The 288,358-nt window shown below is 35.9% G+C and overlaps 1 pseudogene; it reads left to right on the top strand.

Annotated features, from left to right (window-relative positions):
- Positions 1 to 188,521: 188,521 nt before the first annotated feature.
- LOC140511299 (eukaryotic translation initiation factor 3 subunit L pseudogene) lies at positions 188,522 to 189,844 on the top strand (annotated as a pseudogene).
- Positions 189,845 to 288,358: the final 98,514 nt, after the last annotated feature.

Below are 288,358 nucleotides of genomic sequence, written 5' to 3'. Positions count from 1 at the left end.
CATTCACTCTAGCCAGCTGTCTGCTTGCCTGCATCCTTCCTAGCTCTGACTGCTTTCATGACCAAATTTCCTCTCAGCTCTGTTCCAGTTCCACCTTATCCTGTTCCACTCTTCCTGCTCCACGCCTTCCTGTTCCATTTGACTTAGACTCATGTGATTTAGGTCTCAATGTGACCCAGGCATGTCACATGTGTCTATTATTGAATGAGAAATATCTTCTTATTTAAATTACCATTATATAGGGAAAGAAGTTATTGATATTGTAGTAAGGGGAGAGAAAGTAAACAATAACTAAAATATGAATATTTGAGTTGGACTACATATTCTTTATTAAAATCTATCTTTTGATGGAAATATAAAATATATCAGCCAAAATTCTAAAAAATGGAAAAGTAATATGGTACTGTTATATGGATGTTGCAGTGATTGCTACACTTAATTTTCAGGGTGTAAATCACCTCAATTGCAATTCTTTAAAAACATGAGTGTTTAGATTTGATCAATTCCCACATTCACCTATCATTACTTGTAAATAATAAGACAATATAGTAATTACTTCACAACTCCAGAGCATTACTAAGCTATCACATTAAGATTCAAGATGATATGAAAGTCAGTCTAACCAACCATGCTAACAAAAAGATGAAAAACATATGTTCACTAAAATATGTTATACAAGAATTCCATTGATTCACCAAATTTATGGAATAAATACAGGAACTGAATATGTATTTAGTAAATGATTATTTAATTTAATTTATCCTATATTCCTCTTCTTAGCATTCACTTCATAAAATGAAATAAGTGATTGTCAGTCATTGGCCATTCTTTATATTAAAGGTTTTCATATAAGTTGAATGGCTACAGTACTGTATTCAAGAGGAAAATTATTTCTGTTGCTATTACTGAGTGATCTTGTGTAAACAATCAAATAACCCATGAGTAATAACAGCTATGATATCAACAATACATTTGTGTTCCTTCAAAATATTGTACAAGGTTGTGCTAGCACCAAGAATCCTTAAAAAAAGAGAAATAAGAGATCCACATCAATGTCTTGTACCTGAATCTAGTTGTAACTAGGGCCAAGGAGGTAGTGTAGTTGTTAGAGCCCAGGGCCTTAAGTTTGGAAGAGCTGAGGTCAAATCCAGATTAGGCCTCTTGTTGAATGTTTGAGCCCAGAGAATTCATTTCACTTTTCTTTGCCTCACCTGCGTCTCAGAGTTGTCACAGGTATTAAATGACATAATATTTATAAGGTGCTTACCATATTACATTGCGTGTAGTAGGTATTACATAAATACTAGCTATTACTGTTATTATTGTTATTATTATTATTATTTCAGCTACTTACATACCTGAAAACTGAAACTCAATTAACATATTGGTCTTCTATACAGCTCTTGAATACCTATGCCACACATTACTCTTGAGTCAGCATATTCAATGCTCAGGCAGTTCTACCTCAATAATATTTTTCTTAGAGACAAAAATCTGCATCACAACATGAAATACTTTTTGGAACTGTTAAATAGGCATTTCATCTAAGAGTTAAGCCCTTCATTCAACGCCCACATTTTCTAGAAATTTAGATTACGATTTAAGCTTACTTTCTTATTCATTGTCACCTTCTTCTTTGAGTTATTATTTAAGAGGCCATCAAATGCTTGGCAAACAATACTTGGACACAAGAGCTCTAATATCTTGTAATCCTGAGTTTGACATCAAGGTTAGAACTCTCTAGGATTCCTGTGCTAAGAAAATGACATCTGAAAGAAACGAAGCTGTAAGAGTCTTAAGGTCCAAGATTAGGCTTTTACAGATCTTGTGTGATCACTCATATATTATCAGAATAACCTCTTTGTAAGACCACCAGAAGATGCCATTAAGTATGCTTTAGATCATCATGTATATTAGAGTTGCATTGTGTTAGTCTTAAAACGTGAAAAAGTTCTTTTTCTTATGACTGCCCACACCACTTTCGATGACAGGAGTCTCATAAATAGCATATAACCTTATATGTCCAGAAGAATTTTTTATAGACATGTTCTCATATGTATATACAGATAAGCACACATATGTATCCATATATGCACAATGCATATATGTAAATGAGTTCATTTACATGTGTTTTCGTGCTTAGGAGGCACATGTAGGTGCTAAATGGACAGTATGGGACATCCTGAATAATAGATGAGTCCAAAAACAAATCTTAAAACAATGAATAAATGGGTTAAGAAGAATGAGAATAATAAGCAACAAGAACAAAAATTATAGGATACTACTGAAGTGGCCCTCAGAGGAAAATTTATATCTGTTACATTTAAATTAGCAAAATAAAAAAAGAGAAAGCTAATAATGAAAAAGTTTCTAGCAAAGTGAGAGGAGATGAAGTTATCAAGAAGTATCAAACGAGAATATATGACAATAAAAATAATTTAAAGGAAATGGATAAATTTCTAAAAAATTAGCATCCCCACTATGGAAATAAACAAAGGCCATGATAGGGAAATTTACTTTAATTTCGGAGACTGAAGCACAATATGACAAGTTAAAGTGACTAAGTATAATAAGAGATATCTGAATTGAGAGAGCAGAAAAATAAATTTATAATATACATAATACTTATATATAATATTGTACAAATTTAATGATATAATGTTTATAAAAGGTTCAACTACATTTTTGGTATAAAAACCAGAATTTAATGCGATAAATTAAGAGGAAAAAGTAGACACTAAGCTTTAGGTATATGATATGGAAATAAATCTCAGATGTTGTAATGGAAAGAACATCTAATTGATGTATGAAAATTTGGGATTCTGCTCTGCATTTTATCTCTTATGATCTGTATTTATTTGTCTATCAAATGATAAGTTGGACCATGATTATGAGTTCAGTGTAGAATCTTCTCAATTTGTCAAGCTCTGTTTTCTTAGGACATGTAAAAATTTATGCCTTGTAGAATGAGGTCCATTTTAATTTGCTCAAATATCTTTTTACTTGGACTAACTCTAACATATCTCTAACATATTCTTAACTTTCCATGACAATGATTCTATCTAAGTAGGTCAATTTTTCACTCAATAATTTATTTTTAGTATATGTGTACATTTAAATATATTTCTAGTGATTAAATATAGCAAACACTCCCGTTTTGGGTATTCAAAAATAATGTTAAATTGTGCAAGAATGAATTTCATATTTTCATATTTCAAGGATTGTCATCTGGTACCTATCATTTAGTGAATGTGTGTTTGAACTAGATAGTGTTATCCACATGTTATTTATTCATATACTTGCAGCATGAATTTAAGAAATAAGATTTGATAACTTTGAGTAACTATAATGTTACTTGGTAACCATAAATAAACATGTTTCGTGAGGACCAAAGGGCATGTGAAATCACATAAATTTTAAGCACTATTTTATTTGTAGTTTATGGGTATTCATGAGGGGCAATGAGGCAAATGTTAAGGGAATGTATTTGGATTGATGCCAATGAAATAGAGAAAGTTTAGGAATTGGGAAAATTCAGGTTGTTTATTCCTTCACTTCTGACACATTGACTCATGAATTATTTTTCCAAAAGGGCTAGTAAATTTTGACATGCTATAAACCCAGCTGAGAAGATTATCAAATTTTAATGGAGCAATAAACTTTCATGTTGCATAGATCACATCTGTTCATTGTTACACAAGGTACGTAACAGGTTTTGATCAGGCTCTATGGAACAAGTTTCCACCAACTCCACCCTCTCCCCCAAAGAAAGACTTATTATAGGTAGGAATGTTAAAAAAGGTAACAATTTTACAAAGTGGCAAAATGTGACAGCACAATCATTCACATTTTTTCAACAGGTGATGTGCTAAGTGATATTTTGTGAAATAAGCAGAATTATGTTCCTACATCTTTGTTTGTCAGAATTCTGCCTATTGCTTACAGAGGTAACATAAATAAATGTCTGGAGTGGTTTTGTTGTGTCTTAAAAATTTTAAGAGATTACAAAGTGTGGGGACGAGGAAGGAAAGGAAGATTAGGCAAAATCACATCACATAATCAGGGTGTGCAAGTAGATACCTATACAAACAAAAATGAAGAGTAGGGGAGGGTAAGCAGCTTGACTCACTCTAATCCTAATTTTTTAGAGAAATAAAAAACTCACTGACAGGGTCAAGTACAGAAATATATTTTAGTCAACAGGAAAACATGAGAGAAAGTGGGGCGATTAGAGATAAGGTAGATTAAGAAAGGCATAGTCTTAAGCAGAACAAATTCTTAGGATGTAGAAAAATATTTTATCGATTTTTTTGAGATGGTATAGAGAAGTATGATATGATGGGGTGTCCATAAGTTGGGAATAAATGCAAGTTATGGTATATAAATGTAATATAATTCTATTGTAATGTAAGGAATGGTGAAGTAGATTGTTTTAGAGAAACCTAGAAAGGCTCATAAGAACTGATGAAGAATAAATTCAATAGTACCAAGAATATTAGAGAAAGTGGTAAACAAAGATATACAACTTTAAGAGACTAAGACAGTCGTATGAATAGAATAGAATAGAATAGAATAGAATAGAATAGAATAGAATAGAATAGAATAGAATAGAATAGAATAGAATAGAATAGAATAGAATAGAATAGCCAACCAGAATTCTAGAGCACCAATTATGAAACATACTACTCATCTGTGATAGAAAGACAAAGATCTCAAAGTAATTAATGAGAAATTTTGTTTTCTTTTGCTTTTCTGAATAGGGAGCAGTTGGCTGGTAGGATGAGATGATTATTTTGCTGGAGTAGAGTTCATATACAACCATATATTCGTACACATACATACACATCTATATTAGGGTGGCTAGCACACACACATACACATATACATATACACATACATACATATACATACACACATACACATACATACATAAACACATATATCCTGCTGCTTCTTGCAGAGTTATGCTCAAGGTCCTGTTTTTCCTTCTTTGATTCTCATTCCCAATCCCATTCCTCCCTGAACTTCAAAGGAAACTATTAGTTATATTGTCCTCTTCTGAATCTTTGCAGCAATATTTTGAATACTCCCCCCTGATGCATTTTAAAAACATTAACACATATTTTGTGGTTATAAAGTTATTTTGTTTTTTGCACCCTAAATCTATATGCAGTCTAGCAACTGCTCTTCCAGGCACAAAAAACACAGCTTGTGAAAAATCTAAAAAGTTTTTGCTACTCACGTCTTTGAGACTGCCTAATATTTTAACATCAGAGACTTATATGATTTTACCAGTAGCAAATATATTAAAGAAATATTAACACCTGCTTTGTGGCTTTACCTTAAGGACTGTGGGACTTCTCTATCTGACATATCTGAATTTTTCCGAGTTTGTAGTCTCCCCCATGGGAATGCAACTTCCTTGAGAACAGGTACTTTCTTGCTGTTTTATCTTTAGTACTTAACATAATATTTTGCATAAAATAAGTACTTACTAAATTAGTCATTCATGCTTCCTATGAGACTGTATCTTGAAAATTCCCATAACAGAAGCAGAAGACACTCAGGGAGGTATTAAGTTTTTTTCTGACTTCCTCTTTCCAAGATATTTCATAGGTCTCTGCTCATAGTGATTCACCAATGAAATATCAATTTTGATTATAATGAGTTTAGAATCCTTTCTTATAACTATACCTACAGGTTCAACAGAATCTGGAAACCTGTCAGGGGCGGAACCCCGACCACCGCATCAACTCACCCTGCCCAGGGTCTTCAGACGTCTCTGGCTCCCCCCTTGGGGATCAGGGGGAGAAATTATCAGGCAGAACTCCGGAGGTGGATAAGAGCACCTTTATTACATGATAGTCAGCCAGAGGTCCCCCCGTCCCCTTCCGTGTTGTGCCTTAAATCCCCCAGAACTCACCCTCCTATTCCGGGTAAGCCCCTCCCCAGTTCCTCCCTGAGGGAGGAGCCCAGCCCAGTCCAGTAGAGCAGCCCCAGTGCCAGCGTGGCAATGCCACGTCAGCAGTGCCACCGTGGCAAAGCCACGTCAGCAGGTCCAGACTCTTGGGCCTCTCCTATCCACCCAGGGGGCCCAGGTCCAGAGCGCCCCTCACAACTCCCCCTTTTTGTTTTAATGATGGGGGCGGGCGAGTTCTGCCTTTATGGACTCAAGAGATTCACGGACAGCTCTAAACAGACATGAGATGAGGCACGGTAAGCACAAGCATACAAGAAACCCAAGAATCAACATGACGCCCCCTAAGGACACCCACTGGAGCAGCTGGTGCAGGTTCAACCCCTCCCACCAATCTCTTGCATCATTATAGTTTTTCTCCCAGTTCTCATGGAATTGTATTGTTGCATTCTCCATAGCTCTAATCACCAAATTTAGTGCTGCTAACTCAGAGGTAAAGTTAGTGACTGTAGTGGCAGTTTTCAATATGTCCTCGAGCTCTTTGTACAGGGTATTGTTATATGGAACAGGTGTTACACAAACAGGATAATACCTATAATGGCAGGGCATTCTCATATAACGTATCATGAGGGACTGCTGATGTGTCAGCACCTCAACAACTTCTGAGACTGCCTGTACTTGTTCCAACAGTACTCTATCGATATGTTCCTGGTGTTCCCACGCAATCCCAGACTGAACCATGAACTTTTGTAGGGATTCCGCAAGAAAGTTCAGTTCCCTCTGCATCTTCTGAATCTGCACCTCCTCTAGGATATTCAGTGCCAAGTTGACTACTGATAGCATGTCTCCAAACCCAGGACCTTCCCTCTTTTGGCGCAGGATTCTGTCTAGCAAGTCATATGCGGGTGAGATAGCATATGGCGCAGCTCTCACCGGGTGATAGTGTATGGAGGAATTCGCAGGAGCAGGATAAAGTACTCGGCACACGTGCTGTTGAGAGTATTGGTGATAATCGGCTCGTTGCAACTCACATTATACCCTACCTCTGCCGAGCCCGTAATACTCAGGTTCCCAGCTCTGCACAGAAGAAACATGGCGTTGGGACCTGTCTGGACTGTCTCTGTCAGATTGGAGCACATATACACGCGGCCAGATTGCTCGGAGGGGCAGCGGACCTCGTGGTCAAACACCGGCTTCCAAGCATGATATTCGTCGGGGTGGGACCAAAGGTCGGCAATAGAGGAGTCGAACTCGATGGCCACCACGGTACGGTTCAGGGCCAGCCCGATCTTCCACAAGTGCGTCTGCACCCTTCCTGGCTGAGCGACTGGCACTGGTGCCACCAGCGTGGGCACCAGCCCACCGTCCCAGAATACGATCTGTGTTCCATTCTTGGCAGGCCCCTGTCGGTGGAAGCCGGTGGAGCAGGCCTGCATGGGGCTAAAAACCCACGGGGTGGGGTGGCACGGCGGCAAGGGAGACGGGTCGATTACGCTGCGGTTCCTCTTGCCTGTGTGGGGGATGACCGCCATGTGGATCCGTAAGGCCCCAGGGTGCTTTGCTGGGTGCGGTACCTGATCTGCGATTTGTGTCTGCAAGGGAAAGTAAATATCCGCGGGGCCATGGGTGGAGTGCGACGTGGTGTCATTCAGCCGCAGGCATATGGGCATGGTCCATGAATGCCAGGACAGGGTGGTGTTGTATCTTTTCAGGGCAGCTGGCAAGGGGGCCCTTGCTCCCCCTGCAATGAGGGTAGCATTCCCCGTCACTATGAGCGGAATTGCCTCATGATGCCAGGTCACTAGCTGAAACACTGGGAGATGGGGAGTGACGGCCCAATGTGTAGGCGGCTGCGACCGTGCGGGCGCTAGAAGAGTCTCGTTAAAGCGAATTCCAGTCGTCAGGGAAGCTGCCTGAACTAGCGTCAGGAGCTGCAGCATCCTATCCATCTGCATCTTTCGCCGCCTCCGAGGTTTCCTCTTCCCCCTCTTTCCTCTGCGCCTTCTCTTGCTCATCTGAGGCAGGCGGTGCCTCTCTTATCCTTCGGAGGGGGACCCAGACTCCAGGTTCTTTGTCGCCTGTGGAGACACAAAGATACCCTTTCCCCCTCACAATGACCTCGTTGGGACCCTGCCATTCTCCCTGGTCGTCTTTCCACCAGACTTTACTTCCTACCGGACAAGGGGGTGCTTTATTGCATTCGGGACTTTGGGGGCTCATGCTTTTACAGTGCCCGTAGAACCTCATGGCTGGGGTGAGGCCATCATCCCGGAATTGCAGAAAATTTAAGGTATAGACAGCGCGGGCTAGCTGTGCGCATGTCAGCCGTCCCACAACTCCCCCTTTCTGTTTTTTGAGCATGTTTTTTAAGGTCTGGTGTGCTCGCTCAAAAATGGCCTGTCCGGTGGGGTTATAAGGGATCCCAGTAACATGGCGTATGCCAAATTCGACAAGGAAGGTGGCAAAGCCGTTAGAGGTGTAGGCAGGGCCATTATCGGTCTTAAGGACCTTAGGGACGCCAGCGATGGCAAGGCATTCAAGGAGATGGGCAATAACGGCTGAGGTCATCTCTCGGGGTTGTAAGGTGGCCATAAGGAACCCTGAGGCGGTATCTACACACACATGGAGGAGAGACGTATGGTAGTGGGTAACATCCATTTGCCAAAGATCATTGGGATGTTCCCCTTTGGGATTAACGACCTGATCACGAGGGGGTGGACGGAAAGGAACACACGCAGTACAGCGCTTTACAATCTTTCTAGCCTCGTCACGTGGGATGCCATAGAGCATCCTAAGGGAGCGCGCAGAAAGGTGGAATCTGTTATGCGCCTCCATGGGGGTGACATAGAAAATGTATGAGGCTGGGGAGTAGAGGGAAGAGTCAGCAACATGATTACCATGAAAGATAGGGCCTTCACGAGAAACGTGAGAACGAACATGAAGCACATAGATAGGGTGCGAGCGACATTGAAGAAGACTCTTAGCCTTGGAGAGTAAGTTAGCAATAGTAGAGCGAGATGGCACCACAATAGCTTCTTGCAGCTGGAGAATAGCATTAGCACAATAAAGACTATCAGTAATAAGATTAAAAGATTCTGCGGAGAACATCTCAAGAGCACAAATGATGGCAGCCATTTCATTCTTTTGTGCTGATGAGTATGGAGTAGAAAACACATGCAAAATTTTTCTCTGCGGGACGTAGACTGAAGCCCTCTCAGCCTTAGTAGCATCTGTGAATACATTGGGTCCTTTTACTGGCTGTGATGCTACAATTGGCAGTGGCCTGGAAAGGGGTAAGGTGTGCCATCCGCGTAAAGGGAGTGGTAGTGGAGTATTTGAGAAGTCATGGTTGACATAAAGTGCAGCCCACGGCAAGGAGGCCTGCGCAAGGGCACGCAGGGCCTCGGGAGAGGCCAACAGGTTTATGATAGGTTGGACCCCAAAGTTCTGCACGCACTTTTCGCTAGCTCGTAAAAGGAAAAGTGCGCATACCTTCCATTCATTAGGCAGAACCTTCTTCTGCTTAGGGCTGTAAATCCACTCTAGAATTCTATGGGATTGGTAAAGGGCTGCGATGCCTCCAAAGTCCTGTAGTAAGGCCAATTGAACAGGTTTATCGGGATCAATGCGAGCCAAGGAGGATGAGGCTTTTTGATGAATGAGTTCTATAACACGATAGGCCTCTTCCGTCCATTGACGAGGGGACATAAGGTTAGAGTCACCTCGCAGAATATGATATAGGGGCTCCATCTGTTGGTCGGTGAGGGGAATTACTGACCGGAGCCATTGAATGGATCCTATAAGCTTCTGAAAATCATTGAGGGTTTTTACTTCATCAGTTCGTATATGTGGGACGGAGCGAGTGATCTTGTCCCCATCGATGTGATGACCAAGATATTGATAGGGGGGGGTGATCTGAATCTTTTCAGGAGCTATGTATAGTTGGTAGGCCTTAAGGGCGTCGATGACCTCCTGTAAAACCTGTTGGGTTTGTTTTTCGGTGGCGCATGAAACCAGGATGTCATCCATGTAATGTATTATCATGGCCTCTGAATGTTTCTTTCTGACTGGTTGTAGGATGGCGGCTACATACGCCTGGCACATTGTTGGGCTGTTTGCCATCCCTTGAGGGAGGACTCTGAATTGATATCTCTCTGCGGGGGCGGCCAAATTGATAGAGGGTATCGAAAAGGCAAATTTCTCTTTATCTCTAGGGTGCAATGGTATTGAATAAAAGCAATCCTTAATGTCTATTACCGTCATAGACCAATGTCTGGGGATTGCGGTTGGCGTAGGGAGGCCAGGTTGCAGCGCGCCGAAAGGTAGGAGCGCCGCATTGACTCTTCTCAGATCAATTAGCATGCGCCATTTGCCACTTTTCTTTTTAATCACAAATACTGGGGAGTTATAGGGGCTAAAGGATGGCTCAATTTGCCCCTTTTTCAACAAATCACTAACAATCTCTTGGAGGGCCGTTAGTTTTTCCATTGTAAGGGGCCACTGCTCAACCCATATAGGGGTGTTATCTTTCCACTGCATTCGAATGGCCCTCACTGGAGGAGTGACCCCAACTAGTTTAAATGGCTCTCTGTGCAAAGGTGGGCACCCATAGCGCTCAGAACGTCCCGTCCCCATAAGTTAACGGGGAGACCAGGCAGGCAGAGCGGTTTGAATTTCCCCTGGGTATCCTCATATTACCACGCCAGAAAGCGCTCCGACTTTCGGGCTAATTGGGTTCCCCCTACCCCGGCCACAGTTTGCGAAGCTCTCTGGGTAGGCCATTGGGAGTCCCAATCTGAATCTTTGATCACCGAGACGTCTGCCCCGGTATATACCATTCCCTCCAGGGGGCGCCCATCCACCATTAAGGTGATTGTGGGCCTCTCTGACAGAATTTGTTGTGTCCAATAGAGAAAGCTTCGTGGGCCCTGTGGACGGTGATCCTTATCGAGCCAAGGCAGATTGATGGCCTTTGCTATTTCAGTTTCTGGAGTCAGCGTCACTGACCAGGAGTGAGGGTTGATGACCCATATCTCTCTTTCCTGGGGGGAGAGGAGTTGGCTGTGGACCACCAAGGAGGGACAATGTTCTGATCCAATTACCAAGCGGGGAAAATTACGGCTCAGGACTGAGACCGATACGGTGGTCCAGGGAGGGATTTCTAATGGGCATTTATTCTTTTGGTCTACCATTAAAACCTCCATTAGTTTCGGGGGTGTTGCTGAGTCCTCTGAGATGAGTTTCGGGGGCCCCCTCCCCCTGGGGACCCCCTCTTTCCGTTTCCCGACCCCTGTGGGTTGGATCTACAATATTTAGCTATGTGCCCGGGCTTTCCGCAAGAAAAGCGCTGAACTCCTTTAGGGGTTTTTCGGCAGGCAGCCTTAACATGCCCTTCTCTGCCACAATTAAAGCATGTTGGCCTGCCTCCCTTCTTGTCCAATACTGCGGCTAGGAGGCGCTGTTGGCCTTCCAAGGTCTCGGCTATGGCTGTAAAGGGGTCTTTCTGGGGGAGGTCCATTAACTTCTCAACTATTTGCTCTAGGGTAGGTGGATACGGGAGTGAGGAAAAGACGGTGCCAAATTCTGGCTTGAGCCCTTCTTTGATTAATTGCACCACTAGATCGGGGGCTGCTCCCCGGTTACCTCCAAACGTGGCATGGACAGTTTCCTTTACCCTGCTTACAAAGTCCAGGGGGCTCTCGTTCTTTCTCTGTTTTAGGGAGGACAATGTGGTCCCTGCCCCAGGGGTACCTAACCTCTCCAGAGCCCTAAGATAGACCACATTCACGGCATGCCTGACGTTCCCATCAAAGTTTAACTGCCTTTGTAACGTGGACCAAGTTCCCGACCCGGTGATCATCTCTATGGCTTCTTCGGTGTTGGCTATTCCGGCTTCCTCTATATAGGCTTTAGCAGTGCGACGCACATGGGCTTTATAGGCTATGAAGTTGGCTGGGTCAAGGATCGCCTGGATTACCTCTAGGAAGTCATAAGGAAGCCAAGGAAAGGCTGCCACCGAGGAAGCTAATACCTTCTGTACGAATACTGAGCCTGGGCCATACTTGGACACGGCCTCTTTCAATTCCTTCATAAACTTAAAGGGAACTGGCCGATGGTGTCTAGTTTCATTTTCCTGGCCGGGATTCTCAACTAAGACCAGGTAAAAGCCTGTCCCCCACTCTGCCCATTCTACATCTTCCCCGTCTCTCGCAACTTGCTGGAGGCTACGAGTGAGGAGGCTCATTGGCGGGGGGGCTGTCTGCGAGGGCGGGAGATATTCAAACCCTGCATTCTTACCAGCCTGCTCGGACTTATACTGAAAGTTCACTGGGGGCCCGGTGGATAACTGGGCCATAAGAGCGGTAACTTCTCCTTCCCCACCCTCTTCCTTTTGTCCTGCTCCTCTGTGGGTTGTTACCCCTTTAGGCGTTTTCTGAGCAGCCTGAGCTCCCTTTGGAGCTTTCCACTGTTCCTGTTTTTCTAGTTGATCCCAATCGGGAGGCGGAGGAAAGTCCCATTTAGGGGGGTCAGTATTTTCACTTCGCCTCATCTCTTCCCAGGGGTACAGTTTCTCTCCCTCGTCCTCGCTGTCCGACCCCATAATAGAATCTCCCACCTGAGTACTCTGATTTCCAGAAATGGGAGGTGGCACGGGGTTAAATGCCGCGCCAGTTGCCGAGTATACTACAAAATCCTTGGGCGTTAGGAGCGAAGGATCATTCTTATGGTAAGAGGCCATTTGTTGGCCCACCACCGCCCATCTGCCCGGATCTATTCCTGCGTGCTCTATCCAAGGGCTGACCATCCAGATCTTATTCACCCATTCTCGGCAATCTCTGATGTGAATCCTGATACCTTGTTCTTTACAGACTTTATAAATCTGACAGGCGAGAACGCCTTTATCCTCCGGATCAATGCGGGCTTTTATCTGCTTCTGTCCCATCCTTTCTAAAGTCCTCTGACTCTAGGGCTGCCTGATCTTCCCCCACCCGCCTGCGGTTTGGGGGGCTAGCAGTCTCCTACGGCTGACCCTCTGTTCGGGGCGCCAGGTGTCAGGGGTGGAACCCCGACCACCGCATCAACTCACCCTGCCCAGGGTCTTCAGACGTCTCTGGCTCCCCCCTTGGGGATCAGGGGGAGAAATTATCAGGCAGAACTCCGGAGGTGGATAAGAGCACATTTATTACATGATATTCAGCCAGAGGTCCCCCCGTCCCCTTCCGTGTTGTGTCTTAAATCCCCCAGAACTCGCCCTCCTATTCCGGGTAAACCCCTCCCCAGTTCCTCCCTGAGGGCGGAGCCCAGCCCAGTCCAGTAGAGCAGCCCCAGTGCCAGCGTGGCAATGCCACGTCAGCAGTGCCACCGTGGCAAAGTCACGTCAGCAGGTCCAGACTCTTGGGCGTCTCCTATCCACCCAGGGGGCCCAGGTCCAGAGCGCCCCTCACAGAAACCTATAAGAATTAAGTAGAGGATACTCTTCAAATCAGCAATTCTCCTGAAAAAAATCCAATCTATTGACACATACACATCTTCATGCATACAATCATATATAACATGACGTTACATTAGGTTTTACTTTACACAATTAATGTATATATACATACACACATATTTTTTTTAAAAAATGTGATATATAAATAATTTGAAAGATGTGTAAATGCATATTTATGCATCATACTTTCTCCTGAAAAATGTTTGTGTGTGTGTATGTGTATGTATTTTTTTCTCTTTCTCTCTGGGTTTATGCATGTGTTTGTGTACCACAGACATTCCCCACTAGATAGAGAATATGAATAATCAGTTATCAAAACAAAAAAATATAAACTATTACCAGTGATGTAAAAATGCTATAAATCACTAATGACAAGAGAAATGATAACTTTTTAAAAAGTTTCAAGTATCATATCATATCCCATAATGGGAAAAGATGACAAGAGAAGGAAATAATTGATGTGAGAATATTCTGGGGAAGTTAGGTGCCTGAGTGAATTATTGGTGCAACTGTGAAGCAATATCACTATTTAGAAAAGTAATTTGAATATAGTAATACATCCATACTGTTGGCACAGAAGTTCTGTTATTAGATGTATACAGCAATATGGCCATTGACAAGAAAAAATAACATCCCTACATATAAAATAATTAATATTAGCTCTGTGTGTGTGTGTGATACAAAAGAGTTAGTAACAAAGTAGATTTCCATCAGTTGGGAGATGGCTACAGAAACTGTAATACATGAATGGAATGGAAAATTATGATTCTATAAGAAATGTCAAATGTGATGAAAGTAAAAAGGAATGTGCAAATAACTGACGCAATTAAGTAGGCAGAGTCAAGAAAACATTCAAATTGAATTCAACAATGTAAATGGAAAGATCAACTACAAAATGCACGCATGCGTAAATAAGTGAGTGCTTCGAAATTATCAAGAATAAACATGATTTAAACAAAGAAACATCAGAAATATCCATTCTACCTTTTTGTAAAGAGAATAAGCTTACATATTTTGTACATTCTGATATTCTTATGTGTTCATATGTTCACCAGTTATGATGAATTTTTCTATTTTCGTCTAATGCCCTTTAAGAGGAAGGGGGAGGGATATGTGAGAAATTATAGTAATGTTAAAAAAAATAGACACCAATAAAATGTTCTTTTTTAAAGAGATTATTCTTTTCACAAAATTGATTGTTAAGAGTAGAGACATAATTTGAATAACTGTATATGAAAGAGACTTTCCAATACTATTCTTTTATAAGTTATTACAGAATGGGCAATATATTTTGTGACCAGTGATCCTGCAATTAACTATATTTATACATTTGTTTATTTCAGTACTTTCAAATTTCAGCAATTTTGACAATTCTCTGCTGATAACACCCATCTTCACTTTTGTGAGTCTTCATGAATTGCTATGACAACAGGTCACAGAGTAATTAAACATTAGATTTGAGATATAAAAGCTTGTCCTTTACCTCTAAATCCCAAGATTACTTATTGATACCACATTGATTTTCTCTGTATTTCTGGGCCTATACAATACACATTTATCAATTTGAAATATCGGTATTATTATATGGGTATGTGAGAGAGAAGAGAGAAAAAAACCAGGACTTTGAGAAATGCATAATAGCAGTAGAATTGAAGAATTATATCACAGGAATTGAACACTTAAATCATTCATACATTTTATTTAATTTCTCCTCTCTCTAAGAAAAGCAGAGGGAAAATAAATTCTTGTTTTACCATAATTACAAATTCATTCTTGAACAATTGAATGAACTAATTAGAGGACCTTCTATTTGGTGTATGAAACTATTTGCTAGGAATGACAGAATCTTATGGGAAATTAAAGCCCGAAGGTTAGAATTTGAGATAAAGAAATGTAATGCCAGAGCAATCAAGTATGTACTCTAGATTTTGATAGAATATTCCAGTTTTTTTCAGGGAAATGTTAGGATAACTATACCTTATATTTTATAGAAGTTAATAAGAAGGGAAGGAAATTCTCAAGAATTAAATGTTGAAGAGATGAATAGAATTTCAATGAAGAAAAAAATGAGAAGCTATCTGATGAAACTGATATAAATGTACAGAGAATTGTTGAGATGCTGCAAATGATGAGGTTTTTTTTTTCTTTCCTTTTGCTACCATAGGGGAAAAGTCTAACTGAAAGGATAATAAGTAGCTTCTTTTGTAATACCCTGTAAATGATTTAGGTCTGTTTTTTGTTTGTTTTGTTTTGTTTACAAATTAGTACTGAATTCTGTGGATTTGCAACTATATAGTTAATGTAACAAGGTATTTGGCTAAATCGGAGAGTATCTTTTGTTCACTTGCATACAAAGTTTTAGCAAGGGAATTTAAAAATACTTCATCTGACAGTTGGATTCATTCCTTTAAAAAGAGTAAAGAGGATTCTTTAGTATTTCAATTAAAGGGAAAAATATAACAACAAAGTTTTATTCTCTATGCTATTGCAGTGTGTCCTGAAGGAGTACTGCTACTGGAGTCTTTCCTAAAGAAGGCAGTCTGGCCTGAAATCATGTGAGAAAGCATCCCCTTGTTTATAGAGCCAGGCAGGATGGAAGAGGATGTGTAAGATTCCTTTCTCTTTATGCACAAATGGTATGGGTCATCATTTCATTTTTCATTCCTATTGTTATTGCTTCTGCAGAGGCAGGAAATCAAAATAGAATCACAGAGCTATGGTTATAATCATATTAGTTATAACCACAATCCCTATTCCTATTGCTGAAATTAGTATTCTATTGTAAAAACCAGGGGTAATAGTAAGGGCATGTGGAGTCAGATGCTTCATGTAATTGTACCCTAAGTCAAAGAAATGTTAGGTAGGGTTAGAATTGTGATGAAAATGACTATAATTGTAACCTGACCAAATATTTTAAAATGTGGGTGATGGGATGAAAGCCAACATTGGCACAATGATGCTGAATAATAGTATGGCAGACAGTGCAACATCAGGTTTGATGTAACAATATTTTATTTAAGCATGATTGTAAGTATTTTAAAAAACAAAACAAAAAAAAAAAACAAAACCACTGAACAGGTATTATCCCAGTGCTGAATTCCATACATGTGGCGAGTTCTATAAACATGATAATCAGAATTACCTTCCTTTTGTGCTTCTTGAAAGAACCCCAGATCAAAGTGCTACCTGAGGTCAGTTGGATGTTTCAGGTTGTTTTCAGGGCATTCTGTAAAGTCTTTATGTTTCTGCTAAGGAATCTTCTCCAATGATTTTATATGGCTTGTCAGTAAAGTGCAATTTTGGCAAATTCTACCATAGTAGAAATGATTTGTATATGTATGTATATGTTTTCATTAGCGTTAGCACTACTACAGAAAAGTTCAGGTAGTACAGCCCAAATGAGACTCATATACTTCCCACCCCTCCAGCTGCTGTCAAAGTCCTAGGGACTCCTTTAGATAGTCTTCCTACAAACGATCTTGAAGGTTATTAACCTGTTGCCCCTCAATAGACCTTCCCCGCAAACATTGACACTGATTTGCCTTAGCTCTCCATGGTTACAGTGCTCCCATTCCTCCATTTTATTTTTATCCCAATGATTATAGATAACTTGGACACCTTTGCCATTCTCAACTGCGCTCTCCCTCTGCCCCCAAATCTATCCCTTCTTCCAATGTTTACTCCAAATTCCTTGCACTCTCCTTAATGCTGTCAAGAACAGTTACATCATAATTAACAAACTTTCTCTCTTCTTAAGCCTCTTTCTTTATCATTCTTTTCATCTTCTTTCCCTCACTGTGACCTGGTTCCCTCCTAGTAACACTACTTTCACAACCCTCTTCAGTATTGGTTATACTTTCTCTCATACCACTTCTTCCTTCTTTCTCCATACCCATCTCAGTGGTCATGGTAGGAAAGTCAAAATACACCCTGCAAACAATTTTAAAGCTCTCAAAATATTGTCATCATTTAGTAGTCTCTACCCTTTTAGATCTGGGATATCAATATTTATCAGTGAATCTAGATCCTAGTGACTAATTTCTATCAATTGCTAGAATATCCACCTTCTTCCTCAGTGAATTGAATACCCAGCGAAACTTATTTTCGCCCAAATCATTTTGGGATAAGGAGCTTCAACATACATATTGACATTCCCTCAAATATTCTAAGTTCTCATTTCCTCAACTTTCCCAATTCTTATGAAATTTCTTTATACTATTTCAACTCCAGAGAGCACTGGAAATCACACCCTTGATGTTGCCATCATCATCAAGTGCTCTACTTCATGAACTCTGAACTTCCTTTAGAAGATGATAATCTTTTATTGTTTCACCTATCCTTATATCTTACCATACTTAACTCTGTTCTTTAGCCTCACTGTGACTGTAATTCTCTCAATCTTTCCTTTTTTTCACAAACTATTTCCCCAAACTACCTTAATATTCTTACTTTTGCTTTCTTGCCTTTTTAGTGAATGAGTTCAAATATATCCTGTTTACTACTTTTGAGTCCTTTCCCCATTCCTGTCTCAGGTCATCCCTTCCAAAATAGCCAGCATGAATTATTCTTACTACTTACTTCCATCACTCCTAATCATGTACTACTGATTAGAGGTGGAGAAAATAATGAATCTATGCTAATTTGGACTGCAAGAAACACCCAGTTATCTTGTGGATCAAATGAGAAAATGAATACTAAGCTTTTTGCTAATATTAAAGCAGCAGATAAATAGTATTATTGGTATTTACCTGTAATCACCAGGCCTGTATTCTCACGATTTTTTTCACTCCCTGAGCCTTCTGCTGTGTTCAAGTAATGTTTATAGAGCCACTGAGGAATTTGCCCAGGATCTCTGTGCAAAAATATATGCACACATAATTTTAAATTTTCTCTGCATTATCAACAACTATCTTGAATATATGCAATTGACAAAACACTAAAGCAAACCCTGATTTGCAGTGATTCTCATTTTCTAATGTGTAAAAGCAAATAATGAAAATATGACACTGTGGTTAGGTCAGGCTCCAGCACACTCCAGATTAAGAGTTTGTTATCTAATAGCAAATTGTGCAGGAAGGCATTGATTTTTTCTTTCCTAACTGATTTTCTTTTCTTTTCCTTTTTTTCTTGGTCTTTGAAAAAAATAATCGAGTACAACAAGCATTTCCATAACATAGAACAATAAAAAGATGATTGTACATGAAACTGCATGTATTATGCACAACTTACTATTCCTTTCAAATATGTGACACAATTAGCATTATTTTCCTCCCTCCCTACTTAGAGATAGCTACAATTACACACACACACACACACACGCACGCACGCACTTAAAATTATTCTATAAATACTTCCATTAATTAGATCTTTCTCTGGATGAAGATAGCATATTTATTAATATGTTCTTTATAGTTATTTGGGTATTTATAATAGTCAAAATGACTTAGTCTCTCAAAAGTTGTTCTTAAAGCAATATTGATGTTAATATATATAATATTCCCTTGGTTCTGCTCTTCTAACTTTTAATTATTTCATGCTTTTCTTTCCAGGTTTTTATAAAAATAATTGAGCTCATCATTTCTTACAGTCTAGTAGTGTTCCATCACAATCACATACCACAACTTATTCAGCCATTCCTCAGTTGGTGGACTTCTGTACAATTTTAAGTTGTTTGCCACCAGAAATAGAGCTGATATAAACACTCCAGAACACATAGTTTTTTTTTCCTTTTTCCCTAATTATCCTTGGAAATAGACCAAGTAATGGTATTACTGGGCCAAAGGGCATTAATTCAATAACTTTTGGGGCATAGTTTAATATATAGTTTAATAAATCTTTAGGCATGACTCTAGATTGCTCTCCAGAAGACTTTGATTATTTTGCAATTTCACCAACAATGAATTAGTGTCCCAATTTTTCACATCTTCTCCAACATTTATAATTTTTTCCTTCTATCATTTTAGTCAGTCTGGTAGATATAAAATTATATCTCAAGGTTATTTTAATCAGTACTTCTGTAATCAAAAATGATTTAGATCATTTTATATGACTATAAATTATTTGGATTTCTTCAGTTCTTCATTGTTCATGTAGATGGACTAATTAACTTTCTGTCTTACTGGTCAAAGAGGATTTTTTTAACCACTTCCTCTCATCTTCAAACCTCTAATTGCATCCTCTGTTGAGGACCTCATAATATACTTAAGCTTAAAAAAAGAAAAACATGCACAATCAACAACAACACTGAAGTTTTTTCTCATGACCTTTCACTTCTCCCCTAGCCATATCGTATCACTCAGGAGTTGTTTTGCTTTTGTTTTACTCCCCATTATGTCCTGCTTCAGTTCTTTCTTCAATGAAGTTGTGTCCTTTTTTGCCAAAGCCAAGCCCTCTGAATGCTCCCTTGATTTTATCTTTTTCTATTTTCTCTATTATTCACAGACTCAAGTTATCGATTTCTCCTTACCAGTTCTTTTTCAATTCTTTAGAAATATATCTTATCCATACTTAAAACAAAAAAAATAAGTTCTCAATTGATCTAACCATCCTTATGGGCTAGCATTCTATATTTATTTCCCCCTCTTATTGTACTTACACAAGAGAAATATATGTATACTAAATTCCCCCTCCCCATTTTCATGTGACTAAAGTCAGAGTTTTCTATAATCTCAAAATATTAGAAGGCTTAGACTAACACAATTACTATATATTGTTCATGATGGCTGATTATTAATTCTATAATTTTCCAGTGTGTGTTGAAGAACTCAAATCTTTCAGAAAGACAGTCATGGAACCCTGGTCAAATAACTAATTTTTTAACTAGTAAATTATGTTCAGAAATTAACAGTAACCCTCAGAAATCTTAAATGCTGCTAAATGATAAGACAATCTATAGAATACAACTCATAGGCTTTTTCTTTACAGTTTCCCCTCCTCCCCTTACACACACACACACACACACACACACACACACACACACACACACACACACACACACTGTTTAATGATATATGGATTAACATAAGAGGAAAAAGCCCCTTTTTAAGTCTAAATTTATGATTACATGAGGCTATAATTTCTAAAACACAAACTTGGAAGGGTCAGATGATTCTAAGTATTTAGTATTATTTTCTTTCCTATTCATTTTAATAGGTAACACAAAAGCTTATCATACTTCTCAACTATTATTGTGTCCTCATTATAGTCACCTTTGTTTTTATATTTTTCCCAAACTCTTTTACTTTGTGTTTCTAAAGAGACATAAACAATTCAATTCTAATTTGCCACTAATTGTATGATCTTAGGCAACTTATATAAACTGACTGAGATTCCATTTCATCATCTAAAATTTGAGAGACAAAAATAATCTACATCTCCTAACTATTGTTTTTAAAGGATTATCATTTTAGCATAAACAGTTGACTTTCTTATTGCACTAATTAGAGAAAGTCAAATTTGAAGGGATATAGAAATTCCCATCATTTAAGGAAGTCATGTACAAACTCCATAAATTTAATTTAATTTAGTTCAATGGACATTTATTTAGCACCTACTACGTTCAAGGTACTGTGTTAGGTTATGAAGTCAAGAAGACAAAATCAAAATCTTTGCTGCCTCAAAGAAATTACATATTTTACTGAAATTTTTGAAGAGCATTCTTTTCATCACAGTATTAGATTTCTGAAACCACATAATTTATGGACTAACCTTTAGACAGAAGCATCGTCTTTGAAATTAAACATCACTTTCTTGATGTTAAAAAAAAACAACGTAAAACTCTAATAAATACATTAAAAATCCTATTGAATGTTGTAATGCTTTAGCTTTTTTTTTTCTTTCAAACTCTGGTCAGGGATTTCTTTCAACAATTGTTTTAGCTTTGTTGCCCTGATATGACTTCCAGAAAACTAAAAACTGCTTTCTTACTGATTCCCCCATGGATTCCAAGGCACACAATGTGAGTCCCATAATCTGCTAGAAAGCAGTATTGTATAAATGATGTTTACCTGCATTCATTTTTTACAGCCATTTGGAGGCTTCTGTTCTGCAGGGAACCCATTTCCCTTTTACACCAGTATCTTTTTTCATCATGATTAAACAAAGGCTATCACACCAACACAGCTGAGATAAAGGGATTTGTTGGGTCTATATCACATCAGGCAGATGATGACTATTCCCGATCTATTTCAGGGACAAACTTCAAACTAGCCACAGGTGATTTCCTTTCTGAGCTGAATAACACAGCAGACATTAGGTTTCCCAAGACAATAATCTCTGGCTTATTATTTGGTTGCTTGGTGGGGGTAAAAGAAACAACAAAAACTCTGAAAACTGAGAGAGATAGAAAACGTGACCAGTCATGGAGGAAATAAAATTCAAACATTTTCTTGGTGTTTTCACAGGGTATTTTACTAAATATACATGTAGGCATATGTATGTATTTATATGGACATATACCGCACATAGACGTATAATAAGTATGTGCACATATGTATGTATATTCAATGAATGCTCATATTTACGCATTTGTATTCGGTGCATGCATATATGAATATTTATATATGCATATATTTACCAGCTTTAGATTGAGAGCCAGATTTACCATAGTTATTCAATATACTAAGATAAGTGATCTCATAGAAACATTTTTTTCTACACCTTTAGGGAAGTGATCCAGAAAATATTAATCATGCATAAAAGATGTGGATTTTAATGTGTGTAAGGTGGATTTTTGTTATTCTTTCTTAGTGTTTAGTTTCCCAGGATCCATGGCAATAACAATCTCTATTTCTCAGCCTCATGACCTGTAAGAATCTTCATCACATTTGCACAGCATTATATAATGATAGATAAAATAAACATTTATGCTTAACATCTACTGTGACTGTGCAATGCAATACAAAAGTGAGATAATATAAACTTGTGAGGCTGTTTCTGGCAATACACTTTGTCTTTTGCCCTATAAAGCAGATGAGAACTGGTCAGGGAGTGGAAAATTCTTACAGTTGAATGTACAAGCTAGAATGCTGTACATGCCTTGATTGGGCCCCATCAAGGCCTGGAAAGAATCTCTGTGTGCCTTAATCAACCTCCATTGAGGCTTCGGGGAATTTAGCAGACTGTACAAGCTGTGCCTGTCTCAACTGACCCCATTGAGATGTAGGGGGAGTTGCCCACCCTTCTTCCTGGATCTTGTGAGAAGGGTAATTAGGAAATGCTGTGAGAATTGGTGCTCCCATTATCAGCAACCCCTTGAGAAGACTAGACTAGAATAAAGTTAGATTATTAATCCCGCTAAAGCTGTCTTCCTGTCCATCCTGTATGACCAGATGGAGAATAGATATGTGCTAGCAGCGCTCCTGTGTGTTAACCTGTTTAACAAAATGCAGTTTATGTTTAACTGTGTCTCTTACTTTCAGAACCAACACACCTCAGAATAAGGGACATCACTAAAATTTAAAGATGAATCTGTGGAGAATAATCTTTTCCTTAAAAATATCTTAGCATATTACCCAATAGCAGATTAGTTGAATCACATCAATTCAGTATAGTCAGAATACGAATTTATGCTTCAAATAATCCTCATTTTTTGAAAAACAGTTCATTTTCCAAAAGATAATACAAAATGAAACAATCTATACTTATACCTCATAGTATTCCAAAATGTTTCCTATCATTAGGAAGGCAGAAAAACAAGGAATTACCAGGAAACTGTAGTGTGGGTATGTATGGGTGTGTGTGTGTGTGTGTGTGCGTGTGTGTGTGTATCTGTATAGCAACAAGAAGAACTGGTTGATTGTCTCTGTTCTATGCTACAGTTGATAAGATTTATGGAAATATATCACTTCAAATTAATATTACTTTACATAGTGAGCACTTTGTTTTGTCTAGTTGAATGAGAAAGTTTGAATGACACATGGTCAAGACATTAATTCTGGATGGCCTAATGGCTGAAGCAAATTATTCATAATTGATTCAGTAAAAAAGCATTTTGATTAAACTGGAAGTAGCTATATAACTTATTTGGTCTTCTCTTTGTCCTCCTCCTCTTCCTCTGCTACCTTTTCCATCTCCTTCTTCTCTTATACCTTAACCTCTTCCTTCATAGATGAAGGTCTTGGAAATAGAAAATTTTCAGTAACCAAGTTAATTTTAAGAATTAAAGAAATAAGTCCACAAATTGCCTCACATTAGTACTTTAGATTACGAAATCAACAAAAAATATTGTGTTCAACTGAAGATAAAAAAATACAATTTTTGTTACTAAATTCAATTTAATGGAAATTAAATCGATCATCTACTGGTCATTATGTTCTGAGATACAGTTTCATGCCAAACTTTACTCAGAAAGATTTTTTTTCATTTTAAAAATTATGTAGTGATTTTTAAAATTTAGAGGTGATATATTTCTTCTATGTGTGTTTGTGTGAGTCCAAAATTTGAAGATTCCTTGCTTATCTTTATGAATGATCAAGTGACTTATTTGATGCCATTCAGTGAATGAAAAAATAAAAGACAGTGCTGTTCATTCATTACCTCTTGCAATAGCAAAGAAAAAAAAGCAAAGAAAAAATAAAAAAGAAACTAGAGGGAGGAGGCAAAAGCAATAGAATATTTAAACGAAAAGAAAAAAGAGAGGAATCCAAATGACCTCTTGACATAATACCTTGTGACACATTCTCAAATTTTATTTTTAAGTGATAGTTGAATTTTTAACATATAATTTATATTTTTTACACACTCTTCTAAACTCCTTTATTCCACGAGTAGGCAATTTCCAATTCTTGATGTTCCCAGGGATTTAATATGTGTGCATGAGAATAATGATGGGGAAGTACAGATTGACAAGAATTATGGGAATGCAAAATTTCAAATTTAAAAATTAACTCACAATTCAATTATTTTTTAAAATCTCTTTAATTTCTATTTCTTTAACTTCCACTTTCTCATTAATACTAGTTTTTGAAGTTCTTGCCATCAGTATAATCATGATGTTTGTATATTTATATGTGTGTGTCTGTGTTTGCTTGTATTTCTGTACGTACGCAAGGTGGAGGCTTAATGCAATATTACTGTATTTCCTTTTCTTTTCTGATTGTTGTTTTATTCTTCTTGGGTTTCAATAATATTATGTTGTTTTCTCATAAATGGAGGTTACATAGCCTAGATTATTGAAGGAGTATCTTATTCTTAAAAAGAAGATCTGATTATCCTTACATATGCATTTATTCTGGCAGAAAACCCTTATTTGATACTGAAGGTCCTATTAGGTAAGAGGATGGGTTTATAGCCTATATATGTACTCTTGTACTCTCTCTTTTTATCCCTCACTCTCCCTCCCTCCTTCAGTTCTTCCCTCTCTCCCAACAAACAATTAAATATGAGTTTAATTTTGTAGCTGATACATGTAACATTGCTGCTTTGTGGTACATTAGTGTATGCATAATCATCGAACCACATCTAGAGCTTGAAGGTACCTCAGAAGTTGTCCAGCTGATCCCCTTTAATTTTACAAAGTTCAATGCTGATATATACAAAATACAATAAGATTTTCTAAGTCTTATTGGGGGTTTGACTCATGCAAAATAAACACAACTCCTAAGATTGAGAGGATAAAAAGGGGCTTTTTTTAAATGAATACAATTGTATAAATATGAGTGCAAGAGCCTACATTTTTAGAAAAAAAAAATCTCTCTTCACTTCCATTATTCTAGAGGAATGGAGAAGTCATAAAATTCTAAAACATACCTTCAAAAGTATCCTTAAACATATATATATATATATATATATATATATATATATATATATATATATATATATATATATATATATATATATATATATATATATCATAAGAAAAGTTGTAAAAACATCAATTAAAAACTAAGAAAATGTATTGTAGTACTAATGGTTTAATAGACCTTTTAATAAACTGAAATTAAGAGATTTAATAAATTTGTCAGATTATCGATTAATAAAATTCTAGAAAATGCCATTGGTCATTTAACTCTGAGCTCTAAATTTCACAGCATAATTTTGTGGATTACTTAAGTGCTACAGCAATCTTGTAGTTTTCTTAGTGGCAGAATCACAGGCTTGAAGGAATACATTCAGGAACTGGAAGGGACCTCAGAGGTCATTTAGTCCCACCTCCTAATTAGCATGATCATTCTGTGTATGACGTTGAATAATGCCTTTGAATTATGCTCCCTGATTGAACTACATAAGACAATTATAAGATAGAGCAAAATTCTGTAGCTGGTAACCATGCATAATTAGATGTCAAAGAACTCAAATAGTTTAGGATATGAATTCAGTCCAGAATATGGAAGAGTGTTATTTTCAACTGTGTCAAATAAACACAAAAATGCATGACAGACACATCAACTCCTCTTTCAAATACTGAATATTGTTCATACACTGCTTATAGATTCAAGGACATGGAGCACAGATTCTGCAAGAAGGGGCAATTTGAAATTACGCCATTTAGAACCTATCATAAAATAGCTAACAAAATTTAAGACTACTTCGTATCATGGGCATCAGATTACTACGTTTATGTACAGAACAATAAAGATTCATATTTGAATCCTTTTCGGAATTCCAAGTCAATATTCCTTGACTTATAGTAACTAATCCATGTTTCAAGTTTCTCTCTGATATTAAGACAGGGTATTTGGGATTTTTAAGCTCCTGGACCTACAGTGTTCAGGTTTAAGCACTCTGCACTGCCATTGCCTAAATCTTCCCAGGTCCGAAATTGCATCTTTCTTACCACTTAGGAACTTTTGTTGGGGGAGGGGGAATGTTAGGGAGCATCCTCTCCTTTTGCTGCCTTCACATACAGAGTATTGAAAACATTAAATTTCTCTAACTTCTAGCCATGAAGAACCCAGTGGGTAATATGTCTTTGTTTCTTATTGCCTTGTTCTTCTGGCTGATATCTTTTATAATTTGCGAAAAGAAGTAAAACAATAATGATTATATTTTCTCATTGGATTTCTTTATCATTATTTGGTCTGTTGCAACTTTAGGGTTTTGCTGCAGTATGCATTTAGGTACTAAGTCATCTGAATCCTATTTAGGCAGTTGGTCATTTTGGATGGAAGTCCACTTTAGATTTTTCAGAATCTCAATTTCTTCATATCTTAAATGGAAACATTGAACAAGATGAATTCTAAGGTCATTTGAAACTTTGATATTTTCTATTTTTCCACAATTCTTAAACTTTTCTTCCATGCTCTCCTCTCTTTGCCCTAGAAAAGTCTAAAGACGACCTATCGGACACACTGGTAATTCATCCGGAATTCATAAGATCTACTTAATAATGATATAGCATTCAAACCAACCATTTGTTTTCTCTCCTTGATAGCTTACTAGACTTTTTTTGTTTCATTTTTTTAGTTACACATACACATGTTTATAAGTCTACCTTGACTATTATTGCCTGAATACTGTCAGATATGTTACATTTTGTCTTTTCTCAGGATCTTACAATACACTTAAAGAGATGCTTATCTTTCTGCATTTGAGTTCAGACTCCAGAAGTGGTGTTCCCCCAATTTTGGGGGGTGTTGCACTGAACTCAGTTTAGTTTAATCACTTAATGGTCTGATTATCTTTTGCTAAGAACTATTTTCTTCAAAAATGGAGCAAAAATAAACATGATGAACACCTAGATACCCAATGTTGAAATATTAGTACATCCAGGGATTCATCAGACAGATGAACCAGCCTTGGGGTGAAGGATATGAATTGATTCACCCATTTTGGAAAACATTTGGGAACTGTGACCAAAAAGTTACTGAACTCTGTACATCCTTTGTCCAAGAAATACCACTACACATATGCAGAATAATTTAATGATCAGCTATGATTCCTGAAAACCGGTGATGAAAAATGTTACCATCTCTTGAAAAAGAGCTGTTGGATTTGGATTTTAAGTACTGAATTATATGTACATATTTACACATGACGAATGTTTGAATATTTTTGTATATCCATCTATCTATCTATCTATCCATCAATCCAAATTATGGATATATATTAGAGGGTTCAGTTAATCTTTCCTTTTTTCTTTTTCCAGTGAGAAGTGGGGAGGTGAACTTAATTGCAAAATCCCTGGGACTTTCCTAATAGGGGATGCTTCAGGAAATAAGTTACTCTATTATTATTCACATACACAAACACATACATACATACACACACATATACCATTTGTGTATATGTGTGTATAGAAATGCAAACATAAATACATGGAAATTCAATAAACATTTTATAGGTACAAATATACACACATATGATTTCAGTCAACATTTTATAGTACATATATGCACATATACACATATATACACACTATGCCACACTCGTTTATGTGGATGTATACAGTGTATGTACACACACATAAACACATATACAAATATATACACAAATACATACACACATATGTATATATATATATATATATTCTTACACCTACTCTTACACACATAAATGGATAGATAGAAAGATAATCTCTCTATCTATATCTAAGTTATACCAATATCCCTGAACCAACACACATTAGAGAAGGTCTACGGCTTTTCTAATTCAGTTCCCCATTGTTGTACATAACTTGCCTGTTGCTACCCAACTGCAAAAAAATAATCTAATTTAAAATTATAACCCTAAAGCCCCCCAAAATATATCTTTGCTAAGAACAAAGAACTACTCTTCTTTTTGTTAGGGTAGCAGACAATTCAGCAATGCAGGAACAGGGAAGTAGGAAGACAGAATGTGAAGCAGTCTATTCAGAAAGAATGTCCCAGTGTCTCAGTCCACACTAACTACCTGAAGCTAATATAACAAAATAGGAGAGGTCATGTGACCTAAATTGGCACATTGAAAGACAGCCCTCAAAAGTAAAAGGAGAGAAAGAAAAGGAGAAAGAATGTTCATATAATCAGAGATTTGGTGCCATAGAGAACCTTACAGCAAAATAACATATGCAACAACAATAACAGCAGCAGCAAAAAGGTAAAAAACAAACAAAAACCCCAAACCCAGGCAAACTTTTATAGATCACGAAACTGGAGCTAAGACTAATTTAAAAGACTTTCCCATGATCACTCAGCTAGTAAGCATCTGAGTCAGGATTAGAACACAGTTCTACTTACCTTCAAGCTGAATGTGATACCCACTGTGCTCCCTAGCCAGGGCAGATACTGTTGTATTATTGTTTTGTACTTATGCTCTTCTTTTTTGTATATTCTTCCTGTGATAGAGTGTAGTGTGTCTGAGACTGTCAGGAAACTACAGTAGAATCATATGGCTAGCTTTCCAAGACATAGCTCCTCTCATCATCAGGAGAAACTTCATAATGAGGGTACTCATGTCCTTGAAAATAGCATGTATAGGAGTTTGTAGGTGGCACATTTATCTACTTTGTTAGAACATGGGGCATATGAATAATGAGAACGAATGATGACTATTCACTCTTATGGCTAGTTAATTTCTCTTTTATCTAAAATAACTTTTATATTTCAGGTTTTCATGGCAAACAGTGGTAACTTTTCTCAGGTGTCACAGTTTAAGTTGTTCAAGGACCATTTCAATCCATTACAAATATATATGTTGGCTTTAGATATTTCTACAAAATGATAAAACATACAGAAAAAAATAAACTCTTCTCTGGGTTTTCATGACACAGCTCTTTCCTGGTTCTCTTCCCACCTGTCTGATGTCTAAAATATCCATTAATGGATTTTGATCCAGGTCTTTCTTACTCACTACCTCTAAATATCACCCAATACTCTATCCTGGAACCCCTCTGGTTTTGATCTGTAATATCTCGCTTGATGATCGTGTCAGCTCCCTATGGGCTCAACTACCATGTCTATACAGATGATTTTCAGATCTATATATGAACCCCATCCCCTATCTTTCTCGAGCTTTAATCACAAATCCAATTGCCTCTTGGACATATTAAATCAAATTGACTGCTGATAGGTATCTCAAACTCAAACTCATAATCTTTCCCCTCCATTTTTCTCCACCCCTCCAACATCCTGATTACTTTGGTGCCATCCTTGCCTCCTCATTTGCACTTATCCTATGTGTCCAAAATACTTACAAATCTTATCATTTGTACCTTTACAACATTCCTTGTATATCTCCTATTTTCTCCCTTCACAGAGTTAACATGGTAGTCCAAGCCCTTATTACCTCTCTCCTGGCAAGAGCCTTCTAATTTCTCTCAGCTTATCCATTCTCTTCCCTTCCAAGTCATCCTCCTTTCAGCTACCAAATTGATTTTTTGTTCAATACAAGTCTGACGTGTTATCCCTTCACTCGAGTTAGTATTTCTTTCTCTCAAACCAAAAAATAATGTTAGCTCGAATTTATAGATGTTTAAATTTTGTAAATAATGTTATAAATATTATTTTGTTATATCCTCACAATAATGTTAGGATTTAGGTAATATCATCATAATTTTACACATAGGAAATTTAGACAGGCAAATGTTAAATGACTGCCCAGGGTCAAATAGTAAGTCATTACTTACTATTCATTATCCATCTCCATCCAATTGGCTATCCAGCTATATCCCAAAACAAAACACTCCCCCGCAACAAACCAATAAGAAACAATGACAACCGAATAAACAGAGTAAAAACAATCTTTTTTTTTGCTTCTAAAGCTCTTTCAACTTAACTTTTTCCTGTCTTTCTATTTCTTATGATGAAGGACAACCAACCATAATCCCACTCTATTCATTGTATTCACTACTACCCAGGGCTACTTGATTTTTATAAAGAACACTCCGCCCTTCAACTCCATGCCTTTGTACCAGCTGTACCCCAGACCTAGAATGATTTCCATCCTCACTTCTGCCCGTTGATTTTTCTGCCTTTCATCCAGACTCAACTTAGATTTCACTTTCTACAGGAGGACTATCCCTCTTCAATTCCCCTACCGCCTTTCTTCTGAGATTGCTTTATAGTTATACTGTATATATTGTGTGGATACGTAGTGGACTATTGTTTCCCCATTAACCTATGGACTTTTTTTCATTTTTTTTCAGTTTGTTTTGGTCATTATTTTTATCCCCTGTGCTACACACAGTTCCTCATAATAATAGTAATAGCTCCATATTGACGAGCAGACTGATTAAACACTATAGGTCATTATTACTGTCGCACTTTCTCTCACATAAGAAATCAGCACTTACTTTAGGACATAAGGGACATGACAGAAGGAGAAAATCAAGGAAGGAGGGGATCAGGATACATCTGAATCATGGTTCCTCAAAGCCCAACCTGATTTTTGGAAGAGTCAAAGGCGTAAACCACTTTGTTAGGGGTTATGCATTTTTGTCAATTCCACTATCACTTGGAAGCATCGTAGTTAACTTTTATTAGTGTAATCTTCTCCTCCACACCTAAATGCTGCTTGTTTAGGAATATTTCTCCCCTAATTGGCTGAATTACAAATTTCTTAATTTAATACAGCAGACCCTGAAGAACATAATGGATCTACACTCTTTAATGATCAGTCTACCTTTCAAAATGACCTCTGTTGACTCAATGTCTATTATGAAGAGGTCCTGCATCACTTTATAACTTCTGATATGAAAAGGTATTTAATTTCCTGTGAAGAGAAAAATATTGAGGAATTTATGACTGATCATTTTACTTGCCTGAAGGAGAGACTGTTAAAAAAGGAAAGACACAGGGAAAGAGAGACAGAGTCTACTATAAATACTTATGTGTAAATACAAGGATACACATAGATGAGTATGTATGTATGTATGCATGTATATGTATGTGTGCGTATGTATATATAAACAGTCTGCTTCGCTACAAAATCACGTTACAAATACTTGATGGAAAACATTTCATATCCCAGAAGCTGGTTCTAGTTTCTCTTACATAAATGTCTGTGTGTTAAATGATCTAGCCATGCTTGCTACTCAATTACATATAAACACAGACAACATAGATTATGTAACACAAATGGACAATGAGCTAAGATCTAGGTGAGTATTATTTGAGAAATTGTCTTTTGATTATCAAAGACTCTCATCACAAACTCTGAATTATCACAAAATTCAACCTCAGATAAAAATATTCTCTCTGTGTTATTACAATCTGAGTAGAATAAAAATTTCCAGTCAAATAAATTGTAAGATAAAGTTACATGCTGAACTTAAGTAGGAAGCACAGTATTATCAATGGTGACTTATTCATTAAAAGTAATATTTGATTTGCAGAATATATACATGTATTGAACATATGCGTATTCCAAATATGAATGCATAGATTTTGGTATTCTGGGTTTCTGTGCAATTATTTAACAAAGGCATCAGGCAACTGAATCATTTGGAAAGCAATCATTCAGATGGCTACTCTGTTTCAATTATGTAGCATATATTTCATGACTTGTGAAAAAAATATAACTGAGCTAATATGTCTGTTTTACGGATTACTTGATGTCAGTATTCCAAGGATTGTTGAACAAAGATTCCTTGTAGTTGGATCTGTCATGGAGTCAAATCACTTTATCAGATGTTTTAGAGACACCTAGTTTGAAGAAAAAGCTTTAAGCCTGAATTCTGTTCTACTAAGAACAGAACTAAATCAAGAATTAATGGACACAGTGGGATCATACACACTTCAATAACTCTCAGGAAGTGGTGTGACAGGTAAGATGTGGTTTATTATAGAAGCTTGTCGTTTTTCCCACCAAGGATGTACTCCTTGTTTAAATGTTCATATTTCTAGAAGTTTAGTTAGCACCAACTAATAGATTATGGCAGCTATATCAGTGTAAAAATATTAAATGATGACTAACATACATACATACATATATACACACATACATACATACATGTGTACTCTGTTCTACCCATCAACTGCCTTTTAGTTTTGATGCCTACTGCTTTGAAGCAAAGCTTATAGTCAAATACCACTAGGATTTCTTCCTTCACATTTTTTTCATTCATTCCCTTGATATGCTTGACCTTTTGCTCCTCCGGATGAAGTTTGTTATATTTTTCAAGTTCTATAAAACTATACTTCAGTGATTTGCTTGAAATGGCAATATATAAGGAAATCAATTTAGGTAGTATTCTAATTTTCATCGTATTGGCTTGCCCTAACTATGAACAATTAGAATATCTCCAATTGTTTAATTCTTTCTTTGTGTGTGTAAAAACTGTTTTGTGATTGTGTTCATATAATTACTGATGTGTGTCTTGACAGACTCCCAAGTAGTTTATACTGTTTGCAGTTATTCTAAATTTAATTTCCATTTATATCTCTTCCTATTGGATTTTGTTGGTAATATATTGAAACATATGATTTCTGCAAGTTTATTTTTTAATTTTCATTTTGTGTAAATTGTTGTTTCTACTGGTTATAAAAATTAACTATATTTTTCTCATCATACAGACATATGATGTGCAGTCTATGATAGTTTTGTTTCCTTGTTGCCTATACTCATTCCTTAAATTTATTTTTCTTATTGCTATAGTTTGCAATTCTGATATAATATTGGATAATAATAGCGATAATGGACATCCTTGCTTCACATCTAATCTTAAAAGAAAGCTACTAGTTTTTTTTTTTCCCATTTTAGGCAAAGTCTGTCTATAGTTTTAGACACTATTTTGCGTGTATTCATCCTTCGTTGATGAAGAATACCATGCCATCAGATAAGTAATGATATGATTTGTACTTGATTTTTTTTTTTTTTTTTTGCAGTGAAGGAGTGCTGTGCAGGTCACCAGCCTCACTTCTCCTCCAGAGTCATCTGAATTCAGTGACCAGATATTCATCAGGATGACTGGACATGACCCAGGAGGAGGCAACTGGGGTTAAGTGACTTGCCCAAGATCACACAGCTAGTGAGTGTCAAGTGTCTGAGGTGAGATTTGAATCAAGTCCTCCTAACTCCTGAGCCTGTGCTCTATCCTCTGCACCACCTAGCTGCCCCTTAGATAGTATTTGTCACATTAAGCAAAGCTCTAATTAGCTTTGTTTTAAATGATAAATTCTCTATTTCATTGAAAGTTCACTCTTTCACCTGTAGCATTATATTCAGTTTTCTGGTAGATTTTGTAATCAGTGAGAGTTCTGATCCCTATCCTTTTGGTCTGAGCTCTGGTCCTTATCCAGTTAGGGTCTCTGTTCCACCATGACCAGAATATAATAAAAGCTTTTCTCCTCCCTGGAACAGCAACTGTGTTTTCAGGAAGGAGTTGTCAAAGGCCACCAGGTGCTGTGCCCAGTCCTATGCACAGGGGTCCTATGTGACATCTTTCTCACTAAGAGTCTGGTCCCCTTACCATACTTTGTCCAATCACTGTTGCTCATCCTGCTGCTTCCAGTATGAATGCTGACTCCAGGCACCATAGCTTGTGCTGTTTCTTCAGTACAGAGTTTCAGCCAACAATTAGTCCAGAGTCCGTTGCCAGACCTCTCTTTCAGTCCTCATAAGATGCACTGGGTTGGAAAAATTAGATATTGTTACTTTTTTCTTTTTCTAGTTATACTGCTCAGAATTTGATTGACACATCTTTTAGGAGCTGTTTAGAGTAGTGAGTTGGGACAACTCAGCAGAAATGCTTCATTTCCTCCACCATCTTGACTCTGCTCCCAACTTTTAATATTTGTTACCTCCATGTCTGAAATATTTTCTTTAGGTAATGCTTTTGGGGTAGGGACATTTAAAATGAATTCTAACATGATCTGGGTGGGTAAAAAAAAAACAAAACTGACCTCAGACACTTACTAGTTGTGTGATCATAGACAAGTAATTTAAGCCCATGTTCTTCATTTTCTTATCTATAAAATGTGATGGAGAAAGAAACACAAACCACCCCAGCATATTTGCCAAGAAAACCCAAATGGTATCAAAAGAGTCATAAGGACTGAAAAAAGACTGAAATTTAATATGATCTGTTTTTAATTTTACAGTTTATGGGTATAAATTATGCCACCTTTGCTATAGTGTGTCACCATTGGTGTTGGTGGGCATGTCTTATTTGTATTTCCAGTTTTTCTATTGCTCACACAGGAAAAAACAAAACTCTAGGAAACAGATGTATAAATTAGTTGAGGCCTTTCTATGCTAATTAACATTTTCTTTTCTCATCTTCCTTGAACTTTTTGTTCTATTTATTGCCATTGAACAGGCCTCCCTAGCATTTACCATGACTTGGCTCTCTTACTATCTGACTGTTCCATTTTCGTTTCTAATCTCACCATCCATTACGTTCCCCAAAGCACAAGCTATCTAAATATATCGTATTCTTCCAATGATATGATTCCTTTTTTTAGTTCTTATTTTTTAAGCTTGCTTTACTCTTTCTAGGTTATTGAAAAGTATTACTTAGGGGTTTTTATTAAGATTTATTGATTTATTTGTTTATTTCCATTTGTCTAGATGTTATATATTATGCCTACTATGGTATTTTGACTTTTTTCCAAGGGGTAATTTTCAATTTAAGAGTATTCTTAATTAATCTGTTATTTTATTTGCTGTACCTAGAACTCTTTTCAAGGTAGGCAGAAAGTATTAGTTACATGCTGCATATATATATGCATATATATATATACACACACATATATATACATACATATATGTACATATACTTATATACACATACAGATATACATATATATGTATGTATACACATACATATATATTTACATATATATACATATATAGATATATAGACACACACTATATATATACATAAATATATATATATATAACTTCTTTTTTATTAGAATAAATCAGGAATTTGATAAAGTATTCAAATTATCTTCAGGAATCTCTGACTTGGAATAATTCTTTGTACATTTACTAAGAGCAAGAAACTAGGCAAGGGGCATAAACTTTCTGAGCCTCAGTTTCTTTAAGTATTAAATGGGGCTATAACTTTCTAATAAGATATTTGTAAGATACTTTCAGCTATTACTATAATTGATGGCACACTGGGTACATTTATTTTTAATACACTTTCTTTAGTTTGCATCATTTTTCTAGCCTCTTCAAGATGAATTTATTCAACGTTTGAAAAAAATATTTCTTACATTTTGTATAAAAATCTGCAACTCTACTTCAAAGAGTGGTAGAACCCAAGAAATGCAATCTATGGGGGCTCTATTATAACATGTGATCATTTCAAGCAGTATGTACTAGTCTATATGGGAGGTTGTCACATTCCGTATTGGACAGTCAATAAGAAATGGGAGGAGTAATTTTCTTTCAGTGTTTCAATTTATGTATTTCAATTACATTCTCCTCATGTTTCAGTATTGATACTGATACTTACAAATTGTTTTCCCTTTTAATCAATGTATAAGACACTAGTGTTTCCACAATGAATTCATTCAGGCATCTGTGAGATTTCTGTTTCCATTTATTGACATTCAACCTTACCAGGAATAAATTTTGAGAGATATTGGGTAGCATTTTAGTTTTTAAATTGCAGTGGCATGAAATTGTTATTCATATCTCTTGTCATTTTTAATCTCTGAAACAATTGTTCGTCTCATTGAGAATCTGGTGTTTCTCTAGAAGATTATGTACCTAGGCACTCTGTTCTTGCTGTACTTTATGAGAGAATATAATTTCACTTATTAAAATCAAGTTACCTATTATTTTAACTACTAATGAATGATATAGGCTTTTAAAATCTGGAGATGACTGTGATATCTGTAATTAATTTATCTACTGATTTTCTCAAAACAAAGCTATGCAATTATATGTAATCTCTTGCACTGAGTAGTTCCCACATCATGGGCTAGCATTCTTTAAAGAATTTTTTATCTCACAACTAAATTGAAAAAAATAGTATACACTCTTGATATGTCTATGTTGTTATTTAGAAAATATATATGCTCTGTTATACTAATTAACGAACATGTAAACTAATACTTTAAAATAATGATATTAAAAGAAACAAAGAAAGATACACTCATGTTTTGTCCTAAAGAGAGTAAGGAGCCATTGGTATTTACTGAGCAAGGGAGCGACATGGTCATCCTTTCTTTCGAAAAATATCTTTGGCTGCTTTGTGGAAGGTGAATTGAAGGAGGGAAAAGCCAGGAGATAGATGAGGAGCTATTGGAAGAATACAGAGAAGAGGAGACAAGGGCTTAAAGGAGAGTAGTGACAGCGTGAGTTAAGAGAAAAGAACAAAACTGAGAGATGAGAAGGAAAAGTGACAGAATATGGCAAGAGTTTAGCTACATGGAACAGGGAAGTTTTAGCATTCAAAAATGATAAAAAGCCTGAAAAATTGAGTGATTTTAAGGCTGGTAATTTTCTCAAAAATAATAGGACAAGTCTGAAAGATAGGTAGGATAGAGAAGAGAAAGATAATATAATGATATCTTCAAGCCCAATGGCAATTCAAGCCTGCCTGTTTATCCAATGTAAATCATTGTTTATCACCTAAAACTAAAAGGGTTTTGAAGGCCCCTGACTCCAAGCTAACTGCCATTACCACCACCACCACCATCAATCCCCTCCCCACCCTCACACTCAAGAGAACTTCTCAGCCTTTTCAAGGTATTTGTTATAGCCAGGAGGTGACATTGGGGGGAAAGGAAAGGAGGGAAGAAGGATTTGTTTCCAATGATTTCAATTTAGATGCTATGAGTGATGGGTGAGGTCATGACTCTTCTATTGGGCCTATAGAGTATTACAAGAAGGAGATTGTATAACTAGTTTGAAAAGAATGGTAGAACTTTGAGGCATATTGGTAGGTGCAGGACAGTGGGTACAAGCCATATAATTATATATCAGAGAAAATGGAATGTGTGGCATATCTTTTAAACCTCTGGTTGATCACACACTTCTTGGGGTCAGGGGTTATACCTATTGGCAATGACATATAATTCCTAGGAGTCCCAAACCCATTTCAGGTACCATTATTCTTGAAAATGGTAATGCTCCTTCTTTTTTTTGTACATCACTTATAAAAACAGAAATTTTATCTGCTGCACTACATGTTGAGACTTTCATAGACAACTCAATGTTTACAGTTTTCATTTTTAGTGGGAAAGGAAGCATCAGACCACAATTTACTTCAGTCTTTCCCCTGAAATTGATGTAAGCATAAGGTCACAAGGAAATTTATGTATGCATATATGTGTATATGCACTTATATTCACATACATGTGCATATGTAACGGTATGTAAAATGTACATGCACATAAGCATATTCATAATACATGTATGCATATAGTGATTGCAGGTACATATGCATACAAACATAAAATTATATTATATAATATATTATAGAAATAAACACACATATATACATACACAAAATACACAATATTTTTATGTATGTATATAGGTACACACACATATATATGGATCACACTGTGCTTGCATGTACATTCATATGTTACATGTATATTATGTGTATGTCAATTAATATATATGTGTATATGCACAAGTATATATATTATATATATATGTGTGTGTGTGTGTGCGCACATATACCTATATAAATAATATAACAATGCATACGCATATGTGTTTGTATGCACAATTATACACATACATTTGCTTGTATATGCATATAAATACTTATATATTATATGTATATTATGTGTGTGAATTAATGTATTAGGAAATGCTACAGTTATCTTGATCCCTATGAATGGGAAGTCACTCATACAGTGTGAGTTCAAGATTATAAGCAAAGCTCACATTAACCCCTGAAAATACTTATTTTACACAGATGACTGAAATACCAAGATTAAGAGTTCTTTTGGTTGAATCAATCCACAATGTGGGAAAATCACCTAATTAAAGGAATGAACCTTGGGATCCTCAAAACATCTTTATCATTGACCTTAAAATTAACTTTTCTGATAGGATTAATACTCCAATGCAAGTGATTTTGATGAGCTCTTTACTGAGATTCTGTTTTGTTGAAGCTGGTTGCAGGGGGCGGGGGGGAGAGGAAATAAGGAGAAGTACAGGGAGGTTAAGAAAAAACACAAGATGATACTTATTCTGGGAGGTGAGGGGTACCACCTAATTATGGGAAATATGGAGGAAGATGAAAGCTAAGATAAACATAAGGTAAGATATTGTTGAGTAAATATCATAGAATGCTTTACTGGAAACAGTTATGCTATGAGAGTAAAAAGTTCTCACTTTGGGAAGAGATTATCTGAGTCTGCCACTTATCCATTGTATAACCATTGACAATTCAAATACATTCTCTGAACCAGGTTTCCTCAGGAAAAAAAGGTCCATGACCACTAACAAACTTTTGTTAAGAAACTATTTTGTGAGGGGTGGAGCCAACATGGTGGAGTAGAAAGATGCATATACACTGGTACTTCCCCCACAGTCCACAAAGTACCTGTTAAAAATGACTCTCAACAAATTCTAAAGCAGCAGAAGCCACAGAACGATAGAATGAAAGAGATTTCCAGCCAAAGGTAATCTGGAAGGCCGACAGGAAAGGTCCATTCTATGGGATGCTGAGCAGAGCAGAGTCCAGCCATGGAAGTGCAGGATGGGGAAGAACGGGAGAGGAACAAGCCTCTGGGGCAGAATCCCCAGCAGGGAGGGTCCCAGATCCCTCAAACTACAAGCACCAAAGAAAGCTTCAAAGGTCAGTGTGGGAGGTTTTCCCAGCTGGAAGAAAAGAAAACGGGTTTCCCCTGGACTGTCCCCAGTCAGGGGCAGAAGAGGTGGTGCCAGCACCAGCAACAGGTGGCGGGCAGCTACAGTGGCACAGGAGTAGCCTGGGTCCATTGTCCAAGCAGCTCGCCTTAAAGTCTCTGGGATTCTGAACCTCAACCTTCAGTGGCAACACTGTGCCTGTGTAAAACAAGTGGGGGAATTGAGCAGCTGATCTGAACCTCAACCCTGAACACGGTCCTGAGGGGAGGAGGAGGACTAGGACCCTCCTCTTGACAAAGGATTCAGAAGTCAAGTAACTGACTGGGAAAATACCCAAAAAAGGGGTAAAAATATAATACCATAGAAGGTTACTTTCTTAGTGAACAGGTATCTCCTTTCACCCTTTTGGATGAGAAAGAACAATGCACACTGTCAGAGGAAATCAAGTCTTCTGCCTCTAGTACCTCCAAAATGAACATGAAATGGGCTCAGGCCATAGAAGAGCTTGAACAGTGAGTCAGCAGCTTGCTAAAGGAGAACCAAAAAAAATGCTGAGCAAAATGGCATCTTTAAAAATAGGCTAACTCAACTGGAAAAAGAGGTCCAAAAAGCCAATGAGGAGAAGAAGGTTTTAAAAAGCAGAATTAGCCAAATGGAAAGGAGGTTCAAAAGCTCACTGAAAAAAATAGTTATTTAAAAATGAAAATGGAGTTCAGAGAATATAATGACTACACAATAAACCAAGAAGTAACAAAACCAAAAGATTAAATATAGAAGGGTATGTGAAACATCTCATTGGAAAGACATCTGACCTGGAAAATAGATCCAGGAGGGACAATTTAAAAATTATGGGACAACTTGAAAGCCATGATCAAAAAAAGAGCCTATACTTTGTCTTTCATGAACTTATTAAGGAAAACTGCCCTGATATTCGAGAACCAGAGGGTAAAATAAATATTGAAAGAATCCACTGATCACCTCCTGAAAGAGACCCCAAAAGAGAAACTCCTAGGAATATTATGGCCAAATTTCAGAGTTCCAAGGTCAAGGAGAAAATATTGCAAGCAGCTAGAAAGAAACAATTCCAGTACTGTGGAAATACAATCAGGATAACACAAGATCTAGCAGCTTCTACATTAAGGGATAGGAGGGCATAGAATATGATATTCCAGAAGTCAAAGGAATTAGGACTAAAACCAAGAATCACCTACCCAGCAAAACTGAGTATCATACTTCAGGGGAAAAATGGGGTCATTCAATGATGTAGAGGACTTTCAACCATTCGTGATGAAAAGACCAGAACTGAATAGAAAATGTGACTTTCAAACACAAGGATCAAGAGAAGCATGAAAAGGTAAACAGGAAAGAGATACCATAAAGGACTTTCTGTGACAGAACAGGAAAATGATAAATGTTGGAGAGGTTGTGGGAGAGTTGAAACACTAATTCCTTGTTGGTGGAGCTGTGAGCTCATCCAACCATTCAGGAGAGCAGCTTGGAACTATAACCAAAAGGCTACAAAAGTGTGCATACCCTTTGATCCAGCAATACCACTTCTAGGACTGTATCCGCAAGAGATCCAAAAAATGGGAAAAGGTCTCACATATACAAAAATATTTATAGCAGCACATTTTGTAGTGGCCAAAAACTGGAAATCAAGGGGATGCCCATCAATTGGGGAATGGCTGAATAAATTATGGTATATGAATGTAATGGAATACTATTGTGCTATAACAAATGGTGAACAGGAAGACTTCAGAGAGGCCTGGAAGGACTTATATGATCTTATGCTGAGTGAAAGAAGAAGAACCAGGAGAACTTTGTACACAGCAACGACCACAGTGTACGAGAGTTTTTTCTAGTAGACTTGGAAATTCATAACTACCCAAGAACTTAATAAAAAATTCCCAGTGGTTTGCTAAGGCAAAATGCCTTCCACACTCAGAGAAAGAACTATGGAATTGATTTTCAGAAGGTAGCAGATCATGTGTGTGTGTGTGTGTGTGTGTGTGTGTGTGTGTGTATGTGTGTGTGTGTGTGTGTATTATGTTTTGATTTGTTATATGATTTCTTCCATTTATTTTAGTTCACCTACACAGCATGACTATAGTGAAAACGTGTTCAATAGGAAAGCATATGGAGATCCTATATAAAATCTTATGCCATCTTGGGGAGGGAGGGGGGTGGTGGGGGGTAGGTGGGAGGGTAAAAATCTAAGTTTTCTGGAAGTAATTATACAACATTAAAAAATAAATAAATAAAATATTTTTTTTTAGAAAAAGAACTTTCTAAAGCTGAACTGTTTACATTCCTGCTTGGAAATATAATATTTGTAACTCTGGAGACTTTTGTCAGTATTTGGGGAGGTGGAGGGATTATGCACGCACACACACACACACACACACACACACACACACACAGAGTACAAGCTGAGTTGAATCAGAAGAGACCTTATCCATTAAAAAATAAAATAAAATTAAGGGGTGAGAGAGGAAGATATTGGGAAGAGTAAGGGAGAGAAGGAATGGGGCAGACTATCACTCATAAAAGACATAAGAAAAATCTTGTTCAAAGGAGGACAAAAGGGAGGAGGTGAGAGGGGGAAAATGAATCTTACTCTCTTCCCATATGTCTTAAGGAGAGAATATCATGATCACTAACTTTGGTATGAAAATCTATCATACACTACAGGAAAGTAGTGGACAAGGGGATAAGTGGGGTGAGGGGGATGATAGAAGGGAGGGAAAATGGGAGAAATGAGTAATTAGAAGCAAACACTATTGAGTAGGGACAAGGTCATACGACAGAATAGAAATAATGGGGGGACAGGGTAGGGTGGAAGGCAATATAGTTAGTCTTACACAACATAACAATTATGGAAGTTTTTTGCAAAATGACACATAGATAGCATGTAATGAATTGTTTGCCTTCCCAGTGGAGATGTGTGGGGAGGGAGAGAGCAGGAATTCAAAGTATTAGAAATGAAGGTTTAGAATTATTATTGCATAAAACTGGGAAATAAGAAATACAGGTAATGGAGTATAGAACTTTATCTTGCCCTACAAGAAATGGGAGCAGATGGGGATAAGAGAAGGGTGTGGTGTGATAGAGGGGAGGGCAAATTGAGGGAAGGATAATCAGAATGCAAGGTGACACAGAGTGGGGGGAGGGGAGAGATGGGGAGAAAAATTGAAACTCAAAATTTTGTGGAAATGAATGTTAAAATCTAAAAGTAAATAAATAAAATTATATATGAAAAACCTATTATGCGTCAGAAACTGTTTTAAACATTGGGGAATAAAAATACAAATGAAAAAGACAACAAACAAAAGATTGCTGAAAAGGGAGGCAAGAAGAGGTACCTAGTATGGAGCATAGTGCAGAAGACAAATAATTCCAAAGTGAGTACAGCCAAGTGGGAAATAGTAAGAGTTTGGTGATAAAGATACTTATACCGAAATGTGTATGTGTGTGTGTTTGTGTGTTCATCCTTCGTTGCCGAAGAAGACCATGCCATTAGAGAAATGGTGACATGACTTCCACTTAACATTGTTTTTTTGAGTGAGGGAGGGCTGTGCCGTTCACCAGCCTCACTTCTCTTCCAGATAGATCTGAATCCAGTGACCAGATATTCATCAGGATGACAGGAGATCACCCAGGTTGAGGCAATTAGGGTTAAGTGATTTGCCCAAGGTCACACAGTTAATGAATGCCTAGTGTCTGAGGTGAGATTTGAATTCAGGTCCTCCTGACTCCCGGACTGGTACTCTATCCACTGCATCACCTAGCTATTTTTTAATACTGAAGTGAGCATCAAATGAAAGAGGGCATTTAAACTTCATTTCATTCATGTCCTTTCAAACTGAAGAATTCATTTCTATATCCCTCCCTAAGTCTTTCACAGATGATCTACTTAATATGCAAGGAACCCTCTTCTAAGTCCTTAAACAAATTATGTTTACCAATGCTATAAATGATTTATTCTTTCCTCTAGTGCCTCTTGATTTCTCTCAACATTATTCCTCTGAACACATTATCATTGGTAGCATTCACTGCTTATGACTGTCATGTCAATCACTTTATTGGTCAGTCATCACAAATTTTAATTCTTTAGAAATTTTGATGTTTTGCAAACTGTAGTTCTATATCAACACCAGAAACATATTGATGTTTTTGTTACTATTATTTTTAATGTCAGAGCTTGGGATCACTGAAAACACTGAAAAATGACTTTCATTTTATCATTGTCTCTGTCCCCGTTCTGTTCCATTCTGTGGCTACTCCATTATCTATCTGAAATGAAATGCTCAATTTCAGTAGAGGTTACTGAAATTACAGGCAAGTGTTTCTGCATTTAAGTTCAAGGGGCATTCGAAAATCTTTTCACAGTCCTCATGAACCCTAGGTTAAAAAAATTATAGATCACACCTCTCCAATTGCAGATGACTTTCCAATGCAAATCTGAACTCTCTGTGTTACATACAAATTAGAGGAAGAATTGTAATTAATGTTCCCAATTCCCAAATTTTGAATAGTATTACCAAACCTATATGACGTAGTGAAGTCCTTTCATTGGATAACATGGAAAGATAGTAAAAAAAAAAATGGTCCTTGAAAATGTAACTATTTATGGAATTGTCAGTTGTTTCATAAATAAATATTCAATTGTATGAGTAGAAATTATTTTTACAGTATAGTTCTTAGATTTTTTTTAACCTCTTAGTGCTGTCATTTGTATCAACCTGTATGTGTTACCTATCCAGAGAGACATAATAGGGAAAACCTTTGTAAAAAAGAGTAAATCTCAGAACCTTCCTTCAAACAGACAGAAAATATAAGAGCCAATTTTAATATTCATCCTCTTGTCCTAGTCTGCTCACTCCCTTCTCTTAGGGAAATAGTGACAAAATAAGAAGTAATTTTCTATATCGTCAGTTGAATTACCTAGATCCTTTTTTAAAAGGCAAAATATCATTCAAAGTGAGTTTTAATGTAATGTGCTTATTTATTATTTTATTACACTATTTGTAAGAGTCAAAATTAATTTAAGTTAAAGGTAGGTGAACTCCCAGGTAACCAGGAGAAAGGTACATTCTCAGCGTGCCACAGTTTTTTTTTTTAATTGTGTTGATTTTGTACCATTCACATTAGCTTGACCATGATAGTTGAATACAATAGACAGTGACAAATTATCAAGTTAGTTGTCAGAACTTTTAGTTTGTTATACTTCCCCTAATCATGTGTTCATCACACTGATAAAAAGCTCTTGCTAGGGGATGGACCATTAAATTCTTTTTTTACTAAGACCACTATTATACCCTGCTCACTGTTAGTCTGTGATACTGTCAGAGCATCTGAATGCCTGCTGTGAACATTATTCCAGCTGAAGGAGATATATATTATTATTAAAGATTCTGAAGATGGTCCATTTTTAAAAGAAGTAAAAAAAAAATATTTGTTTTGGATGAGGCATGGCAAGAAACACAATGCAGTAAATCTGAATTTATGTAAACTGTTTTAAGGTTTATATGACAAAAATAGGAGCCATATATATATAACTTAATAACGACACAGTAACATGTTGCTTTCTAAATGTACTCAATGATGTTTTTAATATATTTTTAATGACTAAGGGCCATAACAACAACTACCTGTAGGGTAGATTATTGCCAAATATATTTTGTAAGTGGATAATTCCAAGATGAAGACCAACTAAGCAATTTTAATGAAAACAGTAGAACTATTGAATGCAAAATTATTAACCTAAAGCCCCTTAAAAAAATTCCTCCTCGGGGGAGGAGCCAAGATGGCGGAGTAGAAAGATACACATATGCTAGCTCTGAAACCACAACCCATACGTTACCTGTAAAGAAGAACTCCCAACAAATTCTGGAGAAGCAGAAGCCACAGAACAATGGAGTGGAGGAGATTTCTGTTCCAGAGAGACCTGGAAAACCAACGCGAAAGGTCTGTCGCACAGCAGACCCAGAGCTGAGCCCAGCCCTGCCTTGGCTGCACAGCAGTAAGAGCTGCAGATCTGAGCAGGCCAGTCCATCAATAGGCAGCTAAGGTTAGTGAGAGAGTCTCTTTCGCTCCCCGAGAGGGAAGCAGGGTGTCTCCATAACTCAAGCCCTCTCGGGAGGCAGCAGCAGAAGCGGCAGCAGACCAGGGCTCCCAACAGGCAGGAGCTTGGATCCGTTGTTGAAAGTCTCCACATAAACCCCCTGAGGGAACTGAGCTCTGTGAGGGGGCCCTGCCCCCACGTGAGCACCTGAACTTAATCTCACACTGAATAGCAGCCCTGCCCCTGATGAAAGCCCTAAGGCTGGGAAGCAGCATTTGAATCTCAGACCCCAAGCACTGGTTGGGCGGATCTGGAGGTGAAGTGGGTGTGGAGAGGACACTCAGAAGTCAAGCCACTGGCTGGGAAAATGCCCAGAGAAGGGAAAAAAAAAATAAGACTATAGAAGGTTACTTTCTTGGTGAACAGGCATTTCCTTCCTTCCTTTCTGATGAGGAAGAACAATACTTACCATCAAGGAAAGACATAGAAATAAAGGGTTCTGTATCCCAGCCTATCCAATGGGTTCAGGCCATGGAAGAGCTCAAAAAGGATTTTGAAAATCAAGTAAGAGAGGTGGAGGAAAAACTGGGAAGAGAAATGAGAGAGATGCAAGAAAAGCATGAAAAGCAGGTCAACACCTTGATAAAGGAGACCCAAAAAAAGCTGAAGAAAATAGCACCTTGAAAAATAGGCTAAATCAATTGGAAAAAGTGGTTCAAAAAGCCAATGAGGAGAAGAATGCTTTCAAAAGCAGAATTATCCAAATGGAAAAAGATGTTCAAAAGCTCACTGAAGAAAATAGTTCTTTCAAAATTAGAATGGCACAGATGGAGGCTAATGACTTTATGAGAAACCAAGAAATCACAAAACAAAACCAAAAGAATGAAAAAAATGGAAGAGAATGTGAAATATCTCATTGCAAAAACCTGACCTGGAAAACAGATTCAGGAGAGACAACTTAAAAATTATGGGACTACCTGAAAGCCATGATCAAAAAAAGAGCCTAGACATTATCTTTCATGAAATTATCAAGGAAAACTGCCCTGAGATTCTAGAACCAGAGGGCAAAGTAAGTATTCAGGGAATCCACCAATCACTGCCTGAAAGAGATCCAAAAAGAGAAACTCCTAGGAACATTGTGGCTAAATTCCAGAGTTCCCAGGTCAAGGAGAAAATATTGCAAGCAGCCAGAAAGAAACAATTCAAGTATTGTGGAAATACAATCAGGATAACACAAGATCTAGCAGCTTCTACATTAAGGGACCGAAGGGCATGGATTATCATATTCCAGAAGTCAAAGGAACTAGGACTAAAACCAAGAGTCACCTACCCAGCAAAATTGAGTACAATAGTTCAGGGGGAAAATGGTCTTTCAATGAAATTGGGAACTTTCAAGCATTCTTGATGAAAAGACCAGAGCTGAAAAGAAAATTTGACTTTCAAACACAAGAATGAAGAGAAGCATGAAAAGGTAAACAGCAAAGAGAAATCATAAGGGACTTACTAAAGTTGAACTGTTTACATTCCTACATGGAAAGAAAATATTTGTAACTCTTGAAACTTTTCAGTGTCTGGGTAGTGGGTGGGATTACACACGTGCACACACACACACAGGGACAGAGAGCACAGAATGAATTGAATAGGATGGGATCATACCTTAAAAAAATGAAATTAAGCGGTGAGAGAGAAATATATTGGGAGGAGAAAGGGAGAAATGGAATGGGGCAAATTATCTCTCATAAAAGAGGCAAGCAAAAGACTTTAGTGGAGGGAAAAAGAGGGGAGGTGAGAGAAAAAGCATGAAACTTACTCTCATCACATTCGACTAAAGGAAGGAATAAAATGCCCACTCATTTTGGTATGAAAACCTATCTTACAATACAGGAAAGTGAAGGAGAAATGGATAAGCAGGGTGGGGGGGTGATGGAAGGGAAGGCAATAGGAGGAGGGAGCAATTAGAAGTCAACACTCTTGGGGAGGGACAGGGTAAAAAGAGCAGAGGAAATGGGGGGCAGGATAGGATGGAGGGAAATATAGTTAGTCTTACACAACATGACTGTTATGGAAGTCATTTGCAAAAATACGTAGATATGGCCTATATTAAATTACTTGCCTTCCCAAAGGGGATGGATGGGGAGGGAGGGAGGAAGAGAAGTCGGAACTCAAAGTTTTAGGAGCAACTGTTGAGTATTTTTCTTGCTACTAGAAAATAAGAAATACAGGTAAAGGGGTATAGAAAGTTATTTGGCCCTACAGGATAAAATAGAAGACGGGGACAAGGGAAGGGAGGGAATGATAGAAGAGAGGTCAAATTGGTGATAGGGGCAATTAGAATGCTCAGTGTTTTGGGGTGGGGGGAGGGGACAAATCGGGAGAAAATTTGGAACCCAAAATTTTGTGAAAGTGAATGTTAAAAGTTAAATAAATAAATTAAATTAAAAAAATTCCTTCTCTTGCACAACTCATACTCCTTTGACAGTCTCTCACCAGGAACAGTGATACCCCATAGACTGATGAAGACACAGGCTTTCATTTGAAGGATATTCCCTCTAGAGAGTACATAAACTTTTTTTAATGATATTTTATTTTTTCCCAATTACATGTCAAGTAAATTTTTAGCATTCATTTTTGTACAATATTTTTATGTCCAAACTTTTCTCCTTCTCTTCCTCCTCTCCCCTCTTCTTACAATGGTAAACAATTTTTTATAGGTTATGTATGTGTTGTCATGAGTCACAGTTGTAAAAGAAGGAACATCAAAAGGAAGGGAAAAAAATGAAAAAGTATGCTTCAATCTGCATTCCTTCTAATCCTGGTTTCTTTGGTTTTGTTTGTGAATTTTTAAAAATTTAGTATAATCAAAATTATGTATTTTACATTTCAAAATGCTCTCTACCTCTTGTTTTGTTATGAATCTTTAAGCCACTTAACTTCTTCTTTATGAATTTCGATCCTACACCACTTGGTGCATATATGTTTAGTGTTGGTATTATTTCATTGTCTATGATGCCTTTTTAGCATGATCTAAATAAAATTTTGATTCCATTCTTTTCCTTCTATGTGCTCCATTACATTACTGCCTCCATTACCTCTCTACCATCCCTTCTCTCAAATCTTCATTAATCTCTTTTCTCCTGACTTTTTTCCTGGTGTCCACTCACATTCCCAAGTCATCCCCAACCTTAAATCAATAGAAACAACATCAATAGCAGCAGCAACAGCAGCAACAACACTTCTTAACAGATTCCATTATCTTTCAAAACTCACATATTATTTTCTCCATGTTTCAATTAAATTCCTTGAAAAAGCAAATTTATTGAAAGTTACAACTTCTCCTCCTAATTCTTCCAAACCATCTGCGTTCTCTCTTCTAAGCTCCTCATTTAAAATGACTAGATTGGATCGAGTGCTGGACGTGGAATCAGGGTTTAAATATCATATTATACACTTACTATGGTCATTATTCCATCTAGGGGAAAAAAAAACTCTTCCATTTGACATTTAAAACACTTTCAAACCTAGTCTCTTCTTATCTTCCCAGTATTTTTGTACTTTACTCTCTCCATGCATTTAATTTTCTAGCCATGGTGGCCTATTTATTTTGTTTCCTCCATAAACAAAAGGTTCCATACCTTGTCTATTTGCACTGACTGTCTTCTGTGTCTGAAATCCCTTTCCCGCTCATCATCATCTCACATAAGCCCTAGCTTCCTTAAAAAAATCAACTAAATTACCATCTTTTTCAGAAAACTGTTCCCTCCTCCCCAAAAGTCAATGCCTTCCCCTCTCAGGTAAAAATCTATTTCCTTTGTTCAAAGTACTGTTATTAAGATTAGAAAAATGGGTTTCAAGACTCTCAGGCTTTGTCAGAAGCACCCACAGATTATTATGATAAAATCAAATGTAAAATCAAGCAAAAAGAAATATGAAGAACTTGTACAATCTAATGAATGTTATTTTATTTGTATGGTATTTACTGCATTGAATGTGTATCTAAATATATCTGAATTATGCCAGCCAACTGTACATGCTCCTGTGGTATGAAGATGGTGGAATAGACAGTATTGAAATATTGACATGAGAGAAAATCTCCAAAATTGGGCTTGGTGCTGAGTTGGAATGTCAGAATTTCAAATCTGAAGTGGCAAGTTTATACTTCTAGTTTGCCAGAATCAGTGTCTGTGACTTATCCAACCCCATCAACTTCATCAGTGTTCCTTCTTTGAGCGCCTCTTTTCTACTCACCCAATTGCATGCCAATTGGATGAATCAAGTGTACAGTGCACATGTAATAACAATAACACCAGTTATTCTTTAAAAAAATAGTACTTTAATGCCTTCACCTTTAATTCACATATTAACACTAGGAGACAGCTGTATAATTATCTCAATTTTGGAGGTTAAGGGATTGAGGATGAGAAAGGTAAGGTGCCTTGCCTAGGGTCAAAAAAGTTGTCAGTCTGTGAGACATCTGATTCATCTTGGAAGCCTGAGAAAACACATTTAGATTATAATTTTTCTTAGTTGTTTAAAAGGAGGAAGCAATAAAATAAACAGTATAAACTGTTTCGAAAAGAAATTCGGAACTATTCCCAAAGGGCTATAAAAGTATTGCATACCCTTTGATCCTGCAATACTACATCTAGAGCTGTATCCTGAAGAGATCAGACAAATGGAGAAAGAACCCACATGTAAAAAAATACATATAACCGTTCTTTTGTGGTGGTAAACAACTGGAAATATAGGGAATGCCCATCAATTGGGGGAATGACTGAACGAGCTGTGGTATATTAATGCAATGGAATACTATTATGCTATAAGAGGTGATCATCAAGTGAACTTCCGGAAAAACAACAACAACAACAACAACAACCTGGAAATACTTATATGAACTGATGCAAGGTGAGGGGAGCAGAACCAGGAGAACTCTGTATACAATTACAAGCACATTGTATGATGTCTAACTTTGGCAGACTTGGCTCTTCTCAGCAATGCAAGTTTCTAAGACAATTCCAAAAGGCTCATGATGAAAACTGCTATCCACATCCAGAGAAAGAATTACGGAGTCTCAATGCAGATAGAAAAATACGATTTGCTCTTTCTCCTTTTTCTTTTGTTTCATTTTGTTTCTTCTTTCTCGTCGTTCATTCATAGGTTATAATTCTTCGCAACATGACTAATGTGAAAATGTGTTTAATGTGAATGTATATGTACGGTCTGTATCAGATTGTATGCTGTCTTAATGGAGGGGGAAGACAGGGGAAGGGAAGAAAATTTGGAACTCAAAAGCTTGTGAAACTGAATGCTGTAAACTAAAAGTAGATTAATTAAAAAAATAAAAATATGTTCTGCAAGACATATTTTAGGTACATATAAAAGTTTTGCTGAGAGACACCTTGACATAGAAACTGTTAGAGCCTGTGTGAAAATGGATAGTCACTTAAACTTGCAGTGCTCTAGGCCAGTACCTATTGAAGTATTTTGACAATTCATTCTATCAGCAAAACTGTTTCGGTTTATAAATAATATGCATACACTACCATATTGATATTTATATTATGAAACACACACCAAAATCGTTATTAAAATAGATATTAATGTAATGTGGGATAATCAAAAACATATTTTTGCAAATGAAATAGATCTTTTCACCATTCAAGCATCAATTTTTACATATAATAGTACAATTTAATGCATTTTATTTTTTAAACTATGTATATACTCAACTATAAGACAGTAGCTAAGAACAAAAGGAATTGTATTCAAAATAAAATTAAAAAGATGATAGCAAAAAAGGAAAAAAGTTAACTAATAAAGGGACAAATTTAAACTCAGAGAAGAAATTAAAACCTTTAAAGAGACCAGGTAACTTCAGGGTGTGTGTGTATGTGTGTGTGTGTATGTGTGTGTGTGTGTGTGTGATTTTCTTCATATAAAGTGTGGAATAGGCCCTTGGAAATTAGTGGGAAAAACAAGAAGAACAAATGTAACGTAATAGCTGTTAATCCCTTTTATGAAGGAAAATGACCACAGCAACAACTTTGTCATGAGGAAAGCAATTCAAAGAATAGATTCCTGAAATTGGAAAAAAATACTTCTTAGAGATGATATTTACTTTTTTTTTTCTTCACTCTTATATCAAAACTGTTAGACGATCCTATAATATCTGGATATCCTAACCAGACTTCCGAAAAATGCACTGAGGAATTTTATTTTCAGTAGTCCTGAATATTTTTGCTCCCACTGAGAGAGCAATGGCATCTGATAGATATCATACCAGATGGAGGAGTAGAATTGCTCCAAAATTTCAGTCTGTCAGCCACAAAACATTTTTCAAGCACTTAAAATGTAAGGAACACTGTGCTAAGTCTGAAGATACAAGTACAAGCAAAACTGAATTTATTTTTGACTCAAGGGGAGTTTAAATTCTAATGGCAAAGTACAACAATTAAAAGGGTAGCTGAAAAGCAAGATTCAGAAAGAGGGTAGGAGTTACCTGGACAAGCATATGAAGGTTCAAGTTGGAGAATCAGATATTGGTGATCTGGGTCTTTCCCAAAAATGGAGATTATGAATACATCCTGAAAATGGTGGAGAGAAGCCAGAAAGCTGCCTGAGGGTTCCCCAGTTTCCCTCAGAAATGGTAATTCAAAGCCTCAAAACAGATTCCAGAGCAACTGAAAGTACACAGAGATGGAGTGAAACAATTTTCTAGTTTCATATAATTTAGGACTTTAGGAAAGGTCTGTCTCATTTTGGTAAAACAGGAACAAGTCCCAGAGCTGATGGTTTCCAGGCAACCCAGTTGGAAAGTTCTTGGCCACAGCACAGATCACCACCCAAGGCCCCTTGTGCCTTGCTCAGCAAGCCAATGGCACCACAGTTCAACTGTGAGGTTTCCCGAGCTGCACAGTAGGCAAATTGCCAGACCAACAAATCAGGGCACAGCAAGAGTAACTAGGTTGTATCTTTACAGTGCAGTGAGCAACCTGTCAGCACCTAAGGCCCCAGCCCACAATGTCAGTGATCATGCCCCTAACTCCCTGTGTAAGAAGCTTTTGGCTGTAATCCCTGTGGTCCAGGAGACTATCTCTACTTTAAAAGCCATGAAATAAGCAAAAAATGAGCAAGAAACAAAAAAGAACCTTGACCATAGAAAGTTATTTACGGTGACAGGGAAAATCAAAACACAAACTCAGAAGAGGACAATATTGTGGTAACACTGACATGTAAAAACCTCAAAGAGAAATAAGAAGTGGTCACAAACCCCAAAAGTCTTTTTGGAAGAGCTTCAATAGGACTTAAATGTAAAATAAGACAGGTAGAAGAAAAATGAAGAAAAGAAATGAGACACATGCATAAGAGTTTCTATGGTTTGGAAAAGGAAGGACAAAAATTGATCGAGGCAAACAATCCCTTAAAAAAACACAATTGGTCAAATTGGAAAAACAATCTTCAGAAGAAAACTCCCTATAAAGTCGAACTGGCCAAACGGGAAAGGAGATATAAAAGCAAGCTGAAGAAAATAAGTCCTTAAAAATCAGAGTTGAACAACTCGAAGCTAATGACTCAAAGAGACATTGAGAATCAGTATAATAAAATGAAAAGAATGGAAAAAAGGAAGAAAATGCTCATGGGAAAAAATGCTGACCTGTAAAATAGATTCAACAGAGATAATTTAAGAATTTGTAGACTACTTGAAGTCCATGATGAAAAAACAAAAGCCTGGAAATCATCTTTCAAGCAACTATAATGGGAAACTGTGATGCTATTTTAAAATCAGAGGGAAAAACAGTCACTGAAAGGACCCACTCATCATTTTCTAAATGAGATCCCAAAATGACAACGCCAGGGAGTATTGTAGCCAAATCACAAAATTGCCAATTCAAAGAAAAAACACTGCAAATAGCCAGAGTGAGATAATTCAAATATCAGGGAATCTTAGCCAGAATTACACAGGATTTAATCACATCTATATTAAAGGACTGAGAGCTTGGAATATAATATTCTGGAAGGTAAAGAAGTTTAGATTACAACCAAGAATGCAGAAGAAAAAATGAGGACAGGGGGCTGGAGGAGCAAACAGCATACAGGCTGTGCCAGTGTGGTCCCTGCCATGGCAGGGCCAAACAGGAAGCCCTGGGCAGTCTGAGGCAGTGGCAGCATTGTAGAATCTTGGGCATATCAGTGCATGGAGGGTCTCCAGCGAAACTGAGCAATTGACAGCCCAGACCCCCAGGAACCTGCAGAGGCAACCTATGAGACTATCAACCTGCAGATAGAATGTCTGGATAACACCTACTTAAATTTTTGGGAGCCAAGATCATGGAGAGATCAGTAAAAGCTCTCCCCCTCCCCTTGGTGACTTTGAAAGACCCATAAAACATTTCCCCAGGAAAAATACTACAAGAGTTGGATCAGGTGAAGGGGCAAGCAGTCTCTTAACCATGAGGCTAAGAAAATCAAAAAGGGAGGTCCCTCTTGCTGTGGCTTAAGGGGACCAGTACAGGACCAGAGCTGCCCCACACAACCTCACCTCAGCAAACCAGAAGGAGATCCTTAGCCCAAGGGGAGTGGAACCCACAACCACAAAACCAGGACCTCAGGTATACCTCAGCATCCTAAGGGAATAGAGAAGACCAAAATTTAAATGGGTACACCAACTGGTGAGCTTGCTTATACTTATTCCAGCAGAGGAGACCTCTAGTGGCCAGACCACCTCTCCCCCACATTTAACACAGATATATCTATGGCAACTCTAGGGAAATACAGAAAGACTTCACAGGGGACCAGAGAGGTCGGCAGAGCCAAGTTGGAAGAGTGAGAGCAATTACTCACTTAAGCTCTTAGACAAACTCCCTCAGATGCTTATAAAAAGACAATCTGAACCAATTTTGGAGGAGCAGAATCCAATACAAGACAGATTGTGGCAGTTTCACAGCCCAGGACAGACTGGACGATGGGAAGAATTAGTTCCAAGATGGTGGACTAACATACAGTGCACAGTAGAGTGAGTTCTGGATGGCCTTGGCAGGGCCAAGCAGGAAAGCCCCAGGGTGGTTTGAGGAAGAGGCAACACAGAGGGATAGCAGCTCAGATTGAGTCAAGCAGAGCCAAGAGAGTGAGAGCCACAAAAAGAGGCCCAGGTACCTGCAGCAGCTGCACCTGAGACTTTCAGCCTGCAGATTAAATGTCTGTAAGTCACCTACTTGAACTTCGGGAAGTCCAAATTGCAGAGTGTTCCATAAATGCTCTCTCCCACTCACCTTGTTCCACTTGAAGAAACCGTAAAATATTTCTGCAGAAAAATCCTGGATCAGTGGTATCACCAGAAGGGGCAAAAAGTTTCATACCACCAAAAGCCAGGAAAATAGCTACAGGCAGTTCCTCTTACTGAGGCAGAAGACCGAGCTGTTCCAGACAGGTGGAGCTCCAGGGTGGTGGAGCCTCACACTAGGACCCAAGTGTGCCTAACTGCTCCAGGGGAAAAGGGAAGACACTACAGCAGCCAGAGTCAACAAACACTCAGCTTCCCTCTGCTCTAGCTCAGTTGAGGAGACCCCCCCCCATGACCAGACTACCACTCCCCCACACTTAACAAGCTAGCACTAGGGAAACATAAACAGAATTCACCTGCCTTTGCTTTCTCACATCAGCAAAGTCAGCACCAGGTTCTTCAGCATCTAGGTAAACGAAACAGAGGCCACACCACACGCAAAGCCTCACCATCATGAGCAAGAAGCAAAGGAGGAAAGAAAAGACCATAGAATCTTTCTATGATGGCAAGGATTAAAAGACGAATAACAAAGAGGTCAGTATTGAGACTTTAATTCCATCTGAAACTTCAGAAAGGAATATGAACTGGTCGCATGCACAAACAGCACTCACAGAAGAGCTGAAAAAGGAAATAGAAGAAAAAATGGCCAATGATTTTAAAAGTATGAAAAAATAATTCAAAGAAGAGAACAGCTCTTTAAAAAGGAAAACTGAAAAAATAGAAAAGGTAGCAAAAAACCTAACTGGGAAAATTGGACATATGGAAAAGGAAGTACAAAAAATAACTGAAGAAAATAATTCCTGGAAAAATGAATAATTTGGCAGATGGAAAAGAAGATGCAAAAGTTAGCTGAAGAAAACAATTTGATGAAAATTAGAATCGAACAAGTAGAAGCTAATGAATCTATGAGACATCAAGAATCAGTCAAACAAAATCTAAAGAATAAAAGAACAGAATAAAATGTAAAATAACTAATTGGAAGAACAACTAAACCTGGGGAAAAGATTCAAGAGAGAAAACTTAAGAATTATTGGTCTAGCAGAAAACGATGATGAAAAAAGAGTCTGAACAATATCTTCCAAGATATCATCACGGTAAACTGCCCAGAAGTGCTAGATCCAGAGGGTAAAATAGGCATCAAAAGAATCCACCGTTCATGTGCTGGAAGGGATTCCATATTAAGAACACCAAGAAATATTGTTGCCTAATTCCAGAACTATCAAGTGAAGGAGAAAATACTACAAGCAGCCAGAAAGAAACCATTCAAATATAGAGGAGCTACAGCCAGGATCACATAGGACCTTGCAGCTTCTACATTAAAAGATCAAAAGAATTGTAATATGATATTTCACAAGGAAAAGGAGCTGGGACTACAACCAAGGATCCATTACCCAGCAAAGTTCAGCATAATGTTTCAGGCAAGCAGATGGACATTCAATGAAATAAGGGATTTCCAGACCTTACTGATAAAAAGACCAGAACTCAATAGAAAATTCGATCTTCAAACGCAGGTCTCAAGAAAGGCATGAAAAAAATAAACAGGGGAAAAGAAAACTTGTTACTCAATTTGGGCAAAGTGTTTACCTCCATAGAAGGGACGATGATACTCGTTAATCTTGAGAATTGTATGTCTATTATGAAATATAAAGGGATATACAAAAGTAGAGGCGAAGGACATAAAGTAAATGATGTGATGATGAGAATGTGATTAAGGCATGTGAAGGGATTATAACAGGAGACGTGAAAAGAAGGAAGTAGAAAATGGTAAATTACATCACAGAAAGAAGTACAAAATTATATTACAGTAGAAGTAAAGAGGCACAGGAGATGAGTATTGCTTGAGAGGTATTCTCATCTGATGTGGTTTAAGGGGGGAACAAAAAACTTAATTAAGTATATTAATCTAACTAACTCCATAGGCAGTAGGAAGGTGAAGGAGAAAGACAGGGGAGGGGAGCCTAAAAGGGAGGAAAGAAGTAGTAAGGGTAAAGGGCAATAAAAGAGAAGGGGCTGAAAGAAGAAAAGGAAGACTCTGGGAGGTGGTGGTAAAAAATTAAAACTCTATTGTGGAGGGGAAGGGGGAATTAAAAGCACAAATGGTGGGAAAGAGGATGGAGAGAAAGAAACAGATAGTAATCATAACTGTGAATGTGAAAGGGATGAATTCTCCTATAAAACGGAGATGGAGAGCAGAATGGATTAAAAGCCATAATCCAACAATATGTTGTTGATAAGAAACGCAGGATAAAGCTAAGAGTTTAGAGCAAAATATATTGTGCTTCAGCTGATGAAAGAAAAGCATGGGTAGCAATACTAGTCTCAGAAAAACCAAAAGCAGAAATACATCTAATCAAAAGAGATAAGGAAGGACAGTATAGTATATGCTAAAAGGCATCATAGAAAATGAAACAATTTCAATACTAAATCTATCTATCTATCTATCTATCTATCTATCTATCTATCAATCAATCTATATGTGTGTACATATATATATATGTATATATATGCCACAATTGGTATAGTATCTCACTTAGAGGAGAAGTTAAGGGAGTTACAGGAAGAAATAGACAGCAAAACTATAGTAGTGGGGGACCTCAAACTCCCCCTCACTGAATTTGATAAATCTAAACCTAAAGTAAAAAAAGAAAGAAGCTAAGGAGGTGAGTAAAATTCTGGAAAAGGTGGATATGATAGACCTCTGGAGAAATTTGAGTGAAATAGAAAGGAATACACATTTTCTCAGTGGTACATGACACATATACAAAAATTGACCATATAGTAGGGTAGAAAAATCTCACAATCCAGTGCAGAAAATTAGAGATAGTCAATGCATTCTTCTCAGATCATAATGTAATAAAAATCATATGTAATAAAAGACCATGGAAAAACTGTCCAAAAATTAATTGGAAACTAAATAATGTAATCCTAAAGAAGGAGTGGGTTAAACAACAAATGAAAGAAACAATCAACAACTCCATTCAAGAGAATGACAAAACTGAGAAAGCCTACCAAATCTTATGGGATATTGCAAAAGCAGTTCTTAGGGGATGTTTTATATCTTTGTATACTTACATGAATGAAATGCTGAAAGAGGAGGTCAATGATTTGGGCATGCAGCTGAAAAAGCTCAAAAAAGAACAAATTGAAAATCTCCAAGTAAATACCAAATTAGAAATACTGAAAACCAAAGGATAGATTAATTAAATTAGGAGAACGATTGAACTAATAAATAAAACAGAGTTGGCTGTATGAAAAAACAATAAAATTGAAAAACATTTGCTCAATTTGATTAAAAAAAGGAAGTAGCAAATCATATTATCGATATAAAAAATGAAAGGGTTGCACTCACCTTGAATCAGGAAGAAATTAAAATAATAATTAGAAATTACTTTGCCCAACTTTATGCTCATAAATTCAGCAATCTAAATAAGATGGATGAGGATTTTAAAAAATAAAAATTGACAAGATTAACAGAAGAGAAAGTTGAATATGTAAACAACCCCATCTCAGAAAATGAAATTGAACAAGCCATCAATGAACTCCCTAGGAAAAAATCCCCAGGGCTGAACGGATTTACAAATGAATTCTATTAAACGTTTAAAAAACAGCCAATTCCAGTACTCTATAGACTATTTTGGAAAATTGAGGAAGAAGGAGTCCTCCCAATTTCTTTTTATGACACAGATATGGTTTGATACCTAAACTAGGGAGAGACAAAACAGAGAAACAAAATTATAGACCAATTTCTCTAATGAATATGGGTGTTAATATTTTAAATAAGATTTTTGCAAAAAGAATACAGCAACTTATCATGAGAATACTATGTTACGATCCAGTAGCATTCATATGAGGAATGCAGGACTGGTTCAATATTAGGAAAACCATTACCATTATTGATTATATCAGCAATAAACCTAACAGAAAACACATAATTATCTCAATAGAAGCAGAAAAAGCTTTCGACAAAATACAACACCAATTCCTATTAAAAACAGTGGAGAATGGTGGAGCCAAGATGGCGGAGTAGAAAGATGCACGTACACAAAGCTCCGAACCCACAACCCATAGAATGGCTACAGGGAAGTAACTCACGGCGATTTCTGCACCCAGAGGCCAGGGAACATTGGAGCGAGGGAGATTTCTGTTCAGGTGAGACCTGCAAACCTCTCGCGGGGGGTCCTTCGCACTGTGGACTGGGCGCCGGGACTGGGAGCTGAGTGAAGCCCTGTCGGGGCCACGGCACCAAGAGGAAAAGATCCGAGCGGGCTTCAGGGACGGGATCTCCAGCGGCCACGCGGGTCCCTCCACCCACAGAGGGACCTGCAAACCTTTCGCAAAAGGTCCGTCGCGCTGCAGACGCGGAGCCCAGCCCAGACCTGCTGCGGCCACGGCCGCGGCACCAAGAGAAACAGATCTGAGCAGGCTTCAGGAACGGGATTTCCAGCGGCCGCAAAAGTCCCTCCACCCACAGGTGACGGGAGTTGGTGAGAGAGTCTCTTTGGCGGGTCGAGAAGGGAGTGGGGTGCCCCCATAATTCAGGCCCCCCGGGAGGTAGAAGCTGAGAGGCAGCTGCAGACTGAGGCTCCACAAGCGGGCAGGAGCCTGAATCCATTGTGCAAGGTCTGTGCATAAACCCCCTGAGGGAACTGAGCCTGAGAGGCAGCCCTGCCCCGACCTGACCACCTGAACTTAATCTCACACTGAATAGCAGCCCTGCCCCCGCCAAAAGCCCTAAGGCTGGAAGTAGCATTTGAATCTCAGACCCCAAATGCTGGCTGGGAGGATCAGGAGGCGAGGTGGGTGTGAGAAGAATATTCAGAGGTCAAGTCACTGGCTGGGAAAATGCGCAGAAAAGGGAAAAGAAATAAGATTATAGAAGGTTACTTTCTTGGTGAACAGACCTTTCCTCCCTTCCTTTCTGATGAGGAAGAACAATGCTTACCATCAGGCAAAGACATAGAAATCAAGGCTTCTGCGTCCCAGCCCACCCAATGGGCTCAGGCCATGGAAGAGCTCAAAAAGAATTTTGAAAATCAAGTTAGAGAGGTAGAGGAAAAGCTGGGAAGAGAAATGAGAGACATGAAGTCAAAGCATGAACAGCAGATCAGCTCCCTGCTAAAGGAGACCCAAAGAAATGTTGAAGAAAATAACACCTTGAAAACTAGCCTAACTCAATTGGCAAAAGAGGTTCAAAAAGCCAATGAGGAGAAGAATGCTTTCAAAAGCAGAATTAGCCAAATGGAAAAGGAGATTCAAAAGCTCACTGAAGAAAATAGTTCTTTCAAAATTAGAATGGCACAGATAGAGACTAAGGACTTTATGAGAAACCAAGAAATCACAGAACAAAGTGAGAAAAATGGAAAAAATGGAAGATAATGTGAAATATCTCATTGGAAAAACAACTGTCCTAGAAAACAGATCTAGGATAGACAATTTAAAAGTTATGGGACTACCTGAAAGCCATGATCAAAAGAAGAGCCTAGATATCATCTTTCATGAAATTATCAAGGAAAACTGGCCTGAGATTCTAGAACCAGAGGGCAAAATAAATATTCAAGGAATCCACAGAACACCGCCTGAAAGAGATCCAAAAAGAGAAACTCCTAGGAACATTGTGGCCAAATTCCAGAGTTCCCAGGTCAAGGAGAAAGTATTGCAAGCAGCTAGAAAGAAACAATTCAAGTATTGTGGAAATACAATCAGGATAACACAAGATCTAGCAGCCTCTACATTAAGGGATTGAAGGGCATGGAATAGGATATTCCAGAAGTAAAAGGAACTAGGACTAAAACCCAGAATCACCTACCCATCAAAACTGAGTATAATACTTCAGGGGAAAAATTGGTCTTTCAATGAAATACAGGATTTTCAAGCATTGTTGATGAAAAGACCAGAGCTGAAAAGAAAATTTGACCTTCAAACACAATAATGAAGAGAACCATGAAAAGGTGAACAGCAAAGAGAAGTCATAAGTGACTTACTAAAGTTGAACTGTTTACATTCCTACATGGAAAGACAATATTTGTAACTCTTGAAACATTTCAGTATCTGGGTACTGGGTGGGATTACACACACACACATGCACACACGCACACATACATAGAGACAGAGTGCACAGAGTGAATTGAAGAGGATGGGATCATATCTTTAAAAAAATGAAATCAAGCAGTGAGAGAGAAATATATTGGGAGGAGAAAGGGAGAAATTGAATGGTGCAAATTATCTCTCATAAAAGAGGCAAGCAAAAGACTCATTAGTGGAGGGATAAAGAGGGGAGGTGAGAGAAAAACACGAAGTCTACTCTCATCACATTCCACTAAAGGAAAGAATAAAATGCACACTCTTTTTGGTAGGAAAACCTATCTCACAATACAGGAAAGGGGGGATAAGGGGACAAGCAGGGTGGGGGGGATTATAGAAGGGAGGGCATGGGGAGGAGGGTGCAATTCGAGGTCGACACTCATGGGGAGGGATAGGATCAAAAGAGAATAGAAGTAATGGGGGACAGGATAGGATGGAGGAAAATATAGTTAGTCCTATACAACACAACTATTATGGAAGTCATTTGCAAAACTACACAGATTTGGCCTATATTGAATTGCTTGCCTTCCAAAGGGAAGGGGTGGAGAGGGCGGGAGGTAAAAAAGTTGGAACTCAAAGTGTTAGGATCAACTGTCGAGTAATGTTCTTGCCACTAGGAAATAAGAAATACAGGTAAAGGGGTCTAGAAAGCTATCTGGCCCTACAGGACAAAAGAGAAGACGGAGACAAGGGCAGAGAGGGATGATAGAAGAGACAGCAGATTGGTCATAGGGGCAATTAGAATGCTTGGTGTTTGGGGGGGAGGGGATAAAAGGGGAGAAAATTTGTAATCCAAAATTTTCTGAAAATACATGTTATAAGTTAAATAAATAAATTTAATTATAAAAATAAAAAAAAATAAAAAAATAAAAACACTGGAGAACATAGAAATAAAGGGAACTTTCCATATAATAATAAGCAGTATCTCTCTAAAACCTTCAGCAAGCATTAATATGAAATGGAGATAAACTAGATTCATTTCCAATAAGATCAGGAGTGGAACAAGGGTGTCCATTATCACCGCTATTATTCAATATTTTACTAAAATATTAGCTGTAGTAATTAGAGAAGATAAAGAAATTGAAGGAATTGGAATAGACTAAGAAGAAACTAAGTTATCACTCTTTGTATATGATATGATGACACACTTAGAGGATCCCAGAGATTCAAGTAAAAAACTACTTGAAATAATAAGCAACTTATAAATATTCTGCATTTCTATATTTTAGAAACAAAGCCTAACAGCAAGAGCTAGAAAGAGGAATCCCATTTAAAGCTAGGGTAGACACTGAAAAATATTTGGGAGCCTATCTCCCAAAACAAATCCAGGGAGTATATGAGCACAATTAAAAGACATTATCCGCACAAATAAAATCAGAGCTAAGTAAACGGAAAAACCTCAGTTGCTCATGGGTAGTTTGAGCCAATATAACAAAAATGACAATTCTACCTAAATTAATTTGCTTATTTACTGTCATACCAATCAAACTATCTGATAATTATTTTCCAGAGCTGGAAAGAATAATAACAAAATTCATTTGGAAGAATAAAAAGTCTAGAATAGCAAGGAATCTAGTGAAAATCAATGCTAGGGGAAGGTGGCCTAGCTCTACCAAATCTCAAATTGCATTATAAAGCAGCACTTATCAAAACCAATTGGTACTAGTTAAGACACAGATGGGTAAACAATCGGAATAGGCTCAGTACTCAAGACACAGTAGACAATGAATATAGCAATCTACTCTTTGATAATCCCCATTCCAGCTGTTGGAATAAGAACTCAGTGTTTGACAAAAATTGGGAAAACTGGATAAAAGTGTGACAGAAACTAAGCATAGTCCAATGCCTAACACAGTACACAATAATAAAGTCCAAATGGGTACATGATCTATGTATAAAGATTGATACTACAGAGAAATTGGTGGAGCAATGAATAGTGCACTTATCAGATTTATGCAGAAGGGAAGAATTTTTGACTAAAGAGGAGATAGAGAGCATTATGAAGTGTGAGATGAATAATTTTGATTACATTTAACTGAAAAGTTTTTGCTCAACCAAACCCAATGCATCCAAGATTCAGAGGGATACAGAAAACTGGGAAAGAATTTTTGCAGCTAGTGTATGTGATAAAGGCCTCGTTTACAAAAAATATAGAGAACTGAGTCAAATGTACAAGAATACAAGTTATTCCCCAGTTGGTAAATGTTCAAAAGATATGTACAGGAAGTTTTCAGAGGAAGAAAGCAAAGATTTCTATAGTCATATGAAAAAAAGGATTTTAAAAGTCAAATTAGAGAAACAGAAGAAAATCTGGGCAAAGACTTAAAAATATAGGACAAGAAATCATAGAAGAATCTAAAAGAAATATTGGAAAATGCAAAAGGAAAGGCAAGACTTAACAGGAAAAAAAATTGCTTCTTAAAAGGAACAGTTTTACAGATGGAAAAGAATAAGCTAAAACTAACTGAAGAAAACAATTTAATAAAAATTACAATCAGGCACGTAGAAGCTCATGACTCTATGACACATCAAGAATCAGTCAAACAGAACCTAAAGAATGAAAAGATAGAAGAAAATGTAAAATACCTAATTTGAAAACGACATACCAGGAAAATAGATCCCGGAGGGAAACCCTAAAAATTATTGGTCTACCACAAAACCATGATGAAAAAAAGAACCTGGAAAATATTTTCCCAGAAATCATCAAGGAAATCTGCTCAGAAATCCTAGATTTAGAGGGCAAAATGTCTTTGAAAAAATCCACCATTCGCCTCCTGAAAGGGATCCCAAACTACAAACAACAAGGAATAACGCTGCCAAATTTCAAAACTGTCAATTGAAGGAAAAAATACTGCAGGCAGCCAGAAAGAATCAATTCAAGTATCGAGGAGCTACAGTCAAGGTCACACAAGACTTGACAGTTTCCACATTAAAGCATCAAAGTGATTGGAATAAGATATTGCATAAGGAGGTTTGGTCACAACCAAGGACAACATACCTAGCAAAGTTGAGCTTAATATTTCAGGCAAGAATATGGATATTCAACGAAATAAGGGATTTCCATACCTTTTTGTTGAACAAGACAGAGTTCACTAGAAAACTCGATCTTCAAACTCAAGTTTCAAGAGAAGCATAAAAAAGTAAAAGCAAAAATAAAACTTATTGTTCAATATGGGCAAATTGATTAGATCCTTTCAAGCGAAGATGATGCTTGTTGATCTGGAGAATCATATATTTATCATGATATATGAAAAGGATATATCATCAGCATTTCTTAGGGGAAGTTTTATATCCTTGAATGCCTACCTGAATAAAGTAGAGAAAAAGGAGATAAATGAAATGGGCATTCAGCTGAAAAAGATAGAAAAAAAAAATCCCCAAGTAGATATCATATAAAAATACTGAAAACCAAAGGAGAGATGAATAAAACTGAAATTAAGAAAACTCTTGAAGTAATAAAAAAAACTATTAATTGGTTTTAAGAAAAAAACAACAAATTTGACAAACCCTTGCTCAAATTGATTTTAAAAAAGGAAAGAAGAAAACCAAATTATCAATATCAAAAACAAAAAGGGTGAACTAACCTCCAAGGAGGAAATTAAAATATTATATAAAAATTACTTTGTCCAGCTGTATGTGCATATATCCGACAACATAAGTAAAATGGATGATTATTTTAAAAATCTAAGTTGCCCAGATTAACAGAAGAGGAAGCTGAATATTTAAATAAACCTATCTTAAGAAAAAGAAATTGAACAAGCCATTAATGAACTCACTAGGAAAAAGTCTCCAAGGTCAGATGAATTTTGAAGTGAATTCTATCAAACATTTAAAGAACAGTTAATTCCAATACTATATAGACTATTTGGAAAATTGGGGAAGAAAGAAGCCTACGACATTCTTTTTATGATATAAACAAGGTTTTGATATCTAAACCAGGAAGAAACAAAGAAGGGAAAGAACATTATAGACCAATTTCTCTAATGTATATAGATGCAAACATTTTAAATAAGATTTCAGCAAAAAAAAAAAATACAGCTACTTTCATGAGAATATTACATTATGATCAGGTAAGATGTATACCAGGAATCCATGGCTGGTTCAATAGTGGGAAAACTTTTAGCATTATTGATCATATCAAAAACAAAACTAACAGAAACCACATCTTTATCTCAATAGATTCAGAAAAAGCTTTCATCAAAATACAACACCCATTCCTATTGCTAACACTGGAGAACATAGGAATAAATAAAACTTTCCATAAAATAATAAGCAGTAGCTACCTAAAATCTTCAGCAAGCATTGGATGCAATTGGATTGGGATAAGCTGTATGAATTTCCAATAAAATCAGAGGTGAAACAAGGATATCCATTATCACCATCATTAGCTGTAACGATTAGAGAAGATAAAGAAACTGAAGAAATTAGAATAGCCAAATAAGAAACTAAGTTACCACTGTTTGCAGATGGTATGATGATATATTTAAAGAAACCCAGATAATCAAGAAAAAAAAAACTGATTGAAGTAATAAACACCTTTGGCAAAGTTGCAGGTTAAAAAAATAAACCCACATAAATCACCTGCATTTCTATATATTACTAACAAAGACCAACAGCAAGAGATAGAAAGAGAAATCCCATTTAAAGTTATAATAGATAATATATAATATCTGGGAGGTATCTGCCAAAACAAACCCACGGACTATATGAGTACAATTAGAAAACATTTTCACACAAATTAAGACAGATCTAAGTAAGCTGAAAAACAGCAGTTGCTTATGGGACCTCCAGCCAATATAATAAAAATGACAATTCTACGTAAATTAATTCAAGTATTTAGTGCCATACTAAACTATCAGATAATTATTTTCTAGAGCTAGAAAAAATAATATAACAATTCATTTGGAAGAAAAAAATGTTCAGAATATCAAGGGAACTAATGATAAGTAATGCTATTGAAGGTCTCCCAGCCCTACCAGATCTCAAATTACATTAAAAAGTAGCAATTATCTAAACGTCTTGGTACTGGCTAAGAAAAAGAGGGGGAGACCAGTGGAATACTTTAGGTACTGAAGACACAATAGTCAATGAATAAAGCTGTCTACTGTTTGATAAACCCAAGGACCTCAGCTTCTGAGATAAGAACTCACTGCCAAAATTCCTGGGAAAATTGGATAACATTGTGGCAAAAATTTGGCATAGACGAATGCCTGACGCCATACACAAGAAGAAAGTTCAAATGGATACATGATCTCGATATAAAACTTGGCACTGTAATGGAGCCAGTAATAGTGTATTTGACAGATTTATGAAGAATAGAGAAATTTTTGACTGAACAAGAGATAAACAACATTATGAAGTGCAAAATGAATAATTTTGATTACATTAAATTGAAAAGTTTTGAACAAACAAACGCAATACAATGAAGATTTGGAGGGAAGCAGAAATCTGGGAAAGAATTGTTGCAAGTAGTGTTTGTGATAAAGGCCTCATTTCAAATATAAATAGGAAATTGAGTCAAATGTGCAAGAATACAAGTCATTGTCCAATTGGCAAATGGTCAAAGGACATGAACAGGGAGTTTTCAGAGGAAAAAATTAAAATTATTTATAGTCATATGAGAAAATTCTCTAAATCACTATTGATTAGAGAGATGCTGATCAAAACAACTTTGAGGTACTACCTTACACCTATCATTTTGTCTAATATGACAAAACAGGGAGTTGATAAATGTTGTAGAAGATATGGAGAGTTGGAACATTAATTCATTGTTGGTGGAGCTGTGAGCTTATCCATCCATTTTAGAGAGCAATTTGGAACTATGCCCAAAGAACTACAAAAATGTGGAATTGCTTTCACTCAGCAATATTTCTTCTAAGACTGTATCTCAACGAGATCAAAATAATGAGAAAGGTTCCTACGTGTACAAAAATGTTTACAGTAGTTCTTTCTGGTGTCCAAAAACTGGAAATCAAGGAGATCCCCATCAAGTGGGGAATGGCTAGTCAAGTGTGGTACATAAATATAATGCAGTACTACTGCGCTATAAGAAATGATGAACAGGAAGACTTCAGAAAGGCCTGGAAATACTTATATGAACTGATGCTGAGTGAAAGGAGCAGAACCAGGAGAACTCTGTACACAGCAACAACCACATTGAGTGAAAAATTTTTCTAGTAGACTTAATCCTTCTTAGCAATGCAAGGACCTAAAAAATTCTAATCGAACTTTTGAGGTAAAATGGCTTCCACATTCAGAGAAAGAAATACGGAACCAGATTGCCAAATGAAGCAGACCATTTTATTCTGTTATATTTTGCTTTGTTTTATGGTTTCTCCCATTCAATTTAGTTCTTCTATTCATCATGACTATGGTGAAATTGTATTTAATAAGAATATATGTGTAGAACCTATATAAGATTGCAAACCATCTACAAGAGGGAGTGGGAAAAGAAGGGAGGAAGGACAGGAAGGGAAGGGAACAAATCTAAGATATGTGGAAGTGATTATAGAACACTGAAAACATAAAATAATTACTGAAAAAATAAAAACAAAAAAAAAAAAGAAAAGGACAAAAAGTGAACATAATCTTTGAGGGACAAAAATGGACATTTGAAGAAATGAAAATTTGAAGAAATTTCAATCATTCCTGATGAAAATACCAAAACTGAACTGAAAATTCTGTCTTCAAATGTAAGACTCAAGAAAAACATTAAAATGTTAACAAGAAAGAAAAATCAAACAAACATTATTCAATAAGGCTAAACTGTGTACATTCCTACCTGAAAGATGATACATGTAACTCTTGAGAACTGTATATTTATTAGATTGGTTAGAAGGGGTATACATAGACATAAGTTGCAAGTATTAGTTGAATTTGATATGGTGAACACACAAAAGCTAGAACAGAAGACTTGGGAGAGACAAAATAGGGTAAAATACATTCCATCAGGAGGTGCAAAAGACCTATTACAGTCAATTGGAAGAGGGGTGAGAGGTAAACATTGTTTGAACTTAGTCTCATTTGATTTGGCAGAACAGTAAATAACACACTCTGAGGTATAGATATTTGTCCTAACTAAGGTCAGATGGAGGAGCAAGAAGAAAGAAAAGGGAGTCTTTGTAAAGAAAGCAGAGAAGAAGTAGTTGGGGAAAGGGAAAAGATGGCAGGTTGATTGAAGGGAGGGCAGATTGAAAAAGATGGTAGTGAGAAACAAAACAATGGTCAGGAGTTAAAGGGTGAAATGAGATAGAAAAATATAAGTGGGCTGGGTAATAGGATGGAGACAAATACACAGTAATCATAAGAATGAATGCAAATGGTATGAATTCTCCCATAAAATGAAAACAGATATCAGAGTGAATTAAAAGTCAACAATACGTTGGATAGAAAAAAAAAACATTCGAAGCAGAGAAATAAACATAGAGTAAAGGTAAAATACTGCAACAGAATATATTATATTTCAGCTTAAACAAACAAGCAAAAAAATACAGGGCTAGAAATTGTGATCTTAGACAAAAGCGATGGAGTCAAGATGGCAGAGTAGAAGGATGGACCTCTTCCAGTTCTCTCCCCCTACCCCATAACCCATATAATGCCTGCAAAAAAATTGTTGTAAACAAATTCTAGAGCAGCAGAATCCACAAAATTACAGAATGAAACAGATTTCCATCCCAAAACAGCCTGGAAGTCCAAAAGGAAAGATGTATTCTCCAGAATCAGAGCACAGTGCAGCTCAGCTTGGGCAGAGCAGGACAGAAAGAACTGCAGTTGGCTTCAGGGTGTAGGAATCATAGGTAGCTGCCGTGGATTTCAGATTTCTCAAACCGCAAATGCCCAAGACACTTTTAAAGGTCAGTAAGAAAGCCCTTTCACCTGAGTTAGAAGGGAGCATAGTAAGGTCCCAGTCCTAGCGCCAGAAGGGTGGCAACCATTGCTGCAGCAGCCCACACTTTTGTAGCCCTCAGACTAAATATTCTGGGGAAATTGAGCAGTTTATCTGCTTCTCAGTCCTGAGTGGCAATCCTGGGGTGAGGAAGAATGCTGGAGCAGCAAAACTAGTTGTGGAGTTACATGACAGAAAAGGGTCCTTTGCATTACTCATGTACAAGAGCTCAGGCCTGGAGAAGAGTAAACTCCTCTGTCTTGACTGAGACACCTTGGAGGAACTGAGACCTTATATGTACCTAGAAATATCTCAGAGAACAGCTGCACACAACCTTTGAAACCTAGGGTATTATACCCTCCACTTGACAAGGGACTCAAAAGTCAAGGAACTGGCTGAAGAAATGTCCAAAAAGGCGAAAAATAAGACTATAGAAGGTTACTTTCTTGGTGAAAAGGTATTTTTTCCATTTTTTTGGATGAGAAAGAATAAAGCATACCATCAGAGGAAGAGAGTAAGGTCAAGGCATGTGCATACAAAGCCTCCAAAAAAATATGCAGTGGTCTCAGGCCAGGAAAGAATGTAAAAAGGACTTTGAAAATCAAGTAAGAGAGGTGGAGAAAAACTGAGGAGAGAAATGAAAGTCATTCAAGATAATCATGAAAAGCGAATCAACAACTTGCTGATGCAGACCCAAAAATGCTAAAGAAAACAACACCCTTAAAAATAGACTAACCGAAATGGCAAAAGATGGCCAAAAAGCAAATGAAGATAGGAATACTTTAAAAAGCAGAACTGGTCAAATGAAAAAGGATGTTTAAACACTCACTGAATAAAATAGTTCTTTAAAAATTAGAGTGGAACAGATAGAAGCTAATGATTTTATGAGAAACCAAATAATTATAAAACAAATATAAAAGAAAGAAAGAAACAATAGAAGAAAATGCAAAATACCCACTGGAAAAAACAACTGATATAGAAAATAGAGCAAGGACAGATAATTTAAAAACTATTGGTCTACCTGAAAACCATGATCAAAAAAAGATCCTAGACAACATTTTCTCATACATAATCAAGGAAAATTGCCTTCATATTCTAGAACCAGAGTGTAAAATAGAAATGAAAAGAATTCACTGCTCACCTCCTGAAAGAGATCCCAAAAGGAAAACTCATAGAATATTGTAGCCAAATTACAGAGTACTCAAATCAAGGAGAAAATATTACAAGCAGTCAGAAAGAAACAATTCAAATACTGTGGAAATATGATCAGGATAACATAGGATTTAGCAGCGTCTACAAGAAGGGATCAGAGAGCTTAGAATATAATATTCCAAGAGGTCAAAGGAGGAAGGATAAAAACAAAGAATCATCTATCCAGCAAAACTGAGTATAATGCTTCAGAGAAAAAAATGAAATTTCGATAAAATCAAGGACTTGCAAGAATTCTTCTTAAAAACACCAGAATTGAATAGAAAATTTGATTTTCAAACACAAGAATCAAGAGAAACATGAAATGGTAAAACAAGAGAAGCCCTAAGGAACTCATTAAAGTTCTACTTTTTGCCTTCTTACATAGAAAGTTGTAATTTGCAACTCATGAGACCTCTTTTAATATTAGCATAGATAGAGGGAGTATATACACTCAAACACACATACATATATAGTCACACATATATACACACATCTACACATATACATATATGTATGTGTATATGCATGTATACATACATATAGATGTGTATGCATATATATCCATGTATGCCTTTGTATGTATGTATATATACACATACATAAGTATATGTGTGTATATTGAAGTAGTTTTTGTATGAGTATGTATATATGTTTATATAATATATGTGTCAGTATGTATATGTACATAGGTATATGAGTATATGGGAGTATACACACACACACATATATATATATATATGTGCTTGTGTGTATGTATATGTGAGTATGTCTATGTATATATGTATACATATATATGGATGTATATGGTTGTTTTTCATTGTTCTAGAAGAAGACCAAAATGACATCACCATGATAATGTGAAATTTCAATGTGTATGACTGTGGCTGATCATCATACCAATGTGAGCTCCGAATGTTCTACCACACACTGAGCACAGATAGTCCCTCTAAAAACTTAGGCTGGTTACAACAAATTTGCACATTCTATGCTTTCTTTTTGCTATTTCAATTCTGCTTCACTCAAAGAGCACAGCACCCTTTCTAATGTGGGCATGCCAGGCTGAGCAGTCCTGTGCCAGTTTCTTCCATGTTGGACAACAAATCCAAAGTTTTTGAGGATGTCCTTCTGTCACTTATTCTAACGACCATCTGATCACCTGCCTCATGTGAGTTGTCCATAAAATAGACTTCTTGGCAAGTGTACATTTTGCATTCAATCAAGATGGCCAGTCTATCATATTTGTGCTCTCCAAAGCTTGGTTTGAATGCTTGGCTCTTTTATTTGAGCAAGGGCTTCGTTGTGTGGTACTTTATCCTTCAGAATCTTCCTACGACAAATAAATATGTGATTCAGTTTCATGACATTGCTCTGGAAGACTGTCCATTTTTCACAGGCATACAAGAAAGAGGTCAGCACAACGGCTCTATAGACCTTCAGTTTGATAGTCAGTCTAGTAACTCTTCTCTCCTAAAGTTTTCTTTGGAGTCTCCCAAACAGTGAGCTAGCTCTGGAAATGTGTGTGTCAACTTCATTGTCAATGTGTACATCCATAGTAAAGACATTCTCAAAGTAAGTTAAATTATCCACAGCATTCAAATGATGTTGTTGTAAACCATGGTACCAAGTATAGATGGTGTGATGGTGGTTAATGGAGAACCTGTGTTTTCCTGGTGTTAATTATTAGGGCAAAAGTAGCACAGGCAGTAGAGATACAGACTTGATCCATACTTTGCTGCATCTCAGCTTCACAGGCTACATTGAGTGCATAATCACCTGCAAATAGAAAATAATTCATCAACAACTTGAACATTCATCTTGGTTTGTAGCCTTTTCAAACAGAACAACTTATCATCAGAACTGTAGTTGCCTTTGATGCCATGTTCATCCTCATTGAAAGCTTTTGACAACATGACTGAAAGCAACATGCTACAAAGTATGGGAGCAAGCAAACAGCCCTGTTTTACTCCACTGGTGGCTGGGAAGGCACAAGAGCATTATCCACTATTCAAAACCTGGAGAAATATGCGATCATAAAATTGACATACAATGTTGAAGAACTTCCCTGGGCAATCAAATTTTGACTTAATTTCACATAGGCCCTCACGACTATCAGTGTCAAAGGCCTCAATCAGATCTACAAACATTGTGTACAGACTTCTGTTCTGCTTCTGGCATTTCTCCTGGAGTTGTCAGTCAGGAAACACCGTATGGACTGTTCCTCTACTTTTCCTGAAGCCACACTGGCTCTCAGATATATGAGCATCTTCCAGGTGAAGGATCACACAATTAAGGTGAACTCTAACAAGAATCTTGCCAGCAATGGCTAAGAGAGAAACCCCTTTGTGATTGTGGCAAGACAATCTACCCCTTTTACCTTTATAGAGATGGACAATGGAGAAATCCTTGAACTCCTGTGGAATAACCTCCTCTTGCCGTATAATTGGGAATATTTCAGTAAGCTTTTGTATAAGCAATGGTCCCTGTACCTTGTAAATCTCAGCTGGAATAGAATCAACACCAGATGCTTTGCCATATAAAAGGGGAATAAAGGCAATCAAAACCTCTTCTTCGGTTGATTTAACTAAGGAGGGATTGACTTCAACCTGAGGTAAACAGTCAATGACTTCAGCATTAATTGATTATGGTCTATTGAGAACATTATGGAAGTGTTCAGCCCATCTCTCTAGGATCATGTCCATATCATTAAACAATGCACTGAGCAGTTGCGATGCACCATAGGTTTGTGGTCCTTAAATAGGTAACAGGAAATCATAAAAGCATTTTGTATTGTTGCTATCAACATAAAACTGAATTTCATCTTCCTTCTTACTGGGCCAGGAAACCTGCTTTCTCTAAGCTTTGCTTGTACTTTAATTTTACTGGAATTAAATGCTGCCTTCTTAGATATGGGTGAATTGTCCTGCTGGCAAATCCTGTGGAGTTCTCATTTTTTATTTAGCAGCTCCTGGATTTCCCCATCATTTTCATCATACAAGTCTCGGTCATTGTGAGTGTTCTGACACAGATATACAAATGCAGTGCTATACACCAAATCTCTGAAACTTGTCACTCCTTTTCTGCTCCACTGTTGCCAACTATGGATTGGCTCAACTTTCCCTCCAAGTTAGCATCAAACTGTTAACACTCAGAGAAGAGTTCTAACTTGTTGACAATTCTTCTGGTAGTCATTTTGCTTTCAGGGCAGAACTTTTGATGAATGCGAATATTTTGTTTGGAAAGGATAAGTCTATAATCAATCCAGCAATCTGTATCACATATTGCCTTTGTCACTCTTGCATCTTGTCTGTGTCTTCTCCTTACAATCACATATTCTATTAGATGCCAATATTTGCTGTGACGTTGTTTCATGAAGTTTTATTGCGTTTAGGTAAACGGAAAAGAGTGTAGGTGATGAGAAGGTCATGCGAAGCACAAGTCTTCAGCAGTGAATGACCATAGGTGTTGCTGTTTCTAACTCCATTACTCCACAGGACTCCCTGCCAAGTCTGGTAGTCAGAGCCTACTGTAGCATTGAAGTCACTCAGAATTATAAGCTTGAGCTCTTTTGGCACATTGATGATAAGGGTCGTCAGGTATTCACAATTTTTTTTTGCCCTCATCAGAGTTCATCATAGGGAGCATAGACACAGATGATGGTGGCATGAAGTTGCAAGTGACAATCACGCCATGAGCCTGTCATTCACTCTTTTTAGAAAGCATAACAGCTTCCTGACTAGATTACTTTTGATTGCAAAATGTATACCATCTTCACAGCACTCCCTTTCACTGCAACCACTCCAGAAAAATGGATATCCAGCTCCAACTTCAGTAAGCTCACATTTGTTTGCAGGCCTTGTTTTACTGAGGGCTATATTTGGATGTGATACCTGTTGAGTTTTCTTGCAACAAGAGCAAGTCATCTTTCAGGTCTACTGGATTCTGGGTTGTATATAAGTGTGCACACATTTCATGTGCTGATGGTAAGTGGAATCATCTTTGCAAATGTTTTTGAACATTTTGTACAATTTTTTGTACGTTTTGACCAAAAAGCAGGACTCACCCCTGCTGTGGTAGTCAGATCAAGGTTTGATAAGCAGATAATTTTTAGGGCAACTTTTCTAGCTCTCTTCCTCACTCCAAGAGGTAAGCAGTGCGATCCCTAAAAGGTTGCTCAGACACCTGGGGCTGTCAATTCTCAGTGCTGCTTCCAGTGAGAAATGACACTATGGCCTGGGCCACCTGTGTGTAAGATTTTGACTACATATCCCAGCGTATCTGCACCTGCTGCTTCATCACTTGCCTGTCGCCACAGGACTTTGAATCACAATAGCAAACTTGTGAGGGTGATGTCTTTTAATTGGTACCCAGATTGGATTTAAGTGAGGCACAGTTGCGCAAAATGATCATACTGACTCTCTCCTCCAGAATTATCATAGTCCAATTATCATTCTGTCCATCATAGGACAGAATCAAGAGCGCTGGTGATGGCTCAGGATTCGGTGGATGGTCTTGGCGTTATTGGAGTCTATCTAAGCTCTAAATGCTCCACATTTCCTGCTTCAGTGGCCTTCATGTCTGTTGGAACAAGTTGTTCTCATCTGCGATTCCATCAGGGAAAATCTTCACAGCTTTAAGGTAGACACCCCCTTAATGCAACAATGGCTTTCAAACCCGTTGGTTACCTTCCACCTGAGTTGACCCACCTGCCCAGAAACAGAGGGCACAAAGTGAGCTGAATATGAAGGGAAAATACCTAAAAATAAAATTTACTATTGAGTGTAATGCACCAGGAATAAGAGAAAGGGAGAGGTAGAATGTAGCAAATTATCTCAGATATAAGAGGCAAGAAATAACTTTTACCATGTAGGGGAAGAGGGGGGAGATGAAAGAAAATACGTTAACCTTACTCTCATGGGATTTGGCTAAAGGAGGGAATAACACATACTCAATTGGATTTGGAAATCTATTGTACTCTGCAGGAAAGCAAGTAGGAAGGGGATAGGAGAGGGAAAATGGAAGGGACACCAAATTGGGAAAAGGGTAAATAAGAAGCAAACATTATTGCGGGAGGATAGGTGATAGAGAATGGAATAAGTGGAGGGCAGGAGAGGAATAAGGAGTAATTTGCAACACAACTATTATGAAAATGTTTTGCATTGTTACACTTGTATAACCTATATTGACTTTCTTGTTTTCTCAATCAGGGTGGGTGGGGCAGGAAGAAAAGAGAGAATATTGAAGTGAGAGCTTTAATAATGAATTTTAAAAACTGTTTTAGCATGCAACTGTAAAATAAAATATACAAACAATGGAGTGTTGAAATCTATTTCACCCTACAAGAAAATAGAGGGAAAAGGGATGGAAGAAGGGAGGACAGACTGGAGGAAGGGGTGGATGGGATGCATGGTGCCCTGAGATAGGAGGTGTGGAGAGATGGGGGGAAAATTTTGAATTCATATTATTGTTGAAGTGAATGTTGAGAACTGAAAAATAAATTATATATTAAAAAAAATATGGCTGAGAAAAACAAGGAAAAGACAAAGCAAAAGTAAAAATAGACCTAATTAAAAGAGGTAAGGAAAGAAAGTACATCTTGCTATAATGTACAATAAATAGTGAAGTAACAATATCGGTACTAAACATATATGCACCAAGTGGTATAGTATCCAAATTCTTAGGGGAGAAGGCAATGGAATTACAAGAAGAAATAAACAATAAAATTATACAGGTGGGAAATTTCAGTCTTTCACATCACCTGAACTAGATAAACCTTACCTCAAAATAAACAAGAAAATTATAGACCAATTTCCCTAGTGAATGTAAGTGAAAAAATTTAAGTAAAATATTAGGAAAGAGATTAAATAAATTTTTCATGTTTGGGATTTTTACAAATAATTCTGAGTTGGTACAATATTAGGAAAATTATCAGCATAATTGATCACACAAATAACAAAATTAACAGAAATCATATGATTATCTCAGTAATTGCAGAAAAAGCTTTTGACAAAATACAGCATCCATTCCTATAAAAAATTGACACTAGATAGCATATGAATAAATGAAGTTATCCTCAAAATGATAAGTAGCATCTATCTAAAACCATCAGTGAGAATTATGTAAGCTAGAGACAGTTGAATTAAGATCAAGAGTGAAACAAGGATGTTTATTATCACTGTTATTCATTATTGTACTAGAAATGTTAGCTTTAGAAATAAAAGAATAAAAAGGAATTAAAATAGGAAATGAAGAAGTACAGCTATCATTCTCTGCAGATGGTAAAATGGTATTCTTAGATGATCCTCGAGAATCAGCCAAAAAACTATTTGAAATAATTGAAGGCTTTAACAAAATTGCAGGATATAAAATAAAACCACTTAAATCATTGACATTTCTATGTATTGCTAACAATGCCCAAAAGGCATGCAACAGAAAGAGAAATTCCTTGTAAAATCACTGTAGATAACATTAAATATTTGGAATTCTACATGCCAAGACAAACCCAAGAAATAGATGACCATAATTACAAAACACTTTTCACACAAATAAAGTCACATCTAAATAATTGGACACATGAATTTTTGATAAGTAGGTGGAGCTAATAAATCAAAAATGACAGTTGTACCAAAATTAATTTAATTATTCAATGCCATACCAATCAAACTATGAAAAATATTTTAAAGAGCTAGAAAAAAAGGGTAACAATATTCATGCAGAGGAAAAAAAATTTCAAGAATTCCAAGGGGATTAGTGACAACAAATGCAAAGATAAGTAGGCTAGACATATCAGATCTAAAGTCATATTGTAAAGCAGCAATCATTATAACAGTTACTGGCTCAGAAATAAGGTGATAGATCAGTGGAATAGGCTGGATAAACAGGACACAGTAGTAAATGACAATAGAAATCTACTGTTTGGTAAACTGAGAGACTAACTTCTGGAATAACAACTTAATATTTGACAAAAAACTACTTGGAAACCCTGAAAATGGAATGGAAAAAACTACCAGCATCTTTCACTATATATCAAACTAAGGTCAAAATGGGTACAGGATTTAGACATAAAGGATGATATCATCAGCAAATCTGTAGAGTAAAAAAAAACAGTTTAACCTGTAAGATCTAGAGGGAAAGAAAGATTTTATGACTAAACAAGTGGTAAAAAAAAAAACTATTATGAAATGAAAAATGGATAATTTTTATTATATTAATTTTTTTTCTCAAAGTCAATGCAACCTAGATGAAAATACAAGAAAAGAGCTGGGAAACAATTTTTAAAGCTAGTGTGCCTGATAAGGATCACATGTCTAAAATATATGGAGAACTAAGTCAAATTTATAAGAATATAAATCATTGCCCCACTTTGTAAATGGTCAAAGAATATGGACAAGAAGTTATCAGATGAAGAAATTAAAATCATCCTAGTCGTATAAAAATATGTTCTAAATCACTATTGATTAGATAATGCAAATTAAATCAACTCTCTGGTACCACATTGCAATTCTCAGACTGGTAATATAGAAAAGGAAAATGATAGATGCTGGAGAAGTGTGAGTAAATTGGGACGCTAATGCACTGTTGGTGAAGTTTTTAACTGATCCCACCATTCTGGGAAGCAATTTGGAGCTATACTGAAAGGGCTATAACACTGTACATGCTCTTTGTTCCAGCAATAACACATCTAGGTCTGTATACCAAAGAGGTCATTAAAAAGAGATAAAAGGACCCATATGCACAAACATATTTACAGTAGTTATTTCTGTCATGGCAAAGAATTGAAAACTTAAGGGATGCTCATCAATAGGGGAATGGTTTACCAAGTTGTGGTATATGAGTGTAATGTAATTCTATTGTGCTATAAGAAATGATATGCAGACTAAACCTCTTTGGCAGTAAACCTTGTGCAGTGTAATCTCCAGAAGATCACAAGCAACACCAGGTTAAAAAGAAATGTAAGTGAAGCATTCATTGACAAAAATAGATTGTCTGTCTTGTTTTACACATATAATATACTGTCTCTATGCTTAAAGGAAAAATTAAACATATTACAAAGTGAAATAGTAAAGTACAATAATGAAATATGTGACTTTTAGAGCTAGATTATTCTGAATGTGTGTTTGTTTGTTTTTTACTGAAATGGAGGTTGCATTTTGTCAATAATGTTTTCCTTATCTTTCATAAAGTTTTTCTTAATTTTTGCTTTTGTTTACAATTCATTTTTTTACTTAAAAAATAATAGAGGGGGGTGGAGTCAAGATGCCAGAGCAGAAAGACACACATACTCTACCTCTTCCCCCCACCAATCAATAAAATACATGTAAAGAAAGATTCTCAAAAATTCTAGAGAGCAGAAGTCACAGAAGAACAGAATGGAGAAGATTTCCAACCCAGGGTGGCCTTAAAGGACTACAGGAAAGGTCTGTTGCATCAGGTGCAGAGTGGAGCCCTGCCCAGCCTGGGTCACACGTCACCAGGAGGAGCAGGATCAGAGCATGTTTTGGGGGTGCAATCACCAGCAGCAGCAGAGGTTTGCAAATCTTTTAATCCACAGGTACCAAAGGTCAGTGAGAGGGCTTTTTCAATAAGAGCAAACTCCTTCAGATACCTCTAAAAAGAGAATCTGACCATATTTTGGAGGTGCAGATTCCAATAGGTCACAGACTGTGGCAGATTCAAAGCTCAGGACAGACTGAAGGGTCCACAGGGAGGATCTGTTCCACGGGGGTGAGCCTACAGCACAAAGTGCAGTGCGTCCAGAACAGAGGAGTGAGAGGGCCATGGGAAACCTGAGACGATAGCAGGCAGAACCAGCTGAGCCACAGGCCATGGTGAGAGACCCGCAGAGCTGATGCCAGTGACAGCCACTAAGCACCAGATATCAGCCACAGGAGCTCCTGAGACTTTCAACCTGCAGATTAAATGTCTCTAAGTCACCTACTTGAAATTCCGGGAGCCAGGAAGGCAGAGTAATCAGTAAATGCTCTCTCCTGTCCCTTTGATGACCTTGAAAGAACCATAAAATATTTCCTCAGAAAAATCCTGGATCAGTGGGAACAGCAGAGGGGGCAAATAGTCTCATAAGACCTGGGGCTAGGAAATTGGATAAGGGGGATTCCTACTACTGTGGCAGAAGCAAACTGGAAGGAGAGGGGCTGCAGGGCCACAGAATCTCACACAACGACACAGGCAGGCCTCAGTACTAGGAGAGGAGCCACAGGAGGGGCGAAAAATGGCACTAGGATAGAGGTGTGCTTCAGCACTCCAGGGGAAACTGGAAGACAATAGGGAATAGGGGATCACCATCACCTGAGCTTGCTTTTACCTCAGTTCAGCTGAGGAGATCTCTCTGGACCAGAACACCCCACTCCCACACATAACAAGCTAACCCCAGGGTTGATCAGGGAAACACAAAACAAAAATCTGCTCTTAACTTTTTCACACGTCAACTCAACACCAAGTTCTGCAACTTCTACCTGAAAGAACCAGAAGCCACAAGACACAATCACCATCCTGAACAAGAAAAAGGAAAGGAAAGGGGAAAAAACCATAGAATCTTTCTATGGGGACAAAGACCAAAACACAAATACAAAAGAAGTCAGTAGCGAGACTGTATTTCCATCTGAAACTTCAGGAGGAACTATGAACTGCTCCCATGCACAAACAGCCCTCCTGAAACAGCTGAAGATCGAAAGAGAAGAAAAACCAGACAATGATTTTAAAAGTATGAAAAAATAATTCACTGATGAGAATATCTCTTTGAAAAGGAAAGTTGAACAAATGGAAAAGGAAGTACAAAAATTAACTGGAGAAAACAACTCCTTAAAAGGAACAATTTGACAGATGGAAAAGGAAGCACAAAACCTAACTAGGAAAATTGTACAAATGGAAAAGGAAGTACAACAATTAACTAGAGAAAATAACTCCTTAAAAGGAAAAATTGCACAGATGGAAAAGGAGATGCAAAAGTTAACTGAAGAAAAAATTTGATAAAGATGACAATTGGGCAAGGAGAAACTAATGACTTTATGAGACAGAAAGAATCAGTCAAACAAAATCTAAAGAATGAAAAGATAGAAGAAAATGTAAAATATCTAATTGGAAAAACAACTGACCTGGAAAATAGATCCACGGGAGAAAATTTAAGAATTACTGGCCTGCCAGAAAGCCATGATGAAAAAAGAGTCTGGACAATATCTTCCAGGAAATCACCTAGGAAAATTGGTCAGAAGTGCTAGATCCAGAGGGCAAAATAGTCATCGAAAGAATCCACCCTTCACCTCTGGAAAGGGATGCCAAACTCAAAATCCCAAGAAACATCGTTGCCAAATTCCAGAACTATCAAATGAAGGAGAAAATACTAGAGGCAGCCAGAAAGAAATCATTCAAATATCAAGGCACTACACTTAGAGTCACACAGGACCTTGCAGCTTCTACATTAAAAGATCGAAGGAATTGAAATCCAATATTCCATAAGGCAAAGGAGTTGGGACTACAACTAAGGATCAACTACTCAGCAAAGTTCAGTATAACATTACAGGCAAGGAGACAGTCATTCAGCGAAGTAAGGGATTTACAGACCTTCCTGACAAAAACGCCAGAACTTAATAGAAAATTCAGTCTTGAAACTCAGGTCTCAAGAGAGGCATACAAAGGTAAACGGGGGAGGGGGAGTGAAACTTGTTACTCAATTTGGGCAAACTGTTTACCTCCATATAAGAGTAGATGATAGCAGTAAACGTTGAGAACGGTGCATCTATTATGAAATATAAAAGAGATATATAGAGAGGGAACAGGTATAAAGTAAATGATGTCATATTAAAAATATGATTTAAGTATGGAAAGGGATTATAACAGGAGGTGTGAAAAAGAGGAAGCAGAAAACGGTAAATTACAGCCCAGGAAGAAAGAAAAATTTATAGTAGAGGGAAAGCAGGGAAGAACACGAGCACTTTTTGAGAGGTACTCTCATCAGATTTGGTTCAAGGAGGGAAGAGTAACCTAAGTATGTAATCCTATATACCTCAGTAGGCAGTAGGAGGGGAAGGGGGAAGAGAGGGGAGGGAAGCTAAAAGGGAGGGAAGAAGTACTAAGAGTAAAGGGGGAGTAAAACGGAGGGAGGTTAAAAGAAGGAAGGGAAGGCTGCAGGAGGTGGTGGTGAAGAGTGAAAACTATTGAGGAGAGGAAGGGAGATGGGGGAGCTAAAAGCACAAATGGTGGGAAAGAGGATGAAGGGAAATGCACAGATTGTCATCATAACTGTGATTGTGAATGGAATGAACTCTCCCATAAAACGGACACGGATAGCAGAATGGATCAAAAGTCATAATACAACAATATGTCGTTTACAAGAAAGACATTTGAAATGGGGGGATACACAGGGCAAAGGTCAAAGATTGGAGCAGAATATATTGTGCTAAAGCTGATGCAAGAAAAGTAGGAGTAGCAATCCAAATCTCAGACAAAGCAAAAGCAGAAATGGATGTAATCAAAAGAGATAAAGATGGAAACTATATCCTGCTAAAAGGAACCATAGACAATGAAGTGATATCATAGGTATGGGACCTAAAAGTCCCCTTCTCTGAACTTCATAAATACAACCTCAAAAGTTAACAAGAAAGAGGTCAAGGAGGTAAATAAAACTCTGGATAATGTAGATATGATAGATCTCTGGAGAAAACTGAATGGGAAGAAAAAGGAATATACCTTTTTTCTCAGTGGTACATGGCACATATACAAAAATTGACTATGTACTAGGACATAAAAACCTCACAGTCCAGTGCAGAAAGACAGAGATACTCAATGTATCCTTTTGAGATCATAATGCAATGGAAATTATAGGTAATTAAAGGCCATGGAAAGATAAACCAAAAATCAATTGGAAACTAAATAATCTAACGCTAAAAAAAGAGTGGGTTAAAGAAGAAATCATAGAAACAATCAACACCTTCATTCAAGAGAATGACCACAATGAGACAACATACCAAATCTTATGGCATACTACAAAAGCATTTCTTAGGGGAAGTTTTATATCTTTGAATGCCTACATAAATAAAATAGAGAAAGAGGAAATCAATGACTTAGGTATGCAGTTGAAAAAGCTAGAAAAAGAAAAAAATTGAAAATCCCCAAGTAAATACCAAATTAGAAATACTGAAAACCAAAGGAGAGATTAATCAAATTGAAATTCAGAAAATTGTTGAAGTAATAAATAAAATCAATAGTTGGTTTTATGAAAAAACTAATAAAATTGATAAACTTGGGTCAATGATTTAAAAAAGAAAGAAGAAAATCAAATTGCTCATATCAAAAATGAAAGGGGTGAACTCACCTACATGGAGGAGGAAATTAAAACAATAATTAGAAATTACTTAGCCCAACTTTATTCCCACAAATTCGATAATCTAAATGAGATGGATGAGTATTTAAAAAAAATACAAATTGCCCAGATTAACAGAAGAGGAAGTTAAATACTTAAACAACCCCATCTCAGAAAAAGAAATTGAACAAGCCATCAATAAACTCCCTAGGAAAATATCAGGGCTACATAGATTTACAAGTGAATTCTATCAAACATTTAAAGAACAGTTAATTCCAATACTATATAGAGGACTTTTGAAAATTGGGGAAGAAGGAGTCCTCCCAAATTCCTTTTATGATAAAAATAAGGTTTTAATACCTAAACCAGGAAGAGACAAAACAGAGAAAGAAAAGTATAGACCAATTTCTCTAATGAATATAGATGCAAATATTTTAAATAAGATTTTAGCAAAACGAATACATCATGTTGTCACGAGAATATATTTGAATCAGCTAGGATTCATACCAGGAATGCAGGGCTGGTTCAATATTAAGATAACTATTAGCATTATCGGTCATATCTGCAAGAAAACTAACAAAAACCACGTGATTATCTCAATAGATGCAGAAAAAGCTTTCGACAAAATACAACACCCATTCCTAGTAAAAACACTGGAGAACATAGGAATAAAGGGAACTTTTCACAAAATTATAAACAGTATCTACCTAAAACCCTCAGCAAGCATTATAGGCAATGGAGATAAGCTAGATGCGTTTCCAATAAGATCAGGGTGAAACAAGGATGTCCATTATCAACACTATTATTCAATATGCTACTACAAATGTTAGCTGTAGCCATTAGACAAGATAAAGAAAGTGAAGGAATAAGAATAGGCTAAGAAGAAACTATGTCATCACTCTTTACAGATGATATGATGATACATTTAGAGAATCTCAGAGATTCAAGTAAAAATCTACTTGAAATAATAAACAACTTTGGCAAAGTTACAGGTTACAAAGCAAAGCCACACAAATCTTCCCCATTCCTGTATTTTAGGAATAAAATCCAACAGCAAGAGACAGAAAGAGAAATTCCATTTAAAGCTAAGGTAGACAATATAAAATACTTGGGAGTTTACCTGCCAAAACAAACCCAGGGACTATATGAACAAAATTACAAGACATTTTTTGCACTAATAAATTCAGATCTAAGTAAGTGAAAAAAACAATCAGTTGCTCATGGGTAGGCTGATCTAATATAATAAAAATGCCAATTCTACCTAAATTAATTTACTTATTTAGTGCCATATCAATTAAACTAACAGATATTTATTTTCTAGAGCTGGATAAAGTAATATCAAAATTCATCAGGAAGAACAAAAGTTCCAGAATATCAAAGGTACGAATGAAAAGAATTGCTAGAGAAGGTGGCCAGTGCTACGAGATCTCAAATCGTATTATAAAGTAGCAATTATCAAAACCGCTTGGTACTGGCTAAGAAACAGAAGTGTATGCAAGTGGAATAGACTAGGCAATAGTAGGCAAGGAATATAGAAATCTCCTGGTTGATAAACCCAGGGACCCCAGCTTCTGGGATAAGAACTCACTGTTTGACAAAAATTCTGGGAAAATTGGATAACAGTGTGGCGGAAACTAGGCATAGACCCATGCCTGACACCATAGAGAAGAATAAAGTCCAAGTGGGTACACAATCTAGGTATAAATATTGATACCATGGACAAATTGGAGGGGCAAGGAATAGTGTATTTATCAGATTTATGGAGAAGGGAAGAATTTCTTACTAAAGAAGAGATAGAAAGCATTATGAAATGCAAGATGGATAATTTTGATTACATTAAACTGAAGAGCTTTTGCACAACCAAAACCAATGCAACCAAAATTCGGAGGGATGTGGTAAATTGGGAAAGAATTTTTACAGCTAATCTCAGGGATAAAGGCCTCATTTCTAGAATATATAGAGAACTGAGTCAAATGTACAACAATACAAGTCATTCCCCAATTGATAAATGGTCAAAGAATATGAACAGGCAATAAATTAATGATATCTACAATCATATGAAAAAATACTCTAAGTCACTTTTGATTGGAGAGATGCAAATCAAAACAACTCTAAAGTACCAAATCACACCTATTAGATTGGCAAACATGACAGAACAGAAAAATGATACATGTTGGAGATGATGTGGGAGAGTTGGCATACTAATTCATTGTTGATGGAGCTATGAGCTCATCCAACTATTCTGGAGAGCGCTTTTGAACTATGCCCAAAGGGCTCCAAAAGTGTGCATTCCCTTTGACCTAGCAACATCACCTCTAGGACTGTATCCCCAAGAGATCATAAAAATGAGAAAGGGTACAAAAGTATTTACAGCAGCATGCTTTGTAGTTGTCAAATACTGGAAATCAAGGGGATGCCCAACAACTGGGGAATGACTGAATAAAGTATAGTATATGAATATAATGGAGTACTATTGCGCCATAAGAAATGATGAACAAGAAGACTTCAGGGAGGCCTGAAAGGAATTAAATGATCTGATTCTGAGTGAAACGAGCAGAATTAGAAGAATTTTGTGTACAGCAATGACCACAGTGTACGAGAGTTTTTTTTCTGGTGGACTTGGAACTTTGTAACAGGGCCAGAACTTAAAACAAATTCCCAAAAGTCTTGTAAAGCAAAATGCCTACCACACTCAGAGAAAGAACTATGGAATTCATTCGCAGAATGTAGCAGATAATTTGTGTGTGTGTGTGTGTGTGTGTGTGTGTGTATTATGTTTTGTTTTATTATATGATTTCTTCCATTTGCTTTAGTTCGTCTACATAGCATGACTATAGTGAAAATGTATTCAATAGGAAAGTATGTGTAGATCTTTTATAGAATTGTGTGCCTTCTTGGGGAGGGATGGGGTTGGGGGTGTAGGTAAGGGGCAAAAATCTAAGTTTTATGGTAGTGATTGTAGAGCATTAAAAATAAAAATAAAATTAAAAAGGGTATGAGGCCTTATTGTGTAAAAAAAAGTGAATAAAAAAAGTACAAATAGGCTAACTCAATTGGCAAAAGAGGTCCAAAAATGCAAAGAGTAGAATGCTTTGAAAAGCAGAATTAGTGAAATGGAAAAGGAGGTTTAAAAGTTCACTGAAGAAAATGGTTCTGTAAAAATTGGAATGGAAGAGATGGAAGCTAATATATTTATGAGAAACAAGGAAGTTAAAAAAAAAAAGCTAAAACAATGAACATAAATGGAAGATAATATGAAATATCTCACTGCAAAAAAAGAAATGACCTGGAAAATAGGTCCAGGAGGGATAATTAAAAATTGTTGGACTCCCTGAAAGCCACGATCGTAGAGAGAGCATAGACATCATCTTTCATGAAATTGTCAAGAAAAACTGACCTGATATTCCGTAACCAGAGGGGAAAATAAATATAGAAAGAATCACCTAATCACTTCCTGAAACAGATCCAAAAAAGGAATCTCCTAGGAATACTGCAGCCAAATTCCAGAGTTCCCAGGTCAAGGAGAAAATATTGCAAGCAGCTAGAAAGAAACAATTCAAGTATTGTGGAAATACAATCAGGATAACACAAGATCTAGCAGCTTCTACATTAAGGGGTGAAAGGACTTGGAATATGACATTCCAGAAAACAAAGGAACTAGGATTAAAACCAAGAATCACCTACCCAGCAAACCTGAGTATAATACTTCAGGGAAAAAATGGTCATTCGGTGAAACAGAGCACTTTGAAACATTCTTGATGAAGAGACCAGAACTGAAAAGACAATTTGACTTTCAAAGGCAAGAATCAAGAGAAACATGTAAAGGTAAACAGGAAAGAGAAATCACAATGGACTTACTAAAGTTTAACTGTTTTCAATCCTATATTGAAAGAAAACATTTGTAACTTTTGAAAGTTTTGTCAGTATTTGGACAGTTGGAGGGATTATACACACACATACACACACTATATATATGTATATGTATACACACATATATATGCATATATGTATACATATGTGTGTAGATATAGAGAGACAGATAGATAGGTATAGATATATCTATCTATATCTATATATATCAAATATATATCCATATATCTATATCTATATATCTATAAATGTCTACATATATCTTCACATCTCTCTATCTCTCTCTATCTCTATCTATCTATCTATCTATCTATCTATATATATATATATATATATATATATATATATATATATATATATAGAGAGAGAGAGAGAGAGAGAGAGAGAGAGAGAGAGAGAGAGAGGCAGGCAGACAAAGAGAGACAGACAGAAAGACAGACAGAGACAGAGCACACAGGGTGAGTTGAATAGGAAGGAATTTTATCCAAAAAAATAAAATTAAAGGGTGAGAGAGGTATATATTGTGAGGAGAAGGGGAGAAATGTAATGGGCAAATTTTCTCTCATAGAAGAGATAAGAAACAGTTTTTCCAATGGAAGTGGAAAGGCAGGAGGTGAGAGGAAAAAGTGAAGCTTAGTCTCATCACATTTGGCTCAAGGAAGAAATAACATGCGCACCCAATTTGTTATGAAAATCTATCCTACACTACAGGAAAGAAGGGAATGAGCAAGGTGCAGGAAATGATGGAAGTGAGGGCAAATGGGAGGAGGGAACAAGTAGAAGTAAACACTGTGGGGAGGGACAAGGTCAAAAGAGAGAATAGAAGAAATATGGGGCAGGGTAAGATGAAGGGAAATATAGTTAGTCTTATACAACATGACTATTATGGAAGTCATTTGCAAAGCTACACATATATGGCCTATATTGAATTGCTTGACTTCACAGTGGGAAAGGATGGGGAGGGAGGAAAGAAGAGAAGTTACAACTCCAAATTTTAAGAACAAATATTGAGAATTTTTTTTTTACCTGCAACCGAGAAAAAAAGAAATACAGGTAATGTGGTATAGAAATTTATCCTTTCCTACAAATAAGAGAGAAGATAAGGCGAAGGGAAGGGAAGGGTGTTAGAAGAAAGGGCATATGGGGCAATCAGAATGCATGGCATTTTGCTGTGGAGGGAGGGAAGAGAACGGGAGAAAATTTGGAATTCAAAATTTTGTGGAAATGAATGTTGAAAACTTTAAATAAATAAAAAATTCCAAAAAAATTCAAAAAAGGAGAAAATAATAGGCAATAAAATATCTCAGTTACAGAAACAGAACAATTTATAAATAATATCAACATAGTGTATGGCAAGAAGATAAAAACAAGGAAACAATCAAATAAAAGAAAGAAAGCAGAGAATTCATGGGTTTAAATGTAAATCCTATGCAACAAATATAAGTCACTGGGTTGTCTTAAAAAACAGAGGCAAAGTGATATCATATGGAAAATAGTACTAAATTATCCCCACAAAATAAAGGTAATTCTTGATATTTGGTTTATACAACTTATAAAAAAGTAAAAGTAAAATAATTCAATAATTTCTACTGTTCAGCTTGTACATAAATTCAATTTAAGTGAGGCAAAGTTGCACAAAACCTCACTCTTCCTGAGTCATCAAAGTTCAGTTGCAGGACAACAGTCAATATGATTAACTGTGGTCTATGATGCAATGTATGACCCTGGTGTCTTTGCTGCCTGGCTAAACTCTAAAGTACTCTACAGTGACTGCTTTAACTACCTTCACGGTAATTGGAACAAATTGTTCTCTTTGGACTATTCCTTTGATATAAATCTTCACATCCTCGGGGTAGACATTTCAATAATTTGGTGGTTTGAGGCCTGTCAGTTACCCTCGACTTGATTTAGCCTGTCAGCAAAGATGGCTGATAAAGTGTGGCCATTAAAATACTACAGCTGATTTGAGCCTCCAGAGGTGAGAGGTGGATGAATCAGGTGCATACCACAGGTGGATGAGCAGCCCTGTAAAGGCCCCAGCAAGCCCTCATGTCAGAGTTGCTATGCACCTACGTGTTTTAAATATTATAAGGGATATACTAAGAATACACATTGTTACCATTGCTGTTTGATATGCTGGTAGAAATTCTAGAAATACAAACTACAAATAAATTGAATGAACTATTATAGACAAAGAAAATACACAATCATCTTTTTGTTGGTAAATGATATGGAACAGTTCTTTTGTTTCCAATATATTTATTTATTTTTAATTTCCAACATTCATTTCCACAAGATTTTGAGTTTCAGTTTTTCTCCATCTCTCTCCTCTTCCCACCACCAAACATCATCAGGCATTGATGTATGCCCAGTTTCCTCCACACTGATATCCATTTTTCCCAGTAATTTTTGGAGAACAGTTAGTTCTTATCCCAGAAGCTGGGGTCCTTGGTTGTATCAAACAACTGATTGCTATATTCTTTGATTACTGTGTTGGAGATTTTTTTTCTTGGAGCGATTGAGTCTTTATAATTCGCTATCTAAATTAAATTGCTTGCTCAGTGTCATAGAAATGAAATTACCAAATTATTTCCTTATAGATTTAAAATAAATAATTGGAAATTCCGCTGGGCGTGGGGAACAGGTTAAGAAAGGAACCTAGTAATACTAGATCTCAAAATATACAATAAATTAATCAAAATTATGTGCTACTGGAAGAGAAATTTAAAAGCTAACTCATCAAACAATTTATACAGCATAGAGAATGTTCTAATACTCCTCCCTGCCTTGAATTAGTTCGGTTACCTAGTGTTTTATAAATCCAATAAACTAAGCTAATGGGGAAATAAGAACTTGAGAAAAACTGATGGGAAAACTGCAAAGAAGACTGGTGGAAATTCATAATTTGCCAATTTCTCATACCATATACTAAAATATGGTATAAATGAATGCATGAAAGTAATAAGTGATTACAGAAACAAATCAGAGAAATAATACTAACTTGCATTTCAAATCTATGATTACAGGAAGAGTTCATCATTAAATAAGTGACAGGGAGGATCAGAGAAAATAAAATCATTTTGATTACGTATTTTTTAAAAAATGTGTAAATACAAGTAGTGCCTTCTAAGTCTGAAATTAGTCCTTATTATGCTTCTAAGATGGACATTAAAAAAACTTGGTTCAAAACTTTTAATATGTTAGTTATTAAGTAACAGTATGTTTTGCTAATTTCATGAAATGATAAAGAATGCATATTTCCTTTTGAATTGGGATAGACATTAATGAAAAATGTGTTAATATCTTTATGTAACGTTGGAATCACTTGTATTGAATGGTAGATTCACTTAGAATTTATTAAAAGAAGAATAATCTCCATATTTACAAATATAATCTGTAATGTCAGGAACATATATTGAGTATGATTTTTATTTCTTAGCAGAATAGTTTAAGGGAGCCTTTGACAAAGCATATTGCATCTACAGGGGGGAAGACAAGATCGAAAGATTTCTAGAAATCTTATGACATGAGAAATTTTTAAAGAAACTGAAAACATAAAGCTACAAGACAAAGATCCTACATCCTATGTATCTTCAAATATTTGCTACCTATAAGAGGAATTAGGCTTATTCTTTGTAGGTGCAGAAGAGAAGAATGAATGTCAGAGTATAATTATAAGAACGTAAATGTTTGATCAGCACAACAAATAAAAAATTAGAGCTGTGGTTAATCAGAATGGCTTCCCTTGTGTACTAGTGAATTTATTCTTTTTTTAGAATTCCTTTGGGAAATGTTAAATGACCCTTCCCAAATATGTTTGATGAACAAAAAATATGTGAAATGTAGTCTTTGATATATCCCCACAGCAGAATTTCTATACTGCACTTCCTACAAAAATTTAATGACTTGAATCTTGCCTTTAATTGCTATAATGGTAAAATTCTATTTAAAACAGTATATACACATTATACACCAAATTTGTTAATAAGCTCTTCCAGAAATGGAAGTAAGGATACAACCAATGTTCCTTAACTATTCACAACTAATAAGTCTCCGGTGTTTTAAACAATGAACTATGGAAAGTTTGCCTCTATCTTCTTGGTAAAAGCCACGGATTTGGGGGAGAGAGAGAGAGAGAGAGAGAGAGAGAGAGAGAGAGAGAGAGAGAGAGAGAGAGAGAGAGAGAGAGAGAGAGAGAGAGAGAGAGAGAGAGAGAGAGAGAGAGAGAGAAGAGAGAGAGAGAGAGAGAGAGAGAGAGAGAGAGCTTGACCTTGTGAAAAATTTCTAGCTCAGTACAAACATTGAAAATGAACTACAATTTCTAAAAGTTGAGCAAAGTCCAAATGACATATTTTATTGGCTTTTAAAATGTGAGTCTGTCTAAATGCAGAGATCCTCAATATATCAGTAGATTGGGTACCAGATGATAGATTTTTTTGATCTGGCAATTTAGGGAGAAAAAAGAAAAGAAAAATGAACCTGAGTTTTGTGTGACCTACATCTACTGCACCAAAAGCAGTGGAGTATCAAAATAGAAAACAACTGACTGAGAATAACTCCATTTTTAAACTCCCTTCAAACGATCTCTTAATTGTTATTACTCTAATTATTAGATCTTGGTGAAATAACCTATCATACTGTGCTGAATTACTTGAATCTTAAGAAAGATTAACTTTAGGAAATTTTGAATTATTTTTAACGGTTCCATATTTTTAACAGTATTTCTCTTGAAATGTTCAATGAATTAACAATTGTTGAATATCAAAGTGTCTAAATTATTAAAGTTCAGATTTTTCAAAAGAATAATGGAAGTGTATTTGGTGGGAAGAGTGGTCTAAAGCCCTTTACAAGTGAATGACTTTATAAAAAAATGTCATGTCAATATGCCATCAGAGAAACGCACAATGGGAAAAGGACTGTTTACTCATAGTGCAGGAGAAAGGAATAAGGAATGGACAGTTTTCAAATGTCATTCAAATATAAAGATTCAAGATAATTTGAGGAAAGTCTATAACCTTTAATGGAACTTCTAGGAGATAGCACGAAAGTGAAATAACAAGTCTTAGACAATGAAATAGTTAGTTATTCCATCACATACTCAGCAGTAATTCTAAACAAGTTTCCATCCACCTCCTGCCTTTATGAAAATCATTGGATATATTACTCCAAAGATAACATCTTATCAGCATTGATTACTGTCAATCTGGGACAAAATATCATTCCATGTATCTGACCATATATTTCGGTAGATTGGATACCGTTCAAATCTATGGTTAGAGAGACAGTTAATGACTAAACAAGTGATAGAGAGGATCACAGAAAATAAAATAGATAATTTTGATCACATTTTTAACTTGCATTTACCACTCAGAAATTGTAGACTCTTAATTGCTGTTTGTGTAAACAAATAAATAGAATGCAGCAAAAATATTTTTAAGTGAATGTAAAACATTATTTTTACTGTATCCTTGTTAATATATGTATATATACAAATATGTACATATATATTTGTGCAATAAGTCATCTTTTTTGGCTCTGTAGTATTGTATGTCTTTCTGCTTATAATCAAATGTTAGTTACATGTTATTCATTAAAGAATCTAAATATTAAGAAAATTATAATCATGTAATCAAAGTATGAGACATTGTAAAATTAATTCTTTCATTAATATGGACACTATTAATATAATTCACATCACTGTTGTTTGTGTCAGGTTATTTTAAATTCTTATTTCTTTTGCATTTAGGAATATTTAAGTATATTTCAATATACCAATCACAAAAAAGTGAAACATTATCAATTTATATGTTAAGCATTATTATTGTTTTCCTTCTTTATTTATTGAATTTATAGGAGATTACACTTTTCTGTTGAAATTTTTCTATTTCTATTGAAAAAGTTGTCCTTGAATTATATAACATGCAAAATTTCCCAAGTTAATTGGTAACTTTATAACCCTGAACTTTTCTGTTGACAGGGCATTGAATGCATTTTAGTTATTAAATGAATTTTTGGAGATTATTGACTTGCTTTTATTCTGCCCTCGTTTGTAGTTTTTTCATTCTTTTTTCCTATATGTAAAGTAGTATGGTAAAATTACTCTTACTTACAGCCCTCAGTCTAGCGATTTGGAGTAGCTTTCTGGGGAAGACAGGTCAATCTGCATTCTGTAACTTCACTCCCACCTTCTCCATCAGTAAGATAGAAACAGCTACCAGCAAATCCCCGTTGCTGTCCTTGCCAAAGGACATTCCTCTCTTGTTTTTTGCCTCAGAACTTTTTCAGAGTGCAGAAAGTAGAGAAATGATTTAGATTGTATCTCCACAGACAAATTGAAGTGAAAAGGTAATTAATTGGAGGTTCTGGGCAAAACAAAACAAAACATGTCAGCATGTTTAAGAGGAGTTAAGTGAATATAAATCAGAAGATGGAGAATGGTTCTCCAACCAAGCAAACTTCAATGGGAGACAACTGATATCTGATGTTCATAATATAAATGGTTTAAAAGTCTTGTGACCTCTATTGTCCTGGTTCATATATTTATTTCATTTGCTTATAATGACTAAATACCTGTTTTTCAATCTCCACGTTATTTTAATTTAATGAAGTTAGTTATGCTACTTAAGAAACATTATTGATCAGTGTGGATTTTTAATTTCCACATATTCCATTAAAAATAATTGAATTCTAGTATCTGAATGATTTTCAGAAAGGATTTATGTTATCGGTTCTAGTATGCATACTCAGAAAAGTCACTTAACCTCACTGGTCTTCTTCCTTTCCAATTCAGCTAGAAAGGAATAACTAAGAATGAATAGTAAATATATGAATGTTATAAGCATTAAGAAATGGTATTTAATCAATATTCTTTTAGGTGAATATATTATTATCAGGCAAAATGAGCCGCCATATTCCAAAGGAGACTGGGGTTATTTATCATCCAAAAAAAGAAAATATAGGTGGTATTTGATACCTGTCTTTATTTGCAAGTTCTTTAAGTGGAAGAGGGGTAATTGCTTTTTTGTTGGCTTCAGAGTTCAAAACTAGGAATAACGGTTGGATGCTGCAAACAAGAAAATATAGGATTATAATCTAAGAAGCAAATATTTTAAAAAAGTTTACTATGTGCCAGACAGGGGCAGGTAGGTGGTACCACGGATAGAGTACCTGACCTGGAATCAGGAAGATTTGTCTTGCAGAGTTCAAATCTGACTTCAGATATTTACTAGCTGTGTAATGTTGGGCAAGTCATTTAATTCTGTATTCCTCAGTGTCTTCATCTGTAAAATAAGCTTTAGAAGGAAATGGCAATATTCCGGTATTTTTGCCAAAAAAAATCCAAATTGGGTCACGATGAGTTAGACATGACTGAGAACAATTGAACAACAAAGAACTCTGTTAGACCTCATGAAAATCATTTATAATTGGTTTCATTTCATTTCGTCCTCAAATCACCTAGAAGATAGATATTATTATCATCCCCAATTTATATTTGAGGAAGCTGAGACAAAGAAGTTAAGTGATTTGTCCATGATCAGACAACAAATGTCTGACAGAATGTCAACCCAGATCATCCTGAATCCAGGTCTGGCACTCTATCTAATGTTACTTAACTAGCTTTAATTTCTCTCTATTATAAGAGAGTTATCCAAAAGTGTAATGGGCTTACTGGATATGGAGTGAGTTTATCCTCATTGGATATCTTCCACAAAGACTAAATGATTGTATTTTGGGTGTGTAGTAGTGCACCTTTTTTTTTGTTGTTGTTGTTCTATTTTGAGTTGGACTCAATGGCAACTGAAATTCTGTGACACTGATTTGCATTTGTTTCGCCTTTTAAGAGTTAAGAACCAATTTAAATATTTCACATCATTTTATTCTCACAACTATCCTGTGAAATGAACACTCCTAGCACTATTATTGACCACATTTATATATGAGGATATTAAGAATTAGAGTAGTGACTAGATTTAATCAGTCAGAAAGTTCACAATTAGCAGAGAGATATTAAAATTCAAGTTTTCTGATTTAATGTCTTTTCTCCTACACCATACTGCCTTTCTTGACTTAAAAACTGATTAAAAAGAAATCAGATGTAGGTTAGCAAATAATAAATAAGCAATTATATTAGGAATATTCTGCTTCTAATATCCAGTCACTTGACTTTCAAGGTAAAATTAATTTTAATTTTCATTTACAAAGTAATATGCCATACCCTATTAATTGAGATGAGAAAGAGAAGACATATACCCTATAATTTTAAATATTTTTTAGGAATCGTGTTTTTCCCCCTTTTATATCTTTCTTTCTTCTTACCTCTTTAATAAGCTTCTTCTCATGTCAGTTAAACAATTATTTTTACTCCAGTTTCCACTGTTTCTGAAAATGCCTCATCTCTGACAAAATGCCCAAATATACTGGATCTCTTTCTAAGGAGGAAATATCTACCATGACACCAATATTTCAAGCTAACGGTGGGAGGGAATAGGTCTAATTTAAGCCAGCTGGCAGAACACAGAATTTTTAAATGCCTCTGGTCTTAAAATAAATTTAAGTCCTATAAGTAAACCTTATTACGTCAAAAATATGGTGTATTTATAAGTATGAGTTATGTAAGATTTTACTCAGCTCTCTTTTCCTAGATCATGTGTAACAGTTTCATCATGATTCCCAGACATTTGAGAATCATCATGCAAACCAAAGACAATATATTTATATTAATAATCAATCACTCTCATTTAAATATATGTTGTTGTTTTTTTGTTTTGGTGGGAGGAGCATAGACTTATTATTTCATCTGTGTAAGAAATTCCTCTACCAATATAGATTAACTACTGTTATACAACTTAGTCTTAGAAAGTTTTCCTGGGGACACTGAGAGATGAAGTAGTATCATAAGTTTAGAAGTAGAAAAAACCTCAGACACTATCTAGGAAAACCTCATACAATCTGATTTTAAACATGAGGAAACTTAGATATAGAGAGATTAAGTGACTTGTCTGAGTTCACAGAATTGTAAGCATCAGAGGTAGGATCTGAATGCAAGTTTTCTGATTCCAGAGTGAGTATGGTTTTAACTACGCCTCATATTACCTTGCTTCAAATTACACTGCCAGTCTTTGTCAGGGGTTGGTCTGGAATGTAGATTTTCTTTACTTTTAGGGCAGATTCTTATCCACTAGGCTTTAGAACAGTAGCTATCAAGTTAATTTATGCTCATGAAAAATTATTTCCATTATGTATATTTTGTACAAATTTCTATGTATACATTGAGTTTACCACAATAGGATGAAAGCTCCTTCAGATCAAGAGCTGTTTCCTTGTTGTCCTTTTGTACTAGTACCTTGCTGAAAGTCTGGAACAGAATAGGTCCTTAAATATACCTTTGGATTGATTGACTAATTACTCATTTCAGCTCAAAAAAGGGAAAGCAAATACGGAAGGAAAGAAAAAGTAGGGACCATAAATTTCTTTGCTCCTTCCTGCCCAGTGGAAGACAGCATGACAAAAATGTCATGTGTCTTTTCTCCCACTAAAGCAAAGGAAAATAGTTCAAGGAGAAGTAGATATTCTGCAGTATCCAACAAGTCACACATCATTTTCCACAAAACTTGCCCAGTCAATTATTCTCTACTTTATATTTGTGCAATTGATTTTTAAACTCATGAGGGACTTAACAATTATAATCTCATAATCCAATGGTTTTGTTAACTGATCATTTTGAGAATCCCTCAACCATTACAGATCACAACTGAAACTTCATATTCAGTTCAATTGTTATCTACTTCCTCCTATAAATTCCCCACAGAGGATTTCCAAAACATCAAAGATTTTTAAGCCTACATAAGCAAAACTAGCACCAGGTATTTGGAATCTCTAATACACTTTCTTTATGGGAGATTGCATGTTACTTACCCATTTCAGTGACTGAAAGATAAGTATATTAATTAAGGTGATTGATGCTATTTATTTTCCTAGGGACTCATTCCAGACTCCAAAATATGGGAATAAGAAAATTTGTGCTTCTAAAATGATCTCATTAGTTTGGAATAATGGAGATAATAACCAGGTTCTTAGACGTATTTGTTTGTTTGTTTGTTTTCTTTAAGGAGAGATAATGTGGATGAAAACAATTTGTTTCAACAATCATGAAGAATGTTGAAGCAGGTGATGTGGAGTGCTTAGAGCTTGGTTAGACATTGAAGATGCCAAGGTCATCCACTGCATCTTGAGTCATTATCAGTCATTTTGATTCTGTCCTGCCACTGGATTGTGATAACTCTGGTGGAGAGAATGAGACCAACAACTTTGTGCAACTCTGCCTCACTTAAATCCAATTTAGGCAAGGATCAAAACACATCATTCATACCATTTTGGCATTTTACCTATCTTAAAATCCCCTGCAACAAGCAAGTGATGAAGCAGCAGGTGTGGATACACTGGGAGCTGTAGTGATAATCCTGCATATAGGTGGTGCAGGCCATAAGGTCATCTTCTCACTGGAAGTAGCAATGGGATTCAACAGGCCTCTGGGTGCCTGAGCAGCCTTTTAAGTATCAAAATGCTTACCTCCTGCTGTGAGGAAGGGGCTAAAACAGGTTCCTTAAAAATTCTCTGCTTACCTAACCCCGGTCTGATTACCACAGCAGTTCAGAAAGCAGTTCACTCTGTAGTTGAAACACAAAGAAATGTACAAAACCATCTGCAAAAATGATTTCACTCAACAATGGCACATGGAATGCTCATAGAAATGGAGAAGTCTTGAGTGTTGTGGATAAGTTCACTTACCTTGCAAGTATACTTTCCAGGAATATTCACATGGATAATGAGGTTGATGAATGCATTTCCAGATCTAGCTTAGTGTTTGGGAGGCTCAAAAGGAAAATATAGGAGAGAATAGTCATTAATTAGACTAACTATCAAATTTAAGGTGTACAGAGTAGTTGTCCTAATCTCATTGTTGTATGCCTGTGAAACCTCGACAGTATACCAGTCCCATGCCAGGAAACTGAATTACTTCCATTTAAATTGTCTTAGAAAGATTCTGAAGATCACTTGGCAGGGTAAGATACTAGATACTAAGGTCCTTTCTCAGACTAAATTGCCAAACATTCAAACTCTTCTTCAGAGAAGGCAACTCCAATGTGTCTGGAACACATAACATATGTTTGCCAAAAAGACCACTCTGTGGAGAACTCATACAGCTCAAGCATTCACATGGTGGTCACAAGAAACAGTAAAAGTACACTTTCAAGTTTGCTCTTAAGAATTCTGAAATTGCCTATGTAAAATGGGAGACCCTGACACAGGACCACTGATGATCCTGTATTTTATGAGCAAAGAAGAGTTGAAATAGTTCAAAGGAAATACAGGATGCACAATTTGACCTCAAATCATGAACTATTTTTTCCCTTCCTGTGGAAGAGCATTCCAAGTTCATATTGGTTTGCTCAGTCACTGTCAGACACATTCAAACATGATTCTAGTATAGTGATACCATTTGGTCCTCTTCCAGAAGAAAGGAAAACAATTAATCAAATAATGTACTCATTTAAGGAATTACTCGGAATTTCTTCAGTGACAAAGAGAATGCAGTATTTATTTAATTAGGAACAGTTTACATTCCTCCACAAGCACCAGATACTGACAGTTCTTATGTCAAATGGTTGCATTCTATACAGTAGAAGGGATCTTTGGGTGAAATCAAAATAAAACCAAAGCTCTGCAGAAGTGGAACATGATGTTTCATCAGATCAAAAGTTTCAAAAAAAAGGAAAATTCTTCAAAAATTGAACCATAGAATAATACATTCATAGCTTTAAGGATAAAAAGTAAGGAACTCATTAGTGATCAACGTTGGCTATTCAAGGAAATGATAAGAGGTATGTAACATATCATTGCAGGCTACAAAAATATATTATTTCCCCTAAAATGTTTCAAGACAGAGTTTGATGATCATAATTATACATGTTATAGTCATTATCTTTCACGGGCTTAGGTGAGAAATATCTATACCGCAAATGTAGATCCAAAAATATGATGGAAATCTCTTCCAATAAACTATAATATTTTCAAACAATTGCAGATACATTGAACTGATGCATACATTTGAACACACATAACACGGATACATAAAAACTTTTAAAAAATTATTTGTTTACAGAAAGAATACTTATAATCTCCAAAATAAATGAGACAAACATCTTTCAAAATATTAATAGTAGAGCAGATCAAAGTTATGAGAGAATAGAACAAAATTCTTATGAACCTTAGAGACAGCTGTTTCAGTAGATGGAGAGTTTGATCTGGAATCTGGAAGACATGAATAAATCCAGGCTCACACACTTCCTAGCTTTGTGACTCTGGGTAAGTTAATTAACATCTGTTTTTCTCGCTTTTCTGAACTGTAAAAAAGTGATAATAATAGGTCTTAATCTCCAGACCTGTTGTGAGAATCAAATGAAGTAGTAATTTTTAAATACTTAGCACATTGTCTGGCATTTGGTTGTTGTTGTGCTCCTCCTTCGTTTTTAAGGAAGATTATGACATCAGACAAATGATGACTTGACTTATACTTTATTTTGTTTTGAATGAGGGAGGACTGTGCAACCTCACAAGCCTCACTATCTCCTTCTGAGCCATCTGGATCCGGTGACCAGATATTCATCAGGATGACTGGAGAAGGGCCAGGAGGCAATTGGAGATCTGAGGTCTATTTAGGGACTCACTTAGAGTTAGGTAATGCTTGTTCGGTAAATAGACCTCTTTAAGAAATAGTCAAGGAATGGCCCTTTTAACGAACAAAAGAAAAAATGTGACTAAATCAAGCTGGGCGGGAAAGAGCAACAGTTAATATTGATAATCTCTCTTAAGTCAAGAGGTTCATAAAACAGAAATTTAGGGGAGATTTGGCAAGGACATACTGTTGTTCAATCTATGAAATTCAGAGTGAACAGGGTCTAAGGTTTTGGGAAAGACAGGAAAAAAAAGAGAGAAAGAAGGAAGGAAGGAAGGAACGAAGAAGGAAAGAAGGAAAAAAGTGAAAGAAAGGACAGAAGGGGAGAAAGAAATAAAAAAGAAAGGAAGAAAGAAATCTAGCCAGTAAACTCCAAGTTAACTGGGCATCCTCTAGTCATCCAAATTTGCCTTTCTTTGGAGAGGAGAATGAAGGAGAGGAGGAGACATAAGGGAGAGCATGAGCTGAGTTACCCAGCTAGCTGTGTCAGTCTACTCACAGTCTGTGTTCATCTTTCATTTTCAACTGACATCAGAAAAAAGATGACATGACTTGCACTTGACTTAGTTTTGAATGAGGGAGGGCTGTGCAAGGTTACCAGCCTCACTGTCTCCAGTAGATCCTTAATAAATATCTTTTCCTTTCTCTCTTCTCTATTGTCTCATCTGCTAATGGAATTGTACTGAGCATGATTTCAATGACACTCACAAACGGTTAGCTTAAATTTTTGTACGTTTATTAAATTACAAAGAAGCCATAATTTTATGCATTTGTATAACAGGCTATAAAATGCTAAATATGAAAGAATAATGGAAAGATAGTGAATTATATAAATGACATGTATATATAATCTCTGTCTAAAAAAGATGAAAATGATGTGATGATGATCCTGACAATAAAAAAATTAAAAACAATCATTTCTCTTTCCCTATCTTTTCTCATTTTAACCTGATTTCACTTTTTTTTTTTTTTTCGGAAAAACTTTGCTAACTTAATAACATTTGAAATTCTTTGAGTATATTTTCCCCAACATCCAGTCTGGACAGGTTTGGAGAGACTCATTATTATATTCAAGTAGAATAGTGGATATTGTTGTTCCTACTTATCCTCTTGAATATTGTTTATTTATCTGTTGTCTGCTTGTGATGTGCAATGTGTGCCAAGGTGTTAAGCAGCAATTATTTTCAAAATTGGAAGAAGAATTTTTTTTTCGGTTTGGTCAAATTATGTGGAGTGATTTTGGTGGTTCATGCTAGCTCAGGAAGCATTCTGAGTCTGGGCTTAGTTTTGTGAAGGAAGTGGTTATCTATCTCCAGAGAGTCTAGATCTTGCTACCACGTGGTGTGGGGGTGGAGTTGTTCCCTCACAGGAGTAGTCGAGGTAGTGCTAATGCCGAAATGAGAAAGATTATTCTGTCAAATGACAAAATCTTTCTCTGAGTTGCTAACAACATAAGTACAAATAAGCATTCATGGTTGCAACATATCGTTTGCCCTTAAAAAGTCAATGTCTAATTTATCATTAAAATTGTAGTTACTGGGTGTTCATTGTATGAGATATAAAATAGAAATAATTGTATTATTAATGAGCTATACTCAGGCTTCAAAAGACTTCAGCTAAACAAACCATATCATTTATTTATATGTTTTAGTAAAAATGATGCTGTAATGTTTGGATGATACTAGAAACAAACAACTGATAAGTGGAGAAGGTTACCTGTTCTACATACAGATGCACATTTAGGTTTTTTCTTCCTTTTCTCATGGATTAGATATAAATAAAATTGCCTATGCAGAGAATCGCAAATTTGCCATATGTGAAATTTTCTTTGTATCTGACCACATTTGTACAAGTTAACCTATTTGCTTTCAGTGTGGTAGCTGACCTTGATGTCTTTTTCATCCTCATTGAAATCACCCTACAATATTGCTGAAAACAGAATGACAAAATCGTGGGAGCAAGCACGCAGCCGTGTTTCTCTCAACTGGTGACTGGAGAGAGAGAGAGAGAGAGAGAGAGAGAGAGAGAGAGAGAGAGAGAGAGAGAGAGAGAGAGAGGCCTCCTTGTGATTGGCACAATGCAGCCTATTTCCTTTGCCTTTATAGAACTGGACAATGAAGTATAATGTGTACAGCATTGCATTTACTCACAAGATTGCTCAATATGGCTTGCTCATATCAAGGAAAAGTGCTGTGTTCTATGAACAAAGCAGAATTGCAACAGCTCAGAAGAAACATGAGACACAAATTTTGAGACATCTCCATTTTAGATGCTTGCATTAACTATTTATGCCCACTCTATCATAGAGCCTTCTGAGATTATTTTAACCTGATTAGCTAGAGGTAGACACTAAACTCAAACATCATGTTGTCATTTTGCACAAAGGGCATAAACAATAATTAGTGACTTCCCTCTGACATTAACTTCAATATACCCTATATATTTCCTGATGCATATAGCTATTTGCACACTGTCTTAGGCATATGAATGGGAGCTCCTTGCAAACAGGGGATGGCCTTGCTTTTCTTCCTGTACCTAATGCATGTGACACAATCTGGCACAGACTTAGTCCTAAATAAGGGCTGGTTGAATGACTATTTAAAAAGATTTCTAAAGTGTTCCTTAATACTGGTAATTGATACGCAGTATATCATTCCTACAAACAGAGACTCAAGAAGGCAAATGACTCTAAGACCTCATAACCGTTAAAGCCATGGCAATGACTATCAGAAAAGCCTTCGTAAGTGAGGACCCTTTTTTTCTTCAGTCACATTCATTTATTTGCTTATTTATTTTAGAATCTTGTGTTGAGTGCATCAGTAATGACCATATTTTTTACTGAGTGATATTTATTTATTTATTTTAGAGCTTGTGTTAAGAGCCACTTTTATGGATGTTGTAGAAGCCAAAAAATACCCAAGTGATTGGATCATTTTAAGTAACCTCAGGGAATTCTAAGGGTTGGAAATATAACTGAAATTTATTCCTGAGTACAGGCAACATCAAAACCAATTTTCATCTAATTCAGCAGGTTTTTAAATACTCAGAGATAGCATGTCTCAGATCTTAGCACTTTAACTAGAAGTAGTCCTGAAGGTACTTAGAGAAGATGGGAAATATTCCCTAATTGCCTCATCTTCCGATATTTGTAGCATCAGATAATGATCCCAGTTACAACACATAGGTTGTCACAGTTTCTGTGAAACTATATCACTAGCATCTAATGGTTTCTCTACACCTCTTTGGGGACTTACTGGGAATTTCACTGCAAAGTTTTCCCTAAATTTGATTAAGTATAAAACATTTTGTCGAAGGTTCCTTCCAGTTATGGCAGTCTATGATTTTATTATATGTTTTTGGCTAAATAATTTTTATTTACTATTTTTATGTAAAGTTATTAAAGTACATGTATTCAGGACGATGAAATAAATTCTAATGATTATACTGTGAGCAATCTTTACCTGTGACATATTTCTTACAGTCAGAGAATCTAAAGGGAATTATTTATTTGAGAGGAAAATTTATACCTGCATCGGAGAGCCTAATTAACTATAGCTGCTGTCTGACAGGAAAGATGTGAACTAGACAATGTTAGTGATTATTGAGGGTACGACATTCATACCAAAGGATCTTGCAGGAAAATAAAGACTGTCTTTGAAAGAGCAACTTGTGATACGCCTGTTCAACTAGAACCACCTAGAATTCTGTACATGAAAAAATTATGATAATGCAGCATGCTGAAAAAAATTGTATAAAACTCACACTCTCAAGTCATCATGCACCTAACTCATAAAATTCAAATTTACCGTGGAAACTGGGAATTTTATTGCATATATTTCCAGTTTTTTTTCTTTTTAGATTAGCTACATACACTTATACTGACAAACACAGTAAAAGTTTCTTGTTAAACTTTTCAAATACTTTATAAATGCCAAATGTTGCCCCAAAGAAAATGAATAAAAGATAACAATATATACTACCTCCATTTCCTATAGAAGTTAGTTGATATTAAGCAACAGCTCCAATGAAGACAAAAAAAGCACAGAGAATTTTCCCCCCAGACATGATTCCAATGTCAGGAGTAAACACATGGCAAAAATGGGCTATACCAGTTTATAACAAAAAAATCACTTGCAAAATTAGTGTGATGGAAGATTATAGCTTTTAGTATGATTTTATAAATTAGTCAGAAATCATGGAGGGGACAAAAAGGTTTACAAAGAGTTTAATATAAGACGCAACTAAGTCAGATCATCCTCAAATCATTTAATTAGCAAAACTGGAAGGGAAAAGTAAGTAGATGGGAGATATGTGGGAAAAAAAAGCCTGCTTCATCAATGAAAGTGGAATCATTCCAATGGAATTCTGATATCACCATCCACATGGTGCTAAATAGGGGAGGAAAATTATATAGCACATGACTGTACATCAAGAAGTTTGGATCTGGCTGACTCCAAATATTTTAGAGGCAGTCAGGTTAAGTGGATATGGTATTGGACTTATAATCAAGAACACATAGATTCAAATCTAAGTCAGACAATTAGGAGCTTGTGACTATGGGCAAGTTCATTAATTTCAATCAACCTTAATTTTCTCATTTATAAAATTAGAGGATTGTATTTGTATTTAAGGTCACACCCAATTCTAAACCTATGATCCTATTAGCCAATTCCAACTCTGCAATGGTAAGGGAATTTGAAGATCTTCTCTGCCCTTTAATAGACCCATGTGATCTGCTTAGAGATTTGGCCCAGCCCATAGCTGAAGTTACATGAAGCCCATGGTGGGATTAGCTTGCAAAATGGGAAGAGCAGGAAGAGTGAAGCAGGGAGAGGGAGGCAGATCTGGGAGAGAATGAGACAGAGCTGAGGCAGAGCAGCTAGTATGCATGAGAGAGGGTGGACTTTTGCCTAGGGGAGCTTGTTTGTGGGGAAGCCTAATGGAGAGAAAGCTTGGGGATGGTGATGCTCCCTTTATTGGTAAAGTGTACAAGCTTCTTTGTTGACCTCGTGAAATTGATATTCTGGTGTCTGAATAAAGATTTTGGTTTTGTCTTTGAGGAAGAAATTTCATATTTTGTGAATTTGTCCTGGAAATACACATGCATATCCATAGTGGCTGCTGTGGGCATAACATTGGCATACCAAACTCTTAACTACGATATCATTATTCTATGAAGTGGCAATAACATAAAGAAATCAAAGAAACGAAGATTAATCATGTAAGACTAAGTATACATGTAAGAAATCTGTAGTGGGGCGGCATAATTTTGGGGGAAAGTAATAAGTTTTCATTATATTTGAAATGAGAAAATATAAAAGATGACTGAAAAAATTCGTAGTTGTTATGATTAGAAAAACAAATAATCACTGTAACATCAATTAGTTTATTTTCTTATATCCAGAATACCTAGCATTTACATATTGCTCTAATATTAGTAAAGCAGTTTATATATTTATCTCATAGAACAAGAGTACCTACACCATTGTCTGGAGTATAAAGGATGAAGACTGGAAATGCCATAGAGGCAGAACGAAGATGGCAGAATAAAAGCAGAATAAAAATGCCTATACTCTCTCCCAAGCCACTCCAAATACTTTTCTAAATGTCTTTAGACAAATTTTAGAGGAGCAGGACCCACAAAGGGACGGATTAAAAGAAATTACAAGCCTAAGACAACTTGGAAAGTTGGCTGGAAGGGTTTGCTGCACTAGAGTGAGAGAAGAGTATCATATAGTACAGGGTGCTCCAGCACAGACTTTGCCCCAGAAAACCTGGAGCAGAACTTGGGGTGACTGCATCAGTGGTAGTAGTGGTAGTTTCCAGACCTCTTATCCCACATAGAAAATAGACAGTTTACAGTAGGAAATGTCCATAGCACCTGGCTCAGAGTGGAGTGCAGTCCAGCATAAGTGACACCAGGACAGATCCATCCCAGGAAAGAAGGAGCAGGTCTTTGTCCACTGAATCAGCAGCAGCAATGGCTTGGAATTTGATTTTCCAAAGGGCAAAGGAACTAGAATTCCAGCCAACATTCACTTACACGACAGAACTAAATACAGTCTTACAGGAGAAAAGATAGATATTGAATTAGATAGAGGGCTTTCAAGTATTCTTGATGAAAAGACAAGATCTGAATAGAAAATATGACTTTCAAATATAGGACTCGAGAGAAGAATGAAAAGGTAAACAGGAAAGAAAAAGCAAAAGAGACTTTATAAGTTCAAACTTTTCACACTCGTACAAAGGAAGATGATTTTTGTAACTCATAAGACCTTCCTCATTTTTAGTGTAGATAGAAGGAGCAGATGTAGCCAGAGGGCACAGGTATGAGTTGAATATCATGGGATGATATCTAAAAAATAAAATTGCAGGGTGAGAGAGAAATGTACTGAGAGAAAGAGAAAGTGGGAAGTGGAATGGGGTAAATTATGTCCCATGAAAAAGGCAAGCCAAAATTTTAGAGTGGAGGGGAAGAAGGGAAGGATGAAGGGGAGTGAGTGAACTTTACTCTCATGAGAATCGGTTCATCAAAGAACAAATTAGTTACAAACTCAATTGGGTTTAGAAATCTATCTTACTTACCCTAAGAGGGAGAAGAAGGGGATAAGAGAATGGAGGGAGTGATAGAAATAAAATCAGGCTTGAGAGGGGATAATCAAAAACAAAACTCTTTTGAGGAGGGACGCGATGAAAGGAGAGAGAGAATAGAATAACTGGGGCTAAGTAGAATATGATGGAGCAAAATGCAGTTACCAATAGTAACTGCTAAATTTTTTTTAAAGCAAGTTTCTCTAATAAAGCCCTTATTTCTCAAATATGTAGGGAACTGAGTCAAGTTTATAAAATATATGAGCTATTATCCAAATGATAAATGAACAATAATTATAATCAGCTTTTGTGTGATGTAATCAAAACTATTTATAGCCATATAAAAAAGTATGCTAACTTACTATTAATTGGAAAAATGAAAATCCAAACAATTCTCAGGTACTACTTCATAGCTATTAGATTGGCTAACAGGAAAGAAAAGGTAAATGACGAATGTTGCAGGGAATGTGGGAAAAATAAGACTTCAATGCATTATTGGTAGAGTTGTGAACTGTTTCAACAATTCTGTTAGCAATGTGGAACTATGCAGAAAGGCCTATAAAACAATGCATAACCTGTGACCTAGCAATAACACTCCTAGGTCTATATCCCAAAAGATATAAAAAGCCAAAAGGGAAAGGACTTATGTGTAAAACAAAATATTTATAGTAGCTCTTTTCTAGGAGCATTGAAATTGAGGAAATTTTCATCAATTAGGGAATGGCTCACTATATTGTGGTATATGATTTTGATGGAATATTATTTTAATATAAAAAATGGAGGGCAGGGTGTGTGTTTGTCCTTCGTTGCTGAAGAAGACCATGCCATCGGAGAAATGATAACAAGACTTGCATTTGACTTTGTTTCTGAGTGAGGGAAGGCTGTGCAGGTCACCTGCCTCACTTCCCCTCCAGAGTCATCTGAATCCAGTAACCAGATATTCATCAGGATGACTGGAGATGACCCAGGATGAGGCAACTGGGGTTAAGCGACTCACATAATGTTATGTAGCTAGTGAGTGTCAAGTATCTGAGGTGAGATATGAACTCAGGTCCTCCTAATTCCTACACTGGTTTTCTATCCACTGCACCACTTAGTTGCAAATATAAGAAATGATAAGCAGGATGCTCTAAGAAAAACCTGTACTTTTGTGAACTGATGCTAACTGACATGTACTTCATATAAAATAAGAAGCATATTGTAAGATGGTCAGTTGTGAATAACTTAGCTTTTCTCAGCATTAAAACTACCCAAGAAAACTTTGAAGTACTTGTGATGAAAAATACTATCCATTCCCAAAGAGGAACTGATGGTGTTTGAACACAGACTGAAGCAAACTTTTTTAAACTTTATTTTTATTGAGTTATTTTTTTCTTGCCTGTGTTTTCTTTCACAACATGACTATTGTGAATATGTTTTGTAGGACTTCAAATGTATATCTTATATTGAATTGTTTCCCTTCTCAATGGGGCATAATATAGGGAGGAAGGAAGTGAGAGAATTTGGAGTTCAAGTTTTTAAAAAATATCCAAAATTGTTCTCAAATATTACTGGGGAAAAATGAAGAAATAAAAGTTTAAAAATAAATGAATGAATGAAAGAACAAACAAATAAATAAATAAGTACCATGGGATGAAAGCAAAAAAAGCTATGGAAATTGAATTAAGAGAATGCAAATTCTATGAAAGTTAATAATTTACTACATGACTATGAATATTAATGTAAGTATTCACTTAAGTATAAGTTTGGACATAAATGTTTATATATGTATGACTGTGTACATTGATACAATGTAGCATTCAGGTTTCTCTTCAAAAGAGACAACAAATATTTCCCTTATATATGTTAAGACCATGTAACGTTCTTGAATTGATATAAAAAAGATAATCAACTTTAACCGTGATCTTTTGAGTGTAAATATCAAATGAGGTATGAAAGAACATGTATGTTAACTTGTGTCCTTGTCATGGAGTGTGTTTAATACAAATTACAAATTGAAGCAGAATGTCATATAGATATCAAGTTTCTCTATATATTATACTGTGCATTTGACATTGCATTAATATGCTATGAAGTTCTGAAATACTAGAATCTTCTCAGATAAATTAAAAAAAAAACTCAGTAAAAAAGCGCACAAAGCTATTCAGGAGTAAAAAGTCAAATAAATGGAGAAAATTAAATGCCTAGAGTAAAACAGTAATCAATCCAAGAACAAACATTTGCTAAGATACTATTATTCAGCAAAATTTGGGGGGCGGAGCCAAGATGGAGAGGGGCGGAGCCAAGATGGCGAAGTAGAAAGACGCACATACACACAGCTCCGAACCCACAAACCACAGAACAGCTAGAGGGGACCAATCCAGGGAGAATTCTGCACCCAGAGACCACGGGAATATTGGAGTGAGGGAGATCTCTGTTCTGGAGAGACCTCCAAACCGCTCGCAGGGAGTCCTTCACGCCGTGGACTTGGCGCAGGGACGGGGAGAGGAAGGCAGCCCTGCTGCGGCAGCGACACCATGAGGAAAAGATCCGAGCGGGATACGGGGACGGGATCTCCAGTGGCCACGTGGGTCCCTCCACGCACAGAGGGACCTGCAAACCTCTCGCAAAAGGTCCGTCTCGCTGCAGACGCGGAGCCCAGCCCAGACCTGCGGCGGCGGAGGCGGCCGCGGCTCCGAGAGGTACATATCCGAGAAGGCTCCAGAGACGGGATCTCCAGCGGCAGCACAAGCCCCCCCACCAACAGGTGACTGATGGGGGTAGGTGAGAGAGTGTCTTTGGCGGGTCGAGAGGGGAGTGGGGTGCCCCCATGGCTCGGGCCCCCCCAGGAGATAGAAGCTGAGAGGCGGCTGCAGACGGGGGCTCCCCAAACGGGCGGGAGCCTGGATGCATTGTGGAAGGTCTGTGCATAAACCCCCAGAGGGAACTGAGCCAGAGAGGCGGCCCTGTCCCTGACCACCTGAACTTAATTCTCACACTGAATAGCAGCCCTGCCCCCGCCAAAAATCCTAAGGCGGGAAGCAGCATTTGAATTTCAGTTCCCAAACACTGGCTGGGAGGACCAGGAGGCGAGGTGAGTGTGAGGAGAATATTCAAAGGTCAAGCCACTGGCTGGGGAGAATGCCAAGAAAAGGGAAAAGAAATAAAACTATTGAAGGGTACTTTCTCTGAGAAAAAACACTTCCTCCCTTCCTTTCTGATGGGGAGGAACAATGCTTGCCATCAGGCAAAGACACAGAAATCGAGGATTCTGTGTCCCAGCCCACCCAATGGGCTCGGGCCGTGGAAGAGCTCAAGAGGAATTTTGAAAATCAAGTTAGAGAGGTGGAGGAAAGACTGGGAAGAGAAATGAGAAGGATGAGGGAGAAGCATGAAAAGCAGATCAGCTCCCTGCTAAAGGAGAACCAAAAAATTCTTGAAGAAATTGGCACTTTGAGAACTAGCCTAACTCAGTTGGCAAGGGAGGTGCAAGGGGCCAATGAGGAGAAGAATGCTTTCAAAAGCAGAATTAACCAAATGGAAAAGGAGATTCAAAAGCTCACTGAAGAAAATAGATCTTTCAAAACTGGAATGGTACAGATGGACGATAAGGACTTTATGAGAAAGACAGATATCACAGAACATAGCGTGCAGATTCGAAAAATGGAAGATAATGTGAAATATCTTATTGGAAAAACAACTGACCTGGAAAATAGAATCAGGAGAAACAATGTAAAAATTCTCGGACTACCTGAAAACCATGATCAAAAGAAGAGCTTAGACATCATCTTCCATGAAATTATCAAGGAAAACTGCCCTGAGATTCTAGAACCAGAGGGCAAAATAAATATTCAAGGAATCCACAGAACACCGCATGAAAGAGATCCAAAAAGAGAAACTCCTAGGAGCATTGTGGACAAATCCAGAATTCCCAGGTGAAAGACAAAATATTGCAAGCAGCTAGAAAGAAACAATTCAAGTATTGTGGAAATACAATCAGGATAACACAAGATCTAGCTCCCTCTACATTAAGGGATGGAAGGGAATGGAATAGGATATTCCAGAAGTCAAAGGAACTAGGACTGAAGCCAAGAATCACCTACCCAGCAAAACTGAGTATAATACTTCAGGAGAAAAAATGTTCTTTCAATGAAATAGAGGATTTTCAAATTTTCCTGATGAAAAGACCAGAGCTAGAAAGAAAATTTGACTTTCTAGCACAAGAATGAAGAGAACCATGAAAAGGTGAACAGCAAAGAGAAGTCATAAGGGACTTACTAAAGTTGAACTGTTTACATTCCTACATGGAAAGACAATATTTGTAACTCTCGAAACATTTCAGTATCTGGGTACTGGGTGGGAGTACACACACACACACACACATGTACACACGCACACATACATAGAGACAGAGTGCACAGAGTGAATTGAAGAGCATGGGATCATATCTTAAAAAAAAATGAAATCAAGCAGTGAGAGAGAAATATTGGGAAGAGAAAGGGAGAAGTTATATGGGGCAAATTATCTCTCATAAAAGAGGCAAGCAAAAGGCTTATTAGTAGTGGGATAAAGAGGGGAGGCAAGAGAAAAACATGAGGTCTACTCTCATCATATTCCACTAAAGGAAAGAATATAATGCACACTCATTTTGATAGGAAAACCTATCTCATAATACAGGAGAGTGGGGGACAGCAGCACAAGCAGGGTGGGGGAGGAGGATGGAGGGGAGGGCATGGGGAGGAGAATGCAATCCGAGGTCGACACTCATGGGGAGGAAAAGGACCATAAGAAAATAGAAGTAATGGGGGTCAGGATAGGATGGAGGGAAATATAGTTAGTCTTATACAACACAACTAGTATGGAAATCATTTGCAAAACTAAACAGATTTGGCCTATATTGAATTGCTTGTCTTCCAAGGAGAAGGGGTGGAGAGGGAGGGAGCTAAAGAAGTTGGAACTCAAAGTTTTAGGACCAAATGTAATGTTTTTACCACTGGGTAACAAGAAATACAGGTTAAGGGCTCAAGAAAGCTATCTGGCCCTACAAGACAAAAGAGAAGACAGAGACATGGACAGGGAGAGAGGATAGAGGAGAGAGCAGATTGGTCACAGGGGCAACTAGAATGCTTGGGTTTGGGGGGGGGAGGGGATAAAAGGGGAGAAAATTTGTAACCCAAAATTTTGTGAAAATAAATGTTAAAAGTTAAATAAATAAAAAAAAAAAAAAACAATGTTCTGGCCTTATTGATAAAATGATTAAGTTAACCAGAAAAAAAACAAAAACAAAAACAAAAATTGGTCAAAGCACTGAAGGTCCAAAGGAAAAACAATAAAAATGGTTGTTGACCTAATGGAACTTACTTTCATTAATAGAAACACACACACACACACACACACACACATATATTTAAAAGGTACAAAAATATATTCATAATAAATTCAAAGTAAATATGGGGATAAATACTAGTTGCAGAATCAGTGAAGACTTCATGTAAGAACTAGCATATGGGTTGCGTTTTGACAGAACTCAAGGCTTTTAAGTTGTGCAAATGACAACAGAATACATTCGGGCATGGAGAAATACTGGAAAGGCACAAAGAAGGGAAATTAAATTGGCCTGTGTCAGGAATAGACAGAAAGACAGTGCAGCTAGACTTGAGAATTCATGAAGGAGCTATAATGAGACTGAAAATGTGGCTCATAAAAGTACAGTATAACAGGTTTTGAATTCCAAGTAAAACCAAGGAATTTATATTTTATTTTACAAAAACCATTAGTGTTTATTGTACAGTGGAATCATATGATGTTACATTGCTTTTATGAAGTTTATGTATGTTGGATTGTAGAAAATTGAGTCAGAGAGGTCAATTATGAGGCTATTTTAATAAGCCACGTGAATAGCGATGAGAACCTGAAGTAATAAGGGGAAAAAGAGTGCAGATTTGAAAATTATTGAGCTAGAATCAATCAATAAGCATTTATTAATAACCTACTGTTGTCCAGGAGCTGTACTAACAAAAAGGAATTAAGCAAAATGGATATATCATGTATACACACTTAAATATGCCTATATATTTAAATATACATATGCAATTTTATAGTATATACATTTACATCAGCCACCACCACAACATCTGTACGTGGAACCACCGATTACAACAAATGGAGAAGTTTTGAATGCTGTGGATTAATTCACTTATCTTGGTAGTGTACTTTCCTGGGATATACACATTGACCATGAGGTTGATGCACGCATTGATAGAGTTAGCTCAGTGTTTAGGAGGTTCCAAAGAAAAGTTTGGGAGAGAAGAGTTATTAGACAGACTACCAAACTGAAGATCTACAGAGTTATTATGTTGACCTCATTGTTGTATGCTTGTGAAACATGGACACCCTATCAGCACCATGCCAGGAAACTGAATGACTTCCATTTGAACTACCTTAGAAAGATTCTGAGAATCACCTGGCAGGAAAAGGTACCAGACGCTGAAGTCCTTGCTCGGGCTGAACTGCCAAGACAGTTGCTTCAGAGAGTACAACTCCAATGGTCTGACCCTGTTATTCAAATGCAAGATGTATGCTTGCCAAAAAGTCTATTTTATGGAGAATTCACATGAGGCTGGCGATCTCATGGTGATCAGAAGAAGCAATACAAGGACACTCTCAAGATCTCTCTCAAGAACTTTGTATTTGACTGTGCAACAGGGGAGACACTGGCACAGGACCGCTCAGCATGGCATGCCCACATCAGAAAGGGTGCTGTGCTCTACTAGCAAAGTAGAATTGAGACAGCACAAAGTCAACATAGGATGCACAAATTTGGATTATCAACCCAAAATTTTATACCAGCTATCTGTGCCCAACCTGTGGTAGAGCATTCCCAGCTCGTATTGGTTTTATGAGTCACAGTTGGACACACTGAAACTTTCCTTTGTCATGGTGATGTTATTTTGGTCCTCTTCGAAAATGGCAGACAACAACCATTCATATATGTGATATTTTCACTAATGAATGAAAGTAAATTTTTGGGGGGAGAGGCATTAGCAAGTGGAGATATATGTGAAACACTTAGCATAGAAAGTACTGTGTAAGAGTTCCGAAGGAAACATGGGAACCAAACAAGGAGGAAGTACATTCTAAGCATGAGTGACATCTGATCAATCCATACAAAGATAGGACAGAAGTCGCTGTTTCTGAAGAAGTGAACGAAGACCAATCCCACTGGGCCTTCAATTGAAGGAAAGAAAGTAATGAATAATGACTATAAGATTAAGTTGAGGTTGTGAAGGGATTTAAAAGTCAAACAGATAAATTTATATTTGGCACTAAATCAATAGGGAACATTTAAGATTATTGATTAGAGGAGTTATAGGGTCAAAAAAGTACTTTAGGAAAATCATTTCAATATATACATGGAAGATAGATTGGAATGGGGATAGATTTGAGACAGAAAATGAAGTTTGGAGGTTAACCTAATAGAACATTGAAGTGATAATGGTCTCAACTGAATTGAAGGCCATATAAGGAGAGAGAAAGGGACAGGTGTGATAGACGTGACATCAATCGAAAGAACAAGAAATGATATTTGATTGAATAGGTGAAATGAAGTTAAGTAATTGAGGGTAACACTAAGCTAACAAACCCGGGTAAATACAAAGGTGGTAATGCACAATCAAGAACAAGCAAAAATAAGAAAATAGATGTGCTTTGGGGAAAATGAAATGGAACCCATTTGACCGTGTTGAATTTGAGATGTTTAGGAACATATAGTCATAATGACTGAAAATATGTGGGAGGGATATGGTTTGCACCAATGCAAGGAGTATCAACATCAATGAGATCACATTCTGTGGAACTAGAGAAAATATATATATTTTTAAAAAGAGAGTAAGTTATTTTATTTAGATTTTGGTCCGATCACGAAAAACCATTGGAATGATGGAATTAATGATAACAGACATTTAAATGAAACTTTGCATAGATTAACTAATTTGAGGCTTACAATATATGTGTTGTGGAGAGATTATAACTTTTTTTAGGATTTAAATTTATGTATTTATTTTTAGTTTTCACCATTTATTTCCACAAGATTTTTAGTTATAAATTTTCTTCCCATATTTCCCCTACCCCACCCTGAGATGGCATGAATTCTGGTCACCCCTCTCCCCAGTCTGTCCTCCCCTTTATCATGCCCCTCTCTTATCCCCTTTTGCTTTCTTAAAGGGCAAGGTAGATTTCTATACCCAATTTACTGTATATCTCATTTGCCAGTTGCATGTAAAACAATTTTTAACATCTGTTTATAAAACATTGAGTCCCAAATTCTTTCCTTTCTTCCCTCCCCACCCACTCTCACTGAGAAGGCAAGCAATTCAATATAGTTTATACATGCATAGTTGTCTAAAACACCTCCAAAATAGTCATGTTATGAAAGACTAACTATATTTCCATCCATCCTATTCCTCGCCCAATTATTCTATTTTCTCCTTTGACCCTGTCCCTTTTCAGAAGTTTTTGCTTCTGACTACCCCTCCATCACTTTGTCTTTACTTCTCTCATCCTCCCCTCTTATCCTCTTCCCTCCTACCTACTTTCATGTAGGGTAAGATAGCCCTATTGAGTGCGCATATTATTCCCTCTTTAAGAGAAATCAAAGTAAGGTTCACTCATTCTCACCTCTCCCCTTTCTCCCTCCACTGTGAAACATTTTTCTTCCCTCTTTTATGTAAGAAAATTATCCCATTCTATCTCTCTGTTTCTCTTCCTCCAAATATTTTTCTCTCACACCCCATAATTTTATTTTTTATATATCATCCCTTCATAATTAACTCACTCTGTGCCATCTGTCTGTGTTTCTATGTATATGTATCTATCCATCCATCTGTCTATCTATCTGGTTTCTCTAACTACCCTAATACTGAGAAAATTCTCGTGAGTTACAAATATCATCTACAAATAGTATCCTAAAAATAGGAATGTTCACATTTCAACTTCAGTAAGTCTCTTATGATTTCTCCTTCCTGTTTATCTTTCCATGCTTCTCTTGATACTTGTATTTGAAAGTTAAATATTCTATTCAGCTCTGGTCTTTTCATTATGAATGCTTGAGAGAAGGGGACAGAGCCAAGATGGTGGAGTAGAAATACGCATATACTCTAGCGCTTCCCCCACAGCCCTCAAAATACCTGTAAAATATGACTCTCATCAAATTCTAGAGCAGCGGAAGCTACAGAACAACAGAGTGAAAGAGGTTTCAGCCAAAGGTAACTTGGAAGGCTGACAGGAGAGGTCTATCTCAAGGGACACTGAGCAGAGCAGAGGCTAGCCCTGATCACATGGCACTGGAAGGAATAGGACCTGAACAGACCTCTGCAGCAGAGTTCCCAACAGGGAGGGTTCCAGATACCTCAACCCATAAGCCACAAAGAAAGCTCCAAAGGTCAGTGTGGGAGGGCTTTCTCAGCAGGACAAGAGGGGAACGGGGTTCCTAATGGCAGAACCAGCAGCAGTGGACTGCAAGCAGCTACAGTGGCCAGGAAGCAACCTGGGTCCATTGTCCAGGCAGTTCAGTTTAAAACCTCTGGCAATAGGGAGCAACTGATCTAAACCTCAGCCATGAGTGATGGCCCCATCCCCACCCAAAGCCAAAGGGAATCGAGCAGGTGAGTATAATCTCAGCCTTGAATACAACACTGGGAACAGAAATGGCAATAGGACCATCCTCTTGACAAATGATTCAGAAGTCAAGTAACTGGTTGGGAAAATGCCCAAAAAAGGGAAAATAAAACCACAAAAGGTTACTTTCTTGGTGAGCAGTTGTGTCATCCCATCCTTTGAGGTAAGGAATAACAGGGCATACTGTCACAGAAAGTCAAGGCCCCTGCCTCTAGGGCCTACAAAGTGAACTTAAACTAGCCCCAGGAAATAGAAGATCTTGAAAAGTGAGTTAACAGGTGGCTAAAGCAGAGGCAGAAAATGTTGAGGAAAATAACACCTTTAAAGATAGGCTAACTCAATTGGAAAAAGAGATCCAAAAAGCCAATGAGGAGAAGGAGGCTTTAAAAAGCAGAATTAGCCAAATGAAGGAGAAGGTTCAAAAGCACACTAAACAAAACAGTTCCTTAAAAGCGAGAATTGGGTTCAGGGAAGCTAATGACTATGATATAAACCAAGCAGTTAAAAAAGAAAACCAAAAGTTTGACAACAGAGAAGATAAGGTGAAACATCTCATTGGAAAAACAACTGACCTGGAAAATAGATCCAGGAGAGATAATTTAAAAATTATAGGGCTACCTGGAAGCCATGATAAGAAAAAGGGCCTAGACATTATCTTTCATGAAATTATTAAGGAGAACTCCCCCTGACATTGTATACTGAAAGAATCCACTGATCACCTCCTGAAAGAGACCCAAAGAGAGAAACTCCAAGGAATATTGTGGCCAAGTTTCAGAGTTCCCAGGTCAGTGAGAAAATACTGCAAGCAACTTGAAAGAAACAATTCAAGTACTGTGGAAATACAATCAAGATAATACAGAATCTGGAATCTTCAAAATTAAGGGATTGAAGGGCTTGGAATAGACATTACATAAGGCAAAAGAACTGGGATTAAAACCAAGAATCACCTACCCAGAAAAAATATGTATACTATTTCAAGGGAACAAATGCTCATTCAGTGATATAGATGACTCAAACATTCATGATGAAAAGTTCAGAACTAAAAAAATTTGACGTTCATACACAAGAATCAAGAGAAGTATGAAAAGGTAAACAGAAAAGAGAAATCATAAAAGACTTTCTAAAACTGAACTGTTACATTCCTACATAGAAAGAAAATATCTGTAACCCTTGAGACTTTTCTCAGTATTTGGGTAGGTGGAGGGATTGTACATACATACATACATACACACACACACACACACACACACACACACACACGCACACAGAGTACAGGTTGGGTTGAATCAGAAGAGATGATATCCACAAAAAAACAAAAATAAAATAAAAATTAAGGGGTGAGGGAGAAAAATACTGGGAGAAGAAAGGGGAAAAATAGAATGGGGCAGTCTATAACTCATAAAAGAGATAAGGAAAATCTTATTCAATGGAGAACAAAAGGGAGAAGGGAAGAGGGGAAAAGTGAAGTTACTCTCTTCACATATAGCTTAAGGAGGGAATAACATGTTCACTAAATTCGGTAAGAAAATCTGTCTTACACTACAGGAAAGTATGGGAGGAGGCGACAAGTGGAGTGAGGGGAATGATAGAAAGGAGGACAAATGGGAGAAGGGAGTAACTAGTAATTAACACTTTTTGGAAGGGACAAGGTCAAATGAGGGAACAAAAGGGGGGGATAGGGTAGGATAGAGGGCAATATAGTTAGTATTACACAACATGATCATTATGGAAGTCTTTTGCAAAATGACACATATTTAGTATGTATTGAATTGCTTGCCTTCTCAGTGCGGATGGATAGGCAGGGAGGGAGAGAATTTGGAATTCAAAGTTTTAGAAAAGAATGTTAAGAAATATTATTATGTATAACCGGGAAATAAGAAACACAGATAATGGGGTAGAGATATTTATCATGCCCTACAAGAAAAGATAGAAGATGTGGATAAGGGAAGGGTGGGGTGTGATAGAAGGAAGGGTATATTGAGGGAAAGGGTAATCAGAATGCTAGGTATTAGGGGATGGGGGAAGGGGAGAGATGGTGAGATAAGTTGGACATGTTACAAAATGATGTAAAAGCAATTAGTATTAAAACAATTGACTGAATTAATTACTGAGACTAAATCAGAATCATCTTTAATTAGAGGAAAATAATTTTATTCTAAGTTTCCTAGAGGTAGGTAACCTCGGGTAAAATTTGACATTGATGGAAAAGTTAAAGTTTTAATGGTAAATTTGATTTTATGATTGCTATTCAATCAGGAACTAGAATACGTATAGAAAGGCATGTAAGCCACTTAGGACTTGCTTCAAAAGATGTTTCTTCCTCAACGTGAAATTCTAGTCATATCTGATACCTGGTTATTGGAACTTGCTATTTTAAGATTCCTTGGGACTATTAACTGATTGTTCTTCTGAATCTAACTCCAGGTATTGGTAGCAAGAAAGGAGGTCTGAGCCTCCAATCCATGATGCCAGTAAGTCTGTGAGATGTTGGAAGGAGCTGCAAAAGGTGATCTCATTGGAAGGGTGGGAGAGCAGCTGTTCAGCTTGGGCTGAGGTAGGGTTCTCCTGACTCAATTTTCCCACTCACACCTGACAGACTTATGTCTGACTGAATGCAAGTTGACAATCTACTCCTGTCTGGAAGTGACATGAAATTGGGAAGATATTGTTTCCTTGCAATGTCCCGACCCTTAGAGGCAATTTCCTATAGTCAAAAGTTTTGTAACCCTGACACCAGATCCATTAAATTATAGATTGTTGGTAGGGGAACATCCAAGACTAATTCTAAAATTAAGCTATTAGGCTTAGGACTTTAGACCAACAACAATAAGTTAGAGTCCTTTAATTCTTAGCATTAGTGTGGAGACAATTAGGTCAAGGGCTTGTCAAGTTAGCATATACAGTTATTATTTATGTCTCAGTTGGTTAATGTTAAAAAAAAATTCGTTAGTGGTCTATATTTTAAATGTTGTAAAAGAAGTGTCACCTGACCAAAAGTTGGAATTGTTTTATGTGATATGAACTGTGTTAAAAATGAAAAAATAAAAGATGCTTGAAAGTCCTCTTTTTCATTGAATGTCCATTTTTCCTCTGAAGAATTATACTAAGATTTTCTGTGTAAATGATCCTTGGTTTTAATCCTAGCTCCTCTACCCTCTGGAATATCACATTCCAAACCCTTCAGTTCCTTATTGTAGAAGCTACTAGATCTTGTGTTATCCTGATTGTACTTCCCCAGTACTTGAATTGTTTCTTTCTGGCTGCTTGCAATATTTTCTCCTTTACCTGGGAACTCTGGAGTTTGACTAAAATATTCCTAGGTGTTTTCCTTTTAGGATCTCTGTCCAGAAGTGATCAGTGTATTCTTTCCATTTCTATTTTAACCACAAGTTCTAGAATATCAGGATAAGTTTCCTTGATAATTTCTTGAAAGGTGATGTCTTAACCCTTTTTTAAATCATGGTTTTCAGATACTCCAATTATTTTTATATTATCTTTCCTGGATATATTTTCTAGGTAAGTAGTTTTTCCAATGATATATTTCACATTGCCATCTATTTTTCATTCTTTTGTTTCTGTTTTACAGTTTCTTGATTTCCCATAGAGTCATCCGTTTCCATTTGCTTCATTCTAATTTTGAAGGAATAATTTTCTTCAGGGAGCTTTTGGACCTCCTTTATATTTGGCCAGTTTTGCTTTTTAAGGCATTCTCTTCATTGCCTTTTTGAACTTTTTTGACATGTGGATTAGTCTATTTTAAGGTGTTATTTTCTTCAGTATTTGTTTGGTTTCCTTTAGCAAGCTGTTGACTTGATTTTCATGATGTTTTTGCATTTCTCTCATTTCTCTTCCCAATTTTTCCCCGACTTCTCTTACACGATTTTCAAATCCTTTGTGAGCTCCTCCATGGCCTGCAAACAATACATATTCCTATTGGAGGCTTATGATGAAGAAGTTTTGTCTCTGCTGTCCTTCTCTCATCATAGGCCGTGTTTTTCTTTGTCATCAAAGTAATATTTTATAGTCTCAGCTTTTTTTTATGATGTTTATTCATCTTCCCAGCCACGTACTTGAATTTCTAAGTATTTTCAAGGTCGAATTCTGCTTCCACTGGGAGTGGTAGAGCTTGCAGGTGTTCTGTCTCTTGCTTCCAAGATTTTGTATCAACCCTTTAATCCCTCACCATCAGAGGGGCCAGAGCTCAGGAAGCATCTTCTGCCACTGCTGCTGCTGTTGCTGCTGCTTCTGCCACTGGCCACCACTATGGGGCTGGGGCTAGACCTGTCCATAGCATGTTCTCCTCTTTCAATCAGGTGCCCCTTTCCCCTGACCTTTTGTTCTTTTTCAGTTTGGTAAGTCTGGAAACTGCCACATCTACCAATGACTCAGTCCACTGAGTCAAGCTGGTCTGTGCTGATATGGCCCATGCTGGATTGAGCTCTGCTCCCTGCCCAGTGCAAAGGATCCTTCCTATTGACTTTCCAGGTTGTCTTAGGATAGACATTTGTTTCACTCTATCATTTCTTTGGGTTCTGTAGCTCTAGAATTTGTTTAGATTAATTTTTTTACAGGTATTTGAAGGGCTTTGGGAGAGAACTCAGGGAAGGCCCTGATTGTACTCTGCCACCTTGGCTCTGCCTTTTGGTTATAGGTATTATTAATTTCATTACATTTGAAATTGAGGCTCATTGAAGGTAAGTGAGTTACCATTATTAGCACAGCCATTAGTGTAGAGAAGGGATTTGAACATTGAAATTTCAGCCTCCAAATATAGTTCTCTATGTACATACTGCCTTTAAAATTATACATTCATGCCAAATGAACAAAAATTAAAGCTTTCACAGTAACCTTCCACATATTTGGAAGGAATAAGGGCATTCCATTTCATTTTGTATGGATCTGTTCACAACTAGCAAAAAATAAGTGTGAGTAGCATTAACAATAACATTTTTTCTTTCAAAAAGTGGTTTGGTTCACACATAGGGAGAGATAAATGATAAAGTATTTTCTACACATCCTAGTGACCTAGCGTAATTGTCAGCTGATCACAGGACCTCAATACAGAGCCCAGAATTTTGAAGTAGGTTTTCTTGCTTCATGGCAGTTGAATTGTGACAGCCTATCTCCTGGTACTGAACGGTTTGGTAAAAAATAAATCCAGAAGTTATTCACTAATCAGTTGAGATAAGACAAACAGATAAGTAGTCAAAGCAACTCATTCAACTACAATTGTGAACCTACAATACCTTTAAAGGATTCTTAGATGGAAATATGATAAAGTTATCTTTTCATTAAGTTCTTTCTCAAATAGAAAATTAAGTTATTTTCCCTACTTTGGGTGAAAGAATTTTAGAAAGAAAAACAAAGATGATTAAAACTACTCAAGTGGATTCTCTGAGGAAACGGTTTTCTTCTTGAGAAAGAGAAACCTAAAGCACCTGTAGCTCTTTGTTCAGCAGATTCCCCATGTATTTAACTGGACTATGCCTGAAGTATTGAAAGCTATCCTTTGTGTGAGACTTTCAAATCAATTGTTTTTCCAAACCACACTTTTTTTGGTTTGAGAAAGTTTTTTTCATGTACATATATATGTACATATACATACACACATATATTGTATATGCATATGCATATGTACATGTGTATATGTGTGTGCATATGTATGTGTCTGCATATATGCATACATGCCTACATATGTATGAATATACGAGCATATATACACACGTATCCACATATATGCACCTACATATACACATATATACATGTGTATATATATCTTACAGACATATATGTACACATGCATATATAGGTATATGTACATACACGTATATACATACATACTTATATATACACACACATATGTGTGTGGATAGATAGATAGATAGATAGATAGATAGATAGATAGATAGATAAATGATAGATAGATAGATGATAGATAGATATGAATAAAATCTTGTTGAAATTTCAGCTAAATCATATTTATCAATTACCCTAGTCCATATGGCCTATCCCTGTGTACAAGGAGGAAATTAAACTAAGGTGATATTGGGTTTTCCCAAAGGGAGGCTGCTTGTTTCATAGTATCTTCTTTGCCAATTAAAGAGAAATTGATTCTTTGATGACTTCTTTGATGTAAATGTCATCTTTAATTTGTTTTTTTAACCTTTTTTTGTTGAAAAATGGGCACAACAATGATCCTCCAAATAATGGAGGTTTATTTCCTCTATGATTTATCAGAATAATTGCCAGTAGCTGTGTACTTTTCCAGTTAGTAAATAATATTTTATATCATAACAATCAAATGATTTAATACAATAAATGGATTAGGGGAAAGAGGAGTCGATTCTGCTATGACTACCTTCACTATTTCGGTTTTATTTGCTACTCTTATAAAAAAGAAAAACAGGCAAAGTGCTTCCTGCTTCATTTGGTGATTTTTTTCCATAGCATCAGTTAGTGAGATAATAACTCTAAATGGGGAAATCTGTACCATTTCCCAAGAGCTCAAAGCCCCCAATATGTAAGCAAAGACAAAGAACTCAAATGTTTTACCTAGAAGAAGACCATTAAGGCCTTTAACAAAGCGTATTCATTCATCTTCTACAACAAAGAAATCCAACTGGATTAATAGATGTAGTTTCTAGCATACAGTAGCTTCAAATCTGCAAATTTGAAAGAAGTCTTTGTGGCAGACACTCTGGCAGATGACATTCAGATTGATAACTGATCCGTCACATAGGAGAAAATAGACTTGTTTTACAAAGCAGACACAGAGATGCAAATATGGAAGTCTGTAGTCATTTAATAGCATTAAAATTACACAGCCTAATGATTTCTGGGGCTTTGGAATCAGAAAACACACACTTGAATTTCAGGTTTTCCTATTACTCGTATGACATTATACAAGTCACTTATGCTCTTTGCTTCTCATTTCCTCATTCATAAAATAAGACAGTCATAGTTGATGGCCTTTATTCATTTCCACATATCAATCTATCATCCAAAACGTAATTTTTAGCTTTATAAGTTAAAGGTACATAATGAATTTATTTATTGTCTTTCTGCAATGCACTTTTTTCTCTCCAGTTTTAGTTTAATGTGTGAGTTTTGGAGCATTTTCAGAAGTTAACAAAAATACAGAAATTATCTCTTTCTCCCATCAAATCAGCCTCAAATTTGTAATAAAACTAATAAAATATACTCTCTAACAGGGTGGTATCATCCCTCATGGTCTCAAAGTGTGAATCTATAAGCTTAGCCAAGACTACTACTAATGGTCATATCATTTACCAGCAATATTAGCTAAAATATAAATTAAGATAGACATTCAGACATTCAAATAGAAACACTTTGATCAGGTTGGTAGACAATCTTGACACTTTTCCTCTAGGCTCCACTTTATTTTAAGCTGGCTTTTACTAGTTTTGAGATTTCAACTCATGGTAGGAATTTCCTGAGGGTCAGGCCCTGGGAAAACAAAGGAAAAAAGAGAGCTATTATGATTGGACTTCTGCCACTACTCCAAATATGATCTAATCTCAGAGGCTATCCATTCTTGCCATTCACTTATCTTTTCTCTTTTTGATATCTAGTTCTCACATATCTGGTAATAACTGCTTATGCCTTTCTACTTCTCCTATTTAAATTTTCAAACCTTTAGTGGAAGTCTCTTTCTCAAAGATATAAGAACAACCAACAATTCCAAACATAAGCTGTCCTGAATGTCTGTGAGCAGTGTAGCCTAAGGTTTAATAACGTCTGTGAATATTGAACATCTTTCAAAATCTCTGAAACCTAGGGTAATGAGTTATATTGGCCAAAAATATAAGTATTAATTTAATAATGAACCCAATTCACCAAAATTTGTAATATATGTGACACACTTTAAATACTCAGATGATAGTACAAATCATATTTGAAAAAGCTACCAATGACACTTAATTTTAAAGGGAAGCACAACAAAGCAAAAATTAATAAAATTAATTTAACTAAAATATTAATCATGTGAAATATTTCTCTTACTAACAATGCTGGATAAACAGGGCATTAATGTTTTGGGACAGTCAGGTTTAGTCATTGTTTTAAAATAGTAAGTGTCTGAGGTGGTAGCTCTCTATGACAGTTCTTGTAACATCTTTTTACCGTTTTTTACCCATTACATTCTCTTTCCCCTACAAATTAGATCTCATTAAAAACCTTTCTTTTATTATTTTACTACCATTTTCTATCTCCATATGTAGGTTGAATATGGAGAATGAAAGGAATAAAGGTGAGACAATTGGACAAAATGGAGAAAATATAAGGGAAATCAAAGGATAAAACAAAAAATGGATAATGATAAAGCTGAATGTTTTAATAAGGAGATTTATTTTAGTACTTTAGGCAAAATATTGCACAAATTATTATGCAAATTGCCTGAGTGATCTTTTCCCTACAACAAGATATTTTACTTTCATTCAATGATGCTACTTTTCTAATCATTTGAACAAATTTGAAGTTTGAAAATAAATAAACAAGTAAGATAACAGACAAAAATTCATCTCTAATGTACTAGCCAAAAGGTTAAACCAGTTGGAACCCTGGTGCGAATGAGGAAGGGCAAGCAAAAAACCAATTTAGGTGCAAGGGCATAAAACAAGATATCTCATCTAGCCACTGCAGTTAATCTTTTAGATTTGCTCTTCTGTATTCCCCCTAATTCTTGCTTGTTTGAGATTGGAGCAACGTTACAGAAACTGATTTAGTGCCTACCTGAAATTAAGGCGAATGAACTTAAAGGGAACCAAAAAGGTGCAAATGATAAAGTTCGTGTGAGAGAAACCTTGACAAAGAGTGATAATGAAGAAAACATATGATTATTGCTGAAAAATGAAAGGATATTGGACTTCAGAGGAGGCAGAGTTAAATAATCTGTACAACATAATGTCCACAAGGCTTGCACTTGCCCTAGAAGGGATCGTTCTATGGAGAAGTACACATGGTAAGACAAAAGCAGGGAGATTCAGCAGAACATGCAGCAAAGAAACTCTTAAAGAGAGATGAAAAGGAACAAAATTTGAAGAATAACAATGAGATAAAGTAACATGCTGGGTTGTTGCAAATTATGTAAATGTGACTCCTGGGAAAGAACACAGAATTTTAAAATTCTCTGACTACTCTGTAGATTTCGTTACCTAAGTCAATGCTTTGTTTGTGAGGACTTCTCTAATTTGAGGGGGGGAAATCTTTAAAAGTGTTTTTCATCTTAAAGAGGTTTTCTATAATGTTAATTATTGAGAGTGGGGATATTATAGTTATGTGCAATGAATATCCTGGCAGTGAATTCACACCCTGAGCATATTCTACTCGTATCAATGCTGGGATTAGTGGTCGTGATAACCACAATGACAGTATTGGTGCTAGTGCTGGTCAGGGGTATTTCTAGCATTTCTATTACTCATAATATTAGTACTGATGTTGGTGTTGCTATCATTGTGTTTATATGGTTAGTGGTATAAATTCTGTTATCAATACTGGTGTTGATACATCACAGTACTGCAAATTGGTGCTAGTGTTGCTATTGATTTTTACATTGGTAGTGGTAAAAGTAGGGAAATTAAACGACATCTTGCTTCACATTAACACTTCTAAGCTCTCTCCATATTTCCATCACTCAGTAATTTTCTTTCTTTGCGGTTCGTGATAACAATATCTACTGCCTAATCAATTTCCTAGTAGCTATGGGCTATAGATGCCTTGCTTCTTGAATGAATTTTCTACATGGTTCAAAATTATTCTTCCTTCCCAAATTCCTGCCCTCATACTAGAGAACTTAATCTTATATATGACTCTCCCTCAAATATCTTACCCACTCACTTCCTCAGTCACTACCCATGACCTACTCCTTCAACCCATGCTGGCCACATGCAAAGATATACATATCCTTGATCTCAACAGCACTTACAAATGTACCACATCTGTGGTCAAGAATTCCAAAATTCTTTTGTCCAATCACTATCTCTTGGTTCTTCAGCTCTCCCTCTATCTTCTCTTAATTAAATCTACTCTTCATCTATACCATGAACTCCAATGTCATGACCCCTCATTTTTCCCCCAGGCCATTGACTCTGCACGAACTACTCTTTATTCCTTTCCCTGTTTCGATCTCTTGGTGAACTAATTTAATGCTACAATGTATTTGCTTGAGTCAGCATCATTGATTGATAGTGCAATTTTATGCCTAAAATTCTTCTTATCATTCTCTACTTTTGCTCCTACACATATCCTGCTGAATGAAAATTGAGCAAGTTACACAATTATTCTGACTGTCCCACTACAAATTTATGCTACATGACTGTTCCTAAGCAATCCCTACCATAACTTACATATTATCTCTGCTCCACTTTTCAAAGAAGGTCTTTTAAACATTTCCATTCCTCTTCAAACCTCACTTGGCTTCTTCTTCTTCCCACTCTCATCTGAGAAAACTCTCATAATTTACAGAACAAATTAAGAACATTAACTGTGAGCTTCCTCTTCTCCCTTCTTCCTTATCCCATGTCACTCATATGTATTCTTCCATTATTTCCCCTTTCTACCCTGCCTCACATGATGAGGTTGCTTTACTCCTTAACAAGACTAATCCCTCCACCTGCTCAAACAAACTGATTATACTCTGACTCCTTCAAAAAATTATCCCCTATATAACCACCATCCTATCAATTGCAATTGAAGAATAAATTTTAAATGTCTTTAGCCTTTTTTTCTATAACAAAATGTTTCGTGTTAATTCTGAGATTTACAGGGTAGGATGTCAGATACTCATAGAAACACTGACCAAAGTCTTCATGATTATGACAAGAGGAAGTTATATCACAGGAGATCAAAAATGCTTGCTTTATACATCTACATGAAGGAATGGAAAATAGGTTGTTCTGTGACAATAACAGTGTGTGTGTTTGTGTGTATGTGTATGTGTGTGTATTCGGGAGGGAGGAGTTGTTGTCTTTTAGTCATTGCCAGCAAGATTTTTGGCAGAGTCCTCCTTAATAGTCTGATCTTTCACCTGGAAGATGTTCAACTGCTTGAGAGTCAATGTGGCATCAGAAAAGGCCAATGGTTGATATGGTACTTGCTGCTTGACAATTCCAAGAGAAATGCCAGGGGCAGAACAAGGATCTGTACACAATATTCAATCTACCTGACCAAGGACTTTGATACTCTCAGTTGTGAGGTCTTGCAGAAGACCATGGAAAAATTTGGTTGCCTGGACATGTTCATCGGTATTGTACTGTTTCATGATGGCATACTTGCAAAGGTGCTGAGTAATGAATGATGCTTTCATGCTTTTCCAGTTTCCAATGGAGTGAAACAGGACTGTGTTTTTGCTCCTATGATTTTTGACCTGATTTTTCTTATTTTAAATTTTTTTTATATTTTAAACTTAAAAGAAAATGATGAAAAAAATTGCTTTGTACACAGCAGAGAATGGAAGAGGATTAAATACAAAATAATAAATTGCCGTTTCAAGAAAGCCTATGTACTAAATACTATGTATTGTATTCAAAGCAGTCAAGGTTTCTTTGCTTGCATATAAGTTTCCTTTTGTTCCCTGCTATGCCCTTTTTACTTCATTTTTTTCTCTCCCTGCCTTTACCCAAAGAAGAGTGTAATTAAGTGTTGATCCATATGTATTTAAATATGCACATATACATACATATATAAACATATGAATATATATATACATAGTTAGAATCACACACATATACATATATATCTAAGTCCGTACCAAGTTCTCCTACCTTCTCTTTCTTTGAAGGTAAACAACATCCTCCTTCATAAGTCAAAGTCTTTCACGATTTTTTGATTCAACTAGTGCATCATTTCCTACACCATAGCAATATTCCAACCCCTTCTGTCAGAGATTATTCATAAAAGGCTCTTCCCAATTTCCTGTATTCCATTTTTAGTCACATTATTTTGAAACTTGGCCACGATATTCCTGTAACTTTTCTTTCTAGGATCTCCTTCAACTGGTGATCAGTGATTATATTTTTATTTCTGATTTGCCTTTTTGTTCTAGAAATTTAGGTCAATTTTCCTCTATAATTACTTGTAATATTGTATCAAGATTCTTTTTTAATCAAAATTTTTAGGGAATCTAAGTATTCTTACATTATTTCTCCTCAATTTGTTCTCCAGATAAGTTGTTTTTCTGATGAGATGGTTCATATTTTTCTGTATTATTTTATTCTTTTGGTTTTTTTTATTTCTTTGTGTCTTAGAATGTCCTTAGCTTCTCTTTGTCCAATAATAGTTTAAAAGAATTATATTGTTTGTCAAGTTTTTGATTCACTTTTTCAAATTTGTTGAATTTATTTTCATAGTTTGCTTGATTATCTTGGATTGTTGTTATTTTTTTTTCTTAATTTTTCCTCAACGTTGCTAATTTGATATTTAAAACCATTTCTAAGTTCTTTCAGGCAACTTTTTTTGTGCTTGAGATCATTTGACATTTATCATTAAAAAAGAAAAAATAATTTTTTTGTAAGCTCCATTATCTTACTATGAATATAAATCCAGATCTTTTCTATTCCCATATTAGCTACTTATGTTGTGTTCTTTCTCCTTTGCTTGCTAATTTTTTGTATTATTTTTATTATTACTATTATTATTATTATTATTATTATTATTATTATTATTATTATTATTATTATTATTTAGCAGTCATTAGTGTGATCATATTCTACTTTTGAGGCATGGAGGAGTAATGCCTCAAGCCTTGGTTCTTTCTTACTGTTATTTTCTGAGGTCTGTCTTGGGGCTCAACCTTAGGCTCTCCTCTTCACTTCTAAGTCATAACTAGATCTCTTACTCGTATTGTTCCACAAATGATCTTACTCCCTATGGTGCCTCAAGTGGATGTATGCTGCAGCTGTCCTTTCATTCAGGAATTGAAACTGGGATGCCTCTGGTCAACCCAGCTGTTCTTGGCATCCCAATCTTCTCCTGCTCAGCTGTCAGACCACTACATTGTCTCTGAAATGAAAGTTTCTAAGGCTGAGGCTGCCTGGCAACCCCAGGTCCCCCAGGGTTTAGTGTTGATTCTGCATAGTTGGCCTGGAGGTGTTTGTATGTCACTTAGGCAAAACCTCTGCTCCTGGGGTGAGATCTTTCCTGGGGTCTTTTCAAATTGCCTTAGCAGAACAACTTTGTTGCCCAATTTATTTCTATTTCTCTAAGTTGTTGTTCTGTGTTTTGTTTTGTTTTGTTTTGTTTTGGAGGAGGAAATTTGGAGAGCTGAACATTTTCTGACCTACTCTGTCATCCTCCTGCATTCTTCTGTACCAGTGTTTTCCACCATGTTGCTTTCGATGAGGATGAAAATGCCCCAAGGTCAGTTAGCACACTGAAAGTAAATTATTTAAATAAAAAAAAAAACCCTACAAACAAAGACAGAAGTAGATGGAATGTTGGTGTAGGACTTGTGTTCACCAATGATTATCCATTCATTATGATCTCTGAGACTGAGATGGAACAAAGTACAGATTGATTCTCTGCTGCTTGTGGTGATTTGTCCTAAAAGTTAACATAAAGAAAACAGAGGTTCTTCACCAGCTATTACCACATCATTCATATGTGGAACCATTCATTATAACAAATGGAGAAATTTGGAATACTGTGTCTAAGTTCACTATCTTTGGCAGTATGTTTTCCAGAGATGTACACATAGATGACTACATTGATGCACACATTGCCAGAGCTATTTGGAAGGTTCATAAGAAAGTGTGGGAAAGTGTGGGCCTTAGGCTGCTTATCAAACTGAAGATCTACAGATCCTTTGGGCTGACCTTGTTCTCTGACTGTGACTGTGAAACCTGAACAGTAGATCAGTGCCATGTAAGGAAACTGCTTCTCTTCCATTTGAATTGTTTTAGGAAAATTTTGAAGTTCACCTGGCAAGATAAGGTACTAGGTACAGAGGTCTTTCTTGAGCTTAACTTCCAAACATTCTAAATTTATTGCAGAGAACACAATGCCAATAGCTTTGCCACATTTTTTGAATGACAAAAGTATGTTTGCCAAAATTTTATGTTACAGAAAATTCACACAAGGTAAGCACTCACATGAAGACCATAAGGAATGATACAAGGCCATTCTCAGGATTTCTCTGAAAAAATAATAGGAATCAGTTGTGAAACATGGGACATACTAGCACAGAACCTCCATCAAAGAGGCATTGTTTTCTATGAGCAAAGCAGAATTGTAATAGCTCAAAATCATTGTGCAAATTTAAAGACACCAGGACTCCAAATGTTCACATGAATTGTTTGTGTCTGAATTGTGGTAGAGCCTTCTGAGGTCATGTTGGTCTGATTGGCCATAGTCATAAAAACTTTACCTTGACCCCAACTTAATAATGTCATTTTGGTCATCTTTGAGAACAAATGACTGAAAAAAACCTAACAAATTATTTTCAACCTTCTCATTTACTGACTCATTTCCTAATCCCTACAAACATACTCATGCCTCGCCAGTCCTGAAAGACCTCTCGCTTGATCCTTCCATTTCTGTTAACAATTGTTCTATATCTCTTGTGCTCTTTGTAATCAAACTCCTTGAGAGGGTAATCTATAATACATCCTAACTCTTTCTCTTCTCTCATTCTCTTCTTAGCCTCTCTCAGTCTAGCTTCTGACTTTATCATTCTACCAATTCTGCTTTTTCCAAAGTTACCAACGACCTCTCAGTTGCCTAATCCAATGTTTTTTCTCAATACTCATTCTTCTTGAACCCTACAGTCTTTGACATTGAGAATCACCCTCTCCTCTTTGAATTTCTTCTCTCTGGGTTGTTACGGCATCACTCTCTCCTGGTTCTCCTTCCTGTAGGAGTGCTCCTTCTCACTCTCTTTTGCTGGCTCATTATCCAGATTCCACTCCTTAAACACAGGAGTCCCACTAGATTCTAGCCTCTGTCTTCTTCTCTCCTCTATCTGTACTGCTTCACTTGGTGATCTCATTAGCTCTTTGGTACTTATTAATTATTTCTATACTGATGACCCTTTAATCTATCTATGCCACCCTAACCTCTTTGCTAACCTTCAAGCTCACACTTTCAACCTCTTTTTCAGCATCCCAAATTCAATGTGCAGTAGACATCTATAATTCAGTATGTACAAAACTGAGCTTGGAATATGTTCCTCTAACCCCTCTCCTCCTCCTAAAGCCTATATTACTATTGAAAGCCATGCCATTATTTCAGTCCCTGAGGTTCATAATGGAAACACCATCATTGATTCTAATGTTTACCACACCTCTCTCACCCATATTTAAGCTCTTGACAGGCTTTGTCAATACCACCTTCACATCTCTCAAAATATTCTCCCTTCTCTCCTCATGCACTCCCACCGCTGGTGGCAGGCCCTTATCATGTCTTACCTGAAATATTCCAATAACCTCTTCACGAGTTAGCCTCTACCATGTCTGTACTCACTTTGAGCCATCATCCATTTAGCCACCAGTGATTTTGCTAAAGTTCAGATTCAACTGTGTCACTCATCCCCAATCTCTATTCCCTTAATCAGCCTGCCCTCAATAAACTCCAGTGAATCCTTTTCATCTCTAAAGTCAAATACATAATCATCAATTTTTGCATTGAAATTCCTTTCCATACTTCTTACACCTTGCTCCCTGATAGGTACTCAAAATTGTCCCTTATGCTTAATTAGTGCCTACCTCTTTTGACAGAGTTTCCTTGTCATTTTGGGGCGTGGAAAATGGCATGTACCTGAAATTCAATACTATCAGACTTGGTAGGTATTTTGAGACCCCACTAGTCACCATACCCTGATCTGCTGATCACATTTCCATAAAAGTTTAGTACCTTAGTTATCAAAGTTTAATTTAAAGGCTAGTATTCTGTTATTGATATTCTTTCTATACTATGGCTAAGTAAATTCTTAAAAACATTAAAAGATCTGCAAATATTTCATTTTCTTCAAATGGCTTATTGACAGGTACTTTCATGCCTAACCCCAATATCCCAACATGGGAGAAAGCATTAGTTTTGCCTTAAAAATCAGGTCATCTGTCCCTAAAACGTGATTGGTCTAGGTAACTAGGGTTCAAGATTATGGCATGCAAAGGAAAGCCGATGAAGAATCTGTGTCCCTTAGATTTGCTGGATGTGTCACTCCCATTGAGTTAATACAGTCTTCTGATTTAACACACCCTTATGATTAAACACATTACCTCATATCAATTGATGAGAGGGCTACATCTACTTGCACACATTTCCTGAGTATCCTTTTTGTACTGTTGTTCAGTAAATTTCTTTTAATAAAGTGTTGAAGAGTCTCCAAGTACCTTAATTAATTTAGTCTTCAATTCAAACCACCCAAGTAGTCTGAGTCAAGCCTGATCTATCACATTTGGTAATAGCCCACAGGATTAAATCACAATGATCATTCTGGCTGCTAACTAAGTGATAGATGGGGATCATTGTCTAGTCATTAGAAATCTAGTCTCAGTTAGGCAAACACAGATTCATGCCTGAAATCTTTCATGTAATATCTACAAACCTCTGCGAATCACTTATCTTCTCAATACCTGACAATACTCTAGGACCCTAAATTATGCGACACTTGGTAATCAGCAAAGATAGAGGGAATTTCCTGCCTGAAAAAAGCTTATGCTAATGAAATTGCAGATTTTCAAAAAGAAAACTGACTCAATAAGCAATCTAAACAATCTCCCAAGTGACCTAGCTACCTATGTTCTAAGCTCAGTTGATTGTAATTGTGGAAGAAGTATAAAAATGATAATTGCCCTCTGTTAGTCCTTTTGGCAAAGCCCTTCTTACCTTACACTACTTAAAGATCGTTATAGTAGGAAATTTAGAGGCAATCATTGATACATTCATTTTTTATATATAATGGTCTGAAATAATATTATTCACATATATTTATATAAAACTCATGATATAATACATGATAATATCTGTTGCATACTCTTATATATGTATATATATATATAATATATATATATATACACATTTACACACACAAAGATAGATATGATAACAGACAGAAGACTTTGGTGGTGAGTGACGGTAACGTAACGAGAAGAACTGGTACCACCATTCATCCAGTGAAAGTCAGTGAATTGTAAAATTATTGTAAAATTTATAGCTTAATTGCTAATAAGCAGCAGTAAGATAATACTAGCTCATGCATTCCCTTCAGGCTTATTGATTTTGTATATAGTTAATTGCTGCCTCATAAAGAAAATTTCTAATGGCAATAGAATTTTATGCACAGATAAAATCATCAAGAGTTTATTACATACATTATCTACTTAATTTAACCCTATGGTGCACCAAAAAAGTTATTACTCAGGGCATTAATATTTAGGGATATGAAATACAATTAAAGTCACTCACAAATACTGTGAGCAATTCTAATGTAAAGGTACTAGTAACAGACATAAAGTGGCTGAGGCACTGCAGTTATATTTGCTTAGCATACTTTTTCTGTGGAAAGTTGGCATTGAGAATGAATCTTCTGAGAATTCAATTGAAAATTTTAAAGAAATGATAATGAGGTTGTAAACAAATCTTTTAAATTCAATCACATGTGAAATCAGTAGTTTAAAACCCAGGGGAGAACACAGAAAAAGGACTTTAAAATATGAAGAAGAAGCAAGTTCATGGGTTTAAAAAACACTCATTTTTATATGATACTATAATCCTTACTCATAGGAAGTTTAAATTATAGGTGAAGATGTTAAATATGAGTAGAAAAAGTTCAATAAGTAGAATATTTCTCATAGACGTTGGAATTTCTATCAAGAAGTGAGGCATTTGTTCCCTATGAACTATCACAACTGCAGCATGTGACAATAGTCCCTCTGTCACACCTGCTTTCCCTCCACATACAGCGTGACTGAAAGACATTCGTTCTCTCCAAATTATCAGAGGTTTCAGTGCACAATTTTATCTATGAGCAATCATTCAGAAAAGAGCAATAGCTGCTCAAAAACAATCATTTTGCTCAAAAAATATATAATTCTACATATAGGAATTTCTTTGCATCATTGCCTCATTTCTCAGATGTATGTTTATTAAAACTGCCTAGAGAGGACTTCATACAAAATTGTGATTTGGCCAGCTGAATTAATTTCTATAATGCCACTATATCAAACAGCTGATACATAATTTCACAACTTTGAATTTGCTCCAGGAAATTAAGCTCCTGTTTATAGGTAATGGCATGTCTTTTGAATCCTGTCTCATAATTGTGTCAGCCAGGAGAAATATAGACAGAACAATGAAAGAAGAACAATGAAGCATTATATGCTGTGCATTCAGAAGCTATCTTTGTTAGTATTCACTGGTTTCAAAGCCTACGAAGGAGAGAATGGAAGAAGAGGTGAATCAAATATATACTGCTCATAGCCAACTGGGTTACAAATGATCACCCCTAGATATCACTTTATGAATTTGGTGAAGATAAAAAAGATAAATGGTGACTTTTAGAAAAAACAATAAAACCTTAAGTGGACATGTAGTTATTTGGTCATTATATCTTCCACTTTATAAAATTAAAGCTTAGCTACTTTTTCATGAGAAATGAAAGGCCTTTGAAATATGTGTGTTCATGTTGACAGAAAGAAAGTAGAAGACAGAAAAAGAACAGATATATAGATCAAAAGATTCTGAGACAGAGAGAAAGAGAGAGAGAGAGAGAAGAAGAAGAAGAAGAAGAAGAAGAAGAAGAAGAAGAAGAAGAAGAAGAAGAAGAAAAAGAAAAAAAAGAAGAAGAAGATGAAGAGAGGAGACAATTTCACAAAATATATCTTTATCTCTTTGCATGGCAAAAAGAAATGTCTACAACTTTGGCAATATAGTCACCATGGAAAGGCATGAAAGACAGGCATTATCAGTGACGTCTCTCACTGGAGATTGTAAGAAATTACTTGTTAATTCCCAGAATTAATGTTGGCAGTAGGACTATGTAAAATGACCTAAAGAACAGTCAGCATATTTATTTTGCCCATCATGAAAGCTGATTCAAAGTAATGAACAATAAATTATGGGGAAGGTGGCCATTAACGTAGTCATAAATGCTAACCAATATTTTCAAATTACCTTTGCTAATTATTGAGATTACGGAATATTGATGTAGAGCTTGGAAAAAATGCTTAGATTTCTTTCTTTGTTTAAAAATGAGGGAAAGTGAGGTGGAGTCGAGATGGTGGAATAAAGACAAGAACTTGTCTGATCTTTCACGCAAACTCATAAAATACTTTTTAAAAAAGGCTCTAAACAAATTTCAGAGTACCAGAACCCACAAAAATGGAGGGAAACAAGCAGCCCAAAACAACTCGGAAGGTCAATAGGAAAGATCTGTTTCACTGGGGTGAGAGGAGTCTAGCGCAGTGCAGGCCACCCAGCATGGGCTAGGATACAGAAAGCCAGGAGTATGTCATGGTATTAAAAGAATCAGGGGCAGTAGTGCCAAAAACAACTTAGAAGGCAAGCAGGAATAGTCTGTTGCACCTGGTTGAGAGTGGAGCACAGTCCAGCACAGGCCATGCCAGAACAACATAGGCCACAGAAAACTTGAAGCAGGTCTTGGGAGTGATTGAATCAGCAGTGACAATAGCAGTGGTTACTTCTGGAGCACTCAGCACATAGATATGAAGGGGGTGGCAAAACTGGACAGAAAAAAGATTGTAGAGGTCTTTTTCTAGCATTGAGGGAAGACTCTATTGCTTTGCCCATACTCATGTCTTGGTCAGAGCCCTGGGTGTCAAACCCAGGGCAAGAAGATGCATTAGAATAGAAAAGTTGATGTACATGGTGAATCAGGGGCCATCCTCAGAGTCCCAGGGCACAAGAGAGTGCTGGTGTTCACTCAGAGATAAGATTACAGTCTCAGAGAGTAATAAACATTTCTCCTTAGAACATGCCACCTTGGATGAACTGAAAATTTATAGGTCCCTAAAAGTACCTCTGAAAACAGCTGCAGAAAACCCTCCTTCGCCATGGAATCAGAATCCTACTTTAACAAATAATTTAAAATAAAATCGACCATAGAAAAGTTACTAGAGTGACATGGAAAATCAAGAACACACTCAGAAGACTATAACATCAAAAGACTCCTATATCCAAAGATTGGAAGAAAAAAACTTTGAATGCATCCAAGTCTTTAGAAATCAAAACCTATTTTGAAAATCAAGTAAGAGAAGTAGAGCAAAAATTGGGAATAGAAATGACAGTGGATCAAGAAAATCATGAAAAAAAGTCAATAGCTTGATAAAGGAGACACACACACACACACACACAAATACTGAAGAAAATGACATTTAAAAAAACAGAGTAAACCAAATGGCAAGAGTTACAAAATGCAAACGAGGAGAATACCTTAAAAAGCAGGACTGGACAAATAGAAAAGGAGGTACAAAAGTTCACTAATGAAATAATACCTTAAAAAACAAAATGGAGTAAATGGAAGAAAATGACTTTTTGAGAAATCAAGAAAGAGTAAATCAAAACAAAAGAATGAAAAAAATAGAAGAAAATGTGAAATATATCATTGGAAAAAGAACTGAGGTGTAAAACAGACCCAGGAGAGATGACAGAAAAATTGTGAGAATGCTTGAAAGCCATGATTAAAAAAAGAGGTTACATATCATCTTTCAAGAAATTATCAAGGAAAACTGCACTGATATTATAGAACCAGAGGGTAAAACAGAAATTAAAAGAATCCATCAATCACCTCCTGAAATTCCAAAATGAAAACTACTAGTAGTTTTATAGCCAAATTCCAGAGTTCCTAGGTCAAGATGAAAATATTGTAAGAAGCAATGAAGAAATAATACCTGAATCATGAAACCACAGTCAGTATAATATTGGATTTACCAACTTCTACATTAAAGGATTGTAGGGCTTGGAATATGATATTTCGGAGGGCAAAGAAGCTAGGATTCACACCAAGACTTAATTACACAGGAAAACTGAGTATAATCCTTCAGGGGAAAATGGATATTCCACAAGATTGGGCACTTTAAAGCATTCTTGATGAAAAGAGCAGATTTGAATAGAAAATTTGAGCTTCAAATACAAGACTTAATAGAAATACAAAAAGTTATTCAGGAAAGGGAAATTATAAAGGACTTAATAAGGTCAAACTGTTCACATTCCTCCATGGGAAGATGACACTTGTAACTCATAAGACCTTTCTCTTTATTAGGGTAGCTAGGACTATATATAAACAAAGGGTACAGGTATGAATTGAATAAGAAAGGATAATACCTAAAAATGATATTAAGGGGTGAGAGAGAGGAATGCACTGGGAGAAAGAGGAAGGGAGAGCTAAAATATGGCAAATAATCTCACATAAAAGATGCAAGCAAAAGTCTTTTTACAGTGGATGGGAAGAGGTAGGAAATGAATGGGAGTTAGTGAACCTTCTTCTCATCAGAATTGACTCAAAGAGGGAATAACATATACACACCCAACTGGGTAGAGAAAACTATTTTGCTTTACAGGGTAATAGGAGGTGAAGGGGAAAAGGAAATGGGAGATAAGAAAATAGAGAGCAGATTCAAGGAGGGATTAGTCAGAAACAAAACCTTTTTAAGGAGACACAGGGTGAAAGGAGAAAGAGAGAATAGAATTAAGGAAGAAGATAGGATGGACAGAAATACAGTTTGCAATAGCAATTGTGAAAAAACTTGAAACTAGTTCCTATGATAAAGGCCTCATTTCTCAAGCATTTAGAACTGAGTCAAATTAGTAAAAATAAGAACCATTTCCCAGCTGATAAATGTTCAAAAGATATGATCAGTTTTCAAATAATGTAGTAAAACCTATCTATAGCGACATTTTCAAAAATGCTCTAACATACTATTACGTGGAGAAACACAAATTAAATCAATTCTGAATTACTACCTCATACCTATTAGACTGACTAATAGGACAGAAAAGGAAAATGATAAATGGTGGCGGGAATGTGGGAAAAATGAGACAATAATGTACTGTTGGTGGAGTTGTAAACTGATTCAACCATTCTGCAAAGCAATTTGGAACTATGCCAAAAGTCCTAAAAAACAATGCATACTCTTTGAGCTAGCAAAACCACTACTTGGTCTATATTCAAAATAAAAAAGATAAAAAGCAAAAATGACAAGGACCCATATGTACAAAAATATTTATAGTAACTCTTTTTCTGGGAGCATTGAAAGTGAGGGATGTCCATCAATTGGGGAATGGCTAAATAAGTTGTGGTATGTGAATCTGATGGAATTTTATTGTAATATAAGAAATGGTGAACAAGATGTTCTCAGGAAAAGACAAACTTGGAAGGACTTGCATGGGCTGATGCAAAATGAAAAGTACTATGTACAAAGTAACACCATTATTGTAGGGTGATAAACTGTGAATGACTTAGTTATTCTATGAAATACATCAATCGAAGAGAAGTCTGAAGGACTGATGGTGAAAATACTATGCCACCCCAGAGAACATGACTATCCAATTAACTAATTGCTCCCCCAATCTGCCCGCCCTTTAATTACTTCCTCTTCCCTTTTCTCCTTCTCCTTCTACTTTCTTGTAGGGTAAAATAGATTGTGATATCGGTATCATGAAATGCTTTGCATGACTCCACATTTATAATCTACTTTGAATGGCTTACCTTCTCAGTGAGGGGTGCATGGGCAAAGAAGGAAGGGACAAAATTTGGGCCTCAAAATTTTAAAAAGGAGTGCTAAAATTGTTTCTACATGTAAGAGAAAACACAAAAGGCAAAATTTTTAAAAATTTAGGGAATTTTTTTCTCTTATCTACTTTTAGATTTTAAAATTTCATTTAAAACAATTCCTATCCTATTTCCATGGATTCTCAGTAAAAGGAAGTCCTCAGCTTATAAAGTGTTTCATTTTCTTTTGTTTTTCAAAAACACAATTTAAACTTAGCCTGAGGGTATTTAGAGCAGTATGGAAAAATAGTACTCTTTTAGTTCAACTTTTTTCATTTTCCTGAAAAAAGAAAAAGTAGTCCAGAAATACACTATGATTAACAGAAATTACTAAAATGAGATTCGAAGGAAAGTGCTTTCTGACTTCAAATCTTGTCATAATTGGAGAATAAAATTCAGAATTTCCCTTCTTACAATATTAATATTAAAAATTGGTGGTAAGGTTTTATGGCTAGCCTAAAGGAGTCTATGAAACTTAAAATGTAGATAAAATCTCATGCACATTATACAAAATATAAGAAAATAACAATTTTGCAAATGTACAATTAGATATTTTAATATCTTTAATTCCCTCCCCTCAATAATTGTAGTTACGTTAAATTTTATTTATTCAAACATTACATTTTATGTTTTTCTCATAAAAATAAATTTGTAAATGGTGAAGTACACTGGAATTGTTCATTTAAGACTATGAAGATTTTTTAATTCAATTTAGATTTCATTCATTCACTCAAAAATCATTTATTGTCTATTAGTTGCCAGACATTGTGCTAATCACTGAGGATAAAATAAAAAGCAAAAACAATCCCTGCCATCAAAGAGCTCACAATCTAATGGGGAAACCACATGCTATTATTTACAAACATACTCTATAGAGAGTAAGTAGGAAATAATTAGTGGACAGAAGTAGAATTAAGAGTGTTTGGGAAACTTTAAATTAGTTTGATAAAGAGATAAACAGGTGATATAACTCAAATGATTTTCCTAATGTTCTTCCATATTGTTGGAACTGCAAAGAAAAGGCAGTTGGTGTAGAAGTAGGGAAGACTTTTTTACGTGTTTCCCCAAATCCCGGAGTGGAAATTGGATAGTACACATTAAGTTTCCTTTTCCAGAATCTTGAGTTATATCAGGGAATAACAAGGGTAAGGAGATGCTATTTTCCCACATGTTTTGTAAATGAAAGGTTTTCTCTACCCCCCCACTTGTAAACTTATTTGTTCACCTTGCTTTTCTACTTTCAAAGCATATAATAGCTCAGCTCTACTTTAATATCTGTTCACTTGCAGCCTGGATAGTACATTTCACCTGGGAATTTTTTCCACAACTATTTTTTATCAAGGAGAATTCCACAGTGAAAAAGAGATCATGAACTACAAATGCCCTGAAGTGGAAACAAAAAAAAAATGATGCATATTTCCTGAAAGTGCACAAAAACACTTAACCACATATATGATATGAGACTTGTTTCTGTTCTAGTGCTCTATCCTTCTCAGACTCATCAGTCCTCCCAAGATAAGTGTTAATATGTATATCTATGTACATCCATACAAAGTGTTCAAAAAGTATAATTTTGCTTTACATGTGTGTATACATAAAATTTGACCTCTTTATGTATATAAAAACATATCCCCAAACACATATATAACTATGCCCCAAATAGGACAAAAACTCTGTGTGTTTGTGTGTGTGTGTGTGTGTGTGTGTGTGTGTTCGTAGGCAATATGGGAATTTACAAGGAGGTACATTCATACTACAAAGAGAAAAGAGAATATGAGATGTGGGCAGGCTGACCCATTTCTTTCAACGGGTTTGTGTAAAGAACCGAGACACAGTGGTGGGGCCACACATTTTGTGCCATGTTACCTGTGGGAGAAATGATACATACAAGACACTCTGAAGCAATGACCTATTCCATAATGGTGGGTGAATATGTGTCCATTCCATCTCCATTTACCTTTACCGGAATTGAGAACCTGCTAGTTAATTTCATAGTTATTCCTTTATTGGTCCTGCCACAGTACGCTACATTCCTCTGTAGGTAAAAGAAGAAATATTAAAAAGAGTAGAGGACTAAAGAAAAAAAGAGCTGGATGAGAGGAGAGGCAAATGTGACTAATGACAGCGTTTACTTAATTAACCATCACCATGTATAGAAAAGAAGAAAAATCAAGAAGTCTTGCAGTACAATTTATACCTTCCAGGATAGGGAGCTATGTCTTTCATTAAGGTGGAATTTTTATGAATAAGACAATTGTGGTAAGGTTTTCTTTTCCGCAAATACACTATATTATTGATAAACAGCATTTTATTCTTTGAGCAGTGTATATGTTAATTCTCCTCAGCCCAATGTAAAGGGTGATAATACAATGTCCACTTGGGCAAATAAGTCTGCACTGTAAATATTTCTATTGAACATATTTGTAGGTTACTATTCAGAGACAATCTCTCTCTGGGTAAACAGGGACGTTATTTGTATGAAAGAGCTAAACATACATATATGTGTGTTTGAAGATGTGTGTGTCTATATATGTATATATACATACATACGCTATATATATAGTGTACATATACAAAATATATAAATATATGTATATATATGCTACTCTTTTTTATATTTCATTGATGTTGTCTTACTTGCTGACTGAAAACTATTTATCTATTTTGCTTCCTGTCTTTGTTTTCTTAAATTTAGAATTTCCAGAAATCCTGCAAAAGTAAGTGTAAACAATTTTATTTCATTTGTCATTCCCCACTTAATCATATAGAGTGTCTGATTATTTTCTAATGAAGTATCTTGTTTGGTAAACATAAAATTGGTCACAGTCATTTCCCATATGAAGATAAAGAAATTTCTGTAATGTATTATTTTTTCCAATTCACTAACATTGATGAAATAGAATCCCATTAAAAGTTAATGTATTACATCATATTATGTTACATTATCTCTTATCGAAGCAAATAGATCCAATTTTGACTTGAAAAGTCATAATACTTAATGAACGGAATTTTAAATTTTAGCAAAGGTTTGAATTATGAATCTTTGCTATATGCATCTCCTAAACAATGTATTCTCATATAGCTTGCAAAAAATGTATTCTGCTATAACTTTTACCTTTAAAAAAGGTTTTAAATGACTGTTGCTCTACAATATATTCAATGTAACCTTTAGTAGCAAATTTCAGCAGGACACAACCTCTCTATGACTCAGTTTTCTCCTCCAACAAAAAAAGATGGAAATAAATGATCACTGCATTTGGGTTTCAAATCTAGTGTGATATATTATACGTTAATTTACTTTGATTTATCTTTTAAAATTAAATACAATATCAATACATGCTTCAAAATGTTACTATTTTGAACAATTTTGATTGTAATAACTATATGCGTGTGTGTTCATTCTTCCTTGCCCAAGAAGAACATGACATCAGAGAAATAATGACATGACTTGCATTTGACTTTGTGTTTTTTTTTGGAGTTAGAGAGGGCTGTGCAGGTGGCCACCCTCACTTCTCTTCCAGAGCCATCTGAATCCAGTGACCAGGTATTTATCAGGATGACTGCAGATGACCCAGGATGAGGCAATTTGGGATAAGTGACTTGTCCAAGGTCACAGAGCTAGTGAATATCAAGTGTTTGAGGTGATATTTGAACTCAGGTCTTCCTGATTCCTGCACTGGTGTTCTATCCACTGCACCACCTAGCTGCCCCAATAACTATATGACACTTAAAATAAATACACACATATCTATCATGTAGTGCTTATTTATTACTTTCCTCTTACAAATTGTGCATTGGCAATATCTGAATTAAAGTAAAATAATAGTAAACTACATAAATGGTAGGCAACATGCTATAGTATCAATATATGATATAGTTTTTATCATATACATCAACACGAATAATGCATGAATATTGTATAAATAAATTGTATAAATGATGTATAAATTTATACATGAACATGTATAAATAATGCTAGAAGAGCTCATCTCAACATGAATTTATTGGTCCTTACGAACATGTTATAATGAAGGGCAAGCTGTTTGACTTTGGTGAGTCTGCTTTCTACCAATGAGCATGAGATAAAAATGCCTGTAAAATGCATGAGCTCATAGAGAACAGGGAATATCTTTTGTCTTTGTGTACTTAAAATTTAATACAATACCTAACAGTAACAAAGTACTTAACAAATATTTATTGACAGACTGACTCTAGGGTTGTTGGGACAAGTAAATGTGATGAGATATACAAAACATTTTAAAGTGAAACATAATCTTTGTAGTGAAATATAAATGCCAGCTAGTAACATTTAAAAATACAAAGATCAAGCAAAAATGCAAATCTTAGCACTTGATTTTGCTACATGACCAAGTGACCACATTTCCCAGTCATAGGTTTCTCTAATATTGCATTCTATGCTTTTGTAGGAGGTAGTCTGATGCAATGTATAGGTGTTGGGTACAGCTCAAGGAAGACCTTGCTTCAAGTCCTGTCTCTGACATAGAATAATTTGTCAATCTTGTGTAAACCTTTATGATGAAGAGTTCCAAAGAAAGTCATATGTTATGTTAGAAGAAAGTATTTCCATATCTACTAATTAATATTTGGTCTGGATCAAAATGAGTCTGTGTGTGTGTATGTATGTTTCATGATTCTTCTGCTCAGTTGTTCATTTGTAATATGTTGTAACCTGTTCATGTTTTTCACACTTCTCTCCATTGTCTTTTGACTAAGAAACTGAAACTTTAATCATATGGAGAATGTGGTATTCAAAGTTTTACAGCCATATGCAATTACAATAAAAATCTCTCCAAAAACATGAGCTTAGTGTCATACAATCATAGAACTGGAAGGAATTTCTAAAGTTATAAATATTGATGGATTTCCCAGTGCAATTCATCCTACCATGGTTTTTGCTTTTTGTTTTTGTTTTTGTTTTTAATTCTGGTGTCAATTCTTCATACATTTATAGTGTCTATTTTTTAAAAAAATGAACCATGTCTATGGGCTATACTGCATTATTGAAGCGTTGTTCATATCCCTAAATGTTACCTTTATGAATAGGAGATAAAAATATATATTGAACCTATGATATCAGTAGAATAGGGGCCTCTCAAGTAAGTAAATTCTTTTAAAAGTGAACAAGCATGTTCACTGCAACTCGAGATCTTAGAAAGTTGCCAAGAGCAATGATAAGTTACATGACTTCCACAGGATAAAGTCAATATGTGTCCAAAGCTGGACTTGATCCCTGATCTTTCCATTTTGAATGCCAGTTGTCTATTGTACTACGTTCTTTCATGGTGGAGAGAGCTTTTACTATCTGGTACTTGGAAAGAATTTGAACTTTCCTTGCCCAACCCATTTTTGACGGATTAATTGCCCTTATGATGTTCTGAAAATTTCATAATTTAGTTTTTCTTTGAAGTCCTCTATTTGAAGATAATTGATTAAACTTCAACATAGTACATTCATTTTGATGGACAGTTTTATTATGAAATTCCTCTTCATGTTGAGCCAAAATCTGTAACCCTATAACTTCTACCTTTGGTCTTAGTTCTGCTTTCTTTGGATATGTAGGAAAAATCAAATTCCTCCCTGTCTCTTTCAAGGTAAATAAAGTACCATTCATATCTATCTAACATATTTCTTCAGGGTAATGCATTTAATTATTTCAGATGATACACAAATTACATGGTTTCTTCTATGATTACTATTCGGCTTGAACTGTTATATATGACCACAGAAATCTTATTGGCTCTCTAAGGATATCCCGATAGAATCAATAGACTATGATATATTTTCTATTATATGTTTCCTAACAAAATTATAAGTTTCATGATTTCATAGAGAAAGAACACTGCTATATATAATCTTTTTATCTTCACCAGAGTGTAGCAGTGTTGTAGTCTGTACCAATGTTTAATAAATATTACTTGAGCTTAGCTAAACAGAATCAAATTCAATAAACTTGAACTGAATTACACTAGATTGAATCATATTTTAGGAAAAGGAGAGAATGTTTTTTTAAATTTATTAGAATTCAATCAACAATCAACAAATATGCACTTATTAAGCTCTTAATATGTGCTACATGTTGTGCTAAGCATTATAGAGTTTAAGTACTTAATTTATATGTTTTAAATAATTTTTTTCTCATCCTCTTATTTTATAACAGGAAAACAGATTCCGAGGGGCTAAACGCTTGTCCACAGTCACATAACTAATATGTGTCAAATTCAATCCAATACTGAAAGTTCTTAGCTCCACGTCTACTGATCATTCCAATATACCTCATTCTGCTAAAATGTTAAAAAATAAAAAAGAATTGAATGGAATACTGAAGCAGTTGCCCTTACAGTGTTGTTGTTAATTACAGTCTTTTGTATCTGATGTGAATTTACATTATCTCTGTCTTTGCTTGAATTTTTTCTTCTGCTAATTGAAATAACCATAGCAATTTGTGTTGCTTCTTAAACAATTTCAACACCTCTCAACTTCCTGTGAAATTCAGACTGCAATAATTTTGCTAAATAAAATATCTGATAATGGGAAGCACATTTCAGTGAAAAATAATGTATTTTTTAAAAAAAACCTACTTAAATAAACTGGAGTTTTTTATTAAAATCAATACCACTACTGTCTTGTGGGGCTTCCCCTACTAGACTGATATCTTTGGGAAGGCAAATTGATTCATCTTTTGTCTCAATTCTTCCCTATATAGATGTGATCTCAGATAAAATGACACATGGGAAAGACCACAATTTAGAAAAGCCACTAAATCTTGGGTCATCACCAATGTCTTGATCTTTGACTTGCCATTGGATTATGATGGATGTCAATGACTGAGTGAGGCTGATGATTTTGTCCAACTCTGTCTTACTCAAATCTAATTCAAGCAGAAATCAAGACATTATGTTTATGAGGACATCGCTCCTACTCAAGAAAGAAGGACAAATAACAACCAGAACATTCTAGTTGATACTCAAACTTTATAAAATTTTTATTCAGCCATTGCTTAGCTAAAAATTTCCATTTGTGGTCCTAGATAAAAGATCGCTAAAAATACACAAGACTGTTTTGACATGACTCGATAAGAACAAAGCTAACTGAGAGACGTAGGTGACTGAGATGACCAAGCAAGAGTTATTTCCTATTCAATCAATTAATATCAGAAAGTGTCATCAATAAACTGTTATACATGAAATGCCTGATCTTCTTAAAACTAACATTTAATTTTAAAAAGTAAATATTTAAAAATAGATGTTCAGAAAATTTAAATAATTACATTTTCAAATGATGTTCTTTTAAGTTTGTTGCATTCATACTTCTGAAATTATTTATTTATTACTTTCGTCAAATACTAAAACTTAAATACATAATAAGAAAAAGAAACATTGCAACCAAATATAAAAAAGAGATGTTATGTGAACAGCAGAACGTAGGAAAGAATTCAGAATATGTAGCAATAACTTATCATTTCAAGAAAACCTACATGTTGGGGGTGGAGCCAAGGTGACAGGGTGAAGGCAGGGACTTTCTTAAGCTCTCCCTCAAACCTCTGCAAATACCTGCAAGATGAATCTGTGCAAATGACTCTAAAAAATTCTAGAACAGTGTAGCCCACAAAATGACAGAGTGAAACAAATTTCTAGCCCAAGACAACCTGAAAGGTAGAGAGAAAAGGTCTACTACACCACAGTGGGTTGTACTGGCACAGACTGGGCCCCAGAAACACCCAGAGTAGGCACCATGGGACTTAATCATTGGCATCCATGGCAATTTCCTGACTTCTCAATCCACATATATCAAAGTCAACTTAGAAGGTCAGTAGGGAAGGTCTGAGTGAGAGAGAAGGGAAATTCGGCCCCAACCCCAGGGCTGAAGCAGCTGCTTCTAGAAATCTCGGCACACAGATGGCAAAGAGACCAAGTAGTCGATTAGAGGAATATTGCTAAGATCTCTTTGCCAGTTCTGAGGTAGGATTCTCTGGCTTTTCCCTTGTTTATATCAGAGTCTCAGTCCTGTGTGGTGGTACTGGGGCAACAAGGAGTGTTAGCATGGTAGTGACAGTGAAGAGGGAATTTTCCTCACAGTTCCAAGACAGAAAAGAGTGCTCGTGGTCACTCACAGATGAGAACACAAACAAGGAACGGAGTAAGCACCTCTGGTTTGATTATACCACCTTGGAAGAACTGAAAATTTACAAATCCCTAAAAATAAATCTGAAAACAGCTGTGCAAAAGTCTGGAAGCCTGGGACAGTGCCCTCTGCACTCTGCGAGAAGAGTCCTATAATAACAAAAGATAAAAAATCAAGTTATTGACGGGGAAAATGAGAAAACAGTGGCAAAAATCAGACTATTGAATCTCACTTTGGTGACGAGGAAGGTAAAAATATACAACCAGAAGAAGACAGCAAAGTTCCTCTATCAAAAGTCTCCAAGAAAAACACGAAGTGGTCAACCTCCTCCTCTCTTAACTTGGTAAAACTAACCTTAAAATAAATAAGAAAGGTGTTAAGGAGGTGAACAGAATTCTGGAAAAGGTAGACACAATAGAACTCAGGAGGAAACTGAATGGGGATAGAAAGGAATACACCTTTTTTTCTCAGTGATACATGACACAAACACAAAAATTAACCATGTGCTAGGGTATAAAAACCTCACAGTCCAGTACAGAAAGGCAGAAATAATCAATACATCCTTTTCAGATCGTGCGGCCATAAAAAGAGTACCTAATAAAGGGCTATGGAAAGACAGACAAAAAATCAATTTGAAATTAAATAATCTAATCCTAAAGAGTGAGTGGTCAATCAGCAAATCATAGAATCGATCAATAACTTCATTCAAGCATATGATGATAATGAGACAACTAGCCAAAACTTATGGGATGCAATAAAAGCAGTTCTTACATGAATAAAACAGAGAAAGAGGAAATTAATTAATTTTGCACATAACTGAAAAACTAGAAAAAGAACAAATTTGAAAATCTCCACTTAAATATCAAATTAGAAATACTAAAAAACAAAGGACAGATTAATAAAATTAAATTAAGAAAGGTTTTGAGCTAAGAAATAAAACTAAGCACTAGTTTTATAAAAATACCAATAAAATTTATAAACATTTGATCAATCTGATTTTAAAAAGAGAAGAAAACCAAGTAACCAGCATCAAAAATGAAAAGGCTGAATTCAATTCCAAAGAAGAGTAAATTAAAACAATATCTGCAAATTCTTTTGCTCAACTGCATCTCCATAAATTTGACAATCTTAGTAAAATGGATGAACATTTACAAAAATATAAATCACCTAGAAACACAGAAGATGGAAAATACTTAAATAACCCCATCTCAGAAAAAGAAATTCAACAATCCAACAATGAACTTCCTAGGAAAAAGTCTCCATGAGTAGATGGATTTTCAAGCATTTATAAACATTTGCAAACACTCAAAGAAGAGATAATTCCAATGCTATATAGATTATTTGGGAAAACTGGTAAAGAAGGAATCCTACCATTTTATTTGTGTGATACAAATATGGTGTTGATATCTAAACCAGGAAAAGCTAAAGCAGGGAAGGAAAATTATAGAACACTTTCCCTAATTAATATAAATGGAAAAAAGTTTAAACAATATATTAACGAAAGTATTACAGCTACTTCTCAAGAGAACAATACACTTTGATCAGGTAGAAGTTATACCATGAATGCAGGTTTGGTTCAATATTAGGAAAACTATGAGCATTATCGATCATATCAGGAAAAAGACTAACAGAAAACGTATGATTATCTCAATAGATACAGAAAAAAGCTTTTTGACAAAATACAGCACCCATTCCTACTGAAAACACTGAGTAACATAAAGGTAAATAGACCCTTTCTTAGAAAAAATAATATTCACCTAAAATCATCAGCAAGCATTACATGTAATGGGGATAAGGTAGTTGCATTTCCAATAAGAACAGGGGTGAAACAAAGATTATCACCACAATTATTCAATACAATACCAGAAAGGATAGCTTTGACAATAAGAGAAGAAAAAGAAATTTAAGAAATTAGAATACACGAAGAAGAAACTAACTTATTGCTCTTTGCAGACAATATGATGATACACTTAAAGAATCCAAGAGAATCAAGCAAAAACTTGAAATGATAAACAACTTTGGCAAAGTAGCAGAATGAAAAATAAACCCACATAAATCATCTGCATTTCTATATATTACTAACAAAATCCAATAACTAGAGATAGAAAGAGAGATACTATTTAAAGTTTCTGTAGAAACTATAAAATATTTGAGAATCTATCTGCCAAAACAAATCCAGGGACCATATGAATACAATAACGAAACACTTTTCATGCAAATAATGTCAGATCTAAATAACTGGGAAAAAACATCAGTTGCACGTGGGTAGACTGAGGTAATATAATAAAAATGACAATTGTGTCTAAATTAATTTACTTATTTGTTGCTATACAAACCAATCTACCAAAAAACGTATTTTATGTATCTAGAAAAAATAATACCAAAATTCTTCTGAAAGAAAATATCTTCCAAAATACCAAGAGAATTAATGAAAAGAAATGATAGGAAAGGTGGCTTAGTCATACCAGATCTCATATTATGTTACGAAGCAGAAATAAGCAAAACTACATGGTACTGGATAAGAAATAGAAGGGTAGAGCAGTGGAGTAGGCTATTTACACATGACACAGTAGTCAATGACTATAACAGTCTAGTGTTTCATAAACCCAGGGATTCCAGCTTCTGGAATAAGAACTCATTATTTGACAGAAATTGCTCAGAAAACTGGAAAATAGTCTGACAGAAGCTGGGCATTGACCAATGCCTGATACCATATACCAGAATTAAGTCCAAATGGGTACATGATCCTGGTATAAAAGCTGATAGTATAAACATATAAGGGAATGAAGTAGTTTGTCAGATTTATGGAGAGTGGAAGGATTTATTACCAAACAAGAGATAGAGAACATTGTGAAATTCAAAATGAATAATTTTGATTTCATTTAATTGAAAGCTTTGGCACAAACAAAACCAATGCAACCAAGATTAGGAGGGAAGCATTACAGTGAGAAAGAATTTTTACAACTAGTGCCTGTCATAAAGACCTTATTTCTAAAATATTTACAGACTTGACTCAAATTTGCAAGAATACAAGTCATTCCCCAATTGATAAATATTCAAAGGATATGAACAGGCAGTTTTCAGAGGAAAAAAAATTAAACTATCTATAATCTTATGAAAAAAATGCTCTAAGACACAATTTTTTAGAGAGATACAAATCAAAATGACTCTGAGGTACCACATCACACCTATCAGATTGGATAGCATGACAAAACAGGAAGATGATAAATGTTGGAGATAATGTGGGTGATTTGGAATACTATTTCATTTTGATGGAGGAGTGAGCTGATTGAACCATTCTGAAGAGCAATTTGGAACTATGCCCAAAGGACTATAAAAATGTGTATACCCTTAGAACCAGAAATGATGCTTCTAGGGTTTTATCCCAGATTATAGGATAAAAACTATAAAAGATTATAAAAATTGGAACAGGACCCACGTGTACCACAAAATTTAATGCAACTCTTTTTGTGGTGTCCAAGAACTGGAAATCTAAGGAATTTCCATCAATTTGGAATGGCTAAGCAAGTTGTGGTGTATGAATATAATCCATACTACTGTGGTATAAGAAATGACGAACAGGCAGACTTCAGAAAAATCTGGGAAGATTTATATCAACTGATGCTGAGTGAAATGAGCAGAAGCATAAGATTATACACCATAACAGTTACCTTGTTTGAGGAATGTTTCTGATAGACTTAGACCTTCACAGCAAGGCAAGGATCTAAAACATTTCCAAAGGACTCTTGATGGAAAATGCCGTCCACATCCAGAGAAAGAACTATAGAACAGGGATGCAGAATGAAGGTAACTATTTTTTCTTTTGTTATGTTTTGTTTTGCTTTGGTTTATTTCATGGTTTCTTCCATTCATTTTGTTTACTCTGTGAAAAATGACTATTGTGAAAACTAGTTAATAACAATGTATGTGAAGAACTCGTATAAGACTGCATGTCACTTTGAGATGCAGTGAAGAGGGAGGGGAAAAACTATAAAACATGTCGAAATGATTGGTGAAAACTGAAAACAAATAAATTGATAAACAAAAACAGAAAACACCTACATAAAAAAAATTGAGGAAAAAAGAAAAAAATTGTCTCAAGTCATGGAAGAGCTCAAAAAGGATCTTGAAAGGTAAGTAAGAGAAGTAGACGAAAAATTGGATACAGAAATAAGAGTGATGCAAGAAAATCTTGAGAAACAAGGCAACAGCTTGCTAAAGGAAATCCAAACATACACTCAAGAAAATAACACCTTCAAAATTAGGGTAATGGCAAAATGGAAAAAGGGGTCCAAAAAGTTATTGAGGAGATACCTTAAAAAACAGAATTGGCCACAACTAAAAAGAGGTCCAAATGCTCACTGAAGAAAATAATCTCTTAAAATTAGAATGGAGCTCACCACCCTTTAAGAAATCAAGAAATTGTAAAACAAAACCAAAAGAATGAAAAAATGGAAGACAATGTACAATATTTCATTGAGAGAATCGTGCCCTAAAAATACATCCAGAAGAGATCATTTAAAAATTATGACACTACCTAAAATTCATGATCAAAAAAGAGTCTACAAATCACCTTTCAAGAAACTGAGGGAAACTGCCCTGATACTCTAGAATCAGAGGATAATACAGTAATGGAAAGAACCAACTAATCATCTCCTGAAAGAGATCCCAAAAGCAATACTCCCAGGAATATTGCTGCCAAATTCCAGAGCTGCTAGTTCAAGGAGAAAATATTGCAAGCAACCAGAATAACAAAACAAAACAAAGACATTTCAAGTATTGTGGAAACACAATCAGGATAACACAAAATTGAGCAGGTTTTATATTAAGGGATTAGAGGGTCTAGAATATGATACCCTGAATAAAAAAGGAGCTAGGAATAAAACCAAAAATCTCCTACCCAGCAAAACTGAGTATACTTCAGGGCAAAAATGGACATTCAATGAAATAGAGAGCTTTCAAGCTTTCTTTCTGAAAACAGGAGCTGAATAGGAAATTTGACTTTCAAATATAAGATTGGAGAGCAGCATGAAAAAGTAAAAAGCAAAGAGATATCATAAGGGACTTATTAAAATTGAACTGTTTACACTCCTACATGGATAGATGATATTTATAACTCATAAAACCTTAATCAGTATTAGGGTAGTTGGAAGGAATGGATAGATAGATAGATAGATAGATAGATAGATAGATAGATAGATAGATAGATAGATAGATAGATGGATGGATGGATGGATCTATATAGATATCTATATACATTTTTCTATCTATATCTATCTGTCTATATACAGACATAAAAACAGAGGAGGGCATATGGCAAATTGAATATGAAGCGATGTTATCTAAAAAAATGAAATTAAGGAGTGAGAGAGCAATGTACTCGGAGAAGGAGAAAAGGAAAAATAGAATGGAATAAATTATCTTACATAAAAGAATCAAGGAAAAGCTTTTACAGTGAAGGGAAAAGGAAGGTTGTTAGAGGGAATGAGTGAACCTCACTCCCATCAGATTTGGCTGAAGAAGGGAATGATACACTCAGTTGTTTGTGGAAATCTATCTTAACCTAAAGGAAAGTAAGTGAGAAGGGATAAAGGAGGGTGGATGACAGAAAAGAGGGCATATGTGAGAGAGGCATAACCAGAAGCAAATACTTTTGAGGTGGGACTGTCAAAGGAGAGAATAGAATAAATAGGAGGGGCAGGATGGGATGGAGGGAAATATGATTAATCTTTTACAACATGATTATGATGGAAGTGTTTTTCATGACTACATATGTATTGCCCACATCAAATTACTTTCCTTCTCAATGAGGGTGGGTTTGGAGGGAGGAACAGAGAGAATGTGTAACTCAATATTTTAAAAATATGAATGTCAAAAATTGTTTCTTTACATGCAAATGGGAATAAGATACACAGGCAAAGGGGTATAGAAATCTTTCATGCTTTATAGGAAAAATGGGTAGGGAGTAAGAGAAGGGGGGTGATAGAAGGGAAGGCAAATTGGTGAAAGGGATAGTCAGAATACATGATCTCCTGGGATGGGGGAAGCTGATTCAAAAAGAAATGTACCATGTGCAAAGTAACAGAAATAAAATATTGTAAATGAGTTGCTGTGAATGACTTACCAATTTTCAGCCATAAAATGATCAAAGACAACTCAGAAAGTTTTATGATGAAAAATGCTACACATGCCCAGAGAGAGAACTGATGTCTGCATTGAGATTTAAACATATTTTTAAAAAACCTTTTCCTTGAGAGTTTTCTTTTTGATCTGCTTTCTTTCATAACATGACTATTATGGAAATGTTTACCATTACTACACGTCTAACCTATATGAAATTGCTTGCCTTCTCAATTCTAGGTTTTGGTGGTGATGGTGGAGGAAATAAGGGAGACAAAGTGGAACTCAAAGTTTAAGAATGAATGTTGAAAATTGTTTTTGCATGTAACTGGGAGAAAATAAAACACGAAATAAAAAAATTTGGGACAACAAGATGAAGTCTTTATTTAACCCTTCTTAGTGCTAGGCACCCTACAACTACTAGGAATAGAAACACACACACACACACAAACACGCACACACTCACACACACACAACAAACAAACAAAATCTCTCTGCCCTCAAGTTACTCACATTTTACTCTGAGGGGGAAACAAAAACAGCAAGAAACTGTTCCGAGGTCTAAGTAAATTAGTGATAGTCAATATAGCTTTCAGGTCCTTAAATCTGTAGAAAATATGACCAAAGGGCAGACATCAGAATTATTGTAACTACGATTGAAAGTTAGTGTTAAATAGTCTGTTTACTTTGATCGGCAATTTAAAATCTGTACCTAATCATACTTAAAAACAAAGAGTACAATTTGTCCAATTTAACTACAATGTTAATAAAGCAAATACAAGAACAGTGTTCCTTTTTTGTAGATGTGCACCAGCAAGTAATAATGGATGTTATATGTATAATTCATTTTTTTAATCTTATTGAACTTGTGCACTTCTTTTTTATTTTTTGTTATAAAGAGTGGCTTTCTTAGAAGACAACGTTTAGACATGGATAGAAAAAGAAAGCGAGGAAAAGCAGAAGATATAAATGCAAATTTATATTAGAAGCAAGTAGAGGAAATAGTTTTATGTTTATTTTGTTTTCATACTACTCAACTGGGTAAGAACTTTAATACTTGAAAAAGATAAGATTGGACTCTAATTTGTGGATAGTATAGATGCTCAATGCTACAAAATTACTTCTTTTTAACATGTTGTGGAATACCAACATTATTATCAATGTGCCATATATCCATAAAGCCAGACCACGGCTGGTCATATAGTCAGAGTAAGAGACAGCAAGTGACACTTAGAATGTGGCATAATTTTCTAAAATATTTTTTAAAAATGATGAGTCAGGCCTTCATTACTTGCATCTGTCCTTTTGGCACAGTGATAAATGCACTGATTCTGGAATTAGGAAATAGTGTGTATTTTGTTTGATTGCTTTTTTCATTTCATGGGTGTGATATCTATTAATGGTCATGAATGTTTTTTCATAAATAGGCAATTAGTATGTTGTATATTTATATCTTTATTGACAGTGTGGGTTGCTCCTCATATGTGGATCAAAGGTCACGGATACTCTACTGTTTCTAGCATGTGGAATCTCAATAATATATTGTAAGTAACATAATTGCTGGTTAGAAGTGATTTTCTAGCATGATTTCAAATTTATTCTGCATAATTTTGTTTTATTTTTTCCATGAGCTCTATTAGGAACCACTTAATCGTTTAATATTTTCAAGTAGTAGCACAAGCAAAAAAAAAAATCTCACCAATGACATTTCCTCTACAATCCATAACCAAAATTAGCATTATTGTCTCATCAACATTCAGGTATCAACACTGTGTGTTTTTTTAAGTGCTAAATCTAGGACACAGATTTACATAATTTTCTGCATATATTAGCACCTAATGTTCCAAATATCTAAGCTTCAACTATGAAAAATAAAACAAATTGATAAAATAAAGCAAAAATTGAATAAAATAAAAAGTATAACCTATTGAATTATTATTCAAGGCCGCCAGAAGATATAGGAGAAGGAAACAGGTTCATCGAACTTTTCCTCAGACTGCTGACAGTTAAAGTAAAACAACACAGTTAAGATCTGGTCCTATAAAATGATATAGTTCTCAAGTGCAGAGGTTATTTGGTATCTCATGATAATCATTAGCAAAAATATCTATTTGGCATTTAATTTAACATTTGTGCATTAATACACACAAACAATGATTTAAAAAAAAAATGGAAGCATAAATGCGATTTTTCTCTATCCAGACATATTTACAATGTAGAAAATGTTTCAGTGACGCCTGCTGGTTGAAAGTGATTTCAGTGCAACTGGTCAGTTAATTCTCAAGATAGTTCTCTTTAAGTGTAATAAAAGAATTTCTTTCTATGAAAGTTGTTTTACAGGCTGTAAATCTTGTTAAGTAAAGAGAGAAATGATGGTTATTGCTTGTGTCTCTTTTTTTGTGCCACTGTTGAAAAATATCTTTGAAAATTATGTATTCAAGAATTATGGGAAAGAGTATGCGTTTTCTAGCCACTTATATGAGGGCTTTATAAAAAAGATAATTGACTATTGGCTTTACATTTTCTTTTAGTGACATGTTTGAATTGCTGCTTGGAGTTCTAAAGAACTATTTTGGTTCCTAAATACTTAATACTAAGTGGTTAAATATTTTAGATTAGCATGGGATAGACTAGAAAGTTTACAACTAGAATAATGTTTCTTATATTGTGTCTGGTTTTGGTGGACAAGCAGACATGTCAAAAAGGGAGAACCAATCCCTAATTCCTATTCCTGCAAATTTTCTTTTCACCCATCTTTAATTTTAATGAATCATCAAGATTAATATAAGAAATCTATGAGAAATAAAAACAAGCACCAATAACTGGCAGATGTAAGAGAAATATGCTAAATTGGACTGTGGAAATCTTAAAATATTTAATTAAATGTCTGTCACTTGGAAAAAGTACAGAAATTTCTCATTAAGACATGCTAACTAAATTTCATATAGATACATGCAAAAATTATAAGAAAAAATATTTTTTCAGATCCTGATAAATGTAACCTAAAAAGAAATATACACATATACATATGCATTTGCATAGATGTAATTTTCTTATATATGAATATAGTTTAAAAAGTAAGAGGTAACTTTTCTTACAAATGAGAATATTAAATAATGTAAATATTTCATAGCAACTTTACAGTATGTACAAAAATTAATCATTTAATATGGCATAGATAACAAAACAGATAAATGTAAAAAGACTAAAAGGTTTAAAGTAATAGAGGCTAACTAAGAGAATATAATATTTGCTATTGTTGATGCTCATCCTCCATTTTCTTTTTTTAATTGAGAAATGAGGCTTTTGTCAGAGAAACTGACTTTAATTCTTTCAAATTTACGATTGGTAAATATTTCTCTCCATCTATCACCCTTCTCCTCTCGTTTATTTAATTCGCTCTCTCATTTCACCCTGTCCCTCCTCAAAAGGGTTTTGACTCTGGCTAACCCCTACTTCAATCTGTAATCCTTATATCACCTCATTCTTCTCTTATCCTTTCCCTTCCTACTTTCCTGTAGAGCAAGATGGATTTCTATACTTATTTGAATGAATATGCTATTCCCTCTTTGAGCCAAATCTGATGAGAATAAGGTTGACACACTCCCCCTTACCTCCACCTTTTCTCACCCACCGTAAAAATTTTTATTGCCTTTTTATGTGATATAATTTACCCCATTCTGCCCCTGCTTTCCCTTACAATGCATTTGTATTTCTTACCCATTAATTTTATTTTTTAAAATATCATCCCTTCTTCTTCAACTCACACCTTTACCCTCTTTCTATATATACTCCTTCTATCTGCCCTAATAATGAGAAAAAAAAATTATGAGTTACAAGTAACATCTTTCCAGGTAGGAATGTAAACAGTTTAACCGTATTAAGTCCCTTATGCCTTCTGTTTCCTGTGTGATTTTTTATGTCACTCTTGAGTCTGGTATTTAGAACTCAATTTTTTTCTTCAGTTCTGTCCTTTTTTCAAGGGCTCACGAAAGTTCTCTATTTCATTGAATGTCCATTCTTTCCCCAGAAGGATTATAATCAGTTTTGCTAGGTAGGTGATTCTTGGTTGTAATTCTAGCTTCTTTGACCTCTGGAATATCATATTGCTTGCCTTCCAAAAGGAATGGGTGGGGAGGGAGGGATGAAGACAAGTTGGAACTCAAAGTTTTAGGATCAACTGTGGAGTACTGTTCTCGCTACTAGGAAATAAGAAATACAGGTAAAGGGGTATAGAAAGTTATCTGGCCCTACAGGACAAAAGAGAAGATGGGGACAAGGGAAGGGAGGGATGATAGAGGAGAGGGCAGATTGGTGATAGGGGCAATTAGAATGTTTGGTGTTTTGGGGTGGGGGGAGGGGACAAATGGGGAGAAAATTTGGAACCTAAAATGTTAAAAGTTAAATAAATTAATAAAATAAGTCAATAAATAAATAAATATTGTGCTAGCCTGAGTGTGACACCATGATACTTGAATTATTTCTGAGTGCTTATAATATTTTCTCCTTACCCTGAAATTTTGGAATTTGGTTATAATATTCTTAGTATTTATCACTTTGGGATCTCTTACAGGAGGTGTTTAGTGAATTCTTTTAATTTCTATTTTGTGCTCTGGTTCTAGAATATCAGGGAAGTTTTTCCTGATAATTTCTTGAAAGATGATGTCTAGGTTCTTTGTTGGATCACATCCATAAATCAGTCTAACAATTTTTAAATCATCTCTCCTGGATCTACTTTACAGATCAGTTGTTCTTCCAAAGAAGTTTTCACATTGTCTGTGTTTCCCTCATCATTTTGGTTTTTATTTATTGTTTCTTTATTTCTCAAAAAATTTTCACATTCCATTTGTTTCACTCTAATTTTTAAGGAATTATTTTTATCTGTGAACTTTTGTATCTCCATTTCCATTTGTTAAATTCTGCTTTATTTAAACTACTCTTCTCCTCATTGGCATTTTGTAATTTTACCACTTTGCATAGTCTGTTTTTAAGGTGTTATTTTCTTCAGGATTTTTATGTGTGTTTCTCCTTTGTGTGTTTCCTTTACCAAGCTATTGACTCATTTTCTTGTGTCACTATCATTTCTCTTCACAAATTCTCTTCTACTTATTTGTTTGATTTTAAAAATCCTTTTCAACTTCCATAGATTGAGACTGATTAATTTTTTTTCTTGGAATCTTTGTATGTAAGAATTGTTTGATTATTGTCTTCTTCTGAAGGTGTGTTTTAATCTTTCTTGTCACCATATTAACTTTCTGTGGTCAGATATTCTTTTTCCATTGTCTGTTTGTTTTTCGAGCCTTTTACTTGACTTTCAACATATTTTAAAGTAGAATTCTGTTTCCAGGGTGAAGGATGCACTTTTCAAAGTATAGCTGTTTTCAGAGACACTTCTAGGGACCCATACATTTTCAGTTCATCCAAGGTGGTATGATTTAAGGTGAGGTGTTTACCGGTCTCTGGGTCTGTAGTCTAATGTGTGAACAAACACAAACACTTTTCTGCTATTGAACTATGAAAAGGGTCCCTGCTTCATTATACCCACCTATTCTGCTATGCTAAAGGTCTTCCTTGCCCTAAGTTTACCGCCCTGGCTTCTTACCTGGATCAGAGTATGGGCAAAGCAATAGCTTCATACCTTAATGCTAGCAAAAAGAGTCCTGTAATCTCTTTATGACCAGTTGTTTGACCCCCTTACTGTCTGGGCTGAGCACTTCAGAAGGGGCTGCTGCTGCTGTCTCTGCCACTGCTGCTGCTGAGTGAGTCACTCCCAAGGGGAAGTGTGACAGACCTTCCCTGCTAGGTTGTGTTTTGTATCTGCTGGCTAACAGGTCTGAAAATCACCTTTGCTGCAAGTGATTCAGTTGCCCAGAGGCCTCTTCTGGGTTTGGTGGGGCCAGATCTGTGCTAGTCTGGCCTGTGCTGAAATACACACCTCTTTCACCTTGGTGCAACAGAGCTTTCCTGCCAACATTACAAATCGTCTTGTACTAGAAATTTGTTTCATTCCTTCTTTTTTTATGGATTCTACTGCTTTATAATTTGTTTAAAATCATTTTTAAAAATTACTTGGAGGAATTTTGAGGAGAACTCATTTGAATTTCTGCCTTTACTCTGCCATCTTAATTCCCAAGTCTGTTTGTTTTTTTTTTTTGACCGTGTAGTTTTCTTCTGTATTTTTTGGTGTATCTCCTTAACAAAGCTTTTGACTCATTTTCATGATTTTCTTTCATCTCTCTCATTTCTGTTCCCAACTTTTCTTTTACCTCTCTTACATGATTTTCAAAATCCTTTTTGATCTCTTCCATGGAATGAGACCAATTCCTATTTTTCTCGGAGCCTTTGGATGTGGGAACTTTGAAATTGTTATCTTATTATGAGTATCTCTTTTGACCTTCCTTGCCACCATAGTAGCTTTCGACGAACAGAATTATTTTTTCTTTTTGTTTGCTCATTTCTCCAGTATATTTCTTAACTTTTAAGTCTTTGTTAAAGCAATGATCTGGTTGGTTGTTGTCCTTCGTTCTCAAAGAGGAACAAAATGACATCACCATGATAAAGGGAAGCTTCAGCATGTCCAACTGTGGTTGATCAGAGCAATAGGAGCTTGGAATGCTCTACCACAGATTGGGCACAGATAGCCTCCATGAATATTTGAAGTGGTTACTCCAAATTTGTGCATCCTACCTTTCCTTTATTCTGTCTCAATTCTGCTTTGCTCATAGAGCACAGCACCTTTTCTGATGTGGCACACCGTGCTGAGCATTCTTGCACCATGTTCTCTCATGTTGCACAGTCAAATCCAAAGTCCTTGAGACAGACTTTGAGAGTGTCCTTGCATCACTTTTTCTGACCTCCATGGGATTATGTGCCCCATATGATTTCTCAATAAAATAGCATTTCTAAGCACGTGTACATTTTGCATTCAAACAACACAGATGGCCCATCAGAGCTGCTCTCTCTGCAGTATAGTTTGAGTGCTTGGCACTTCATTTCAAGCAAAGACTTCAGTGTCTGCACCATATCAAGCCAGGTGATCCTCAGGATCTTCCTAAGACAGTTCAAGTGGAAGTGATTCAGTTTCCTTGCATGGAGCTGGTAGACTGTCCAGGTTTCACAGACATACATCAATGAGGTCAGCACAATAGCTCTGTAGACCTTCAGATTGATAGTCAGTCTAATAACTCTTCTCTCTCAAACTGTTCTTTGGAACTTCCCAAACACTGAGATAGCTGTGGCAATGAGTGCATCAGCCTCATTGTCAATGTGTACATCCCTGTAAAGTACACTACCAAGGTAAGTGAACTTATCCACAGTATTCAAAACTCTATTTGCTGTAACCAATAGTTCTACATATGGATGGTGTGGTGATGACTGATGGAGTCCCCGTCTTTTCTTGGTGTTATTTATTAGGTCAAAATTAGCACAGGAAGCAGAGAATTGATCCTTACTTTGTTGCATCTCAGCTTCAGAGGCTGCATTAAATGCACAATCATCTGAAAACAGAAGATCATGCACTGACACTACCTCTGTTTTGCTCTTGACTTGTAGCCTTTTCAAACTGAAGAACATACCATCAGTATTGTAGCTGACCTTGATGCCCTGTTCATTCTCACTGAAAGCATTTGTCAACCTGGCTGAAAACATCAAACTGAAAAGCATGGTAACAAATACACAACCCTGTTCCACTTCATTGGTTAGTGGGAAGACACAAGAGCAATGTCTACTATCGAGAACTCAGGTAAACATGCCATCAAGAAATTGACGTACAATACTGATGAACTTCTCCTGGAAACCAAATTTTGACAAAATTTCCCCTAATCACTCATGACTAACAATGTCAAACAGGTTGGTCAGATCTACGAATGTTGTGTACAGACTTCTGTTATGCTCCTGACTTCTCTCCTGGAGATATCGGGCAGCAAATACCATATCAACTGTTCCTCAGCCTTTTCTGAAGTCACACTGGCTCTCAGGTATATGACCATCTTCCACTTTTTTCTAAAGTAGGGGTCTACTTCTAGGAAGAAAGGTGCACTGTCCCAAGCTTAAGGGTTTTTGCATAGACTTTTTTCTGAGACTCATCTAGAAGCCTTTAAGTTTTGAGTTCATCCAAGGTGCTCTGATCTAAGAAGAGATGTGTTTACTTTTCTCTGTGCTGGAACTGTCCCCAGGGTCCTAGCTCCACAACTTGTCAAATAAAAAGTAATAATTTTATAAATTCAAAACAGCAATGAGATATCATAACATAATTTAAAGAATGCAACTGCTCTAGTACTGACCTGTAACATAGAGATAGATAGAAAGATACATAGATAGAGAGATAGGAAGATAGTAACAAATTTGAAAAAGTGTATTGATGAACTGAGCATTCATTTCCTTAATTTAGAAAAATTTAAAGTAAGTCAAAAGAAATCCTGAAAATGAAAATATAAAATGATAATAGTGAAAGCCAGGAAATTATTTTAAAACTAGGAATTGTGGGTTTTAAGATAAAAAAATAATAAACAATTCGTTAACTCAATCAAAAAAGGGAAAAAATCAATAGTAAACTCAAATATCAACAAAATTCACTTGATTTGAAGTGAATATAATTATCAGAAATTGCTTTTTAAAATAATATAACAAATAACTAGAAACTAAAGGGAAATGAATGAATAAAAATGATAATATTCAAGTTAATATAATAGGTATTTTAAATAGCCCAGTCTCAGAAATAGAGGAATATTTAAATGATTTCCTGCAATGCATAGGAGTGGGCTGTTCGATACAGTTTATATGATTTTACAGTTGAATTCTGTCAAATAGTTAAAGTGCAATTGGCATTAATGTTACAAAAACATTCTTAATATTAGATAAGACATTCTACTGAATTCAATTTTTTGTATAGAAATATGATCCTCATGTCAAAGTAGGAAAGAATTAATAAAAAAAGAGAGAAAAAGGGATATATAGACCAATTTCATTAATGAGTTAAAAAGTATATTTCAAGCATGTGCTGCCTATCCCAAACTGTTCTAAATCCTAGGGATACTTTTATGCATTACTGATATGAGATATTCTCTTCTTACAACTACCTCATACACCAGTGGATATTTATCCATTGTGGGAAATACCACATGTAATATATTTTGACTACAGACACATGGCAAGACCAGTTGGTTCCTAGGGTACAGCTACCAGAGAAGGGGGTAAGTCAGAAGCAAGGCAGAAGGGAAGACAAAAAGTTCCTATCACAAGAAGTGTATGCTACTTCACACTTCATAGTTAAAGATGATGAAATGTTCCTTCAACATGGACATTCTTAACTGTCACTTAGAGAATCAGCTGTGCCTAACAAATCATATCTCTTGAAAGACAAGCCAACTCCCACTCCCAAATCCAACACAGACTTTTTCTACTCTAGCCCTACGACCGCATATATACCTGGGATTGTGGCTCTTTCTGTTGTAACCACGGCCACTGTAGACATTTTTCTATTATTACTTCCACCTGCAATCTGAGTAGTGGCAGCTGAAAAATGAGAAGAAGTAATAAGCAGAGGAAGAGGAAAAAGCTTTAACATCTGGGTAGAAAGAGGTGCGTTGTTGCAAGTCAAACTACATTGTTTTGACATCTATTTCCAACGTTCAGCATGCAGTGACAGTGATGGATTCCTTATAAAGCTGCCCTCAGCCTTCATATTCTAACTTCCTTACAGGCCCCATTAAACAGCAGACCCACTACATCTACCTAGTCAATCACCACCACCTATCTCAACACACAACCGCTTCTTCATATATGCTTCACTACTCACTAGAATAACAAGTGTGTCCAGCAACACATATTTCTCATAGAAGAGCTAGTGTGTCCATATGATGAGATACCAGCCTCAGTCTCTAACTAACCATTGCCCCTAGGCCCATTCCTTACATTTCCCACAGAAACAGCATCTGTGCCCATACAGTTAACCACAATCACATTCATCTAGACTTAGACAGGACCTCAATAGCTAGCCATTTGGAGGGAAGCATGAGCAGAATGTTTAGCCACTGAACCATAGAAGGGATGCCTCCCTTATTACATAATCCCTTAACAAACACCACCTGACTTTTTAATATTCTTAATGTCTGTTATGTAATTGCATTTTTACCCTATAAAAATCTGTCTTGCTTTCTCTAAAGTTGCAGGTTCCTCTTAGAACTTAGTCTGCTTCATGAGAGGTATCAATCTCAATAAATGCCTATACTAGTATTAGAAGTGGTCTGACTGGATTCTTGAAGACAATTCCACCACAACACAACATGAAGCTGCAACAATTTTTGGCATCATTGGATAGGAAGAGGTTACACCTCAACAGTTTTTGGCATCTCTGGTAGAACAGAGTTGAATCCTCAGCAACAAATTTTCATGATTCATATTAGAAGCCATTCGAAACGCTTCTCGTTGAGTGAAGACATGTTGGGGCGAGGGTTGCTTTATGGTTGCATGATTCACCAATCAATAAATCCATCAAAGGTTCAAGGGTTGCTTAGGTGGGCACAGAGTAACTGCCAAAATTGAAGTCATTGAGGCTAGAAATATGATAATTATTCTCTCTACCTACTAATCATGTTTAGAAAACAGGTCTCTTGACACTTTCACCAGCAACCCTTTGAAAAGTCCCTAATATGTGGCATATTGCCTGGTCAGGTAGATAAGATATTTGGGAATTTCACAGATGTTTACAGAAGCAATAATTGAAAAGATTTCCGGCGTCAGTTGATGCCTCAAAGATTTAAGTTCCAAAGTATCACTCAATGAGTAATAATTTTCTATGAGCAATTGATGCAGGACTGGTAACTGCTGGGAAAAAATTCACAACATTACCTTGGGGAAGTGGATGAAATTGCTTACAATGCAGCCTTTACTGCTCAACATAGGTTGCTATGAGTAATCTCCACTCACCATCAGTTGTATCTTGTATGAATACTGGAACCAGGAAAAATATTAAAACATTAACTGAAGTTATAGGAATATTTAAATGTTCTGTGATAAACACTGGATTTTAGAATAGGAATTCAATAGAATTTTCACTGGTAGTAAAATGGTTGGTAAAATTAATCACATTACCCTTAAAATATCTTGTTTTATTCATTGCCAGGAAAAAAATGAAAAAAAAAACCCACCATTAATTTACACCAAAATCTGAATGTAACTATAACTGCTGTCCTAAGGTCCACTGCTATGAGACTTTTCTTTTTACTGCACTTGAATATCCACCCTGGGAAGGAGTTATCTAGAGCTAACAAATTTAGTCTTCCTAATTTAGCCTTCCTAATCTCTTTCTGGGCTGCTGTCTTACTGATTCCCTTTGGCAATAAGGAGAGATTAGCATGCCCACAGGCCTTAGGGTACGGGTTACACTAAAATTATACGTGTTGAATATTCATTGATTAACATAATCAAAAGTATTAATGTGAAAAGCAATTTTTTATCAGCAAAGAAAAAAACAGAAACTTTCTGATGAATACAAGAGGAAAGTAAGGTTTAACTAATTTTGACTTAGTTTTAGAAATAAGACAAGAGAGAAAAAAATACAGGTATTAGCAAATAGGAGGAAAAATTTTCCTTATATTTACATGTGATACTAGTTTACTTCAAAACCCCAAGAGAATCAGCAAACTAACAAATGTGTGCTATTGACAGGTTTAGCAAGGATGGAGGAACCAAGAGGGCAGAGTAGAAGCAGAGATTTGCTATAGCTTTCCCCTCAAGCCCAGCCAAATATATGTAAAAAAAATTTTAATTACAGGAGCTGGTGGAGTCAAGATGGTGCAATGGAAAGTTGGACTTGTAGAAGCTCTATCCACATAACCCATACAATACCTGTTAATATGATTGTAACAAATTCTAGATCAGTAGAAGCCAAAAATGAAAGAGGGAAACAGATTTCCAACCCAAGACAGCCTGAAAGGTGGATAGAAAATGTCTATCACACTTGGATCAGAGTAGTGTGCAGCCCAACATGGGCCTGGGCACAGACAGAACGAGAGAAGATTTCAGGGTGTGGAATCACAGGTCGATGTGTTTCCCAGATATCTCAACCCACAAGCCACTTCAGAGACGAGGAAAAACAAAGCATACCATCAGAGGAAGACATGAAAGTCAAGGATCCTACATCAAACAACTCAAAAAAAATATATTATGGTCTCTGGTCATGGAAGAGCTCAAAAAGCATTTGGAAAGTCAAGTAAGAGAGGTGGAGGAAAAATTAAGAAGAGAAATAAGAGTGATGCAATAAAATCATGAAAAGTGAGTCAAAAGCTTTCTGAAAGAGACCCCAAAAATGTTGAAGAAAATAACCCCTTTAAGAATAGATTAACCCAATTTTCAGGAGCCAAGATGGTGGGGTGAGAGGAACTGCTCACCTAAGCTCTTAGACAAACTCCTTCAGATACCTATATAAAGAGAATCTGACCAAATTTTCCGGGTGGAGAATCCAATAGGAGACAGACTGTGGGAAATTCACAGACCAGGACAGACTGGAAGATCAAGGATCTGTTCCGCTAGTGTGGAAGAACACACAAGACACATCACAGTTCATCCTGCCACACTGTGGCCGGCAGGAAATCCCTGGGGCAGGCTCAGCCAACAGCAGCAGGGCAGCAGTGGTGGCCCAGGGCAGGATATCAGTAGAGCCAAGTGAGTGACAGCTGCTGAGCCCTAGGTGTCAGCTGCAGCCACTCCTGAGACTACCAGTCTGCAGATTAAATGTCTCTAAGTCACCTACTTAAACTTCAAGGAGCCAAAATGGAAGAGTGATCCATAAATTCTCTCTCACCCTCCTGTTGGTGACCTGGAAATAACCATAAAATATTTTCCCAGAAGCATCCTGGATCAGTGGGATTAACAGAAGGAGCAAAGAGTCTCATAACTCCTGAGGGAAGGAGTATTCTTTTTACTGTGGTGACAACCTCACCTCAGCAAACTAACTGAGAGGAGATCCTGAGCCCAGGGGGATGGAGTCTTTCACAAGGACCCAGGTATGCCTCAGCACTAAAAGGAAAACAGAAAAGCAACTAAGATCACCAAGCTCTGAGCTTGTCTTTGCTATAGGTTAGCTGAGGAGATCTCCCGTGACCAGACTACCCCTCTCCCACACATACCAAGCTAGCACCAGGGTTAATCAAGGGAAACACAAAGCAAAAAGAAAAAAGACACCTGTTCTTTGTTTTCTAGCACCAGCCAGCTGAACCCAGGATCTCCAGGTTCTAGCTGAAAGAACCAGAGGCCTCAATACACAAAGTGTCATCATCATCATGAGTAAGGAAAAGCAAGGTAGGATTGAAAGGACCATGGACAGTAGGGACAAGGGCCAAAACACGAATAAGAAAGAGGTCAGTATTGATACTGTACTCCAATCTCAAACTACACAAGGAACTATGAACTGCTCACAGACACAGAGAGCTCTCCTGGATCAACTGAAGAAGGAAATAGAAGAGAAACCAGTCAGTAATTTTAAAAGCATGAAAAAATAATTCTATGAATAGAACAGCCTTTAGAAAGGAAAATTGGACAAATAAAAAAAAAAGAAGTACAAAAACTAACTGAAGAAAATAATTCCTTAAAAGTAATAATTGGACACATGGAAAAGGAGATGGAAAAGGTAACTGAGGAAAATAACTTGATAAAAATTAGAATAGGACAAGTAGAAACTAATGACACCACGAGACATCTAGAATAAGTCAAACAAAATTTAAAGAAGGAAAAGATAGTGGAAAATGCAAAATATCTAACTGGAAAAACAACTGACTTAGAAAATAGATGCAGGAGACAAAATTGAAGAATTATTGACCTACCAGAAAGTCACGATGAAAAAAAGATTCTGGGCAATATCTTCGAAGAAATCATCAAGGAAAACTTCCCAGAAGCACTTGATCCACAGGGCAAAATAGTCATCAAAAGAATGGACCATTCATCCCCCGAAACGGATCCCTAACAAAAAACACCAAGAAATATTGTTGCCAAATTCCAGAACTACTAAGTGAAGAAGAAAATACAACAGGCAGCCAGAAAGAAAGAATTAATGTATCTAGGAGCTACAGTCAGAATTACACAGGATCTTGCAGCTTCTAAATTAAAAAAAAAAATTGAAAGAATTGGAATATGATATTCTGTAAGGCAAAGGAGCTGGGACTACAACTAAAGATCAATTACTCAGCAAAATTCAGGCAACGTTTCAGGCAAGGAAATAGACATTCATTGAAATCAGGGATTTCCAGACTTTTCTAATAAAAATATCAGAACTCAATAGAAAATTCAATCCTGAAAAGCAGGTCTCAAGAGAGGCACAAAACGGTAAACACTGGAAAAGAAAAATTTGTTACTCAATTGGGGCAAATTGTTTACCTCCCTATAAGGGAAGATGGTACTTGTAAATCTTGAAAATTGTACATATATTGTGAAATATAAAAGGGATATATACAGATGGAGGCAACGAATATAAAGTAAATGATGTGATGATAAAAATGTGATTCAAGTATGCGAAGGCATTGTAACAGGAGATGTGAAAAGGAAGAAGCAGAAAATGGTAAATTACATCACAGGAAGAAGCACAAAATTACAGTGTAGTAGAGGGAAAGAGGGGAGGGAGATGAGCATTGTTTGAGATTTTCTCATGTGATTTGGTTCAAAGAGGGAATAACAAACTCAGTTAAGTCTATAAATCTAACTAGCTCTATGGGCAGTAGGAGGGGAAGGGGAAAGAAAAGGGAGGGGAAGTTAAAAGGGAGGGAAGAAGTAGCAAGGGTGAAAAGGAGTGAAAGGGAGGGAGGCTGAAAGAAGGAAAGGAAGAGTACGGGAGGTGGTCGTCAAAAGAAAAAAAAACTATTGAGGAGGGGAAGGGAGGCAAGAGAACTAAAAGCACAAAAGGTGGGAAAGAGGATGAAGGGAAAGACACAGATTGTAATCACAACTGTGAATGTGAATGGAATGAACTCTCCCACAAAACGGAGATGGATAGCAGAATGGATTAAAAGCAATAATCCAACAATATGTTGTTTAAAAGAAAGACATTTGAAACAGGGGGATGCATACAGAGTAAAAGCAAAAGGTTAGAGCAGAATATATTGTGCTTCAGCTGATGTAAGAAAAGCCGAGGTAGCAATCCTAATCTCAGACAAAGCAAAAGCAGAAATACATCTAATCAAAAGAGATAAGGAAGGAAACTATATGCTGCTAAAAGACACCACAGACAATGAAGCAAAGTCATTAATAAATATATGAGCTCCAAGTGGCACAGCATCCAAATTCTTGGAGAACTTAAGGAAGTTAGAGGAAGAAACAGCAAAACCATACTAGTCAGAGACCTCAACCTCTCTCTCTCTCTGAACTTGATAAATCTAACCTTAAAATAAACAAGAAAGGAGTTGAGGAGTTAAATAAAACTCTGGATAAGGTAGATATGATAGATTTCTGTAGAAAATTCAATGAGAATAGAAAGGAATATAGCTTTTTCTTAGCGGTACATGGCACTTGTACAAAAACTGACCATGTTTTAAGGTTCTAAAAACCCCAGTGTAGAAAAGCAGAGACAGTCAATGTACCCTTCTCAGACCATAAGGCAGTAAAATTTATATGTAATAAATGCTATGGAAAGATAAAACAAACATTAATTAGAAAGTAAAAAAATGCAATCCTAAAGAAGGAGAGGGTTAAGTAAGAAATCATATAAACAATCAACAGCTTAATTCAAGATAATGACAGTAATGAGACAACTTACGAAATCTTATGGGATACTGCAAAAGGACTTCTTAGGGGAAGTTTAATATCTTTGAATGCATCCATGAATAAAATAGAGAAAGAAGAGATCAATCACTTGGGCATGCAGCTGAAAAAGCAAGAAAAAGAACAAATTGAAAATCCACAAGTAAATACCAAATTAGAAATACTGAAGACCAAAGGAGATATTAATAAAATTGAAATTTTGAAAACAGTGGAACTAATATATAAAATCAATAATTGGTTTTATGAAATAAACTAATAAAATTGATAAACTTTTGATCAATTTGATTTAAAAAAAGAGAGAAGAAATCCAAATTACCAATATCAACAATGATAGGACTGAACTCACCTGAAATGAATAGGAAATTAAAAGAATAATTTGTAATGACTTTGCACAACTTCATTCCCATAAATTCGAAAATCTAAATGAGATGGGTAAATATTTTAAAAAAATATAAATTGCCCAGATTAACAGAAGAGGAAGTTGAATATTTAAACAATCCCACCTCAGAAAAAGAAATTGAACAAGTCATCAATGAACTACCCAGGAAAATATCACAAGGGCCAGATGGATTTGCAAGTGAATTCTATCAAACATTTAAAGAAGAGTTAATTTCAATATTACATGCACTATTTGAAAAACTGGGGACAAGGAGTCTTGGCAAATTCTTTTTATGTTACAAATATAGTTTTGTTCCCTAAACAAAGGAGAGAGAAAACATAGAAAGAAAAATGTGGACTAGTTTCTCTAATGAATATAGGTGGGAAAATTTTGAATAAGATTTTAGCTAAAAGAATATACAGATTATTGTGAGAATAATACATTATGATCAGGTAGGATTCATAAAAGAAATGCAAGGCTGGTTCAATATCAGGAAAACTATTAACATTATCTATCATATCAACAAAAAAACTAACAGAAAACATGTGATTATCTCAATAGATAAAGAAAAAGCTTTAGACAAAATGCAACATCCATTACTATTCAAAACACTGGAGAACACGGAAACACAGGAAACTTTCCATTAAATAATAAGCAATATCTACCTAAACACTTCAGTAAGTGTCATATGCAATGGGGATAAGCTAGATGAATTCCCAGTAAGATTAGGGGTGAAACAAGGATGTCCATCATCATCACTGTTATTCATTATGGTAATAGAAATGTTAGCTATAGCAATTAGAAAAGATCAATAAACTGAAGGAGTTAGAATAGTCAAAGAAGAAACTAAGTTATCACTCTTTTCAGATTATATGATGATATACTTAGAGAATACCTGAGACTCAAGTAAAATACTACTTTAGATAATAAACAAATTTGGCAAAGTTGCTCAAGTAGACATTATGAAATATTTGGGTAGTTTGCCTGCCAAAGCAAACCCAAGAACTATATGAACACATTTACAAGACATTTTTTTGTACAAATAAAATCAAGTCTATGCAAGTGGAAAAATACCAGTGGCTGATGGGCAGGCCGAGGCAATGTAATATAAATGACAATTCTACCTAAATTAATTTACTCATTTAGTGCCATACCAATCAATCTCTCAGATATTTATTTTCTAGAGCTGGAAACAAATATCAAAATACAACTGGAGGAAGAAAAGGTGCAGAATAACAAGGTGACTAATGAAAAGAAATGCAAGAGAAGATGACCTAGCTCTACCACATCTCAAATTGTACTATAAAGCAACAATTATCAAAACCACTTAGTGCTAGCTAAGAAACAGAAGGGTAGACAAGTGCACTAAGCTAGGTACTCAATACACAGTAGGCAATGACAGTAGCATTCTACTGTATGATAAACCCAAAGACCCCAGCTTCTGGGATAAGATTATGCAGAAAACTGGGAAACAATTTTTGCAGCTAATGTTTGGAAAACAAGGCCTTATTTCTAAAACATATAGAGAACTAAGTCAAATGTACAAAAATACAAATGATTCCCTAATTGTTAATGGTCAAAAGATATGCACAGGCAGTTTTCAGAGGAAGAAATTAAAGATATCTATAGTAATATGAAAAAAAAATTCTCTAAATCACTATTGGTTAGATAGATGCAAATCAAACAAACAGACAGACAAACAAACAAACAAACTCTGAGGTACCACAGCGCAACTAGCTGATTGGAAAATGTGACAGAACAAGGAGATGATAAATGTTGGAGAGGATGTGGGAGAGTTGGAACACTAATTCACCCTTAGTGGAAGTAGGAGCTGATCCAACCATTCTGGAACTATGCCCAAAGGGCTCCAAAAATGTGCATGGGTCCTTTGACCCAGCAATATCACTACTAGGACTGTATCCCCAAGAGATCATAAAAATGGGAAAGGGTTCCACATGTACAAAAATATTTATAGCAGCACTCTTTGTAGTTGCCAAAAACTGGAAATCAAGGAGATGCCCTTCAATTGGGGAATGGCTGAATAAATTATGGCATATGAATGAAATGGAGTACTATTGCACCATAAGAAATGATGAACAAGAAGACTTCAGAGAGGCCTGGAAAGACTTGCATGATATGATGCTCAAGGAAAGGAGCAGAACCAGGAGAACTTTGTGCACAGCAACGACCACAGTGTGTGAAAGATTTTTCTGGTAGACTTGGAACTTCGTATGCAAGAACTTAAAAAAAATTCCCAATGGTCTTCTAAGGCAAAATGCCTTCTACACACAGAGAAAGAACTATGGGATTCATTCTCAGAATGTAGCAGATCATGTTTGTGTGTGTGTGTGTGTATTATGTTTTGATTTGTTATATGATTTATTAATTTAATTCGTCTACACAACATGACTATTGTGAAAAGGCATTCAATAGGAAAATATATGTAGATCCTATATGGAATTGTGTGCCGTCTTGGGGAGGAAGGGGGGTTGTGGGGGTAGGTGGTGGGGAGAATCTCAGTTTTATGGCAGTGGTTGTAGAACATTAAAAAAATAAATAAATCAATAAATAAAATGATGAACAGAAAAGTTCAGAGAGACCTAGAAAGACTTATATGAGCTGATGCCAAGAGAAATGAGCAGAACTAAGAGAACTCTGTGTATGGTAATTACCACAGCATGAGAGCTTTTTCTGGTAGACTTGGAACTTCACTGCAATGCAAGGACTTAAAAATTCCCCATAGTCTTTTAAGGCAAAATGCCTTCTACATTCAGAGAACAAACTATAGAATTCAGTCAAAGAATGTAGGAGATCATTTTCTTTCATACTAGCTTTTCGTCTGCTATATGATTTCCCCCATTTATTTTCATTCTTCTATACAGAACAACTATTGGTGAAAATGTATTTAATAGAATGTATGTGTAGAACCTATATAAAACTGTATGGTAACTAGGGGAGGGAGGGGTAAATTAGGGGAGAAGGAGGAGGAAAATATGTTTTATAAGGTAGTGAGTGTAGAACAATGAAAATAAACAAAATTAATTTAAAAAATGAAAAAAAAATAGACTAACCCAAATGGCAAAAGTGGTCCAAAAAGCCAATGAGGAGAAAAAAGCTTTAAAAAGCAAAATTGGCAAAATAGAAAAAGGAGGTTCAAAAGCTCACTGAAGATAACCGTTCTTTAAAAGTTAGAATGGAACAGATGGAACCTAATGCCTTTATGAGAAGCCAAGAAATTACAAAACAAAACCAAAAGAATGAAAAAATGTAAGATAGTGTGAAGCATCTTACTGGAAAAATAACTGATCTGTAAAATAGATCCAGGAGAGATAATTTAAAAATTATTAGGCAACCTGAAAACCATGATAAAAGAAAAGACTTAAGACATCATCTTCCATGAAATTGTCTAGGAAAACTGCCCTGACATTTTAGAAACAGAGGGAAAAAGATAAATGGAAAGAATTCACTGCTCCTCTCCTGAAAGATATTCCAAAATAAAAACTCCTAGGAATATTGTAGCCAAATTCCAGAGCTCCCAGTTCAAGGGGAAAATATTGTAAACAACCAGAAAGAAGTCATTCAAGTATTTTGGAAATGTAATTGGAATAACACAGGATTTAGCAGCCTCTACACTAACGGATTGAAGGTTTTTGAATATGGTATTCCAGAGATCAAAGGAAATAGGATAAAAACCAAGAATCACCTACCCAGCAAAACTGAGTATAATACTAGAGCAGAAAAAATGGAATTTCAATGAAAGAGAGAATTTCCAAGCATTCTTGTTGAAAAGACCAGACCTGAATAGAAAATCTAACTTTCAAATACCAGAATCAAGAGAAACATGACAAGCAAACAGGACAGATGTCTTAAGAAACTTATTAATGCTGCAGTGTTTGCATTCATACATGGAAAAATGCTATTTGTAACTCATGAGACATTTTTAAGTTTTAGGGTTGTTAGAGGAAATATATACATACGTACAAGCAAACGCATACAGACAAACATATATATGTTGGGGGTATATATGAATACACACACTGACATACACACACACACATATATACATATATAGGTGCATGTGGGTATGTATGTATGTGTACATCATTTATGGAGAAGTATGTGTGTACATATATACACATACATACATACATATATACATACATACACACATATGGGTGGGTGGATGTATGTGAATATGAAGGGAGTATACCTAAAAAATAAAATTTACTATTGAGTGGAATGTACTGTTATTAAGAGAAAGAAAGAGGTAGAATGTAGCAAATCATGTCACATAAACGAGGGAAGAAAGAGTTTTACAATGGAGAGGAAGAGGGGGGAGATGAAAGGAAATAAAGGAGTCTTACTCTCATGGGATTTGGTATAAGGAAAGAATAATACACCCACAACTGGATGTGGAAATCTATTTTAACCCTACAGGAAGGCAAGGGGAAAGGGCATTGGAGATGAAAGGTAATAGAAGGGACAGAAAATTGGGGAAAAGGATAATCAGAAACAGACACTATTGTGGGAACACCCATCAAGGAAGAGAATGGAATAAATGGAGGGCAGGATAGGATAGAGGAAAATGCGGCTGATCTTTCACAACATAACTGTTATGGAATTACTTTGCATTGTTAACCATGTATGACCTGTATTGAATTGCTTGTTTTCTCAATGAGGATGCGTGGGTTGGGAGGAAGGGAGAGAATATGGAACTCAAAAATTTAATAATAAATGCTAAAAATTGTTTTAACATACATGCAATGGACAATAGTAATATGTATTGCCCTACAAGAGAAGAGAGGGGAACGGGAATGGAAATGCCCTGGATCATTTGGAAAGTAAGTAGAACAAAAAACCTTTTTGAATTGTGAAAGAGCAGACAGTTCTGGTTGAACCCCTCAGTGACAGAGGAAATTGAGGATCCTATAGTAGCAAGGGCGGAAGCAGCATCTGTTTCTGGAATTCTAAGTCAACAGATTGTTGGGATGATAGAGGAGGTGATAGTATACCACCCCACCCCCCTGGAAGCAGAGAAGTACCTTGACAAAAAGTTCAAAAATCAAGTAAAGCACTGAGGAAAAGGGCAAATATCAGAAAAAAGAATCAGACTATAGAATTTTACTTCAATGACAAGGAAGAACAAAATATACAAATAAGAAAAGGCAAGAACGTCAAAGCTCTTACACTCAAAGTCTCCAAGAAAAATATGAATTGGTATCAAGGCACAGAATAGCTTAAAAAGGATTTTGAAAATCAGTAAGTGAAGTAAAGATAAAATCAGAAAGAGAAATGAGAGTGATGCAAGAAAACCAAGAAAACCGAGTCAATTGTTTCCTAAACTTGACCCCAAAATGCTGAACAAAATAACACTTTAAAAAATAGACTAACTCAAATGACTTTTGCCAATTTTTTCCAAAAAGTAAGCCAGGAGAAGAATGCCTGAAAAAATATAATTGGCCAGGTGGGAAAAGGTCACTGAAGAAAATAATTCCTTAAATTTTAGAATGGAGTAGATAGAAGGTAATGACTTTATGAAAAAACAAAGAAAAAGGTTATTGTAAAATAAATTCAAAGGAATAAATAACTGATAATGGGAAATGTCTTATTGGAAAAAAACCAAAACAACTTATCTATAAATTACATCCAGGAGATATAATTTAAAAAAAAATATTGGATCACCTGAAAGGCATAATCATAAAAAGATCCTGGATTTTATCTCTCAAGAAATTGTTGAGGAAAACTGCCGTGATATTCCAGAAACAGAGGGTAAAATAGATATTGAAAGAATACACCAATCAGCTCCTAAAAGTGATCCCTAAAGGAAAACTCTTAGGAATACTGTAGTCAAATTTCAGTGCTTCCAGCTCAAGGAGAAAACATAGCAAAGAGTCAGAAAGACGCAATTCAACTATTGTAGAAATACAATCAGGATAACACAAGATCCAGTAGCTTTTATATTAAGGGATTGAAGGACTTGGAATATGTTATTCCAGAGATCAAATGAGCTAGGATTAAAATCAAGAATCACCTACCCAGCAAAACTGAGTATAATACTTCAAGGGAAAAATGAACATTCAAGAAATAGAAGACTTTCAAGCATTCTTGATGATAAGACCAGAATTGAACAAAAAAATTAACTTTCAAATAGAAGAATCAAGAGAAGCATGAAAAGGTAAGCAGGAAAGAGAAATCATAAGGGACTTACTAAAGCTGAACTGTTTACATTCCTACATGGAAAAACAATATTTGTAACTCTCGAGACTTTTTTAAGTATTAAGGTAGTTGGAATCATTGTATACATACAGAAAGATGAAACAGGGTGAGCTAAATATGAAGGAATGATATCTAAGAAAAATTGAGAAGTGAGAGAAAAATATATTTGGAGAAGGAAAAAGGGAGAAATATAATGGAGGGAAATTACATCTCCCATAAAAGAGGCAAGAAAAAGTTTCTTCAATGGAGTGGTAGAGGGGGGAGGTGAGAGGGAAATTGTGAACCTTAGTCTCATCATATTTGGCTTAATGAGGGAATAACATGTACACTCAATTTGATATGAAAATCTGTCTTACAGTACAGGAAAGTAGGGAGGAAAGGGATGTGTGGTGGTTGCAGGATAATAGAAGGGAGGACAAATAGGGGGAGGCTGTATTTGGAAGTAAACATTTTTGAGGAAGGACAATCAAAAGAGAGTATAGAATAAATGTGGGACAGGATAGGATGAGGGGAAATATAGTTATTCGTTAACATCATGATGATTATGGAAGTGCCATGCATGACTACACCTGTATAACCTATATTGAATTGCATGTCTTCTTAGTGTGTATGTGTGGGGAGGAAGGACAAGAGAGAAATCGAAACTCAAAGTTTTAAAAACGAATGTTAAGGGAGGCAGAGCCAAGATGGCAGAGTAGAAAGACTGTAGAAGCTCCCCCACACAGCCCATAAAATATCTGTAAAAATGGCTCTAAATAAATTCTAGAGCAGCAGAAGCCACAAAATGACAGAGTGAAGATTTCCAGCTCAGGTCAGCCTGGAAGTCCAACAGGAAGGATCTATCATACCAGGCACAATGCAGAGCCCACTATGGGCCACGTAGTACAGCAGGGAAAAGATCTGGAACAATGAGCCACAAGCAGCAGCAGTTCCCAAATCGCTTAACCTACAAATGTCACAGACATCTTCAAAGGTCAGTGGGAGGGTTCTTTCACCCAGGAGAGTGGCGCATGATCTGGACTCCCAACAGCAGCCACTGCAGTAGCAGCTTCCATTTTTGGAGCCCTAAACCTAGAGCCCCTGGGGGAATTGTGAAGGTGACATATATCTCAGTCCTGAGTGGCAGTCCTGGGGTGAAGAGGGGCACTTGTGTGGCAGAGTTGGAGGCGATTGTGGAGAGGGAATTTTACTCAGAGATTCTGTGTAGAAAAGTTTTTGGTTGCTCCCAGACCAGTGCACAGGACAGGAAAGGAGTAAACTCATCTCCCTTGACTGTGCCACCTTGGAGGAACTGACAACTTACATGTCCCCAGAGTATACTCTCCTGTTCACAAAGGACTCAGAAGTCAAGTAACTGCCTGAGAAAATGCCCACAAAAGGGAGAAAAATGAAGACTACAGAAGTCTAGTTTTTTGATGAATAGGTATTTTTTTTCCCATCCTTTCAGATGAGGAAGAACGACTCATAATGTCAGAGGAAGTCAAGGTTTCTGCATTCAAAACGTCCAAAATAAATATACAATTGTCACGGAAGCCATGGAAAAGCTCAGAAAGGATTTTGAAAATCAAGTTACAGAGGTGGAGCAAAAATTGGAAAGAGAAATGAGAGCAATGCAAGAAAATCATGAAAAGAGAGTCAACAGCATGCTAAAGGAGACCCAAAAATACTGAAGAAAACAATACCATTAAAATAGGCTAATTCAATTGACAAAAAAGGTCCAAAAAGCCAATGAAGAGAATAATGCTTTAAAAAGCAGAATTATCCAAATGAAATAGGAGGTTCAAAAGCTCACTGAAGAAACAGTTTTTAAAAAAAAAAAATTAGAATAGAGCAGATGCAAGCTACTTTAGGAGAAACCAAGAAATTATAAAACAAAACCAAAAGAATGAAAAAGTAGAAGGTAATGTGAAATATAACACTGGAAAAACACCTGACCTGGGAAATAGATCCAGAAGAGACAATGTAAAAATTATAGGACTACCTGAAACTCATGATAAAAAAAAAGCTTAGACATTAGCTTTCATGAAGTTATCAAGGAAAATTTCCCTGATATTCTAAAATCAGAGGGGAAGATAAATATTCAAAGAATCTACCTATCAACTCTTGAAAGAAATCTGAAAATACAAACACCTAGGAATGTTGTAGCCAAATTCCAGAGTTCTCAGGTCAAGGAGAATATATTCCAAGCTGTTACAAAGAAACAATTCGAGTATTGTGGAACACAATCGGGACAACATAAGATCTAGTAGTTTCTACATTAAGGGATCGAAGGACCTGGAAGATAGAAGGACTTGGAATGTGATATCCCAGAAGTCAAAGGAACTAGGATTAAAACCAAGAATCATCCACCCAGAAAAAATGTGTACAATACCTCAGGAGAAAAAAAATGTTCATTCAGTGAAATAGAGTATTTTCAAACATTCTTGATGAAAAGACCAGAACTGAATAGAAAATTTGACTTTCCAACACACGAAGCAAGAGATGTATGGAAAAGTAAACAGGAAAAAAGAAATCATAAAGGACTTTCTGAAGTTGAACTGTTTGCTTTCCTACATAGAAAGATAATATTTGTAACTCTTGAGACTTTTCTCAGTATTTGGGTAGTTTAAGGGATTATTCACTCACACACACACACACACATATGTAGACAGAGAGCACAACGTCATTTGAATAAGAATGGATGATATGTAAAAAATCAAATAAAATTGAGGAGTGAGAGAGAAATATATTGAGAGCAGAAAGGGAAAGATGGAATGAGGGAAATTATCTCTCATAAAAGAGGCAAGAAAAAGTTTTTTTCAAAGGAGGAGAAAATGGAGGCGATGAGAAGGAAAAAGGGAAGCTTACTCTCTTCACATTTGGCTTAAGGAGGGAATAACATGCTCATTCAATTTCATATGAAAATCTACCTTACACTAAAGGAGAGTAGGGGAGAAGGTGACAAGTGGGGATGATAGAAGGGAGGGCAAATCGGAGGAGGCAGTAATTAGAAGTAAACACTTTTGGAGAGGGACAAGGTCAAAAGAAAGAGTAGAATAAATTGGGGGCAGAATAGGATGGAGGGAAATATAGTTTGTCTTACACAACATGACTGTTACAGAAGTCTTTTGCAAAACTACATATACATATACATATACACACATACATACAGCCTAGATTGAATTGTTTATCTTCTCAGTGGGGATGGGTGGAGAGGGAGGAAAGGAGAGAATTTCGAACTCAAAGAACTAGGAACTAATGTTAGTAATTGTTTTTGCATAAAACTGGGAAATATGAAATACAGATAATGGGGCATAGAGATCTATCTTGCCCTGCAAGAAAAGAGAGAAGATGGAGATAAGGAAAGTGAGGGGTCTGGTAGAAGGGACAACATATTAAGTGAAGGAATAATTAGAATGCAAGGTGTTATGCGTTGGGGGAGGGGAGAGATGGTGAGAAAATTTGGAACTCAGAATTTTGTGGAAATGAATGTTGAAAACTAAAAATAAATAAATAAACATTAAAAAACGAATGTTAAATGTATTTTCACATGCCACTGTGAAATAAGATATTCGTGCAATGGGGCATAGAAATCTATCTTGCCCTACAAGAGAATAGGTGTTAAGGGGATGAGAAAATGGAGAGCTGTGATAGAAAGGAGGGTAGATTTGGGGGAAGTGTAATTAGAAAGCACGATTTCTTAGGGTGGGTGGAGGGGAGAGATGGGGAGAAAATTTGGAACTCAAAATTTTGTGGAAATCATTGCTGAAATTTAAAAATGAATTAATGAATTTAAAAAATAATATTTAGATCAAAGAAAATGGTAGCTCATGACTCTATGAGACATAAAGGATTAAAAAATAAAATTTTAAAAATATTAATATAAAGGTTTAGTCAAATGTCAAATGTCAAAACGAATTCTTAAGAGAAAGTTACAAAAATTTATAGATACAGCAAACAAAACTTAACAAGAAAATGTTAGGGTTGGTACCTTAAAAGTAATTTTGAAATTCCCCAAATAGCTGCGAGTTAACTTATCAAAACAGAGATCTTATGTGAATAAAACTATAAGACATTGTTATAGTAATAAAGAAAAAAAGAAAGACATTGAATATACTTTATCAGACTGAACTAATACTTTAAAAATGACAATCGTAATTAATAGATTAAATATGACAGATCCTCAAATAAATAAGGGGAAGTAGCACTAAACATAGAATTATGAAACTTCAAATACACATGTGTGCACGTGTGTGTACTTGTGTCATGCAAACAATGTGATACGGGCTAAATCTTATGCTAGGGCATCTACAAAGTGAGTAGTCTCAACAAGAAAGGCCCAGGATTAATCAAACATACCCGTGAAGTGTTTTATAAATTCAAAATCAGAAACTATTGGGGAAAAATCTATCCATTTTTATCAACTTAGTGCTACAAATGAAAAGCATTTTGACAAAAGTTAGGTTTAGCTAAACTTCTTATCTTATATACCATAAGAAAAATAAAATTTACGGGATATTATAAAGTCTTACCACGCAAAATTTGAAAACGAAGGGATTACCTTTTACAACTGGCTATAGAAAAAATTCTAAATTAAGGAGCACAGTTGATTTCCCAAATTTAAGGAAAGAATATTTATTAAATTAAGTTAAACGTATTTTGCTCAGAGGAAATGCAGTTAGAAAATAAGGTTTAAATTTTAATGATAAAAATCACTGCATCACGTAACTGATAAAGATGTGATCCTTAAGATATGTAAAATTAGCAAATTAACACAAACATACAATGCTGAGAGTCACTCCCAAAGGATGAGTCATCAAAAGATACACATGAATGGTTAAAAAGATAATTATAAGTAATCAAGAATCAAACTTTATAAATGCTCTAAATAACTAATAATGGAAGTATATGTTGAAGTAATTGTTAATTTCTACATCACAAAAATAATAATCTCCCAATATTTGCAGAAATATAAGATAGATCACTACTACATAAATATATATGGTGTCCGGAACGTCTCACAATAATTTTAAACAATTAAAGCTTTCAGGATAAAAGTTTCAGTGCAATTTTAAGCTTTAATAGCTCACAACTTCTCTAACACTTTTGGGATACACTGTATGTGTATCCTTCCTTCTTTCTTTCCTTCATTCTTTGTTATCATCAGTGCCATTTCTTTTTCCTTCTACACATATCAAGGACTGTGGTCTGGTTCAATCACGTTAAATAAAAAGGAAAAGAATACAAAAGTGAAAGTTTATAAAATATGAATTATATATGAAATTATATTCTATAGCATTTAGCCTGGAGTACGCTTCATCAAGCAATCTCCATATTTAGTTAAAAATCAGCAAAAAGTTTCTATTTGGCTGCACTGAGTTCAGTAACATCCTCAAAAACTTTTTGTCTCCCTTCCTAGATGGATTTTTACCAACTGCTCAAAGAGAGTGATTGAAAGTAATATTTTTAAAAGTAGTTAGTATACCAAACTTGAAAATTCCTTAGAAATATTAACTTGGGCTTTGATTGCTATTTGCTGTTTTGATGATTTTTTTGACAGAAAACAAACAAACAAAAAACCATACTGAGGGGGGCGGAGCCAACATGGCGGAGTAGAAAGACGCACATACACATAACTCTGAACCCACAACACATAGAACGGCTACAAGGAAGTAACTCATGGCGAATTCTACACCCAGAGGCCACTGAACATTGGAGCGAGGGAGATTTCTGTTCCGGAATGACCTGCAAACCTCTCGCCGGGGTCCTTCCCGCTGCGGACTGGGCGTCGGGACTGGGAGCTGAGTGCAGCCCTGCTATGGTCGCGACACCGAGAGGAAAAGATCCGAGCGGGCTTCAGGGACGGGATCTCCAGTGGCCACGCGGGTCCCTCCACCCACAGAGGGACCTGCAAACCTCTCGCAAAAGGTCCGTCTCGCTGCAGACGTGGAGCCCAGCCTGGACCTGCGGTGGCCGCGGCCGTGACACCAAGAGAAACAGATCCGACCAGGCTTCAGGGATGGGATCACCAGTGGCCGCACAAGTCCCTCCACCCACAGGTGACAGGGGTTGGTGAGAGAGTCTTTTTGGCGGGTCAAGAGGGGAGTGGGGTGCCCCCATAATTCAGGCCCCCCCGGGAGGTAGAAGCTGAGAGTCAGCTTCAGACTGAGGCTCCCCAAGCGGGCAGGATCCTGAATCCATTGTGCAAGGTCTGTGCATAAACCCCCTGAGGGAACTGAGCCTGAGAGGCAGCCCTACCCCGACCTGACCACCTGAACTTAATCTCACACTGAATAGCAGCCCTGCTCCCGCCAAAAGCCCTAAGGCTGGAAGCAGCATTTGAATCTCAGACCCCAAACGCTGGCTGGGAGGATCAGGAGGCGAGGTGGGTGTGAGGAGAATATTCAGAGGTCAAGTCACTGGCTGGGTAAATGCCCAGAAAAGGGAAAAGAAATAAGACTATAGAAGGTTACTTTCTTGGTGAACAGACATTTCCTCCCTTCCTTTCTGATGAGGAAGAACAATGCTTACCATCAGGCAAAGAAACAGAAATCAAGGCTTCTGTGTCCCAGCCCACCCAATGGGCTCAGGCCATGGAAGAGCTCAAAAAGAATTTTGAAAATCAAGTTAGAGAGGTGGAGGAAAAACTGGAAAGAGAAATGAGAGAGATGAAAGAAAAGCATGAAAAGCAGATCAGCTCCCTGCTAAAGGAGACCCAAAAAAATGTTGAAGAAATTAACACCTTGAAAACTAGCCTAACTCAATTGGCAAAAGAGGTTCAAAAAGCAAATGAGGAGAAGAATGCTTTCAAAAGCAGAATTAGCCAAATGTAAAAGGAGATTCAAAAGCTCACTGAAGAAAATAGTTCCTTCAAAATTAAAATGGCAGAGATGGAGGCTAATGACTTTATGAGAAAGCAAGATATCACAGAACAAAGAGAGAAGAATGGAAAAATGGAAGATGATGTGAAATATCTCATTGGAAAAACAACTGACCTGGAAAATATATCCAGGAGAGACAATTTAAAAGTTATGGGACTACCTGAAAGCCATGATCAAAAGAAGAGCCTAGACATCATCTTTCATGAAATTATCAAGGAAAATTGCCCTGAGATTCTAGAACCAAAGGGCAAAATAAATATTCAAGGAATCCACAGAACACAGCCTGAAAGAGATCCAAAAAGAGAAACTCCTAGGAACATTGTGGCCAAATTCCAGAGTTCCCAGGTCAAGGAGAAAATATTGCAAGCAGCTAGAAAGAAACAATTCAAGTATTGTGGAAATACAATCAGGATAACACAAGATCTAGCAGCCTCTACATTAAGGAATCGAAGGGCATGGAATAGGATATTCCAGAAGTCAAAGGAACTAGGACTAAAACCAAGAATCACCTACCCATCAAAACTGAGTATAATACTTCAGGGGAAAAATTGGTCTTTCAATGAAATAGAGGATTTTCAAATTTTCTTGGTGAAAAGACCAGAGCTGAAAAGAAAATTTGACCTTCAAACACAATAATGAAGAGAACCATGAAAAGGTGAACAGCAAAGAGAAGTCATAAGGGACGTACTAAAGCTGAACTGTTTACATTCCTACATGGAAAGACAATATTTGTAACTCTTGAAACATTTCAGTATCTGGGTACTGGGTGGGATTACACACACACATATGCACACACGCACACATACATAAAGACAGAGTGCACAGAGTGAATTGAACAGGATGGGATCATATCTTTAAAAAAATGAAATCAAGCAGTGAGAGAGAAATATATTGGGAGGAGAAAGGGAGAAATTGAATGGGGCAAATTATGTCTCATAAAAGAGGTAAGCAAAAGACTCATTAGTGGAGGGATAAAGAAGGGAGGTGAGAGAAAAACATGAAGTCTACTCTCATCACATTCTACTAAAGGAAAGAATAAAATGCACACTCATTTTGGTAGGAAAACCTATCTTACAATACGGGAAAGTGGGAGATACGGGGACAAGCAGGGTGGGGGGGATGATAGAAGGGAGGGCATGGGGAGGAGAGTGCAATTCGAGGTCGACACTCATGCGGAGGGATAGGATTAAAAGAGAATAGAAGTAATGGGGGACAGGATAGGATGGAGGGAAATATAGTTAGTCCTATACAACACAACTATTATGGAAGTCATTTGCCAAACTACACAGATTTGGCCTATATTGAATTGCTTGCTTTCCAAGGGGAAGTGGTGGAGAGGGAGGGAGGTAAAGAAGGTGGAACTCAAAGTGTTAGGATCAACTGTCGAGTAATGTTCTTGCCACTAGGAAATAAGAAATACAGGTAAAGGGGTATAGAAAGCTATCTGGCCCTACAGGACAAAAGAGAAGACGGAGACAAGGGTAGAGAGGGATGATAGAAGAGAGGGCAGATTGGTCATAGGGGCAATTAGAATGCTTGGTGTTTGGGGGGGAGGGGATAAAAGGGGAGAAAATTTGTAACCCAAAATTTTGTGAAAATGAATGTTAAAAGTTAAATAAATAAATTTAATAAAAAAATAAAAATAAAAAATAATATTAAAAAAAAAAGCATGCTGAGTAACAGAGTAAATGTTTATTTTTTTTTTCCATTTGAACCTGGACAGGGAAAAGAGTATTTAAAAAAAAAATTTTTGATGTAGAGGAAAAAAGCCAAGTAACACATAAGCATTAGGACGAGTTCACTAAATATTCATAAAAAATGAGTGGAATGGACTTACATCTATTTATTATTATATAGTAATATACCTAGATCATTTATATATATATACATAAGTGTGTAAAAAGATATGTATATATGCACATATATGTATACACATACACATACTTTTGTGTGTCTAAGGACTGCAAATGTATACTTAATAATGTAAATTACCGTTATTTCAAAAATTGCTTTGCTACTGAATTAGATGAACACTAAGTTCATAGTTCTACTACACAAGGCCTGGTACACTATCCCAAGTACTGATACACCACAATGTAGTCTTAATATACTAGCACAGAAGTATGGTCAAAATAAACTATTCAATTATTTTTTTGGTCATTTCATAGAACGAGAATATCTGATATGAAAATTCTGACTTATTAGTCATTTATTTCAAATTGGGTTCGGTTAAGAATCATCCTTACATCACACCCCACAAGTATCCAACAGCCTCCATTTGAAGATTTCCAGGTGTATAGAGCCAGTACTGATAGAGTTTGGAATATTAGGTACTTGAGACTTGTACTAGCGCAAAGGCTGACATTCTCAAGAAATTGGCTCACCATTCCAGTCTTGACAACCAAGGACAAGATCGTCCTGACCCTGATTGTGTACCCCAAGGTTGTTATGTAAAAGGAACTAAGATAGGGAAGTAAAGGATATAAAAGATGTAAACTAAAAATGTTTTCATGGGAATAACCTTGCTTGCTTTCTTGCTAAAGAGATTATACAATCTTGATTGTCAGATCAATAAATCAGTCATGTCCCAGTTATGTACACGTGGTACAGGCTCGCCTAGCCTCTGCTGCTGTCTCTTTCTTTTCTACAACCTCCACGCCTCCAATCCACCAGTTGCTGGCATTTGGCGCCCAGAACAGAGACATGAAGTGAAAGTGGAGCTGCGGCCCCCACAGATCGTGTGCACAGAATTTGGAAAGTCTGGGAAATTTTGGCGAGTAAGTAAGCTGAGGGAATTACTTGCCTATCATGATTTTTTTCTCAGTTTTTGGATTCTTCTTTTCATTGTCTGTATGTGAGTTCTGCCTCTATGTGTCTGTGTGATTAATGTAGCCACCTCTGCTGCAGCTGAACTGTTATCTCTTTCCCTACCTGTCTTCCTGTCTCTCTGATCGCAGCAGCATCAAAGAAAAGGATGGGAGAGAGGAAGAGAGAACACAATTCTTACATTATCTAGTTTATATGATTGCTAAAGGAAATTTCAGATCAGAAATAGAAAGAAATAATGTATGTGCAGTTTTAAAGAGGCTTTAATCAAAGCCAACTAGGAGAACAACATAGGTAGAAAGTTTAATGAAAGCATAGAAGCTTTGGAAAAGTTTTTGTTTAAAGGGAAACAACCAAAAACTAGTTATTCTGGTCGTATTTTAAGTGAAACATATCACTCCTAATTGGTTGTTAAAGACAAGTAAGAATTTGTTATATTATTTGGCACTAAGGCAAATTGGAAAAATGCCTAGATCTGAAAATGAAAAAAGACACCTTGGAGCTAAGCTGTGGTTAGTGAAATTTGCTGTTTAAGGTAAAAGATATTTGGGACTATAACTACTTTTGTTTTGAGTTTGAATTTAGTTATGGTTGTCTGCATTAAATCAATATCTGAGAGAAATGCCACAAGTTACTCAGAGGGAATGTCATCCTGCACAGGTGAAGTTTGTACCTGGAAAAGAAACAATGAGGGACAGTTCTAGACTCAATCTAGGATGGGGTCCTCCTGGTCAGTTTCCCCATTATGTTCCTTTAAAAAGGAATGTTTCCCACCTGACTATTTCTGTGTCTGGCTACAAAACAGATACTGTAAAATTGGAGAATTTCACTCTTATGTGAATTCAAAGTCAAGGGTGTTTTATCCTGTCATATATGGTATGTCACATGTCTCTACTTTTTCCTTCTACAGCAAATTTCTATGATCAATAGCAAGTGATCAGCAAAATTTGTGAGCCTTTTTGTGTAGTCTTACTGGGAAATCTATTATTATTTTTATCTGAAATTAGAACATGTTGAGAAATTTATGTAATCTACTTAAGATACACTTTACGATGTTCACATTGTGTAAAAGGATTTTAAAAACAGTATTGTTTTCCTGTAATCAGTCTCTTACTGGTACCAATGTGAGACTCCGTTGCATGTTTTTGACTAAAGCATTTTGTGATATCTAGTAATTCCTCAATAACTAAGACTTTAGTTTGTAATATTTGGGGAATTCATATTACTTAAGGACATTTTTATACCAGCTAAGTTTTAATGAGTTTTAATTTTAAAAGACTTATTTTTGCTTCAAAGTGAAAAGAGAGCTATCTTTTAAAAAGATTTCAACTAATTTTCTTTATAAAAGTTTAATGACTCTCTTAATATCAGGATAAACTTTCAACTGTTTTAAAAGAAACAAATATTTTTAGAAGAAATGGGTTTTTTTTGTCAAAGAAAAGGGGAGTAAAGCCTACTAAATTTTCATTTTTAAGATGATGTCTTGCTAAATTAATGTGTAATGATCCGTAAAACAGAAAAGTTTTGCTGTTTTAACCTGAATTTGTGATCATTCCATGGCCTAAGCAAAAGTTAAAATTAGTGTTTGAACTTATTAATAATTGAATTTCTTAAGTTTTTCTTCCAGAGTCAATATAATCAGGAAAGAATAAACAAGACTGTAAAACAACAATGAACATCTATTCAGTTGTGAGATGTAAGTTTGAAATCTCTTTTGTTTAAGACAACACAGCTATGCCAGTGAAAATTAATAACTTGTGAGCTATCTTGCCTATGGTAGAAATATAAAGGAAAGTGAAGCAGTCTGAATAATGGGTTAAAGAGATTTGGAAAGATAAAGTTTGATTGTAAATATGGAAAGCAGATAAGTTTTGGGACAAATTGGGGTTATCCAAGCCCTTCCTATTCCCAGATAGTTGCTCTGGATACCTTTGTACCAGTTTTAGATGGTCTAAGTATGTTGAGAAAGTATAAGGAAATATTTTCAGAAGACAGAAAAATGATGTAACTTGATTTGGTAATTTGATAATTTGAGATGGCCCTGCCTAAAGAATACCAAGCCATATTTAACCCCTTTTGGTCATTTTTTGGCCTTTGTTTGCTTAACCTCCTTGGCAGATTTGTGTCTTCTAGGTCCAATACCCTCTACTTCCAAATGACAGCTCAGGCTGTATATCACTCACTGTCCAAGACCATGACCCATCACCCTCTGAATCTGGCGTCATACTAGCTACAGACCCAACCCCTCCAAAGTCGGGACACTGTGAAGCAGGGACAGCTCTACATCTAATCTCAGCTTGAAGGAATTTAAGAAGCAGAAACTTTCATTCCTTACCCCAAAAGATCTTGGGTCCCCATCTATTTAAGGGGGGGTGGGAATGACGGGGTGCCTGGGTACATGTACTTGGGCCCCAATTCCAATGTTAAAGTTTCATTTCTCTTTAAAAATCTTGTTGAATTACATCAATTTCTTGTCAAAATTGGCACAGACCTACATGAACTAAAATTATTTGCAGAGGAAAAAAAGGGGAGATGTAGAGAGCCAGTATTGATGAAGTCTGGAATGTGAGGTTCTTGAGACTTGTACTAGCGTAAAGGCTGAAGTTCTCAGGAAATTAGCTCACCTTTCCACTCTTGATAAGCAAGGACAAGATCGTTCTGACCCTGATTGTGTACCCCGAGGTTGTTACGTAGGAGGAACTAAGACATGGAAGTAAAGGATGTAAATGATGTATACTAAAAATGTTGTCATGGTAATAAACTTGCTTGCTTGCTTGCTAAAGAGAGCATATAATCTTGACCCTCAGATCAATAAATCAGTCATGTCTCAGTCATGCACACATGGTACAGGCTCACCTAGCCCCCTCTGCTGTTATCTCTTTCTTTTCTATAACCTTTGTGCCTCAGAGCCGCCAGTTGCTGGCACCCAAGGATGGGGAACATACCATTATCTGAGTCAGATAATTTAACTTTAAGACAATTTGAATTTTTTTTTTAATTTGTTTGTTTTATAATGTTTTTTTTTCCAAGTGAAAGCCTAAATTTACCTTATTTTAATCATTAAATATAAATATAGTAGTTATAACATCTAAAATCATTCATCATAAGTAAGATCATGAACGCAGGTTCACGGATTATTTTAACTATGAACTTTTCCCTGTACCGATTATAGTGTACACAACCGTTGTTTAATATATCTTTTTGAATGAATTGCTTCACCTAATTACATAGTCAACTCCTTTTCAAACTTACCTTTTGTCTACAGATAAGGTTAAAATGCCTGCATGTCCTTTTCTACTATGGATAAATAATTTATAAAGAAAAATTAAACAGAGTTGTCCCAAAAAACTTTAGGGAAGAGATTATACAGGCCCATATTTGGTCATAATTTATTTAAGGTCTTACATTTTTACTCTTATCAATTTGACTGTATTAATTAAATTTAAAATCAGGATTTGATTTCAATTTCCAATCTAAAGTCCAATGACTCACATACACAGCAGTATTCCAAAACTGCAGTGTTTCTGTGATCGCATCAATATGGCAATTTACTGTAATAATAGCAATCCAACCTTATTAATATCTCCTCATTCTGTGTAACTCTTTCCTATTCCTTCTAACGATAGTATAACCACTGAGTAGACCAGAGTTGACCTCATATTCTCATGACATTAACTGTCCAGAATTTGTCACTCATCATTGCTTTGTGAATTGCAACCCCACTCCTTTTTTAAGTAGTCATATATTTCTCTAGTTATATTTGTTATTAAACTTTTCCTGTATAACCAGACATGTTTTTTGTGGTTATAGTGTGACTCTCTGTATACTTTTTGGTAGGTGTCAACTTAAGTTCTTTGGAGACCATAGGATTTCATGACTCACAAGCATAAAACATTAGCAGAAAAACAGTATTATTAAAAATAAATAAATAGGAGTTTTGATTCAGGGAGAAAGCTGAGGTTATTATAAGAATTGTGCAATTGACTCCTTCTGGAAAAAGGTGGTTCCATCTCCATATTATGTATAAAATATATGGTAAAGGACAAGAATGATTAATACTGACTTGTTACTCTTTGGGATGTTGGATTACTCATTTTTGTGGATTATAGGTCTCTTGTGAGGAAGGTCAGTGTAATTTAATGTAATTAATAAAATGTCATTCACCAGAAGAACTACACAGAAGTTCATAAAAAGTGTATATTAAGGACATACTACATTGGAGGCATAAATACTGGGGAATCAAAGGGAAGAATGAAATCATATCTGTCCTCAAGAAGCTTATATTCTACTGGGATAAGAAACACAATATGTGTATAATTGTTTAAGTACATAAATTGTATAAAGAATGGAATATAAATGAATTTCAGGAGGGAGGAATTAATGATAATGAGAGGAACAGAAAAAATCTCATGATTTCATTGCTCAAACTCCTAAGCAATGTTTTGAAGGAAGCTACAAACTCTCTGAGTGGCATTGAAGAAAATATACATTTCAAACGCAGAGGATAACTTTGGAAAACCATCCAAAAATGACTGCAATATTCATAATGAGACTAAGAAATATAATGAAATGTATATGACTGAGTATTGTAGAATATTTTAAATGCAAAATTAATTATGTTCAGAAGTCCCAAATTGTCATGATATTGATCACCTTTGAAAAAAAAAAACAATTAAGGTTCAGCCTTGGGGAATATTGCTCAGGCTCAGGTGGCTGGCACTCGCCTCACTATTGCTCACTCCTCCTCTGAGCCAAGACTCTGACCTGCCACCATGTCCCACCTGCCTGAGGATTATGACAATGAGGTTTCCTGTGATCCCTACGCTTACCCAGGACTATGACATGCACACAGGGGACCTGAAACAGGACCTGATACCAATATGGGCCACAGACCTACCAAGTGATTCCAGAAGTTATCAAGAACTTTATCCAATATTTCCATAAAACCATCTCTGATCTCATTGACCATAATGTCTATGAGCTTCAGGGAAGCCAGGTGTCCAGTGAAATCATCAATCAGAAAGTCTATGAGATCCAAGACATCTATGAGAACAGCTGGACCAAGCTGACTGAAAGGTTCTTCAATAATTCTACCTGGCTAAAAGCAGAGGCCATCGCCCTGCAACTTGGCAATGATGACATCTTCCTGATCCTGTATAAGGAGCTTTATTACAGACACATTTATGCCAAAGTCAGTGCCGGGCCTTCTTTAAAACACTGGTTTAATTCCTACTACAGTTACTGCAATTTCTTCAACTACATCTTCAGTGCTGATGGCCCTGCCCCCCTTGAGCTGCCAGCCAGTGGCTGTGGGAAATCATCGATGAATTCATCTATTAGTTTCAGTCCTTCAGCCAGTACCGATGGAAGATCACCAAAAAATCAGAAGAGGAGATCGACTTTCTTCATTACAACTCCAAAATCTGGAACGTCTACAGTGTCCTGAACATGGTCCACTCCCTGGTAGACAAATCCAACATCAACAGTCAACTAGAGGTATACACCAGCAGAGGTGATCCTGAGAGTGTGGCTGGCAAGTATGGCTGGCACTCCCTCTAAAAGATGCTTGGCTACTTCAGCCTGGTGGGCTTGTCTTGGCTGCACTCGTTCTTGGAGGATTACTACCAGGCCATCAAGGTGCTGGAGAACGTTGAGCTCAATAAGAAGAGTATTTATTCCCCAGTGCCCAAGTGCCAGGTCACCACTTATTATTACATGGGCCTTGCTTATCTGCTGATTAGCCGATACCAGGATGCCATCCGTGTCTTTGCCAACACCCTCCTCTACATCCAGAGGACCAATAGCATGTTCTAGGGGACAATGTAGTACAGTGACAAGATGCTGCGCATGCAGAAGGGTGACCTGCAGGTGCATGAGGTGCTGTTCAGCTACTAGTTCCCCAAGTTCCTGTCCCCCATGGTGCCCAACTAAAACAACGTGCACCCCAACTACCACAAGGAACCCTTCCTGCCCAGGTGAAGGTGTTTGCAGATAAGGTTCAGCAGGAAGCTCAGCTCTCCACTATCCACAGTTTTCTCAAGCTCTACACCACCATGCCCGTGGCCAAGCTGGCCGTCTTCCTGGACCTCACCTAATAAAATTGATAAACCTTTGGTCAATCTGATTTAAAAAAAAAAAGAAAGAAGAAAATCAAATAACTAATATCAAACATGAAAGGGGAGAACTCACCTCCAACGAGGAGGAAATTAAAACAGCAATTAGAAATTATTTTGCCCTTCTTTATCCCACAAATTTGACAATCTAAATGAGATGGATGAGTATTTCAAAAAATACAAATTGCCCAGATTAGCAGAAGAAAAATTTGAATACTTAAACAACCGCATCTCAGAAAAAGAAATTGAACAAGTCATCAATGAACTCCCTAGTAAAAAATCATCAGGGCCAGATGAATTTACAAGTAAATTCTAGCAAACATTTAAAGAACAGTTAATTCCAATACTATTTAGACAATTTTTGAAAATTGGGGAAGAAGGAATCCTCCCAAATACTTTTTATGATACAAATATGGTTTTGATAGCAAAAACAGGAGGAGACAAAATGGAAAAAGAAAATGATAGACCAATTTCTCTAATGAATACAGTTGCAAATTTTTTTTTCAATTTATTTATTTGTTTAACTTTTTTTAACATTCATTTTCACAGAATTTTGGGTTCCAAATTTTCTCCCCCCTTATCCCCTCCCCCCACCCCAAAACACTGAGCATTCCAATTGCCCCTATCACCAATCTGCTCTCTCTATCATCCCTCTCTGCCCTTGTCTCCATCGTCTCCTCTGTCCTGTAGGGCCAAATAACTTTCTAAACCCCTTTACCTGTATTTCTTATTTCCTAGTGGCAAGAAGAGTACTTGAAAGTTGTTCCTTAAACTTTGAATTCCAAATTCTTTTCCTCCCTCCCTCCCCACCCCCTCCCTTTGGAAGGCAAACAATTCAATATAGGCCAAATCTGTGTAGTTTTGCAAATGACTTCCACAATAGTCATGTTGTATAAGATTAACTATATTTCCCTCCATCCTATCCTGCCCCCCATTATTTCCATTCTTTCTTTTGATCCTGTCCCTCCCCATGAGTGTCAACCTCAAATTGCTCCCTCCTCCCCATGCCCTCCCTTCCATCGTCCCCCCCTACCCTGTTTATCCCCTTATCCCCCACTTTCCTGTATTGTAAGATGGGTTTTAATACCAAAATGAGTGTGCATTTTATTCCTTCCTTTAGTGGAATGTGATGAGAGTAAACTTCATGTTTTTCTCTCACCTCCCCTCTTTTTCCCTAAACTAAAAAAGTCTTTTGCTTGCCTCTTTTATGAGAGATAATTTGCCCCATTCCATTTCTCCCTTTCTCCTCCCATATATTTCTCTCTGACTGGTTGGTTTCATTTTTTTTAGGACATGATCCCATCCTTTTCAATTCACTCTGTTCACTTTGTCTCTATGTGTGTGTGCATGTGTGTGGGCATGTGTGTGTGTGTAATCCCACCCAGTACCCATATACTGAATAGTTTCAAGAGTTACTAATATTATCTTTCCATGTAGGGATGTAAACAGTTCAACTTTTATAAGTCCCTTATGACTTCTCTTTGCTGTTTACCGTTTCATACTTCTCTTCATTCTTGTGTTTGAAAGTCAAATTTTCTTTTCAGCTCTTGTCTTTTCATGAAGAATGCTTGAAAGTCCTCAATTTCATTGAAAGACCAATTTTTCTCCTGAAGTATTATACTCAGTTTTACTAGATAGGTGATTCTTGGTTTTAGTCCTAGTTCCTTTGACTTCTGGAATATCCTATTCCATGCCCTTCGATCCCTTAATGTAGAAGCTGCTAGATCTTGTGTTATCCTGATTGTATTTCCACAATACTTGAATTGTTTCTTTCTAGCTGCTTGCAATATTTTCTCCTTGACCTGGGAACTCTGGAATTTGGCCACAATGTTCCTAGGAGTTTCTCTTTTTGGATCTTTTTCAGGTGGTGATTGGTGGATTCTCTCAATATTTATTTTGGCCTCTGGTTCTAGAATATTAGGGCAGCTTTCCTTGATAATTTCATGAAAGATGATGTCTAGGCTCTTTTTTTGATCATGGCTTTCAGGTAGTCCCATAATTTTTAAGTCATCTCTCCTGGATCTATTTTCCAAGTCAGTTGTTTTTCCAATGAGATATTTCACATTATCTTCCATTTTTTCATTCTTTTGTTTTTGTTTTGTGATTTCTTGTTTTGTCATAAAGTCATTAGCCTCCATCTGTTCCATTCTAATTTTGAGATAATTATTTTCTTCAGTGAGCTTTTGAATCTCCTTTTCCATTTGGCTAATTCTGCTTTTTAAAGCATTCTTCTCCTCATTGGCTTTTTGAACCTCTTTTGCCAATTGAGTTAGCCTATTTTTCAGGGTGTTATTTTCTTCAGCATTTTTTTGGGTCTCCTTTAGCAGGGTGCTGACCTGCTGTTCATGCTTTGCTTATATATTTCTCATTGCTCTTCCCAATTTTTCCTCCACCTCTCTAACTTGATTTTCAAAATTTTTTTATCTCTTTTTGAGCTCTTTCATGGCCTGAGCCCATTCAGTGGGCTTGGATACTGAAGCCTTGACTTCTGTGTCTTTACCTGATGGTGAGCATTGCTCTTCCTCCTCAGAAAGAGAGGGAGGAAATACCTGTTCACCAAGAAAGTAACCTTCTATAGTCTTAGTTTTTTTCCCCTTTTCTGGGCATTTTCCCAGCCAGTGACTTGACTTCTGAATATTGTCTTCACACCCACTTCACCTCCTGATACTCCCAGCCAGCACTTTGGGTCTGAGATTCAAATGCTGCTCCCTAGGGCTTTGGGCAGGGGTGGGGCTGCTAGTCAGTGTGAGATTAAGTTCAGGTGCTCAGGTGGGGGCAGGGCCGCCTCCCGGGCTCAATTCCCTCAGGGGGTTTATGCAGAAACCTTCAACAATGGATCCAGGTTCCTGCCTGCTTGGGGAGCCCTGGTCTGCTCCCGCCTCCGCTGTTGCCTCCCGAGGAGGCCTGCGTTATGGGGGCACCCCCCCCCTCTCGACCCACCAAAGAAACCCTCTCGCCAACCCTTGTCACTTGTGGGTGGAGGGACCTGCGCGGCTGCTGGAGATTCTGTTTGTGAAGCCTGCTTAGATCTGCTCCCTGCTCGGATCTGCTCCTCTTGGCCCCAGGTGGCTGCAGCAGGGCTGTGCTCAGCTCCCAGTCTGCGGCGCGAAGAACCTTTTGCGAGAGGTTTTCAGGCTCTCTGGAACAGAAATCTCGTCCTCTCCACTGTTCTGTGACTTCTGCTGCTCCAGAATTTATTGGCAGTTCTTTTTTACAGATATTTTATGGGTTGTGGTTTTGGAGCTAGCGTATGTATGTGTTTCTACTCCGCCATCTTGGCTCCGCCCCCTGGCCAGATGCAAAAATTTAAAATAAAGTTTTAGCAAGAGGAGTACAGCATCATATCACGAGAAGAGTACATTATGATCAGGTAGGATTCATAGCAGGAATGCAGGGCTGGTTCAGTATTTGGAAAACTATTATCATTATTGGTCATATGAATAAAAAATATAACAAAAACCACATGATTATCTCAATAGATGCAGAAAAAACTTTCGATAAAGTAGAATTCCTATTAAAAACAGTGGAGAACATACACATAAAGGGAATTTTCCACAAAATAATAAGCAGTATCTACCTAAAACCATCAGCAAGCATTATATGCAATGGACATAAGCTAGATATATTTCCAGTAAGATCAGGGGTGAAACAAGTATGCCCATTATCACCACTATTATTCAATATGGTACTAGAAATGTTAACTGTATCAATTAGACAAGATAAAGAAATTGAAGGAATAAGAATAGGCAAAGAAGAAACTAAGCTATCACTCTGGGCAGATGATATTATGATATACTTAGAGAATCCCAGAGATTCAAGTAAAAACCTGTTTTAAATAATAAACAACTTTGGCAAAATTGCAGGTTACAAAATAAACCTGCACAAATCTTCTGCATTCCTATGTATTAATAAAAAATTCCAATAGCAAGAGATAGAAAGAGAAATCCCATTTAATGCTAGGGTAGACACTATAAAGTATTTGGGAATTTACCTGCCAAAACAAACCCAGAGACTATATGAACACAAGGACAAGACACTTTTTGCACAAATAAATTCACATATAAGTAAATGGAAAAACACCAGTTGCCCATGTGTAGGCCGAGCCAATAAAATAAAATACAAATGCCAGTTCTACCTAAATTAATTTACTTATTCAGTGCCATACCAATTAAAGTATCAGATAATTATTTTCTAGAGCTGGACAAAATAATATCAAAATTCATCTGGAAGAACAAAAGGTCCAGAATATCAAATGGACAAATGGAAAGAAATGCTTGGGAAGGTGGTCTAGCAGTACCGCATCTCAAATTGAATTAAAAAGTAGCAATTATCAAAACCACTTGGTACTGGCTAAGAAACGGAAGGGTAAATAAGTGGAATATGCAAGGTACTTAAGACACAGTAGGCAATGAATATAGGAATCTCCTGTTTAATAAACCCAAGGACACCAGCTTCTGGAATAAGAACTCACTGTTCGACAAAAATTGCTGGGAAAACTGGATAACAGGCAGAAACTAGGCATTGACCCATGCCTGACACCGTACACAAGAATAAAGTCCAAATGGCTACACAATCTAGGTATAGAGATTGATATCCTGGCCAAACTGGAGGAAGAGGTGATAGTGTATTTATAAGATTTATGGAGAACGGAAAAATTTTTGACTAAAGAAGAGATAGAAAGCATTATGAAGTGCAAGATAGATAATTTTGATTACATTAAAGTGAAAAGTTTTGCACAGCCAAACCCAATGCAACCAAAATTCAGGGAGATGTAGAATATTGGAAAAGAATTTTTATGGCTAATCTCAGGGATAAATTCCTCATTTCTAGAATATATAGAGAACTCTGTCAAAGACTGTTAAGACAAGTCATTCCCCAGTTGATAAATGGCCAAAGGATATGACTAGGCAATTTTCAAAGAAAGAAATTAAAGATATCTATAACGATATGAGAAAATGCTCTAAAATACTTTTAATTAGAGAGATGCAAATCAAAACAACTCTGAGGTATCACATCACACCAGTTAGATTGGCAAACATGACAGAACAGGAAAACAATAAATGTTGGAGAGGATGTGGAACATTAATTCGCTTTTGATGGAGCTGTGAGCTCATCCAACCATTCTGGAGAGAAATTTGGAACTATACCCAAAAGGCTACAAAATGTGCATGCCCTTTGTTCCAGCATTATCACTTCTAGGACTGTAAACCCAAGAGATCATAAAAATGGGAAAGGGTGCCACATGTACAAAAATATTTATAGCAGCTCTCTTTGTAGTGGCCAAAAACTGGAAATCAAGGGGATGCCCATCAATTGAGCAATGGTTGAATAAATTATGGTATATGAATGTAAGGGAATATTATTGTGCTGTAAGAAATGATGAACAAGAAGACTTCAGAGAGGCCTGGAAAGACTTGTATGATGTGATGTTGAGCAAAAGGAGCAGAACCAGGAGAACTTTGTGCCCAGCAACCACCAGAGTATGGAAGAGTATTTTTGGTAGACTTGGATCTTCATAGTAATGCAAGGGCATTAAAAAAAAATTTCTAATGAACTTCTAAGGCAAAATGACTTCCACATTTAGAGAAAGAACTATGCAATTCAATCATGGAATGCAGCAGATCATTTTCACGAACACAGGCTCGAGCACGTGCGAGTGTGTGTGCACGTGCGAGTGTGTGTGCGCGCGCGTGTGTGTGTGTGTATTATGTTTTGTTTTGATATATGATTTCTACCATTTGTTTTAGTTATTCTACACTGCATGAGTATAATGAAAATGTATTCAATATGTGCAGGTCATATATAAAATTGCATGCCGTCTTGGGGAGGGAGTGGGGTGGTGGAGGATAGGCAGGGGGAAAAAATCTAAGTTTTATGGTAGTGAATGTAGAGCTTTAAAAATAAATAAAATGAAAAAAGTAGTTAACAGAAAAAAAGAAACAAGATTTTTTAATTGAAACCTTTTTCATTTTCCTTCAGTTCACTGTTCTTCTGATTTTATTATAAATTCCATACAATAAATTATTTGAGTTAAAAGACATATATATTAAAAATATATTAAATGTATTAAATACATATTAAAATACATATTATATATTATATATAATGGAATATAATAAAATATATTTAATACATATTAAAATATATTCAATATATATTGAAATATATTAACAGAAAAAGAATTTACACCTCAAGAAATAAACAAATTCTACCAATCAAGATTTCCTCTATTATTTTGTTGATTGTCTAGTTTAGGCTTACCAAAATGATGGAGGAGATGTTAGTAATCAAGATTAAATTTTAAAATGTGTTTTTGAAATTAGTTTGTTAAACATTTGCCAGCACATCCCGTGCATACTCTGTTTGATAGATCATAGAATTGACTCCATAGAAATTTAAATAGCTTATCCAAGGTTCTACAGGGAGTGGGCAGGCAGGATTTGAATTTAAGACCTCTTACTACAGAGCCAGCAATCATGCCATTCCAAAACTTGTAATAGCTACAACAACAGTTAAAATAAGTTGAGATTGTATGACTTCTCACATTTGACGAAGAAAATTTCTGAGAGAGGATTCTGGGAAGATGGAAGAGTACCTCAGAAAGTGTCAAGCTTTCTAGATTTTTCTCCACAAAGGAGTTAAATAACACCACTGGGTGAACATAGAGCCAGTTAAACAAATAAAAGTAGGGATAGAACAAGGGTCCTCTTGGGACAAATGGTGAAGACTTGAAGAAAAATCCCAAAACTGGAATTCCTCCTTGTGAGAAGTAAACACCTCCAGGCTAGGATCTGCTTCAAAAACTGATGGCAAACTGCTTAAACAATAAGTGGAAAGACCTGGGCATAGCTGGATTGGGAAAAGCCAGAGTGCTGCTGCAAGAACTGTGGGGATAACAAATAACCAGCACATAACTTGTGAGTGTTGAAGCAGTGGTGTAGGGACACCATTGACTCAGCACTTACTGCGGGTTGGAGGTCTTGGTTTGATTTTTAGGTCAGAAGGGAGAACTGAAGAAAATCAGAGGCACCATCCAGCATACCCCAGGACTGCAGCTTATTATACAAACTAAATTATTACCAAAAAAACACAGACAAAGGAGAAGGAATCCAATAATGTAGAACTAATATGAGAATATACATCAGAGAATACTGAAGCAAAGAAACCCTCTTGTACTCTAAAGTGTAATGTTAAATGGTCACCTACCCAAAAATAATTCATTGAAGAACTTTCAAAAGACTTTAAATGTCGGATGAGAAAGGCTGAGGAAAAAAGAAAATAATAAAAAAAAAAAATTATGGTGAGAAAGTTAACCAAATGGCAAAAGAGATTCAGAAGCTTCAGGAAGAAAATGATTCCTTGAAAATCAGAATTTGATAAAGGGAACTCAGCATTTATAAGGGGAGAATATATACATACATATGTGTGTATAAATTTATATATCTGTGTGTGTGCATGTGTATGTGTGTGTATATATATATGTATATATATATACATATTTATATAAAAAATAAAAGACAATGTGACACATTTCATAAGAAAAACAATGGATCTAGAGAACAGATCAAGAAAATATAAGCATAATTGGAATACCTGAAAGTTTTGATTAAAAAAAGAATCTTGATATAATAATAAAAGAAATAATTTTAAAATGTTGTCGCTGTACATAGAATAAAAAGGGCAAAGTAGCAGAAAATAATTCCGGCAATCACCACCTGAAAGAGATCCTACAAGGAAAACTCACAGCAATATAGTTTATTTCTCAATATAGTTTAATTCTCAAACACCCAGTTTAATTCTCAAACACCCAGATCAGGGACAAAATATTACAAAGAACAAGAAAAAAAAACATATGACTGACATAATTAGAATCACACAAGACCTTGCATTGGTGACACTTAATGATTGGAGGTCTTGGAATCCTGTATATTGTAGAACAATAAAAACAAACAAACAAACAAACAAACTGAAAACCAGAGCATCCAGTCAAAAATATCCTACCCAGCATAATTCTGAATGAAAAAAAATAAGGGACTTTTGAGAAACTGTCAGGCTTTCAAGTCTCCGATAGAACAACAAAAGCCACCTTGAACTGAATAGAAGAATTGACATCCAAAATCTAAGAGAAATTTAAGATACATATCAATGGCCAGCAACAAGGGACTCAAGAATGACATAATATTTACTTTTTATTCATGGAAAATGTAAAACTTATGTCTAAGATTCTTACTAGTAATTAGGTACCTTGTAAGAAAGATTGGGGTAGACCCGAATATGGTGTCACTTTAGAAAGTGAAACCATTCAAGAAAAGCTAAAAGAATAAATAAAATACAAAAGTGGTGCAACAGGAATCACTGATATAGAGGAATTAGATGGGTGAGATGGGCTGTTAGTTCTGGAAACCTAATTTCTTTGGAAATGGGCTTAAAAGGGGAAAATACATATACATATAGAAGACTACAAAAATCTTCTAAATTTAGAATAAAATACACTTCTAAGAGGATAAGGAGGCAGAGAGACGATAAAAGAGGGATCTTTAGAGGAGAAGGGGACAGAATAGGCCAAAGGGCTGTATAAAAGAATGTTTAGATGTAGGAGAATGGGAAGGTAATTGAGGGACTGTTGGAGTGGGGGTAGGTTAAGTAACAGGAGGGCAAGGTAGAACATAGAATGAAAGTAAAAGAGTTAGGAGAGATAGAAAAAAAGAGATGCACTGATATAAAAACAAGATTAGAAGTAGAATCTCTTAGAGAAATTATATGTTTATATATGTATGTATATATTTACATATGTATATATACATACATATGTAAGTGTGTATATATGCACGTATATATCAGTAGCTACATATAAATATATCCATGCTCAGTTGGAGCCCTAGGGTGTTGAGAAGGGGAGAGGAAAGAGAAAAAAAGAACAAAGGTAAAAGAAAGAAGGAAAAAGGGGGGAAAAGACAATTTCCATTGTCTGAATTAAGTCATCTCACTATATTCCAATCACTATAAATTCATTGAACTGTGAAGTCAGGATTTGGAAATGTTAGTGTGTGGTCACCTGTGTCACATATACTGTTTCTGAATAGTTCTAGGCATTATTTTTATTCCCAGATAGGATGTCAATAGGCATTCAAGTCAGTTAACTAAAATATTCAGAAATTAAGCATAATGATTTAGTTGTGAATTAAATGTTTAAATTCAGGTTACTGAAAAATGCTTTAAATTTTAGTACTTATTTTGAAAAAGTCTCAAATACTGTTCCATTAAAAAATATATCATGATAAGCATGCTTTGATCTTTCTTTCCTCATTCGGTCACTTTTGGCACCTCAGTAACATTATACCATAAAATGTTATAGATGCAAAAGAAGAATATTGATTAGCATCTCTGTAAAATTATAACCTTCTTAAGGCAGGATCTGTCTTTTGCCTCTTTTAATAGATACTAACACTTCATACAGTGCCTACTACATAGTAGATACCTCATAAATGTTTATTAAGTTATATAAGGAGCATATTTAGAGTTAGAAATTTCCTTTTTGACTCAATACATTTAATCATCTTGATTTTTTATTTGCAAATATTTCATAACTGTGGAATTCAAATTTTAAAAGCCCAATTTTGATTATTTGATAGGTAGTCAAAGTTCATGAAGGAACTTAATACCCTTTTATAAAGTAACTTCATAACTATGTCCAACCAAATTGGCGTCATATTTCTGCAGCATAATTAGCTATTTATGGTATATTATATCAGAGATGCTGATAAGGACTTATTAACTCCCTGGAAACTTTTCTAACCTTTTAATGTTGTTTATAATTCTCAACTGTCTATTTACTCAATTATCTCCCAATTATGAGTGCCTATATCCTGGTGACAAAGAAAACTTCCCTCGCAGTTATACGAAGTCTAATCATTGAGTTTAGCATAGTGGGGGGAAAAAAACTCTGGAAAACTCTTTGAACTCCCCTTGAATCTTCCCACTTAATCTGGCCTTTCATACTCAAATCTGTTACACTTAACCAAGTCTGGCCCTCCATTGTCTGTTAGCTGTCTTGGGGAGGAAGGAGATTAGTGGCGGGTAGGTAAGGGGAAAAAATCTAAGATTTATGGTAGTTATTTTAGAACATTAAAAATAAATTAAATGAAAAACATATAAAGTGGACACAGGTCATGGAAGATCCCACGAAAAATTTTGAAAATTAGGTAAGATAAATAGTGCCGAAATTGGAAAGAAAAATGAGTCATGCAAGAAAATGATGAAAATTGAGTCAACAACTTGCTGGATGGGACGTAAAAACTCACTGAAAAGAATAGCACCTTCAAAAATAGACTCACATAAATGACAAAAGCAATGCAAAAGACCAATAAGGAGAAGAATACCTAAAAAAGCAGAAATTGTCAAATGGAAAAAGAGGTGCAAATTTTCACTGAAGAAAATAACTCCTTCAGAATTAGAATGGAACAAATGCAATCTAATGACTCTTCTTTTTGAGAAATCAAGAAATTGTGAAAACGGAAAAGAAAGAACAAAAAAAGAAGACAATATGAAATATCTCGTTGGAAGAAGCATTAAAATAGATCCAGGAGAGATAATTTAAAAATTATTATAGTACTAGTAATATTGTAGCCAAATTCCAAAGTTTCCAGGTGAAGAAGAAAATGTTGCAAACAATACAAAGAAACAATGCAAGTATTGTGGAAATATAATCAAAATAACACAATTCCTAACAGCTTCTACATTAAAGCATCAAAGGTCTTGGAAGATATTCTGGAAGTCAGAGGAACTAGGATTAAAACCAATAATCATTCATTAATCCATCAAAACTGAGTATAATGCTTCAGGGGGAAAATGGAATTCCAGTTAAATAGAGGATTGTCAAGCATTCTTGCTAAAAAGACCAGAGATGAGTAGAAAATTTTATTTTTAGATAGAGGAACAAAAACAAGCCTTAAATGTTAAACAGAAAAGATAAATAATAAGGGACTTATTAAAGTTGAACTGCTTATATTCCTACATGGAAAAATGATATTTATAATTCATGAGACCTTGTTTAGTTTTGGTTTAATTGGAGGAAATAGATGATAGATAGATAGATATAAACAGACAGATACAGAGAGAAATGAGAGAGAGAGAGAGAGAGAGAGAGAGAGAGAGAGAGAGAGAGAGAGAGAGAGAGAGAGAGAAAGAGAGAGAGAAAGAGAAATGGCACTGGATGAGTTGAATATGAAGGGATGATATCAAAAAATAAAATTAAAGGATGAGAGAGGAATATATTGGGACAAAGAAAAGAGGAGAGATAGAATAGGGAAAATAAATGGGGTAAATATCTCGCATAAAAGCAGAAGAAAAAAGTTTTCTGGAGAGGAAGTGCAAGGAGGACAGAAGGAATGAATGAATCATACTCTCATTAGGTTTGACTTAAGGAGGGAATAACACAAAAACTTTGTTAAGTATCTTACCCAACAGGAAAGTAAGGGGAAATGGTGTGTGGAAGGTAGGTAACAGAGAACATGGATGTTTCCTGAAGAGAGTTCTCAGAAGCAAACACTTTTGAAATGGGACAAGGTCAAAGGACAAAATAAAATAATTGAAGAAAGGACAGGATTCAGAGAAATATAGTTATTTTTTCACAACATGACTATTATTTAATGTTTTGTGTAAATACACATGTATAACCTATATTGAATTTCTTACCTTCTCAATGAGGGTGGGTGGGGTGGGAGAAGGGAGAGAATTTGGAAATCAAAATCTTGTGGAAATGGATGTTGAAAACTAAAAATAAATAAATAAAATTTAAAAAGAAGTATTTGTACTGATGTAATTCTTAGAAAAGAACATCAAAGTGCAGAATCTTCTATTTGTCTCAGTTTGGAAGAAATATTGTTATTCATAAGTGTAGCACCAATGCAATATTCACCGTGCGTACATGGGCTATGAATATTCCAGCTCAGTTCTGAACCACAAAATATAACAGGCTCTCCACATGGAAGACAAAACCAAAACATTTATTCAAACACCAGAAAGCTGAATTCAAAACCATTATAGGGAAGAAAGAAATTCATTGTAGTAACCAAGATATTATTATTGTATATAGATGTATATTGTATATAGAATTATCAGGCCTTCCCACAAATAGGTTCCTCTAAGTAAAATGGCCTTCTCTCACTCACAGCCAGTTGCCTGCATTCTCTGTCCTTCCCAGCTCTGACTAGTCAACCCAACTTCCTCTCAGCTCTGCTCCAGCTCTGCCTCTTCCTATTACTCTTTCCTGCTTCACCCCTTCCTCTTCTACCCACTCAGCAAACTCCTCTCAGCACAGGCTTCATGTTACTCAAAGTTATGTGACAGGCTTTCATGTGACTTATAGATGTAAAAGATATTCCCATTCCATTAGAAATGCATTAATTCCATTAAAATACATTAATGATGCAATAAGCTACCTGTAGGCATTTGCATATACACCAGACTGTCTTCAGCATGAAAAGAATAACTTATACAGCAGTAATTAAGTGAGAAAAATTAAGTTTCCTTTAATGTCAACATTCTTTAAACTGTCCTCCTCAGAGTTGCAAAGAAATGAGGGGTATTTTCCTTTTGTTGGATCACAGATGAACATCTAGAGCTTAATTTAAAAGCCCAATGGACAAGAAATAGCAAAAATATGCGGAAGTCCTTCTTCAGAGAACACCTGATAATGTGAATCAACTGTTGGCTTTTCACCTTCAGTAACTGAATTAAAGTCTAACCTCTGCTATAAAAGAATTGGCATGGTTGGTCCTTCTTTGTTCCAAAACTGTATCATGAGGTTTCTTACCACCGCTTTTCCCCTGCACACTTTTCTTTCTGTTCATTCACAGGTGTCCTCTTTTTCTTAAAATCTGCCACATACAAACATTAGCCAGATTGTCCAGCTGATGCTGAATGACTTACCCAGGGTGCACTGCCGAGTAATGGGATACCTGAGGTACAGAGATTATCTGTAACGGCATTCAGTTACTGCTGCTCAGTGGTGGTACAAATAGGTTTGCTGCTGTTAACACTAAAGCTAATATGTGTATTATCAAAGCCCAGGAAACAATTTGGCCACTTGCCCTCATGGATTCCCATGAAGGCTTTGTGGAAGTAAATGCTTTTTCTAGTATGAACGTCTCTTTATCTGCCCTGCTTTCATCAGTCAATAACCAGAGGGTCCAACAATGATACGGATGGATTTTAAACTAAAAGGGGAATTTAATGCTTCATGAATTCCACACTCCAGGCGTGTAACAAAATAGTTTAAGAGCAATCATTTTGGCTACTTGGCGTTGTAAAGGACAGAAAACTTAATAAAATATTAAAACACAGTCTAAACTATTTGTAAATACTAGATTGATGCTCTAGAATTAAAGAAAATAGGAAAAGAAAAGGACAAAACAAAAGTATGTGTTCGTCTAATTGATTTTTCAGTATAAGAATTTCGGTTTAAACATTTTCTCCCTATGCTTATGTTTTTCTAATGCTATCCCTCAGGTTAAGATTTTTTATATTATTTCTTTACCATTAGATAGATTTTTTTCTAAGTGTGTTAAAACTGTTTAATAACAGCACCAAAAAAAAAAAATGTTATCAATAAGAAGAGTTTCAGAGCAACTCGGAAAATAATTATCCACTAAATATTTTCCATAATCTTTTTAAACCTTTTTCAGGAATGTTTTTGGTGTGTGTGTGTGTGTGTGTGTGTGTGTGTGTGTGTGTGTGTGTGTGTGTGTGTGTGTGTATTTCTTGAATTCCTAAGTTTACAGCATCTTCTGGTCTGGGGTGAATATCACTGTGTAATGGAATACAATAAGTCTCCTGGAGTTATTTTCAGAGAACCAGAATGAGCACAGCAGGAGTTATATACTTCTGAAATATCTTTCTATTCCTCTGTGAATTTTCATGTGGTGGACAGACAAATTGTTGGTTTCTTTAAACAATAAATCTCCTTTAGAAAATACCCTTTTTCTTGTGATACTTTGGGTTTGGTTATATTATATGAGTCAATTAATACTCCCAATGCAGAGAGAGATGGAGAGAGAACTATAATGTATCTGTCTAGTTATTACATGTAATGCGTATGAAGTGGATATTATCCTTGTCCTGTGACATCAGTGTTTTGAGCAATTTTATTATATAGTAATTGCAGTTCTGCTTCCTACATATTTGGTGTTCCAAGCAATCACCTTCCCTCATACAATCCTTTTGAACTAGTAAGAATGTCTGTCTTATTCCATGCACTTATAAAATGTAAATTGCTTGTAGGCACTTAGAATTTCAATAAGAAATTATTGATTACTCAGACAGTAGGTAATCACTCCCACTTGTCCTAAGGACATTTTATTTCAAAAGGTATAGCCTTACCTGGATATCTTGCATATAGCATGAACCCATGGTAGAAGTGTTGAATCAAAGTTGCTTCTCAAGTTTGGTACCACATTTTTCAATTCATTGAGAGAGTGCTTGGTATTTGATTGGTTCCCTCTTTCATGAGCAGTGCCATCAGTCTTTCTTATTCCATTTTCCCAAAAAGGAATGACCATAATTTGAAGGACAAAGAGTTATTCATAGTTGGGGGAATTGATACTAGTAAGGATGTAACATGACTTAATAAACGGAAAGACTACTGGATTTGGCTACATAAGGTATGGTTTCAGATCTTGATTATCACTGACTATTTTACTTTGGTTAAATCTGTTAATTCTTCTGAGTCTCCATTTTTAAAAAAATATTTACAATGAGGCCAACTTCTTTATTATTTACCCTACAACTTTGTTTTGACTAAATATATCAGATTTGTAAAATGCCTGATTTCTTTAGTTAGCTAATATTTATCAGATATTCATTAAATGTCAGGCACTGCAAAAAAGTACTGAGTAAACAAAGGAAGGCAAAAATATTTCATATTCCTTGTACTGACTGAGCTCATAGTTTGATTGGAGAAACAGCATGTAAATACTTATTAATAACCAAGATATATATGATAATATGGAGATAACCTCTATCAGAAGACACTAACATCAAGGAGGAATAGGAAGGTTTATTGCAGCAGCAGGGACTTTAGTTCAGACTAAAAAGAAGCCAAGAACAAGATGAGGGGAAAGAATTTTCAAGAAATATGAGAAAGCAAGTGAAAACATATAAGAGTCAGGAGATGGAGTGTCTTAGTCAAAGAATAGAAAGGATACCAATCTTACTCGAATTCAGAATATCTGGAAAAGAGTTAGGCATTAAAATATTTGAAAAATGATAAGAAGATAATATGGAAAGGGAGTTAATAGCCAAAAAGATGATTTTATATTTGATCCTATGAATACTAAAAAACTTACGAGTGTTTGTTGAAACTGGAGGTGATAAGGTCAGAAGTGAATTTTAGGGAGATCAATTTGAAAAGTGAGTGTAGTATGAATATTTTTTTTACTGATGCAAATATTTTATTTTTAGGGATATTTTATTTTATTTCTTCTTTTTAGTTATTTTATTTTTTAAAATATTTATCTTCAGTTTTCAACATTCATTTCCACAAAATTTTGAGTTCCAAATTTTCTCCCCATCTCTTCCTGCCACCACCCCATAATGCCTTGCATTTTGATTACCCCTTTCCTCAATGTGTCCTCCCTTCTAAAAAACTTCTCCCTTCCCTTATCCCCTTTTCCCTTTCCTTGTAGGGCAAGATTGATTTAAATACTACATTACCCTTATTTCTTATTTCCCAGTTGCATGAAAAAGCAACTCTCAACGTTCATTCCTAAAACTGTCCGTTCCAACTTATCTCTCTTCCTCCCTCCCCACTCATCCCCACGGGGAAGGCAAGCAAATCAATATAGGCTATATATGTGTAATTTTGCAAAAGAGTTTCATAATAGTCATGTTGTGTAAGACTAACTACATTTCCCTATATCTTATCCTGCCCCCATTTGTTCCATTCTGTCTTTTGACCTTGTCACTCCCCAAAAGGGTTTACTTCTTTTACTCCCTCCTCTGATTTGCTCTCCCTTCTATCATCCCCCCCACTCCATTTGTCCCATTCTCCCCCTACTTTCCTGTAGTATAAGATAGATTTTCATACCAAATTGAGTGAGCATGTTATTCCCTCCTTAAGCCAAAGGTGAACTGAATAAGCTTCACTTTTTACCTCTCACCTCCTCCCTTTCCTTCTCCTTTAAAACCCTTTTTCTGTTCTGTTTTATGATAGATATTTTGCCCCATTTCATTTCTCCTTTTCTCCTCCCAATATATTTCTTTCTCACCTTTTAAATTTATTTTTTAGATATTATCTCTTATTCAACTCACCCTTTTCTCTCTGTCTATGTGTGTGTGTGTCTATGTGTGTAATCCCTGAAACTACCCAAATACTGAGAAAAGTATCAAGAGTTACAAATATTATCTTTCCATGTAGGAATGCAAAGAGTTCAATTTTAGAAAGTACCTTATGATTTCTCTTTCCTGTTTCTCTTTTCATGCTTCTTTTGATTCTTTTGCTTGAAAGTCAAGTTTTCTATTCATCTCTAGTCTTTTCATCCAGAATGCTTGAAAGTCCTCTGTTTCATTAAATGAGCATTTTATCTCCTGAAGTATTATACAGAGTTTTGCTGGGTAGATGATTCTTGGTTTGAATCCTAGTTCCTTTGACTTCTGGGGTATCACATTCCAAGTCCTTCTGTCTTCCAAGTCCTTCAGTCCCTAAATGTAGAAACTGTTAGATCTTGTGTTATCATAATTCTGTTCCACAATACTCGAACTGTTTTTGTGTAACTGCTTGCAATATTTTCTCCTTGATCTGAGAACTCTGGAATGTGGTACAATATTCCTAGGAGTTTGTGTGGTCAGATCTCTTTCAGGAGGTGATTTCTGGATTCTTTCAATATTTATTCTGTCCTCTGGTTCTAGAATATCAGAGCAGTTTTCCTTGATAATTTCATGAAAGATGATGTCTAAGCTCTTTTTTGGTCATGGCTTTCAGGTAGTCCTATAATTTTTAAATTATCTCTCCTGGATCTATTTTCCAGATTGATTGTTTTTCCAATTAGATATTTCACATTATCTTCTATTTTTTCAGTCTTTTGGTTTTGTTTTATAATTTCTTGGTTTCTCATAAAGTCACTAGCTTCCATTTGCTCCATTCTAATTTTTAAAGTACTCTTTTCTTCAGTGAACTTTTGAATCTCCTTTTCCTTTTGACTATTTTTGCTTTTTAAAGCATTCTTCTCCTCATTAACTTTTTGAACTCTTTTGCCAATTGATTTAGCTTATTTTCAAAGGTGTTATTTGCTTCAGCATTTTTGGGTCCCCTTTAGCAAGCTGCTCACTTGCTTTCATGATTTTCTTGCATTGCTTTCACTTCTTTTCCCAATTTTTCCTTCTCCTCTCTTACTTGATTTTCAAAATCATTTTTGAACTCTTCCATGGCCTGAGACCACTGCACATCCACTTTGGAGGTTTTGGATGCAGAGGCCTTTTCCCCCTAGGTCTTCCTCTGATGGCATACATTGCTCCTCCTAATCAAATAGTGTGGAAGAAAATACCTCCTCACCATGAAAAGAACCTTCTCTTGTCTTCTTGTTTTTCCCATTTTTGGACATTTTCCCAATCAGTTACTTGACTTTTGAGTCCTTTATCAAGAAGACAGTATAATCTGGGGACCTGTATATTCTCACTTCCTCCAAAGTGGCACAATCAAGGGAGAGGAACTACTCCTCTCCTGGCCTGGACATTGGTCTGGGAGCAACTAAAAACTTTTCTGCCCAGAATCTGAGTAGTAGAATTCCCTCTCCACAGCTGCCTCCAGCTCTGCCAGCACTCCTCCTTCTCATCCCTGGACCAGGCTCAGCCCTGTGATTCTGATCAGCTGCTCAGTTCCTCCAGGACCTTTAGGAAGAGGGCAGTGCCCTACCACTCAGGGCTGAGGTCTAGATCAGTGGCTCAATTCCCCCAGGCTTTAGGTGGAGGGATCCAAAAATGGATATTGCTGCTGCAGTAGCTCCTGACAGCAGGGCCACACCGCATTCCTTTCTCATCCAAATAAAAATGCTTTGTCATTAACCTTTGAAGCTTTCTTTGTCATCAGTGGATTGAGGGATCTGAGAACTGCTGCTAATGCTGGGGGATCCACCCAGGTAGCCTGTCTGGGTCCTGTCCTTGCTTACCTGCAAGGCCAAGGTTGGGCTTGGCTCCATGGATTGCACTCTGCTCCCTGCTCCGTGCAATTTACCTTTCCTTTTGGCTTTACAGGCTACTTTGCCCGGGAAATCTCTTTCAGTATGCCTTTTGGTGACTTCTGCTGCTCTAGAATTTGTTTAAAGTCATTTCTTACAGGTATTTTATGGCTTGTGGGAAAATACCTAGAGTATGTGTGTCTTTCTACTCCACCATCTGGAGTACATTCATATGGTGGAGTATGAATTAAAGAGGTGAGACATTTGAGACCAAGAGACTAACCAGCTTGCTATTGCCATACTCCATGCATGAGAAGATAAGGGCTTGTAGGAACAGTGTCAAAAGGGATAAGAGATTGTATAGGAGGTATGGTATCAAGGTGGAAATTCAAGTGATCTGATCTATATTTTTACATCCTATGTAATGATTCTTCATATCCTGAATATATCTTCCAAAAGCAGTTTACTCAAACCACTGAATGTTCTAATCTGAATCACTTAAAAGATATAGGATATCCTTGCATGAGTTAACTTGTTATCCCTTACTCTCAGTAAATTATTACACCATCTCCTTTTGTGGTCATATGTGAAACTGATGATGACTTTTATGTTATTTTTTATGTTCAATTCAGCAAAGATTTACTAGGTAAATAATGTCAATAGCATTGTGTTTGGTACCGTGTATGCAAAGACTGAAGTGAAATCTCTGGTTTTATGATGTCTGCATCAGCAAAGACCCTGGCATACACAGGAAGGCCTGCTCTGCAGGTTTTTAGGTCTGCTTTTCTAAAAGGAAAGGGACTTCTGAGGGATCAAAAATCAGTTTAATCAAGTGTATATATATATATATATATCATTCACTTAGTTCAGAGGAAAAAGTTAGCTCCCTGAACTTCAGAGAAAATACAGACAGAGAAACAAAGATCAGCCAACAGACAGATCAACAGACAGATTCAACTGTGGGACCATACATATATAGTTACCACAGAGAGAAACACCAACATGTGGATTTTTAAAGATAGGAGACTCCTTGGTATATGCCTAGAGTCTCATCTTGCTAAACAAATACTTCCAATGAGTAAGCCTCAAAGTAAAATCTTACCTCAGAATATTTTTACATTTTTCAGAGCCAGAGGACATCAGAACTTTGAAAATCAGTGCCTCATTAGAAAATTAACAAAAGGTGTGGGCCTCCCCTAATAAAGATTCATTTAATGGACAGACCCATCAATATGTGGGGAAGATCTTTCATTAGCATTACATTTTCTAAATTTTATTGAAATACAATGTATGTTCGAACGTATGGAGCATTTTTATTTATTCATTTATTAATTAGGTTACCAAGAAATGCTCCCAGTAAGAAAATTCCTTTAACATTGTAGATTTTCATCTTCTTTGAAAATGAAAACTTCAATGACCTAAATGTAATTAAGAGCAAGTAAATGACTTTTCCGGTGCCACATAGGTTGTGTGGCAAGAGAAAGATTTGAACCCAATTCTTTCTGGTGTTGAGACCTGCTCTCTACTTGCTAATTCATGTTTTTTCATCAAATTTGAAAAACATGCGAAGTGATATAGTACAGTTTATTTTCTAAAAATAGCATTTCCTTTTCCAATTATATATAAAGACACTTTTTAAACATTAATTTTAAAAACTTGCGTTCCAAATATTCTTTCCCTTTCCGTCCCCTGTCACCTAAAATAGCAAACAATTTGATATAGGTTTTATGTCTGTAATCATATTAAACACATTATGACATTAATCATTTTTGTGAAAGAAGAAACAGAACTAAAAGAAAATGCCACAGGGAAAAAAGTGAAAATATCTGCATTCTATCTGCATTCAGGCTCCATAGTTCTTTCTCTGGATGTAGATAGCATTTTTTGTCATAAGTCTGTTGGTATATAGTTCATCATCCCACAATGTTGCTGTTACTGTCTACAATGTCCTCCTGGTTCTGCTCACTTTACTATGCATCTGCTTATGTAAGTTTCTCCAGGATTTTCTGAAATCTACCTGCTTGTCATTTTTTATAGCACAATAGTATTACATCACAACTATGTACCACAACTTCTTCAGCTATTCCACAATTGAGGGGCATCCCCTCAAATGCCAATTTATAAAATATTTTGAAGATGCACAAAGTGCTAATTATTGGGAGGAACTAATAAAGAGCTTATTACAAGGGAGTAGCTGAATTGTGCTTTAAAGGAAGCTAGGAATTCTACAGGGTGGATGTGTACTAGAAACCGATTTGAGACATGCCACTAATGCAAAGGCATGGAGAAAAGAGGTTGACTATCATGCATGGGATGCAGCTAACTATTCAATTTTCCTGGAAGAGAGTGTGTGACTAGAGGGTATTATGAAAATATTTAAGAATAGGGTAGAAGTCATCATACAGAATTATTTATTTAAATGTTAAAATGAATTTGTGTATTATCCTAGGAAGCTGTGGAAGAATTTTTTAGTACCTAAGTTACATAGTCAAATCGATGTTTTGGTTGTTTCAATTTACAAGATGTATGAAGGATGGAAAAGAGAGAAAAGAGACTGGAGACAGAGACCAATTCTACTACAAAAAACATCCCACAGAGACGATCTCCTAAGGGCATTAGTAGTGAAAAAATATTTTCACCAATTTATTGTCAATCAGCAAACATTTGCTAAACAATCATTTGCTTTCAAGTTCAGATTTTAATTGGGCACACAACATGCAAATTATCATACACAAAGAAAATATATACAATATAAATGGAAGGAACCCTCAATAAAGAGGCTTAATAGGGACAGTAGAGGCACTTACTGAGTAATACCCTACCGAAAAGGAGATACCACTAAGTCTTAAAGAAAGCCAGGAATTGTTTCATTTTAACTACCTCTTTCTTTTGAGTTTTAAATTCATGTGAGGACCAGACTTAAATGTAGGCTTTTAATACAGGTGAGTAGATAGTCACAGCACACAGATACATTAATGGTAATATGAATGTGAATATGGAAAGAAGTTTACACATTCGTTTGGGGAAAAGGGAATATAATTTTCTTACTGGGACTTGAAGATAAGACTATTCTGTACTTTTTTGCTAAACAGAATAAAATAATGTCCTACTGTATTTTGTTGTTCAGTCATTTACAGTCACATCTTATTCTTCAAAACTCCTATTTGGAGTTTTCTTGGTAAAGGTACTGGAGTGATTTGCCATTTCCTTTTCCATTCCATTTTGCAGATAAAGAAACTGAGACAGATAAGATTAATAATTGACTCACTCAGGATCACAGAACTAGTAAGTGCTTGAGGCCAGATTTGTACTCAGGATGAGTCTTCCTGACTCCAGGACTTTGATCCTATTTATTTCACCCCGTAATCACTGACCTACTATATATATTTTCAGCTTGAGTGTTTATAATTGACGCAAAGAACCACTGTGGTAGAGACATGAACCAAATTCTGTTGTTCCCAGAAGAAATGCTGGGAGGGAACAAACTGATTCCTATATATTGTTATTAAAATAGTATCACAAGGTGAAATTGTGCTAACATATGTATATATGTGCAAATGTGTGCATGTGTACATATATGTTTATATACATACATATGCACACATACATATATATATTTACATATATTCCCCGATTATGTGTAAAAACAATTATCAACTTAAAATATGAGGATATCAACTTAAAAATATGAGGATAAGAGGGACTTAGGGATTTCTGAGAGCCAAGAATAAAGATAAAATTGCTGTAGTTCTCCCATATTCACCTTTGAACAATAAAACAGTACCCCAGAACAAATCTTGGAACAGCAGAGCACTCAGAAAGTTGTGTTTTATATCTGGAGACTTGGAGGATAGACAAAACATGGTCCAATTTAATCAGGTAAAAGGAGAGTGCAGTTCAAAATAAGAAGTACCCCATCAAGCTAGCAGCAATCGTTACCTCAGCAAACAAGAAGGAGATCTTGAGATGCACGGTGGTGGAGCAGGAAAAGTCCAACACCAGAAACCCCCACATATCTTAGCATAGCCTGGAGAGCTGGTAGTCCACGGGTCAGATTAACACCATGTGTTTCGGTGCAGCCAAGGATGGTCAGGAATCCTCTAGCAAATGGATATTCCTTTCCTTCAACACAGGAGAGGGAAGAGGAGCATCTTCAGGTAATTGGACCTTTGTGTGCTTCAGTTCAACCCAAATCAGACAGGCGTCTTCGAGTGTTTCAGTGTAGTCCCAGGGAAATTCAGAAAAATCCCACCAGGTCTCATCATACATCAGACACCACCATGAGTATCCCAGCTCAACCCCAGCTAAGTTGTCATATCCTACAGCCTCCAGCAGCACCAGATCAACATAGCACCAGGTAGGAAGGTCCCCTGTGGGCCTCCAGGCAACATCAGCACAGCACCAGGTAAACAGCCAGACCCTGCAGCCACTGGCTCAAAGAGCCTGAGCAAGCACCCCTTCCACCCTCGAAGCAAAGCCCAGATTTAAAAGAAAAGTAAGGCCAAAAACAAGATAAGCAAAAAAAAAAAATCTGACCATAGAAGATTATTATGGTGATAAGCAAGACCAAGACATAAACTCAGGAAAGTACAATGTCAAAAATCATATGAACAAAACTCAAAGGAAAATCTGGAGTGACCTCAAGTCTAGGAAGAGCTCATGAAAGGCCTCAAAAAGGAGCTTGAAATCATATAAAAGAGATAGAAGAACAAAAGGGGAAACAAATGAAAGTGATGTAAGAGAGTTACAAAAAAATTAGCAGCTTGAAAACTGTATGAAAAGTAAAATTGATCAAATGGAAAAGGAGATACAAAAATCCACTGAAGGAAACAACTCCTAAAAGAGTACAATTGCCCACATGGAAAAGAAAGGATGAAAGCTAATGAAGGAAAACAAATCCTTAAAATTTAGAATTGGGCAAGTGGAAGCTAAGGACTTTATGAGGCAACATGAATCAATCAAAAAAATTACAAAGAACGAAAAAAAAATGGTAGAAAATGCAAAATATCTCACCAGATAAATAACTGACCTGGAAAATAGATCCAGGAGTGACAGTTTCATGATCATTGGCCTACCTGAAAGCCAGAATAAAAGGAAGTAACAGCATAACATTTTTCAAGAAATTATCAAAGGAAATTACTCTGATGTCCTGAAGTAGAAAGCAGAAAGCAAAATAGGAATTGAAAGAATCCATTTGTCCCTAACGAAAGAGACCCCAACACCAGGGACAGTAGAGTCAAATTCAGAGCTATCAGGTCAAGGAAAATATATTGCCAGTGATCAGAAGGAAACAATTTAAATATGAGACAGTTATGATCAGGCGCACATAGGATTTGGCAGCTGTAATATTTAAATATCAGAAGTCATGGAACATGGTGCTTCAGAGGGCAAAGGAGCTAGGACTACCACTAAGAATGACTTACCCAGTAAAATTAAGCATAATATATATAGGGGAAAAATGGTCATTCAATGAAATAGAAGGATTTCAAGCTTTCATGAGGAGAAGACCAGAACTAAGCCAAAAATTTGACCTCCAGTGTCAAGATTCAAGAAAAACATAAACAGATACAAATGGAAAAAAATAAAACCAGAAGGGATTCAATAGAGCTAAACTGTTTTCATCTCTATACATTAAGATGTTACTTGTAGCTCTTAGAAACTATCATTAACAGTAGGGAAAGTACAAATATACATATGTAGAAGGTATGAGTATAAGGTGAGTTTAAGGGAATGGCATACAACATCAAGGGATGAGAAAGTGGAATGCAGTGGTTGCAGAAGGGACAGGTAGAGTGGGGTAAATGATTTCGCATGAAGAGGCAAGAAAGACCTATTACAATAGAAGGAAAGATGGGGGGTGGCTCGTGGGCATTGTTTGAACCTTACTCATATCAGTATTGGCTCAAAGAGGGAATAATATGCACAATCAGTTGAATATAGAAGTCTATCTTACCTGACAGGGAAGTGATGGGAATTAAGCAGAGTGGGAAGGCCTTCAGGGGACTGAAGGGAGGACAGATCAGAGGAGGTGGTAGACAGAAGCAAAACAATGGAGATGTAAGAAAGAGTGAAAGGAGAGAGAGTACAAACAGGAGGAAAAAAAGAATGGAGGGAAATACATAGCAATCATAACTGTGAATGTGAATGAGAGGATCTCTCTGATAAAATGGAAGATCAAAAGCCAGAATCCTACAATACGTGGCTTACAAAAAATAAACATGAAACAGAGAAACATACATAGAGTAAGGTAAGGGTTTGGAATGGAATCTGTTGTGTTTTGGCTAATATAAAGAAGACAGGGGCAGCAGTACAGATCTTGTCCAGAGTGGAAGCAAAAGTGGATTTAACTGAGAGAGATGAGGAAGGAAACTACAACTTACTAAGGGTGCAACAGGCAATAAAGCAATCAAATGAGAAGACCAGGGAATAGTCTACTGTCAGATCTATGAGGAGGGGAAGAATTCATGACCAAATAAGAGACAGAGAGCATTTCAAAATGTAGAATAGGTAATTTTGATCATCTTAAATTGAAAAGCTTATGTAAAACAACACTAATACAACACAGATTAGAAAGAGAACATATCTTGGAAATAATGTTTATAGCAAGGGTCTCTGATAAATGCCTGATTACTCAAAATATAGAGAACTGAGTCAAATTTATGGGAATTTGAGACATTCACCAATGGATAAATAATCAAAGGATATGAAAACGCAGTTTTCAAATGAAGAAATCAAAGCTATGAAAAAGTTCTAAATCACTTTTGATTAGAGAAATCACATTAAAATAATTCTGAGATACATCACACCTATCAGATTGTCTAATATCACATACACACACGCAAAAAGAAAAACGGCAAATGCTAGGGAAGATGTGAGGCATTGGGACATGAATGTAATGCTGTGGAGTTCTAAAATGATCTAACTATTCTGCAAAGTAATTTGGAACTATGCCCAAAGTGGAACCAAACTGTGCATTCCCATTGATTCATCAAAATCACTACTAAGTCCATATCCCAAAGCAATAATTAAAAAGGAGAAAAAAAAACCTCTTAACGTGCAAAAATATTGTTCACAAGGCTTTTTTTGGTGGCAAAATGTTGAAAATTGAGGATATACTCATAAACTGGGGAATGGCTGAACAAGCTGTGACATATGAATGCAATAAAGTACTACTGAGCAATAAGGAAAGATGAACAGGCAGATTTCAGAAAAATCTGGAAAGAGTTGTACAAACTAATGCTGAGTGAAGTGAGCAGAACCAGGAAAACATACACATTATCAGCAAAATTGTATGACGATCAACTATGAATGACTTCTCAGAACAACAATTATCAAAGACAAGTAGAAAGGATTCATGAAGAAAAATTCTATACATATTCAGGTAAAAAATTGTTGTACTCTGAATCCAGACTGTAATATTTTTTTGTCACTTTCTTTATTCTTTTTAATTCTTTTCTCTTTTGATCTCTTTCTTCTTTCACAACTGTGACAAACATGGAAATATTTTTACATCATAGAACATGTATAATCTATGTCAAACTGATTAACATTTTCAGAAGACAGGACATGGGGGAGGAAGAAAAATTTGGAAGTAAAAATTTTGTAAAAATGAACTCTAAACATTTTCTTGATATGTAACTAGGGAAAAATAAAATATAATTAAAAATAAAAAAGACCTAAAGTTTGGGTGAAATGAGAAGAATTAAGGGAATATCCTCAGTGACAACAATAATATGAAGGGAAAATAGGTATAAAAGACTTCAGAATTCTAACTAATGCGGTGACCCATTAGGGTTTCAGAAAACTGTTAGTGAAAGATGCTCACCACTTCCTGACAGAAAGTTGATAGACTAGAATTGATGAATGTGTTATCACTTTGCAGACATGGATAAATTTGTTGTTGTTGTTTTGTTGTTTTTTTTTTGTTCTGCTTGACCATACTTATTTGATACAAGGCAATACTTTTTATATGAAAGTGGGGGAGTATGTGTTAGTTGATAGGGATAGATCAGCATTTTAAAAATATAAAATCATTATAGCATTTAAAATAAGTAGGAAAATAAAAAATCAAAAGAAAATTATAAACTTATAAGACAATTATGTTACTATTATTCTTAATTTATTCTTAAAATAGATATCTGTACGTAACAAAAATTCACAGTTTCTTACATTGTCTTGTATTTTATTTGTCTCTTTACACTAAAAGAACAGTTAGGACTCAGAGCGAATAGAGCACTGGTCCTGGAGTAAAGAGAAGGCAAGTTGAAATCTAGTCTCAGACATTTATTAACTCTGCAATCATGGTCAACTCATTTAAACCTATTTGCCTCAGTTCCTTACCTATAAAATTAGATGAAGAAAGAAATGGCAAACTACTCTGGTGTTTTTTCCAAGAAAACCCCAAACAGGGTCACAGAAATTGGAACAAGACTGAGACAACTCAAAAATAACATCAAATTATTCCGAAATATTTGTTTGTGATGATTGGTAAGTTCATTAAAAAAAAAAAAAAGTTTCTTTGTAGAATCTTGTGAATCTTGAAATCATGGAAAATGCTGGATGAATTCCAAAAGGTGATAAGACGTGCTCTTACAAACACACACACGCATACACACACACACACGCAATTGTATATGTCGACATATGATAGTCTATTTTATATATATATACACATACATATATGTGTATATAACATTCATGTATATATATGTATGCATATATGTGTGTGTATGTATGACTCAATCTCAGCAATATGGATGCTCAATATGGATACTTTTTTCTTTTCATATCATTAGGACAAATAGAAGGTCATATATCTTACTGAATTAAATAAATCAAGGACTCAAAACAATTAGCACATCATTTACCAAAAGAGGCATCTGAGAATATCTTGAAATTGACAGGAAATCACTTACATTTGAACTATTTCTTCTTTTATTACATCGACTACCTCTGTTTTTCACCCTTGATTGCTATCTGTAGATAATTATTAAAATATATCATTTTGGTTACACTTCTCAAACATAATCTAGAACTTGTAAGACTGCCTTCCCGGTGAAGTTCTAACAAATTGGTTTGTTTGTTTGTTTGTTTGTTTGTTTTTAACAATAATCAAATAGTAATTAGAATGGAACTTTCCATTCTATTCTTCTCATTCAACTCTTGCCATGTAGAAGCATTTCATTATAAAATGTCAGGGAGAGTCTACTTCTCCTTTGCATATGTACGTACATACATACATACCTGCATATATATGTATGTATATATATATATATATATATATATATGTATATATATATATAATTGTCAAAACATAATTTTATAGAAATTTTGTTACATCATTTAAATACAATATTAATCATTCCTGAAATGGAATATTTAATTCAACTACTTTTTTTGGCTTCAGATGTCTAACAGTATATTCATATTGAAGAATTTTAGATGAACATAATTAAAACAAAATTCCTAGATCATTTGGTTAAATCAGATTAATAAATTAAACTTCATAAATGGTATATTTTAGCACAAAGTAATTCCTTGAGATTAGGTGATGACCTCATAAGCAATTTTATATTAAAGATAAATATAGAGTACAAAACCAAACTTTGTATATAATCCAAATCAAAAGTAAATAAAAAAGGGATGATGATATATATTTTAAAAGTATTTGTAATAATAAGAGTCTACAATATTTGTTGAAAATTCTACATAACCAAAGTATTTTTTCAATTTAATTTACCATGACTAATGTATAAGTCAGTAATTTAACACTTCGTTCTTTGGGGCCCAGTAGTAATATAGTGATACTCATTTTTTCTATCAAGGACTATTTTTTTTTTTAATTTTCACCAAACATCCATGGCTCCTCAAAGTAAAGGACTACATGCTTGCAGAGAAAGTTCTGATGACATAGTCCTACTGTGGAAACAAGATAGGAACATTGATAAACCTAACATTTCCATGTTCCAGTCATTCATTATTTTTTAAAGGTCATCCACTCTCACCATTTCTGATAAGTTTTTAAGATACAGGCGATGTGAATAACAGCAGCTTTGAGCTACGCCCTTTCCCCTCACCACACATTTTTTTAAGGTTAGGCCTCTTATTTCATTTTGCCAGATATATAGAGTGATACTTGACCTGCATTTCATGATCTAAAGAGATGGACGGAGTAGTCAATGTTTAAGTGACTTACCCAAAATCATGAATTCTTTATCTGTTAGAGACAAGACTTCAAAGGAGGGTGAATTGACTTGGAGGCCAACGCTTTATCCACTATATCACACAGCCAGAGAAAACAAAGTCTGACAATATTATCAGAATTGCTTTGTAGATTTATACTGTCTCATTTAGGTCTATTAAGCATTTTCATAGCAGAAAATTTCCATCTCTTCCAGCACTTAGAACCTTGCCCTTATGTATAGTTACTTAATTAATGTATTTGATTTTCATGCACTTTTTTCTTCTTAATTTTATTTATTTAATTTTATCATTCATTTTCACAAAATTTTGTGTTCCAAATTTTCTCCCCATTTGTGCCCTCCCCCACCCCAAAACACAGAGCATTCTAATTGACCGTATCACCAATCTGCCCTCTCTTCTATCATCCCTCCCTTCCGTTGCCCCATCTTCTCTTTTGTCCTGTAGGGCCAGATAACTTTCTATACCTCATTACCTGTGTTTCTTATTTCCTAGTAGCAAGAACAGTACTCCACAGTTGTTCCTAAAACTTTGAGTTCCAACTTCTCTTTATCCCTCCCTCCCCACCCTTTCCCTTTGGGAAGAACGCAATTCAATATAGGCCATATCTGTGTAGTTTTGCAAATGACTTCCACAATACTCGTATTGTGTAAGACTAACTATATTTCCCTCCATCCTATCCTGCCCCACATTGCTTCTATTCTCTCTTTGGATCCTGTCCCCCCCAAGGGTGTTGAATTCAAATTGCTCCCTCCTCCCATTGCCCTCCCTTCCATCATCCCCCCACCCTGCATATCCCCTTCTCCCCCACTTTCCTGTATTGTAAGATAGGTTTCCATACCAAAATGAGTGGACATTTTATTCCTTCCTTTACAGGAATGTGATGAGAGAAAACTTTATGTTGTTCTCTCACCTGCCCTCTTTTTCCCTCCACTAAAAAGTCTTTTGCTTGCCTCTTTTGTGAGATAATTTGCCCTACTCCATTTCTCCCTTTCTCCTCCCAACATAATTCTCTCTAACCACTTAATTTAAGTTTTTTTAAGATATGACCCCATCCTATTCAATTCACTCTGTGCTCTCTCTCTCTCTGTGTGTGTGTGTGTGTGTGTTTTCAGATACTGAAAAGTTTCAAGAGTTACAAATATTGTCTTTCTATGTAGGAGTGTAAACAGTTCAACTTTAACAAGTCCCTTATGACTTCTCTTTGCTGTTTATCTTTTCATGCTTCTCTTCATTCTTGTGTTTGAAAGTCAAATTTTCTTTTCAGCTCTTGTCTTTTCATCAAGAATGCTTGAAAGTCCTCTATTTCAGTTAAAGACAACTTTTTCCCCTGAAGTATTATACTCAGTTTTGCTGGGTAGGTGATTCTTGGTTTTAGTCCTAGTTCCTTTGACTTCTGGAATATTCCATGTCCTTCGATCCCTTAACGTAGAAGCTGCTAGATCTTGTGTTATCCTGATTGTATTTCCACAATACTTGAATTGTTTCTTTCTAGCTGCTTGCAATATTTTCTCCTTGACCTGGGAACTCTGGAATTGGCCACAATGTTCCTAGGAGTTTAACTTTTTGGATCTCTTTCAGGTGGTGATCTGTGGATTCCTTGAATACTTATTTTGCCCTCTGGTTCCAGAATATCAGAAGAGTTTTCCTTGATAATTTCATAAAAGATGATGTCTAGGCTCTTTTTTTTTTGATCATGGCTTTCAGGTAGTCCCATAATTTTTAAATTATCTCTCCTAGATCTGTTTTCCAAGTCAGTTGTTTTTCCAATGAGATATTTCACATTATCTTCCATTTTTTCATTCTTTTAGTTTTGTTTTGTGATTTTTTGTTTTCTCATAGAGTCATGAGCCTCCATCTGTTCCATTCAAATTTTGAAAGAACTATTTTCTTCATTGAGCTTTTGGACCTCCTTTTTCATTTGGCTAATTTTGCTTTTTAAAGCATCCTTCTCCTCATTGGCTTTTTGAACCTCTTTTGCCAATTGAGTTAGCCTATTTTTCAAGGTGTTATTTTCTTCAGCATTTTTTTGGGATCTCCTTTAGCAAGGTGTTGAGCTGCTTTTCATGCTTTTCTTGCATCTCTCTTATATCTCTTCCCAGTTTTTCCTTCACCTCTCTAACTTGCTTTTCAAAATCCTCTGAGTTCTTCCATGGCCTGAGACTACTGAATATTTATTTTGGAAGTTTGGGATACAGAAGCCTTGACTTCTATGTCTTTCCCTGATGGTAAGCTTTGTTCTTCCTCATCCTAAAGGATGGGAGGAGATATCCGTTCACCAAGAAAGTAACCTTCTATGGTCTTGTTTTTTTTTTTTTTTCCCCTTTTCTGGGCATTTTTCCACCCAGTGACTTGACTTCTGAGTTTCCTCTCCATACCCACCATGCCTCCAGATTTGCCCACCTAGCACTTAGGGACTGAGATTCAAATGTTACTTCCCAGCTTCAGGGCTTTTGGTGGGGGGGGCTACTATTCAGTGTGAGAATAAGTTCTGGTGCTCAGGTGGGGGCAGGGCTGAAACTCGGGGCTTAGTTCCCTCAGGGGGTTTATGTGGATTCCTTCAACAATGGATCCAAGCTCCTGCCTGCTTTGGGAGCCCCTGTCTGGAGCTGCCTCTGCTACTGCATCCTGAGGGGGCCTGAGTTATGGAGACACCCTGCTCCCCTCTAGGCAAGCTGAAAAGACACTCTCACTGACCCTTGGTGCCTGTGGGTGGAGAGACCTGCGCTGTGACTGGAGATTCCGTCCCTGAAGCCTGCTCAGATCTGCTCCCCTCAGTTCGGTGCAGCCAAGGCAGTGCTGGGCACTGCTCCAGGTCGAGTGCTTGACGGACCTTTTGTGTCAGTTTTTCAGGTCTCTCTGGAACAGAAATCTCCTCCACTCCATTGTTCTGTGGCTTCTGCTGCTCCAGAATATATTGGGAGTTCTTTACCAGTATTTTATGGGCTGTGGGTTAGGAGCTAGCATATGTGTATCTTTCTACTCTGCCATCTTCGATTTTCATGCATTTATAGCAAGATAATAAAATGCCATGAATAAATAATATATAAGAATTTATTTGTCATGTAACATACTTGTGTGACTCAGGCATTAGTAGAAAAGTTCTGAGGAGCTCCTATGACCTGCTAATAGTTAAATTTTACCTAGACAGACTACAGAAACTAAGACTGCATATGAGACATGGAAAAGAAGCATGTCAGGAAAGGAAACCATGACAGTATCAAATTATAGAAGGCTCAAGACTTTTGATGAAGTTTTGTCATTTGGTGGAAATAACTAAAGGGAAGAGGTCAAAATAAGGAGACCTTGTGCTTTAGAAAGTGTATTTATGTGTAGTGATAGGTAGAAAATGACAGATATTTTAAGAAAAGAGACCAAAGTATCATAGGAAACAATGTGTTCAATGTTGATGAACAGCACGTAGGATAAGACTCATTGACTACACTGACTGAAAGAGTAATGAATATGTGTTAAAAGGGCCTGCCAAAAGACAATTTCAAACGCTGTGTGCATCAATGAAGAAACAAATAAAAAATCAGAATGTTTGTATTATTAAAAGCAAAATTATAATTGAACCAAAAAAGATCATGGAGGTAAATTAATCCAAACACATCTATTATGCAAATCATAGAATCATAAATTGTTAGAATGCAATACCGATAGACTCGCAGAAGGCACCACAAGATCATATAGTCTAATTTATACTTAAATAGGATTTAAACAACATCCTTAACATTATCATTCCATTTAAATATTTCTTGATGTTCTAAGGTAGAACATTTTGTTATTTCATTTGTCAAGCAGTTTGTTTTTAAGTTTCACACAGACACACAAACATACACACAAACACAAGAGAGAGAGAGAGAGAGAGAGAGAGAGAGAGAGAGAGAGAGAGAGAGAGAGAGAGAGAATCTTCAATAACTTCTCAATAATTTCCTTCCATTGCTACCAGTTCTAATTTCTCAGATCATAGGCAAATAAGTCTTTCAATTTTCCATGAATCTTTCAAGTCCTTCTTCACAGAAAGGTCTGTCATGTCCACTCTAATTTCCTCTTTTTCATCATAAACATTTATAGATTTTCAAGTGTTTGTTTGATTCACTAGTTTAAAATCTTCTTGTGCAATTGGTCACCCTTCATTGGATTTTCCTCATTATATCCCCTCAAATTTCAAAAATTATACGTACTGTTTAACCCTAGCAATTTATTTATTTATTTTTAGTTTTCAACACTCTTTTCCACAAGATTTTGAATTCCAAATTTTCTCTGTCTCTCCACTGCCCCTACCCGAAGACAGTGCATTATGATTACCAATCCCCAACTTTCCCTTGCTTCTATCACACCCCTCCCTTACCGTATTCCTCTCTTCTCTCGTTTCTTGTAGGGTAAGATAGATTTCTATAGCCCATTACCTGTATTTCTTATTTCACAGCCACGTGCCAAAACAATTCTCAACAAATTTATTCCAAAACTTTGAGTTCCATGTTCTCTACCTTCCTCCCTTCCCAACCATCCCTACTGAGAAGACAAGCAATTCAATACAGGCTATACATGTGTAGTTATGCAAAAGATTTCTGTAGCAATCATGTTGTGAAAGACTATACTTCCCTCTATCCTGTCCTGCCCCCCATTCATTCTTTTCTCTCTCTTGACCTTGTACCTCCCCAAAAGGGTTTATTTTTGATGACTTCTTCCTCCCATTTGCCCTCCCTTCTATCATCCCCCCATACTGCACTTCTCTCTTTCTCCCCTACTCTCCTGTAATGTAAGATAGTTATCCATACCAAATTGAGTGTGCCTCATATTCTCTCTGTAAGCAAAATGTGATGAGAGGTAGCTTCACTTTTCCCCTCTCATCTCCCCTCCTTTCCCCCTCCATTAGAAAAGTTTTTTCTTCCTTCTTTTATGAGAGATCATTTGTCTCACTACATTTCTCCTTTTCTCCTTCCAATATATTCCTCTCTCACCTCTGAATTTTATTTTTTTAGATATCATCCCTTCCTATTCAACTCACCTTGTGCCCTCTGTCTCAATACGCGTGTGTGTTTGTGTGTGTGTGTATGCATTTTTTGATGGTTTTGGTTGTAGAAGTCTTCACTTTTATGTCTTTCTCTGACAGTATTCTTTGTTCTTCCTCTTCTAAAAAGATGGAAAAAATACCTGTTCACCAAGAAAGTAACCTTCTATAGTCTTATTTTCCCCCTTTTTTGGCATTTTCTCAGCCAGTTACTTGACTTTAGAGTCCTTTGCAAAGTGAAGAATATACTCTAGGGACCTGTCAGTTTTCAGTTCCTTCAAGATGGCACAACCAAGGGAGAAGTGTTTACTCCTCTCCTGGCTTGGGCTGTGGTCCGGAAATAAGCACAAACTTTTTTGCCCAGGATGTGTGAGTCAAATTCCATTTCCAGTGCCTCCACCAGTTCCACTACACCAGCTCTCTTTCTCATCCCAGGGCCATCACTCAGGACTGAGATCCAGTTTGGCTATTCAATTCCCCCAGGATCTTTAGGCCAAGAGCTCCAAAAATGGATGCTGTGCCAAAGTGATTTCCAGCATCCTGGGGTTAGGGCTAGGACTGGACCTTGCTCACCTAGGTGAAAGAGCTTTCTCACTGACCTTTGAAGTTGTCTTTGGTGTTTGTGGCTTGATAAATCTGGGAATTGCTGCTGCCCATGATTCCATGCCCTGAAGCCTGCTTGAGTCCTGTCCCTGCAGTGCTGAGAGGTCAATGCTAAGCTGTGCTCTGCTTTGAGCCCTGTGCAATAGACCTTTCCTTTCGACCTTTCCAGACTGTCTGAGGCTGGAAATTTGTTTCACTCCTTCATTTTGTCGCTTCTGCTGCTCTAGAATTTGTTTTGAGTCATTTTTTACAGGTATTTCATGGGTTATGAGGAGAGGGCTACAACAGGTCTGTCTTTCTACTCTGCCATCTTGGGTCTGCTCCCAGGGCCTCATTTTCTACTGGGAAAATGCAACATGCACAGAGAAAAATAAATACAAAAGAATTTGGCAGCTCAAAATGTTAAAAACTGTGGATTAAAGAAAGATGTGTGGAGCAGGATTATATTTGAAGGGAGGTCAAAATTGTATGAGAGAAAGGTGAGGCAGGGGCACATTATTATCTTTTGTTTCAGTACATGAGAAGGTGTCTAAACAAGAGAGGGAATATCTCATTTGAGTATCGATTTTTCTAGAGTGTCTACTGTGTGAAGGGGAGTGATTTTAAATGAGTCAAGAATGTAACATTAGAGCTAAATATTTTCCCCAAAATTAGTAATTTATTTTTCAACTTTCAACAATCACTTCAGTAAGTTCCACATTTTCTCTCCCTCTCTTTTTCCTCCCTCCCCAAGATGTCATGCAATCTTATATGGGCTCTACACAGGCATTCCTATTAAACACATTTTCAGATTAGTCATATTGCATAGAAGAAGAATAAAGAGTGGTAGAAATCATATGAAAAACAACACATAACAAAAGAAAAAATAGTCTACTTCATTCTGCATTCCGACTCCATATTTTGTTCTCTGGATGTAGATAGCATTTTGCATTATGAATTCTTTGCAAACGTTTTAGGCCCTTGCATTGCTGTGAAGGATTAAGTCTGTCAAGAACAGTCCTTGCACGCTGTGGCTGTTACTGTGTATAATGTTCTCCTGGTTTTGCTCAATTTCCTCAGCATTAGTACATATAAGTCTTTCTAGGTTTTTTCTGATGTCTGCCTGTTTGTCATTTCTTATTGAACAATAGTATTCCCCTACTTTCATATATATACCAGAACTTATTCAGACACAGAGCTAAATGTTCTAATTAGTGTTATGCAAAAATCTAGGACCTTGACAGTTCGATGCCTTATCATTTACAGGGAGATTTTATTGAGCCAATACATATCTTTTTTATATGCTGAAGGAGAATGGAATATTATTACTTATTCTGATAATTTGCTTTGCCATTTCACTCTGAAGTATAAGTAGGATAGTTTTGAAATTAGAAGCTAAACTATAAGAAAAATAAATAGATACTTAATATTGTATCAATGCTCCAATTTTTTGTTTTGTTAATTTTTAATAGATTTTGTCATGAATCTCATGTACTTACAAAACAGCCACATCTATAACAGATAATAGTAAAATTTTATCGTTCCTTCTGAATGCCTTTCTATTGCGCTACAGCTAACCAGAAAATAGTTATATTTAGGAGTGTCTGCTTTTTAGCATGTAAGAAGGAATCCTTTCACTTCAGACATACTTACTAGTAATGACTTCAAGACCAGAATCACATTGTATTTATCAAGCTATGTTTGGAACTATGCACATCAAATGCCAGTTCTATATTAATCTATATTAGACTAATAATATACAATATCTTGGAACCTGAATGTTAAGATAAGTTTTGAGAAAACAACAGCATAAAGCAGAATTAAATTAATAATATTAGGTAATTTCTAGGTTTTTCCGTGTTTTTTGTTCTAATAAATGATACATACATGCTTTAAAATTGAGAGTTTTCCATTTTCTCTTGGCAAAATCCATGATCCTTAGAATAATGACGATATTATCAAGGTATCATTTTTTAACCTGATGAATAATTCATTCATGGTGATATATAAGCATATCAAAACCAAGTGGATATATGTATTTATTTTCTTTGGTGGGCAGGTGGAACAAGGCAATCCAGAGGCATTTGGATACATGTAGATGAGAAAAAGAGGAGAACTACAGGATCAAAAAGAGGTCCAAAAAGCAGAAAAGTCTTAATTGGGGTATTGGGATTTTGGATAAAATGTTAATGTGATAATTGACAAGTTTGAAGAAAATTTCCTCTATTAATAAATTAAAGATCATTAAAGGACCAATGAATGAAAGCAGAAGGGCATAAGGAATCTAGCAGAGAAGTTAATGGAGCCAGAAGTTCAACCATGTCAGAGATAGGAGGAGGCAATTTGTGAAGTAACAAGCAGGTAACCTGCTGAGTGCCTGATGATGCAGAGGAAGGAAAGGTCCATCAAAGTTAATGTTAGAATGTTAACAGTATTACAATCAAATATCCAGCAACTTTAAAGTGGCTGATGGCCAGGGAATATCATAAGACTTTAAGCCTATAACAACATCTGGCTAAAGTGAGAGATGACATAGTTCCTAATATGGAGATTTTAGGAGGGAGGGAGAACAGGTAGGATCCAGTATGAGAATGTACTGGTCAATATAGTGATAGAAACAGGATTTTTAAAAATTCCACCATATACCTCTGTAATGCTTCCTTTTTGACATGGAAGCAACCCTTGGTTCTCAAAAGTTATGACAAGTAGAGCAAAAGCTCTGGAAGATTTTACTAGTCTGGAAAGGCTCTTAGTTCAGATTTAGGAACACATTTTATCTGTTTCCAATTATGAAATTATGGAAAAAGTCAATAACAACAAGTTGGTCACTTAAAAAAGAATGTGTGTGTGTATCTTGCCATAACTCATTAAATGAAAAAAAACTTACTAACTTGTCCTTGTATTTATGTAGTCTCATGTTACTTTCATAATAAGAATCATAAGAATTGCATTGTTATTGTGATGACCTATAAACATTTACCTATCACCACTTTAGATGTGAGCTTTTGTGCAGTAATTAGAACATTATCTGAATTAACTGAATGGTATCAATTTTGGTATATACAATATAAAATTAGCCAGAAGATGGAAGAAAGTTGTATTGAAAACAGAGGATGTCTTACTGGTTGACAGTGGAAAACACTATGAAGGAGTAGACATAATTAGTTTAATCATGTACCCAAAGGAAAGAAAAATATAATTTGATGGGACTCTTGATAATTTGCATGGAAGAAGTGGTAATAATAAATTATACAAAATGAAAATTGCAGATGTGCATATATCTCAGAATTTCAAGGTGTTCTTACAAAAATAACTATACACTAGACCATAAAGTGAAATTAAATAAATGTTAAAAAATATAAATTTTTAAAAATTGTGTTGATTTTTAATATTAATTTATTAATTTTGAGTTCTGAACTCTCTCCCTGCCTCTAATCTCTATCCCATTCATTGAGAAGACAAACAATATGATATCTATTATAGAGCTTTCATACAAAACATATTCTATACCGAGCATGTTGCAAAAAAGGGGGAAAAAAAAGAAAATGACAAAATTCTTCAGTCTGCACTCAAAGTTCATCATTTCTATATTCATACGGATCATTGTGTTAATATACAGTCGATAAGTCTTTCTGACTTAATCATTAATATAATATGGACATTAATGTGAATATTGTTCTCCTGTTCCTTCTCACTTCACTTTGTATACGTTCATATAAGTCTCCCGAGGTTTTTTTTTTTTTTTTTTGAAGCCATATTCCTCATCATTTCCTATAGCATAACATTGTCCCATCAGAACCATATACTGCAACTTGTTCAGCCTTTCCTCAATTGATGGGCAAGACTGAAGAGAAGGACAAAAATGTAAACATGAGTAAGAAATCATAAGGGGCTTAACAAGGTTGAACTGTTTGCATTTCTACATGGGGAAAAAGATACATATAGCCACTCAGAGCTAGTTATATAATTTAGGATAAATCACTCATTTTTGTCTTTGGAACTAGCAAAGCAACTCCATTCCATGTTCTCTGCCTGTGAAAGGATTAATCACATTGAATTAGTCCATAAAGCATTTATGACTAGGTTGTTGCTGTGTTTGTCCTTCATTCTTGAAGAGGACCATGACATCAAGATGATGACATGACTTACAGCTGACTTTGATTTGAGTGATGGAGGGCTGTGCAAAGTCACATGCCTCACTTTATTCTCCTGAGCCACCTGGGTCCAGTGGCATGATATTCATCAGAGTGACTGGAAATGTCCAAGGAGGCAATGTGAAACCCTGTCCCTTTCAGGCTTAGGTCTTATCACAATCTTACTTTGAATGAGATACACCCATTCAATCAGTAGGTTTCTTTAAGTTACTCAAGGGATGGCCCTTTCAATAAAAAAAAAAAAATGTGAGGGGAAGACCCCAGGCTTCCTTGGTAAAAGAGAAACAATTACTATTTAGTTATTATATCTACTCTGTGCTAGGTGGGTGGGGACTTGTTGTTCACTCTATGAGTTCCACAGTAAATTGGGTTTAAGGCTTGATACTTGAATAAGAAATGTAGACAGGAAACCCAGAGGGAAAAAGGCAGCTTTTGGCCACGGAGTTTATCTTCCTCTGGGCAGAACAACAGAAGAGAGGAGACAGGCAGTAATGACGCATGTTGATATCTGAGAATTTATCTAATGGACTGATGAGCATTTGGGCTAATTTTTCAATGAAGAGTTATACCTGTGAAGAGATTTTCCAAGAAACTGATTGTTCTTAATACGTATCTGAGAGATTACTTGGGGTAGTACTTTGTAGCCCAAAATTGTGTAGTAAGCATAAATACTTAAGAGAATCTATTATTTTAGCAATTTCTATATTCCTTGTAGGAATCAGATCACAAACTGATGCCTATCTCTCCAGCTTATGTGGTTTTTCCCCTAAATTTCTTTTCATTGTCTTACCATATCTGCATATCTACACCAATATCTATAACTATATATGTATCTAATTAATAATGACTAACTCTCATAGAGTGCCCACAATGTGTCAGGCATCGTGTGAAGCACACTTCATAGTTATTATCTCATTTGGTTCTTACAACTGTGAGAGGTAGGTGCTATTATTAACTCTACTTTGCTGATAATAAAACTGTGGCAAAGAAAAGTTAAATGACTTGCCCAGTATTACATAGCTAGTAATTATCTGAGATTTCATTTGAACTCAAGTCTTCCTGCCTCAAAGTCCAGACCATTGTCTATTGCACCATCTAGATGTTTAAATCTATCTATCCATCTATTTAAATATCTATCTATCTACCCATCATCTATCTATCTTCTTGGAACTAGCAAAGGAACTATGCTTCCTTAGTCCTCTCTGCTTATGAGAGGATTAATCTCATTGAATCTCTCCATCTATTTCTATATCTATCTCCATCTACCTCTCTATATCAGTATATATATATATATATATATATATATACATATATAATATGTATATATATGTACATATATACATATATGTGTTGCATGCTTGGTAGGCTGTGCAGGAAAGCGATACCTTATTGAAAAGTAAGCTGTTTAAATGAAATTATTTGCATCTGTTTCTGAGAGGGAATTAAATTAGAGTACTATCCTTTGTGAGCAAAATTACTTGGTGGACTCTCTTACATAACCTTCCTGAAGGAATTTTTTTGAAAGGATGAAGCTTTACTTCAGGTCAGGTTGTTTTAACTGTAGCAGCAATGAAGCAATGCACCAGCAGAGACTGAAGTTCAGGGGTTACTTAAGCTGAGAATCTGTATGGAAGCTGACATTTAACTACTGAATTACATAGTATTCCATCCCCATTGGGGAAAAAGATAGGGTGACACAACAATCTTTTTTACTACCAAACTCGGGTCTTAATTTGAAAGATTCATTAACACTGAAAATTCTCTGAAACAGATTATATGTTTCACCTAAACCAAAACTCACTATAAAATATCTATTATTATGTAGTAATAATGTTAGTAAATCATATAACATTAATGGGTGCTAAAGTAACAGCCAATTCAAAACCTATTTATTTTCTTAAATGGTGTCTTTACTTTCCATATTTATTTGAAAATGAATGTATTTGACTAGGTAGAAATTCAACTTTAAATTTAAAAAAAAAACATTATTTGTCTTGGTATAGATTTCCCTCCCACCCTCAACTGTCATTATATCTGGCTTTCATGACTATTGTCTTTATATGATGCAAGGTCAAATTCTTGTCTATTTTCTTTTAAAGTCATCTTACTACAGTGGAGAGGTCATATTTAGTTTATTACTAAATCTCCACAGTAATTCTATCTCCCTACTAAACTGTTTCTTTGCTAAACTCCATTTACTCTCCTCTTCATGCTCCTTGACGAATTTTGCTACATTTCCCTTTTATGGCAGCTATTTCAAAACAGAATTTCCCTCTCACAAACAATGCACCCTGCATATGGGTAGTAGTAGTTGTAGCAGTAGCAGCCATGGAAGCAGCGGCAGCAGCAGTAGTAGTAGTAGTAGTGGTGGTGGTTGTAGTAGTAGAAGTAGTAGTAGCAGCAGATGTTGTTAGGATGTTAGGATAACAGAAACCAATTCAACCCCATGATTCATTCCCTCATGAAGTAAAGAAGAATGATTGATTTTTTATCATTTCCAAAGGAGTATGGTAAGTACTAAAAAAAGATTAAAAGATAAATAAGATATCCTCAACCACTGTTTTCATTAAAATATAGCAGTGGTTCCAGTACTCCTCTGTATTCCTTAGTATTTTGTATTCCTAAGTATTCCTTCATCATTTTGCAATTTTTCTCTAGAATAACTCACTTTTATGTGTTTGCATTTTTTTGCCATCCATTTTTGCCCTGATCTTTTCAGTTTCTCACACACTCACTGAATCCTATAGAATTTGCAAACTTCAAAGAACAAAAGTGGTCTTTATATTCAATAAACATATAAAAGAAATACCCTTTATTACATGACAACTCAGACCAAAGAAATATCTGTAGTTCTGTTATTCTGACCTTGTATAGCCTTCCATCAAACTGATAGAGGTTAGGGCCAGGAGTTTACTGAAATTCCTACCAGGGGCAAACCAAAAATGTTGACATTGAGATCCCAAATAAGGTAAATATGTTGAAAAGCTTAGAATAGAGGACAATTATTTGGCTTCCCTCTCGAAAAGACCACTTTGAGTGCAGTAATGATTTGTTGGTCCTAAGCCTGGGCCAAACCTGAGGTCCTGGAGAAGCAGTACTCGGAAAGTAACAACTCTTAAGAGAATACAAAAAAGGACCAGATAAGATCCTGTTATTTCCTGGTCCTGATACAAAGTTCCAAATAAGGTTAGAGATGTAAAGAAAAAGGAAAGAGAAGCCTCAACTATATAGTTTATTAACCACAAATTATTTTATGCCCTGAAAAATATAACAAATATAGAGAATCATGGGGTTACATATGAATTGATGGAGAGTTGTGGGAAGCAGGGAAATTTTGTTTTCCACAGTCGTGGGTGATAGGGATTTTGAACTAACATGGCCAGGTTAGCAGTCAGAAACTAATGTACAGACTCCAGGAGCTGTGCGAGGAAAGGCCTATAAGAGAGGAGAACATGGACTCACATGGCCAGGGGACAGTGTCTCGGGAGATCTAAAGTTTGGAAAACAGAATAAGAAGCCCTATGTTTCTGAATGTGTTGTAGCAGTCCTGTAACCTTACTGGGGAGGCTACCCACCCATTCAGGGGGAATGAATGTTAAGATTAATAAAGGCTTTCCCGATTTCGCAATAGGTATTGTTCTTTGCTAAAAGTAAGCATGTTTCTCACTGTCTGAGGCTTGTTAGATGGCGTCACTTCTAACAGAGTGAAGAAAACATAACCAAAGAATAATACACATAATTACTAATGGTGCAAATAAATACAATGTAGAAAAATGATAGTGCCAAACACAATAGCTAATTTAACATAGTCCTATCAAACTATCCTGTCAAAAATATATTTATAAATGTGAATAATTATTCCAATGAAGAGAAGTTAAATGATTTGCCCTATATTACACTTAGTCAAATATGATTAAATCTCCTGAGTAGTTTTGTTGAGGTTTGGGATGCTGGGGACCCCAAAATACCGACAAGCCCCATTCTGTTCAAATGAATTCGACACAAGCCTTCTTAAAGTCAAATAAAAGCTAAAGCAAAGTCTATTAAAGAATCGCCTTACTGGGTTGACTCTTAAGGACCCTAAGCATTTGTAAGTCTTGTATTAACAAGTGAGCCAGATACAATCTCAGCTAGACAGAGTCAGAGCTGAATTGAATGTGCGCCAACTTCATGGAGGAAAGATGGAACTTAACTACAGAAAAAGAGTAAGGGAGAAAGGTCGCCAAGGTATGTGGGGTCCAGGGATGGTCTTGATAAGGAAGGTCAGCCTGCAATGTAGATCAAACCCAGGAAGTATACAGGTGGGGAAGGCCTGTAGTGCAGGCAATCCACACACCAGGCTAGGTCACTTGGACCTCAAGAGAATGCTAAGTAGTGACATATTATGAGCAATAGGATTTTGATAAAATAGGATCAACTATTGGAAAGAACGGGAGGCAATCAGGAGATAGTTGAGGCCTTGGGTGGAAGTAGGTGGGGTCACCTAGAACTAACAGACAATGGAGGGCCAGACTTGGTTAAGTGTAACAGATTGAGTATGAAAGTCCAGATTAAGTGGGAAGATTCAAAGGGAGTTCAAAGAGTTTTCCAGTCTGTACCCCAGCAGTTTCAGGTTTTTTTTTCCACTATGCTAAACTCAATGATTAGACTTCATATCACCACGAGGGAAGTTTTCTTTATCACCAGGATGTAGGAATTCATAATTGGGAGATAACTGAGTAAATAGGTAGTTGAGAATTATGAACAGCATTAAAAGGTTAGAAAAGTTTCCAGGGAGGTGATAAGTCCTTATCAGCATCTCTGCTATATCATAAATAGCTCATTATGCTGCAGAAATATGAAGCCATTTTGGTTGGACATAGTTACGAAGTTACTTTATAAAAGGGTATAAAGTTCCTTCATGAACTTTGACTACCTATCAAATAATCAAACTTGGGCTTTTAAAACTTGAATTCCACAGTTATAAAATATTTGCAAATAAAAAATCAAGAAGATTAAGTGTATTGAGTCAAAAAGGAAATTTCTAATTGCAAATATGCTCCTTATAAAAATAATAAACATTTATGAAGCATCTATTATGTATTAGGCACTGTATGAAATGTAAGTGTCTATTAAAAGAAGCAAAAGACAGATCCTGCCTTAAGGAAGTTATACTTTTACAGAGATGCTAATCAATATTCTTCTTTGGATCCATAACATTTTATGGTATAATGTTACTGAGGTGCCAAAAGTGACTGAATGAGGAAAGAAAGATCAAATCATACATATTATGATGTATTTTTTTAATGGAACAGTATTTGAGACTTTTTCAAAATAAGTACTAAAATTTAAAGCATTTTTCAGTAACCTGAATTTAAACATTTAATTCAGTTAACTAAATCATTATACTTAATTTCTAAATATTTTAGTTAACTGACTTCAGTGGATTTTGACATCCTGTCTGGAAATAAAAAAACACCAGTAACTATTCAGGAACAGTATATGTGACACAGGTGACCACACACTAACATTTCCAAATCCTGACTTCACAGTTCAATGAATTTAATGTGATTGGAATATAGTGCGATGACTTAATTTAGACAATGGAAATTGTCTTTTTTCCACCTGTCTTTTTCCTTCTTTGTTTTTACTTTGTTCTTTTTTTCTCTTTCCTCCCCTCTTCTAGCCACCCTAGGGCTACAATTGAGCATGGATATATTTACATGTAGCTACTGATATATACGTGCATATATACACACTTACATATATATGTATATATACACATATAAATATATACATACATGTATAAACATATAATTTCTCTAAGAGATTCTACTTCTAATCTTGTTTTTATATCAGTGCATCTCTTTTTTTCTATCTCTCCTAACTCTTTTACTTTCATTCTATGTTCACCTTGCCCTCCTGTTACTTAACCTACCCCCACTCCAACAGCCCCTCAATTACCTTCCCATTCCCCTACATCTAAACATTCTTTTATACAGCCCTTTGGCCTATTCTGTCCCCTTCTCCTCTAAAGATCCCTCTTTTATCGTCTCTCTACCTCCTTATCCTCTTAGAAGTGTATTTCATTCTAAATTTAGAAGATTTTTGTAATCTTCTATATGTATATGTATTTTCTCCTTTTAAGCCCATTTCCAAAGAAATTAGGTTTCCAGAACTAACAGCCCACCTCATCCATCTAATTCCTCTGTATCAGTGATTCCTGTTGCACCACTTTTGTATTTTATTTATTCTTTTAGCTTTTCTTGAATGGTTTCACTTTCAAAAGTGACACCATATTCGGGTCTACCCCAATCTTTCTTATAAGGTACCTAATTGCTAGTAAGAATCTTAGACATAAGTTTTACATTTTCCATGAATAAAAAATAAATATTATGTCATTCTTGAGTCCCTTGTTACTAGCCATTGGTATGTATCTTATATTTCTCTTAGATCTTGGATGTCAATTCTTCTATTGAGTGCAAGTTGGCTTTTGTTGTTCTATCAGAGTCTTGAAAGCATGACAGTTCCTCAAAAGTCCATTATTTTTTTTTATTCAGAATTATGCTGGGTGTGATATTTTTTGACTGGATGCTCTGGTTTTCAGTTTGTTTGTTTGTTTGTTTTTATTGTTCTTCAATATACAGGATTCCAAGACCTCCAATCATTAAGTGTCACCAATGCTAGGTCTTGTGTGATTCTAATTATGGCAGTCATATGGTTCTTTTTCTGGTTGGTTGTAATATTTTGTCCCTGATCTGGGTGTCTGAGAATTAAACTACAATATTGTTGTGAGTTTTCCTTGAAAGATTTCTTTAAGGTGGTGATTGCTGGAATTATTTTCTATTACTTTGCCCTTTTTGTTCTAATGTGCCAGGACAATATTTTTAAATTATTTCTTATATTATTACATCAAGATTCTTTTTAATCAAAACTTTCAGGTAGTCCAATGATGTTTATATTTTCTTGATCTTTTCTCTAGATCCATTGATTTTCTTCCTAGATGTGTCACATTGTCTTCTATTTTTTATTACACACACAGACGCATATATGTTTACAAACACACATGTATGTATATATTCTCCTCTTGTAACTGCTGGATTTGCTTTGTCCAATTCTGATTTTCAAGGAATCATTTTCTTCCTGAAGATTCTGGATCTCCTTTTCCAGTTGGTTAACTTTCTCACCATAATCTTGCTTTTCTTTCATAATTATTTTCTTTTTTCCTCAGTCTCTCTCATTTGATTTTTAATGTCTTTTTAAAGTTCTTCAATGAATTCTTTTTGGGTAGTTGAACATTGGACGTTACTCTTTGGAGTAGAAGAGCGTTTCTTTGCTTCAATATTCTCTGATCTCTCTTCTCAGAATAGCTCTCTATTGTTGGATTCTTTCTCCTTTGACTGTGTTTTTTCTGGTAATAATTTAGTTTGTATAATCACCTGTAGTCCTGGGGTATGCTGGATGGTATCTCTGATTTTATTCAGTTCTCCCTTCTGACCTAGAACTCAAATCAAGACCTCCAGCCTCCTGTATATTCCAAGTCAATGGTGTCCCTACATCACTGCTTCAGCACTCATGAAGTATGTGCTGGTTACTTGTCATCCCCACAGTTCTCTGAAGCAGCACTCTGGCATTTCCCAGTCCAGCTATGCCCAGGTCTTTCCACTTATTGTTTAAGCAGCTTGCCACCAGTTGTTGAGGCAGATCCTAGCCTGGAGGTACTTACTTTCACAGAGAGAAAATCTAGTTCTGGGATTTTTCTTCAAGTCTTCCACAATGTGCCCCAAGAGGACCCTTGTTCTATCCCTACTTTTATTTGTTTTACTTGCTCTATGTTCACTCAGAGGTGCTATTTTATCTCATTTGTGGAGGAAAATCTAGAAAGCTTGACATTTTCAGACCTACACTGCCATCTTCCCAGAATCCTCTCTCAGAAATTTTCTTTGTCAAGTGTGAGAAGTCATAAAATCTCAATGTATTTTAACTGTTACTGTAGTTATTGCAAGTATTGGATTGGCATGATTGCTGACTCCGTAGTCAGAGGTCTGAAATTCAAATCTTGCCTGCTCACTCCCTGTAGAACCTTGGATAAGCTATTTGACTTTCTATGGAGTCATTTCTATTATCTATTAAAGAAAGAGAGTATGCAAGTGATATGCTGGCAAATGTTTAATAAACAGATCTCAAAAACACATTTTAAAATTTAATCTTGATTACTAAAATGTTCTCCATCATTTTGCTAAGCCTGAACTAGACAATCAAGAACATAATAAAGGAAGTCCTGATTGGCAGAATTTCTGCATTTTTTGAGGTGTAAATTCTGTTTCTTTTGATATATTTTTGAAATATTATAATATACATTTAATATATTTATATATATTTAATATATCTAACATATATTTTAATATGTATTTAATGCATTTAATATATTTTAAAATATATTTTTGATATATATATATGTTTTTTAAGTCAAAAAATTTATTGTATGGAGTTTATACATGAATCAGAAGAAGAATGAATAGAGGGAAAATGAAAAAAATTTCAATAACAAAATCTTGTTTCTTTTTTTCTGTTTATTCGATTTTTTCATTTTATTTATTTTTATTACTCTACAATAACTACCACAAAACTTAGATTATTTTTTCCCCTACCTATCCCCCACCACCCCCACCCTCCCCAAGATGGCATACAACTCTGTATAGGATCTACACATACATTTTTATTGAATACATTTTCATTATATTCATGCTGTGTAGAAGAACTAAAATAAATGTGAGAAGTCATATAACAAACCAAAAGTCATATAACAAACCAAAACAAAATACACACACACACACACACACACACACACACACACACACACACACACACATGATGCGCTACATTCTGCAATTGAATTCCATAGGTCTTTCTCTGAATGTGGAAGACATTTTGCCTTAGAAGACTATTGGGAACTTTTTTTTAATGTCCTTACATTGCTATGAAGATCCAAGTCTATCAGAAAACACTCCTGCATACTGTGCTAGTTGCTGTACACAAAGTCCTCCTGGTTCTGTTCCTTTAGCTCAGCATCAGATCATTTAAGTCTTTCCAGGCCTCTGAAGTCTTCTTGTTCATTGTTTCTTATGGCGCAATAGTATCCCACATTCATATACCATAGTTTGTTCAACCATTCCCCAATTGATGGGCATCCTCTTGACTTCTAGTTTTTGTGCTGCTATAAATATTTTTATACATGTGGGACTCTTTCTCATTTTTATGATCTCTTCGGGATACAGTCTTAGAAGTGATATTGTTGGGTAAAAGGGTATGCACATTTTTGTAGTCCTTTGGGCATAGTTCCAAATTGCTCTCCAGAGTGGTTGGATGAGCTCACAGCTCCATCAACAGTGAATTAATTTTCCAACACATCCACATTCCACATCCTCTCCAACATTTATCATTTTCCTGTTCTTTCATGTTAGCCAATCTAATCGGTGTGATGTGATATCTCAGAGTTGTTTTGATTTGCATCTCCAGAGAATTTTCTCATATGATTAAAAATATCTTTAATATCATCCTCTGATAATTGCTTTTTCATATCCTTTGACCATTTATCAATTGGGAAATGACTTGTATTGTTGTACCTTTAACTCAGTTGTCAATATAATCTAGAAATGATGCATTTACCTCCAAGATTAGCTATAATATTTGCCAATATACTACATCCCTCTGAATTTTGGTTGCATTGGGTTTGATTGTGCAAAACCTTTTCAGGTTAATGTAATCAAAATTATCCATCATGCACTTTATAATGCTTTCTATCTCTTCTTCAGTCAAAAATTCTTCCTGATAAATACACTATTCCTTGCTCCTCCAGTTTATCCGTGGTATCAATCAGTATACCTGGATCATGTACCCATTTGGACTTTATTCTTCTGTACAGTGTCAGGCATGGGTCTATGCCTAGCTTCCACCACACTGTTATCCAGTTTTCCCAGCAATTTTTGCCAAACAGTGAATTCTTATCCCAGAAGCTGGTGTCCCTGGGTTTATTAAACAGGAGATTCCTACATTCATTGCCTACTTTGTCTTGAGTACCTAGCGTATTTCACTTTTCTACCCTTCTGTTTCTTACTCAGTAACAAATGGTTTTGATAATTTCTGCTTTATAGTAAAATTTGAGATCTGGTAGCACTGGCCACCTTCCTAAACATTTCTTTTCATTCGTCCCTTTGATATTCTAGACTTTTTGTTCTTCCAGATGAATTTGATATTACTTTATTCAGCTCTAGAAAATAATTATCTGACAGTTTAATTGATATGGCACTAAAACAGTAAATTAATTTAGGTAGAATTGTCATTTTTATTATATTAACTCAGCAACTGATGATTTTCCACTTAGATTTCACTTTATTTGTGCAAAAAGTTTCTTGTAATTGTGTTCATATAGTCTGTGAGTTTGTTTTGGCAGGTAAACTCCCAAATATTTTAGTGTCTACCCTAGCATTAAATGAGATTTCTCTTCCTATCTCTTTCTGTTGAACTTTGTTATTAATACATAGGAATGCAGAAGATTTGTGCGGGGTTATTTTGTAACCTGGAAATTTGCCAGAATTGTTTACTATTTCAACTAGTTTTTTACTTGAATCTCTGGGATTTTCTAAGTATATCATCATATCATCTGGAAATAGTGATAGCTTAGTTTCTTCTTTGCCTATTCTTATTCCTTCAGTTTCTTTCTCTTGTCTAATTACTATAGCTACCATTTCTAGTAACATATTGAATAATAGTGGTGAAAATAGACATACTTGTTTCACCCTGATCTTATTGGAAATGCATCTAGCTTATCTCCTTTGCTTATAATGCTTTTTGATGGTTCTAGATAGATACCGCTTATTATTTTATGGAAAGTTCCCTTTATTCCAATGTTCTCCAGTGTTTTTAATAGGAACAGGTGTTGTATTTTTCGAAAGATTTTTCTGCATCTATTAAGATAATCATGTGTTTTTTGTTAGTTTTGTTGTTGATATGTTCAATAATACTAATAGTTTTCCTAATATTGAACCAGTCCTGCATTCCTGTTGTGAATCCTACCTGATCATAATGTATTATTCTTGTGATACGATGCTGTATTCATTTTGCCAAAATCTTATTTAAAATTTTTGCATCTATATTCATTAGAGTAATTGGTCTATAATTTTCTTTCTCTGTTTTGTCTCTTTCTGCTTTAGGTATCAAAACCATATTTGTATCATGAAAATAATTTGGGAGGACTCCTTCTTCTCCAATATTCAAAAATCGTCTATATAGTATTGGAATTAACTTTTCCTTAAATGTTTGATAGAATTCCCTTGCAAATCCATCTGGCCCCGAAGATTTTCTCCTAGGGAGTGCATTGATCGCTTGTTTAATTTCTTTTTCTGAGATGGGGTTATTTAAGTATTCATCTTCCTATTCTTCTAATCTGGGCAATTTGTATTTTTTGAAATACTTATACATCTCATTTAGATTGACGAATTTGTGGGCATAAAGTTGGGCAAAATAATTTCTAATTATTGCTGTATTTTCCTCCTCATTGGAGGTGAGCTCATCCCTTTCCTTTTTGATATTAGTAATTTGTTTTCTTCTTTCTTTTTTTAATCAAATTGACCAAAGTTTTATGACTTTTATCACCATTTTCATAAAACCAATTATTGGTTTTATTTACTAATCTAATAGTTTTCTTAATTTCAATTTGATTAATCTCTCCTTTCATTTTCAGTATTTCTAATTTGTTATTTAATTGGGGATATTCAATTTGTTCTTTTCTAGCTTTTTCAGCTTCATGCCCAGGTCCATGATCTCCTCTGTCTCTATTTTCTTTATGTAGGCATTCAAAGACATAAAACTTCCCCTAAGAACTGCTTTTGTAGTATGCCATAAGATTTGGTATGTTGTCTCATTGTGGTCATTCTCTCGCATGAAGGTTTAGATTGTTTCTATGATTTCTTATTTAACCCACTCCTTCTTTAGGATTAGATTATTTAGTTTCCAATTGATTTTTGATTTATCTTTTCAGGAATTTTATTACATATAATTTTCATTGCATTATGATCTGAGAAGGATGCATTGAGTATCTGTGTCTTTCTGCACTGGATTGTGAAGTTTCATGTCCTAGTACATCCTCAATTTTTGTATGTGTGCCATGTACTACTGAGAAAAAGTATATTCCTTTCTCTTCCCATTCAATTTTTTTCAGACATCTCTCATACCTCCCTTACCCAGAGTTTTACTTACCTCTTTAACCTCTTTCTTGTTTATTTTGAGGTTAGATTTGTCAAGTTAAGAGAGGGGGAGGTTGAGGTCCCACACATGTATACTTTTACTGGCAGTTTCTTCCTTCAACTCCCTCAGCTTCTCCTCTATGTGTTTGGATGCTATACCACTTGGAGTATACATGTTTAGCAATGGTACTGCTTAATTGCCTATGGTGCCTTTTAGCTGGATATAGTTTCCTTCTTTATCTCTTTTGATTAGATCTATTTCTGCTTTTGCTTTGTCTGAGATTAGCATTGCTACTCCGGCTCTTCTTACATCAGCTGAAATAATATATTCTGCTCCAACCTTTAATCTTTACCCTGTGTGCATCTCCCTGTTTCAAATGTGTTTCTTGTAAACAACACATTGTTAGATTATGTCTTTTAATTCATTCTGCTATCCATCTCATCTCCTTTTTATGGGAGAGTTTCTTCCATTCACATTCACAACTACGATTTCAATCTGTGTATTTCCCTCCATTCCCTTTCCCAATGTTTGCACTTTTACCTCTGCCTTCTCCCTTGCCCTTCTCAAAAGTTTTCACTTTTCACCACCATCTCCTGCAACCTTCCCTTCCTTCTTTTAACCCCCCTTCCTTTTCGTCCCCTCTACCCTTACTGCTTCTTTCCTCCCTTTAAGCTTCTTGTCCATTTTCTCCTCCCTTTCCTCTTACTGCCTATAGAGCCAGTTAGAATTATATACTTAAGTTTATTGTTCCCTCCTTGAACCAAATCACATGAAAGTATCTCTCAAACAATGCTCATCTTCCTTGCCTCTTTCCCTCTACTATAATTTTGTACTTCTTCCTGTGATGTAATTTACCATTTTCTGCTTCCTCCTTTTCATACCTCCTGTTAAATCCCTTTGTATGTTTAAATTATATTTTTAACATGACATCATTTACTTTATACCCGTTCCCTCTATGTATATTCCTTTTATATTTCATAATAGATGTACAGTTTTCAAGATCAACAGGCATCATCTTCCCTTAAAGGTAGGTAAACAGTTTGCCCAAACTGAGTAACAATTTTTCCCCCCTGTTTAGTTTTTTATGCCTTTCTTGAGATCCACATTTGAAAATCGAATTTTCTATTAAGTTCTGGCATTTTGGTCAGGAAAGTCTGGACATTTCTTACTTCCTTGAATGGCCGTCTCCTTGCCTGAATTGTTATGCTGAACTTTGCTGGGTAGTTGATCCTTGGTTGTAGTCCCATCTCCTTTGCGTTATTGAATGTCGAATTCCAGTTCCTTCGATCTTTTAATGTAGAAGCTGCAAGGTTCTGTGTGATCCTGACTGTAGTTCCTCGATATTTGAATGGTTTATTTCTGGCTGCCTGTAGTATTTTCTCCTTTACTTAATAGTTTTGGAATTTGGCAAAGATATTTCTTGGGGTTTTGAGTTTGAGATCTCTTTTGGGAGGTGAATGGTGAATTCTTTAGATGACTATTTTTCCCTCTGGATCTAGCACTTTTGAGAAGTTTTTCTAGATGATTTCTTGGAAGATATTTTTCCAGACTCTTTTTTCTCACCGTGGATTTCTGATAGGCCAATAACTCTGAAATTTTCTCTCCTGCATCTATTTTCCAGGTCAGTTGCTTTTGCAATTAGATATTTTACATTTTCTTCAATCTTTTCATTCTTTAAATTTTGTTTGGTTGATTCTTGCTGTCTCATAGAATCGTTAGTTTTTACTTGCCCAATTCTAATTTTTATCAAATTGTTTTCTTCAGTTTACTTTTGCATCTCCTTTTCCATCTGTTAAATTTTTCCTTTGAAGGATCTATTTTCTCCAGTTAATTTTTGTACTTCCTTTTCCATTTGTTCAATTTACCTTTTTAAAGAGATGTTCTCATCAGTTAATTCTACTTTTATACTTTTAAAATTATTGGTTAGTTTTGCTTCTATTTCCTTCTTCAGCCATTCCATGAGAGCTGTTTATGCATGGGAGCAGTTCATAATTCCTTTCGAAATTTCAGATGGAAATACAATCTAACTACTGACCTGCTTTTTATTTGTGATTTGGTCCTTGTCCCCATAGAAAGATTCTATGGATTTTTCGTGTTTGTTTTGCTTTTTCTTGTTCCTGATGGTGATTGTGTGTTGTGGCTTCTGATTCTTTTAGTTAGAAGCTGCAGAACTTGGTGTTAACCTGACTTGTGTGGAAAATCTAAGAGCAAGTGTCTTTTTATCTTTTTGTTTTGTGTTTCCCTGATCTGCCCTGGAGTTAGCTTGTTAGGTGTGGAGGAAGGTTGATCCGGTCAGGGGAGAACTCCTCATCTGAACTGAGGCAAAGGCAAGCTCAGGGGATGGTGATCCTAGCTTCCCTATTGTGTTCTCATTTCCCCTGGAGTTCTGAGGCACGCCTAGATCCTAGTGCTATTTTCCATCCCTCTTGGCTGCCCTCTCCTGCCGGTGAGGCTTGCCTTTGAACTATTTTGTTCAAATAGTTACTGAATTTGTCTTGGGAAGAAGACTCTAAAATATTTTATATTTTCTGCAGTTATTTTAAAAGGAATTTCTCTTGCTATGTCTTGTTCCTGGTTGGCAATACATAGAAATATTATTGATTTTTGTGGGTTTATTTTATATCCTGCGACATTGCTAAAGTTGTCAATTTCTTCAAGTTGTTTTTTTTTTTAGTAGATTTTCTAAGTATACCATGATATCTTCTGCCAATTTCACTGCCTGTTCTAATTCCTCCAATTAATTTTTTTTCTTTTATTGCTAAAACTAACATTTCTAGCACAATATTTAATAACAGGGTGATAGTAGACATCCTTATTTTATCCCTGATTTTTTTTGGGAATGCTTCTAGCGTTTATCACCACTGCATAAAATGCTTGTGGATGGTCTTGGAAATATGTCACTTATTTTTAAGAAAAACTCCACTTATTCCTAGACTCCCTCATCTTTTTCAAAGGAAGAGATCCTGTATTTTTTAAAACAGCAGTAATTTGTCATTGATATGGACATTTATGCTGATAGTTTTCATCTTCAGATAAATTGCTTTACTCTTTGCTAATATTTTATTTTAAATATTTTCACCAATATTAATTAGGAAAAATGGTCCATAATTTTCTATCTCTGTTTTGGTTCTTCTGGGTTTTAGTATCAGTACTACAGTTGTATCATAAAAACAATTCGGAAGGACAAGTTTTTCACTCATTTTTCAAAATAGTTAATATACTATTGAAATTAGCTGTTCTTTGAATGTTTGGTAGAATTCACTTGTAAATCCATGTTGCCATGGAGGTTTCAGTGAACTCTGGGGAGTTCACTCATGGCTTGTGCAAGCTCTTTATTTTTCCTGAAATGGGGTTATAAGCTTATTTTATTTCCTCTTCTATTTATTTGGGCAATTTGTATAAACATTCATCCATTTCTTAGATTGTCACATTTATTGGCATACAGCTGAGCAAAATAACTCTTAATTATTATTATTCTTTAATTTTTCTCTTCATTAGTAATGAATTCACCAATTTCATTTTTGATAATGGTAGCTTGAATTTCTTCTTTCTTTTGTAAAATTAAAGTAACCAAATTTATCTGTTTTATTGCTTTTTAATCCTTTTGTCAGGTATTAATTTTATTTACAAGTTTAATAGTTTTCTTAATTTGAATTTTATTAATCACTTTTTGGGCTTTCATAACAAATAATTTGGTTTTTAATTAGGGATTTTTAATTTGTTCCTTTTTCTACCTTTTTTATTTGCACACTTAATTCATTGATCCCCTCATTTCTAATTTATTCATGTATGCATTTGGAGATATCAAATTTCCCTAAGAACTACTTTGTTTGACTCTCATAACTTTTGGTATGTTGTCTTACATTGTCATTCTCTTTGATAAAATTATTAATTATTTCTATAATCTGTTATTTAATATTCTTTCAAATTACATTATTTAGTTTTCAATTAATTTTTCATCAGACTTTCTGTGACCCCTTATTATACATTGTTTTTAATTGCATTATAATCTGACAAAGATGTATTTAATATTTCTGCCTTTCCTCCTTGAATTGTTGACATTTTTATTCTCTGATATATGGTATATGTGCCATGACTTGCTGAGAAAAAGGAATATTCCTTTCTATCCTTATGCAGTTTTCTCCAGAGGTCTACCATAAGAAACTTTTCTAATTTTTTTCTTACTTCTTTTACTTGTTCCTTGTTTATTTTGTGGTTACATTTACCTAGTTTTGAGAGAGGGAGTTCAGGTCCCAACTACTACAGTTTTGTTGTCTATTTCTTCCTGTAACTCATTTAACTTTCCCTTTAATAATTTTGCTGCTATACCACTTGGTGCATTTGCTTAGCACTCATATTACTTCACTGTATATTCTATCGTTAGGAAAATGTAATTTTATTCCTTATCTCTTTTAATTAGGTCATTTTTGTTTTGTTTTGTTTAAGACCAGCATTAATACTCCTGTTTTTTTTTTGTATGTTTTTTAACTACAGTTGAAGTACAATATATTCTGCTTCTGACTTTTACCTTTATTCTGTGTGTATTTCTCCAACTCAGATATGTTTCTTGTAAACAATATATTACAGCATGCTAGCTTTTAATCCAGTCTGTTATTAACTTCCATTGCACGGGGAAGTTCATCCCATTTCTGTTCACAGTTATGATTACTAAATTGCCTTTCCTTCCTATTTCTCCTCCTATTTATACTTTTCTCTTTTTTTCACCCTTTTCCTCCTCAACAGTGCTTTGTTTCTGACTACTGCATCCTTAAATCTGCACTCCCTTCTATCAGACCACCTGCCTTTTCTATTCCCTTTCTCCTACTACTTCTTCTTTTCTATTGCCTTTCCCCTACTACTTTTTTTCCTTCCCTATCTCCTCCTTTCTAGCAAACCCATCACTTTTCTTTTCCTATTCTCCTTCTGTTTCCCTGTAGGGAGTGATAAATTTCTATCCCCAATGCTTTGAGCCAAATCCTATGAGACTAAGGTTAAAAAATGTTGACTCCTTTCTTTCCCTATACTTAAATAGGTCTTTTACACCTCTTCTTGTGATGTAATTTACACTCTTTTGCCTGTCCTATTCTCTTCTTCCAGTATAATTCTTTCTTTCAGTTCTTAATTCTTTTGTATCATGGACCAGGAATCAAAAGTCACCTTATACCTACACACACACACACACACACACACACACACACACACACACACACACACACATATACCTTCTAACTTTCTAACTTACCTAATAAAGATATAGTTCTCAAGAGTTATGAGCTACATCTTTCCATATAAGTATGTAAAGTGTTTAACCTTATTGGATAACATGTTTCTTTTTTTTTCTTTCCTGTTTACCATTTGATGCTTCTCTTCAGTCTTGTATTTGAAGATCAATTTTTCTATACAGTCCTGATCTTTTCATCAGGAGTGATTGAAATCCTCCTATTTCATTGATAATCTATTTTTTCCTACTCAGTTTTGCTAGATAGATGATTCTTGGTTGTTATCCAAGCTCTTCTGCCTTTCAGAATATGATAGTCCAAACAGTCACATACTTTAGTGTAGAAGCTAATAGGTCCTGAAATTTACTGACTGTGCTTCCACAACATTTGAATTGTTTCTTTCAGACTCCTTGTATTTTTTTTTCTTCTTGACTTCACAATCCAGAATTTGGCTCTATTATTCCTTGGAGTTTTCATTTGGGGATTTCTTTAAGGATTTCTTTAATGGATTCTTTCAATTACTATTTTACTCTCTTTAATCTCAGGAGAGTTTTCCATGATAATTTCTTGAAAGATGACGTTTATGTTTAATCATGACCTCCAGGTAGTCCAGTAATTCTCAAATTGTGTTTCCTGCATCTATTTTCCAGGTAAGTAGTTTTTTCAATGAGGTATTTTACATTTTTTTTCCTTGTTTTCATTCTTTTTGACTTTGTTGGACTGGTTCTTGATGTATCATAGAGTCATTAGCTACCTCTTGCCCAGTTCTAATTTTTAAGGAATGATTTTCTTCAGTGAGTTTTGTACCTTCTTTTCCATTGGATCAATTTTCCTTTTTAAAGAGTTGTTTTCCTCAGTGGATTTCCCCCCATTTGGCCAAATATATTTCTAAGGAATTGTTTCTTCAGCCAGTTTTTTTTCCTACTTATTTTCTAAGCTCCTCTATATATCTCATTTATTTCTCCATCTTAAGGGTGGTCCATCATGTAAGTCATGCAAGGACATGTGGTCTCAAGACGTTTCTCCCAAGGGCATCATGACCCTGAAAACCTGAGAGTTCCAGACCCCTTACAGGAAGGGAAGGATTATAGATAAACGGCATAGCAAAATTAAGGGAAATGTTTGTTTTTAGAACTAGGGATTCTTATGTATGGTGTTCTTTTAAAAATGCAAGGTATGTTTTGTCAATGGCTATGGAGAAATTGAATATGCATGAAAGGCAAGTTGATCAATGAATCAATTATTTGGAGTTAGGAAGAAGGAAGAATACAGAATCAATTTCACAGGAAGAAAAAAGTTCAGCTTTTAGATTAAAGAGAAGGGATGCATCTTCCTTTTAGAAATGAAAAGTAAAAGGATTGATATTGACAAAGTTTTAGAAATAGGAAAAAGGGACAACTTAATGATGGACCCTTGCCTTTTAAGATAAAAAAGAAAAACAATAACTACGAAATAGTAACCTAAAGAAGCAATGAATTGGGTAAAATTAGGGAGATGGGGAAAGGATATATTTAATATTTGTCATGGAGAAAGAGATAAAGTTATAATATAGCCTTTTAGAAATTAGGGCCAAATTGAAGTTATTTTTCACATATCTGTTGCATTTGAGTTCTTAAAATATAGTAAGGTAAAACAAACACAAGAAATACTAGGTAACATTGAATTTTACTGCAATTAAAAAAATGCTGGTTACAGATTGAGGGACATATTTCATTGAGAGGACTTAGTGTTCCCTATGCCACCATCTCTTTAATGTATATCTACAGTGAGAAATCTGAACTTGGAATTTAATAAGATTTCTATCACCAATTATGAAATTGAACATATTTATAATAAAAGGTACCTAAATATAATTATGATTATGAGTTAATTCTAGATGTAATAGTGAATTAATAGTGATTTCATATTAGTGAGTCATTCTAGTCATTGCAATAGGAAGCTAAAATCTGATTTTATGTTATTGAATATAGCAATAATAAGATTTAATTACTTAACTGTAAGTAAAAAGGGCTTTGTGAATTTGTGTTGTTTGTGTATGTTCTTCAGGCATACCTGACTCTTCATACCACCGTGGACAATAACGTCTATGGGATTTCCTTTTCACAGATACTGGAGTGGTTTGTCATTTCCATCTCCAATAGACTATGGGAAACCAAGATTAAGTAAATTTTCCATGGTCACACAGCCAGTAAAAATCAAGGCTAGATTTGAACGCAGATTTTCCTGAATCCAGGCCCAGCATCCAATTGACTGAATCATCCTAAAAGTGACTAAAATAAAGTTAAGGACTCAAAACTTCACCTGGAGATGAAGGTCCTTGACTAAGGCCAAAGTCTAGTTTGAAAATTTTGGGGAGGAAGAGTGAAAGCGAAGCAACAATAATTAGACATGTCATCCAGACTAGGCCATAGGAAAGCTTCATGTTTCAGGTCCAGAGATGGTGTAAAGTGTTAATTTTTACATGTGTATTCATTAAATAAGATATTTCTTTTCATTTTATATTCTAAACATTTTCTATTATTTTCTATTTTTTTTTATTACCAAGGCATCACTGGTTATCAAGACAAGAGATGAACTAGAAACACACATGCGTTTGTGATGATACTTCACATACATAGACACAACATAAAACATCAACCTGCTGCAAGTGAAATATAAGTAGGGTTTTGTACAAGAATGCAAAACAAAGGTTAAAAAATACAAGTAAGTTATGGAATTTGTACCACACTAAGTTGATATGTTTTCTTCCTGTGACATTTTTAGATATTACCTCTCAAGTATGAACCTATGCTGTATGATAGACATTATGGTTAATCTATATTAATGCCATCTTGATTCTGCAAAGTCCAACATTACATATTTAGGTCATCTTCCACTCACAATTTAGTATGTTTTAAATAAAATATAGAAAGATCATGAGAAAACTTTGTTGCAGAAGAGATTCTAAATGCCTGTCAAACCAGAATGTTATCAGTAAAGTTTTAAGAACTAATAACACTAGTTGCACATAAATGGAAGAAAAAAATTCTTCATTTCTAAGTGCTTTGAATATCTCCACACTGTTTCTATTCTCTGAATCACTTTTCTTTCACATTGTCAACACAAGGAGATGGATCTAATGGTTTGAGGATTTTCCTTTCTTTCTCTTCATATTTGACATATGCTAATCATGGAGCACATAAGCTTCTTTAATGAAGCTACCATAGAGAAAATAGATCTATCCAATTCCAGCAGAGTTTGGAAAGACAAATCCATAAATCTTTGAAGGATTGCTAGTATATCAAAAAGACAATACAGTTTAAACCAACATTTATAGCAACATTACTAGATCAGAATAATGTCTTAAATTATTTTCCACCTCTTAGAAATAATGTGCTGGCATGTTCTCAGTCTTGACTAAAATAAAGACTTCTCAGTGGTTATGATAAAGGGAAAGACATTCTGACTTGAGATAAGCTACGGCATCTCATTGGTTTTAAACATATTTTTGCTTTAGGCAATATATTCAGAAGTCTTGTAAGCCAAAGATGATCTTTCCACAATCTCATGTTAAAGTTAGTAAACTTTTCTCAGTGTTATTTAATATGCAAAACCAATATCTACCATGCAGGCCAGGCAAGGTTTTTTTTTTTTTCCTCCTAAATTGTATTGCAACCATTTTTAAGGCTTTATTGTCTCAGCAGACTAAGACTTATGTTACTGATATAGTTTTTGGTTGGCTAAATTTTTTAAGTCAGCTCAGAAAAAGACATGATTAATCTCCCTTAAAACTGACTGACTTGTTCACAAGGTAAACAGAGTCAAATGAAGTAATGTTGCTTTCTTTCCTTTCTCTGTTATGACTAAGTAAATCTCATTTTGTTAGCTATTATCACAAATGACTCATTTCATTTCAGTTTGAGACGTGATGCACCATATTGGCCTGCATTAGATTTAGCCTACATCTCTGTAGTTGGAATTTGTTATGCGCATTTTTTGGATTATTTGCAATCTGAATATCAATATCCTGTGATATTTTCCTAGATAGGTGCATAAGAATTACATCTCCTGGATTACTTATAGGAATCAAAGTGTGTATCTATCAATTATTTCAACTAATATGAAGTAACGCCTGTTGTCTGGGTTTCACTGTTTCTCTGCACACTAGAATAAAGTACATAAAAATTGTAAAAGCCATGATGTCTAAGTCTATGATAACTGAAAAATATCAGTTCTATATCCAATTATGTGGGAAATGTATGACTGGGAATATTTGGAAAGTTTGTCTTTCCCCCACCCCCAACTATCACTATACATACTATTGTCAATAGTAGAATCTGAAATAACTGGGGAGTTTATTGTAATAATGATAGAAGATGAGATTCACCTGTGATTCAACGTAGACAGGTACAATCAAGCCTACTAGAAACTGATTTGCCAAAGTATAGATTTTTATGTCAAGGTTTTATTTAAGATTTGGAAGAAATTGGTGTATTTTGTCATTAATGACCACTTCTCCTAGTGATGTGAGTTTATTAGATATAAATCTTGCCTCTCAGATTAATATCAAAAGTCTTCATGACCTCCTCAAGGAATCAGTCCACTTTGTCCAGAATATAGATATTTTCTTTGAGATCATGTGGCAAACTGCCCCAGGATTAAGTGAGACACCACATAGATCATCTTGTGTCAGTACATAACGAATCTCTCAGAGTGTAGTTCTTTTAGCAACTTGTCGTAAGGCAGAATATACACTATGAGACTGTGTAAATTTTGTATGTATGTGTTTAATTACATGTTATCTTCTCCCTTTGAAAGTAGGATCCTTAGTGATAGAGACCATGATATTGTTTGTTTGTTTGTTTGTTTGTTTGTTTTTGTAACACCAGTGCTTCGGACATAGTAAGTCATTACACACTTGACTGATTGTTTTGTGATTTTTAGGGGTTCGGATTCGTTCCTGTAAATAACACTCTCACACTGCTTTAAAAATGAAAGTAGTTTAATTATAGACTGTCTATAATAACATCCAATACAACAGGTAATACACAATAAGCACAGAGTAATAAGTATAATAATAATAATCAGTATAGCAGAAAAAGAAAAAGAAAAAGAAAACATCACCAATTCGAGGAGCACCAACACCTGAATTACATCAGCTGGGGAATCCCGGGATACAGTGTTCAGGGTCTGAATTGGGAGCACAAGGGTCCCAGGCAGAGCGTCCTCTCCATGGGTGAGATTCCGAGGACTTGAACTAAGTGAGGGGAGTTTATAAGGACATAGACAAAGAAGGCTTTTTGCCAATGGCTCCACACACTGTTCCAAGCTGGTCAGGCACATGGCCATGGGAATGCAGGTGTTTGTTCGTCAAGGACATATCATCCATGGGCCACAAGATATAAGTTAATTAATCATATACTGGGAGGACTAGCCAGATCCTCCAACTATTATCTATGTGTTCCGGGAGTGGCTAGTTCCCAAAACATTAAGGCATGGCCAACTCGCGCATGTTATGTTCCTGGAGAGGTCACCAAAAGGACAGAGTGAACTTACTTTATTCAAGGGATATGAAATATTCCTTCACTGATCGACTAAGAATTCCTCTGAGTGTCAGGTAAACATACTGGTGAATCTAGTTGATCTCTCTTACTTCCCTCAAAGTGGCAATTTGTATTACAGTAAAGATAATTTCTTCAGTGTTCATGGAAGTTCTCACCAATTCACTGTGATCTCTGGAGCTCCTTTCTGATGAGTTTGTAACCAGAAGCTCTGCCAAATTTAATTCTAAATATTACATCAATACAGATTTATCCTACCAAGGTAAAGGCTGATATTTAAAAGTGTATATCAATAATCATTGGAATACAGAGAAGATTGGGAATAGATATAGTTGGGTTTTTTTAGTTTTTTTTTTAGATAAAAGGCAAAGCAGTAGGCCATGTCAGTACTAGAGTCTCTTTGGAGTGCCAAAATGCTAGCAATTGAAAATGAAGAATGAATGCAATTACAAATGTAGAGATTCAGGTCAGGAGGTCAATACTGGTTAAGAAAATCAAAAAATCACATAGCCAAAGAAACAATCAATCAATAAACATATGTTAAGTACCTACTATAAGACTTGTGACTAGAAGAAAATGTAGAATTCATCTAATTCACCTTCACCTCATTTAACATGTACAATTGTGGTACAAAGATTGATCACGTTCCCAAGTTAAATAGATATTCAGTGGTAGAGTCAAAATTTAAATAGCCATCTTCTTATGGTAAATCCAAGGCTCTTTCTATTGTGGCCTGCATTCTAAATTTCTTCATATTTGTTCTTGTATTTCTTTTCATCTCTCATTCAGTATTTCTTATAATGGTATTTCACTAGGTTCATACATGGCAATTTCTTTGGCCATTCCTAACCACTGAGCAACTGTGTCTCTAATTTCTTCTTTTTACATTCATCCTATCATCATAGTCTTTCAAGATCTGTTTAGATTGACTTTGTTATTCACAAGTTAGTTATTACTTCCATATTTCTTACTGAAGCTTTCAGAAACATAAAATGTCATTTATGTAGATCACTGCTAGAAAAATTTAGCAGGAAGAACCCCCTATTTTCACTGCTACAGGTCACTACCTATCTGTTAAATATTAGTATTTGGGTTCAGTCATACAATTGGCTCTGAATCTGACTAACTATAAACCATGTGTTGAATTCTGTTGCCCTTGCTCTGCTTTAGAGTATATGCCCACAGACAGGATCTGCTATGATTTTTTCTGAAATAATTACACCAGGTAATCTTTAGGCTGAGATGTGGGGAAACATGGGGTATTATTAAGTATAGGGCTGTCTTAGGAACAATAGCTATGAACATGAAGTTTGTTTTTGAATAAGGTGGCCTGCTTTGTGCATTTCTTGCTTATTTATTGTGTTTATCTTTTAAAACATTCTCGTAAGATAGTATCTCATATGAATAATTTACTTATACCATTATGAAGACTTAAGCTACTGTGTTTTTTCCCCTGTGGAAATTTATAATTAGTACTCATCTCTCATTGTGTAATGAAATGCCTTATCTTCAATTGCGAGATATTTAAGAAGTAGTTTGCAACTGTGGGAAAATTTGGCACACATGTATGTATTTATGTGTATATGGACACAGATGTGTATTTAACAAGAGTCTTTTACAAAAGTCCTTGAAATCATGTCATGATGGTAGAAGCCTGTTGTCTCTGTGAGGAAGGCTAGCCTTGTTAATGAGAAATAAAATGAGTTTCTAGAAGGGCTTGAATAAAATCACTACAGGAGTATAACTATCTAACTAAGTAATCATCATTTTAATTTTCACTTTGGCAAATATGCAAAATCACTTGAAATTGGAAAATCCAATCGTCATAAAAAGGCAAGCATTTGCATTATACTATAAACTTCTCAAATGATGTCTGATGCCATAAACTCTTCTGGTTATAAAATCTTCTTACTCAATAATCCTTTTCTCCTATTACTAATGTATCTTTCAAGTGAATCTCCTAGCCTACTGAATTCTTCAAACCTCTTGGCACTAGTGTTATAGATGTGAAGTTGACACTTCAATATTTAAAAATGAGTAATTATATAATATTTATTATGTTTCTGACAGTATGAAACACACTTGGAATACAAAAAAAAAAGTAAATATAAAATAAAGAGAAACAATGACCCCAAACAAGCAAAGGAATAAAAGGAAAGAAAAGAAAAAGAAACAAACAAACCAAAGAAAGAGAGTTTGATTTTCCAGAAGAGTGAAAAAGTCATTCAGAAGATATAATGCAAAATCATTAAGATTATATCTTTGTTTCAATGAATATAACTTTTCTGGCCCAGCGCTGGTCATGATAATGTTCTGCATTCAGGAAAAGTGAAGAGTGTATATTCTACTTTTTTTCTGTGTTCAAGTGAACAAGAACCTATTGTGGTATCAGTGTGATATTCACAGCACCTACAGTGGCCATGAATTTGCTGGTGCAATTCTGCATCACAAAATGAAACAGACTCTTCACATGGAAGACAGAACCAAATCATTGATTTATATACCATAAAGCCAAATTCCATCGTGATGAATCCAAAGGCATCACAGTAACAAATAAATCTATACATAATAACTATTCAGAGGGCAACACCAACCCCAAGTCTTCCTTCTACCAGGATTACCTCAAATCAGCTCCCTTAAACAAACTATAAACTGGCTCCCTTGTACAAAATGCCCTTCTCTCACTCACTGTCAACTTCCTACTTGGCTATGTCCTTCAGTTCTGACTGCTTTTTAATCTCCTCAAAGCTCTGCTTTAGCTCTGCCTCTTCCTGTTCCACCCTTCCTGCTCCACCCCTTCTTGTTCCTTGTGACTTGTCTCATGTGACTCAACCATCCATGTGACTTAAATAGATCATATGAGCCTATTAAAGGATGGGAAAAATCTTCCTATTAAGAAATTAAAACACATTAATGATAAGCAAAAATGAATTATGAATACACCTGTAAAAGTGGGCTGATGTTAAATAACCTAGGCAATTAATTATCTGGGGTTGCCAAGGACAATCTACAAGGAAGTTTTAATATTTTGTAATGGGAATCTAGACTAACTTGAATGAAGCAGGGCCTTAACCAGGAGTGTGCTGATTACAGATCTAACTAGCTTACTAGAAACCATTTTTAAATTTAAAGGGTGAGCACATATACCTCATTAAATCTATAATCACTACACATTGGGTTTCAGCTTATTGTTTCATTAAGTGCTAGAATTACAAAAAAAATTTAATATAGCAGATTTAATTTAAAAGTATCTGTGTATACATTTAGGTTTTTTATTTTTTTCTTGAGCATTCCTGTATTACTCTATAAACATTGATTTTGCTCAGCAGGCGTGCAGGAGAAGAATCAGGGACCAAATAGGAAATTTATTGATTGAAGATTCCAAGAAATAATGAAGTTGATGAAGTAGTGTTATCCTGGATTGAATGCTCAAGTGATGTTCAGAAGAAGAGAATGAATGAAAGGGTTAGAGATTCCTTGTTCATGCTTACTGAGAGGCTATTTGTTGCCCTGACAAAATCAAGAAAATATGTTATTTTCTGCAGGCATGTTTGTAAGATAAAACAGATACTGCCAAAATATGTCCAGAGGAAAGACTTCTAGCCACTTTTGTAATTTGCAAGGAGACAATCAAGTTTTAAAAACCTCCCCTAATAAGAATATTTATTAAACATTAAAATATTGTACTAAGATTTTGCAATAAAAAGAAAGGTTAAAAAGTCCTTCTCCTTAAGGAGTACACGTTCTGATGTGACAGACAATATGTAAATATTTAAGTAAATAAGTATTATCGGTTAGGCTATCAAGGCTTAAACTTCGCTAAGACTTTCGAGACACAATATATAGAACCCAGATAGAAGGTAATTTTAAAGAGCAAAGCAGTAAAAATACTGGAGCCTGAGAAAGACTAGTAGAGAAAGTATGTTTGAACTAAAATTTGCATTAAAGTTAAGGAAAAAAAGAGATGGAGGTGAGGAGGAGAACATGCTCATAATTTGTGATAGCCAGTGTAAAGAACAGAGTCAGGAGATGCAGTATTATGTACAGACAATAACAAGTCGACCATGTAAATTTATCAAAAAGTATGTGAATGAGAATAACAGCAAGAAAAATGGAAAATTACAAAAATACTGATGCTAAGAAATGCTTCGCATGCAAAATACTTTATATTTGATCTAATGGTAATAGAGAGGCGTTAGAATTGTTAACCAACAGAGATAAGGTGCTCAGAATTGAAATTTAGGTTAATCACTTTGATAATCCAATGGAGTATGAATAGAGTAAGAAGAGATTTGATGTAAGATAGCTCTTGCAATTTGTTCAGTGAACAGGTGATGAAAAAGTAATACAAAATGGTGATTTGAGAAGGTAACATTTACAAAAGATATAATGAAAGTAGAATGAACAAAATTTGGCAACAAGTTGGATATGTAGAATGCTTAAGGGTGGACATTATAGAATGACAACAAGTTTGAGAGTACAGGTGACTGTGGTAGTGGCTTCAACACGAATAAGAAAGATGAGTAAAAGGGAAGGGTTTCAGAGAGAGATTATGAGTTCTTATGGTAGATTGGCTTAGTTTGAGATACCTATAGGACATCTAGGTAAAAATTTCCAAAAGTTTATATCCATAGATCTATCTATCTATCTATCTATCTATCTATCTATCTATCTATCTATCTATCTATCTATCTATCTATCTATCTATCTATCATCTATCTATCTATCTATCTATCTATCTATCTATCTATCTATCTATCTATCTATCTATCTATCTATCTCTTTATCTGTCTGTCTGTCTGTCTATCTATCTATCTATCTATCAACACAGAGAAATAAAGGAATTATTACATGGCAAAAAAAGACATATTGGAAGGCTGCGAGAAAAAAAAATTGATATATTGCTTATGGAACTACGAATAGGTATAACAATTCCTGAAAATAATTTGAAGCCACATGTAAATAATATGCAAAATAAAATAACATAAAGTTAAAAAAAATAGTTATTTAAGAGTCCCTTCCCTTTGACTTCACTAAAACCTGAAGAGAATAAAGAGAGAAAGGATCCACATATGCAAAATATTTATAGTAGCTCTCCTTGTGGTGGTCAAAAACTGGAAATGAAGGGGGTGCCCATCAACTGGGGAATGGTTGCTTAAATTGGGGTATATGAATGTAATGAAATGCTATTGTGCTATAAAAAATGATGAACAGGAAGACTTCAGAGAGGCATGGAAAGACTTAAATGAATTGATGCTGAGTGAAAGGAGCAGAACCAGGAGAACTTTGTACACAGCAACAACTAAAGCATGTGAGCAATTTTTCTGGTAGATATAGTACTTTGTTGCAATGCAAAGACTTAAAAAAATTCCCAATGGACTCCTGAAGCAAAATGCCTTCCACATCCAGAGAAAGAATCATGGGATTTGATAGCAGAATGAAGCAGACCATTTTCTTTTGTATTATGCTTTGTTTTGTTTTATGCTTTCTCCCATTCATTTTAAATCTTCTATGCAACATGACTAAGGTGAAAATGCATTTAAGAGGAATGTATGTGTAGACACTATATAAAATTGTATGCCATTTAAGGGAGGGAGTCGGGAGGGAGGGAGAAAAGATGAGGAGGAAGGGGAAGAAAATCTAAGATGTATGGATGTTATTGTAGAACACTGAAAACAAATAAAATAATTTAGCTATTAAAAAATTTTAAAAAATTGCATTGACAGGCAAGTGGATGCCAGTCAAGTGGAGAGTGATTGTATTTTGAAGTGAAACTATAATTAAAAATTATTGTAGATATAATAAATAAGGGGAAAATATAATTTCAAAGAGATGAACAGATTTGTATTAGGCAGTTCAGAGTTGAGTGATCAGAAATAAAAAGAAAATCAATTTATGCTACAATGTTGAAATTATAAAAGTGAAAATTTTGTAGATTTTTTTGACCTAATGAAATTAGTAGAACCAGGAGAACAACTTATACTACAACAAAAATAACAACATTATAATAAGAAGAAACTTCTGGGAGTCAAGATTATCAGTTAAACTGTAAGTATTCTCACTCTCACCTTGATGAATTGAAAAATTCAGAGAATATTCCCTCAGAAAAAAATTGTGGAGTAGTGGGATAAGCAGAAGGGTCACATCAATCTCTCAGCTCAGGAGGCTAGGGAGATTGACAAGAAGAGTACCTCTTGCTGAAGAAAATCAGTGTAAGAATAGAGGTGTCCCAGAACTTCCCCACTTTAGTGAACTAGGAGTAGATCCTGAGGCCCAGGGAGGTCGAGCCTGTAAGCATTCGCACTAGGACTCCAGGTGTACCTTACCCCAGCCAAGGGAATAGGGCAGACAACAGCACAGAAGGGGCATCACCAGTCTCTGAGCCTGCCAGTGCTCTAGTTCAGGCCTAGGGGATGTAGAGACCTCCTGTGACTAGACTTCCCCTTCTCTACACCTCCTGTAGTGAGCCACGGTGTAACTTGGGGGAAACTGACAAAGACTTCACTTGACGTGGCCTTGGCACACTTCAATCAGATCAGGCCCCTGGTAAGCTGCAGCATTCTAGATTCTAGCTGAAAGAACTAGAAGCCACAAAACACAAAGCCTCAAGTTGTCAGTGCAAGAAATGTGGTAAGGAGCCCCCTATGCCCCAGAAGCAGAGATCCACTTTAAAAGTCAGGAAAAGGCAATAACCATGAGGAAGAAGCAAATCAGAAAACAGACCACAGGACAGACAAGATCAAAATATGAATTCAGAAGAGGACAACACTGTACTCACATCTGAAACTTGAAAAGAAAAAATGAACTGATCTCAAGTACAAAAAGCCATCTTGGAAGAGCTTAAGAAGAAATTAAAAGCCAAATTAGAGAGGTAGAAGACAAAAAGGCAAATGATTTTAAAACTACAATTGATAATATAAATATATACACATATGTGTGTGTGTGTTTATACACGGATATACACACATATGTACATACAGATATTATACATACATACACTACATATGAATTCACTGAAGAGAAGAGCTCCTTAGACAGGAAAATTGGGCAAATGAATAAGGAGGTAGAATACCTAACTCAAGGAAACAGCTCATTTAAAGGAACAATTGGACAAATAGAAAAGGAGATATGAAAGTTTCCCTAAGAAAACAATTTATTAAAAATTAGAGTTGGTCAAGTAGAAGTTAATGAGGTTAGTAGACATCAAAAACAAAAAAAAAAAACATCAAAAGAATTAAAAGCAGAAGAAAATGTAAACTGTTTCATTGGGGAAAAAAAAAGTCTGACCTAGAGAACAGATACAGAAAAGTCTAAAAATTATTGGTTTACTGGAAAGTCATGAAGAAAAAAATGATCATGGGCAATATCTTCCAAGAAATCATCATTCAATAAAATAAGGAATTTTTAGAACTTCTTGATGAAAAGGCTAGAAATCAATAGAAAATCTGATCTTCAAATAGGATAAAATAGGCATGAAAAGGTAAACAGGAAGATAAAAAATGTTAACATCCCTGTATGGGAGGATGATACTTGTTAATGTTGAGAATTGTATATTTATTATGACATGTAAAAGGGATAATCCTAGATAGGACTGATTATAAATTAACTGATGTGATGGTAAAAAAAAAAAAAACAACAAAAAAAAACCCATAATTAAAGAGTGCAAATGGATTTGAATGTAGAGTAGAGTAGAGAAAAGATGGAGGCAGAAAAAAGGTAAAATACATCCCAGAAAGAGGCATGAAAACATATTAAAGAAGAGTGTGTGTGTTCATACTTCCTTGAAGAAGAAGACCATGCCATCATAAAAATAATGACATGATTTGCACTTAACTTTGTTTTGAGTGAGGGAGGGCTGTGCAGGTAACCAGCCTCACTTCTCCTCCAGAGTCATCTGAATACAGTGATCAGATATTCATCAGGATGACTGGAGATGACCCAGGATGAGGTAATTAAGGGTAAGTGACTTGCCTAACATCACACAGCTAGTGAGTGTCAAGTATCTGAGGTAAGATTTGAACTCTGGTTCTCCTGACTCCTGTTCTGGTGCTCTATCCACTGCACCACCTAGCTGCCCTTAGTGGAAGGTACTAGGAATAAGAGAAAGGCCGAGGTAGAATGTAGCAAATCATCTCACATAAAAGAGGCAAGGGGAAGAGGGAGGAGATGAAAGTAAATAACTGAGCTCTCCCCTCATGGGATTTGGCTTAAGGAGGTGAAAATACACACTCAATTGGATATGGAAATCGATTTTACCCTGAAGGAAGGCAGGAGGAAGTGGATAGGAGAGGGAAGATAATAAAAGATACAGGACAATGGAAAGCAAACATTATTGGGAGAGAACAGGTCAAGGGGGAGAATGGAATAAATAGAGGGCAGGATAGGACAGAGGGAAATGTGGTTAGTTTTTCACCACATAAGTATTACAGAAGTATTGTGCCTGGCTACACATGTATGACCTATGTTAAATTGCTTGTTTTCTGAATGAAGGTGGGTGGGGAGATTAGAAAGGAGAGAATATGGAACTCAAAGCTTAAATAAAGAATGATAAAAATTGCTTTATCATGCAACTGAAAAATAAGATGTACAGGCAATGGGATACAGAAATCTACTTTGCCTTACAGGAAAATAAAGGAGAGAAGAATGGAGGAAGGGGATAATAGAAGGGAGGACAGACTGGAAGGAGACATGGATGAGGTGCATGCTTTCCTGTGGTAGGGTGTGGGGAGAGATGGGGAGAAAATTTTGAATTAAAATTCTTGTGGAAATGAATGTTGAGAACTGAAAAATAAATAAATTGAATGCATAAAAAGATAAAGCCATCATACCTAATTTAGTCATATTTACAAGAGTATAACTCATTCTCCAATTGATAAATGGTCGAAGGATATGAACAGGCAGTTTTCAGTGGCAGAAATTAAAAAAAAATATACAATCACATGAAAAAATGCTCTAAATCACTCTTGTTTAGACAGATGCTAATCAAAACAACTCAGAGGAACCACATCACATCTATCATATTGGCTAACAGGACAAAACAGGAAGGTGATAAGTGTTTGAGAACCTGTGGAAGAGTTGGAATGGTAATTCATTCTTGGAGCTGTGAGATGATCCAACCACTTTGGAGAGCAATTTGGAACTATGTCCAAGGTGTTATAAATATGTGAATACCCTTTGACCCAGAAATATTACTTCTTGGACTTTATCACAAAGAGGTCATAAAAATGGGAAATGGTCTCTCATGTAAAAAATATTTATTTTAGTTCTTTTTGTGGTGGTCAAGAAGTAGAAATTGAGGGAATGCCAATCATTTGGGGAATTACTGCACAATTTGTCGTATATAAGTATAATGGAATACTACTGTGGTATAAGAAATGATGAACAGGCCGACTACAGAAAAATCTGGAAATATTTATATGTAATTATGCTGAGTGAAATGAGCAGGACTATGAGCACATTATACACAGTAACAATCACAGTGTGGGAGGACTCTTTCTGATAGACTTAGTCCTTCACAGCAATGCAAGGTCCTGAAACATTCCCAAAGCACTCTTGATGGAAAACGCCATCTACATCCAGAGAAAGAACTATGGAATTGGAATGCAGAATGAAACAGACTATTTTCCTTTGGGTTTTGTTTTGTTTTTTCTCCTGATTTCTCCCATTGGTTTTAATTCTACTGTGCAACATAACTAATGTGAAAATTAGTAAAAATGTAAGTGTAGAACCCATAAAAGATTGCATGCTGTCCTGGGGAGGGAAAGAAAAAGGGAGGGGGAGAAAATTTAAAACTTATGGAAATGATTGTTGAAAACTGAAAACAGATAAATAAATAAATAAGAATTAAAAAAACACTAAGAAAAATAAAACCAATAATTTTGATGAGGAAGTATATACCTCAATGAGTGTCAGTGAATGAGAATTTAGTAAGGACCTATATATGTAGATCTAAAAAATATAAAGAGACTTTTTCCCATATCTGGAAGCTCACAGTATACTAAAAAAGGTAATATTTTAAAAATAACAACTGCATACAAAAAAGAAGTGTACATGGATATTGGACATAAAAACAAAAGGAAAAGCATTACTATCAATGCGAAACTGAGAAGGAATTTTGGAAGAAAGAGGTGTTTTAGTTGAGGCTTAAATGAAGCCAGGGAATCCATATACATGGAGGAGGGAAAGAATTCCAAGCATGGGGAAAAAACATGAAAAATTAAATTAAAACTAGGATATTTTTTGCGAATTATATGCCAGAGAAGCTGTAAATGTAAATGCAACAATGAATACACACACACACACACATATATATGTGTGTGTGTGTGTGTGTGTGTGTGTGTGTGTGTGTGTGTATGTATATATCCAAGGTTAAAAGAAGAGGAAATGAAATACTAAAATAATTATGCCTTAGAGTATCATAAATGAGCTCCCCAGTAACTAGATTGATTTAAAAGTGAATTCTACCAAACATTCAAAGAGTAATTCATTCAAATGCTATGCAAACTACAAGGAAAAGTAGATAAAGAAAATATCCTACCTAATTTCTTCTATAACATAAATATTGTTGGCACCTAAACAAGGGAGAGCAAAAATAGAGAATTAAAATTATAGGCCAGTTAACCAAATAAACTTTAATGGCAAAAAAACAAAACAAAACAAAATTACTAAATAGGAGATTACAACAATATATCATAAAAATCCTATATTGTATTAAGGTAGGACTTGTACCAGGACAGCAAGTCATGTTCAATATTGGGAAAACCATAAGCATCATTGACCATGTCAAAAAGAATTAATAAAAATCATATGATTACATCAATAGATTAAAAAAAAACCACCTTTTTGGTAAAACACATAATTTGTACTAAAAGACTAGAAAAAAGAGGAAAGAAAAGATTTTCTTAAAAATGGCCCCTTTAAAGCCAAGTTCAAATATTATCTGTAATTGGAATAAGCTAGATGCTTTCCAAAAAAAACAGAGTGCAGGAAAGATATTCATTTTTGTCACTATTATTTAACATTGTGTTAGAAATGTTAGCTATGGCAAAAAGACAAGGAAAAGAATTAAAGAAATAAGAAGAGACATTGAGAAAACAAAATTTTAACTTTGCAGATGATATAATGGTATAGTTAGAGAATCTGAGACAACTGACTAAAAAATCTTCTCAAAGTAATTAACAACTTTAGCAATGTTTCGAGATATAAAATAATTCCACATAAATGATTATCAGTATTTCTCTATATTACTTTTTTAATATATTCATTTTATTTATTTTTAATGCTTTGCAATCACTACCATAAAACTTAGATTTTCTTCCCCCTACCTACGTCCCCACCACCCACCTCTCTCCCCAAGGCAGCATACAATTCTATATAGGATCTTCTCATAAGTTCCTATTGAATACATTTTCATTATAGTCACGCTGTACAGAAGAATTAAAATAAATGGGATAAATCATATAAAAAATCAAAATATAATACACACACACACACATACACACACACACACACAAACACACACACATGAAAAATGATCTGCTACATTCTGCGATTGAATTCCATAGTTCTTTCTCTGAATGTGGAAGTTATTTTACTTTAGATCATTGGGAATTTTTTTTTAATATTTTTTAATGTTTAACAATCACTGTCATACAATTGAGATTTTATCCCCCCCACACCTACCCCCCTTTACCCCCCTCCCTCCCCACTACTGCATATAATTCTGTATAGGTTCTACATATACTTTCCTATTGAGTATATTTTCACTATACTCATGCTATGTAGTCAGAATAAAATAAATGAAAGAAATCATATAACAAATCAAAACATGATACACAAACACATACACATACACAAACATGATCTCCTACATTTTGTGAATGACTTCCATATTTCTTTTTCTGAGTGTGGAAGGCATTTTGCCTTGAGAACCACCTTCAGGATTTTTTTTTTTATAAGAAGTTTTTGCGTTATTACAAAATTCCAAGTCTACAAGAAAAAACTCTCGCACACTGTGGTCGTTGCTGTGCACAAAGTTCTCCTGGTTCTGCTCCTTTCACTCAGCATCAGGTCATATAAATCCTTCCAGCCTCTCTGAAGTCTTCTTGTTCATCATTTCTTATGGCACAATAGTACTCCATTACATTCATATATCATAATTTATTCAGCCATTCCCCAATTGATGGAAATGCCCTTGACTTCCAGTTTTTGGCAACTACATAGAGTGCTGCTATAAATATTTGTGTACATGTGGGACCCTTTCCCATGTTTATGATCTCTTGGGGATATAGTCCTAGTAGCGATATTGCTGGGTCAAAGGGTATGCACATTTTTGTAGCCCTTTGGGCATAGTTCCAAATTGCTCTCCAGAACGGTTGGATGCGCTCGTAGCTCCACCAACAATGAATTAGTGTTCCAACTCTGCCACATCCTCTCCAGCATTTATCATTTTCTTGTTCTGTCATGTTTGCCAATCTTATAGGTATGATGTGGTACCTCAGAGTTGTTTTAATTTGCATCTCTCTAATCAATAGTGATTTAGAGCATTTTTTCATATGATTATAGATAGCTTTAATTTCTTCCTCTGAAAATTGCCTGTTCATATCCTTTGACCATTTATCAATTGGGGAATGACTTGTATGATTATACATTTGAGTCAGTTCTTTATATAATCTAGAAATGAGGCCTTTATCCCTGAGCTTAGCTGTAAAAATTCTTTCCCAATTTACTACATCCCTCCGGATTTTGGTTGCATTGGGTTTGGTTGTGCAAAAACTTCTCAGTTTAATGTAATCAAAGTTATCCATTTTGCATTTCATAATGCATTCTATCTCTCCTTTAGTAAAGAATTCTTCCCTTCTCTATAGATCTGACAAATACACTATTCCTTGCTTCTCCGGTTTATTCATGGTATCAATCTTTATACCTAAATCATGTACCAATTTGGACTTTATTCTTGTGTACGGTGTCAGGTATGGGTCTATGCCTAATTTCTGCCACACTGTTATCCAGTTTTCCCAGCAATTTTTGTCAAACAATGAGTTCTTATCCCAGAAGCTGGGGTCCCTGGGTTTATCAAACAGAAGGTTGCTATATTGCTTGCCTACTGCATCTTGAGTGCCAAGTCTATTCCACTTATCTACCTCTCTGTTTCTTAGCCAATACCAAGTGGTTTTGATAATTGCTGCTTTATAAAACAGTTTGAGGTCTGGTAGTGCTAGGCCACCTTCCCAAGCATTTCTTTTCATTAGTCCCTTTGATATTTTGGACCTTTTGTTTTTCCAAATGAATTTTGATATTATTTCATCCAGCTCTAGAAAGTAATTGTCTGATAGTTTAATTGGGATGGCACTAAATAAGTATATTAATTTAGGTAGAATTGTCATTTTTATTATATTAGCACGGCCTACCCATGAGCAACTAATGTTTTTCCACTTACTTAAATCTGACTTTATTTGTGCAAAAAGTGTCTTGTAATTGTGTTCATATAATCCCTGGGTTTGTTTTGGCAGGTAGACTCCTAAGTATTTTATACTGTCTACCCTAGCTTTTAATGGGATTTCTCTTTCCATCTCTTGCTGTTGGACTTTGTTGCTAATATATAGGAATGCAGAAGATTTGTGTGGGTTTATTTTGTAACCTGCAACTTTGCCAAAGTTGTTTATTAATTCAAGTAATTTTTTACTTGAATCTCTGGGATTCTCTAGGTAAATCATCATATCATCTGCAAAGAGTGATAACTTAGTTTCTTCTTTGGCTATTCTTATTCCTTGAATATCTTTATCTTGTCTAATTGCTACAGCTAACATTTCTAGTACCATATTGAATAATAGTGGTTGCCAAGCCTAGAGGCCTGTATTGGGCTACCCGAGTCTTTCTTACCTGTCCAGGTCTTCGGCTGGCCACGCCGGATGCACATATGAGAGAAAGGACGTTCCAGAGTCAAACAGGGGTTGAGCTTTATTACAGGGTTTCGGTTACAAGTGCAGGGGGTCTTCTTTCTTAGGACGAAGAGGGGGAGATTTCCTAAGAAGGCTAAGCTTAAGGGAATGGAAGTAGAAGTACAAGCGGGGAGAGAGGGGGAGGGGAGAGAGGAAAGAAAAGAAGCGGAGCCCTACTTTTCTCTTTGGCTCCACACGTGCTAAGAGCTTTCTGGCTTCCTCAATCCTACTTAATCTTCAGCCACACAGTTTGCATCTCAATACCATGCTGTTAGGTAACTAGGTGTGCTCCAATCCGGGACGACCTCGAGGGCAGGGAGACTCCACCCATCAGGTATCTCCGGGGGAGAGGCGGAAATACCCGAGCTAGCCGAGCTAGCTCGGTCTGACCTTCTCGAACCCCCGCTGTTCATGGAGGGCCTCGTAAGACTCTAAGATTTAGAAGTCCCACTTTTACCTGCCCGAGACTGTCCACACGGAATTGAGCTTCCAGTCCCAACAAGTGGTGATAATGGACAACCTTGTTTCACCCCTGATCTTATTGGGAATGCATCTAGCTTATCCCCATTGCATATAATGGTTGCTGAAGGTTTTAGATAGATACTGCTTATTATTTTATGAAAAGTTCCCTTTATTCCTACGTTCTCCAGTGTTTTTAGTAGGAATGGGTGTTGTATTTTGTCAAAAGCTTTTTCTGCATCTATTGAGACAATCATGTGTTTTTTCTTAGCTTTGTTGTTCATGTGATCAATAATGCTAATAGTTTTCCTAATATTGAACCAGCCCTGTAATCCTGGTATGAATCCTACCCGATCATAATGTATTAATCTCATGATAAGATGCTGTATTCGTTTTGCTAGAATCTTATTTAAAATTTTTGATCTATATTCATTAGGGAAATTGGTCTATAATTTTCTTTCTCTGTTTTGTCTCTTCCTGGTTTGGGTATCAAAACCATATTTGTATCATGGAAAGAATTTGGGAGGACTCCTTCTTCCCCAATTTTCAAAAATAGTCTATATAGTATTGGAATTAACTGTTCTTTAAATGTTTGATAGAATTCACTTGTGAATCCATGTGGCCCTGGACATTTTTTCCTAGGGAATTTTTTTTTTAATATCCTTGGATTACTATGAAGATCCAAGCCTACCAAAAAAAAAACTCTTGCACACTGTGATAGTTGCTGTGCAAGAAGTTCTCCTGGTTCTGCTCCTTTCGCTCATCATCAGATCATATAAGTCTTTCCATGTCTCTCTGAAGTCTTCTCATTCATCATTCTTATGGTGCAATAGTATTCCATTACATTCATATACCATAATTTATTCAGCCATTCCCCAATTGTTGGGCATCCCCCTGATTTCCAGTTTTTGGCCACTACATATAGTGCACTGTGGGCATCCCTACAGGGCTCGGTGATGTGGTGGAGAAGAAAGATACGGGAGGCAGGAGAAGAAAGAGCAACTCTACCTTGTTGATCTTAGGCTCTGGGTATTAACAGACAGAAACTGCAAGCCTACCTGGTCTTCTGCTTTTCTCCACCCCAGTGATTAAATCAGGCAAGGTGATTAAATCAATCTGTCTTATAAGACTGATTTAATGTGACTGTGAGCCTAGGGGCATCTATTTTACATATCCCTTGTTTTCAGTAATTCTCTTGTTTGTCTCAGAGACAGCAACAACTGGGGGGCATGGAGAGCCATTACAAATGATAATGAACACAGTCTCAAAGAACAGTTTCCTGGAAGGTCTATCCTGATCTTGTCAACAGCACTCCACTCTGGCCCTAAACAACTACAAAGAGTGCTGCTATAAATATTTTTGTTCATGTGGCCCCCTTTCCCATTTTTATGATGTCTGGGGGATGCAATCTTAGAAGCAATATTGCTGGAACAAATAGTATGCAAATTTTTGTAGCCCTTTAGGCATAGTTCCAAATTGCTCTCCAGAATGGTTGAATGAGCTCACAGGTCCACCAGCAATGAAATTAGTGTTCCAACTCTCCCACATCCTCTACAATATTTGTCATTTTCCTTCTCCGTCATGTTTGCCAATCTAATAGGTGTGATATGATACCGCATAGTTGTTTTGATTTGCATCTCTCTAATCAAAAGTGATTTATAGCATTTTTTCATATGATTATAGACCACTTTAATTTTTTCTTCTGAAAATTGCCTGTTCATATCCTTTGACCATTTATCAATTTGGGAATGACTTGAATTGCTGTACATTTGACTCAGTTCTCTATATATTCTAGAAATGAGGCCTTTATCCCCAAGACTAGCTATAATTTTTCCCCCCAATATACTACTTCCCTCTGCATTCTGGTTTCATTGAGTATTGTTGTGCAAAGACTTTTCAGTTTAATGTAATTAAAATTATCCATCTTGCATTTCATAATGTTTTCTATTTCTTCCTTTGTCAAAAATTCTTCCCTTCTCTATAAATCTGACAAATACACTATCACATGCTCCTGCAGTTTGTCCATGATGTCAATATTTATACCCAGATCGTGTACCTATCTGGACTTTATTCTTGTGTAGGGTGTCAGGCATGGGTCTATGCCTAATTCCTGCTACACTGTTATCCAGTTTTCCCAGAAAATTTTGTGGAACAGTGAGTTCTTATCCCAGAAGCTGGGGTCCTTGGGTTTATCAACTAGGAGATTGCTATATTCATTACTGTGTCTTGAGTACCTAAATTATTCTAGCTCTCTACCCTTCTGTTTCTTAGCCAGTACCAAGTGGTTTTGATAATTGCTACTTTATAATATATTTGGAGATCTGGTAGAGCTGTCCACCTTCCCAAGCATTACTTTTCATTCGTCCCTTTGATATTCTAGACTTTTTGTTCTTCCAGATGAATTTGATATTACTTTATCCAGCTCTAGAAAATAATTATCTGATAGTTTAATTGGTATGGCACTAAATAAGTAAATTAATTTAGTTAGAATTGGCATTTTTATTATATTGGTTCAGTCTACACATGAGCAACTGATGTTTTTCCACTTATTTAGATCTGACTTTATTTGTGCAAAAAATGCCTTGTAATTGTGTTCATATAGTCCCTAGGTTTGTTTTGGCAGGTAAACTCCCAAATATTTTATAGTGTCTATCCTAGCATTAAATGGGATTTCTCTTTTTATCACTCTCTGTTGCACTTGTTGTTAATGTATAGGAATGAGGAAGATTTGTGTGGGTTGATTTTGTAACCTGCAAATTTACCAAACTTGTTTATTATTACAATTAATTTTTTATTTTAATCTCTGGGATTCTCTAAGTATATCATCATATCACCTGCAAAGAGTGATAATTCATTTTCTTCTTTGCCTATTCTCATTCCTTCAATTTCTTCTTGTCTAATTGCTATAGCTAACATTTCTAGTACCATATTGAATAATAGTGTTGATAATGGACATCATTTTTTCATCCCTGATCTTATTGGAAATGCACCTAGCTTATCTTCATTGCATGTAATGCTTACTGCTGGTTTTAGGTAAATACTGATTATTATTTTATGGAAAGTTCCCTTTATTCCTATCTTCTCCAGTGTTTTTAATAGGAATGGGTGTTGTATTTTGTTGAAAGCTTTTACTGCATCTATTGAGATAATCATATGGTTTTTGTGAGGTTTTTTTTTTGCTGATGTAATTGATGATGCTAACAATTTTCCTAATATTGAACCAGCCCTACATTCCTTGTAGGAATCCTACCTGACCATAACATAATGGTCTCAGGATATGATGCTGTACTCGTTTTACTAAAATTTTATTTAAAATTTTTGCATCTATATTCATTAAAAAAATTGGTCTGTAATTTTCTTTCTCTGTTTTGTCCTTTTCTGATTTAGGTATCAAAACCATATTTTTATCATAAAAAGAATTTGGGAGGACTCTTCCCTAATTTTCAAAAATTGTCCAAATATGTTTGGAATTAACTGTTCTTTAAATGTTTGATAGAATTCACTTGTAAATCCATCTGGCCCTGGAGATTTTTTCCTAGTGAGTTCACTGATGGCTTGTTCAAATTCTTTTTCTGAGATGGGGTTGTTTAAGTATTCAACTTCTTCTGTTAATCTGGGCAATTTGTATTTTTTAGAAATACTCATCCATCTCATTTAGATTGTTGAATTTGTGAGCATAAAGTTGGGCAAAATAATTTCTAATTATTGTTTTAATTTCTTCCTCATTGGAGGTGAGGTCATACCTTTCATTTTTGACATTAGTAATTTGATTTTCTTCTTCCTTTTTTAACCAATTGACCAAAAGTTTATCAATTTTATTAGTTTTTTCATAAAACCAACCATTGGTTTTATTCATTAATTCAATTGTTTTCTTAATTTCAGTTTTATTAATCTCTGCTTTGGTATTCAGTATTTCTAATTTTCTATTTACTTGGGGATTTTCAATTTGTTCTTTTTCTAGTTTTTTCAGCTGCATGCCCAGGTCATTTATGTCCTCTTTCTCTGTTTTATTTATGTAGGCATTGAAAGATATAAAATTTTACTTGAGATCTGCTTTTGCAGTATCCTGTAAGATTTGTTAGGTTGTCTCATTATTTTTAATCTCTTGAATGAAGTTGTTGGTTTTTTCTATGATTTCTTCTTTAACCCACTCCTTCTTTAGGATTAAATTATTTACCTTCTAACTGATTTTTGGTTTATCTTTCCATGGCCTGTTATTACATATAATTTTTATTACATTATGATCTAGGATGCATTGATTATCTCGAGCTTTCTTCACTATATTGTGAGGTTTTTATGTCCTGGTACATGGTCTGTTTTTTTATATGTGCCATGTACTGCTGAAGTAAAAGGTATATTCCTTTGTATTCCCATCCAATTTTCTCCAGAGATCTATCATATCTACCTTATGCAGAGTTTTATTCTCCTCCTGAAGCTCTTTCTTGTTTATTTTGAGGTTAGATTTATCAACTTCAGAGTGTGGGAGTTTGAGGTCCCCCATTAGTACAGTTTTGCTGTTAATTTCTTCCTTCACCTCCCCCAAAACCTCCTCTAAGAATTTGGATGCTATACCACTTGGAACATACATGTTTAGTAATGATATTGCTTCATTGTGTATGGTGGCTTTTAGCAGGATATGGTTTCCTTCTCTGTGTCTTTTGATTAGATCTATGTCTGCTTTTGCTTTGTTTCAGATTAGGATTGCTGTTCCTGCTTTTCTTACATCAGCTGAAGCACAATATGTTCTGGTCCAGTCTCTGACCTCCACCCTCTGTATATGTCTCCGTTTCAAATGTGTTTCTTTTAAACAACATATTGTTGGATTATAGCTTTTAATTCATTCTGCTATCTGTCTGCATTTTATGGAGAGTTCATTCCATTCACATTCACATTTATGATTACAATCTGTGTATTTCCCTCCATCTTTTTTCCTGAACGTTTGTGCTTTTATCTCTCCCATCTCCCTTCCCCTCATCAATAGTTTCCACTTTTCACCACCACCTCCTGCAGCCTTCCCTTCCTTCTTTTAGCCCCCCTCCCTTTTGCAACCCTTTACCCTTACTGCTTCTTCCCTCCCTTTTAGCTTTCCCTCTCCTTTCTTCCCCCTTCCCCTCCTACTGCCTATAGAGCTAGTTAGAATTATAAAGTTTATTGTTCCCTCCTTGAACCAAATCAGATGAGAATACCTCTCAAACAATTCTCATCTCCTTCCCCTCTTTCCCTCTACTATAATTTTGTACTTCTTCGTGTGATGTAATTTACCATTTTTTGCTTCCTCCTTTTCGCATCTCCTGTTACAATCCCTTTGCATGCTTAAATCATATTTTTAACATGACATCATTTACTTTATACCCGTTCCCTCTATGTTTATCCTTTCTATATTTCATAATAGGTGTAAAATTCTCAAGATTAACAGGTATCATCTTCCTTTATAGGGAGGTAAACAGCTTGCCCAAATTGAGTAAGAAGTTTTGTTTTTTTTTCCCCAGTTTACTTTTTTATGCCCACATTTGAAAATCTAATTTTGTATTAAGTTCTGGCTTTTTTGTCAGAAACGTCTGGAAATCTCTTAATTTGTTGAATGACAATCTCCTTGCCTGACATGTTATGCTGAACTTTGCTGGGTAGTTGATCCTTGGTTGTAGTCCCAACTCTTTTGCCTTATGGAATATGAAATTCTAATTCCTTTGATCTTTTAATATAGAAGCTGCAAGATCTTGTAGCTCCTTGTTATTTGAATGGTTTATTTCTGGCTGCCTGTATTATTTTCTCCTTCACTTGATAGTTTTGGAATTTGGCAATGAAATTTCTTGGGGATTTCAGTTTGGGATCCCTTTAGGTAGGTGAATGGTGGATTCTTTCGATGACTATTTTGCCCTCTGAGTGTAGCACTTATCAGCAGTTTTCCTTGATGATTTCCTGGAAGATGTTGTGCAGACTTTTTTTTTCACCCTGGCTTTCTGGCAGGCCAATATTTCTTAGATTTTTCTCTCCAGGACCTATTTTCCAGGTCAGTTGTTTTTCCAATTAATTATTTCACATTTTCTTCTATCTTTGCGTTCTTTAGATTTTGTTTGACTGATTCTTGCTATCTCATGGAATCATTAGTTTCTACTTGCCCAATTCTAAATTTTATCAAAATTGTTTCCTTCTATTAACTTTTGCATCTCCTTTTCCATCTGTCCAAGTTTACCTTTTAAGAAGTTATTTTCTCCAGTTAATTTTTGTATACTTCCTTTTCCATTTGTTCAATTTTCCTTTTTAAAGAGATGTTCTAATCAGTGAATTCTTCATATATATATATATATATACTTTTAACATCATTGGGTAATTTTCCTTCTATTTCATTCTTCAGCTGTTCCAGGAGAGTTGTTTTTGTATGCCAGCATTTCATAGTCCCTTCTAAAGTTTCAAATGGAAGTACATTCTCAGTACTGACCTCTTTGGTATTTGTGTTTTGGTCCTTGTCTCCATAGAAAGATTGTACGGTTTTTTCACACTTGTTTTACTTTTTCTTGTTCCTGATGTTTCTGTTGTGGCTTCTGGTTCTTTTACTCAGAAGCTGCAGAACTTCGTGTTGAGCCGACTTGTGTGATAACGCTAAAATCAAGTGTCTTATTATCTTTTTGTTTTTCTATATTATTAACAAAACAAAGCAGGAAGAAATAGAAAAAATAAATTTCATTAAAATACATGTGAAAAGTGTAGAATACATGACTGTTTACATGCCAAGACATGCACATTAGCAGTTACAAAACCCTTTATAGAAATAAAGACAAAATGATAACAATAGGGGGAAAATGCTCAAGGGTAAGTCAAGCTGAAGTTATAAAACAACAATATAAAATAAATTAATGTGCTTATTCAGTCCCTTAGAAATTAATTTAGTAAATAATTATTTAATTTATCGAGAAAATATAATAACAATGATGTGGAAGGATAATGAGTAAAGAATATAAATAGAATACATGAAAATACATTAAGGAAGGCAGCTTAGCAGTAACAGACTTCAAACAATCGAACAAAATATTGATCATCAAAGCAATCAGGCACTGGATAAGAAATAAAGTAGTTAAGCAGTGGAATGTATTATGTGAGAAATAAGCAGAAATAAATGACCACACCATTCTACTTTGTGATGGGTATAAATACCCAAACTTTTGGGTCAAGAACTGACTAGCTGACAAAAAATGCTCACACAAGTGGTAAGCAGTCTGGCAGAAACTAGACATAGATCAGCATCTTACACAGTAACCTAAGATAAGATCAAAATGATTTGGATATAAAGGGTGATATCCTTAACACATAAGGGAGGCAAAGAAAACCTTACTTGTCAAATTTATAGATAAGGGAAAAGTTTATGGACAAATGAGATACTGATGATCAAGGAAAAGTAAAATGGGCACTTTTGATTATAGTTAAGTAAAATTTTTGCACAAACAAAAAGAAAGCATACAAAATTAACAGGAAATTTGAAAACTGGAAAAATATCTATAGTATGTTTCTATGATAAAGACCTATTTTATCAAATTTAGAGAGAGTAGAGACAAATTGATGAAAATCGGTATGATTCCACAATTGACAAATAGTCAAAACATGTTAATGAGCAGTTTTCTAAAGAAAAAATCGAAACTCTGAAGAGTGACATGAATAAAATGTTCCAAATCAGTAATGATTATTAATTTAATTAATTAACTAATTAATTAATTAATATTAAATTAATTAATAAATTAAAACACCTCTGAAGTATCCCCTGAAAAACATCATACATCCTGAGGACCTGAATGAAAAATTAGTAGTGCTGGGGGGATGTGGAAAAATCAGTACATTAATTCACTGTTGGTAGAATTGGGAACTTCTCCAGCCATTTTGAAATATAATTTGGAACTATGTCCAAATGGCTGTAAAGTTGTCCATACCCTTTGACTCAGTGATATTAAAATCAGATCTGTATCCTAACAAGATAAAAGACAGAGGAAGATGACAAATACCTGCAAAATTATTAAGAGAATTTCTATTTTTTTGCTGGAAAAGTAGTTGAAATTGAGTGGATATAAATGCACTGGGGAATGGTAAAACAAATTGTTGTATTTCTTTTATACCATTGTGCTGTAAGAAATGATTAAGGAGCTGGTTTCAGAAACGTCTGGGAAGATATATGAAATGACAAAAAGTAAAGTGAGAAGAACTATAACATTTTTGTACACGGAAAGAGCAATAAATAAAAATAATCTACCATAAAAGACATCTACATTGGTCAATATAGCAAGCCATGACAATTATAAAAAACTCGTGGTGAAAAATACTATGCATCTCCAGAGAGAAAACTGATGAAGTTTTACTGCAAATTGAAGTGCATGCACATATGTATCTATCTATCTATCTATCTATCTATCTATCTATCTATCTATCTATCTATCTCTCTCTCTCTCTCTCTCTCTCTCTCTCTCTCTCTCTCTCTCTATCTATCTATCTATCTATCTATCTTTCTATCTATCTATCTATCTATCTATCTATCTACCAAACTTTAATTTAATTATTCTAGCTTTCTTTTTGCAACATGGCTACAATGGGAACATGATTTACATGACTTAAAACATATAGTGCTTTTCATATTACTTTCCTTTTCAATGAGTAGAAGAAGGATTTGAGGGAGGGATGGAATTTGAAACTGAACATTCTTTTAAAAGGCTCTTTTCTGGGGGGGTGGGGCAGAGCCAAGATGGCAGAATAGAAAGATGCACATACTCTAACTCTTCCCCTACAGCCCATAAAATACCTTCAAAGAATGATTCTGAACAAACTCTAGAGCAATAGAAGTCACAGAACAAAGGAGTGAAGGAGGTTTCCAGTCAATGTTGACCTGGAATGCCGATGGGAAAGGTTTCTCATACTGGACTCAAAGATGAGTGAAGCCCAGCCTTGGCTGCCTGGCACTAGGAGGAGCAGGACCAAAGCAGGCTTCTGGAGGGAAATTCCCAGCAGCAGTCACAGTTCGTAGATTCCCTCCAGCCACAGGCGCCAAAGACAACTTCAAAGGTCAGTGAGAGGGCTTCTTCAACTGGGCAAGAAGGGAGCAGGGTCTTCTCCTAGCCCCAGCCCCATGCAGCAGAAGTAGATGTTGGCTGTGGTGGCTGCAGCAGGCAGCAGCCAGTGTCCATTGTTGGAGCCCTCAGCTCAAAGCCCCTGGGGGAATTGAGAAGTTGATCTGAACCTCAGCCCTGAGTGGCAGCCCTGCCCTATACCTAAAGCTCTTGGAGGAATTGAGCAGCTGATCTTAATCTAAGTCCTCAGCAAAGTCCTGGGGTAAGGAGGAGTGTTGGTGAGGCAGAACTGGAGGCTGTGATGGAGAGGGAATTGTACTACTCACATATTCTGGGCACAAAAGTTTCTGGTTGCTCCCATACCAGCGTGTATGCCAGGATGGTGCCATCTTGGAGGACCTGAGATCTTATATGTCCCCAGAATATTCCCTACTCTAGACAATGAACCCAAAAGTCAACTGGGAAATGACTGATTGGGAAAATGCCAATAAAGGGAAAAAATAAGACTATGGAAAGTTACTTTCTTGGTGAACAGGTATTTTCTCCCCATCCTTTCACATGAGGAAGAAAAATGCTTACCATCAGGGAAAGACATAAAACTCAAGGCTTCTGGATCCCAAACATCCAAAATAAATATACAATGGTCTCAGGCCATGGAATAGCTCAAAAAGGATTTGGGAAATCGAGTAAGAGAGGTTGAGGAAAAATTGCCAAGAGAAATGATACCGATGCAAGAAAATCATGAGAAGCGAGTCAACAGCTTGCTAAAGCAGACCCAAAAATATGCTGAAAAATATAACACCTTTAAAATTAGGCTAACTCAAATGGCAAAAGAGTTCCAAACAGCAAATGAGGAGAAGAATGCTTTCAAAATCAGAATTATTCAAATGGAAAGGTCACTAAAGAAAACAGTTCTTTAAAAATTAGAATAGAGGAGATGGAAGCTGGTGACTTTATGAGAAACCAAGAAATTACAGAACAAAATCAAATGAATGAAACAATGAAAGATAATGTGAAATACCTTTTTGTCCTATAGTCATTGGTATCTGTTGTCACATAAATTACATGCAAATTTAATAGGCGTATCTTTGTGGAACTTTCATTCATTTATATTTTGTAGTATAACTTAGATCTCCTGAATGGAGTACTATTTCTTCCATGGGAGAACATTGGGTTCATCTTTACCTCTTAAAAACTAAAGATGTAAAGCTTTCTATAACTCTTCCAGAACAGTATATTTACGTGTATTTGGACCAGGGTAAAAAAAAAAAAAAAAAAGAAAAAAAAGAAAAAAACACTTCAGCGTATGTGGAGTGTGAATATAGCGTGGTGGTGAGAGTTTTGGTGGTGGAGGCGGTGTGTGTGAGTGTGTGTGTTCTCAAGAAGTCATCTGTCTGGTCTTTCTCATATTCTTGGCCATCCTATGGTTTTCTTCTCTAAACATAGACCCTTTGTTTTAGATTTCAAACTCTGTAGAACACAAACAAACCATTCTCAACTACTGCTTTTAGACTCAGTATATTTTTAAGCATAATTTCCTGGACCTTTAGTTTTTGTCTTTAAGTGAGCAGCCTCACTCTTATTTACTGCAAGCATTCCTTATCCTGCCCAGTTTTAAACTTGAATTAATAGACCACATCTCAGGAGCATACAAGATTATTTTCCAACCATCAGCTGGGACTCCTGAGGTTCATAATCAGTTTCTCAAGTCTATGGCAACTTTTGTTTTTTTTTTTAAGTGTGCAGGGAACATTGTAAGAGAGAAATTTTGGCTCAGTTATCATAATAACCAGCTATGCCTCAGGTTTTATTATTTTAATGTTGCCCAAAACGCCATTCCAGACTTCATAATATCTTCCTTACAAATGAAGAAAACAATACCTAAGGAGATTAACTGACTTGCAGTAGGTTGTACCCAGAGTTATTGACTATGTTGTGCCTTTTTATTGTAAATATTTGAATTTGTCTTCATTCTTAACACTAAATGTACTGTTTTACTCTTGACCCTCTTGTTCTTAGAACTCCATATTTTGTCTATACTATGCCCTAAATGCCTTTTATACAGTTTAGGAGAATACAATTGAGTGTTCAAATGACTGAGTTCCTGAACAATGAAAGAAACAGACTGATTTGCATGCATGTCCCAGTACAGAGTATCAGGAATTCGTTGTCATTTTCAGCAACCCCAAATTTTTTAGAACAGCTTCAATTTTTAAGGCATTGTCAATCTCTAAGTATTTATTAGATGCCTACTACATGCTAGCTACTCTGCTAAATACTGGGGATGCAAAAAAAGGCATTTGAAAACAGATCCTGTCCTCAAGGTGCCCACAATCCAAGAAACTGAAAGTACCCAATGCTTTAAGATAAGACTCCTGTGCTAAAAGCCATTACAATCTAATTAGAAAGTGCATATATGGATATACATAAAGAAAAATGCTTTTATAGTAAGTATCAAATGAGTGCTAGAGGCAGGAATTATTATGGGAATTTTAAGGAATGAGTGATTTCTGATGAACAGCACTATTGGGGAAAGTCTTAATTAGGATGCAAGATTTTGCCTTGTTTAACTTGCCACAAATAATCTCTCTCTCTCATAATCTCTCTCTCTCTCTCTCTCTCTCTCTCTCTCTCTCTCTCTCTCTCTCTCTCTTTCTTCTCAAATTAGTTTTCATACTTTTATCTGCCTCTTAAAATTCCCCTCTTAAAATATAATGTTCCCTTAATAACTTTTAAAATAGAGATTGCTTTGCTTTTTTTCCTTTTTGTCTGCAATTACTAGCAATCGGTCTCTACGTAAGAAGTTACTTAATAAACATTTATAAATTCAACATTATGCTTGCCCAATGATTCTACCACTAAACCCATAGAACCACTCACCAAAATTTGATATTTCCATCTTGACAATATTGCTTGCATCACGGAATCATTCTTTCTATTCAAAAAGTTAATACCTTAGTTTGGAATCTCATCTGATCTTTGTTGGATCGTTCCAAAAAGTGACATAATTGACTCCCTTTCCACAAGTTCTCAGAAGTCTGGTTCATCCTAGAAACATAATTTGGCTTTTTAATTTTTTTTCAATAAATTTATTTATTTATTTATTTTTAGTATTCAACATTCACTACCATAAGATTTTGAGTTCCAAGTTTTCTCCCTATCCCTCCCCTCTCCCCATCCCATGCTGGCATACAATTTGATAAAGGCTCTACATTTACATTCATATTAAAATGTTTTTAATATTACTCATGCTGTTAGAAGAATTAGAACCAAATTGGAGAAACCAAAAGAAAGAAGAGAAAGAGAGAGAGAGTGAGAGAGAGAGAGAGGAGAGAGAGAGAGAGAGAGAGAGAGAGAGAGAGAGAGAGAGAGAGAGAGAGAGAGAGAGAGAGAGAGAGAGATAAAGAGACAGAGACAGAGAGACAGACAGAGACAGACAGAGACAGAGAGAGACAGAGAGAGAGAGTGAATAATATGCTTCAATATACATTCAGAAACCTGTACGCAGACAGCATTTTCCAGCCTGAGTCTTTTGGAGTTGTCTTAGATCCCTGCTAAGAAGGATCTATCAAAGTTAGTCCTTACACAATGTGGCTGTTGCTATGTACCCTGTTCTCCTGACTGCTCACTTCATTCAGCATCAGTTCATATAAATCTTTACAGGGTTTTCTGAAGTCCACCTGCTCATCATTAAGTATAGCACAATAGTATTCCATTATACTCATAAACCATAACTTGTTCAGTCATTTTCCAGTTGATGGGCATCTCTTCAATTTCCAATTCTCTTATACCATAAAAAGAGCTGCTATACATATTTTTGTACAAATGGATCCTTTCCCATTTTTATGGCCTCTGTGGGATACAGATCTAGTATCGGAATTGCTGGATCAAAGAGTATACACAGTTTTATATTCCTTTGGGCATAGTTCCAAATTGCTCTCCAGAATGAATGGATCAGTTTGCAACTCCATCAGTAACACATGAGTGTTCCAGTTTTCCAGCATCTCCAGCACTTACCATTTTCCTGTTTTGTCATGTTAGCCAATCTGATATCTGTGATGTGGTACCTCAGGGCTGTTTTTCTTTGTATTTCTATAATCAATAATGATTTAAAGGATTTTTATATGACTATAGATGATGTTAATTTATTTATCTAAAAACTGTTCATATCCTTTGACCATTTCTCGATTGGAGAATACCTTGTATTCCTATAATTTTGACTCAGTTCTCTTTATATTAGAGTCTTTATCAGAGATGCTGGTTATAAAAATTCTTTCCTAGTTTTCTACTTCCCTCCTGATTTTGGTTGCACTGGCTTTTACAAAATCTTTTCAATTTAATGTAACTAAAATTAGTAATTTTGCCTTTCATAACATTCTATCTCTATTGTTGGGACATAAAATCTTCCCTTCTGTATAAATCTGATAGATAAATTCCTTGATCTCACAGTTTACTTGTACTATCAACCTTTATATATAAATTGTGTATCCATTTAGACTATATTTTACTATACAGCATAAGATGATGGTCCATGCACAACTTTTGGCATACTATTTTCAAATGTTCCCAGGTATTTTTGTCAAATAGTGAGTTCCCATTCCAGAAGCTTTTGTTTTAGAGTTTATCAATCAGTACATTACTGTAGTCATTGACTGCTGTAACTTATATAACTAACCTCTTCCACTCCCCTACTGCTTTACTTCTTAGCCAATACCAAGTAATTTTGATGATTATTGCTTTATAATTTAATTTAGTATCTGGTATGGCCAGGCCAACTTCCCTTGCATTTCTTTTCATTAATTTCCTTGATATTCTGGACCTTTTGTTTTTCCAAATTAATTTTGTTATTTTTTGTGCTAGGTCCATTAATTTATCTTAGGTAGTTTGATTGAAATGTCACTATAATGCCAATGTGACACCCATAGCAGTCACCATTAATATGCATGAATATTTCCAGGGTAAGTTTGCAAAATGTAAATAATTCTCTTCCTCAAAGACAAGATGAAAATATTTATTCACATACCAGAAATCCAATTCCATCATGAAAACAAAGAAGTTTATATACATCATCACTTCAGGGAGCACTGACATCCTCAAGGTTTCTCTCAGTTAGGCCTCCCCACAAACATGTTCCTCTAGGCAAAATTTCTCCCTCTCTCACTCAATCTAGTTTATTTACTTCAACTCTGCCGTGCTCTCTCTGATTTGCCTCCCTCACACGTCCAGCTCCACCCACTTTGCAATCCCCTTCCACCATGCCATGTGATTCAGGCACCATGTGACTTAGGTTCCATCACAGCAGTCAGCTGGACCTGAGCTCAAAGATGGTCACAAAGGCCTATTAATGGGCAGGAAAGATTTTCCCATTCCATTAACATTACATTTCTCTCCAAGATCTTTACTAAATTACATAGGTCAATGGGACTTTTGGGGTAACTGGTATCAACATAAGTTCATGGCAACATAACAGAGATATCATAAAATAACCATATAAAACAATATGGTAGGGTCGGGGCTTGAGCATAAGCACCTCATCATCTCCCCCTCAAATGAGTGGGAACCAAAATCCCTTGGGGTAAAGGGTTAAGATCTCTTCTTCTATTACTACTCCCTGCTGAGATTGGACTTAAGCTGTCCCATGACTTCCCACTCAAGGGGTAAGTTTTTTGACTGGTATCCGAAGATTTGTCAATGCCAGGTGGTGCATCACAGTCTCAAACAGAGGGTGACATCTAGCTTAAACAATCAGGCATATACGAGTGGAGTGCATTAAACCTGCAAGAGACAAATCTAGCAAACAAGCTCAACAGACAAATACCAGAAAGAATAAGGAGACAATAACCAGAAGCACGGTAAATATAACATTAGTCATGCTTTTAGAGTCCATGAACACACTACCATAATCTTATTCACAGTAAAATATATGAATTAAGGGCACAATTTGGTAATCATCTTCTCCTGAATAAACAATGGTTGCAGAACTATCTTTTCCATGTGCTGTAATCTCCACATCATTTTGAACATCATCTGGCTTCCATTTCATCAATACTTTTGCTCCCAATTTTATTCTATCTGAACCAAACCCTTCAGTTCCAGTGATAGTTATTTTGGAGGAGGATCAGTTTACACAAGGGGTATTATTTCACTAGAAGTAATTATCCCTTGAAGTATTCTATCATTTTTACAAAACAGTATAGGTTCTTCACCTAAATTTTGGAATATCTTAGTAATTTCTTCTGGATAAATAGAATCAGTTACTTCAGCAAATAGATGTATTCTTCGTGCTGTTAATCCTGATTAAGGTAACATCCATTCAGAATGATTTTTAGGGATTTCTGTACATATTCCAGGGAAAAAATTACTTTATTTCCTTCCTATGCAAACGTCTTCTAAACAATGTAAATCATATCCTGCTGAATCAGGTGTCCTGGACACATTGCTAGGACATCTTACCTCAGTTCAATGCTCAATATTTGGTATCTTATGTGTTTACTGTTCTGTAATTTGAAGATTTGAGGTAATCATTCTAGCTAGAGATATAGGTACCCCCAGTGGTCTATTTTTCAAATTGTGTAAAGCAGTAAACAAATTAAATTTCCAATGTGGTTAAAATGATTAGAACTTAATTTCCTTGACTGTCCTTTCAATAATTCATTCATTCTTTTAATTAACCCAGATGCTTGTGGATAATATGGAATATCTCATTTCATTACTTTTGAAATGGGACCTGTTGTCACTTTGTATCCGCATTGGGGTTACATAATACAGACTTATGATATCTAGGTATTTTTTCTGAGTTGCATTCTTATAAGGACAAGTCACTAGTACACCTGAATATGTGTCAACACAAGTCCATATCAATTTTCAACCTTGTTTTGGGGGTAGGAGTCCAATATATTCTATTTGCCAAATTTGGGCTGAATTTTTTCCCTTCGCAGTTTCTCCAGTTACTACCTAAGAAATAGTTTGTTCCTTTTCCAGTTGATACATATGACATTCCTCTGCTACCTGTTTGAGCAATGAATGTGAGATATTAACGTATTGATCTTGTGTCCAGCAGCGTGTGGCCTGGACCCCTAAGTAGTCAGCCCTTTGATGAACCAAATTTTCTAGTACCAGATCATCAGTTGCTTTCAGCGTAAGGTCAATATGTTTGCGTAGAAATCTTTGCTAGTTAATCAGCACGTGCATTTTACTCACATTGTGGCATGGTGAGTGCCACAAGAGCATTTACATCAAGAACTGACAAAAACTCACAAACAACAACAACAACAAAAAGCTAACCAAAGACATGTTCCATATATCTTTCCAAAATATTTTGTCTCAGTCTTGTTTATCATGAATTTCCCAATTTTGATTTTTCCACATGGGCATCCATGCAGCTAATTCATGAGCTATATCCCATAAATCAGTAATTTTATGACACTGTCCTCCTTTTTCTATTTTAGTAGCTAGATGAACTGGCATAAATTCACTACGTCCACCTGTCTCAGTACTATCAAAGTCTACCTAGTACAGGCTACTGCTTTTCAATGCCTTTTATGGCCCAAATGTTTTGTCTCATGGTTGAACCACGCATGTTTCTTTTGTTTTTCAGTTAATCCATCGTATTTATCATTCCTTTTTTATCAAGGACTGTACCAAGTGTTGCTTTGGATCAAGGAGTGTATCATTCCCTTGGTATCTATGTTTGCTATATATTTATATAAAGCCTGTTTTACATCTCTTTGAAAGTAGCATTTCCTTTTAATTATAATAGTCTCTTGTGCAAGTCCAATTCTGTGGGAAACTGGGGTATTCCTTACCTTTTCCACCTGAAACTTTTCTTCCAGCAATTTGTCTCTGCTTTTACCTATAACAAGGCTCATTCTCTTCTAAACAATCCTGACATTTCTCTCACCAATTCTATGAGTATTCTTTGCAAACATCTTTCTAAATCTGTGAGTTCTCCCTTCTGTGGCCTTGGTTCCCAGATTTCACAAAGTCCTGTGCTTTTAACCCATTCTCTTGCCATTCCAGGATATCCATTTCCTTCCTTAGAGCCTTTCTTGTTTCCATGTGGAGATTTTATATTTTGCCTTCCTATCCTCATCGTCATTTATAACATCAACATGATACTCATGGCAACCACTATGAATATGCATGCATATTTACCGGATAAATTTGCAAAATATAAATGACTTCCTCAAAGGGAAAACCAAAATATTCAGATACCAGAAAACCCACACCACCATGATAATAAAGAACTTTATGCATATCACCAATTCAGGGACTACGGCCATTCCCCAATCCTTCCCTCCATCAAGCCTCCCCCCAAATAACCTTCCCTGGCAAAATTATCCCTCTTTCACTCACCTTATCTACTCTGTCTCAGCTCCACCTTGCTCTTTCCCAACTTTGACTCCCTTTCACTTCCTTCTCCAACCTTCCTGCTCCACCCAATATACTATGTGTCTCAGGCTTCACGTGACTTAGGCTCCATCACAACAGTCAGGTGGGCCTGAGTTCAAAGCAGATCACATAGGACTATTACTGAACTGGAAAGATCTCCTCATTCAATTAACATTATAGGCACTGAATAAATAAAGTAATTTAGGTAGTAGCAACATTTTTATTATATTAGCTCAGCCTATCCATAAATAATTGGTGCTTTTCTGATATTATTTGTGTTATAAGTGTTTTCTAATTGTGCTCACATAGGTCCTGCATTTGTTTTGCCAGGTAGACTCCCAAATATTTTATTATATCTAATCGAACTTCTCTATGTCTTGCTGTTGGACTTAATTAATAATATGTAGAGAAGCCAATGGTTTATGTGTGGTTATTAAGTATCCTGCAACTTTGCTAAAGTTGTTTATTACTTCAAGTACTTTTTACCTAATTCTCTAGAACTATCAAAGAATACCATTACATCATCTACAGAGTATGATAATTTTGTTTGTTCCTTGCCTATATTCCTTTAATTTCTGTTTCTTCTCTTATTGATAAAGTTAGCATTTCTAGTACAATATTGAATAACAGTGGTGATAATGAACATCCTCGTTTCACCTCTGATCTTATTGGAAATACTTCTAGCTTATCACCAATCCATATAACGCTTGCTGATGGTTTTTATAAAGATGCTACCTTTTATTTTAAGGAATACTCCATTTCTTCTTATACTCTCTAGTGCTTTTCACAGAAATGAGTGTTGTATTTTATCAAATGCTTTTTCTGTGTCTGTTGACATAGTCATGATACCTGTTAGTCTTGTTGTTGATATGGTCAATTATGGTGATAGTTTTCCTAATATTGAACCATCCCTGCATTCCTGGTACAAATTCTACCTAGCCATAGTGTATTATCCTCGAGATAAGTTGCTATAATCGCTTTGGTAATATTTTATTTAAATTTTTTTCATCTATGTATCTTTGGGAAATTGGTCTACAATTTTCTTTGCCATTTCTGCTTTTTAAGGAATTTCTTTCTTCAGTGTACTTTTTTTCCATTTTGTCAGTTTCATTTTTAAAAGGATTATTTAATTTTTATTCTACACCTTTATTTGACTTTTCAAATCCTTCCTGTGCTATTCCAAGAAGACCTTTTGACATTGAGACCTTTTGTATTCCCCTTTGAGGTTTCAGATGGGGATATATTAACCATGTCAACTTCACTGTAGGGGATGTGCGTGGAGCTTGTTTGACTCCTGGAGGTCACCTCCTCTCCAGGGGTTGCACTAGAACATGCATAAGTTCAGCTACTGATGGATACTTTCCATCAGTGCATGTGGTGGTTCTCTGTCTTGTTATCTATCACTTGGTACCAAGGCACACAGAAGTTTTGGTGTTGGAGTTTGACTGCTCCACTACCCTGGGACTCAGGAACTCCTGCTGGTTAGTTGAAGTGGGCTTTGCTGCTGACTTGCAAGGAAGCCTTACTTTCTGTACTGATCACCTTCAGGCAAAACAAGAGGGACCTTTTCCATTAAACTCCAAGCCCCCCAAGCAAAAAAAAAACTGCTGTACCCCATTTTTCTTCTGGTTTCATTGCTCTAGGATGTGTTCTAAGGTGATATCTTTTGGGGTTTTTCAAGGTCAATAAATGAGGGTGAGAGTGGCTTACTGCTTACTCTGTCATCTTGGCTCCTGCAAGTCAAAGTAGGTGATTTTCAAACATCACCCTCTGGGTTGAGAGTTCCAGAAGCAGCTGCAGCCACTACCCTAAACATCATTTTTCTTAAGCATATTTCTTACCATGTAATACCCCTACTCAGAAACATCCCATGGTTTCCAATTATCTCAAAGGAAAATATTACCTCCTCTTTATAGCTTTTGAAGTGCTATGTAAGCTGGACCCAATTTATCTGACCACTTTTACTGAAATCATTCTGTCTTCTGCCATCCAACCATAATGGATTTTATTTGTTCTTCACACGAAATATCTTAGTTATTTGCATCCTTCAACTAGCTATCTCATATTCCTGGAATGTATTGCTTCCCTTTCTCCCATACATAGACACCTCTTACTTTAAGACTCATTTCAAGCACTATCTCGTACATAAAATCATTTTTGACGCCCCTTTCCAAATTCTAGTGCCTTCTCTACAAAAATGTCTTGTATTTAACTATCCCCCGATATTTGTATCTATTAATACTCTAAGGAAACTAGGTATCTCAGTGGATAGAGTGCTGTGTATAGAGTCAGGAAGACCTCAGTTCAAATTCATCCTTAGACATTCACTAACTGTATGACAATTAACTAGGGCGACTTTACTAGTCATAGCATCTATCTCCCAGGGTTGTGGTGAGTATATAATAAGATTATAATTTCAATGCATTTAGCAAAATGGTAGGTGTATGATAAGAGCTATAGAAATGTTAGCTGTTATTAACTATTATTTATGTTGCATACAGTTACTTACATATTTCTTTCCCCCTCATTAAATGTAAAATCCTAATGAACAGAAATGCATGGCTAATAGAAGTTGTTTAATTAATACACAATCAAGTAATTGCATGATCAATAGAAATAAATTATGGATGAGACGATGGATAGCAATATTAAGAATGTAGAAGGGGATCCAAATTAAAGACCATTACTCAAATATTCTTTCTTCACAGTTAGTGAAACACTCAGGGAAAAAAAAAACAAAACAACAACAACAACAACCCCAATCATGAAATAACCTATGTCTAGCATATGAATGTGAATTCTTTTATAACAGAGACATTCCTTATTCCTCTTTTTTAAATTTTTTTCTGTGTTTACCACAGCGCCTAGTACATAGCAAGCATGTAATATTTTTTAATTGATTGACTGTTTGACATATTGACTGAACAGCTCTCATGCCCAAGAAGTGCACTATTTATTCTGCATGACCTAGATGGCAAAACGAAGAACAAAGGGTAGAAATTTCTGAAAAAAAAAAATTAGGTTCAATGAAAAAAAAAATCACTTTTTTTTTTTTTTAGAAATAGAACTTTTTAAATACGTAATGAGTTGCCACAAATGCAGTAACTGGAAGTGAGTAAATAGAGACCAAAAAGTCATTTGGCAGAATATTGTGGAGGCTTTAAAAGTTCAGATAATATTAAAATTAAATGAACTTTGGCTTCTCTCACAAGTTTCAGCTGGTATAAACCTACAGTTTGAGTTGATGGTATTATGAGGACAGATAAACACTTAAGAAAGGGTTTAAATATATTAGACCAGTGAAATAAAGAATTCAAAGGGGACACTGAGTCAGAAGGTGGAAGCAGTGACCTAGGTGAATATTAGAAAAGGAGAAACAATATGACAGAATTTTATGAGGAAGGAAACAAACATGAGATAAGAAAAAAAAAAGAAATGAAGGAAGAAAGTTGCATTAATCTTGGGAGGACATAGCTTCTGTCCTCTTCCACCAGAGGAGTCTTGTTATATAATTCAGTTTTTTAAAAATTTATTTATTTAACTTTTAACATTCATTTTCACAAAATTTTGGGCTCCAACTTTTCTCCCCATTTGTCCCCTCTCTCCACCCCAAAACACCATGCATTCTAATTGCCCCTATCAACAATATACCCTCTTTTCCCTCCCTTCCCTTGTCCCCACCTTCTCTTTTGTCCTGTAGAGGCAGATAACTTTCTATATCCCTTTACCTGTATTTCTTATTTCCTAGAAGCGAGAACAGAACTCGACAGTTGTTCCTAAAACTTTGAGTTCCAGCTTCTCTTCATCTCTCCCTACCCACCCATTCCCTTTGGAAGGTAATCAATTAAATATAGGCCAAATCTTTGTAGTTTTACAAATGACTTCCATAATAGTCGTGTTGTGTAACACTAACTATATTTCCCTCCATCCTATCCTGTCCCCCATTGCTTCTATTCTCTCTTTGGATCCTGTCCCTCCCCAAGAGTGTTCACTTCAAATTGCTTCCTCCTCCCATTGCCCTCCCTTCCATCATCCCCCCCCCACCCTGCGTATCCCCTTATCCCCCACTTTCCTGTATTGTAAGATAGGTTTTCATACCAAAATGAGTGTGCATTTTATTCCTTCCTTTAGTTGAATGTGATGAGAGTAAACTTCATGTTTTTCTCTCACTTCCCCTCTTTTTCCCTCCACTAAAAAGTCTTTTACTTGCCTCTTTTATGAGAGATAATTTGCCCCATTCCATTTCTCCCTTTCTCCTCCGAATATATTTCTCTCTCACTGCATAATTTCATTTTTTAAAGATATGATCCCATCCCATTGAATTCACTGTGTGCTCTCTGTCTCTCTCTGGGTGAGTATGTGTGTGTGTGTGTGTGTGTGTGTGTGTGTGTGTGTGTGTGTGTGTGTGTGTGTGTGTAATCCCGCCCACTACCCAGATACTGAAAAGTTTCAAGAGTTACAAATACTGTCTTTCCATGTAGGAATGTAAACAGTTCAGTTTTAGTAAAGTCCCTTATGACTTCTCTTTGCTGTTTACCTTTTCATGCTTATCTTCATTCTTGAGTTTAAAAGTTAAATTTTCTTTTCAGCTCTGGTCTTTTCATCAAGAATACTTGAAAGTCCTCTATTTCTTTTTCTTTACTTCTTTCTTTAACTTTTAACATTCATTTTCACAAAATTTTGGGTTCCATATTTTCTCCCCTTTTGTCCCCTCCCCTCACGCCAAAACACCAAGCATTCTAATTGCCCCTATCTGCCAATCTGCCCTATCTTCTATCATCCCTATCTGTCCTTCTCTCCATCCTATACCCCTTTACCTGAATTTCTTATTTCCTAGTGGCAAGAACAGTACTTGACAGTTGTTCCTAAAACTTTGAGTTCCAACTTTTCTTCCTCCCTCCCTCCCTACCCCTTCCCTTTGGAAGGCAAGCAATTCAACATAGGCCAAATCTGGGTAGTTTTGCAAATGACTTCCATAATAGTTGTGTTGTGTAGGAATAACTATATTTCCCTCCATCCTATCCTGTCCCCCATTACTTCTGTTCTCTCTTTTGATCCTGTCCCTCCCCATGAGTGTTGACCTCAAATTGCTCCCTCCTCCCCATGCCCTCCCTTCCATCATCCCCCCCACCCTGCTTATCCCCTTATCCCCCACTTTCCTGTATTGTAAGATAGGTTTCATACCAAAATGAGTGTGCATTTTATTCCTTCCTTTAGTCGAATGTGATGAGAGTGAACTTCATGTTTTTCTCTCACCTGCCTTCTTTATCCCTCCACTAATAAGTCTTTTCCTTGCCTCTTTTATGAAAGATAATTTGCCCCATTCCATTTCTCCCTTTCTCCTCCCAATATATTTCTCTCTCACTGATTGATTTCATTTTTTTAAGATATGATCCCATCCTCTTCAATTCGCTCTGTGCACTCTGTCTCTATGTGTGTTTGCGTGTGAGTGTGCATGTGTGTGTGTGTACTACATAGTTTCAAGAGTTACAAATATTGTCTTTCCATGTAAGAATGTAAACAGATCAACTTTAGTAAAGTCCCTTATGACTTCT

This window comes from Notamacropus eugenii, chromosome 6 (genome assembly GCF_028372415.1).
Source record: "Notamacropus eugenii isolate mMacEug1 chromosome 6, mMacEug1.pri_v2, whole genome shotgun sequence".
Classification (NCBI taxonomy): domain Eukaryota; kingdom Metazoa; phylum Chordata; class Mammalia; order Diprotodontia; family Macropodidae; genus Notamacropus; species Notamacropus eugenii.
This window is presented reverse-complemented; position numbering and strand designations above follow the sequence as displayed.